The following is a 261,752-nucleotide window of genomic DNA, read 5'->3' as shown; positions in this document are numbered from 1 at the left end:
CACAGCTTCTGTGGTCTTCCTAAAGGTGTCCATGCATAAATGAGTACCATGTGTAACCTTAAGAAATACAAAGTGTATCACACTGTAAACATGGATCTATGAGCTGCTTTTTTTCTTAATATACTGGTGACAGTGTGACTTCGATGTAAGAAAAAAAGACCATGAGTTTTTGTTTTAGTTAGCTCCATCATCCTGAAGAGGCCTGAGATTACCCTTAAAGGAGGGCCTGTATTTTGACTTGTGCCTCCAGAAATTTCAGTCTATGGATCTTGTGTTGGTTTTTGCCGTGCTCTTACCCTGGGAGGAAGAGTCACAGAACAGGACAGACTCCACTAACAATTAAGATAAGGGAGAGGGACAGATGTGCACAGGCCTGCGGAAAGACATGTGAGTGAAGGGGCCTGGGAATCATGGCACTGACTTATAAAGGCTGGGTGGTGCCTGTGCACACAGGCCCATGTGGCTATTCTATGCATGCGTATAGATCACACACATGGTTGCATTGTGCGCTTTATGCAACCACATAAAGCCACAGTCTTGGGTCACGTGAGACATTTGACCCGGAAATGACTAGGCGGAAGTGACTAGGTTCTGCCATAGGCGGAAGTGACTAGGTTCTGCCATGCATGTGCGACCATGCCCCATTGTAGGGGCGTGTTGTGAATTAATATCACCTTGGCTCTGGGTTGCTTCTGGAGCTGTGATACACACACACACACACACACACACACACACACACACACACACACACGAACAAATGAGGTGGGCTCTTCTGGTCTCCACAGACACATATACATCCAAAAAACAGACCCATACATAAAACAAAGATTGAGGGTAGGAGGCATAATCTCAGTTTCCCTTCCAGGGCATGCTCTTTCATCATAACATTCAACCAAGCTCCAACTCTTACAGGTTTCCCATCTCCCAACAGCATCATGGGCTGGGGAACCAAATCTACATGAGACTTTGGGAGCCACTCCAGTTCCAAATGTTGGCAGTCTAATGGCTAGAATTATGTACCATCTTGCTAAGGGAATAAAATCAAAAGGGCATTGTTTAAGTTAGGAAAGACATCTTCCCCAAATGTCCACCTACCTCTGAGATTTTGTTGAGATTTCTATTGTCCAATTTATCTCTGAGACTTTAGGGGGAGATGATAAGGCTGTTGAGACGTTGGCACTCTTCTGAGGCAGAGTTCACGTACCCAGAGACCCTTCAGTGCCCAAATGGTAAAGTAAGATATTCACATGTGAGCCTGTTCTGGAGAGAGGAGTGTTCCTTTACCTCAAAGCACCAAAATTTTCCTGGTTGGTGTGGCTAGGACTATTGAATTCCCAGGGTGCGGGTATTGTGCTATATCCAGCGTGGGATATCTGAGGGAAAAAAATCTACATACACTATGCTCTTATATCTGTTAACTTTATTCCTCTAAGACAAAATTCTATCAACACAGCTGTAGCTCCATCAGGCATTCAGGATGAGAATAAATATAGGTACACCAAGCTCTTTATCTGTGTAGTTTATTTCTCCAGGATGAAATCCTGTCTACATAGCTTCAGTTTCATCCAATTCCCTAGCTCACAGTCCTGCTAATGACTAAACTCCTATGCTTCCAGTCTCATCTTTGTCTTCTGTTTCCTTATTCTCTATTTCCACTACTCTCTACTCCTGGCACTCAGAAAACTCTACCCAAGACCCTCCACAGAATCTCTATCTTCCTCTCTTTTCTCTCACCATGCCATTCTGTCTGCTCTACAGAAAAATGCCTGCCCTTTCTTTTGCTGGCCATGTGGTTCTCTGTCTCCTCAGGAATGTTCCTCCATCTGCATCTCCAGCCAGCTTGTCTCCTAGGCTGGGGGTGGGAGGAGTTAGTAACCTAGAATTTCAGTGGGTCTGGAATATTTGGGCACGCAAGAATTTCATAGTAGAAGACAGCTGAAATATTAAAGGCTGGATAGCACCAAATATTCATAATAAATGGCTTGCCTTTTGATAGACCCTTGGCCAGTCAAATTATAGCTTTAATACACAGCTGAATCTCTGTAATATATTCTTGTAGCCTGCAAGATAGGACAAGAATCCTGGGTGATGAACTTGGGACTCACTGAGTATGGAGACAGGGAGGAAGTGGACTGGGCACCAAAAGGGCCTTTCCTATGCCTCTAACTTGGGGGTCAACCAGTCCAGACACCCTGAAGTTTCCTCCCAGGCTACATGTTCTTCTCTCTCTGCCCACTAGCAGGTTAGAGTCACAAGCTGTCACTGTGCCATACTCAGCCAGTGTAGCGATAATGTCCATGCTACCACCACCAGTTCACCATGTCCAAGGGAGGGGCTGTGGACAAAATACAGCAGGTCATTCACCTCAGCAGGATGCTGAATGCTGTTTATTGAAAGAGGGAGGAAACCTTAAATACATTCTTATAGCACAATGGGAGAACCCCAGAGGGCAGAAGTTTGCTACTGATGTTTACAACTTGCATCTAAACAGTTAATGCCCAATATGCAGGATACACAAACAAGGAACTTCCCTTAAGCATTCAAGAGGGTGGAAACCGGCAGGGAATTAGCATAGGGAGGACACCTGGTCAAGGTCTGCAAGCAGGCAACAGCTACCCAAATTGGCAGGAGACCAGGGCCCTACAAGCCAGGCCAGAGGTTGCAGACTGGAACTATTTTTACTCTTTATGGTGGAATGTTGCATAAACCTTCTATATATCTTGATCACTAGGCCTGGATGGGAAATGGAATCTAGTGACTTTTTGGGGTATGTGTATGTGTTTGAATGTGTGTGTGTGTGTGTATGCGCGCACACGCGCACACACATGTGCATGCATGTGCTCAAAAGTCATCTCTTCCTTCAGCTTTGTACAAAGTATCTGGAGCTTGAGTATCAGAGACCTAAGAAGTCAGTTTCCATGCTGATGTGCAGGCTCTAGATGTCCACAGTATCTCTCAAGAAGTGTGAGCCAAGGCCTGCCTATCATCTATCTATCTATCTATCTATCTATCTATCTATCTATCTATCTATCTAAACTCTCTGTCATCTATCATTTTTTGTTGAGACAGAGTCTCATGTGTTAGGCTTCTCAAACTTGCTTTGTAGCAGTAGATGATGGTGAAGTCCTTATCTTCCTGCCTCTAGCTCCTGCATGCTGGAGCTATATCTCACATGGTAGTTTGAATGAGAAATTCTTAACCATAGGTTTAGGCATTTGAATACTTGGTTCCCAGCTGGTGGCACTGTCTAGAGTGGCTTTGAAGGTGTGGCTTTGCTGGAGGATGTACGTCATTGGGGGTAGCTTTTGAAAGTATATAGTCGTGCCCTTCTAAGTCTTTCTACTTCATGCTTGTGGTTGAGATGTGATCTCTCAGTCTCTTGTTCCAGCTGCCATGCCTACCTGCCAGGATGGATTCATATCCCTTTGGAACAATAAACCAAAATAAACAATTTCATAAGTTGCTTTTGGTCTTAGGGTTTTGTCACAGCAACAACAACAAAAAAATAACTAATATACCTGGTGTAGTGATTTGAGAGAAAATAGCCCCCAAAGGGAATAGCACTATTAGGAGGTGTGGCCTTGTTGAAGTAGGTGTGACCTTATTGGAGCAAGTGTGTCACCATGGGGGAGGGCTTTGGGGTCTCTTGCTCAAGCTTTCACAGACCACTTCCTGTTGCCTGCAAGGTGTAGAACTCTCAGCTACTTCTCCAGCACCATGTCTGCTTACACACCATCATTCTCCCTACCAAGATGATAATGGACTGAACATCTAAACCATAAGCTGCCATCTCAATGAAATGTTTTCCTATATAAGAGTTGCAGTGGTTGAAAGGACCAACCAGATGCCATAACAGGCTGCTCAGTCTTGTCTCAGAGATCAGGCCTCAATTTCAGTTTCCTGAGACTGAGCAAGCAGTCTCTGGGAGGGCTGTGAACAAAAGACATAGTCCTTGCAGTAGCTCCCTTTCTGTACGTACTCTGACTGCTAAAAGTTCAGCCAGATGTTTACTGTCTGGGGCCCCTCACCAACTTAAGAGTTATGTGCATGACGTGCTAGGCCAGCCAGCCCCCATGGCAGCTCAAGGACAAAGCCTGGGACTTGTGCTGGACTGCCCCCAAAGTGATAATTGTAACCACCAACCAGTAAATTCAAAGGTTACATACCCTCACCCAATTAAAAGAGAACAGAGATAAAAATAAACCAATCCGAGTTGCACTTGTGCAAACCCCCCTAACCCCCCTGAAGGGCTTGTGGTTTTTGCCTTTAAATAGCTAGCCACACAAAGAAAGAGGAGCTCCTCCCTGCCTCACTGTATTGGGTGTAGGAATGAGTCCCCTGTCTAGACTTGTATCTGCAGAATAAACCTTGCTGTTGCATTCTGGACATCCAAGGTCTTCAGTGGTCTCTTTGGGGGGGGGGTCACAATCTGAGCATGGTGGTCATGGTGTGTCTCCACAGCAATAGAAACCCTAAGACACCTAATTACCTACATTATGTGTATCTCTGTGTGTATGTGTCTTCTTATGTGTACAGGTGTATGTAGAAGCCAGAGATCAGCCTTAAGTATTATTCCTCAGGCACCACCCCCTTTTTTGAGAAAAGGTCTCTCACTAGCTAGAATTTATCAAGTAGTCTAGGTTGACTGGCCAGGAAACCACAGAGCATGCCTCTGCCTCCCTAGCACTGGGATTGTAACTCCATACTACCATGTTCAGATTTTCACGTGGGCTCCAGGGACTGAATTCAGATTCTCATGCTTGTCTTCTACAAGCACCACTACCCCTTATATCCAGGTGTGTTCAAAGGTAGGAGATCTGAGGACCGGGTTTTGGATCACTCCCTTATCCTTTCTTAACAGAAGAGAGGTAGCACGGCCATTTTAAAGCCATATACTATTCTGCCTACCGACCATGAGACCTGGAGAAGTCTCATCTCCCCTACTGTAAAGTGGACATAAGAGGATCAACCACAAAGGTAATGTTTAAATCATGTATGGGATGAACAGCATTGAATACAAGACTGATACTCCCTGCCAAGCCATTGATGAGTGGAAGCTATTTTTTTTTTATGTATATGAGTATTTTCTGTTTATATGAATTTCTATGCACAACATGCATGCAGTGTCTGCAGAGGCCAGAAGAGGGCATTGGATCTCTTGGAACTGGAGTTACAGATGGTTGTGAGCTACCATATAGGTGCTGAGAACCAAACCCAGGTGGTCTGCAAGGTCAGCAAGTGCTCTTAACCACTGAGCCATCTCTCCAGCCCCAGAAGCTTTATTAGCAGGACTCCATTCATCATGGGTAGGGATCTCTGGGCCTCTGGGTACCCATTGTTTCCCTTTAGCTATTTAGAACCAACCATGCCAAGGCCCCCTTGCTTTGCCATTGCTACAGCATCAATATTTTTTTGCAAGTGAGCCTCAAGAAAAGTGGATGCCATTACTAAGTACTTGTAATAGCACTTTCCTCTTTCACACCCCTTTCCTGCCTCTGATACAGTGACCTTTACTGTGTTCCTTCTGGAAGTGCAGTATGAGGGGGCTTCTCACACACAGAGACCCTCAGATTTCTTCCTTGAGTTGAGGAAAGCAAGTGTAAAGGCTCCCCCAAGGGCTGGGGAGATGATTCTGTTGTAGAGTGCTTGCAATGCAAGCATGAGGATATGAGTTCAAGTCCCCAGGACCCCTGTAAGAAGCTGGGCATGATGGCATGTGCCTGTGAATCTAGTGCTGGGAGGATCCCTGGGTTTGCTGAATTGGTGAGCTCCAGGTTCAGTGAGAGACCCTGTCTCAGAAAAGAAGATGGAGTAATGAGCATACCCAACATAGATCTCTGGCCTCTACACACATGTGCATGTACATGTATAAGTACACACACACACACAGTTGCCAAATTGGTGGCCATATTCCATATCCCTCCCAAATAAGGAAAAGGAACCAGGTCCAGGCAGGTGTATAGACAGAAATTAGAGCTATTAGCAGAAGCTCACAACTGAATCAGCGGCCAAACTGAATCTTCTATTCACTATTGTGAAGAAGTCAGCATTTCTAAGCCACTTACCTGTGGATCACATTCTGGAAAAGGCTTATGGGACACTGACAGCTATGGCTCCAATCTGTCGGATTCAGAGAAATTAAGGAACTACTGAAATTAAGGAACTATAAAAAAGGGCAGAAGGATGTGAGCAGCACACACACACACACACACACACACACACACACACACACACACACACGCACCTGTGTCCCAAGGACCCTTGCCTGGCACATATTCACCAGCTTGCTTAGCTGAATGGTATGAACCTGTGTCCCCAACAGGTTACAGTGTGTGAGTTTTCTATGGAAGGATTAACTAAGACAAGACTTCATATAAAATTCAAGTGTATGTGTGTGTGTGTATGAAATTCTCCAGGGTCAACACTTCTTGAAATCAAAACGTGAGTTCAAGGTTGCCCTTGCTGCTCAAAATTGTATTCTGCTTAGCAACTGTGTCACTTTAAGTCAGCCAATCATGTAAGAAGGTGAGGCCAAGCTCTGACCACTCAGAGTGAGGCACAGGACCCATTTGCATTAGGAATAAAAAACCCCAGGGTGTGCTTGCCTGCTTGATTTGTCTGGCTGTGCAGCCTTCTGCAGCAAACACTTTTTGTCTTGCCAAAGTACTTTGGATTGCGTGGTCATTTACTTGAGACCCCAGATCCATTCTTATAAGTTGAAAGTAGACTTCAAAACAAAACCACAAATAATACCTGTCTTTTGCAAAACTTGATCCACTCCAGGCTGTGTCTCCCTCCCTCCCTCCCTCCCTCCCTCCTTCCCTCCATCCCTCCCTCCCTCCCTCCCCCCTCCCCTCCCTCCCTCCCTCCCTCCCTCCCTCCTTCCCTCCTTTCTTTCTTTCTTTCTTTCTTTTTTTCTTTCTTTCTCTTTCTTTCTTTTCTTTCTTTCTTAGAAAGGTTCCATGTATTTCAGGTTGGTCTCAAACTTGGCTATGGAGCTAAGGATAAACTTCTGATCCTCCTGCCTCCACCTTCTCATCTCTGAGTGATGGCATTATAGATGCTGACCACCCTGCAAGAGCTGGAGGTCAAACAGCATTTCATGAATACTAGATAAGCACTCTACTCTCTGAGCTACATCTTCAACCCCTAGGCTGTGCCCTAAAAAGATGTTGCCTGGGCAGGTAGGATAGCTCAGAAGGTAAAGACATTTGTTGCCCGACAACTTGAATTTGATCTCCAGAACAGACATGATGGAAGGAAAGAACCAACTCCCTCAAGTTGTCCTCTGACCTCCACATAAATAAACACAATAAAATTAGAGTATCAGTGTAAAAAGTTGTAGCCTTTACTATCTCATGGAATTCCAACCACAAGGTGAAGAGGTGATATCTGATGTTATCCACACTCTATAGTTGAGAAGTCAAGCAACTTTCCCAAGGTCACACAGCTAGAGAATATAGAACCCAGGGCTTACTCATTTATTATGCAAGGGTAGACACAACTTCTTGGGTTGGGTTTGGGAACACAATAAATTTAGGGGTCACAGAAATAATAAATTTTCAGTTGAAGAAAATTTTAATATGTAATGTTAATGTTTTTCTTTGTAAACAACATAGATAAAAATACAATTTTTCAACTTTTTTAATAGAGGAATGGACCTAAAAATAGAATAATAGCTAGGGCCCAGCAGAGTCCTAACAGGACTCTTACTTGTCCTGCTAGCAAAGCTAAATCAAATCCAGGTTTGTGTGCCTCCAAAGGGCATGTTCTACCGAGTGTCCTGTAACATAGAGAGGAAAACCCAAATTCAGGCTCAACAGTGAAAGGCTGGTCTTCTATCGCCACCTGGTGGCTTTCCTGGAAACTTTGGCTTAGTCACAAGGGAATTTAGGATGATGACCTGGGAAGTAGCCAAATGCTCTTTGCGCCTGGACACTGTGCTAGAGTGGGACACAGGCTAGGGAGCCCTCTCTAGGCTATCATGGAAATTCACACTTCTCGCCTTGCTTGTACATGTGCACACACACCCGCACGTACTCTTCATCATGGACAACTCTGGGTTCTATGAGGTTCAGGGTTAGACTTGTTAATATAAGTATACTTTGAGCCATACTTTTAAAAAATAAAAGTAAACAAATAAAATAACATATTTTATAAATTTAAACCAGAGGGTCAGTGTGTGGGGGTCACATCTGCCTCTGGTTTTGGTCTTCACTGTTTTATAGCATCACCACCACACCCAGGGCTTTTGAATGCTCTCTGGCTGCTTTTGCCTTACAGCAGTACAGTTGAATATCTGTGGGGGTGAGACTAGATGGCTCACAAGCTTGGAAACATTCACTCTAGGACTTCACAGGAAAACTGATTCAAACAGTCTTTCATATTAATCTTAGAATTATTGACGGGCTTGTTCATATTTCTATTCAATCTTAACACACACACACACACAGGTGCCTTTTATACTCAGAGAATATATCCATGTGTGTAAGGTATTTAAAGTGCTCAGTGACACATGTGGCTCATGAATACCAAATTGGAGATGCAGGCTTAGAAAAATGCCTGCTAATTCCATGTGTGTTTATTAAATACATAAATAGGCTATCTGCCTGCCTGCTTTTCCCTCTTTCTTTTTTCCTTCCTCTATCTCCCTTTCTTTGTGTGATTCTGCTTGCATGTATGTGTGCATGTGTCAATGGGTCTGCATGCCTAGAGCCAAAAGAGGTTTGAGCGTCAGCTTCTATCACTTCACATCTATTTCCTTGAGGCAGGCTCTCTCTGAACTTAACCCCAGTGATCCTCCTGACTGCCCTGCTGGGGCCACAGGTATGTGCAGGATGTTACGTAAATGCAGGGATCTAAACTCTAGTTCACATGATTACGCAGCAAGCATTCTTACCGGCTGAGGCATTTCTCCAGTCATCCTTCCTTACCTTTCCTTTTCCATTTTGATACAGGGTCTCATGTTTTACAGGTGGCCTTGGGTTTGCTGTGTGAACAAGGAGGGTGATTTTGGACTTCCAACCCTCCTGCTTCCACATCCAAATACTGGGATTATGGACATGTGTCACCAAGTCTCCTGTATGTGGTGCAGGGGGCCTGGGAGTTGAACCCAGTGCATGCCAGGCAATCAGGTCTTTTCTGTCTGGTTTTCCAGGGAGAATTTAGGCATAAAAATTTGAGACAGCTGCTGTTTATAATGAATCTACTTTTCAACTCACACCTTTAGCTTGGGCTAGCTATATAGCACTGCCCCTGGAATAACTGAGGAAACCACCCCTCAGATGACCATTTAGTAGGGCCTAGTGGATAGATAGGCCCTGTCTTGTCAAGAAACCCTGTCTTCTTCTGAGAAACCTGTGTACTTGCTGCTGCTAGAGACAATCCCAATTCATCACACACAGAGCCAGGCACTGTGACAAAGGCTTGCTAGGTGTGACCTTGTTTAATGATAGACTGTCAATGACCTGCTGCAGGGAGCTTTCTCTGTGCTCCGAGGCTGTCCCCCTTCCTCACCACAGCCCTTCTCACTCCATCTGTGATTTCCAAGATATGCCCTTTATATACCAGGAGCCCAGCCAAAGCTTTGTGCTTTTAATCCAATGGACTGAGAGAACCTAGCGAGTTATTGGTGTTTGAGTAAATTCAGCAGGTGTTTGTTCAGCAACTCTGCCACATTAGGCTGCTGTGAGTTCCAAGATGGCACATTTCCACAGTGCTCCTTGGTCGCACTGTCTGTCTTTTGCTATCTCTCACTCAAGATCATTGTCAAGGTTGACTAGGGAAAACCAGGTAAGTTAGTTGTATTCAATATTTTAAGTAGTCTGGCTGTCTCTGAGATTTCAGGATAATGAGCAAACTAGTAACAGCCTGGAGAATTCCTCCAGAGCTGGCTCTTGAGAGACTCGTTTGTCCAATTCACTCTGTTCAGACAGAGGGACTGACCTTTTGTCTAGGATAGAGAGCACCGCAGTGCCCTGAGTTAAGGCAAACCTGTGAACATTTTGGATTTGCAAAGAGCTGTGTGGGTTTGGGCTCCCTACATATGGATGTCTCCTAAGCAATGAGGTGCTGCAGAGAGCAGCACCTGATGGGACTCCATGGGACCACTATTTCCATGTCTGGGACTGTGCTTGGGAATGCTTTCCAAGCACAAAGAGGAAGATTCATCAAGATGGCTCTGACAATGGACCTAGTAAGGATGGCTGTCAGAGGGCAGGGGTGGGAGGCTGAATTGTTAAAATAATGAAGTCTCACTAACTTGTGTCTTGTGGTGTCACCTGATTTGGAAACAGTAAGTCAAATCATCTAGAGTGGTGTGGGCCCTAGTCCAACAAGTCTGATATCCTTATACAATAGAGGTGTGGAGATAGGCCAGGCTGGCCTGTGTGACACTGAAGGCAGTTTAGAGCAGTCCTGTCACAAGTCAAAGAGCACAAGCCTGCCCTCAAGCCATGAGAGGCATGAAGGTGGCAAGAAGGGGCCCCTCCGCCAGACAAGGGAGCATGGCCCCATGGATTCCTTGATTCTGGACCTCCAGCCTCTAGAGTGGTGATACAGTGAATTTCTGTTGTTTGAGGTCTCCTAGATTTTCATAGCTTAGGAAAACTATTACAGGAGGGCACACACTTTAGATTGTAGGACAGCCCCAAGGACATGCCAGTTTGGAAGAGATGGGCTAGATGTTCAGAGGTTCTTTCTCTTTATTCCTTCCTGGGTTCATGATGATAGGACACAATCCAGCTGTCAACCACCTAGAAGTCACATGACTTGGTCTCACTAATAGAATGTAAGATGTAGTAATGCCTATAAACATCAGGCCAAGGCCAAGGTAGTTAAGAGTGGGTATGCTGTCAGGTCTGGCACCAAGGAGTTCCAGGTCAGCCTGAGGTCTACATGAACCCTTATCTCAGAAAAATCAAGTTAACGAAAACCCCATGTGGTTCCAGTGTCTCCACATTTCCTATCTCTCTTCCTTTTCCACTGGACACAGAGGACTCTAAAAAGGATTCTGAGGTTTGAGTAATTGACAGAGCCACCAGTTGAGGGCAGTGTCTCCCTAGATGAGTACCTAGGAAGCTGTCCACTTAACATTAGAGTAGACTCTGGTAGGACAAATGCATCTTCAATGAGTGGGGGGTGGGGAGAGAAAAAAAAGAAATGTATCTTTATTTGTTTAAATAGTTGGAACTTAGGGACCGATTGTTGCAGTGTGTGAGGCAGGGCATCTCTGACTGATGCAGGAGTCAGGGAAGCAGCCAGAGGAGATGACAAGTCCTTCCCTGAACTGTAGGATACACTGGGACAGAGCAACTCTGCTGTAGATCCCATCAGTCAATGTAGAGAAATAAACAATAGGAGATCGTTGCTCTCCTTAGCACCTTGTGGGCTAAGCGAATTCCTCCCCCGTCCAGGCCTGCTGATGCAGCCTTGCATCTCATTGTCTTCTCCAGGAAAAGGAGCAGCATTGCTAGTGACGGCAGGGTGGGGCAGCTGTGTAAGGAGTGGAGTTCTCGTGTGTAGACTGGAGCCCAGCATAGGCCAACAGTACACCCCAGAGGTGTATGCCTGTGATCACTTCTTCACGTCACTCTCAGCCAAGGAAGCGGGGCTCAGCAGAACACGGAGTGAGGTAGGCCTGGCCTACCTGGCTAGTCCAGATGGATCATAGGGAAAAGGAGCCACCGAGGCCCTTTCCAAGCCAAGTTCACATGAGGTCGTCTGATCGCCGTGGAATATGGAAAATGCCATTTTTGATGTAAAATGAATCTGTGATGGGATGAGTTTTGGCATGAGCTGGAGTCCTGTAGTTCTTCATGGCATCTCCTGGAACAGAGCAGAGGCCTGGATGAAAAGGGGTCATCATCTGCTAGCACTTCCCCACCTAAAGGGTTGGGGGTCAGCAGTGATGTGCTGTTATATGGGGGCAACTCTTATGTCACTCAGGAATAGCCTCTCAATGTCCCTGGCCCCTTCCTGAGGATGCTCAGAACTCAAGGCTAGTGTGTGCACCATGTGGAACCTTAAGACCTTGTACTGGACCCGATCAGGATCTCTTTTGACCAGCACTTAAGTCATTCCAACTGTTAATTCCAACTCTGAGCTCACTTACAATGCTTCATATTCCTGCCACTGTTAGGACTGTCCCACTATCCCACTGTATGGTAAGATCTCTAGGGGCTCCCTAAGCCAAACTAGCTCCTCAGATGACCCCACTGCAAACCCTGCCTGTTGAACCAGTAATAATAATCATAATTTAATAATAATACTACTAATAAATACAGTGCTTGTTACCACTTTATTGAACACTTTACTACGTGTGAGTTATCAGTCAGTTGTTGTATATATATATTTATATACATATATAAACATTTATATATATATATAATGGAATTTTTGACTGACCCAGCTGGGCCCCAGACAATGTCCCAACTCTCTTCCCTGTGCCTTCTTTGCACCATGGGATGAACTGCCCCTCTCTATTTATAATTAGGGTAGGGGACAGTATCAGTTAGCAGAAGGTCTGTCATCTGTTCTCCAAGTGACACCTGAATTGGGTTCAGGCTGTGAGGCCAAAGGCTTATGAAATTTTCTAGAGATTCTGGGAGCAATTTTGGACTTAAGCAGATGATGTATGCTTCTGGCTACAATCCAGCATCACCCTAGGGGCCAGTGAACATTCAGAATCAGGCTACCAGCATGGTTACTGACACTCTCAAGTCTGGGTTGCTAGGTAAAGCACAGGCTGCCCCATCACATTTGAACTGCAGATTGTCATGAATAATCTTCAGAGTATGTGCATACCATATTTACTGTACACTCACACAAAAAGTTGTTACCTAGAATTCAAATGAGCCTTTGTATCCTGTGTGTGTATTTGCAAAATCTACCAATACAGTGCCTTCACAGGCAGTGAGCATGGGCCTGTGAGGCAGAGGAGAGGAGGTACTGGCCACTTAACTGAGATGCTCTCCATGAGTACAGGCCATCAGGTTCTTTTCAGAAGAGCACAGTGCAAAATGACTACCCAGGACAAGACTGTAGTGGGCCTTCCTGATTTCTGTCTGCCAGGGTAGCCCCCAGTCCTGATCCCCATATCCTGAGTTAACGCTTACTCTCACAGTTTTGACAGTCAGTGTGATTCACAGACAGGCAGCACCAGCAGCATCTGGGAGCTTGTTACATGTGCAGAAACAGGCCAAGGTTCAACATGGAGCATTTGCCTATTATGTGTGCAAAGCCCTGTATCCCATTCCCAACCTTTGACAACTGATTCCTATGCCCAGTAAGAACCCCCGCTAAAAAAACAAAACAAAAACAACAAAACCCCGCAAACCCTCACAACATGGCTGCTGCCTGCACCTACAGTATGTATCTATGCCTTGTCTGCCTTCCATGCAGGCAGAAACAATGTCTGTTTTGCTCTCTGGTTCATCCCTAGTGACAAAAAAGGGCCTGGCATGTATCAGTTGCTCCATAAAATCCATTGAATGAACAAAGAAACCAGACTTCCAGCTCATGCTGAATCTGCCTTCTGAGCCTGATTGTTCCCATGCTCCTTTTAGGGGAGAGCTGAGATGCAGAACCCTGCTCTCCTCTATACGGGCTGTCCTGAGAGAAGGATTCCACAGGGCTTACATCTCACACGGCTTTTGTGAACAGAATACCTGTCCCACGTATTTTTCCATACTACTTCCCAAAAATGCTGTGATGAAGGAAAACAGGTACCTGCTTATTCCAGTTTCAGACATAGAAACCAAGGCCCTGAGAAGTGATGTTTTCATGAGATCATGGCATCCAGAAGCAGAAGAACCAGGATTTGAGATGTCCCCATCCCCATTTGAAATAAAGGCCTTGCTTTCTTGTTCATATTTAGTTTAGGTTTTGATTTTTTTTTTTTTGGACAGGGTCTCATGTAGCCCTGGCTCACATCAATCTCCTCACAGAGCTGAAGTTCACCTTAAACTCCTGATTCTCCTGCCTCTGCCTCATGAGTGCTTGGATTACAAGTGTGCACCACCATGTTTGGCATGTCCATATTCATTCATTTCATAGTCATTTCAGTGTCAGTTCCAAGAAGGCAGCTAGAGGCTGTGAAAAAAAACTAACCAGGAAATCTTGGAACACAAAGGGCCTTCCAGTCCAAAGGGGCACGCAGACTACTGACTTAGTGGTTCTCATTCTTCTGTAGACTCACCAAGCTGCAGAAGTACCAAATGGGTTCAGTGAATCTGCCTAAAAGACTCTGGGAAGGCTCCCTAGGGTAGGTACCATGTAGTCAGGCCTGGTAAAGGAAGGTGGGGTGTGTTTCAGGGAACAGGCCAGGTACCATGTGCAGGTAAGAAGTCTCCTGGTCTACTTGTAGGGTGGTGAGCTAGTTTGGTTTTTGTATCAGGAGGGAGGTGGTAAAGAATGAGGCTGAGGAGGGTCAGTCCTGCCTGCCAAAAGCCTGGAATGGCAAGAATGTAATGGTCTTACCCACATGCCAGCCATACTCCCAGGAAGACACGATTGGGTACTTGTACTTCTCCTCTGGCATCAGTCGATTCCGCTCCTTGAGGTACAGGGTCCGGCCCTGGCCATCATGGGAGATGCCTTGGAAGAGCAGATTCAGAGTGGCTGGGCTAGGGTGCCTCATTTCTAAGTCCTCTGGCCTGCCTTGGGCTCCTTTGGCCTTCCTCACTATGTCTCCCTGGACACTGCCAGCCTTGAACAGCTGGTCCTGGACCCCCTTGGTCTCTAGCCGTCCAGCTTGTGCCTCTTTTCTGACAGGGGAGCCAGTGGCAGGCACTGGGCCTGCTTTTAAGACTGACTCACAAGGGGCCTGCCGGGACTGCTTCCTGGTCCTGGACCCCTCTTTCAGGTACTTGTGGCCATAGCGTATATTCCAGGTGGTCCGAGCAACTACCTCCTTCTTTATTCGCTCCTCCCAGAAGGCCTGGTTTGAGGAGTTGAACAGTTCTTCCATGCTAGGGAGCCCAGGGGTGGGAAGGAAGATTCTTTTTCCTGAAGCTCAGATCTGTGTTTGGATGGCTGGTGTCTGTCTCCAAGGAAACGTGTAGCCAATGAGAGCCAAGTTGCCAGGGCTGCTGGAGAGGAGGGGGAGGGATGGCGAGGGGACTAGGGTCACCTACTGGCAGGCCAGGTCAAGCCAGGTCAAGTTGGAAAAGGAAGCAGAACCATGGGCCAGTAAGATGGCTCTGCGGGTAAGGGTTCTGTCATGCAAGCCCAAAGGCCTGGGTTCCATCCCGGAACTCAGGGTGGAAGCAGAGAACTGACTCCCAAAAGCTGTCCTCTGGTCTCCACAGGTGTGTCTGCACTCACACATATCATAGCACAACACACACACGCGTGCGCGCGCGCGCGCGCGCACACACACACACACACACACACACACACACACACACGCGCACACACACACACACACACACACAAAATTTAATTTTTATTCATAAAAAAGAAAGCAGAGCCTGGCCATGACCCTCCCAGGATGACAAGTGTGTGGGTGTGGAGGGTCCCACTCTTTTCAGGGGGTCAAATGCCAAGTATTTTCAGGGGGACACACAGGAACCATGTTTCTCTTCCACACAATGGATCCTGAAGTAACTTGTTATATACCAGGCACCCAGATGGACCAACAGAAGGTCTAGTCTCCACCGTCTGGAAGCCTGGGCATGTGGCAATTCTGTGGCCTCATCCTCAGAGGTTCAGTCCTGCCACCTGCTAGCTAGCTTTCTGTACACAGGATAATGGTGTGAGTATGCTTTAGTAATAGAACAGTGTTTCACAGTGTGTAAAGCACTTGAGACAGAGTGGTTTATGAGGCAATCTCCATTAATGTCAGCTGAAATTTAGTATGTACCTGCCTGGAACTAGGTACTATGCCATGCTCTGAGACCTTAAGCCATCTCTTTGTGCATGACCTCTTTTCCAGATGCAGAAATGAAGTATAGGGAAATACTTATGCCTGTTAGGACCAAACCACTGCTGTTATATGGAGGTTCACACCTGTTTCACACAGGCCCCAGGCTGGACCTTTTACTGTGTTAGCACGCTCCTTATAGGTGTTCAAAATTCTTTCATATGTGGAAAATGGGGAAGGGCAGTGACATTAAATGCTTGTGCTGGGATAGCACCCTGTATCTGTCAGACATTTAGTGCTGTGGCCAAAATACTTAAGAAAAAAAAAAAAGAAGAAAAATCTTAAAAGATAAGAAACAATTTATTGTGGCTCAGTTTGGTCTGGTCCACAGTCACTAGCCCATGTACTTGGGCAGAAAGAACAGTGTGGTAGCTGTAACAAGTAGATGAGGACCCATCACCTCATGGTGGCCAACAGAAAGGGGCCAGGGTAAGATCCAGTTCCTGACAGCACAACCCAGAAACAGCCTTCTTCCAGCCAGGCTCCACCTCCTCTCTCCAGCTCTCAGTAATGTCATCGCATGAACCTACCATGGGTTTATCCATTCCTTAGGTCAGAGCCCACATCAACCACTTCACAAAAGCCCTTTGGGTAACAACCTAGTCCCCAGTACCTGAGCCTTTATAGGGGATCTCAGATTCAATCCATAACAACTCTAAAACCTCTGTCCAAGTTATGGACACAAAACTTTCCTAGTGAATGTACTATCAGAGAGGGGATGGGACATAAACAGGCAGGGGAAGCCTCAGCACCAACATAGGCAGCCAATGGAACTCTCGCAGCCTCTGCCTTTCTCCTGGAAAGGGCCAGAGAGGAAAGGGCTATGCTCCAGGGCCACCTGTCTTTCCACTGCTGTACGCACACTCATTTCATTCGACAAACATTCATTTGCTCTAGACCCCATGTTAGGTGCCAATGAAGATACATAATGTAGGTAGATGAGAAAGGATTCAGCTTTTACGTTCCCACATTTCAGTCTAGGAGATAGAGTTACAACAAGGTGATGGGGTGTTAGGGAGTTAGGGGAGGCTTCTTGGCGGAGTGCTCTTGGACTCAGCTCACAACTAGGAACATGTTAGCTAGGCAGAGTTGGGGAGACTGAAAGACAGGGATGCTCATCTGAAAAGTGAGCACGCTCACAGTTGTAAAACAGTCACAAGCCATCCCTGGGATAAGATGAAGCTAGAGGGAGTCTGGGGACTTAAGATATTAAATGTAAACCAAGCACAAAAGCCTGGGCCTACTGTACCTTCTTTTAAGTGCTTTGGGTAGTCCCCAAGTAACTTCTTGGCCCTTGGGTCAGGTTGCAAACCCTGGTTGTTCTACTATGTGCCTGAAATTGCATCTGAACAGAAGTCCCATGCCCATAGAATAAGAGCTTCCTGGCTCTACCTGGCAGAGCACTGATCTCCACCTCCATTTTCCCATTTTACAGATGTGGGCACTGAGGTTCAGAGGCCATTCCCTGAGGTGTCTTGGCTGGTAAGCTGCAGGGCTGGGATTGTTAAACTTGAACCCTTTGCCGAGTTCTTTACTAGTTCCACTGATGATGCCCAGATCCAGTCCCAGCAGGCTCTGGCTCCATGGCCCCATGGCTTCTCCTAAGCCCCACATGAGGCATCTGTTATGTAAGGGCGAGTGGTTTGGGGTAAGTCAAGGCAGAGTAGGATGTAAACCTCCTAGTCTGTGCTTAGAACCATCACATTACTGTCTTCTCCCACAGACCAGCTTTCCCCCAATAGGACACCCATTCCTCTCCACTTTAGGGAACCAAGTCACCTCAACATCCTTCCAGGTATCCTGGAAGCCCTGGCTTACCCAGGTTGGTTGGAGGGTAAATGGGCTGAGCATAGAGGTGTCCGGTTTAGCTTAGAATGTAAGGTCTTAACTCTCTCTGTTTTACAGATGAGAGCACAAAGGCCTGTGATGACTGAGGTGGCAATCCACAGGGCTGGGACTGAAATCCAGACCTGAAATTGTTGCATCTGACACACTGCTTGCAGATCCTCACACATTGGGTCATTCTACTGCTATCCAGTAGTGGGTCGCAGAGGCCAGAGCCTCTGTCAAACTGTTCTCTCTGAGAACACCCTGCCCAGGTTTAGCTGGATCCAAAGAATGTGCCCCACCTCAATGGTGACTGGGCAAGGCAAGGCATCCTGGTGCTGTGGAAGGGCGGGTGGTCAGACAGGGGAAACACGGGCAATAAAGGACCAGTAGATTCTTTGTCCTGGGGAGATAAACAAGTCCAAAGCTCAAAGTACCCTGGGATACGTGCCACAAGTCAGGCTTGTAAATTCCAGACTCCTGGCTGCCTTTGAGAATGCTGAGGAAGAAAAAAGGGTGTGAGGGGTGGGTCCTCTAAATTCCATGCATATGAGCTGGTCCCCATGGGCTTGGGGGCCCACACAAAGCAGAGAAGGATCTTTTGTTTGCAAGGATCCCTCCCACCATGCATTTGGCCAAATCTTTAGGGAAAGGCCAAAGAGAAAAACTGAATCCAGCTTGGTTAGGGCCTTCTCTGCCTCCACTTTTGACATTTGTAAAAAAGAAATATTAAATTTTACTAGGTGATGCCCCCCTTGTTTTTTTGAGCTAGGTCTTTCATGTGGTTTGGAACTTGCCAAGTTAGGTTGGGCTGGCTGGCCAGGGAGCCCAGCATGGGGGACTTCTGGCGGATGCTATCATGCACAGGTTCTTCATGTGGGTGCTGGTGCTGGAGCTCATGTGTTCTGCACTGAGCTGTATTATATTCCCAGCCCTCTCATTCTCCCACTTAAAGACAGACTTCAGGGGTTGACCTGGGAGAATGGCTCAGTGGTAGAGAACTTGTATTAGATCTGCTCACCAATTAAAACAAACGGAAAAAACAAACAAACAAACAAACAAACAAACAAAAACACTACAACAAAACCCAGAAAAATCCACCTTCCCAGTGATGGCTTTGCAAACTGTAAGAAACAAGCAAACTGAAGGGTACAAGGCTAAAAATACCATGTTTTTGAGTCTGTTGATTTTTAAGGCTGAACAATTTTCAAAGGAAATCAAATCCCCATGTACTGAGTTGTATAACAAGTGCATCAAAATATGGCTCTCAAGGCCCCTTTGAAGTCTAAAACCAAGTGGCCTAGGGCTAATATGTGTAAGTGCGCTGTTAACAGACATTTGCTTCTCAGAGCCACCTTGGTAAGTACTTCCCTGGGCTGCAGGGGACAATTTGGGAAGCAGGGTGGGCACTGGCTGCAATTCCATTGGCCATTGGAGTGACATAAGCTTCGGCTGGGAACAGGCAAACAGCAAGTCAGGAAGCACCTGGCACCAGGCCCACCCAGTTTCAAAGTTTTCAGGATATTGACACAAATAATAGCCTGTTTCTATAGCAACCAAATCCACATGCAGATAAGAGCTGCCCTCTGGTTCTAGGCAGGGAGGGCAACAGAGTCTCCACCCTGTAGGACCTGATGTCACAGGCAGCAACGGCAGGGTAAAACTATTACCACTCACTAGGTGTCTACAACTGGCCATCTCACACACACCCGTGGATGCGGCACGGCACATCACTGTCAGCAGGGGTTGTCCACACAAATAACAAGCAAATAAGTGTTCCTACAGATCCCCATGGGAATTCATGGGAGCCTTACCCCTAGCCAAAGGAGGCAGTGTTTAGATTCTGGGACATCTTACACCAAAGTCAATGCTGTTATTGTACAAATTCCATCTCCCCCAGCAAACCTAGACAGGATAGAGGGGAACAAATGGATGGTGGCATCCCTGGGCTTCTCTGGCAAAGCCAGCATCGCACTAGACAGTATCTTGCATGGACACCTCAGGGCCTACAGCCTTACAGAGGCTAGGAGTCTAGGGCAGGCTTTCAAGGCACAGAGAAGAAAGGGCGCATCTGTCTCACCTCTTCTAAGCTCAGAGGAAAACAAATCATTCCAATATGTAGCCAGGTATAGCAGGAAAAACAACACAGAAAGCAGAGTAGGAGATGTAGCTTAGTTGGTAGAGTGCTCGTCTAGCACACACAAAGTCCAGGGTTTGCTCCTGGCATAGCATACATAAAAAAGTTCAAGGTCCTTGCTGGCTACATAGGGAGTTTCACAAGACCATGCCACATACACATACATACCACCACTAAAAATTACCCAGATTCCCTGCCTGAATCCCTGATCCCCTCATTCCCAGACTGGAGGCTTTGCGGCCTACTAGGGCCTTGCCATCACCATGGGTACTGTCAAGGGCTTTTGTAGGGCTCCTGCAATCCTTTCTCTTTGAGCTGCTTCCCTGCAGTGATTTGTGGGTAGAGCTCCCATTCTGGGGGCAAAAGTTATAGGCCCAATCTGTCTCCATATGAGCTCTGGGTCTGTAAATGTAGGGTATAAGTTGAACCCATGTTAGTTTTGTCATCTGTAAAATGTCAACTGACCACTGTAATGATTAGTAGATGGAAGGTTAAGCACATCTTGAATCATCAGCAATAATTTTTTTCTGGCAGGGACAGAGATGAGGGAGGGGCAGGTGGTGGCACTGTGTCTGAGGCAGTGGAGACAAGTGACAGGTTGTGGGAGCCCACAGAGGTTGGCTAGTGAGATCTGAGTTTGCTTTACCCAGCAGGACTGTGTAAGAGGATGACTGGACCAAGGGCCTAGGTACCAGGTGTTTGAAAGGGTCTACACTTGGCTGTATCTAGCAAGGGGGAGGTCTTTTGCCTCACCTCTTGGCATTGTTATAAAAAGCCCTTTTGAATGAATCTCTGGGCCTTTGGGTATTGATCTAGGACCTCCTGAAACTATCCTGTGTTTCTTTCTTCTTGTAGTCTAGGCCTATCTTTCTATCTGATATTTTCTTATCCCTCTCTCAAGAGTACCCTGGAAAAAGTGGGGGAAGATCTCCCACAACAGGTTGAGAACATTCCCGAGATTTCAGATTCCTGATATTAAGCAAGAGGCTTTCTTAAAACTGATACTTTCTACCTGGGTTTTATATCTAAGACGCCAAAGAAGTCATGTTGGTATCATGGCCCACATGCCCTCATGAGTCCTCTTGCCTCTGAGGCTGGCCATGTCTTGCCACCTGGCTTCTTAGGAAAAGACAGCTCTTTGCTTGCAAGAAAAACTCATGCCCATTGACAAACCACACTGATGCACTTGCAAGGAGATGGAAGGGGTCGATGAGAGGCTCAAACTACTGATAGTGAAGATTCCAAGAATGACAGGGAGCTACATATGGAGCAAACGTTTTATTTAATAAGTTATAAGATACACTTTCCAGTTGGCATTTGATTCCAGTTTGGTTTCCCTGTATATTATGCCTGTAGTCTTTCACATCTGGCTTCAACTGCTCCAGTTCCTGATAGGTGGCTTTTACCACTCACACCTCTCCAGCTGCCGTGCCTTGGTGCAGGATGCTCACTTCACCCCTGCCACATCTATGACAACATCCACAACACCTTGTTTTTGTTGTTAACATTTGCTTCAGCCATTTGACAGCCTGGTGATGCTTACCAAAGCCTTTAGTGAGACCTCAGGTGCGACTGCATGTTAGTGTCTTGGCCATTAAGGCCTCTCATGGGTCATAACAGTGGCACCTAGTGCTTCCAGCTTTTGCAGAGGGGGTCCTGCAGTAGCTCATCAGTGGTCTCTGCCATTTAGCAGAAGCCATGGACTCTTGGGGCTGTCAGTGGCCCTGCATTTGGCTATGGCTACCTGTCATCAAGACTGTTTATAAAGCATTAGGCAGGTGCAGAATTCCAAAAATGGGGTATAGAGTGTTCTGTATGCCTCTTGCACCTGAGCTGGCATTGGGATGAAGTCAAAGTAATCAGGGCCCATGACAGAGCACAGAGATGGAAGGTGATCTGGGTTAGATGTTCTTATTTGTCATCTAGTCCTGAGGGAAGTGGGTTGCAAGGGTCTTTGGCAAGTGAGGTGCAGGGCCCCCTTCCTCAATGACATTCTTGTTTGGTAAATGCTTAAGTAGACCAGGAGCTTAGGGGAGCCCATCAGGCTTGCCCAGTTCTTAGTCTGCAGTGACCTTTGAACTCAAGAGCCTTGATTTGGACAGAGTACTCTGCACTTTCTTGGTCCCAGTTTGCTTTCTTACGATGTCCTCAGGAGTCAAGTCTAGGGCACTAAAGGCACTTGGAATGGATGCGATGGTTTTGGGATGGGGTTTTGGGCCCAGCAGCAGGCTGATGACATTGTAAAAAATGAATTGCAAACTAGCAACAAAAGCAACTGGAAGGATTTCTCCATGATTGGATGCAAGTTGTTTTAAGGCACAGTGACCTGAAAGGGGCTACCAGGGATGTGTTCTTCCCCCCACTTCACAGCCAGGACGTAATCTCCCCTCTCCTTGACGACATATGTGACATTGTACTGTTGGTTGCCCACATGCTTCATGGAGACCTCTTCACAGGGGGTGGTGGGCCCATGGACCCCGATCAACAGCATGTTGGACCCTGGGGGAGGAGAAGGTTGTTACTGACCAATGAGTCAGGCCAATCAGAGAGAGGGAGGGAGGGATGTGACTAACAAAGGTAGAGAGACTAGGGATTACTGGCTGAGCTTGGATGATGATACCATAGTCCTTTGACAGTTGGCAAAGCATGGCCATTACCAGTGGAGACAGCCTGATTTGGGTTCAAATACCAGCTCTGATGACAACCCCCACCTGCTTTGGTGACCTGAGACATCTCTCTACCTAAGCTACAAACCATGAAGGCCACTAATTGCCTCTTTTTATTGGGTGTGGGGGTTCGAGACAGGATTTTTCTCTGTTGCCCTGGCTGTCTTGGAACTCGCTCTGTAGACCAGGGTGGCCTCAAACTCAGATCTGCCTGTGTGTGCTACCGTACCCAGCTTCAATAGCTGCCTCTTAAAGCTTCTGTATGTCACAGAAGTGACTGATCAAACTCTTAGCACACAGGGCTACAGAACTGCCAGCTGTTGGGTTCTTCTGAACAAACCTTAAGGACAGTACTATGATTCTCACTTGGGAAAAGAAACTGACTTCCAGGGAATTCAGTTAACCCACCCAAGGCAACTGGCTACAAAGCTTTGTGAATGAATGAAGTCGCAGCTGGATTTCCAGTCCAGGTGTGTTGAGTGCTAGAGCCAGGCAATTGACTACCAAAACCTAAGAAAATACTCACTTTTAAAGATTTACTTATTCATGCTGGGCGGTGGTGGCGCATGCCTTTAATCCCAGCACTCGGGAGGCAGAGCCAGGTGGATCTCTGTGAGTTTGAGGCCAGCCTGGATCTTATTCTATGTGCATTGGTGTTCTCTCTGCCTGTGTGTCTGTGTGCAGGTGTCAGATCCCCTGGAAATGGAGTTACAGAGACTTGTAAGCTGTCATGTGGGTGCTGGGAATTGAACCTGGGTCTTCTGGAAGAGTCATCTCTCCAGCCTAAATCAATTTTAAGCTATGGTTAAAGCAATTGTTATCAGAGAAAGGGGCTAGGTAATCAATTCAGTTTTCTCATCTGAAATGGGGACACTACCATCTTCCATTTATCTTGTGAAAGAATCAAGAGGCACAGAAAAGGAAATCAGTTAAGAATATTAAGTACAGAATGACAGAGGAAGAAACATGGTTATTTGTAAGTTCGGGAGAGAGGTGGACATTACAGAAGCTCCTACCGGGGGACACTGAAATAGATGAGGATGTCTAGTCTACACTACCCCATGCCAACCCTTCCCAGTAGACCCGTGCTGCCTACCAGCTTTGCTGCAGTCCACCAGGAAAGAACTCTTCTGGCCCACAAAAGCCTTTGAGAGCCCTGCCCCCTTGGAGGTCACCTTGCTGGCATCTGAGGATGACTTGGGGATGGCACTATAGCAGGTTTCCGTTGAGGACCTGGTCACTGACTCCACCAAGATGGATGAGGTCTCGTTGGTTGAGCCTGGGCTGACAAGACGCTGGCCTAGATCATGGGAAAGAGGGAAGTATGAATGGCTGGACCAAGGGGTGTTAAGCCAGGAGACAAGTGTATCCCTTGCAAAAGCCCTAGAAAAGCTCCAATATATATTTATGGTACAAGGGCTCAAATCTAGATCATTATGCATGCCAGGTGAGCAATCTACCACCATCTATATCCCCAGTTCTTTTTGGGTTTTGTTACCTTTTTTTCCCCTTTTTGACAGGCTCTCAATTAGCCAAAGCTGTTCTTGAATTCCTGATCTTCCAATGGGCTGGGATTCCAGGAGTACACTACTATGTCTGGCTCCCAGCCCTCGTATTATTACTTTTTAAAAGACAGGGTCTTACTATGTAGCACAGGCTGGCCTCAAACTTACAATCTGCCTGCCTCAGCTTTCTGTGGTAGATCTCAGGTATTTATCACCAAGCTATATCCTCTAAATCCTTGGGGTCTCACCCAGACAACCAGGTTAAGAAAAGGCTGACAGGATAAAGACCCAGTAGAATCCACATATTCTTGTTTCTGTGAAATACTTTATATAATGCCGTATAAATGGCTGGGAGAACAGAAGTTAATTCTAAGCACAAGAGAGGATGGCCTTCCTACTTGAGCTTTGTAATCCTTCTATAATGAGGCCACACCACTTGTGTAACAGAGAATCATGTTGCTCAGAAGGACTTAGCACAACATGTACAGTAGTTACCCAAAGTTTTATTGGTTGGTATTTATTTCAGTATTTTGAAGAAGGTAGGCTTTATAGAATTCTTTTATTATTACTATTTGTAAGGTGAAGATTAGAAATGAGGCTCCAATTATGCAAGTGTATGCCATTCAAATGTGTAAATATTTCTTCTTTTCTGCCAGAGACAGAAAACCACCTAGTAGCATTCCTTTACTTCTTTACTTCTTCACTCAAAGGATATTTTTCCAAGTCTGGAACACACTGGATTCAGACATAATATTTTTTATTTAAAAAAAGATTTATTGATTTAATGTGTATGTGCAAGTGACTGTGTGAGCTTACTTGCACCATGAGCAAGTACCTATGGAGGTCAGAGGACAGTGTTAGAATTTCTGGACTAGACAGTTGTTGTCAGCTGACATGGGTGCTGGGATCCCAGCCCAGGTCCTAGACAGGAGCAATACATGCTTTTAAACACCAAGTCACTTCTCTAGCCCCACACTATTTCCTTCCTTGAATTTTAAAACAAGTTCATTGAAGAGTATTCTTAAGAAGGCTCTCACTTTTGATTTGTCATAAAAAAGGTTACATTTCTTTATGCTGCATACTAAATAAAGAACAGAGTTACTTGTTTCCCTCTGCAGAACCCCTGGGTAATATAGCACAGGGTTGTTTTTTATACATTGTGAGAACAAATTTAAAAAATTCTCTTCTATGTGTCTCTTCAAAAAGCAATGAAAATAGCAGAAGATGGCATACTACACACACACACACACACACACACACACACACACACACACACACACACACTCATACTATACTCTACTGCATCTCTACTCATTCCACAGTATTGGAGCTGGTATTCTTGCTCTCTTTTTACCATGACAAGCTACTATTTTCAATTTATCTGCTTTAATAAATTCTGTCACCTCTCTAAATTCAACACCATTTAATACAAAAGCCCACACATTATCTATATGTATTTAGAATCTATATGTATTTAGAGAACACTTGAAATCAACTGTTCCTGACCCTCTGAGACAATGCTGAATTCATAGCTCAATCAAACTGAAGAAGGCCTTGAAGGGCAGGGTCTGCTGAGTTGGAGAACCTCACAGCTCTTGTGAAGACTGTTCCCCAAAGTGAATTTCTCTAATGTCCTGGCTTAAGAGGAAGTAATTCCTTTTTTCTTCAAGGCTCTTATTGATATCCAGAGGAAGAGTGTTTCTGCCCCAGTGCTCACAGAGCTGGGCAGTGTACCTGCTGCCCATGTACCATTTTTTTACATTCAGGATGTGGACTCAACATATCTAAAAAATCACCTGCAGTTGCTCTGGTAATTTGACAAGACCTGCTCTGCAGGGCAGAAGGATAAAACCGAAAGTGGCTCATCATTACCTGTCACCTTGGCCTTGAATGGACTGCGCACGATGTGGTTGGGCCCACCATATTTGACACCAATCAGGTAGTTTCCAGGGGCCATGGGAGTGTACATGACTTTGTACCCTTCTGGGGTTTCCTGGCAATCCATTTTGACCTTGGATGGTCCTTCAATGGTGACAGATAATGTCCCTGGGCCTGCCTGAGTGGTGTTGATGAAGAATTCTGACTGGATACCTGGGAGACAGGAAGTGTGATATATGGATGGTTTGTAGGGATAAGGGGTATTTCCTGGAGAGTGACGCATGGTGAGACACACACTTGCCCACATTAAGTGCTTGCCGTGGTAGCACAGAAAACAAGTGGCACTACTCTGAGTTCCTGGCACAGAGAAGCACAGGCTATGGAGGTGCAGCTCCCTTGCCCAGGCTAGGTCAAAAGTGTGGCTGAAATTTTGCCCACTAGCACCAATTGCCTGGATAGTACTATTGTCTCTGGAAATGTGGCTGAGAGTGAGGAATCTGAGTTGTCACTGTGAGGCTCAAGTCCTGCCCCAGGAAACAGAGCCCAGCTTTTGTTTCTAGCCCAGCTTTTGTTTCTTTCTGGGTGGATAAGGCTGAGGAAATCCAGTCTCTCCTCCCTTTCTCCTCATCCTAGACATTGTGCTGAATCCTAGGGCTAGTGTCTAGAGTTGTCAGTCCACTTATTTTGCCATGAATACTAGTAATAAGAGAAGGAACTAAGCATAAACAGCAATTCTACTGACTGAACACAACACGCAGTCATAATGTTTCTTTTTCCACATGGTGTTCAGGCCAAGGTGCATTACCAGAAAGTGGTGTGCTGCATCCAAAGTCATCTGTGCATAACTGTGTGTCTAGGCCCAAGAAGTCACTATATAGTGGTGGGGAGAGGCAGATGGGAGGGTAGATGAGAAGACTGACACACACAGATCAGCAGTCACATACACCCTACTTGCAGCCTTGAGACACCTGACCATTCAGACATTCTATCTTGCAACAAAAGAGAAGGCAAAGAGAACATCAACTATTGAACCAGCTTGGGTCCCGTTTTATCCCCTGTGCCCGTAGCCTCCTTCCAGTCCAGAGGGGCACTAGGTAGTCAAGTGCTGGGGTGTCAGAGACCAGCTTCTGTGCACTAGAAGCCCTTTAAGGGGTGCTCTAGTGCAACATTCTCTAGCAGCATTTACCTTCTGCCAGAGCCCCAGACGCCAACCCAGCTGGGAAATATTTTGGTTTAACTGCAGTTCCTGGGCCAGAGAAAGAATTATTGTTCTGGTTATCAATAAGACAAAGGAAATGTTATGGTGTGACCCCCAAACATAAGCCAGCTGTTTCTGGAAGTTCCTGAGGTTGCTGTCCCAAAGTCTTCCTCCCCCATCTCCAGCAGCTGCTGTGGAGGTGGAGGTTGTGTGGAGAAGCAGGCTAGGAGCCACAGATGGGCAGTGTGTCCAGGAAGTGGCTGCAAGATGGTGAGAACAATGTATCGAAGGTGAAGTTGAAAAGACCTGGCTGTCCTTGTAATCACTCAAGAGCCTGAATATGCAGTGTTGAAGTGGAGAAAGGGGAAATTAGGAGTTAAAGATCAAGAACTAAACTGGGTGGTGGCAGTGCAGGCCTTTACTTCCAGTACTTGGGAGGCAGAGTCAGGCAGGCCAGCCTGGTCTGCGGAGCAAGTTCCAGGACAGACTCCAAAGTATACAGAGAAAACCTGTCTCAAAAAAACAAAAAGAAAAAGTCAAGAACTACCTGGTGTTCACTTCCTCTAACAGTTGGAACAAGCCTATGAGGTAGGCAAGTGACCCACCCACCACCACTTTGCTCACCCACAGCTGGGGCTTATCAGAATTACGACTGAGATGTGATATCTAACCATTTTCTTGCTAAGAACTGGCCTAAGAGAAGACAGGAGGAGAGAAACTCACATGCAGACATACAATATGTGATGTGATATTTGTGCATGGTGATGGCCCTTCTCATTCCCATGCTGACTCTCACGGCTGCTGCAAGGAGCACCAAACTATGTGGTCCAAATCCAGGCCTTTGTCTGAAGCCTGGCCACAGACACAGGACTTCTTGCTTTCCTCTAGTCTAGACATGGCGTCCTTTACCGGCCACACAGATCCTTTGTTTATATTTGTTTTTGTTTTTTCGAGACAGGGTTTCTTTGTGTAGCCTAGGCTGTCCTGAAACTTACTCTGTAGACCAGTCTGGCCTTGAACTCACAGATATCAACCTGCCTCTGCCTCCTGAGTGCTGGGATTAAAAGCGTGAGCCACCACTGCCTGGCCTTGCAGAACCTTTTTTGAAAGTTCTCTTCATGCTACACCATCTCTGGATGGATATTTGGGGAAAGCCTGGGGCAGGCAGGCCAGGAAAACAAACAAGATGCCCTCTTTGTGCACAGAGCAATATTTATGAAGGGTGGAAGTGGGTGACCTCTGGGCCTTTTCTCTGGCTGGGAGCGTCTCTGTAAGACCAGCTCCTTGGCAGCCACACTGCCAGAGCACAGCCTGATATCTGAGCTCCAAAAGGGTGAGAAATACCAAGAGGAAGTAGTGGAAAGTGGTGACAGCAGCAGCTAGCAGGGGATCAGATGGCTCCTGGCTGGAATGGCAGGCTCTGAGGCCGCTGTGGGCAAGGCCAAGGCCTGCTGTCTGCTCTATATCCAAGGCGGGGGTGGGGTGGGGGGGGTGGGGTGGGGTGGGGGATCAGACTTCAAGACCACAGACCTGGGGCTGACCCCCTGGGTTCTATGACCTCCTAGCTGAGTGGCTCTGGAGAATGCGGGATCACTTTGTCTCACTCTCCAATCTGCAAAGTAGATCTTATCCAAGGGCAAGGTACTGGCTCAGAGTGAAGTAGGGAGTCAGGCTGGGAGTGCCAAGGGCATCTGGCAGCAGGCCAATCTACTGGCCACTCCTAACTTGGGCAGGGCTCCTCTACCACTTAGGAGACACTCACTCCAGGGCTGGGTTTGCTGTCACTGTAGCAAACCATCCTCAGTGCATGGGGAATATAATCTATTCTGTCCCAACCTGCAGCATGGCAAGGGGGCTGGAAGACCAAGGGGGCACTGAGAAACCAGGATTTTCCCAAGAAGCTCCAAGTAACAGCAAATAGAAGTGGTATCCTGTTGAGTCCACACTGTGGACTTCCTCTACAGATGCTTACAAGGACAGAGTCCTTATTAACCCTAGTGCTGATATGATAGACAGAGCTGAGGCCTATCTCAAGCTGACCACATAAGTGGCTTTTGGTTCAAATTATTTCAATCAGCAAGTAGAAAAGATCATGCAGAAAGATCTTTCTGATGCTCAGTGAAAAGGTGAGTTACCCTTTCAGTGAGGTAACTTCCACAAAATTAAAGTTGAGTTAGGAATTTGTCTGTTAAAGGAATCAACTATGTGGTCGAACTGGCCACTCAGCACCATGTCAGCCCAGGGACAGGCAGCAAGTGGGGAAGCCTCCGCAACTCGGCGACTGGCTAGTGACGTTCACACCTATAGAAGGGGGCAGAACAGATCTATAAAGTGAGGACTCCTGCACCGTCAGCCTTTTCACCTCAGGAGACAGGCTGTGGGAGAGCTCAGGCTGCTTCAGTGCTGGGAGCAGGCTGCTGTAAGCCCAGGAGCTGCACCACAATTCTGTGCAAAAAACTCCTTCAAAATTAACGACACTGGGCTGTCACCATCCTGCCCCTAAGGCTGAGGAGCTTGTTGAAGAAAGATATCTGGGCTACAATAAACAGTAATGAGGTGTAACAATACAGGCCTTGCTCTGGATTTATCCTGGTTTAAATAATGGGTTTCCAAAGTCCACCTAAGTGCACACCTGCATTTTCCCAAGGAGAGAGCACAGAAGGCCACCAGGGGCTGAAGATGTCTACCCCAGCTTTGCTCTAGAGCTTCTCGAGTAACAAGCAGAGCAGTGTTTCTTACCTGTCGTGCCCCCCTCGAGCCCAGCACCATAGGCTGACACTAGAGCAGGATTCCCTGCTTGGCCAGGCTCTCCAACACGCACTTTGAAAGGGCTCCCAACCACGTGGCTCCCATTGAACTTAACATCGATTGTGTGGATGCCGTTCTCATGCGGGATGAAGCGAACAGCATACTTATCTGGAAGGAGAAGAGACACAAGGTAAATGTGGGTGGTAAGCAGCCTGGAGTTAAGTGAGGACACAGAATTGCAAGTCAACCTGAGCTGGCCAGTGTTGAATCATTTAAAGACTCTGTTCTGCTGGGTGCCTGGAAGCCAACATACAGATTTCAAGGCCAGTTAGACTTACTTGTGTCTCCCTAATCAGTCCTTTGGGAAATGTTTTGAATCTCCAATTCAGAACATTCATCAGAACACTGAGGCCCCTGCTTCACAATCTGCTCTTTATGAAAAGCTCACTTCTCACCAGGTTTCCCTATTTGGCTCCTTGAAGGGAAAAATACAGTTCCAACTGGCATTAAGGCTCTGTAATTAAGCTCCAGACAAGCAATTGTCAGCAACAGAAACAGTCAGGCTGTTCTGTTTTGGGTCACCACATGTGTCAAGATCATCTGTCAACAGATGAGTGCCTAGACTGGCCTTGCATGCCATAGCATATGGCTTCTTCGAACCAGTTAGTCTCTGCTTCCATGAACTCCTTAAGAACCCATGGCCATCTACCCAGACTCACTTTTGTTTCTCTGGTACTCTCCACAAAGGAATGTTCTAGACAGACCTACCTACCCATATCTTTCAGCACTGCACTTCCCCAAGCATTTCCCAACTGAGTGCCCACCCTCCTTCCTTAAAGCCAAAATGTTTCAGGGGAAGTGAACCCCACCCCAATGTCCAGATGTGGTCTTTAACAGGACGGGGAAAATTCTTTCCCCAAGGTAAATCAATTCATTTCTTTAGTCATAGGAAGTGACTCAGGAATGGGCATGTGTCCAGTACACTGAGACAGGAGGAGAGGCCTGCTGGAGACTTATAGATTTCTTGCCTCTTGAGACTTCTGAAAATGAATCCTGAGAAGATGTCTCTTGACTGATATGGTATAAAAATGAAACAGCAGGTGCTGCTGTAACCATCTTGCCACAAAAAGGTCAAGAGTAAGGGAGGCTCTGATTTCAAAAAAGGAAAACAAAGCAAAGCAAACAAAGCACAACAAAAATCTTTGGAAACCTTGAGAACGCCCACTAGTGACTGTTAAAATCTACCAGACCCTGAACTGTCTGTTGTTATATGAATCATTGGGCCTCATTACTACATGTGTTGAGTTGGGTATTCTATAATTGTAATGAATAACACCCCAACTATGGCATGCCAGTAATGATCTTAGATATCACTAGGACTACAGAGGCTGCCTGGGCCAAGAAAAATTTCAATTTCTGCTGAGCTCAATGCCACGGACATCTAATTGATAAGTATTGGATTCCCGGTTACTGAGTATTTCTCAGGTGCGGGGTTAGGAGAGGGCAGCTGAGGGTGGGGTTTGCAAAGGGCAGCTCCGGGAAAGATCCTCAACACTAATAAACACCACCACCTGATTATCTGACACTCCAAGTAAGAAAGAGACCCTGATCAACTCCTGTGCACCCTCTAGCCAGGTATCCTCAGTTCTGCTAACTGTATGGGCACCTTTGTACCCACGCACCCAGAACACCACATTTGTGTGTGTGGTCTGGAGGCTGGAGGTTGACACTGGGTATCTTCTTCAGTGACTCTTCATCTCATTTTTTTGAGATAGGTTCTTTTACTGAACCTGGAGCTCACTAATGTGGTTAGACTGGCTGGCTAGCAAAAGCCTCTTGTCTCTGCTCCCCACCCCCATCCCATCACAGCTGTGTGCCTGGTGGAATCAAACTCAGGTCCCTATGCTTGTACTTTACTAAGTGAACCATCTCCCTCATCCTTACATGCTGCCTTTCAAAATTCACTCTCAAACCCTAGGGCCAAGTGGTCACCAAGTGCTAAGGATCTGTACCTTTGGGGCTGCTGTTTCATTCTGCTTTCTCAAGGGCAGTATGGGATCCCATTTTTGGGTTCCTCATGGCTTTACCCAGCATGTCCGCATAGAGGATGATTAGGACCACAGGCCTGAGTGCAGGTGTCTGAAATGGTCTGCGCTTGGCTGTGCTGGGGGGGAGGTCTTTTGCTCCACCCCTTGGCGTCTATAAATACCCTGGGGCAGAAACAGTTGGGGCCCGTTGGAAAAGGTTCCAGGCCCTCTCGAGGCTATCCTTTATTTTCTATCTGTTTATCTCTGCAAGATTCACCAAAATAAATCCTTCTATCTAAATTTCCTGCTGCTCACACTCAAGAAAACTCTGGGGAGCTGTGGGGTTGGTGGGTAAATGCCCCACAGGGCAGCAGCTCAATTTGCCAGCCAGATGTTCTAACACATTCTCTATGATGCGGCCTAATGTTAGCCAAGATATGGTCAAGGTACCCCTCTCCCAACATTTGTTTCAGAGGGAGAGAAACTTATAGCTGTTAAAGGGCCCTAGCAGGCCTGGCCCTTCCTCCTTCCCTCTCCCTTGTAAATCATAGATTACATCCCTAAAGCTAGCTATCAAGATCTACTACCTTATTGGGACACTTTATGTCAGACTCATTCGTGAGGATGAGTACCAAAGTCCAGCAATCAAAAGCCTGCTTTTTAGCCGGGCGGTGATGGCGCACGCCTTTAATTCCAGCACTCGGAGGCAGAGCCAGGCGGATCTGTGAGTTCAAGGCCAGCCTGGGCTGCCAAGTGAGCTCCAGGAAAGGCGCAAAGCTACACAGAGAAACCCTGTCTCAAAAAAACAAAAAACAAACAAACAAACAAAAAGCCTACTTTTGCTCACCTAATTAACATGCACAATCAAAATATACCACCATATCTTACCCCATTCTAACATAGATCTTCCCTTTTTTTCTTTTCTTAAAAATTATACCTACAAGGTCATTTGCTATAGTTTTTCTGCCTAAGTCAGAAAGCAGCCACTTTATCTTTTCTTCCCCACTTAATAAAGGATCTCTCTGTGAAAACGGGCGTGTGGGTGTGGTTTGTGTGTGATCCAGGAGGGAGCCCTGTGTGGGGTGGGGTCCTTCAGCTGTTCACTTATGCTCTAGATTTCCATCCTCATTGGATGCAGGTGAGCACACAGCAAATGCCCAACAGCAGTAGCTATCATCAAAGACCATGTTGAATGAAGCCCTCCTGACCTTGCGAAAGCAAAGAGCGTCTTGAGTCTACTCACATCCCTACCATCTGCTTCTTGGTTTTCCTATGGCATCACTTAAGGGTGTCTCCAATCTGCAGGTTTTTACCTCATTCTGACTAATTTTGGCTAGAACTAATTCCCCCCCCCCCTTTTTTTTGTTTTAACCATTTATTTATTATGTATACAGTGCTCTGCCTGCATGTATGCCTGCAGGCCAGAAGAGGGCACCAGATCTCATTGAAGATGGTTGTGAGTCACCAAGAGGTTACTGGGAATTGAACTCAGGATCTCCAGAAGAGCAGCCAGTGCTCTTAACCTCTGAGCCATCTCTCCAACCACTGCTTTTTTTTTTTTTTTTTTTAAAACTGCTTTTTGTTTGTTTTTATTTTTGTTTTGAGATAGAGCCTTACTATGTAGCCCTGGCTGGCCTTGAACTTGAAGTTTTCTTGCTTCAGATTTTCAAATATTAAGAATATAGGTACATACTAACATGAGTAGTATTTTGAGGGTAGAATTGTATATTAACTAGCTTTACCTTCCTGCCAAATCTCTAACATATAATAAATGTTCATTGACAAAATAGCCTCTTTAAAGTTGATTGACATCAGAGAGCCCCATAAATCTGAGGTATCAAGCCCTAGGGACCTATATTCTCTTGGAGTAAGACAAAATATCCTTTCTTATGCCATAAAGTCAACAATACAATAAAACTGTATGGTTTTGCTAAAATACAATTAAAATTGTGATTGTCATGTAAAGGGAATCTGATAAAAGTAACAGAAAATAAAGGAGAACTTGTTTAAAGAAAGGAGAGAAGAAGGGCACTAATGTCACAAGACAAGAGTCTGTATTCCTGGCAATGTGTCCACCCTATTTTATGAATGAGGTCTAGCAGCATCAGAAAGGATCTGAAGGCTCTGGCAGTTTGATGGCTGGAGAGTCCTGCCCCAGGAGGCACAGTGGTAGGAAGTTCTGCCGGAAACACTGATGTTGAGACCCCCATGCCAGCCCTGATGCTTACCTGGCTCTAGTTCAGACACGTGGCATTCTTCCACCGCTCCTGAGGGACTATGCACCTTTGCATCAATCTTTCCTTTTGCACCATTCAACCTTATAGCAAAGGATGCTGGCTGGTTAACTTTTAATCCTGATTCCTGAGAATTTAATAAATAAATTAATAAATGGCAACTGGTTCCTGCTCAGAAGCACACACACTGACCCAAGGTAGGACTCCAGGAGGGAATTCTCATGTTGTAGGCTCAGAATACTCTCCCAAACACTTGGCAATGAAACTGGGCTGCTGATGCTTCTACATTTCTACTAGTAAACAGAAGCACACACTGCATGCTTATACTAAAAACATTCAGGGTGGGAGAGATGGTTCTGAGATTGGAGACTTGAGACACTCCAGTCCAAAACACTCAGGTCTTTCCTGCTAAGTCGTCACCCCCCTCCCCCCCAACATCATCAGATTCCTTTTTAGGAGGAGACTGGAAACAGGTTTCATGACATGAGCCAAACAAATACTATGTTTGCTTTTTTTGTTATTATTTTTTAAGTCAAGGGCAGGAATGGGCAGCACTTTTGATACATGTATAAAGGGCTACATGTATAAATTAGGCTGCACTTTGAGTAACTACTTTTTCTTAGTAATAAAACAAAGTTGTTAAATCTGAGTCTCAATTTCCTTGCTTGTAAAATGCACAAACTAACTGCTCCTATTTCAGGGAACTATTATGAAGAGCACATGGAATTATGATAAAGACTCAGGCCAGGGCCTGGCCCATACATGAGAAGACTCCAACAATGTCAGCACATTGTTAAATATGTATTTAGAAGTTGCCTCTGCTCCACAAAAATGCAAATCCAAAATGTGTGGCCTTTGTTCTTTCCTGGGTCAGCTTCACTTTCATCCTGTCTTAGAAAGTATACATTCTTGGAAGAATGGCTTAAGCACTAGGTACTTAAAACAAAGCAACATTTTTTTTTATTATGATTGGCCCATGCTATCCAGGAAAGGTTTTTATATGCTCCAGTTTTGGCTTGAACTTGCTAGAACAGCCAGTCATTCCTCAGATGCAGTAGGACTCACACTTAGTATGTAAAGGAGTCATCCAGAACACAATTAAATGAAGATTCTGACAATGTTTCAAGAAATACCATGAGGAGGTTGAACACTGGTCTGAGCAGGCCCTAACAACACTATGTCCCATGGGTTAGTCCCTACCCTCAAGCCAAAACACATCAACTTAAAGCACTTTAAATTATATGACAAAAATTCAGTTTCTCTAGCATCTTAATTCAGCAGCCACATGTGGCGAGTGACTATTAAACTACACTATGGAGATGTGGAGTATGCAGAGTGTTCTATGAACTCTGCTGTCTGGAGGTTATAGCCTAGGGAGAGCAGACATAATACAAACTTAAGCATTCTTTAATTTCCAGATCACCCCTACACTCTCTCCTTCCCACACAGTGCCAGCCAACTCCACTTTTCTACAAAGTCTAAAACGCCAGATAAAACAAAACATGTTTCTCACGTCTAACCAGTACCAGATGTTGTTCAGGCCTCCGCTGAGGCCCTGATAAATAATTTACATATCCCTCGGCATGGAGTGACTACATACTTACTGAAATACTTTGAGCAAACTGTGACAGGAAGGCTTAGAAGAAGTTTGCAGGAGAGGACCGCTCAGAACCAGCTTTTGAGAAGTCGTCTTTGTTACCTGAGTCTGTTGCCACTTAATCCTCAAGAGGGAGATAAATGCCTCTGAAGCTCTGAAAAGAGATCTTCAAGATGCAGCAGGGCAGCTCTCTGCCCTCAACAAATGCTGTGTTTATCTCCCTCTATAGGTTTTAGTTAAGTTGGCCACAAAAGAAACTCCTGTTAAGAAGCCTTTAAATGAAACACAAGAAAGACATCTACACCACAGCGACCAGTTAGGACCTCTGGGGCTCTCCATTTGAGACCTCATTCATCAATCTGTAGACTGGGATTCTGGTGTGGCTTCTATCTGGGTCTCTAACTAGCAGTAGTCCAAGTTTCTCAGCCAGCATAAGATTGGAATCTCTCTTGAATGTAAATCAAAAGTGCAACTAGTTGCTCTATGACACATTCCAAATGCAAGATTGGATTTTAACCAATTCTAAAAATACTTATTTTTAAGAACTGGGATAACTAAAGCTATTTAGAAACCCCATTAACTAAAACTAAATTTGGGTATTCTGGTGTTACTCTACAACCTACTTGCTTCTCTTAATTCAAACAAGTTCAGTGTCTTGAGCTCCAGTGATTCTCAATTTGGCCCTGGTAATAATGTAACCTTGTGTGTGTGTGTGTGTGTGTGTGTGTGTGTGTGTGTGTCTGTTAGCATGTACACCTGCTACCATTCTAGTAGACTGGACACTCAGGTATCTCCACATTAGTGGTGGTGAGACTGAAGCGAAGTGCAGTCACAATCACAGGGGAGCAGGATTTTGGGGACAGAGATCTCACTCTGCCACCTCATACTAGGTGGTTCCTCACTAGAATCACTCTGTACCATCTTTAAAATTAGGTCAAAGCCGGGCGGTGGTGGCGCACGCCTTTAATCCCAGCACTCGGGAGGCAGAGCCAGGCGGATCTCTGTGAGTTCGAGGCCAGCCTGGGCTACCAAGTGAGCTCCAGGAAAGGCGCAAAGCTACGCAGAGAAACCCTGTCTCGAAAAACCAAAAACCAAAAAAAAAAAAAAAAATTAGGTCAAGAGAAGCTGCCTATCAGGGTGCTGCAAGGCTTTACTGAGGTAACACTGAGAAAGTTCTCAGCATAGTTCCTCATACACTTATCATAAACAAAGCACCCTAATTTAAAAAAAAAATGCAGTTAACGTTAGGAAAGGAAGCCAACAATCATTATAGCTAAAAATCACTAGACTGTGAACATTATCTGTTCTGTTCTGAAAGCCCTCCTGCTCCCTTAACCAATGATTCACAGGCTTCCTTTGTTTCTCTTGAATAAATATTTATAAGCAAACTTGTCCCTGAGTGGTAAGGTGTATTGTTCACCAAGTCTGTTTGTGCTTGCTCAAACTGTCTTTTGTCCTGAGGGCATAAGGAGGCGACCCTGCCACAGGACTACTACCATATGACTGGCAACATCTGGGTGCCAACTGTCAATAAGGGTTTAGACCCCAACAGAGGGTTAAAGTGGCCTCAGGAGTCCCGGAGCCTCACTGGTCAGCCTGTGGCCAAGGAGATGGATGCTTCCTTGCGTCTCACCTGAAGGCTCATAACAGTGAGGCAGCGGGCGTCGTCTGAGGGTGCGATGATGGGTACCAGGTAGGGGCTGTCGGGGATGTGCTCATCGTTGAACTTGATAGACACCTCGTAGTTACCTGTTGGGATAGGAAAGCCCCACCATTTCAGAAAGGTATTTCTATAGTGGCCACTGGCTTAAGCTGGGCTCAAATGTCTTCAGAGACTAGCACTCCTGAGGGTACAGTTGACTGGCTGATAGAGGGTCACCTGGCTAACACTGAGACAGTAGGATTTTTTTAGTTGGGTAAGGTCAGAGATTCTTGACCAGAGTCCACAGGGTCGGCTGTATATAAGATCTCAGAGACCCAGGAGCTTGAATAGGAAAAGCAGCTGCATCCATATTTTCACTAATCTCTAACTGAAAGGATTTGTCATCAGAAATAAAAACTAGAAAACACAGTACACGAGAAGCACCTGTGCCCATTATCGCCAATATTATACATTATACATCAAGATGTTTTCATTCCATTTTAAGCATTATAGCTATCTTGACATTATCACTTACACTCATCACTACTATGCAGTTAAGATCAATGTACATTCACCAAATATTATAATTTAGCATATTTATTAAGTCATGTAGATTTCACTACTATGTATTTGATAACTATATTTTAATATAGTTTTATTTATTTGAGACAAGGTTCACTTTGCAGCCCAAGTCAGCCTGGAGCTCACTATATAAGATTCTGGCTGGTTTCACAGTCCTGGCAATCATTTTACCTCAGTCTTCCAGGTGGCACAGGCCGCCACACCTGGGCCCCACAACAGTTAAATAGAATTGATTTCTTTTATGATTTGATGTACTTTATGTTGTGTATGCCAAAAAACTATCTTGAGGACAGGTTTTATCAGATGTCCAAAGGGTCTCAGGCACACAAAAAGTGACAAAGCCTGGGTTCTCAGATGTCAAGGCCACTCTCTTAGAGTAGCCAGGTCCCCTGCAGGCAGAATGGCTGGCTGACTGGTAGACAGAATGAAGCATTTGAAAGAAGCAAGCATGGGCGGTGGTGGCGCATGCCTTTAATCCCAGCACTTGGGAGGCAGAGCCAGGCGGATCTCTGTGAGTTCGAGGCCAGCCTGGGCTACCAAGTGAGTTCCAGGAAAGGTACAAAGCTACACAGAGAAACCCTGTCTCGAAAAACCAAATAAATAAATAAATAAATAAATAAATAAATAAATAAATAAATAAAAATTAGGGAAATGAAAGAAGCAAGCAGAGACCACCAGTAAGACAAGAAATGATAAGAACAAGGATCCTCCTCTCTTGGAGTCCTGTTTTCTACATTTGAAGTTCTAGAAGGCTCTCCCATGTGCCCCCACATGCAAATGCCTGTTGACCTAACTTGATAAATTTATGATCCTGGCAACTAAACCATCTCCAAGCAAGAAAAACATCCTAAGTCAACCCTTGAGTACATACCAGGTTCTTGGGCAATATAAGACACACCACATGACCCATTTTTATGGTCATCAAATGTAATCTCGGCCTTGCTAGGGCCCTCCACAGCAATGGAGAGGCCTCCAGCACCTGCTTCCCGGGTCCAGATGCTGAACTCGGCTGAGAGCAAAGAAACACCCGGTTAGTGAGAGAGCATGATAGCCCCTGCCCCTCTTCTAGCTCAGCCAGCAGCACAGGTCCAGACTCCTGCCAGCACTTTCCTTCTGCCCTAGCCCCAAGCAGGTCCAAGGCAAAGGCCACCATTGCAGTTTCTGAAGCACCCCCAACAATCATGAAGTTCATGTGGAATGTGGCAGCAGGGAATACACTCAAACCAAACCAAACCAGAAGAGGATGAGTGTTCAGATTCCCCCATACTTCTTCCCACAGCAGCCATGGCAGGAGGGGACCCCACAAATTAGTTTTGCAGCATTCTAGTGTGTTGCACAGAACACCAGTTCTTAAGAAATGCACTGGAAATAGTTACTGCTCTCCTCTTAAGAGACTTAATGTACACTAACGTTAGACTCAGGAAAATCTGTCTAAGCCCATCTGGCTTTGTGTAGGTGAGCAATTCCTAATCTTAGCTTTAAAAGCTAAGGAATGTCCCTTATAGCCACCCACTGGCATTAATCTCTTTAGAGCAATGGATACAGTGTAAACTTACTTGTTGCTAGTTAAGACCTTTCTCAAATTCTTACCTGGGATGCCTGCTTCTCCCCTCTCCAGGCCAGGGCCTCCTGCTCGAACCTTGTGGGCACCCCCTTCACCAAGGGGCCCCACGGTGAACTGGAAGGGGCTTCCTGTTACATGCTGTCCATGGTACTTCACACTGACTGTGTGAACGCCCATCTCCTGGGGCACAAATCGGACACAGTGGGAGTTCTTCCCCACAGGCACAATCTCTGCCTCGGTGACATGGCCAGAGGGGCTGGTGACGTGGGCAGACATGTCACTGCTGTTGATTTCTGAGAGTAGAAATTTGGGAGAAGAGAGTTAGGGCAATGGCCTGGGGCCAGGCAGAGCACAGAGGGCAAGCAGAGAAGGGTGAGGCAGGTACAGCCCAGAGGTGTGAGGTGCTTGGACTCCCTTTTGGGCTAGAGGCCTGCCCTCCTGTGGCCAGCATGAAGGGCAGGCCCTACCAGCACTGATAGCCTTCTAGGGACATTAAAGCTTCCTGTCCCATTAGATATGTCAACAGCTTTCCTGGCTGGAGCCCAGTTACCTCTACATGGCAACTTCAAACTAGGACCTATGCTGGAAGGTACAGTATATAATAAAACCCATGTGTTTCTATGAAAAAGTGATGTGCCATCTGTCATGCATAGACAAGTTCTTCTCTATAGAGAGAAGGTAGAAAACACAACAGCCTTCCTATCTCTCTCTCTCTTACAGTTTAAAGAATGTATGTATTGTGTATATATGTATGTATATGAGCACATGTGCCATAGTATACATGTAGAAGTCAGAGGACAACTTGCAGTTGTTTCTTTCCTTCCAACATGTGGGCCCAGGGAATCCAACTTAGGTCATCAGGCTTAGGAGCAGGTACCCTTGGCCACTGGGCCATCTGACTGGCCCAAAGAGTCTTCATCTCTTATTGTCAAGCTTCGGTGCTTCTTCCAGGCAGCAAGGTCATATGCATCCAAAGACAAAGTGAACACATGCCAGTCTCAATGGCAAAGGAAGAACCATGCTTGAGCAAAGCTGTCAGCAAACAGAGGTCAAGAGGCCACACTCTCAGAAAAGCAATGCCTTGGGTTATAAGCACCAGGAAGCAATCATGTCTGTTATAAGCTGCTCACGTCACATAGACAACTGTGCCTGCACTGGCACAGAGGAGACAAGCGGGTGGCACTGGATGTTGCCATCACCTACAGCCCAAATAAAACTGCACCGTGTAGCAGTTCATGATTCTGTATCCTATGGACAGAGAAAGGAAGAGAGGTTGAGGAGTGGTCATGCCATGCTATGGACCCAATATCCGTGCCTCTGCCAAATTCCTCTGGCAAACTCTACCCCACAGAATAATGGCTCTAGAGAGGCACATGGGAGAAAACCCAGATACAATGGGCTAAGTGGAGTCCTCATGATGACTTAGTGCCATTAGGTGGGTCCCCAGCAAGCTCTTCTCCCTCCTTTCACCACATGAGCATACAAGTTGGCCATCTGCAACCCAGAAAAAGGAATCTACTCATGCTAGTTCAATTTGAGGCACAGCTTCTAGAGCTGGGAGAAGTGAATGTCTATTAGTTGTCAAGATATGCTACTTTGTGACTAAGATACCCAGTGTGGCCTGGGTCCCCAGGAACAAATGAACTCTCTCCACTCTAACAGATGAGAGAGGACTGAGTGGATAATGAGGGAGAGTGTCTCCTGCAGACTCCTTTGCTATCAAGTAACTGAAAAGAATGACCAAGAGCCAGAAGAGGCTTAACACAGATGTCCACACTGCTCAGAAACCAGTATTCAAGTGAGAGCCCACAAAGAGAAGACAATGGGTAATTTGCAAAATGAAAAGTGGAGAGCAAAGCAAAGTCCACATCATAAGTAATCTTAAGAGGCAAGACTAAAATGGTGATACCAGAGTTTCCCAGCAGAATGAAATGAGAGTGCCTCCTGCTGGTGCATTATGGGGAGAAACAGGATCCAATACATTTCTGGAGGACAGTTTACCAAAGCGTGGCCATGTCCAAATGCACTGGCCAGCAACCCCTGTCCTGGCCACCCATCTTCCTCCATCTTGAAGCACATGAACTGTGTGCCATCACATTCAAATAACAGTTTAAAAAAGTGATCTTAGCCGGGCGGTGGTGGCGCACGCCTTTCATCCCAGCACTCGGGAGGCAGAGGCAGGTGGATCTCTGTGAGTTCGAGGCCAGCCTGGTCTACCAAGTGAGTTCCAGGAAAGGCGCAAAGCTACACAAAGAAACCCTGTCTCGAAAAACCAAAAAAAAAAAAAAAAAAAAAGTGATCTTGACTATAGTAAAGAGATGTTAACTATATTTACACTGGACTATGATGTTGTACATGTATAAGAACCCACTGACTACAGCTAAGAAGGGAGGGAAAAGAGAATGTGAAGTGCTGGGAAAGAGCCTCCTTCCTCCTAAGATCAGACATGTGCATCTTGTGCATGTGTATATGTTTTCAGGTGCATATGAGTGGATGCATACATTCGTGTGTGTGTGTGTGAGCACATAGGCCAGAGGATAGTCTTGTTCTGTAGGAGCCATCCACCTTGTTTTTTAAGACCTTCTGTCTCTACATCCCCAGTGCTGGGATTACATACACAGGCACCATCACACCTGGTGTTTCTTTTTTTTCAAATATAAGTTCTGGAGATAGAACTCAAGTCCTCATACTTGTGCAGCAAAGACTTTACCAATGTAGCTATCTCCCCTACCTTTCCCTTCGCCATAGTTTGTGCAACTCCACAGGCCCTGCCAGTTTGTGGGTAGAGGAGTCTTGATGCTTTCACTGACACAGGGATTCTCTGTACACAAAGACCCCAGCCACATTTTAGCTAGGCTGTTGGCCTGCTTACAGTGCATGCAGCCTCTGAGAAAAACAATTTACCATGAAGCAGCTCAATGGGGCCCACCCAGCTTTGTAGCAAAGGTCTAGTTCTCATGTTAAGGATAAAAAAGATGAATTGCAGCTAGGTTCCACCTCCTAAATACTTCCAGATATTGGCATCAGTAGGATCATGTTTCTCACTGACATTATTTTCATTGGCAAAGAGTAAATCTAAAAGCAGATCTATGTTCGTTCCCCTTAGGCAATGCAACAAAACTATTTTCATTTGGAAGGAAAAAGGTAAGAGGTGAGCACATTTTTCCTAAATGAGCCTCTGTGAAAAATAAAATGCCCATTATGGTGTCCTTAGCTTGTAGCCCTAGTATGGGAGAGGCTGAAGCAGGACAACCACAAGTTTGAAGCCACTCTGTGCTACATATTGAGACTTTTTTTTTAAACTAAGAAAAATTGTAAAATGAAAATGTTCCCAGTGCAAAGGTGGACAGTGTGCTCTAGGCCATGCCCATATTTGGTCCCAAGGTGCTGGCTGCTGCCCTGTCCCACTAGCTCCCCACACTCACCCGGGATCTTCAGGTTCAGGTCACAGATACTGCCAACTGTGGCCACAGATGGAGCCCGGCTGGTCCGAGTGATGCTCTCTTTGACTCTTCCCTCACCACTGATCTTCACAGTGAATGGACTTCCTGCAAGACCAAGAAGGCCCCTGTGAGCAGCCTTGACAGAGGCATGGATGGCATTTACTAAAAACCTAAGTATTACAGAGGGAAGGCAGAGGGGTCTCATACCAGGCACATGTTCATCAGCAAATTTGGTGGAGACGATATAGACCCCAGGCACAGTGGGGAAGTAGGACACCTTGCAGGTACCATCCTCTAGGTCCTCTGTCTGGATGTCCACTTTGCTGGGTCCTTCTACTGCCAAGGATATGCCACCATAACCTGCAACACAGCAGCTTGTTCTAAAACAACTCCTGAGAGAGGAGTGTGATGAATGCAGAAGGGATACCTAACCCTTGATATTGGAATAATTTCCAAACAGCAAAAAGTATCCAGCTTGGTGAGCTGGAGGCAATGGGGCAAGCTAAAGGCTCTAGCAGGATAATCTGCTGACCATGGCTTTAAGACAACTCCTTCCTTGAAGGTATCTACCAATGTCTCATTTGAACATGTGTCCTGAGCAACTATATGCTCCTCAATAAATGCCTGTACTGTCTCAAGGGGTTATCCTGAGTTTTCAAACCACAAACAGCTCCATCAACCATGTCAGCAGACCCCAAAAGTTCAACAGCATGAAATCTCAACAGTGAGCACTGAGTAGCACAGAGATTTTTCAATCTCTGTTCTGGGATTCTAACTTTGTCTAGAGCTCACCAATGTGGCTGCGACTGCCTCTGCCACTCAAGAAGACAGAGGAAGACACTGGGATGTGTAGGGCTTGAGAGGCAAACCTAACTCAAAGCAGCTCCAAGAGAGATGAGGGGAGTGGTATGCCTTATTTTGCCCAAAGCACTGCTCAACTAATCCAACATACTCTGCTTAGAAGGAGACCAGGAGACCCTGGGAACTGAGAAAATGATATAGTACACATAATAGAACAGGGACCTATGAGACCTTTTGGATCTGGGTTTGGATCTTAGAAGCAGATGGGGTTATAATCCCCAGTGTCTCAGTTTTTTTCTTGTGATTCAGGTAGAATCACTCAAATCTCAGAGGCTGAAGGTTTAGAGATAAAGAGTTGGCAGTACAGAAAATGAACCAGTTGTCACAAGCTCCAGGCATTTCCCATGAAACTACTTCACAGACCTGCATCTCTTGTGTCCACGATGAAGTCAGACATCTCAAAAGTTCGGCCTTCTGACAGGCCTCGGCCATAGACTTTGGCACGGCGCGCATCACCAATTTCAGACTGGACCACCATAATGGATACAGGGCTGTTGGCCACGTGGTTGCCATTCTTCTTGATGCTGACTAGATGTTCACCTACCTCTCGTGGGATGAAAGAAATACCTGAACCAGAACACAGGTGGAGGTTTGTAAGTGGAGGTGGAGAAAGGATGAAGGAGAAGTTGGGGAGGAGAACGGTTACAACAGAATGTATTCATGGTTAACTGGACTGGATATAGAATAATCCAGGAGAAAGACCCTACGTGTGTCTGTTGAGGACATTTCTTGATTAGGTTAACTCAGGTGGGAAGAGCCAACCTCAAAGTTGGCAGCAGACCCATGGGCTGGGTTCTGGATTGTATAAAGTAAGTCAAACCGAGAACCAGTGTTCATCTGTCTCTGCTTCCTGACTGCAGATGCCACTCATGGAGGTCTGAAATAAAATGGCCTCCAAAGGGAGTGGCACTATTAGGAGGTGTGGCCTTGGAGTAGGTATGGTCTTGGAGAAAGTGTGTCACTGTGGAGGCAGGCTCAAGCCACACCCAGTATCTCAGACCAATTCCTTTTCCTGTGAATCAAGATGTAAGAACTCTTAGCTTCTTCTCCAGCACCATATCTGCCTGCATGCTGCCTTGCTTCCTGCCATGTTGATAATAGACTAAACTTCTGAACTGTAAGTGAGCCACCACAATTAAATGTTTTCCTTTATAAGAGTTGCTGTGGTCATGGTGTCTCTTTATAGTAATAGAGACCCTAACAAAGATACCATGTGACAAGCTGTTTTGCTCTGTCACCTTTCATAACCCTACCATGATGGACTGTACCATTGAACCCTAAGTCCAAACAAACCTTTCCTTTCTTTAGCTGCTTTTGTTGGGTATTTTGTCACACTAGTGAGAAAAGTAGCTAATATGATGGTATATTCTCAAAATTAGAAATAGGAGTCCCTTACTTTGCAACAACCCAGTATCCAGGGAGGTTAACACAAATGCAGAGGCATACACATGTGATACAGGTTTACTGTAGCATACTGCAATGTACTACCCACTTCCTAAGGGAAGAGTGAGGAGTCCCTGCTTCCCCCCACCATGCAGGCAGTCCAAAGCTCACCAATGTGGTTGTTGGGCAGCCTCTTCAGTAGACAGGGCTCGTCACGTCCAGATGGGGCCTTAATACTGGCTGTCAGTGTGCTGAGGTCAGTCTCACTGATATCCAGAAGGAAGTCGGCAGCTGATCCTAGCTTCACTTGTGAGCAGCGTCTGCTATCATCTGAAAAAAAGCCAACACAGCTCCTATCACATGTGTTAGCTTAGTTCCAGCTGTCCAGAGCACATAGTCCACATGGCACTTAGAGATGAGCAGTCAAGAATCTATTTTCCACAGGTATACAATAAGCATGTGCCTCTGACAATAAGTGTTTTATGATCAATGTAGGAGGATGATGGGTGGTTATGACTGATTCAAAGGAAGACAAGAAGCTGGAAGGAACCTGAGCTGCAAATATTCATGAACTAACTTTTAAAGGAATCTTTGACATACAGAAGAATGAAACTAAATATCAATTTCTCACTCTGCTCAAAACTCAATTCAAAAGGGACCAAAGACCTCAAGGTGAAACTAGAAACTTGGAAACTGCAGGAGGAAACAGGAAAAAAAAGTTTTATAAAGGGTTCCAATAGCATGGGAAATAATCCCCAAATTGACAAATGGGATTACATGAAATTTAACAGCTTCTGCACAGCAAACAAAATGCCAGAGTGCTATAGAACTGGGAAAAAAACTTAGTCTAAATACACATCAAGTAGGGCATTAATATGTATAATATATAAAGAACTGCAAGAAATTAAACAGTAAAAATAAAAATAAATATATTGCTTAATAACAGTTCTCAAAAGAAATACAAGTGGTTAATAAATATTTTTAAAAAGTGCTCAATATCCTTAGGTAGTAGGAAAATGCAAATTAAACCTGTTTTGAGATCCCCCACCTTGGCTTTTTTATTTTTTATTTTTTTTGAGACAGGGTTTTTCTGTGAAGCCCTGGCTGTCTTGGAACTTGCTCTGTAGAGACCAGGCTGGCCTCGACTCAGCGATCTGCCTGCCTCCTGAGTGCTGGGATTAAAGGTGTGTGTTACCATCACCTGGTCTGTTTTGAGATTCCATCTTACACCAATCAGAATGGCTATCATCAATAACTCAAAGGACGAGTAATGCTAGCAAGAGGAACCCTTATTCACTGCTGATGAGAATGTAAACTGATACAGCCCACTATGAAAATCAGTGCATAAGGTTCTCAAAAAATTGAAATCTTCGAGATCTTTGGCAGCAGTTAACTCTGCAGCTCACACACGATTGAGCCTGTATGATAATGAATATTCAGAGACGGTAATACATGGAGGGTGCTCACCAACCTAAGACAGAGTGCCTGTGTGGCCTGGGCAGTCATGTCCATGACAGGTAAGGTGACCTGCTGATGTCCCATGCAACCTAAGTCAGAAGCTCATTTATTAGTAAAAGGGGGACCTGCAGGACCCTGGCCCCTGTTTTGGATGACTGTTGCCTTGCTTGCTGACCTTGACCTTGATATCCTCCCAATGCTAATTCCCTTCCAGGTTTCACCCTCCTGAATGCTTAAGGGAAGTTCCTTGTCTATGTATGCTTCATAATGGGCATTAACAGCTTAGATGCAAGATTGTAAAACATCTGTAGCGAACTTCTGCCCTCCAGGGTTCTCCCATTGTACTGTAAGCCTGTATTTAAGACCTCCTCCCTCCTTCAATAAACGGCATTTTGGTATTAAAAAAAAAAAAAAAAAGAATAATGCTGGTCAAAAAAAAAATTGAAGTAGATTTACCAACTGACCCATTTATATCACTCCTGAAAGACTCTAAACCAACACACCACAGAAATACCTACATATCCAAGTTCCTTGCTGCTCTATTCACAATAGTTAGAAACAGAACCAGCCTAGATGCCCATCAACAGATGAAAGGATAAAGAAAATGTGCTGCATGAACAATATTTAAAAAATGAAATGAGGATATCTGTAGAAGAACAGATGGATGTAAGTCATCTTATTAAATTAAATTAGGCTGACTCAGAAAGATCATACCACATATTTTCCATCACATACTCGTGTGTGTGTGTGTGTGTGTGTGTGTGTGTGTGTGTGTGTGTGTGTGTTGGGGGTGGGGGGAGAAAGGGGACCATGAAATGGAAAGAAGCTATCTTAAGAGATGGGTAGGTAGGGGAAATGAAAATAATAGAATACATGCAAAATAAAAACAGGAAGGGGGGCAATTGAGAGGCAGGCAGTGGGAGAGGGCAATGGGGAAAGACAATGAACTAGAATGTATGAAAATTTCATAATAAAAGTCATTACTTTGTATTGTGAATTAAAAGAAAAAAAATTTAAGGAATCTTTGGCAAGAGAAGGCAGTTCCCACCTGCTGCCATGCCCTTGGGAATTTCCCAGATAATCATGAATCCCTCTCCCCACAGTGTTGCTACTTGCTTCAAATAGGTCTAAGTACCTTGGAGGCAGCAAGAACCTTGATTTTCACATCTTCCTGAGAACCCACTGTATATTTCCAAGCCAGCAAGCAGAACAGAGGCCAGGGGCATGGGCCATGGAATGGGACAACTAGCCTCTGAATACCAGTGACCTTGACTAAATGGCTCTCTCTCCAAACTTCAGTTTTCTGATCAGTAGAAAGGAGTAGATACCTTATGTAGTACAATGCTGATAGGCCTCTTTAGTTCCTGCACTCAGCTGTCAGTATTATCTTGAAGCCTGTAGCTGAAGGCTTGATTTCTAGGGGGTAACTTTTGTTTCTTCTTCATTATGAGAGGAGGGATTTAGACACCCTGAGCCCGGGACTTGGTTTCTCCTGAGTCTGTGAAACCTAAGTGACTAGCTTGTCATTCCAGGTTGATGAGAGGGGGTGGGTCAGGCACATGGGAGTTCGACCTCCCATGAGAAGTTCCTGTAAGCTGGACAACCCCCCTACCTGTGATCTTGGCAGTGAAGGGGCTGCCAGGGATGTGCTTGTCATTGTACTTGACCAGGATGCTGTAGTCGCCTGGCAGGGTGGGCAAGTAGGTCACTGTACATGTTCCATCTTTGTTGTCAATGCAGCTTATCTCTGCTTTTGAGGGTCCTTCAATGGCCAAATCCAGACCACCTGTGAGTGGAGCATGAAAGGAGAGCAGTTAGAAAGAGTCTCCTTATTTCCACAGGGACAATTCATCCACGGGGACCCTGACACTAGGGACAGAAAACCGACACATTCCATGAGTATCAAAACAATGTAATCTACAGGGGAAAGCCTATTGGGAAAACACACCACTCTAGACTGCACCTGCACCACCTGCTTAAATAATTCCAGCTCTCCAGGATCCGAGAGATAAAGATGAGACAGAGTGCTATGCATCAAACATACACAGGATGGGCTAGCACAGACTGTCACAGTGGTCAGGGTGGATGCCACCATCAGAATCACAGGCTTAGGAATCTGAATATTGTGGTTGGCAACAGCACTTCAGCAAGAATGTACAGCTAAATAACTTGTGGGAGGTCCAGAGGACTAATGAGCAAAATGAACAAAAATAAAACCATTTTCAACCAAAAGCCCACTTGAATTCTCAGAGAGTCACATGAAATAGTTTATAATACAAATCTGATTTCATTCAGATCATAAGAATTTAAACATTCCTATTTTGGGTAGGAGACGGATTTTTATATGAGAGAAAATGAGACAAATACTACCATATAACAGTGATTGTTTTCTTTTGAGATGAGGTTTCTCTCTCTCTATGGCTCATGTTGGTTTTGTACTCCTTGGCTCAAGTGATGCTCCCATGTCAGCCTGAGTATCTGGGACTACATGTGTGCCACCACGTCCAGCATCTTTCAATCATGTTCATTATCTCTCCAAATGGAAGGCTACAAGTACATAAACATATAAACCACGCAGTACCTTCTCCTGCATCCTCTGTGATGATGGTGAATGTGGCAGTTTTGTTGGCTACTCCATACACAAGGCCTGGACCATATGCAGACACACTCCCACTGTTGGGGTAGTTCACATAGAACTGGAGAGGGCTCTCTGCATTTGCCAAGGACAGAAACAAAATTGAGAAACATTAAGTGGTAAATGGCTACCTCAGATAACAGGCAGTACTTTAATGTTCACCTATTAGCAGGCAGAGGCTGTTCTAGACCAGAGGGGCAGGTGGGAGCTGATGTAGGAGATTTCATCTCAGCTTGGCAAATGAGAAAGAGGCATCTGTATCATGTGGAGGTAGGAGCTGTTTACTAGAGCAAAAGCTATGTGTCATGCCATTCAAAATGTAAGACCTCTTGATCTAGGAAGATCATCTTGAAAAATGGACCCCACAGTGGTCCTCTTTGTCCACTACCATTCCCATCCCTATTAAAGCGTTTTAATTCCTAGGATTCATGTGCAACTAGAAAAGACTTTAGTATCTAACAACAGGGAGTTGATCTACCCACAGAACATTAAAGAATCCATGTGTACTAACTTGAGAGATTAACCATGGTGTGCCACATTAAATAGACAAAGCAAACTGTCTTCATATACAGCATTGATATTGCTTCAGAGGGGCTGGTGTGATGGCTCAGTAGGTAAAAAAAAACTTACTCAAACCTAATGACCTGAATGTGATCCCTAGAAAAGGAGAGAATTAACTCTACAAAATTTTCCTCTGACTTCCACATGCACACTTTGGCATGGGTGCCCATACACATATATATCATGCACACACACAGTAACAGAAAAGAATTAAACCATTCTTTTAACAGAATAAATATATGTATGCTAGTAGGTACACAGGAAGCTTCTGAAAAGGTAGTCACACTGGCAATGGAGAGGAAGGGTGAAGACCAAGAAAAGTTTGCTGCTGTTTTAGATAGTCTTACTGTTTAGCTCAGGCTGGCCTCAGCCTCCTAAGTGAGTTTACAGATATCTAATGCCTGCCTGAAGCTTGAGAAGTGACCGGTCTTTAAACTCTGTATCTATGTCATTAGTATATTTAAATAGAACAACATTTTTGCTTTAAACAAGGATTGTACATACTTATGAACATAAATTAAAGCAAGTGGCAAACTCAGAGGTATTGTTAACTCTTACCTCAAAAGCATAATTTCTCTAATGGGACAAAGAATAAGAGGAGTCAGTCCACAGAGAAAAAATTGGGAACAACACTTAAATATATGTAAAGTTGTCTCAATGTCAGTTGAGGAAAAAACACCAACATACCATGCATTTTTAAATCACCAAACTGGCAAAGAAACAACTGCAAAGTAGAGTCCACTGCGCAAGCATGTGCAGTGGCAGGTGCTTTCCTTAACTGCTCCAGGATGGCAATGTGGTACAATCTGTCCAAATCACAAAGGCCTGTGTGGTCCCATGGCACTGCTGCTCAGGGGACCAAATCCCACAGGTATACCAAGAGTGATGACAGCAATGGTGGGAAAAGCTGAAATGCTCCCCAGTGGTGACCTGGATACATACACAGTGGCTCATCCAGATGAGGGAAAGCTCTAGGGTGTGAAGATGTACCACTACACAAACCTGCTTCCTACATGGCTTCCCTGGACATGCTGTCAGAGGGAAAAAACAGCTAGATTTTTAAATCTGTATTCTTTTTTTCAAGACAGAGTTTCTCTGTGTACCCCTGGCTGCCCTGGAACTCATTCTGTGGACCAGAGATCCTCCTGCCTCTGTCTCCTGAGTTCTGGGATTAAAGGCGTGAGCCACCACTGCCCAGCTAAATCTGTATTTTTCCTTGCATGTGGTCTTAAAATTTTTCTAAACTTGAACATAAAATTTAACAACAATCAGTTGTAAGGAGAAGGCAGATGGAGGTTATACGTATGATCATGTTACCTACTCAAAATATTAAATTAGAAGATATTTAAATGATTACAAAGAGCAAACTGAAGAGGACTAACACTGTGCTGGGTAATGACCAGGAAATACAAGCTAGCTCCCAGTAAGGAGCTACTGGGGGCCATCTGTCTTCTTCTAACCCCTGTGCCTTAAGATATGACCCTGTCCTAAGGCCCACACCCCACAGCGCATGCAGGCCAGGCCTGCAAACTTCCTGAGTCTGCCTTGTATTTGATCTTTGGCCACATTTAACACAGTTACAAAGACAAACAACCAGAGCTGCACGGCCCTGCCCTATGACCCGGGATGCCGAGGTGTATTCTCTCTTCCGGAAGCAGACTTTCAGGCTGATTTTACAGGGAAGCCAATGTGACATTCCTGGGCCTGCCACAGAGAGCTCCTTAGTTTACCAGATGTCCAAGAGACTAGAGAGCTGCTGTATCTCACTTACCAGGGATGTGGCTGCCCATGTACTTGATGTGCATCTCATGGAGTCCGACTTCAGTGGGGGCGTATCTGACAGTGACCGTGCCATCCTTGTTGTCCACGATCTCAGGTGTAGCTTTCTTTCCAGAAGGCATATGCACCTCTCCTGGAGAACACAGGGACACAGGGCAGTGTGGTCACTGGCGACCTTTCCCCACAAAGCCGATGTAACACACAAATGTCTTCACTACAAAGTTTCTCAGACCCCAGAACACTCATGCTGCTTTAAACAGCCAAGTACCATGGTGGGAAAACTGAGACTTACTTTCTATGGCTTGCCCTTGGTTTCCATGAAAATGCAGAAGACAACTAACTCGTAAATAAATGAAGGGTATCTCCAACAGGCAAATTAGAAGTGCAAAGAGGATCCGAGAAGACCACAAACTAATAAGAGAACAGGAATGAAAGAGAGGCTGGGCTTTCAGAAAGGGACTTGTAAGACAGACCTCAGTGTTTCCAGCTATATTTGGAAAAGTGAGTGGATAAGAGAAAGCAGGAAAAAGGGGGGAACAGAAACATGGCAGTGATATGGTTCCTACCCTGAGGAGAAACGCAAGTTTCTTCAAGAATGTAATGTAAGCTATATACAAACCACCTTTCAGAGAAACATGTTCCACAGTCTCAGGGGCGCTGGGGAAGGAGCCAGGACTGAAGTATGGCAGAGTCACCCCCCTCCTCCCCAGCACTGTTCTGGGCCCCAGGCACAACAGACAAAGAGTAAGGCAGCTCTCACAAGGGTTTACCTGTGATTTCTCCTTTCCTGACAGCAAATGGAATCACCAAGTCAAAGGGTTTAAAGCCTAGGCCGTTCATGTCACTCACTGGGACATAGGCCTCTTCGGTCACCTAAAAACAGGAGAGACTGGTCACTTAGTAAAAGAGACAGCAGTGTGGACTTGTGGAGCTACAAGGGGGCAGAACCACTGGGAATTCTACAAGGCAACAAGGCCTAAATTTGGGGGTATGGTCACTAGTGTTTTTTGGACTCTGTCAGAGAAGTCCCACTGATTGATCACTTGTTAGAAATTTAGCTTGCGCTAAGAGTGTGCTTGTAGAATTCCCAGAATCGCCCACAGGAAAATGGAAAAGGGAGAGAGCAATGTTTGTGTCCCAAGAGGCTCCACCTGGAAAGGTTTAGTTGCTTGTGGCCTGGAAAAGAAGGTGTGTTTTAAGTGGCACAAAGTGATAGCAGGTGACTTTGCCCCTACACAGAAACCAGATGTACAAGTGGTAGCTTGGAGTCAGTAGGAGCTCTGCCAACAGCCATCCATCTGTTATTTAAACATGGGGAAAAACTGCACCCAGCATGATCATAGACATGATGGCTGGCGATTTGTGGGGAGCAAGTGGTGACAAGGAGGTGGATCTTACAGAGAAAGTGGGATTGTGATGATGGGATGATCAATGGGGACACACCAACGGCCAGACACCAGAGGACTTAAGCGATTCCCACAAGCAGGCACCAGCTTTTCTAAAATGAAGGTGGAGTAAACCCAGAAATGCAAAAAGGAAAAATGAAAACCAAAGTGTACCCAGGGCCTGAATCCAGGCGGACATGCATTTACCAGTGCCTCCTCCATGGCTGTGACTTCCCCTTCGGTGGCCTAGTCAGTGGCAAATGGAGATCAATTGGGAACCACACCACAGGGTTATTGTTACCCAAGATCCTACAGTTAGAACTCGATCCCCTCTCCCAGCAGGGGTCTGTTATTATGGTGTGATAACTTTTTTTGAGACAGGGTCTTATGTAGTATAGGCTGGTTTCCAACTCTCCATGGACCTGGGGATGGCCTTGAACTGCCGATTCCTCACCTCCACCTCCCAAGTGCTGGGATTATAGGCATGTGCCACCAGTATGAACGATAAATTCTTTCTGTCCTTTTAGAAGGAAAGCTGTTCTCTCTGCAATTGTCAAGGCACTTGTCCTTTGGACCCACAATTCATGATTAAGTGATGTGTACAGAAGCCACAAGTGGTGTCATGAGAGACTAAAGTAAGCTTTGTAGCTATTGGTCAGACCAGCCAGGGCAATGGTGAGTGAAGTCTGACAAATTAATATGGAAGGGTATCCATGTCAGCTTGAGGGAAGCAAGCATCAAAGCCACATGTTATGATCCCTTGCATGAACTCAAGTGTCCATTGTGTGAGCAGAGAAAACCAACAGCAGTCATCTGGCATGGAGCCAGGGCAAAAGTGGATTGTGTTTTTCTTTTACTTGATATCTTGTTTTGCTTTACTTTGTGTGTGTGTGTGTGTGTGTGTGTGTGTGCTCTCACATGAGCACACCAGTGCACTGTGTAGAAGCCAGAGCTCCACACATCAGTGTCTCCTATTGCTTTCCACCTTATCTAGTTTTAGATCTATTTATTTGATGTGTATGAGTGATTTGTCTGCATATATGTATGTGTACTTGGTGCCTACAGAGGTGAGGAGAAGGTTATAGATGGTTGTGAGTTCTCAGAGCCAAATCCAGGTCCTTCACAAGAGCAGCAAGGGCTCTTAACAACTGAGCTGTTCGTCCAGCTCCTACAGCTGGTTTTTGTGACTAGGCACTGGACTTTCACTAAACTTCAAGCTCATTGACTGGCTAGACTAGCTGTTTATCAAGCACCCAGGATTTTCCTGTTCTGTCTTCTGATTATGGGCATGTGCTGCCATGCCCGATTTTTATGAGTGCTAGGAATCTGATCTCAGGCTATGCTTGCACAACACTTGCTTTACACAACAAACCATTTCCCTAACCTGAGAAATATCTTTAATCATTAATGTGCTGCTTTTTTTTTTTTTAAACTTTCATTCTTTCTTTCTTTCTTTTGATGTGGAGGGTTTAACTTGTTAGGTAGATTTTAAAAAAAATGATATTTATTTTATGTGCATTGGTGTTTTGCCTGCATGTATGCCTGTGTGAGGGTGTAAGATCTCCTAGGACTGGAGTTACAGAAAATTGTGAGCTGCCATGTGGGTGCTTAGAACTGAAACTAGGTCCTTAGGAAGAGCAGCCAGTGCTCTTAACTACTGAGCCATCTCTCCAGCCCCAATAACTAACTTTTTAAAGTTTTAGTGTATTCACTTTTTAAAATGGTCAGCTTCATGTTCCTGATCTAACTGACCCAACAGGGAAAGGTCCCTCATCACTATCCTCAGCCATAACAAGAAACAAAGAAGCTGTGGAACTGTGCCATCCGCAGAAAGGACTTTACTGACAACCCACTTTGCCTTTAGGGCCAGTTCTCATGGAGGCCAACTCAAAACCATGTCACAAACAGAAAGGCCTTTCAAGGCTACAGACATAGCCTCGTAATTTAGAACTCAGTATGACAAGCAAGCTGTTCGTCCATGAACTTGTACGTCACATGGATGTGACACACTTAACTGACCAAATCTGTGGTCTCCCTAAGGCATTGCTATCAATACAGTGTCAGGTGTCCATGTTCTTCCTGCCCTGAGCCTATAAAGGGAGGAAGAGAATCTACCCAGTGAAGGGGGTGCAGTAAGTGACCACTAGCTATCCTCAAGTTGTGAGCACGTAGGGCTTAAAGGGATGTTCATTTCTAATGAGTTTGGAAGCCTCTACTTCAGGCCTCTGACCCACTTGCTAATGTGGTCTCCAAATTTTTCTCTTGATTTTCTTTCTCACTTAGACCCCAACATCTGGGGTCTCTCATCTCCTGCCTGTTGCAGCAGCATCATGACCTCTGCCCAGGGGTTGCTGCTCTTCTACTCCACGCAATTCTAACTAACAAGATCATATCTATCGTGGGATAAACACAATGTCTTAAAACTACAACCGGGACACTTTTCTAAATAACACTGACATTCTCATTGCAATGTTTTCTCCCCCAGAGAAGAAAAACACTCCCAAATGGACAGTGTCCAAAGTTGACAAGTGTTTACATATTTGAGATACGAAAGAGCTTCCAGACCTCTGGCAGGATGTTTATAGCTAAACAAATATGGAGAGAAAAGAGAAAAGCTACAACAGATTATAGATGGGAACAGAGTCCCTCGGCTACTGTTTGAAACACACTCTTTGAACCCTTCTCCATTGCTGTACAACATGAAGTAATTAGAAATCACTTCACAGGCAGTGGTTGGAGTCAGGTGACTGGCAGCCTAGGACCTGTGGTTGGGTGGCTGTTCTTCTGCATCAAAAGATACAATGAAGGAGCCTACAGGGCACCTGGCATCTGTCTAGATTGGGCAATCCCATTTTAACAAAGTTTCTGAGGCTTATGTGGTAATTCTTCTACCATGCTCTTGGTGGAAGAACCTTAATAATCAGAGACAATCTAAAAGGCACCTAGAACTGAAAGCCTTTAAGTTTTCAGTTGTTAACCTGAATGTCCGAACAATGGTCCCCTTCTATTCCTGATCTTCCTTGCTTTAAAAGAGAAGACACATCCCCCTTCTGAATCTCACCCAAACACAACTGGAGGTACTGTGCATCCTGAGATCTCAGAGGCAAGTTAAATGTGAGGACAAGAGAACATGAGGACCCTTCTCCTCCACTGTGGAGATGGGGGAGGAGGCACATGCATTTTCTTTACTGTTTTCCTTTTTTTTTCCCTGTAAAACTCAGCTAGCTCTCCCTCTGAGTTAGCTTAGAGGAGGACATTGCCTAACTCCTTTGACATGATAGATGCCTCCTTGACTGAAGATATTTTCCCCAATATTGGTGTTTCTAGAGATTATACCCAGGGTCAAGGCTGTGATGAAAGATGGCCTAGTAAGGGTTCAACAAATGGTGGCTATTACAGTATCTACTAGTAAAAGCTGGCTAAGGAGAAGGAACCTTGCTTACAGCTGGCTCAGAAGAAGGAACCTTGCTTACCATAACTGTGAATGGGCTATTGGGAATATCAACGCCACCAAAGCGCACATAGATCACATAGGTCCCTGGCTTGGCAGCAGTGTAGAAAATGTCATAGGTCCCATCTTCGTTTTCTATGACATCAGCCTCAGCCTCAGTGCCATCTGGGGTCAGAATTGTGCAGGTCACTTTCCCCTTCCCAGCAGTCTTGGCGTCCACTACAAAGCCCACTTCTTCACCAGTTTTCACAATGGGGGCAATTCCAGGACCTGTAGAAAGGTCAGAAGAAAATCAAATCACTGGCTGTGGATACTTGCCTCAGACCAGGTCATATGACCTCAGAACAGGCCATACTATGTTGTGCTGTCTATGTCTGTGAAGGGGGCATCCCAAAGAGCATTGGGAAGGGTATTGCTCAAAGAAATATCTGATCAAGCATGTCCCTGGCTTTGCAACCTCTCCCCAAACAACAGATAGCCATTCAGCCGTCTTTCTGTCTCTGATTTGCAAAAAGTGTAACAAAGTGTGAAAGAAAAACACACTGGTTAAAATGTGTACAATGTAGAAGGGCAATGGGGAGTGCTAAGAAAGTTGTTCACACAGTAAGAAGTGGAAGAGCGGAGCTGGTGGTGGAAGGCCCCAGCAGAACAAGAGGTGAGACCAACCAGCACTACCAGGCCAAGAAAAAATACCCCTGCCTGAGCTAGGGTAGGAAACAGGTCTGCAAAGCCAGAGGAGGTTCCCATCTCTCACTAAATATGCCCTGAACCAGTTGCTAGGGATTGATGCACAGACCAGAGTGGTGGTCTGGCCAGTGGTTTTCAGTTTTTGCCTTGTGAAGACAAAAAGGGCCAAAGTGAACAATATGAGATCAGAGAACAGACCACACTAGGGTAGACCTACATTTAGTTTCTTTTTACTACGAGGAGTAAATGATTTACTTGAGTCAGTAATTCATGTATTTTTTTGTGTTTTTTCTCCACCGGTCGATTGATTGATACCGTATGTGTGTGCATGTGTGTTTGCACGTGCAAGCACACTGGCAGGTGTGTATGTGTGTGGGAATGTGCATGGAGATCAGAGGACAATTTTGAGACAATTCTTTCCTTTCAATATCTGGGTTCTGGAAACTGAACTTAATTGTCAGGTTGATTGAAAAGTACCCTTACTCACTGAGCCATCTCACCAGCCCAGGTTTCATGTTTTAAAATCTGCTAAAGCAGCAGCAGCACTGAGCTGTAGGAGTTGCTCTCAGAAACAGAACGGCATGAAACAAGGTGTGCTGATGATGCATAGAATCCCAGCTCTTGGTAGGTAGACACGGGAGGATTAGCATTTGGCAACATCCTCAGCTATATATCAAGTCTGAGTGAGGATACATGAGACCCTGGTTTGCTTGTTTTTTTTTTTTTAATGGATAAGACCATATTGGACTAGTATGATGGCTCAGAGGGTAAAAGTACCTGCAGCCCCTTGATGTAAGCCTGGCCACCTGAGTTCAATGCTTAGAGAGCCCCCTCCATATAGTCGAGCAAGCACATCTAAGAAGCTGAAGCAAGGGAGAGTAAAATATTCATGAATTCTCAAGAAAAATCCCAAATCCTTTCACATGTTCCTTCTCTATTGCTGATCTAAGTAAGATGCTCTTGAATGAATCCTGAACAAATAAGCCCACCACTCACAGAGGCAAAAATATGCTGGTTCTCATAGCAGTTTCTGTAAGAGACATCAACTAGTGTCCCCACTTCAAAAGTGTGTAAGAGCTCCCCTGCCCTGGCATTGTGCTCACGATCTTTCCTACCTGCCCTTACTTCATCTTTGTGATAATCCGTGATGTCATCTCTAAAACCTGGAAATGCTTCTGGAATCTAAATGTTCTCACCTCAAAAGATCTTCACTCTATCTACGTATGACTGGTGCTCAGAGAGCCTAAGCAACTTTCCTGATCACAAAGCTATTAAGTGGCACAAGGAAGACCAGAACACACACTCCTAACCCTGATGCTCCCCTGCACTTACCTGTGGCCAGACACTTGCTGGCATCGCCTGTTTGTGTGACCCGAATACGGTAAGGAGAAAGTGGAATGTTGTCTCCACCATAGGTGACCCCAATCATATAGCGTCCAGTCTTATCAGGGATATAGGTTACAGCATATGTGCCATCTTTACTGTCATGGACAGTAGCTCTTTGAGGCTTCCCCTCTTGGTCCTGTGAATCACAAAGCAATGCTATTTGGGATGCTGCTACCAACATGTAGAAACCAATCACAGCAAACCATGCTCTTTAATTAGCATTTCTACAGGTGGGAGCAGATAGAAGTTTAATGTGATCTTGTTATGTTGTATTTGGGTAGGGAAAGGAAAGGGTCACAGATTGTACCATGATGGTCTGTAAAATAGTATTTCAGCATCACAAAGTATAGAGACATTATGGCAAAAGCTTTTCTATTATCAACAGGACATTCCCCCTTAGCTAGGTGCACTACTGAATAATACAATCCTCCCTGTGTTATCAGCTTTGCCACCATACAACCATGTACTATGAGATGGGAGGAGGGTCTTCTCATAAGATAGATCATCTATCTATGAGAGCCATTTTCCTTGTTTCTGTCTTCCTTTCCTTCTGGTTTACCTTCTAAACCTGATGATCAGAGCACTGGCAGGCTCATGGGCCATGAGGAGACATTAGGGACAGAGCCACACACTAAGTCAGAGATGCAGCTTCCTTGGTGAGTCACAGAACACCTAGGTGACTTAACTCTGGTTTTGTTCCCAAGAAAGGACAATCGTTTGTTAGAGGCTCTGTGGTATGTAGAATTTAGCCTTAACCAACCCAACAGGCAATTAAAAACATTTAAAATTCACATAAGAAGAAATGTAGTAACAAAGAACAGAGAATGAGTGGTGCTACACCTGCCATCACCTTAGATGCTCACTCAGATGAGCACCTTGCTTTTCAGCAGAGATACTGACTGTAAGAAATCCCCAAAACATGTGCACTGGGGCAGAAATTAGTCATTAAACTCCTATTTTTAATCCCTTTCCAGGATTAAAATTAGTCTTACTAATAAGGTTCGGCTCCACTCCCCTCTATCATAAACAGCTAACAACCACAGTTACCGTGATCTGGACAGCAAGCAGGCCTTCACCAGCATCTCTGGCATCAATTGCAAACTCCACAGGTAGGCTGGCAGGCACCCCATAGGAACTGAGGCCAGGTCCAGAGGCAGTCACTTTGCTGGCATCATATGTGGGAAGGACTTTGACCTTAAAGGGACTTGATAAACACAGAAGCCCTGGTCAGTAAGGATACATATAGATCAGCCCTGCCCTTACTTGATCTCTCTTCTACAAATGGCTAGGGCTGAAAGGAAGATTTCTGTAAGATATGAGAGCAGGTTTAATGAAAGGACCAGAAGACCATTGAAAATATAGAGCTATGAGGTACAAGCCATCATACAACAGTCCATCCTCGCTTCCCTTTGAACTGAAGATAGATGAATGGATAGACCCCAGAACAGGAACTAGTATGCCTGCTAGATGGTAACACACTGCATGGAATATACAGGTTCTATACCATTTGCTAAATAAGAAGTGTGTGAATGGCTGGGGGGCAGGCTGGCACTAGAGCAGTGGTTACCAGTCCTGTGGGCAGACAGGTCTGAGGGTGGATTGTACCCATGCCTGAAAGCTGAGATGCTCACCTTCGAGGGATCTCTTCATCAGCATATTTGACAGAAACAATGTAGGGCCCCTCCTGAGATGGGGTGTAGGTCACTGTGTGTGTGCCATCCCCATTATCCACCACATTCACTGGCTCCACGAGGCCTGAGGACAGAAATGAGAGGTCTGACTAACAACCTGGCCTCCCCTTCACTTCACCCCAGCTGCATTTAAAACAGGATCACGGCCATCCCCAAGACCTATTGGTTTCTACTGAAGAGTGACATAAAGGCAAGCAGGCCATAATCACAGGATCCATAAGTCACAGTAGCAGAATTGGCACCAAGAGACACCTCTAGCTTTTTGTGGGTTAAAGTATACTCAGCCTACCATACTGCCCTAGAGTACAATTAAGAAGACCATGCAAGCTTGTTGCTGGAGATATGCATTGCAGACTTGCTACATATTCTTTCAAGCTGTTTAGGCATGCTTGGGTGTGGTAATTTTATTCTATAGCCGAGAAAGTGCCAAAGTGTCTAGAAACCTCAACAGCAAAAAGCAACCAATGGGCTGGCCAATCAAGACCTGTCATCTCCTTTCAGCAAAGAACACAATGGCACCAACATGCTAGAACACCAAGTTACAGAGAAGGTAGGGTGCCAGTCTCAAAGAACAAGAGGGCCATCAGTGGGATGCTACAAGTGATGGCTAGAGTATATTAAAGCCTAATTAAGGCAAGCACTACATTGATGAGATTCTAGACCCGCAGCTAGAACATGAGGTCGAGGAGGAGTCAGGGGCAGGGAGGTTAATCAAAGCAGGGCATGCTCATTAAGCGGAGCAGGTGAAGTAAGGACAAGTCAGTGTTAGAGGCGGGGCTAGCTAGAGGCACCCAGCTTACACAATTGAAAACAGCTGCTAATGGGAAAACACAATCCTCAAACTTGTCTCTATAAAGGCGACCTTTGGGTCAGCTTTAAAGAGTTCTAAAATGGTGTTCAAGAGGCTGTGCTATGACTGGGAAGCCACTGCATCAGCTAAAATTACAAGGCTGTTACTTGAGAAGTCCTCCATATTCCAGACTACTATGTAAATAACGCCCTCCCACCCCCTCAGCTTAGAAACTTCACTAAAGGAGAATCCACCCCGTGACCTCATTCTCCCAGACCACTTCTGCCCTGAGCTTCAAAGGGCAGAACTTCCTGATGAACTAACTCCATTAAGGAGGTTTCCTTTCAAAGGAAGAAACCTCAGCTCACTGCTTCTGGAAGCCACAAACACATTACAGGGGAAGTGGGGACCAGAAGAGAAACCTAGGTTACTTAAGAAATCAGGCATACTAATTTATATGGGAAAAAAAGCATGTCTTAAATACTGGAAGAAATATGGCAACAGGCTTCAGTAGTTCAAGGTTGTCCCCAGATGGCCCAGTAGTCACTGAAATCTTAATTATAGATTTTCAGCAGTGTGGGCCAAATGCCAACAAGACCTATTCTCCAAGAGACCCTCCAGGGAGTTGAGAAATGACAAAGCTATATCCCTGACCAAGATTCTGGTATATTCCATAGCAATACTGAGCACCTCAGAGGGATGAATCATCTCCACACCCTACCTCCTTCCCACACCCAGACTATCCTGGGCATCCCATCCATGCTGAACAGGTAATGGTGCAGTCAGGTGGACAGTGCACGTTAAAGCCCATAAAACACTTCCTTCCACAAGCTACTAGGGAAAGTGAAGTTATTATGCACATGCCTGAAGTTCTTCTAGTACTCAGGAGGCAGAAGTAGGAGGATCGCAAAGTTCAAAGGCAGTGTGAGTTACTTAGTTAGATCACAATCTTGGAAAACCAAAGCCTGGGATGTATCTCATTGAAAGGACAATTGTGTGGCATGGGTAAGGCCCAGGGTTTTGTCTTTAGCACATGAAATGAAGAATTTAAATTATGGAAAGAAACAAGACTACATTATTAACAGGAGAAATGGACTTAAGGAATGATAATACACCAACTTTTTAAAAGCAGACTTTTGCTGGCTAGTTAGAATGTAGAGCAATAAATTGTGAGAATTTAACTATAAATTCATGAGCAATCTCATAAGAAAGCACCTCCTCTGGGTCATAGTTGTCTCTACCCAGGGTGGGTGAAAGGCAGGATGCAGACTCACCTCTTGGGCCCAGGACCCTCACTTCCAGTGGAGCTAGGCCAGCCTTGCTACTGTCCACTGTGAAGGACTGCAGGATTCGAGCTCGGACACCAGAGCCCAGACCAGGGCCAGCAACTTTGACCTTGCTGGGATCCACAACATCTTTTGCAGGAACTCTGAAGGGGCTGCCTGGAAGAGTCACAGGATTCGGAGCATGAAGCAATCAAAATACCACCCTGTGTAGACCCAGAACAACACTGTTGCTCTACCTGGACACCGATGGTATGAGCCTTAGTCAGTTCAGCCTGCCTTACTGTGAATGCAGTTATGTGACCACAGCTATTCCCACATCTGTCATGTAGCACATGTAGACATAGGACCTGGGGCTTCAGTGAACTTTCCAGGAAGCCAAAGTAGGGCAATGAGAGCACATTCTTCCAACATCCTATGTGGCATCAGTTGGGAGGTACAGAAGGCAGAACATGTAGGAGACAATGAATTTGGTCTGCAGGAGACCAGAAAAAGCTTTCCAGTAAAACCAGTGCTATGATGTAAGAGGGAGCAGCTACCACTTGGGGGAAGAATTCCCAGGAAAGCAAACAAGATACTATGAGGTCACTGGATATTTTGGCTCTCAGGAGTTATCTTGACTAAGTAGCCTGACACTAAGACAAGCAACACCTTATACTAAGTGCCCCACACTTCGGGGAGTTCTGGAGTTCAGGGGAAACTGATATTCCGCCCTGGGAGGAGACAGAGCCTGAAGCATAAAAAGCCACCATCTCCCCTGATGGGAGAGGCCCAGATGCTTAGCGCTCATTGATGGGCCCAAACTCTTACTCCCTCTGCAGAGGAATCCCAAAGCTCATGACATCCGGCACTTTCCCAAAGCCAAGGCAGCACTATTGCCCTATAGCAGAAGCACATAGAAGCCAGCAGAATCACTTGCCTGGTGAAAGACACTGTCACTTCCCTTGGAGACCCCCTTTTACTTATTCTCAGTGCTCAACTCTGTCACAAGCACTGTCCTGTGATAAGGCATCAAAAGGGATCTTACAACCCCATTCTGTCCCTTCTCCCCATTCAACCTGCTTCTGATCAGCACAAAGTGGTGCATAAACACTAGATAGTAGTTGCCCCAGGAGTGGGAGCTTCGTCTGTCTCATTTCTAGCTGAAATTCTCTAGATTAAGAACTAAAATTAAAACAAACAAACAAGCAAAACAAACAAGCAAACAAACAAAAACCCAAATACAACTTTTATCTAGTTTTGGTTTTTCTAGACAGGGTTTCTCTGTGTAACAGCCCTGGCTGTCCTGGAACTTGCTCTGTAGATCAGGCTGGCCATGAATTCACAGAGCTCTGCCTGCCTCTGCCTCTGCCTCCTGAGTGCTGGGATTAGAGGCATGCACCACCACCACTTGGCCACAACCTTTATTGATCTGAGTAGCAAGCACGGGTTTGAGGAGAAACTAGTTATCTTGAACTACTAAAGTTTATATAGACATATCAGTAGAATAATCACACAGTGCATGTATGGAGGGTTAGAAGACAACTTTATATGGGTTCTGGGGATAAAACCTGTGTCATCAGGCTTGTGTGGCAGGGGTCTTTATCTGCAGAGTCATCTAACTGATTCAAAATTAGCTTTAAAAGTCAATGCCTTCTGATCAATGTGACAGAAAGGGAGGACTATATGTATGTGTGCATATGTGGCAATGGAAAAGAGATAGAATCAGGAAAGCATAGGCCAATGGACAGCTGAGACCCCTAAGGCCAGCAGCTTATGGGCCTCTCAATCTTTTTGATGCAATAGCAACCCACTGGGGAGGAAACCCACATGAGCCTGGAAGGCTCTTGCAGTTCCTGGGGAGGGGTTCTGCCCTTTTTTTCATCCCCCTGGAGACAAGACACATCCTGGCTCAGTAACAGCCCTGGAGTTTTCTGAGTTGCATCCCAACACAGTTTACATTCTTCAACACTCTTAGGCATGTATGTACACATGGGATGAGTTTTTTAATTATTCTGTTATATAATCAAAACTAGAACTTGCTGGAGATGCCTCTCCATAAAACAAAAATGGATCCTTCATAACTTTTTGGTTTCAGTTTTGACTACAGTGGTTCTTAATCAGGGTGATTTTTGTCTACAAAGATAAAGAACAATTTCCAGACATTTCTGGTTGTCACAAATGAGGGTTACTTGCTACAGGTACGTATCTAGTAGGTGGAGGCCAGAGATCCTGACAGAGATCCTGTGATTACAATGCACAGAAAGCTCTTCATAACCAATTTCTACACAGAATGCCAGCACAGTCAGTGATGAGAAACCCTGTTTTACACTTAAAGGTATAGAATATCATTAAATAGCAAACAAATTAATAAATAAGAATTTGTATTAGTATGTCTTTGCCAGCTGCCAGGATTAACAATGCAAAGAAAAGTCAAGACACATGAAAAAAGTGAGTAAAAGCCAAGCCCCAAGGTTTTGGGGGCTGAAGGAATGGCTCAGTGATTAAGAGCACTTATTGCTCTTACAGAGAACCTAGGTTCAATTCCTAGCCAATATTGGGTGGCTCACAACTGCTTGGAAGCCAGTTCCAGGGGATCGACAATCCTCTGGCTTCTACGGGCACTTTTGTACATGTGGCACAGATAAGCTCCTGCAATCATACACATACAATAATAATAATAACTTTAAAAATACAGACTCTGCATTTTGTATTTCTAGTGGAAGGTCCAAGCCAATGCTTTCTACTATGTTACTGGGTTCCACTGGGAGTTGTGGTGTTCTTGGTGCTGTGGTCATCGGGAAGATTCTCTCTTTCAAGTTTTTTCAAAATCTTTCTACTAAAGAGAGATGAGCAAAACCAAATCTGTTTCCATCCGACATCATTTATTCCTTGAACCACTGCCCAAGAGATGGCTTACCAGGGATGTGAACACCTCCATATGTGATGTTAACATCGTAATCCCCTGGAGCAAAAGGGACGTAGTCAGCGCTGCAGCTGCCATCCTTGTTGTCTCTGCAGTTTATCTTCGACTCTGATGGCCCCTCGACAGTTATGCCGAGCCCACCAATGCCTGCCCCCCTGGAAAGAGTATGTGTGTGGGGGAGTTAAATGTGAATAGTCCATGTCAGAATTCATTAAAAAAAAAAAAACAAACCTTTATAAACTATCTTATTTAGTTAACTTGACTCAACTCATGTGACAATACCTCTCAGGCAGAGAATTTCTCAGAAATTTCACACAGAGTCTTTATATAGACAGTCTTGACTCTTCCTCCTTTCCACGCTTATCCTTCAACTGTATTTCCTATCTATTGCATAATGTACAATAACAAATACAACACAGGCATGCATTTTAGGGTACTGAACCCGTGTTCTATCACTGATCTATAATCGTATCTCTTTGGAGTTAATGTAATAGGAATGTCTCAAATATTTCATTTACATATAGGGCTGGCTACATACTTCTACATCTTAAGTTAAGGACCTGTCCAGTCCTGGTGTGCTTAGCATCTTGATGATTATTATTATTTCTGGTATACTTTTAGGTATATCTGGTCATTAAATCTTGACACAAGAAAATGTTTAATATATCTTTAAAAATGCATCTTCTCAGAAGTTGAAAGACCATGACACATAAGTAAGGCATAGCTTCAATTTTTTTTCTCCCCTGAGACAGGATCTTATTCTGTACCTTAGACTAGCCTCAAACTTAGAGCAATTCTCTTGTCTCAAACTTACAAACCTTTTCTTTTCTTTTTCGTTTTTGTTTCCTTACTTGGTTAACTACACAGGGATCAATACTCTGATCCCAGAGCACTGCCTACCTGGTTACCACTGTGAAGACGTTAGATTTGTTGGTAAAGGCTTCTTTCAATCCAGGACCTTGGGCATGGACCCGGGATGGCTGGCAGCCTTCAGTTACAGCCACTTTGAAGGGACTGTTTGGGATTTGCAAATCATCATATGTCACCTCTACTACATGGAAACCTGTCCAAACACAAACAACAACAAACGGTACTTATATATAATGTCACTACTTCAGACTTTTTTCTAATACATATAAATAACATACTAACTGCTACTTGGAAAGAGTGGATTAAGAACACAGCAACACAGGGCTGGAGACCATTGGCTCAGTGGTTAAGAGGATGTATTTCTCCTGCTGTGGATCTAAATTAAGTTCCCAGTGCCTATATTAGTTGGCTCACAATCAGCTATAACTCCAGCTCCAGGAACTCTCTTTTGTCATCCATGGGCACTCGCGGCACATGCACGCGTAGACACACACATACAATTAAAAAAGAGGAAATGGTAATGTCAGTATAATCTTATTTTTGAAAGATAAAGCTGTCTATGCTTTTTGTTCATGCATCATATACCCTGCCCGAAGCAAAGAGAGTTAATTTGTGTTTAAGGCAGTCATCCTAGAAAGACTATCCTGATTTGGGAAAACACTATCCAGGCATTAAAAGACCACAAGAAACTCAGGAAATAGAAAAGCCAGGTATCTACAAATACCTGAAGATATCTGTATAGAATATTTATGAGATCATATATCCAAGAAAAGGAATAGATGGTGCTTTCCTTTTTTCTTTATGATTTCCTGATTTCTCAACATTTTAATAATCACCACTACTATTCAAAAAGAAAAATTGCAAAAAAAAAATTACATAAATCATTCATTATTAATAGGCCACAGCATCATGCCACAATCTGCTCAGGTGAAGCTGGGGCTTAGCAACATATAACATAAGGCCAGTGTTTTAGTTAGGTTTTCTGTTGCTGGGAAGAGACACCATGACCATGGCAACTCTTATAATCTTGACTCACAGACAACAGGAAGTGGTTTGAGACACTGGGTGTGGTTTAAGCATATATGAGTCCTCAAAGCCTACTCTACAGTGACACACTTCCTCCAACAAGGCCACACCTCCAATAATGTCACTCCCTTTGGGGGCCATTTTCTTTCAAACTACTACAGCCAGTAAAGCAGGCACTGAATGGCCAGTGGCCTACTGGGGAAGGGATTTTTTAACATTTCTGAGTAATGTGCATTTTTCTCTGCTGAGGCAGGCTGAATAAATGAGTCAAGCACAGGAGTACAAGGTAGACTTGGCTAAACAAATGGTCAACACAGCTCTGAACGAACATGAGTCACAACCACAGAGAGGAAGACTCACCTTTCTCAAACGGTGTGTACTCTACTTGGTAGGTCCCATCAGCATTGTCTTTGACGAAGCACTCAGTGGAGGCCCCTGAGGGGTTGGCAATGTGAGCTTTGATGTGGTCACCTCCAACCTGGGTCAGGGACCTAGAGTCAACTGTGAAGTCTGTTGTGGCCTCCCGAAACACATCTGTTGAACAACCACATAGATAAGAACGTTGCCCAGCAGTGGTGGTGCATGAGAGGCAGAGGCAGGCAGATCTCTGAGTTTGAGCACAGCCTGGTCTACAGAGCTAGCTCCAAGACAGCAAGAGTTACACAGAGAAACCCTGTCTTGAAAAACAAAATCAAAAGAAAAATGTCACCTTGGGCCCAAGCAGAACTGCCCCCTCCCCTATGAAGACTCTTTATATTTTGGAATACATTAAGTATAGTTTTGGTGTCCTAAGAGTGGTTTCACTGATTGTGAAAGTCAAGATAGACTTGGCCAAGTGACAACAAAACTGCTCACAGGATGAGGATTAGGCCTGGTGCAGTGGTGCGTGCTTGGAATTTTAGCCAATTAAGAGCATGAAACAAGAGAGTTGTGAGTTCAAGACTAGCCTAGGCTACATAATGAGACTCTGTCTCAAAACAAAGGTAGAGACCCAGGACAAGGGTAAGGACAGACAATAAAACTGTGATTTAGAAGAGATAACTTTATAGAATTCATGCCACTCAGACCACAGGAAATATCCCCAAATCATCTGAATTGAGGAAACTAGGACTAAGGATAATATGTTTTTATGTCTGCTAGAACAGCTTCTGTAGGATAAGCTCTGCACTCTGTGTATTATTAACACATTTAACATCATTTAATTCTAAGTTCCAATGACATGACAAAAATATTAACAAAGATTTCTGGCTTTTCCACAAAAACTGGAAATCAGCTGAGAATGCTAGCCCCATCCACCAGGGAGAAACAAAAAAGGGGGCTCGGTGGAGTGCAACCTCTGGAAACAATGTGATCCCCATTTTCCTTTACTTGTCTCTCCCTGCAACCAGTCAAACACATGAGGCAGAGGCGATAGATGAGAGCCTGACCCCTGGCAGGTAGCTGAGTTTGTTTTGGAGACTCACCTTTTCCTTCTATTCCTGGCCCAAAGGCTTTGATCCCACTAGTGTCTATGGCAGGCTCTACCTTGACCCGGGTGGGAAAATGCGGTACAAGCTCACCACCATACTTCATGGTCAGTGTGTACATGCCAGCTGTCAGAGGCACATAGGTCACTGCGTAGGTACCATCTTTGTTGTTCTGGATAGAAACTTCAGCTTTTGTTCCTGAGTCTGAGATAGCTTCAAGGTCCAGAGTCCCAGGCCCTGCTTCTGAACAATCGACACTAAGGAGTCCAGCTTCACCTGCTTTCCCATGTTCAAGACCTGGTCCTGATGCCACAACCTTAGAGGGATCAAATGGCATTTCAATGTCGGCTTTGAAGGGAGACCCAGGAATGTGGACTTCTTCAAAGAGAATGTTGACAAAGTATTCTCCAGGTTTTGTAGGGAGGTAAGAGACAGAGCAGGTCCCATCACCATTGTCAGAGCATTCAATTTTGGCCTCACATGGACCTTCCACAGTTAGACCCAAACCTCCAGTTCCAGCTCCTTTGGTGTCAATGGTGAACTCAGCAGGCTTGCCTACAAGACCTCCTTCAAGGCCAGGACCATGGGCCTTCACCTATTTGAACAAAGAATAAAAGTTAAATCCTATCTATAGCTGCTATCACTACCCAGTCAGCCATGCTTCCAATACTTATGACCACAATCACACAAAAGCACACATCAGTAAAATATCCCATATCCCTGGGGCTGGTGGTCATGCACATGTACACGTTAATACATGCATCAGTCAGGGTCTAACAACACAATCCAAGTGTTCAAAAGAACAGGTGGGAAAGAAATAACCCCTAGTATAGGACCAGGTGGTGAGGTGTTAGGCCTGCCCTAATGCTTCATTCTTTGCCCTGCTCTTCTGAACCACAGGGCTGGATGTGAGACCCTAACATCCTAACACACACACACACACACACACACACACACACACACACACACACACACACATGAGTTTGCTTGGCTGGGGCCTGAAGAAGGTAAATCATAGCAGTTTGGGCTGTTACAAAACCATCAATAAATCTTAAATAATAAAACCGTGATTTAGAAGAGATAACTTTATAGAATTCATGCCACTCAGACCACAGGAAATATCCCCAAATCATCTGGATTGAGGAAACTAGGACTAAGGATAATATATTTTTATGTTTGCTAGAATAGCTTCTGTAGGATAAACTCCATCTGTGTAATGGACACTGGGCTGAGGCCTCCACAATCTTGCCTACCCCTATGGGCTGACTAATACCATTATTATGCTAACCAATAAATGACTCTCTCACCAAGTTTTGCATACAGAACAAATATGAGCATAAGTTGGTTCAACTGTTGAGGGAACCAGGCACACTAAATTGTAGAATTGTAGAACATCTGTCAGCCATTGAGAACTCACATTCATCACAGAAAGACTTTCCTGTATCTTTCTCAGGTAGGACTCCAAATCATATTTGGCAACAACAAGGCAACCTCAAACTGACCTTGGTGGGATCTGGTGGTAGTGAGGCCTCCACAGTATAGGGGCTCCCGGGCACTGGGTGTCCATCATAGGTGATGTCTACAGCGAAGATCCCCTCTTCCCGAGGGATGAATTTGGCTCTGCTGCTCTCCCTGCCAGCCATTGGTGCTACCAGGCATGGCACAACCTTCCGAGAAGGGCTCAGGATTGTCACATCCAGCTTTCCCTGGCCTCCTGCTCCCTTGGTGTCAATGGCAAATTCCTGATCCTTTCCAACCTCAACTCCTGTGGAAAGGGAGACAAGGTGAAGCATGCCCACTGGATGTGAGGTTTTACTCAGTTGCTGCAGTAAATAACGGCTGATGCAAGGACAAGAAGTGAGACGGATGGAGTAACACCGAAGCCTCAGCAGCTGGCATAAACACAATGCAATGAGTCATTAACACTGACAATAACAGCTCCTTACTAAACACAGTTTCTATGCCAGTCACAAGTACTGTACACTGTCTCCTCAATTTACATACTCACTCTATGAGCTGTTAATTAAGAACAAGTGGCCTTTACAGATGGGGAAACTGAGGCTCTGAGAGGTTAAGTAACTTATCCAGGACAACATATCTAGCAGGTCACAAAGCTGGGATTCAAACAAATTTATCTAACCCCACAATCTTTTTTGACAGATTATAATTACAGTACAATTCAGCACTGTCTGCTTCTTCACTTCCTTATGGGAACAATCTTACACGGAAACACCCTTAATAAGTCAAAGTTTTATTATACTAACTCCTGACAGAAAATCCAACCGTATTACCATCCCCACCCACAAGAAGGCAGAAGTCACATAACTGGTAAGTTCTGAGAATTGACTTTGATGCCATTAATAGGTCTTTGGGTCACACAGAAGATCTTGCATATTAAAAAGGGTAAGGAAAGAGAGATGACTCAGTGGTTAGGAGCACAGCTCTTGCAGAAACTGGAGTTTAGTTCCCAGCACCCTCATAAGGCAGTCCACAGCTGCCTGTAATTACAGCTCCAGGAGATGGACAACCTCTTCCAGACCCCATGGGCACCTGCACTCAAGTGCACATACCCCCTCTCACATACACCTAATCAAGTTTTAAAATAATAAAAATAAATCTTAAAACTGTCTTTGCAAGGCAAGGCAAAGGAACCCCAGGTGTTATTTTGACAGAAACAAGGGAAGGGTTTCAGCCAAAACAAAAGCACAGGGAACATAGGACCCTGCCATAACCAGGCAAATCTTGACTCTGGTGACATGGAGGAGCCTGCCCAGGCTAGCACAGCTGCCCACAAACTCTGTCCCTAATGGGCACCATGTTTTTCCTGTTCTGCAGTCAAAACTTGATGTCCCAAGGAAAGAAGAACTAAGGGGACACATGAAGTATCTGGGTAGTGGCTGTCACATGCTCACAGCCTTTTGTCCTCAGCCTCAGCACAGACCTCACTTAGCAGCTTCCAGAATGTGAGTTAACCTCGTACACAAGTGCATGCAGGACACAAACCAGGTTTCTCACGGAAGGCTAGCTGAGACCCTTGGGGACTATCAGAGGGGGATAGCCTGGGGTACACACCCCAGGTATGCAGACTTGTCCCACTGACTTAGTAGTCTTGAAATCAGGTGAGCACACAATACTGAGGGGCATCCAGTTTGGGACTCTCCAAGCAATTAATACTAATGAAGAAGACTAAATTGCATTATGATTTCCAAAATGTATTACTGAACTCAAGAGGAGGCACAGGCCAAAGACTATAGGCAGGGCAGGATAAATTAAGTGTAAAATAAATACTTCCAAGTATTTTCTCTGGATACATCTATATCTGTAGATGCAGGAGGGTGTGGAAGTAATATGCAAGACCTTATTTAAAACCCAAAGATGTTCTAAAATGCATCAGTTAACTCTCAGAATGTTGGTTAACTGCAGCAAGCAGAATCAGGCATATTCAACCTTCAATTCACAGGTTACAGGCAGCCACATTCTGCCTAGGATTGACACCAATGCAGCCCAGAGAAAATCATTACCTCATTTAAAACATTAAGAGATTAAAAACAGCAATAATAACAAAAACCCCTCAACTGTATGGTTCTTGACAGTGAACTCTGTAGATGATAACATCATTTTGCAATGTCAAAAGATTTGCAATATTAAGACCTTCCTGATGAAAAAAAAAAGGGCTTATATATTCCTTGAATGTTAATTATTTTAAGAGGATGCGTGGAAGCTAAGTGAGCATAAGTAAGCATAAGTACTTATACTGTACTATTATTCTCTTTATGTATGAAGTTTTCAACAATAATAATAAAAAAAAACATTAACAGGCTGGAAATACAGCTCAGAGGCAGAGTGCTTGCACAAATCCCTGCCTGGGCTCTGTACCTTCAGTGCCACAAAAAACAAACAAAAACCAACTTTTAAATTTTAACATAAATAAAATGATGTTACAATGTATTTATAACAATATAAAATGAGGTAAGATACATGTCAAGCTAAAGGAGAAGGATGGAAGGGGAAGGTTATGGTTTCTTAGTGCCAAGGAGCCAATTTCTACGTATGACCTTAATGTAAATCAGATGCCCAAGATGGTTGGCATAGTGTGACTCTCAGCCAAAAGCAACATTCTTTAGTTTCTCTCTTAATGAAAACTTACTGTGGTAACATCACCAGTTACAGAGAGCTGATTACAGCTTCTGCATTATTACATCATTTTATTTTTACAATACTTCCACGAGTCTAAGTGTCCCCAAATACTCCATTCCCGCTGTGTAAATGTGAAAGCCTGGTAAAAGCATAAGTGGCATGCATGTCACAGAACTGGTTCACAGCACAGCTCTCATTCAAACCTAAGTCTGTCCATTGCAACATCTCTTTAAGGCAGATTTCATTTCTCTGAAAATTATTTTGAAGAAAGTTTAATAATAGCAGTCACAGTCACAGTTTCAGGTCATCAGTGAACTTATTAGATACTTACTGTTTTCTAGTCCATTGATTTTTATCTTGCTCAGATCCAGTGGAGCAGCAACGCCCACAGTGAAAGGACTTTTAGGAATGGGATCACCACCATATGTCACTAAAACCTGCATGTTGCCCTGGAATGAGAGAAAAGGAGTATGCTTCTGGGTAGAAATGCACTGAACTGCCCTCCAAAAACTTCATTAACCAAATTTAATCAATTTTTCCTTTGTCTCATATATTCCAGGCTGGCTCTGAACTTGTGCTGCAGCAGAGAAACCTCTAACTTTTGATCCTCCAGGACTAGAGGTGTGTGCTAGGACACCTAGTTAATGCAATGCTGGGGATCAAACCCACGGCTTCATGTATGCCAGGCAAGCATTCTATCAACTGAGCTATAGTCACACTTTGACTTTTTTTTTTTTCTCTTGAGACAGGGTTTCTTTGTGTAGCTTTGGTACCTTTCCTGGAACTCACTCTGGAGCCCAGGCTAGCCTTGAACTCACAGAGATCTGCCTGCCTCTGCCTCCCCAGTGCTGGGATTTAAAGCATGTACCACCACTGCCCGGCTCACACTTTGACTGTTAGTGGCTTCAGAAAACACCTTAAACACTTCTCTAAGTTTTGGAACACATGGCAAGAACAATTAAAAAAAATAAAAGTAGCTAGTAACAGACAGTGAGCTGGGAATTAATGCTTCCATGTATTTCCTCAATTCAAAATCATAAACAGCGCCAGGTGGTAGTGGCGCACACCTTTAATTCCAGCATTTGGGAGGCAGAGGCAGTCGGATCTCTGTGAGTTTGAGGCCAGCCTGGTCTATAAAATGAGTTTCAGGACAGCCAGAACTGTTACATAGAGAAACTCTGTCTCAAAAAACCAAAAAGAAAGAAAGAAAAAATAAATCACAGAACAGTCCTAAGGAGTAGTTCTTATTGCCATCTTCCACTTTTCAAGAAGACCCTCCTTGTTCAGAGGGGTAATGGAACATGCCCCCATCACACACACACAGTAAATTGTATGCTGGTAAATTACGAGGCACCAAACTTTTACTTCTTTGTTTTGTCACAGCACCTCAAACCATGATACTAGCCAACCCCAGCCATGTACAGCCATTGGGCCTCGAGCCTCTAAACCAACAGAACCAGTTTCTTCAATGTCTGGGCAATCTGTTTCAGGACACTGGGGCACACACAAGAGTGTTCTCAGATCAGCACATAGTCACTAATTACTAATTCTAGTGAAGGAAAGAAAAGCTGTGTGAAGGCACACTGTACTAGAAGATTAGCAGGTTCCCTTGCTGAAGCCCTGGTGGCTGCAGAGGCACACATAACACAACCATGCGGTTTTTGTTGTCTGTCCACAGGTCCTGAGCCAACTCACTGCTGGCTTTCTCTCTCCACATTCAGCTACATCCTCCCCCTCCCATCTCCATGAAAGTCCATTGCAATCTCAGTAGATCCATGTCATCCTTGCCTCTATATACAGAAATAACCAAGTATGTAGAAGAGTGAGAGGAGTCCCCAGACAATCCAGCAGGCTATCTGGCTCACAGGCCCTACTAAAAGCTGTCACCAGTCAAGTGTTAAAAGGGTGTAGCTTTTGGCTTGATGCATATTTTCTCACATTCCTTTCGGAACTAAAGAAGGGAAAGAGCCAAGGGGAGGAGGAACAGCTGCATCAATGAAGGGGGAATCACTGATTTTTCCAGGAGTTTTAATACTGTGCACAAAATCAACTGGCCTACCTTAAGGGTTTATCATTTCATGGTAAAATGTGCATAGGTCAAGTTCAACAGAGCTGGGAGCCAGCCAAGGGAGAAGAAAGGTCTCCTCTAGTGCTTAAAGAAACACTGGTTTGTTACTGCAGCCCCTGCAATATTCCCAACACTGTCAGCTCTCCTGAGCCTCCATTTCCCACTAGCCTCTAACCCTTTGGGGGCTAGGCCTCAGGCTAACTAGAGATCTTAGTAATAGAGCTCTCAGCTCCCCAATATGTTTTCTGGCCACTTCCCTGAAGTGCTAGAGCAAAAGAAAAGTCCCCTTCCCATTAAGCCCACCCAGGTCATAACAGAAAGTATGCTTCATTTCCACTCACAAACATAACACAAAACTCAGATAGGAATGGACTCTGCCTTAAACAACCTTAAGGGGTGGGAGTGCGTGTGGGTAACCTTAGAGACCTACACTTCCAATTTCTAAGCATTTTCAGTTTCTTCTTACCCAAGCTAAGAACAAACTGTACTTTTCCCACACAGGACTAAGGCAGTGACAACCTGGGTGTTGCACCGAGATGTAGCTGCCTGCAAAATAGTTTTCTGTTTCTCTCTACATGCTTCTGAGACCTGACTTTTATTCTGCAAAAACAAACAAACAAAACAACAAAACAAACCAAAAAAATCCCACAGTAGCCAGACACTGACATGACAGCTCACAAGATGGACCAAAGGAGCCTTCTACAGGTTCCTCCTCTTCAGTCTCCTGAGACATCATCACCACTACCACTACTTAAACCTAGGGGCTTATGACACAGCATAGCAGGAGGTCTGGGTTGAGAAGTCTAAGCCACTTGAGACTATGAGACTGCAGACAAGCAATGTCTTTGGCAAGACCTACGAGAAGGATTCCACAAAATGTCTAAAGTAGGAAACATTAATATCAAGACTCCAACAGGTTCTTTAGACATAGTACAGCCCTAAGAGGCCTCTTAGCATGCTAACAGCTCTCAAAGCTGGGGCTACTAAAGAACTAGATGAACTTGACCTCAGGAGCATTTTAAAGTACTTCCTACTCTAGCATCACTTCAAACTTGACAAAACTGGAATTGGGCTCCTGACAAGCAGCTGGGTACACACAGGGCAAGGGACTCTACACTTTGCTTTTAGTGGGTTCAAGTCAAACCCGACTTTCATCCTGGTATTTGTAATTTAAAGCCTCATCCAAAAGACAAAAAAATATGGTAGATGGATAGAAGATGAAGCTAAGTCATAAATATTGAGAAAAGCACCTTGTGATCATGATCATGACTTTTTGGTATTTCTTCCAAGGAATACAGAGAACTTGCAGCAATGATTTTGTCAAGCTCTCAGCTTAAGGTCCCACCAGTCCTTAGAACCATCCATGAGAAAGAACTGCCTGCTAATAATCACTGAGTTTCCCAACCAGGAAAAGGGACATGCTATCTACAAACACGTTCATTTTACTATTAATAATAAGAAACCTTTCGGTGGGACTTCTTAAAAGTAGGAAAGAAGAAAATTTGGAGGTAAGAGACCACATTTCTATAATGTGGTACTCAGATCTTATCCCAGAGAATTCCTCCCCTTGTCAGGGAAGTTCCAAAGAAAAGATATCTCCAAGGATATGTAATCCCAAAGCAAGAAGGCTACCTATGCACACCCCATTCTTTTTGTATCCCTGCTCATCCCCACTTGACTCTTAGTAGCCCCTTGCTGAGAGGGCCCAGGCAGAGAAATGCTTGAGCAGTGTTCCTGAAGACTGTAAAATCTTGTCCTGTAAATGACTTGTTCACAAAGGGGCTCCCTCCCTCCCAGAACGAAGGCATCTCAGAAACTTAGAATGACTCTTTATAACACTAAGCATGAGTATTAAAATCCAGACTTTCTTGCCAGGATATCTGCCATCCAGACTCTGGAGGAGTGAACATGAAGCAAAACACAATTTTAAACAAATGTAATGGGTTCAGAATTCCAGTTTTGCAAAATAAGGAGTGTGGGGATGGACGGAGGAGATGGCCTGCATGATACCATGAATGCCATGTATACTTTTCAAGTGTACACTTCAGTACAGTAGCATACACTTTTGCTATGAAAAGAATGAATTTAAAAATTAGACAGACATGAACTTGTACGGAAGGGTTGTTTTTAGACCCTTATTGCATAAAATAACAAATAAATCTGCCTAGACAGCCAGAGTCCTCAGAATTCCTGCATTTTGTAATAGGGAGCAATTTGCTGCCCTAAACAGCAGGCTTTGGGCCCTAGGGATTAAAACTGAATGGGCTCATTGAGAAAAGATCCCTCTAAAACACCTCATTAAAAAGGCAAACTATGTGAAACAGCCCACAAGGAAAACTGCAGGTGAGGGAGCTTTTTCTATAATTAATAAGTTTGGGAGTCAGTGTAATAGGGTGGGGGTGGGGCTGAGTGTGTTAGAAGGTAGATCTGGTAGGTTCTATATACGAGAACTCAGTGTTTCTCTGATAAAATCCCAAACTGAGTTAGAGATATGGGGCTGCCTTCGTACTTCTCTGGGAAGACCACAGCACCCTCAGGCTTTCTTTCCTCCAGGGCTCCCAGTGAAGATGAGAGCACACACTGTGGCATTTCCACATGCACTAATCATTCACATGCTGTCCCACAGCATGAGGGAAGCACCTAGCCAGAAAAGCAAGAGACAAGAAGGACCCTTACCTGCTGGGTTGGGGTATATTTAACAGTATGTGAGTAGTCATAATTATCGATGATATCCAAGTCCTTCACTGCATCAGTAGGAAGGAGGCTGCTGAACTGCACATTGAGTGGGGCTTTTCCAGCCCCCTTAGTATAAACAGTGAAGTGGGTTGGCTTCCCATTTTCCACACCTGGAAGGACACACAAAGTGGGGAGACAGGGTTGGCTGGAGAGGTTTCACTTTTAGAACCAGTCTGACAGGTTCAACAGCACCACTCCACAGAAGCAGCCAGTGACACACTGTTCCTGCCACATCAGAGCCTTTCAGTGGAGATAAGTCCCTCTAAGGTCTAGACAGTGCAGTGGCTGCAGAAAGATCAAGGTGGCCTTACCCATCACAATCTTACCTGCTTTACTCAACCCTGGGCCTTCTGCCTTCACTTTGCTGGCGTCGTGGGAAGGGTCAACTTTGACTCTGAAAGGGCTGGCAGGGATTTCCTGAAGCAAAGACATGTCTGAGAAGGTAGGTCCCTAGAGAACCTTCAGAGCTTAACCTGCTGCCCCAACACAATGAACAAAGGTTGCCTAATGCCCACTTTAGCAAGTGGTGAGAAACTTCTATTATTATAGGCGAAGTCTGCACACACAGGTGCACATCTGGAACCCTGATAGCACAAACACCCTTATGTTTTTAACACCAGATGTTTGGGGGCTAAGGATAAAAAAAAATACTACTCAAAGTAAAAGCCAACAATATACAGGGTTAGGAGGTAGGAAATGTCCTCCAGGGATGGCTATGGGCTGAGGTGTGAGGGCTTTAGGGAAGTAATCAGAAACAGAGGACTATAATTCTTCAAAAAGAATTTATAGACTGTCAGAATAAAAGTAGAATAAATTAATTATATCATGTCAACTTAAGAGCATTAACTTGAGGCACAGACTGTTCTCCTAAGCTTCCTAATTTTTATATAGTTAATTTTGATCATCAGAATTTCACAATGCCTCGTTTCAGAGTGCTCCTTACAGGACTACCATTATCACACACCCAATGCTTCAAAAGCTTTTGCTATAAAAGTTGAAGGGCAGAGATCAGAGTTATTACTGCAAGGAGGTCAAAGTGAAGCATATCTAGATGTTGCCTAACTTTTCAATCAAAAGGTTAGTGAATGTTTTAATAAGTCAGTTCCTGTTTAGAGTCCTACTTTTAACCACTGAATATATGCCTCACCTCTGACAGAGAAAAAGGTGAGAATTTAGCTTAGCTTCCCCTCACCCCCTTTTTGGTTTTAAGAAAATAGAGAAACTAAACATAGTTCTCAAAGCACTTTTCTCAGTTGCTAAACAAAACACAAAACTCAAAAAAGCAGATAAGCACACAGGTGGTGTGAAAGCACAAGGCTCACTCTTCTCTGTGCTCTTAGGCCCTAACACATACCTGAGATGCAAAGAGGACCTTGATAGTGTATCTCCCAGCAGCAGGAGGCACGTATTTGACTGTAAATGTGTCATTAGCATTGTGAATAATGTCAAAATCCACATCTTCCTCATCTTCACTTAACACTCGGGCATCACACTTAATGCCAACACTGACATCACCTAGAACAGACAGGCTTATGAGTACCAGTTTACAAACAGCAGCATGTACTATACAATCATTTCCAGCTTGGGATAGCACCCCACAAGAGCAACTCAAGAAAGGGAAGGTAGTAAATCAGAGTTTTGGAAAAGGATTCACAGCACTAGCTAAGATATTACCAAAGAACCAACATAGCTCATGGGTAAACAATCGTCTACTAAAATGAGCTACTTCCTAGTTTAAAGCTCACTGCCCTCCAAATGTTATAAGGATGTTCTTCTTAAGGAATGATAATGACTGGGGTGGATGAAGCCTAATCTCACCTTCCCCAGCCTCTGTACAATCCACTGTGAAGTGAGTAGGCTCATTTGCCTTCAGACCACTTCTCTCCACACCTGGTCCAAACACCTTGACCTTCTGGGGATGGCTACCTTGCCCAATGTTGACCTAGAAAAGACATGAACATAGAAAATAAATCTATATAAAAAATACTCCTTCCCGTAGGTCCAGCATAAAACTAGAAAGGGTTGTTTCATCAGTCTAGAGTAATTTGCCTTCAGCCCAAGTCTCTTTTCAAGGTCTATCCAGGATGGGTTATTTTCATACATCTGCCTTGGCCATCTGTATACACAATGCCCAGACTCAATATATAGCCAGGTTTATTTCATACAATTAGGATGGTCCTCAACCTACCCTGTAGGGGCTGTGTGGTATGTTCACACCTCCCCAGACCACAGCTATGGTGTGCTTGATGGCTTTAACTGGGGTATAGCAGCAGGCATATGTGCCATCCATCCGACTCTTCATCTGGATGTCAATGGGCTGGCCTTCCCCGTCCTGCAAAAGAGCCAGGCAGAACTTGAACAAAAGTGGTCCTCACAATGTCTCCACTAAAAAGGGCTACTGTGGCTTCTAGGGATGCCCAAAATACCATCAACTTATCTTAATAAGTCATCCAGTAACTTCAACATGCTATATACTCCTAATACACAGGCTATAGGTAACAACAAACAAAATCAATTATCCCCAAATGAGATAGGTCTCACTAGCTTACTCATGATGATCTTTATGCCAACCTTGGACCTCCCAATTACTAGGAATCAGGTACATGTTGCTGTGCCCAATTCCATTTATTTACTTGTAATTAATAAGAGTAAATAATATCTTCTTCCTTGTCTAAAGTGCCACTTAGCATGTAATTTCAATTCCTGAGTTTAAGTCCTTTGGCTAATTTTAACCAAATCAGATAAGCATAATGTGAATTTTGTTCACAAATCTATTAGGAATTAAGTAGACTAAGCCCAACTGAAAGACATTACTGAGAAATCTGAAACAAATAAGCTTTCTTTCTATAGAGCATGAATCACAAATATAAAAAGTGTCCCACGTTATGTTAGTTCCACAAAGTCCTCACACTGTACTGTGGGACACTATTGTTACTCCCAGTGTGTGGATAAGAAAGCCGAGGACCAGATGCACCGAGCAACTTGACAAGTGCAAGTGGCCCCGGAAACTTACCTGAGCCAGTATCTTTAAGGGAGCTTTTCCAGCATCCTTAGGATCCACAATGAACTCGGCTGTGTTATTGATAATGCAACCAGATTTCTCTAAACCAGGCCCATATGCTTGGACCTGAGGCAAAAAACAAACGTTTTCCCCCGTGTCAAAGAATGGGATGGAGGGGAGGGTGCACAAAATGCCTGGTGCATAGTTAAGGATTACTATAGGAAGTAAAATGCCAAAGTAGGCTGTAACTTAAAAATAAATACCACTAGTAGCTGTTCATGAAGGAGAAAATAAAACAAAATCCAAACTAACCCACACTCTCTGCCTTGCTCTGAATGGATAGAAAAAAACTTTTGTTTCTGGGGCAGATCTTTAGCTGTGGCTGGCTTCATGGTTCCCACTTTGAGGAAGCTCTGAAGGCTGCAGCCACAACAGAGCAAAGAGTGCCACAAGTTAGCTCACTGATGGTATCTATGGATAGGTGACCAACAGCTATAAGTGGCAAGAGGAGCCTCTTCCACTTGACAGGCATATCCTTGAATTATTCCAAAAGCTCTGGGAGTAGACACTTTCGTTCCTAGTTTATAGAGGAAAGTGTCAAGAGCATAGAGGTCCATTACTTTCCCAACATCGTGCAAGTTCTAGACGGCCACTTTTGCCCTAAGATCTAACCCATTCCTCTCTGCCATAGGGGAGAAGGGATAAAAGAAGGGTGAGGGTGTTTACTAGATCTGGGTTGTAGTCTCCGGTAGCAGGGTGGATGAAAGCCATGTATGGGCTGTCCTTGATGTCTTCATCATCACACATGATGTGAACAGCATATTCACCAGGCTCCTTAGGCCAATATTTTACATCACATGATCCATCATTCTGATCATCATATTCTATCTTTGCTTGGGAAGGGCCTTCAATTGCAAACCCTGGGGGATGGAATAAAAAGGCTTTCCTGGTTACACATGGTGAGAATTATCTTTTCTATATGCTACTACTATCTCCTTCTCTCTGCCTCCTAGAAAGCAAGTAATGAGCAGAAAATTGAAATTAAGTATGTCCCTCTTCAACAAAACCAAGGTCACCGGGTCTTGACTAGAAGTGGAAGGGTTAGACTGGATATTTCAGATTTTCAGATAACATGAGGAAAAATAGGAAGGAGATGCACCTGGGACAGGGGTACATATCAGAAAAACCCTTTTATTGAATATCTAGTAACATATGCCAAAAGTCTTAAACCAATATTCGTTTGTCTAAACCCATTTCTGAGCTTTTACATGAATGAATGAAGTGAGGTTATACACTCAGCATAGTTTTGATACAATAAGATCTTGGAAGTAACTTGAGAACCCAAGAACAGATTGAAATACAACAAAATCCCATAGAAGCCATGGGAAATGAAGGCATTACAACCATTCATCTGGGGCATAAAGATATAAAGATACATCTGTGTGCAGGAAAAAAGCCCAAGAAGAGATTAAAAGTTTAACTACTACCTTAGACGAGAAGTATATATCAAAATGATTAATCTTTCTACTGGTGGAAATTTAATGTAATTTCTTATTTTTCCTTCTTTTGCATATTGCTATAACTAAAACAGGGGCCAGTAAACCACAGCTCACTGCCTATTCTTATATAAAGTCTTACAAGAATGTAGGCATACTTACTCATATATGTATTTCTTAATGACTGCTTTAAAGCCACAATGGCAGAGTCACATAATTGTGACAGAGATCATGTAGCACATGAGGTAAAAATACTGGGTATGTGGTCCTTTCTAGAAAAAGTTTGTTGACTTCTAATCCATAATGGTCATGTATTTTGTCAGACATGCACTTAAAATATATTCAGCTATGCTCCAAATAATGTATTTAGTCTTTCAAATTTCAGCAAAATGTACCAAGTCATTTATTTAAGGGTCAGTCACCAATATCTGTCTACAATATTTTTTTTATGTACTGTTTAGCACATCACCTCTAATCCCCCTTAGAGAACTAGTGATTACAGCAATCACTATTATTACAGGCATTGGGCAACTGGAAACAAGAAGGAAAATAAGAATTAGAATTCTACAGTATCCAAAAGGCTTTGGGTAATCTGGAGGCCAGGAAGCCACATGAAGCTCTAACACCAGGTACTGTGTTATTCTTAGCCTTACAGAAGAGGCTGGGCAGTTGCCTCCACTTACCCAGAGTCCCAACCTCAGAGCCAATGGACTCCACCACAAAGTCTGCTGACCGACCAACAATGCCACCATAGAGACCAGGGCCCCATGCACGGACTTTCTGCATGCCTGCTTCAGGGCCAACTTGAACTTCAAAGGGGCTAGAAGGAAGGAAACAGAAGAAGCATTGAAGAAAAGCATAAAAGGGGATGACTTAACAAAATTTTTTCCACTTGTCTGATCTTTTGCATGTAGGCTAAAACTCTAGGCAAGCTCCTATCCTCCACACTGGTCACCCCCACAGCCATTATTATGTCAACAATATAATGTAATTTGGTTGCTTCAGGAGCTGGGGGATACTGGGCTGTCACTCAAGCAACACACTTGCTCTAGTTTGCTAATTAGTGAATGAGCACAGGTATGCAGAGCCCTCGAGAGTGTAAGCCTTAAAGATTAAGACTATCCACATTTCTCTATTCCTACCTATGCTAGAACAAAAAACTAGTTTGAATAGGCTTTATCTCATTCATATGTGATCAAATATGCTTTAATGTTGTCAAGGGAAGTTTACAGTAAGTGTGCTGTGCTCAGAAACTATAAATCCTATAGAAGAGTTCCCCTTATCATTGGTTTTATTTTCTTAAGTTTCAAATGTGGTCTGCAATATGTATCATTTTGAGATTAATAGTGGCCCAGTGTTTTGCCATGATGCCTACATTATTTTTTTTACTTTATCTAATCATATAGGCATTATATCTAACAACAGAAGAAGGGTAAATCCAATACAATATGGTTTTTTTTAATTTTTATTTATTTAATTTTGATTTTTTTTTGAGACAGGGTTTCTTTGTGTAGCCCTGGCTGTCCTGGAACTTGCTCTGTAGAAGAGATTGGCCCCAAACTCACAGAGATCCACCTGCCTCTGCCTCCTGAGTGCTGGGATTAGAGGTGTGTGCCACCACTGCCTGGCAATGGTGTATTTTCATTAAAACCATATTCATGTACCTTTCATTTTGTTGCTTCATCATTGTTTCAGTCTCATTACATCTATTTCATAAATTGAACTTTTTCATGGGTGTGCATGTCTAGAGGCAAAAGTCAAACAAACAAACAAACAAAAAACACCAGCACATGACACTGTCTGGGGTTGGTTTCAGTCATATACTTACGGTTTTAGAAGGTAACTTCTGTGGACAAAAGAGGACTACTACACTGTTCAATTATTTCTCAAGACAAAATGTATTCAAAGTTTAAATTGCCCTCAGGAGAGCAGCAAAGCACACAGGTATAGAAAGGAAATGGCTATAGCCCCAGGCAAAGCTGGGGGTGGGGTGGGCTTTGTCTCTGATGGCATTCATGTAGATGGTTTTAATGTAAACCATAGCATACTGTGCCCCTGTGGCACTCATGAACAGAGGCATTCATTGAAAATGAGAGCCTTGGTTTATACAAGGCTGTATAGACACAGTCCATTTGCTCTCTATTACAGCTCTTTCTGGTTTCCCTGCCTCCCACCAGGCACAAGCCACCAGCATTTGATTTAAAGCAGGGCAGCTGAAACCACAGTGACTTTGTGCTGCTTTTGAGAATAAGCCAAGTGTCTATGCTGCTAGGAAAAGGGGAGAGGCGGGGGCGGGGGCAGGGGGAGGGGAGTGGAAAGCTTTTAACAAAGCAGATCTCTCTTCCCTCTGGCAGCCTGGGAAGCAGCATGCTCCTGTGAGCTTGTCACAGGTCGAACATACCTCTAAACAAGGCACATCTCCAATCCAGACTCACCTCTTTGGAATGTGGTGTCCCCCCCAAGTAACTGCAATGCTGTATTTCCCTGGTGTGCTGGGGTAGTACTCAAATGAGTAGACCCCATCCAGAAAGCCCTTCTGCTTTACAAGCTCCTCCAGGCCCTCTGTGGAAAGAAAGCACACAGCCTTTGCAGTAGAACCACAGGCTTACAAGGAGACTATTCACAAAACATAGGTGACCTACAGAAATTCAACTCTGAATGTGAGATTCCCCCTAAAACCTGGGAGAGGTTTCCAAAACTAAAAGCAGAGCCATCTCAGCTTCCAAGAGGGAGAAATGGATGACTTCCCAGCTTCAAAAGCTCTCAGCAGAGGCTGAGCTCCTAGACCAGCTGGGTTTTTTGCTATATCTCAGAATTTTCCAACAGCCCTAGCTGTCTTCCAGCCACCACTCCACCCCATCACCCCACAAACACTGGAAATGGAGGTCATCTTTATGATTACTTGTCTTGGACTAAGCACCTATGTATCTTTTCCTGTTAAAGCAGGCCAACAAAGGAAGTCCTTACAGGAGATCTATGAGAAGATGGGTTTTAGGTTCTATACAGAATTTCAGATCTAGCCATCAGGTAGAAATTTGTTTTATGTTGAGGTTTGGCCAGAAAAGCCATTGAGTCAAGAAAGTCTCCAAGGTCAGAAAAGAATACCTCTTTGGTTCCTGTTGCAACAACCTGAGTGGGTGTGGGGGGCTGGGAATGGGTGGACGGACAGCCCCAGAGCTACTTGGCTCTAGGTCTGGGCAGTCTAGAACCCTAGCTGCCCTTGGGGCATATCCTTCCCCAATGCTTTGTGTGGAGACCACACATGAACTTTTTGGACTCAGGACTAATGCTGATACAGAGGACAAGAGGAACCACGATGCAGGAATCGCCGGACTCTACAAGCCTTAGAACTAAAACCACAAAGTGCTGCTTCGCCTGCAACTATGACTTCTGAGAAGACGTGGGACAGAGGAGTGCTGACTCCATGCCTGCTGTCTCTGTCACTAAGAAGAAAGAAAGAACAGGGTACTGGGAAAACACACCCTCTGCCAATGACTTTTACCTACAAAGAAAACTATCCTAGGGCATTTTATTCTCCTATAAGCACTGATCATACCTTCCACTTTACACCTAGGTCTCTTCAATTAGAAAGAAAGAGAGAGAAGAGAGGGAAGGAGGAAGGGAGAGGGAGAGGGAGAGGGAGAGGGAGAGGGAGAGGGAGAGGGAGAGGGAGAGGGAGAGGGAGAGGGAGACAGAGAGAGAAAGAGAGAGAGAAGAGCTGTTGTCCCCAAAACAAATATTTCTCCAATTTCCTTACAGCATTGTTACTCCAGAGGTCTTAAAATGTAAGGCTATCAAACCACCCACTGGTTGCATCTGCCCATATCTAGGACAGATGTCAATCAATCACTGCTCTCTTCTCCAAAGAGTACAGATAGGACTCAAATCTTTGTTATAGCTCTCTGGAAGATATCGATCGGACTGGCCACAGATGTAATCAATACATCATGGCTGAAAATTAGCTAAGATTTTATCTGAGATGGGGAAAGAAAAGAGTACTTACTAGGGCCCTTCACAGTTACACCAAGCTCCCCGCTTCCAGCAGCTTTGGTGTCCACCTTAAAGTCTGCAGTCTCCCGGATCCGGACACCTTTGGGCTGCAGGCCTCGGCCACTGGCCCGGCAAGCATTTGGATTGCAGGCTGTAAGCATAGTTTAAACATCAGTTCAAACCTTTTAATATTTGATAAAAGACAAGAAAGTTAAGGTTACTTGGGACCACCTGCCAAGAAAATGTTTCCTTTGCACAAAGAGCATCAGGCAGTTGCTCAAAACCAGGGGTCTCACTCAGGAAGCATACCAGCTAGCAGAGAAGGACACAGTATGACTTTGTCCAGCTTCACCACACAGGGCTGGGCAAAAGTTATTTTGGCAACATCAACAGGAGAGCAGGGTGAACCCACACTGTGCTCCTGGTACTGGCTTTTAGCCTTTTATGATCAGGGAGGCTTTAAGACTGAGTGCTGAATGTTATCCAGACCTCACTGCCATACTCAAGGGCCCAGTAACAGGGAAGACTAAACTTTTTCAATTCTATTTGGAAAATGCAGTGATTGCCTGGGTCAGCCATCTCTGAAGATCTGGATATGGCTGTTGTCTTGCATGTGGACAGTCAGGCAAAAGTTGAAACTGTGCTCTCAGTCAAAGATGGCTGTGACAAAACTGGCAAGCCTCAGCAGAAATGCCATTCCTGACTTGATTTCTGGTCTCCTTTAAAAACCACACCTTTTAGGACTAAACTTGAGGACTATGGTGATGGCTAACATTCTTCACTTGAGAGAGCCATGAAACTACTCTTCCATGTGGAATCAGGGAGGAGGTTTATAAAGACATATATACTTCCTAGGAATCCTTTGCCCAGCATAGGCAATTTCCTCTTTAAGTGGAAATGGGAAGTTGATGGGCACAATGTCCTACTGTCCATGAATTGGCTTTTCCTCTCTAAATTTCACACTACACATTTGACAGCCCTTTATACACACTCCTAAAGTGGAAGGAAGGTAGTTGTCCACTAGATACATCCTTCCTCTTGGTTATATGGCAAACCATTGCTTGACAGAGAGGCACACAGACATCCTTGTAGTTAGAGATCATGTAAACAACGAGGGAAAACAAAAACAAAAATAAAAAACTTACTATGCCAGAAATGAATGAAGCAGTCTTACTGTGCCAGAAATGAATGAGGCAGTCCATGAATGACAGATTAGGAAACATAATGAGGAAAGCTGTCTGAAATCATCTCTTTCCTGATGTCAAAGGAATTTTGATTATAAATATCCAGGGAGAGGGTTGATTTTTCTTTGTCAAAGGGTGAAAAGTTGGTCACATGAGGAATAAGTCACAAGATGACAGGAATTTTGGGGGTGGGGGGAGTAGTTAAATGTGTTTTCATCCCCCCCCCTGAAATATTGACCATGTACAACAGGGTGAACATCAAAATGCTAACAGCTCAGTTCCTATAAACACTCAGTGGACTCAACTGTAGAGTTTGAGGGACATACTAGATCTACTGTCACCCTTAGCACCTTGTTCAGGCTGGGATCTGGCTATACAAGCTGTAATCACTAACACCTGCACAGGGACTTCCTGAAGGTATATACAATATAGACTCCCCTCAGATGTGCAAGCAGCATGAAGAACTGGTAAAAATACCCCACTCAACCAGCCCTTACCAAAGCAAGAGCCTCTGGCCCAGAGCTTGCAAATAGGAAGCCAGCAGCTTCAGGGTCCAGGTTGGCCCAGAGGCAGGATTCAGAAGAAGCAGCCCAGGTCTGCAGGTGCAGAGGTGGAGGACAGAATAGGGAGAAGCAAGTACTGGTTAGAAAAGGTAGCATAGTTGGAAAACAATAGTAACAACAAAAAAGAGCAACCAAGTTAAAGAAACAGAGGGAGAGAGACTCTAATATTAGGGGGCAACATACGCTGCTGGTTGTAGAGGAACTTAGCAGAGTGATTACAGGCTTGGTCAAAGGATATTATGGTTCTACTGATGCTTTATAGTACTAAGATCTACACTGTCAAAGCCTCAGTCACTCCACCTACAAACTGGAGGTGGGAATCACACCTGAAATACACAGATGTGTGGGTTAATGGAGTTGAGCTGAGTGCCCAACAGCCAGAAAAGTGCCTGGACTACAGGGGACCTGCTGTTGTCGAGCTTAACCCTGGATACCAAAAATCCAGCACACTTAGTTCTCTGTACACAGATTCCATATCCCTTATCCAAAATGATTGGGACAAAAAGATTTTGCTATAAGGTTTTAAAGGTGGTGTGTGTGTGTGTGTGTGTGTGTGTGTGTGTGTGTGTGTGTGTGTTTTAAAGTGTCTATGTGAGTGTCTGCCATATATGTTCAGGTGTCCATGGAGGCCAGAAGAGTGCACCAGAACCCCTAGAGCTGGAGTTATAGATGGTTAAGAGTTGACTGGTGTGGGTGCTGGGAATTGAATGCAAATCCTCTAGAAGAACAGGAAGAGCTCTTCACCACTAAGTCTTATCTCCAGCACCTGTTTTAGATATACTTTTAAAAAATATATGCATGGGCCAGGTGGTGGCACATGCCTTTAATCCCTATACTTGGGAGGCAGAGGTAGCTGAGTGAGGCCAGCCTAGTCTACAGAGTGAGTTCCAGGACAGCCAGGGCTACACAGAGAAACCCCATTTTGAAAAAACAAACAAACAAACAAACAATTGCACAGACTTTTTAAATTGAGTTTTCCTTATCCGAAAACCTAGAATCTTAAATGTTCTAGCTAAAATCTAAAAGTATTTGAAAATCATGTCAGTGCACAAAAAAAATTGGATCTTGAAGCAATCCAGTTTTCAGATTAGGGTACTCAATCTGTGGTGCAGACTAGATTTAAAATGCTCCCTCATGGCACAAGTGTTGAAAAGGTGAGACCTAGTGGAAGGAAGTTCGACCACTGGAAACTTACTCTGTAAAGCAGTGGTTCTCAACCAGTAGGTTGAGACCCCTTGGGGGTTTGCATATCAGATATTTACATTACGATTTATTAACAGTAGTAAAATTACAATTTTAAAGTAGCAATCAAATAATTTTATGGTTGAGGGTCACAACATGAGGAAGGGTTGTAGTATTAGGAAGTTTGAGAACCATTGCTGTAAGAGATTGGTGAGGTTCTAGCCCCTTCCTATTTCTTTCTTGTCTTCCTGGCTACCATGTGGTAAGCAGCTCCTTTGCCACATGTGTCCATCATAAATATAGAGCATCACCACAGAAGAGAAACTGGGCCAAGTGATCATGGCCATAAACCAAATAATTTTATCATATATTAACATGATCATTTTAGATGTTTTGACACAGGGAGGAAAGCTGAGGAACACAACTTGTATTAGCCCTAATATCTTGAAGTATCACTTCCTGTTGAAGAGATTCTGGCAGGAAGAGGATGGAATGAGCCCAGGTTTATCAGTCTCTATGCCAGGTATAGTTGGCCAATACTTACCTTCCCCAACCTGCACACCAAAGGGACTCTTGGGAATGGCATCTCCAGCAAAGGAGACCTTGACCACATGGGGGCCAGGTTGTATTGGCTTGTAAACACATCTATACACCTGATTTCCTCTGTCTTCCACCAGCAGCTCCACAGTGTTCTTGCCCTGAGGATCCTCCACCTCAACACCAATGTCACCTACACCAGCTCCTGTGAAAGAACCGCCATTCCATGAGCACATCTTCCCCTTTTAAAAGCTTGCTGCCAACCAGTGCAAAGGGCAAGGCTGTACCAACTATCTCTTTTTCACATTTTCTATTTCCCTTTTTTAACTGAAAGAAAGCTTCCAAGTGATGGTGGCATATACCTTTAATCCCAGTACTCAGGAGGCAGAGGCAGGTGGATCTTTTTGAGTTCAAGGCCAGCCTGGTCTACAGAGTAAGTTCTGGGACAGACAGGGCTACACAGAGAAATTCTGTCTAGAAAAACTAAAAGAAAAGAAAGCTAACAAATTAATAACCACTTTACTCATTTGTGCTGCCTAATTCCCCTAGTCTTTTACAAAACTTGGTCTAGTGCACGAATGGTAAAATTTAGTGCAGACTAAAAATTGTACAGAAATTGAGAAGTAATTAATCAGGGTCAAGAGTGAAGATACGTAAAAATATAACTAATATAACTCATGAGAAAAAGTTGTTTGTTCAATTTGAAAGACCAAAGTCTGGGTGCCCCATGCTCTCCTGAGAATTCTGTTTTAGATCAAGAAGATGCAAAGGTCAAAGCACATTACCAGCTGTGTAGATGTCAAAATAGGTGGGTTTATTAGCAATGTTCCCTGTAGCTTCCAGCCCTGGGCCTTTTGCAGTGACCTTGCTTGCGTCTCCTTGGGCTTTGTCAACGTTCACTTCAAATGGGCTCTTAGAGATGTGCTGTCCTGCAAAGAGGACTATGACCTACAAGTAACAAGAGAGATATAACAGCTTCTTCTGGTCTAGCAAGAGCACCATCCAACCTCATGCTTCCATCCAATTTTCTTTCACCTTTCTCAGGATTGTATACCCCAAAGATGGCTGGAAGCAGGAGCCCTAAAATCAGGGATTTTACCTCCTAGCCCTATCAGGCAAATGGTTATGCCCATGATATCAGATACACTTGGTCTTTTATTTTATTTTTTTCTGGTTGTGTTTGGTTCTATCCTGGGTCTCTGGACTGTCCAGCCTCTGGTTCCTGGCCATCCAGGCAGTGTCAGGCATGGATTCTTTCTCCTGGTGTGGGCCTCAAGTTAGACCAGTTATTGGTTGGCCATTCCCACAAGTTCTGTACTACTGCTACCTCAGCACATCTCACAGGGCACTCAGCCTTTCTAACAGGAAATGAATAACCACTTATACTTTGATATCTAGGCATGAGTTTCCTTTAGCAGTACAGACAGAGGTATTGCACTCTCAGAATAAAGTGCATCATCCCAAGATTTCAAATATAGTCAGGTTTTTCATGGGCTAAGATCATTCTCAGATAAATGTGTTTGAGGCAAAATATAATGACTTCTGTCTAAAACCTTAGCAAAAATGTCTCATCCTGGAATATTTCAAGGGAACTGGACTGCGTTTCCTATAAACCTATACTTGGTTGGAATGAATTAGATCATAAATGTCCCATCTTGAGATTTAGTTTTCCTAGATTCATGCTGTTCTGAAGTAAGAAGAGTCCTGGTGAATTCACAAAAGCTCAAGGCAGAAAGTAGAGCCCGTTTTAAAGTCTGAGCATGATATAGGAGCTGGCTTTGTGTGCTGAGGGCTTTCTTCCAGTAAAGACACATTCCTAGGTTACCCACTTGCTGTAGCCCAGGCTCTTTTAGCTCTTGCCCTATGGAACCATCCCAGAGTTGGTCTCAAACATAGCTTGACATGGTGCTGAAGTGAAGGGTCTGAGAGCTGGATCCCTGGCATTCCTCAGAAGCTGAGTGTATTCTTTGCTGCTGCTGCTGCTGAGCTGAGCTTGTGTGTCCTCATGGCTTAAGTTCAGTATACTCTCTAGCCAATCTCAAAGAGGGATGAGTAAGGAAGTTTAGTCACTAAGGTATCTATATTCCAGACAGGCAGCTTCAATTTTTAGCTATCGATATTGGAATTAGGAAGGAAAAATGAGGATATTACAAATAACTTGATCGGGGAATTTAAAAAAGAGATATACTAGCTAATACCAAGTCTGATTCATAGGGATTCTACCTTTGTTCCCAAATGAACATGAATAATCTAATAACTAGAAGCTAATCTAAGTCATTCTTACAGCTATTGCCTAGCATGTGAGAGATCCTACATTCTGTACCCAGTGTTGTAAAAACAGCTGCCAATAAGGCCATTCCTCTTCCTAAGATCTCTTTCTTTAACATACAACAATTCAAGCCTAAAGACCAGACCATGCTATGGCCATGATGCCTTATCTTACTTTGTGCAGCCCGGTGACCTTGGGCAGATACTCTACAGAGTATGTCTTGTTCTTGTCACTGTCAGGGGTCACATGTGCCTAGAAAAGATGATTATCAGTTAGAGAAGGTGCAAGGTACAAGTAACTCATGTGTTGTGGGGCTATTTCTGTCCCACAAGAGGTATCAGCAATGAGGCAGCAACAGAAGGGGTATGGGAGGAAACTACCTAGCATAAAGCTAGGACTCTCTCTAGGGACTGTCGAGAAAACACAAAACAGATTCCCTTGATCACTTATTAGTTTGGTGATTATTACAAGCGTAGGAGATGCCAGACCCAGTCGTATGAATCAAAAGTAAAACAGTGAGTAAGTTGGGCAGAGACCCTGCCCCGGAGGGGAAGCCAGACAGTATATTGGTGTATTTAGAAGTTCAGATTGTGCTGTGATAGGAGTAAGACCTAGACCTAGGAAAATAATAATATGCTCAGGCCCTGGGCGAAGACTCAAAGTAGAGGAAAATCAGGACACCTCAATAAACAAGTCCTGTGTCTCATCCAAAGTATCATTTACTTTACTAAACACTGTGTTCTTGTGAATCAATGTATATTGCACTCAAGGCACAGCTCTCAGGCAAGCCTCAGGATCTTTTTGGTGACATTTTGGTTGATAGCTATGAGGACATGAAAATGCAGTCTCTGGTCCTGATATGGTCCAATATGGAGGGAGGTAGTATCCTCCAGCATACCTCTTCTTTGTTTCCTTCTGGGTCCTCAACAAATACCATCACATCTCCTTGCCCAGCACTGATGGTATCTACAGTGAACTTGGCTGGCTGCTTCACCATGTTTCCAGTGGGTTCGATTCCTGTCAGGAGTTTAGACAGTAAATATTAAGTTGGGCCATGCCCTCACACAAACCATTCCCCACTATGTCTTTTTTTCTCTTTTTTCAATGAGTTGAGAGATGGGACCCAACCCTATAGATCTTTGCGGGAGACAGGGCCATGGCAAGAGTAATCAAATAGGTTCAAACTCTTAATTTTCTTACCAATATCCAATTCTAAAATACTCACGAGTTTCAAATAGCGGCACATGCAACACTGAAAACATACATAGTTGGTAGTTAGCAGCAGGGCCTGCCTTTGAGAGGCCATGCAGGAGAAGGAAGGTATATATTTCTTTGAACAACACAGTATATACTTGTAAAAAATTGTACTCAGCTATTATTTGTAATTAGACTTTCACTTTTAAGATAGTTAAGCAAAACTAGATAGACTCAAAGACAAATATCCCATATTTTCTGTCATATGTGGAATCCAGGCTTAGATATAGATGATATGAAAGTAGAAATAAGACTTTGTAGGAAAAGGAGTTTTCAGAAAGAAACAAAAGGGTAATGGAGGTAAAGAAAGACAGACATTGCATGTTTTCTTTAATATGCAGAATCTAGTTGTTAAAAAGTTACTTGAGGGCCCGGGGAAATGGCTCAGCTGTTAAGAGTACTTGTGACTGTTGAGACTGTTCCATTCCCAGCACCCACAAGGTGGTTAACAACCACTTATAGCTCCAGTTTCAAGGGATCTGAAAACCTCTTCTGACTTTCTCAGACACTAAGATTTTGGGGAAGAGGATCAGTGGGGAGAGGGGAGAAAGGGAAGTGCAATGCAGGGGAGAATATGAGCAAAGAACCGTGATTTACATGACGTTTGGTTGGTAGACTGCTTGCACAAAGCCCTGGGCTTGAACCTCAGTACTACCATGCTATGCAGCAAGTCAAATACCAACCTGGGCTACAAAAGACCCTCTCTGAAAGAAAGAATGAATGAAGGAATGAAGGAAGCTATTACTCTGTATACTTGCTGAAGAAAATAATTATTAAAATAGATAATTGAGCAAATTAGAGATAGGCTCCCATATAGGTATAAGAAATGATACTGGAGGAAGCCTCCCACTTCCAGAGGCCAGGCCAGAATTCTGAACCCCAGGTAATACTGTCCCCCACCCTGCACATGTTTGCCCAGCACAACTCCAGCTGCCCCTCTTCTCCTCCAGTCCACATCTCTGATGGAAGCCTTCTACTCCATCTGAGGTCATGCCAATTTCCTGAAAACCAGGTAAGCCATCCTCCCCATCACCCCACCCATTGTCCCACCCATGCCCGCCCAATATAACCCCAACTGCCCCTCCTCTCACTGTCACCACATCCTGGCCCACACCTCTGACAGGTGCCTTTTCTTCCACCAGAGACCAGGCCAGCATCCTGAACCCCAGGTAATAATACTCCCCAACCCCACCTGTACTAGCTCAGCATAACTCCATCTGCCCCTCCTCTCCTTATCACCATTTCCTAGCCCACACCTTTGGGGAAAGCTTTCAACCCCATCAGGGGCCAGGCCAGAATCCTGATCCTCTGAAGCCAAACCAGCATCCTGAACCCCAGAGACCAGGCCAACTCCCTCAAAACCAGGCAGAAGTCTCCTACCCTACTAGAAGCCAGGCCAATATCTGAACCCCAGAGGACCCCCAGCCAGATCAGAGGCCATGCAAATACATAGCCAGAACTTCAGCCCAGAACTTGGGCAGCAACCCCCTGCTCTACCAGGGGGCATTCAGCCCCCAACTCAGGCAGAGACCCTCTACTCAGACACAGGTCATGGGCTTCAAAAGACCAGAGAGGAAACAGAAAACACCCATCCAACAAAGACAAATCCAGAATTGGCACCTATACCTGCAATCAATCCAAATCCAGATGCCTAAACATAAGTGTAAGAACACAAACAACAACACCCAAGGCAATATCAGAGCCCAGCCATCTCTCTGCAGCAAGCCCTGAATACTCCAACATAGTAGAAATACAAGGAAATGATATTAAAACCAACTTTATGATGATGATAGAGGTCCTTAAAGAGGAGATGAAGAACTCCCTTAAAGAAATAGAGGAAAAGATAACCAAAAAAATTGGAGGAAATCAACAAATCCTTTAAAGAATATCATGAAAGCCAAGACAAAACAAAGAAGCAGGTAAAGGAAACTATTCAAGACATGAAAATGAAGGCACAAATTGAAGGAATTCAAGAAATGGAAAATCTGGGTTAGTGAACAGGAGCTACGAATGTAAACATCACCAACAGACTTCAAGAGATGGAAGAGAGAATCTTAGTTGTTGAAGACACACTAGAAGAAAGTCAAAGAAAATACTAGAGCTAAAAATTTCATACCACAAAACATCCAGAAAATCTGGGATACCATGAAAAGACCATACTTAAGAATAATAGGAATAGAAGGAGAAGAATCTAAGCTCAAAATCCAGAAAATACATTTAAAAAAATCACAGAAGAAAATTTCCCTAACCCAAAGAAGGGCATTTCTAAAAAGGTACAAGAAGCTTACAGAACACCAAACAGATAGATCAGAAAACAAAGTGCTCATGTCATATAATCAAAACACTAAATACACAAAACAAAGATTATTAAAAGCTGCAAGGGAAAAAGGCCAAGTAACATAAAGACAGACCTGTAAGAATTACATTTGACTTCTCAATGGAGACTCTTAAAGCCAGAAGAGCCTGGATAGATGCCTTGCAGACTCTAAGAGACCACAGATGCCAGCCCAGACAAATATATCCAGCAAAACTTTCAGTCACCATAGATGGAGAAAACAAAATATTTCATGACAAAGTCAAATTTAAACAATATCTATCCACAAATCCAGCCCTATAGAAGGTACTAAAAGGAAAATTCCAACCCCAAAATGTTAACTATACCCATGTAGGGGCTGGAAAGATGGCTCAGCAGTTAAGAGCACTGGCTGCTTTTCTGAAGGACCTGGGTTCAATTCCCAACACCCACATGACAGCTCACAACTGTCTGTAACTCAAGTTCCAGGGGATCCAACACCCTCACACAGAGATCCCTGTTGATGTCTGTGAGTTCAAAGCCACCCTGGACTATACAAGATTAATCCAGTCTAAAAGAGAAACAGAGCCAGGCAGTGGTGGCACACACCTTTAATCTTAGTACTTGGGAGTCACACATTCCCAAGCATTAGTAAGGTTGAGACAGGAAGTGAAAGGCTAGGCAGAAAAAGGAATTTAAGGAGTCAGGAGTTTGGTGCCCTTTCAGCTGAGGACTCAGGTACATTAAGTCTGAGGATTCTTGGAGACAGGAACTTCCCCTTTCGGCTGAGCAGTTAGTGACGTGAGAAGTGGCTGTGGCTTGTTTCCTCTGTTCTTTCAGCATTTACCCCAATATCTGGCTCTGGGTTTTTATTATAAGACCAATTAGGATTTGTGCTACAACCATGGATTAAAGTTGTATTTCAACAACAGAAACAACAGAAAACCTACAAACTTATGAAAACTGAACAACTCTCTACTGAATTACCACTGGGTCAAAGAAGAAATAAAGACTTCCTAGAATTCAACAAAAATGAATGCGTAACATATCCAAACTTATGGGACACAATGAAAGGTTCACAGCACTAAGTGTCTGCATAAAGAAATTAGAGAATTTTCATACCAGAGACTTAACAGCACCCCTGAAAAGATCTAGAACAAAAAGAAGCAGACACACACCCATGAGGAATAGTCAGCAGGAAATAATGATACTGAAGACTGAAATAAGTGAAACAGAAACAACAAGAACAATACAAAGAATCAATGAAACAAAGAGTTGGTTCTTTGAGAAAATCAACAAGATAGACACACCCTTCTAAAGGCAGAGAGAGAATATATGAATTAACAAAATCAGAAATGTAAAGGGGGATATAACAACAGACACCAAAGAAATCCAAAGAATCATTAGGTTATACTTCAAAAACCTGTATTCCACAAAATTGGAAAATCTAAAAGAAATGGACAATTTTCTCAATAGTTATCACTTACTGAAGTTAAATCAAGACCAGATAAACAATTTAAATAGACCTATATCCTCCAAGACAATAGAAGCAGTCATTAAAAATTTCCCAACCAAAAAAAGTCCAGGGCCAGAAGGTTTTAAGTGTAGAATTCTACCAGACCTTCAAAGAAGAGCTAATATCAACACTCCTCAAATTATTCTACAAAATAGAAACAGAATAAACACCGTCAAATTCATTTTATGAGGCTACTGTCACCCTGATACCAAAACCACACAAAGACTCAACAACAACAACAAAAAAGAGAATTACAGACCAATCTCCCTCATGAACATAGATGCAAAAATACTCAATAAAACACTCACAAACCAAATCTAAGAACACATTAAAAGGATCATCTACTATGATCAAGACCCCTTCATTCCAGAGAGGCAGGGATGGTTCAACATGAAAATGAAACTGAAAAGAAAAAAAAAAAAAAAACAACACATGATCATCTCATTAGATCCTGAAAAAAATCTTTGAGAAAATTCAACACCCCTTCATGATAAAAGTCTTGGAGAGATCATGAATACAAGGGATATACCTAAACAAAAGCAATATACAGCAAGCCTATAGCCAACATCAAATTAAATGGAGAGAAACTCAAAGCAATTCTACTAAAATCAGCAACAAAACAAGGTTGTCTGCTCTTTCAACATCTATTCACTATAGTACTTGAAGACCTGGATAGAGCAATAAGACAACTAAAGGAGATCAAGGGGATACAAATTGGAAAAGAAAAAAGGTACAGTGCCCCTTTCTTCAAAGGCAACTGAACAGACAATGGACCAATGGCTTTTGGTGTGTAGCTGAAATAGTTATTCTTGAAAGAGTTAGGCTGACAGAGTCTAAACTCTCAATGGTAGACTGGCATTTAATAAAAGAGATGAAGCCACCCACAAGCCAAGAAGAATGGACAGCCGAATTCCAAAAACATCAGCAATTTCTAGAATTTAAAATCATGAATCATGACAGAACATTGGTGGAATTCAGGTTTATCTGATACATGGACTACTCTCACTGAATGTGAGGTCAAACTGTAGGCTTTGTGTACATCCTACTTCACAAATGAGTCTGTCAGATACACTAAGCCTATAGGCTGAAGATGATGCCCCAACGTTGCGGAGAAACCTCGGGTGACTGTCCAGGCAGCTGGCTGTTTCTGTCAACTCACATTTTTAAATTTTTTTTTGGAAGTCGCTTATTTGCACTTCCTATTTTACTAGGTAATATTATTTCCTTCTTGGGTCTCTGAGGGAGTTGAAGATTAGATAGTTATAGTTAGTTGAAGTTGATAGTTATAGTTAGTTGAAGATTAGATAGTTATGGTTATCGTTTTCCTTGTTAAGAATTTCAGAAAAGAAACTCACTAAAGAGGTGCAAAGTGTATAAATTTGAAAGACATTATAAGATAGTTTTTTGTTGGTTATACAAGTTAGGATAAAAAGTGAATCAGGTACATTTTGGACTTACCAAATAATGTAGATAATGGAATATTTTCTCTGAGTTTGTCAAATGCAAATGGACTAGACATTGTTGAGGTATTTATTGCTTGTATTTATTTATTGTATATAGTTATTGTACTTATTGTATATAGTTTTTCTTATATAAGTTATAATTTTTTTCTTTTTTCTCTTTATTAGAATAAAAGGGGGAAATGTGCTGAAATGTGATATTTTATTTGTATGTTAATAAATAAAGTTTGCCTGGAGATTAGAGGTCATAGCCATAAACAGAAGTCAGGTGGTGGTAGCACACACCCTTAATCTGATCACATGGCAGGCAGAGTCTCTGGGTGGTCAAGGACGCAGCCAAGCATGGTGACACACGCATTTAACTCCAGTACCAACCATAGAGACCTGGAGGTCTGTATAGACAGGCAGTGATGAGGAAGTGATGTGGCTGGGCTTAGAGTCAATGAGAAGGCAGAACAGGAAGGCAATAAAAGCACAGGTTAGACAGGAAAAAGCTCTCTTGGGAAGCTACGGCATGGTGGTAAGCTAAGGTTAGTCAGTGGCTCTTCGCTATTTTTCTGATCTCTTCGGCTATTACCTCTGTATTTGGCTCTGTGTTTCTTATTTAATAAGACTGTTTAGAAATTCGTCTACAGAAGAAGTCAAAGGATCATTATTTATATATGATATGATAGTGTGTATATATATATATATATATATATATATATATATATATATATATATATATCCCAAATTCTACCAAGGAACTCCTACAGCTGATAAGTAACTTTAGTGAAGTGGTTGGATACAAGATTAACTTAAAAAAAAAAAAAATCAGTAGTCCTATACACAAACAATAAACAAGCTGAGAAAGAAATCAGGGAAACAACACCCTTCACAATAGCCATAATCATATAAAATATCTTAGTGTAACTCTAACCAAGCAAGTGAAAGACCTATTTGACAAGAACTTCAAATCTTTAAAGAAAGAAATTAGAGAAGATATCAGAAGATGGAAAGATCTTCCCATGCTCATGGATCAGTAGGATTAACATAGTAATAACATCCATCCTACCAAAAGCAATCTACAGATTCAATGCAATCCCCAGCAAATTTCCAACACAATTCTTTACAGATCTTGAAAGAACAATACTCAACTTCATATGGACAAACAAACAAACAAACAACCCAGGATAGCTAAAACAATCGCGTATAATAAAAGAACTTCTGAATGTATTACCATTCCAGACTTTAAGCTCTATTACGATCTATAGTAATAAAAACCTCAAGGTATTGGCATAAAAACAGACAGGTGGCTCAAAAAGGAATCAAATTGAAGTCCCAGATGTAAATCTACATACCTATGGATACCAGATTTTTTACAAAGAAGCCAATATTATACTATGGAAAAAAGAAAGCATCTTCAACAAATGGTGTTGGTATAAGTGGATGTAGGCATGTTAAGCAAATAGATTCTATCACTTATCACCCTGCACAAAACTGAAGTCTAAGTGGATCAAAGACCTCAACATAAATCCAGATATACTGAACCTGATATAAGAGAAAGTTGGGAATAGCCTTAAATTAATTGGCACAGGAAGACAACTTCCTGAATAGAACACCAATGGCGCAGACAATATTGACAATTAATAAATATGGTCTCATAAAATTGAAAAGCTTCTGTAAGGCAAAGGACATATCAATAGGACAAAACGACAGCCTACAGAATGGGAAAAGATTTTCACCATCCCCACATTTGATAGAGGGCTGATTTCCAAAATATATAAAGAACTCAAGAAACTAGACATAAAAAAAAAACCTAAACAAATAATCCAGTTAAAAAAATGGGGTACAGATCTAAACAGAAAATTCTCAAAACACTTAAATATTCAGCATCCTTAGCCATTAGGGGAATGCAAATCAAAATGACTCAGATTCCCATATTACACTTATCAGAATGGCTAAGATCAAAAACACAAGTGACAGCTCATGATGGAGAGGATGCAAAGCAAAGGGCATACTCCTCCACTGCTGGTGGGAATGCAAACTTGTACAGCCACTTTGGAAATCAATATGGCTACTTCTCAGAAAAATGGGAATCTATCTATCTCAAGACCCAGCTATACCACTTTTGGACATATACCCAAAGGATGCTCAATCATGCCACAAGGACACTTGCTCAACTATGTTCATAGCAGCTTTATTAATAATAGCCAGAACCTGTAAATGACCTCTACTGAAGAATAGATAAAGAAAATGTAGTAGATTTACACAATCGAGTATTACTCAGCTGTTAAAAACAACAACATTATGAAATTCAAAGGCAGATAGAATGAACTAGAAAAAAAAATCATTCTGAGTGAGGTAACCCCGATCTAGGAAGACAAACATGGTATGTTACTTATAAATGGATATTAGCTGTCAAGTAAAGGATAATCATGCTACTAATCCACAGACCCAGAGAGGCTAGATAATCAGGAGGGCTCAAAGGGGACACTCAGATCTCCCTGGATAGGAGGAATAGAAGAAATTTTATAGGTGGACTGGGGGTGGTGGGGATGGGAACATGAGGGACCAGGTGTGTGTGTGTGTGTGTGTGTGTGTGTGTGTGTGTGTGTGTGTGTGTGTGTGTAGGGGAGTACTGAAAGAGCCCACTGGAAAGAAACGTGGTGTAAGAGAAACTCCCAGGAATCTACAAGGATGACCCCAGCTAAGATTCTTAGCAAAAGGTATCATGTAGCTTGAACTGGCCACCTCCTGTGACCAGGAATGACTACCAGTAGAGGGATTGGGACACCAACCTAGCCACATAACCTTTGATCTACAGTCTGCCAGGTCTACAGGTTGTGCTGGGTAAGTGTGATGCACAAAGTGTGGGAGTGGCCAACCCATGTCTGGTCTGGCCTGAGATGTATGCCATGAGAGTGAGCTCTCCCACCCCTACCCTGACACTGCCTGGGGCACCAGGATCCAGAGGCTGGATGGCCCAGAGACCAAAAATAGAACCAAACACAACTGGAGGGAAAAAAATGCCAATGTAATGATGGGAATGTCATTCTATATGCTGTGAATGTGTGTTGCTTGGATTTGGTTGATAAATAAAACAGTGACTGGCCAGTAGCCAGACAGAAAGTAGAGTATAGGCAGAATGAACAGAAAGGAAAATTCTGGGAACAGGAATGCTGAATCAAGAGTCGCCAGCCAGACACACGCAAAAAAAAATCAAAATGTAAAAACAAAACTAAACAAAGGTACCAAGCCACATGGCTAAACATAAATAAAAATTATGGGTTAATTTAAATGTAAGAGCCAGTCAATAGTTAGCCTGAGCTAATAGCCAAACAGTTTTAATTAATATAAGCCTCTGTGTGTTTACTTGGGTCCAAGTGGCCGCAGGGCCACAGAAGCCAGACAGGACCAAAAAAACTTCAACTACAATGTAATGGTGCCTAGATATTCTGCTACATGCATAGATTGGTGCCTAGTCCAACAGTCATCAGAGAGACTTCATCCATCAACTGGTGAAAACAGATGTAGAGACCCACAGTCAAACATTAGGCCCATCTTGGGGAATCCTGCTGAAAAGAAGGAGGAAGGAGCCAGAGGAGGTTAAGGACATCATAAAAAACACTGAGTCAACTAACCTGGGCTCATAGGAGCTCAAAGAGACTGAACAGACAACCAGGGAGCCTGCATGGAACTGACTCTCTGTATATATGTTACAGTTGTGTAGCTTGGTCTTCTTGTGGGACTCTTAACAGTGGGAGCAAGAGCTGTCTCTCACTCTTTTGTTAACTTTTGGGTCCCTAATCCTCATATGGGGTTGCCCTGTCAAGCCTTAATACAAGGCAAGGTGCTTAGTCTTAATACAACTTGATATGCTATATTTTGTTGATATCCATGAGGTTGCCTCTTTTCTGAAAAGAAATGGAGGAGTGGATGAAGGCGAGGGAGTAAAAGGCAGGTGGGGTAGGAGTGGCTAGGATTGAGGGGAAGGAGGGGAAACTGTCTGGGAAACAAATGAGTAAATAAATAAATAAATAAATAAATAAATAATAAAAATAAACAAGTCTTTCATCAGTATGCCTTAGAAACAGCTGCTTTCCCATGTTAATTCTGACATTATTCATAATAGATAAGATATGTGGATTCTGCCTAGGTGCCCATCTGTGACAGAAACATAAAATGTGGTGTATAGATACAATGGAGTAATGTTCAGTTATAAAGAAAAATGAACCCCCCACCATTTGGGGTAAAAAGAATATATGTGGAGAACATTATGTAAAGCAAAATAAAAATATAAGTACTATATGTTCTTTTTCAAATGTGGAAGTTAGAAAGTACTTATTGATATTAGGAAGGAGCAGTTGGCTGGATAGAAAGAGCTGGGTTGGGTTTGATCAATGCACAATACATACATACATATAATATTACTCTAAACCTACTAATACACATAATCAATGTTAATAAAAATGAAACAATTTGCTAGAGAGATGGCTCCATGGAGAACTTTCTGCTCTTCTAGAGGATCTGATTTCAGTTTCCCAGCACCCATATCAGATGGTTCACAACCACGTGTAGCTCCAAAGGATCTAATGTCCTCTTCTGGTCTCTGTGGGCACCTGAACTCATGTGCACACACCCACAGAAGCACATGATAAAATAAATAAAAGAAATCAACAATTACACTTACAAAGCATACACATTTTTACCCAGTTCCCTCAGTGGTAACAGTGGTACAAAGTGATGATATGATGATTTCACAACCAGAGTACTGAAAATGATAAGGTCAAGATACAAAGCATGCCATAACCACAAGGATCCTTCATGCTACCCTTTTAGGAGTCCCACCCAATTCCCTTTCACTCCACCCTCTTCTTATCCTCGACAACCACTAATCTGCTCTCCATCTCTGTAATTCTACCATTTCAAAAATGTTACATAAACAGAATCATATATTATGCAACCTTACAGCATTGGTCCTTCTCACTGAGAATCCTGTCTATTCATTCAGGCTGCTGCTGCTGCTGCTTTTCACCGATGAGTAATGTTCTATGCTATGCAACTATTTACTCATTCTCCCACTGAGGGTTGTCTGGGTTATCTCCTGTTGTCTGTTATTTTCAAAGCTGTTATAAACATTTAAAGGTAAGTTTTGTGAGAATGTAAGTGTAAAGCAAATATGAAGTTTTATATCAATCTGGACCTGTATCTTCCTCCAAACCTGGCTCCTCACACAGAGTCCAACAACTCCCTATAATGTCCAAGTGATCTCAGAATGGGAATAGCCAGTTCTTGACACAGGGCTCCTAAGCTCCCTGGAATTTCCAGGGTTGATAGTTTTTGGTGGGAATCTCAGTTAGGATTTGTTACCAGAACAAAGCTGGGCTTGAGAATCCAGAAGCATCTGGGTTGGAGGAAACCCATCCCAACTCTCAGGATCCTGTGAACCTCCTGATATAGACCTCTTTTCATTCTCGAATGTATCAGGGCACATGGGTATTCCCTGAGCTCTGTGTGACTGGCTAGGCTAAGCAGGTCACCAGAACCTCTGATTTGGAGCCAAGTAAGACAGAAAAATTGTAAACAACTCCAGGACCCACTACCTTGTAACCAGTGTCTAAAGCTGATTAGAGACTGAGGCTTCAACCTGCAGCTCCTCTGCCAATGCCAGGCGCTGATTTGAGCTGTTCAGCTGCTATTCACAGAACTGGGAAAGCAGTCAGTAGGAAAATCCAGTCAATTTGCTGGGCAGAAACTAAGTATGGGGAGTAGAAGCAAAAGAGCTATTTGTGACTGAGATAGACATGTGCCAATGGGTCCAGGCTTTGTATGTTTGGTGGTAGGTTTTCTTCTTGTTGTTTTCAATTGAGAACATAGGCTCCTTGCTCACTATGGCAGCACTTACATTAAAATTACATAGACTCCCTGGACCAGTTTACACTTACAACAGCAATGTGAGGGTCCAGGCAAGGATTCTCTGTATCCTTACTGGAGTGAGAAATTAGCAGTTTTTACTTTGGCCACTCTGATATTTTATCTCCCAAACCATACACAGATTTTGAGACATAGATTTAAGACTTGAAAGTTTTTTAATTTTGATGAAGTTATTTTTTTTTCCTTTTGTGCTTTTGGTGTCAAATCTAAGAGTTTGTTCCCTAATCCTAGATCCCAATTTCTTTGCTGTTTTTTCCCCTCAAGTGTTTTAGTTATTTGTTGTATATTTAAGTGATTCAGTTTGAGCTAATTTTTGTGTTAAATGTGATTCTATTTTTTTAAATTATTGTTTTCTGTTTATGAGTGTTGGTCTGCATGTATTTCTGTGTACCACATGTGTGTCTCGTACCCATAGAGACCAGAAGAGGGCATTGGAACCTCTGGTACACTACAGACTGTGTGAGCCACCACGTGGGCACTGGGAGTTGAACCCTGATCCTCTGGGAGAGCAATCAATGTCTTAACCATGAGTCATCTCTAGCCCCTTAGTTGTGATGTTTTCTTTCTTTCTTTCTTTCTTTTCTTTTTTTTTTTTTTTTTTTTTTGAGACAGGGTCTAGTTAGCCCTGGAACTCACTTATATGTAAACCAGGCTGGACTTAAACAGATTCCCTTGTTCTCCCCCCTCCCGCCTCCCCTTCCCCCCAGCCCATCCCCCATTCCCACCTCCTCCAGGGCAAAGCCTCCCCCAAGGACTGAGATCAACCTGGTAGACTCAGTCCAGGCAGGTCCAGTCCCCTCCTCCCAGGCTGAGCCAAGTGTCCCTGCATAAAGCCCCAGGTTCCAAACAGCCAGCTTATGCACTGAGCACAGGACCTGGTCCCACTGCCTAGATGCCTCCCAAACAAAACAGATCAAGCCAATCAACTGTCTCACTCATTCAGAGGGCCTGATCCAGTTGGAGGCTCCTCAGCTATTGGTTCATAGTTCATGTGTTTCCATTTGTTGGCTATTTGTCTCTGTGCTTTATCCAACCTTGGTCTCAACAGTTCTCACTTATATACACTTAGAAGAATCTTGTTGTCTTTGTGTGTGTGTTTTGTTTTATGGTGCTAGGAATTGACCTCGCACATGCTAGGAAAGTCTCTGCTGCTGCTGAATTCATTGCTGAAATCTCAATAGAAATTGTGTCTTGTGTCAATACCATAATCTAGGAACAACCAATGTTTCGGTCTTTCCACTTACTCAGATCTTTTCATTATGATTTCTAGATAATAAATCCTATGTGCTTTATTATACTCACACCTATTTTCTTTTCTTTCTATGTGACTGTTAATGGTGTGCCGTTTTAAATTCCAGGACCCACATGTATATTCTACCATGTAACAACAGAACAAACTGTGGCATGTAACTTTGTGCCTTGTCATCTTGCTGAATTTAACTTAGTTAAGGAAAGTTTAATTCAAATTTAATTCTGCTTTGCCCCCCCCCCCCTTTTTTGATAGGGTCTAGTCTTGAAACCTCAGAAAATTGCATGCCTTTGCCTAGGATTAAAAGTGCATGTCACCACATTTGGTTTTTCTCTTTAATTTTTTGAGATGCTTGGTATAGACAACACATTGTCTAAAACAGGGCATTTTGTTTCTGACTGGGCTGTTGTCCATCTTTAACATCCACTTCCTACCTAACATTACCATTCAAACCCCCCTCTCCCTCCCCATATTATGTTGCAAAGAAATGGTAAGAGCAGCCACTCTCTCTGGTGTTCCAGATCTTAAAACACCCAGCCTTTCACCACTAACTAGATATCAGCCAAGAGTTTCTGTGGCAGTTACTGTACTTGAGGAACTTCCTTGAGGAAGTTTGTCTGTCCTTCCCCTTTGCTGAGTCTTATCATGGATGACTGTTGAATTTTGTCAGCTGCTTTTTTTTTATGAGTATGACCATGCATTTTTTATTCACAAACCTGTTGTTATAATATGGTTGATTGTGTTGACAAGTTTTCTAATAGCAGACCAGCTTTATACTGCTAAAAGAAATTCCACATAGTCACAATGTGTGATTCATTTTATATAATTACCCAAATTTATATGGTACTATTTTGTGATGGGTTTTTACATCTATATTCCATTGGTCTCTGTGTTTTTGTTTTGTTTTGGTAATGGCTTTGGTTTTATTATTAGTTTAATAAAGTGGGTCAACTCTGCTTGTTAGTTTTTGTGAATTTGACACAAGCTAGAGTCACTTGGGAAGAGAGAACCTCAACTAAAGAATTGCTTCCTTCGTACTGGCCTCTTTCTGGGCACATCTGTGGGATATGTTGATTAATGATTGATGTGGGATGACCCAACCTACTGTGGGTGGTGTCAACCCTGGGCAGGTGACCCGGGGTTCAATACGAAAGCAGGTTGAACAAGCCATGAAGAGCAAGCCAGTAAGCAATACCCCTCCATGGTCTGCTTCAGCTTCTGCCTCCAGGTTCCAGTTTGATTTTCAGGCTTCCCTCAAAACAGACTATAAAATATAAGCTGAAATAAATCCTTTCTTCCTTCAAGTTGCTTCTGGGTAAGTATTTTACCACAGCAGCAGGAAGCAAAATAGAACAGCAAGTGCTCTCATCCCCTATTTATTTTTAAGACCATAAAATCTGTTCTAATTCTTCTCTAAATGTTTGGTAGAATTCTCTAGTGAAATCATCCACAGCATCTAGGGGTTTGCAGGAGCCTTACAATCTAACAAATTAAATTTCCTGAATGTTTATTATAGACTCATCCAGGTTATTTGGTCGAATTGTGGTAGTCCACTGTAGTTAAGACAGAATTTTGCTTACATATTTCTTTTTCCTGTTATTTGAAGATTTCTTTTTTTTGCACGTTTCTTTTAAAAGGCCATCCTTTCAAGATAGAATTCTGGTGACAAATTCTTTTGCTTTTCCTTTGTCTGAAAGCATAGGGATTTCCCCTGGATAAAAAGGATTGTAGTTAACAACTTTTTTTAAAACAACAACAACAACAACAACAACAACAACAACAACAAAAAAAAACAAAAACCCACTTCCTTCTGACCTCCATGGTTTTGATGAAAAACCTGACATTCTGGTATTTCCTTTGAGCAAGCTTTCAATGTCTCATACCATGCATAAATTTCCATGGTCTTAGCAGGTGTAGTGGCAGACAAGGAATCGAAGCAGTTGGAGATGATGGCAAAAGGCAGTCCTGGATTTACCTAAGTCCCTGTCACAAAGCAAAACACCTTTCATGGTCTTTAGTTTTCTGAAGTGTATCCTGATTGCCTTTTTCACCAAGAGTGCTTCTATTGTATACTCCTTCTGGTGGGTGTTTTCATCTTGTTCATTTATAGTCTTTATAGCCATATATTTCTTTAAGTAGTTTTTAGTCTGCCTTCTTTTTATCCCCTCTCATGTCTCCTTTCATGTGATCATTCACACTTTTGTTTTAGTTCCCACTGGTCCCAGGGACTCTGTTCATTTTTTCCTTTTCCTGTCTTTCATTTAGACTACTGGATCACTTCTCCTGTTCCATTTTCAGTTCACTGGTTCTTCTGTCTTTCTTCTCTGCTACTGAGTACATCCAAAAACTCATTTCAGTTATTATTCTTTGTTTCTTTGTGTGTCCCATTCCCCACCCCAGTTCTAAGATCTTCAGTTGGCTCTATGTCTTCTGGGTGTTTGGGCTTCTGTCTGGGCATTCTATTTCTTTGCTGAGACTGCTGTTTTTTTGTTTCCGTTTATTTCAAGAGTATTTGTAACTGTTGTTGAAGCCTTTTTAAAAATGGCCACTGTATTAGTTATTTTTCTTATTACTCTGCCAAACACCTGACAACAAGAAAGCATTAATTGGCTTACAGTTCAAAAGTTCATCATGGAAGGAAATGAATGTATGGCGGGAGGAGCTGGAGGCTGTGTAGTCAGTAGGTCATATTATATCCACACTTAACAGAGTGGGTACAGGTGTTCATCTCACTTTCTTGTTATTCAGTCTACCAGCAATCTGAGACCATGGAATAGTTTAGGATAGGTTTTCACACCTCAATTACCTAATCTAGAAAATCCTACATAGACTTGCTCAAAAGCTGGTCTGGTAGGTGTTTCCAGATCCCATCCAGTGGAAAGTATTAACTAGCATGGACACTTTAAAGTTGCTGGCAGATAATTTTTACATCTCTATCATCCCACTATTGGTATCAACTATCATTTTCATTTGATTTGAGATTTTGGCTCATGGTGTGACAAGTGATTTTTAATGGTGAAATGTTGCTGTGGGATGTTCTGTATGGCAAATGTGTTGCTCTGATTGGTCAATAAATAAAACACTGATTGGCCAGTGGCTAGGCAGGAAGTACAGGCGGGACTAACAGAGAGGAGAAAAGAAAGAACAGGAAGGCAGAAGGAGTCACTGCCAGCCACCGCCATGACCAGCAGCATGTGAAGATGCCAGTAAACCACGAGCAACGTGGCAAGGTATAGATTTATGGAAATGGATTAATTTAAGCTATAAGAACAGTTAGCAAGAAGCCTGCCATGGCCATACAGTTTGTAAGCAATATAAGTCTCTGTGTTTACTTGGTTGGGTCTGAGCAGCTGTGGGACTAGCAGGTGACAGAGATTTGCCCTGACTGTGTGCCAGGCAGGAAAACTCTAGCTACAAAATGTGGACAATTGGGTTTAATAGGACTCTGGGTCTTACTTAGGTCAACTTTCTGTTGGCTTGTTTTTTTTTAATGATACCACTCCAGCTGGGGAGGAAGTCCAAGATCCGCATTCAACTTCACTGTATTTGAGGTTTTCTCCATGTAGTTTTGGTGCCTGTGCTGGATCTCGCTCTGTAGCCCAGGCTGGTCTTGAACTCACAGAGATCTGTCTGGCTCTGCCTCCTGCCACGGCTGCCCAGGGTGGGGGATCCCCATTTCTAATGGGTTAGGATGTGAGTTTTAGCTCCTCCTCAAGCAGCAGAAGAGGAACAGCTTATAACACAGCTGTTGACATCATCACTACCTTAAAACTATAGTAAAAATTCTGGCTCCATGTTTACTTTCGCTGATAAATGAAGAGGGCAAAGTTTTTTCCTATGGTGTTTGGCTGAACACGGAGCACATACTATGTTGAGGGAGTGTTCTGCCTTGGGGTGGCAAGGATATGGCTCAATGATAGAATATTTGTCTTAGCTTTCATAAAGATACCTCAGTTACGGCACCTCTGTGCCCCCATCCCATTTAAAATAAATGCCTCTGACTTGGAAGGAAACAAAGGGATTAGAAATTGGAAAATGGACTTCCAGATTTTATTTTGTTTTTCCTTTGCTTATATAATGATCAGATCACTAACAACAAGATTTAAGCACACATACATACAACATATAAGCACTTACTCCATCTGACTCTGGCAGTCTGAGAAATAACTTATTTTGCATCTTGTCAATGACTCAGTTAAGTTAGTGTAATGTTCCCTAGCTAACCAGGGCTGGTTGGGAAGTTGAACCACATCCCATACTTTATAAAATTCCAGTAGAGCCATGCTTACCATGTGGAATTAGTCCCTCTAATTATTCAGATAGAGGGTTATACAAGTGCTTCATACAGAAGACAGATGTGTCCATCCATAACACTAACCTTGCAAGGGAGTCTTACACCAAGATCACAAGTCTTCTCTCACCACTCATACTAGGCAACCCAGAGCTCAACAGATAAATCTGCAATTGCTAACTGGCCTGAAAGCGAATCTATTCAACATCCACAAAGCAAAACAAACCCCTGAACCCTCTTAGTATATGGAGTCTTCTCTATTCCTAGTCTGAGTAGCAGAAACATAGTAATGCAGTGTAATTGGCATGACTTCCATCTCACCAAGGAAGAAAGATGTGTCTTACAGCCCCGTTGTGCTTTGACCCCATCACCCAAAATGACCATGTTGCCTTCCTATTCTAAAAACAGAAAAATTAAGCATGGAATCACAATATGGCCCAGCCATTTAATGCCTAGGTACCTCCATGTTCTCAGCAGCATTATTGACAATGGCTAAAAGAACAACACAAATGCCTACAAGTAAATGAGTAAATAAACCAAATACAGCACACCATGGAATATCACCACCCATAAAAAGGAAGGAAATTGTGATATATGCTCTAATGTAAAAACAATCCTGAAAATATGTTAAATGAGGCAAGCTGGACATAAAAGTCACATACTGCATCATTCCATTTCTATGAGATACCTACACAGATTCAAAAACAGAAAAAAAAAAATGGAGGGTGCCAGGAGGAAGGGGAAGAAGAGAATGGAGAGAGAGCTTGTTTAATGAGCATGGTGTTTTACTTTGGAAAGGTGAAAATGCTGTGCAGATGAACAGTGATGGTGATAGTCCTATGACTTGTGGGTGTGCTTAATGTCCCAGGACATTATATTTCTGTGGTGGTATTCTAATTGTACTGAAATGTGATTTTAATTGTATGTTAATAAATAAAGTTGCCGGTGTGTGTGTGTGTGTGTGTGTGTGTGTGTGTGTGTGTGTCAGAGCTATTAGAGCCATAGACAGAGCGTGGCGGTGGTGGCACACACCTTTAATCCCATAGATCTCTGTGTGTTCAGGGATACAGCTAGCATTGGAGACATATACCTTTAAGACCTAGAGGGCTGTACATACAGACGAGGCAGTCATGTATTTGGGTTTACAACCAATGAGAAGGCAGAACAAAAAGACTATGAAAAGACATACACACAGGAAGTAGCTCTCTTTTGGAGAGCTAGGACCACCGCAGGAGGAAGGGTGAGATTTTTAGCTCTGAGCTCTGACCTCTTGGCTTTCCCTTTTACATTGGTTCTGTGTTTCTTATTTAATAAGATGGTTGGTTACATCTAAATATTTCGAATAATGAATTTATCATGATGAAAAGAAAATGTAAAAATAAACCTACACACAAACAAATGAGATGAAAACAGCTTGTTTCTTCCCAGCATTCCCAACACTTAGAGAGAAGGAAATGGGCAATGACTAGCCACATTCCTGAAATAGTGAGCAGTCATTTTCTGGAAGACGGCACCATAAAAGGAAACAATCTCACACTAACAATGAGGAAACTAGACAGCTAGTGATAAGGTTATTACAAACAAGCATTTTATGCCTTGATTAAAGTCAATGCCCTTGTGGGCAGTATGTTGACATGAGAGTCACCTGTAGTTTTTTTTGCATTAAGGAAACATTATCTTTTATCTATAAGATTCTTCATAGCACCTATCACCTTGGGTTATGGTTCAGAGAAAACAATCTGGAGATGCTGATGGGCAATGGGAAAAGGGTCTCCAAAGTTGTCCAGCCCTTATTAATCCACAAGTGGGTATGCACCAAAATGTGCATATAAGCCTAAGTGTCACTTAACTTTAGTTACAAAAATTAACAAAATGCACTTCTTGTCATCTTTATTAAAAAGGGAGACAACTACACTAATTTTACTAGAAATCAAACTAACAGTCATGTAGTTGTTGTTTTATTATGTTTGTTTGTTTGTTTTCGTGGTTTTTTGAGACCGTTTCTCTGTATGTAGCCCTGGCTATCCTGGAACTCACTTTGTAGACCAGGCTGGCCTCCAACTCAGAGATCATCCTGCCTCTGCCTCCTGAGTGCTGGGATTAAAGGTGCTCATCACCACACCTGGCTTGTTTGTCATGCTATTATTCTGGTTAGCCTTAAATTCAATATTCTCCAGCTTAGCCTTCCAAAGCACTGAGATTTATAAGGCAATAGATACCACTACACCCAGCTATTAATTACCTTCCTTTAAAAACTAATATGCTTCAAATCAGCTACTGACCACAATTGACCAGATGCTTGAAATAGCTCTGACCAGCCACAAGGTGCTGGGCATCTTACAGTGAAAGTCACAAACAGGATGTCTCAGCAAGGAAGTGTCCACCAGAGATTAACAATAGCTCCCATCCCATCTGGAAACCTCAAGCAGATTTTGCCTGACAGGAGAAATGAATCAGCATCCAGAAGGCAGAGGCTCTTGCCCCACCCCCCATCCATAACCTGGGCAAAACCCATCCCAGCCACTGTGGACCAGGCTCTGGTCCTTAAATGAGAGCATCAGCCTTCCCTAGGCTACTGCATGAAACACACAAAGCAACAAATTCAGTATACTCTACTACAGGAAAGATTTAGATTCTCAAGACTGAGTAAGGTGATTAGAAATAAACAGAACTTTAGGCCTAAACACACACACTCACTCTCTCTCTCAACAAAGGCCCAGAGCATCTTTACAGTTAAGCCTTACATCCTTTTATCTTCAGACAGTCTTTCACAGAAACTGGATCTCCATGTTTGGCTAGATTGGAAGGCCAGAATGGCCCAGGAATCCTCTTGTCTCTGCCTACCTAGCCTTGGAAATACTGGAGTGTGCCACTATACCTGGCTTTTAGGTGGGGGCTGGGGATCCAAACTCAGGTCTTCACGCTTGCACAAGAAGCCCTTATTAACTGTACCGTCTCCTTAGTCTCCTGATCCTGAGAGCTTTCCTCCCAGAGCTAATGCCAGAGAACATGCCTCAGATCCAACAAGACCAGCACTTACCTCTCCCATAGGCCCGGGCTTTCTTTGGGTTGAGTTTGGGTTTAAGAGGAGCGCCTGGCTTGAGCTTGGCTTTGGGGAACTGAGACAGGTAGGTCATCACGGAGTGTTCATCCACATCCGGGTGAATAATCTCCTCAGGAGTGATGACCTAGAATGACAATGTGATGGGTGATTCCTCTGACATGTCACTTTGCAGCCACTGAAATCTCCCTTAAACCAAGTGCTACAAATAAGAAACTCAATTTCTCATTCTAGTGAAATCACATTAAAACCATAACAAGATCAGTGTTTGAATATACATGTGTTGCTGGTTCCTTTGTAAGCTGGGAGATATTCTCCTAAAATTCTGAATGTAATTTACAGAGATTCATGGCACACCTCTACCCCAAATCTCCTTCAAAAGACTTTCCTTCCACTCCCCTGGTCCAATATTCTAGAAAGGGGATAAGGTACAGGAGGGAAAGGAAACATATGCATAAGGTAATGGAAATGTTTTTAAAGCACATCAATAGACCTTATTCTCATCTATTGTGTACACATCTCTGTACTAGTAAGAATAAAGAAAACCAGTGAGAAAGGCAGCATTCAGGAGGCTGAAGAGGAAGATACCAAGTTTGAGATTAGCCTGAGATTTATAGTGAGGTTCTGGCTCAAAACACAAACAAGTAGCAGGGTGGTAGTGTTAATCCTAGCACTCAGGAGGCAGAGGCAGGTGGATCTCTATGAGTTCAAGAGCGAGTTCCAGGACAGCTAGAACTACATAGAGAAATCCTGTCTTGAAAAACAAAAATACAACAACAAAAAACCCAAGCAGAGCAATAGGGGACAACATATTAGGTACGTGGTCTTAATATATTAGGAGCCTTTAACAATGAGGAGGAAAACTAGAGAAACAGCTCAGTTAAAACAAACAAACAAAAAATTATTGGAGAGGACCTAATTTTGGTTCCCAGCAGCTTGCAACAGTCTGTAGCTCCAGCTCTAGGAATCCATGCCTCTCTCAAAAATTTACCCCTCTTTCTCTCTTTCTCTCTCTCTCTCTCTCTCTCTCTCTCTCTCTCTCTCTCTCTCTCTCTCTCACACACACACACACACACACACACACACACACACACACACACACTCACACACACACACTGGTTGTGGGGGGGCCAATATTAGATCCAGGTTGGACAGGGGACCTTCCAAGAGTTATCAGCATTCTTGGTTCACTACCTGACCAGCCTTAACTTGCAAGGTCTTCCCTGTCCCCAGTGAGGTTGCACAGTGGTGAGCCACACCTCCTCAGAGCAGCAGAAGGCTCTACCTCATGAACCCTATCAACCAGATGCAATGAAGAGATGAAAAAACGCACTGTGGTCAGTGGCTAAGAATAAAATAGCTACTGAGGTTTTGAACAGTTATCTACAAAACAGTCCATTAAAAAGCAAAATATGCATTGATTTGGTATCTGTCTCCAAAAACTCCAATAGTAATTTTATAGTACCCAACATTACAGAGTTCCACAAGTGGTATCAGATTGAAAGGGAGATAAGAAATGCAATACAGTACTTCCTGAGGGTGACAGATCTGAGAATCGTCATGTAGCAGAGACATGGCTCCAAAACCAAACCAAAGAAACAGACTAGTTTTCCTACCTCCTAGGGAATCCTATTATGGAATATATTGAACTCAACTCTGAATACCAACTCAGACTTTAGCATGGTCTACAATGAGGGATCTTCTGCCCCATAGGACTGTTTTTCTACAACTTCCCTTTCATCATGGCTTTGATCCTGGAACTGGTACTTTTGAGGGGGGTGGGGAGGATTTTACAAGGAAAACACTGGCTTCAAATAAGACATGTAGCTATTTAGATGTTATCTCTGACTTATCAAAAGCTTGAGTCCCCTTGTGATTATTCTGATAGATTATGGGCAATACAAATTCTGCTGCAATTTCCACTAATGGGGGTTATCTTGATTTATACTAAAAGAAAAAACGTTCTAAATACCTCATTAAAATTGTGTTTCTTTTATATAGGTTTAAAAACAGTCAAATACTGGTAGCTCCTTATGACTCATTCTAATAGTTAAGGACCATGCTTGCTGGATGGTTTTAAAGATAACCTTCAAAATATCTGGAACCAAAATAATAGAAAATTTGCAGTGATACACACCTGAAATCCCAGCACTCCAGAAGCTGAGACAAGAGATCAGGAGTTCAAAGCCAGCTTGAATTACATAATAAGACATCAGGTAGGAGGTGAGAGGAAGAAATGAGAAAAGTAGTTAAGAGAAAAGGTGGGGGGTGGGGAGAGGAATTGCCAGCTTGTGACATGAAGATTTCTGAATGATCTATAAGCTACTAAATTCATAAGAACATATCATTACTAATTAACTGAGATGGTAGGAGAGTGCCAGAGGCAAGGCTCTTTAAAGGCTGAATGCCAAGAAGGTCAGACTATGGTCTGACCCAGAAAAGTATCTAGACTACCAGCAACCAGTCAGTGGGTGGGAGATGTCTCCTGGGACATGGTATACATGTATATACCTGTGGGACGCCCAGCCAGTCGTCGGCCTGCTGCATGGCTTCTCGGGCATTATCCACTGGCTTTTGTGGGTCCCAGGATTCCCAGTCTGGGCACAGACCTGTTCACAACACATGAAAGTTGCTTTTAGCATTAGTTGACAAAGAGATTAAAAGAAGCCATGTGCTGATAACAAAACCACTTAGTCTTTTTATTCAGCAATTTCCACCAAGAGCTTAACTAACTGTACATCTGAGGGGCAAAAAGTATGAGAGCTAAGAGTATGGAAGCATGGAAATGATTCCACATTAGCAAAGACATGCTTTAGGACACTATGTTCTGGCTTTAAGTTGGGTTATCTATTGCTTCAAGATATACTAAAACAAAGAAGGTTTATAAAATTGCTTGGGCTTGATGCCTTTATACAGGAAAAGTATTTATTTATACTATGCCTAGATATATTTAACAAAGATTAAGCTAGCATTCTATGTGATTCAAAACTCTACTTGCTCAAAAGCACAATTCTAGAGTCATTTAAAAGGCCCTAATAAGTACAAGTAGTATAGAACTGAAGTAAAACTCTCTTTTAAACTCAAAAGAGGTAGCATAAATTGTGTCTTTAGGTAGAAGTAAGGAAGAGGGCACTAGGAAATAAGCTAATACTATACCTTTAAAGCTATATTTATTTATTTGTTATGTATGTGTGATGTATGGACACATGCACACACCATGGTGCCTAGAAGTAGGTTTTTTCCTTCCACCATGTGGGTACCAGGGATTGAACACAGGTCATTGATGGCAAGGGTTTTTATCCATTGAGCCAGCTTGATGGGCTAACACTATACTTTGAATTATTCCTGGAATATTCCAGTTTATAGACTTTCAAGGAGGAATGAAGCTTTGATGCAGTCTTTTGTACCTGACATGAGTGAGTTTTGCTTTGAGCACACTGAGATTCATTGCCCAGTTCATGTAAAATACTCAGTAAATGGAAAATATAATTATTAAAGTAAGGGTTTTTTTATAAAAATAATTTTGGGGTGGCATATAACCACTGGTTCTAGTTTTTCTACTGAGTGTGAGCCAGTAAACCCTACCCATCAATCTAAGGCCTCTAGTGAGGATAATTACATCTTGGTGTCCACTCAACCACTCAGAAAAGAGCATATCCAGCATGGAAAAGGCTCTAACTGGATCCACACCAAGTGGTATCTACAGCAATACAGAGAGAAAGGGGCAGAAAAAATGCCATATATAGTCAAGCTAGTAGTTAATAAAAACAGTCACTTTCCATTCAGCAGAGTGCTTTAGATTCCCATGCCAAGCCACTGACGAGAGCCACATGTTTTCTTTAAGCTGACAGGAAACAAGGCACCAATGTGGGAAGACACAGGACTGGAATCTGGATTAAACCCCAAAGCCTGCTCCAAGTTCAGGCACTGGGCATTCTTTGTTGATCTGAATAACTGACTAGATACACTAGCAAATGTGTATGGCTAGACCTAGAACATCTGCCTTTGGAAGGGCACACAGAACCATTTGTGGCTCATCGTGTCTTACAATGGACTAAAACCAGGAGACCCACACCAGCTACCACAACCTTTCTCACAGAAATCCAGGTTTGGGGCCAACATGCTCCACACTGGGGAGATGGTTTAGGCAATTATGGGCACTTACCTGGAGCACAGCTATCCACCAGGGCTCCTAGGGCTTTGCCATCTTGCCAGTTCTGATTAAAGTTGGTGATGGGCAAGTATGGGATCTTGTTCTGAATCCATCCCAGCAGCCTCTGCTTTGGTGTCTGCTTCTTGGCATCATCATCCCCTTCATCTTCCCATACAGGCATGGAGATGGAGTAGTGAAGGATCAAAGTCCATACCAGGCCCAAGATGAGCTTCAGGTTTCCATCTACAATGGCTTTACTGTCTGGGAAAACAAGAGAGGATATCAGCTTGGTCATTCTAAGTTACACAGTGTGGGTCAAACTCTTTGTAAAAAGTAAATGAAACCCTCATTCACAGGGAACTGTACTGAGATACTTCAATGTGAAAGGATGCAGTGCTGTGGGATATTTTTCTGTATGCTGTGAATATATGCTGTTTCCACTGGTTAATAAATAAGCCTCTTTGGTCTATGGTAAGGCAGCTTAGAGGCAGGTGGGAAATCCAAGCAGAGATACAGGAAAGGCAGGAATAGGCGATGCCAGCCTGCTGCCCAAGGAGCAACAAGATGCCAGCAGACAGGCAACACCATGACCACATGGCAACATACAGATTAACAGAAAGAGGTTAATTTAAGATGAAAAAGCTAGTTAGCAAGAAACCTGAGCCACAGGCCAGGTTTGGTAATTAATATAAGCCTCTGTGTGTTTACTTGGGACTGAGCAGCTGTGGGACCAGGGGGGAAATAGGAAAACTTCTGTCTACAATGCAGTGCTAGGATTTGCTTCAAAACATCTGGGAATGGAATGACTACAAAAATGATCCTGTGTGTTTGTTAATTATTGCCCATGATCATTGGGATGCATTATATTGTCTCTACTTTTCTGCATGCTTATAATTTTCCATACAAAGAAAAAGGTTTTTAAATTTTAAAGAAGTCAGTGTTTGAAACATGGTGGATTCCTTAGATCAGCAACAAACTACCAATGCCATAGATGAGGCCCTGGCTCAGCACAGATAAATTTATGTAAAGATGACAAGTGATCCAAAGTTTTGAGGCAGATTACATACTTAAGACTGACATTTAAATATGATGGGAGATGTAGAAGAAACTTTGACTACTAGAGAAACTGATGAAGAGAGATAAATTAACAAAATGGAATGCCCTAGAGCTCTTTGTCCAGGAAGTTGGTGATCTAATTGCCTCTCCACTGAAAGCTGGCTAAAACAAAGAATTGATCCTGTGCAAGAAACGCAAGATTTTTGTACAATTCCCTCTTCAAATGTACAAGACATTCAAAGAGAGGGCTGCATACATGTGGACACTAAGAAATGATCTGAGGGCTTAATGGGTAAAGGTGTTTGCTGCCAAGCTTGATCTCAATGATGAAAGGGGTTGACCTTTGTTCTCTAAGCACAAGAGCACGCACTAACATATGCATGTTCTCTCTAAGTAAATACAAAAATAAACATAATAATAGAAGAAGAAGAAAATGACCTGAGGAGTCTTCCACCTTGAATTCACAAGTAACTTACAACTTCCAAACCTCCAGTAAATATAATTACTATGGTGCTGTTTCTCACCAATTGATCTACCCCACTGTTTTATACCTAAGTTTCTGATGGTTTTTCTTTCAATTAAAGTTGATGTTTCCAAGGCTGGAGAAGTGCTTGGCAGTTAAGAGCACAGACTACTTTGTGACTGGCCTGATTGTGGTTCCTAGCACCCATGTGTGGCTCATAACTGCCTGCAGCTTCAGCTTCAGAAGATCTGATGCCTTAGCTGCAAGGGTGTCTGCACTCATGCATACACACGGGTACATAATTTTAAAACAATAAAAAATAAATCTTAACAATCAGACCACAACCCATAGAACCATAGAGGCTATATATATAGCATGGAGGTGCCTAGGATGACTGTGGCTTATAATAAATTTCAGTTTTACTCAATTATTGAAAAAAAAATAGTCAAATGAATGGAAACACATGAACTATGAACCAAAGGCTGAGGGGCCCCCAGCTGGATCCTCTGAATAGGTGAGACAGTTGATTGGCTTGATCAGTTTGGGAGGCAACTAGGCAGTGGGACCAAGTCCTGTGCTCATTGCATGAGTTGGCTGTTTGAAACCTGGAGCTTATGCAGGGACACTTGGCTCAGTCTGGGAGGAAGGGACTGGACCTGCCTGGACTGAGTCTACCAGGTTGATCGAAGTCCTCGGGGGAGGACTTGTCCTGGAGGAGGTGGGAATGGGGGGTAGGCTGGGGGTAAGGGAAGGGGGTAGGAGGGGGGAGAATAGGGGAACCCATGGCTGATATGTAGAACTGAATGGTATTGTAAAATAAAATATATATATAAATAATTTCAAAGGTGGGAGGAACCTTACAAGGTTTCCTCCACTCACACTGGTATGTCAAAAAAAAAAAAAATCTTAAATTGATGTTTCCTTTACTGTTTGAAATTTTTAAAAATAATTTCAGAAATATGGACAATAAAAGGTGTGTGTCCATGTCCCAGAAATAACAATGGTATGTAGTCTGTATTACTGTCTCTTGTTTGCTGTCCTGGTTTTATATTTTTCTGCACAAATTTTTAAATGTTTCTTTTTACTAGCAATTATGTCCTAGTCATCATTTCCCTATAAATACTTGTTTCCATTTACATTCTTATCTATAGGTTCAAGATGCTAGTTTCCCCTTTAATCTCATTAATGTTGAGCTATCAATCATGTTCATCTCCGCTGCTCAGACAAGTCACTCATTCAGAAAATAGTTAAACTAACTCAACCAGAAAAGTCTCTGTTGATGAGCCTAAGTCATCCTACCCCTGATTTGGAGAGCCTGTCAATACCCTGACCAGCTCTGTCCTCATTTTTATTTGTTTTTTGAGACAGACTCTTGTACTGTAGTCTAAGCTGGCCTCAAATCTGTGGTCCTCCTCCTCTGCCTCCCAGGTGCTGGCATTATGGGCATGTACCACCATGCCTGGCTCTCTGTTCTACCATCTTCCACCTGCACTTATCAAAATTCACACATTATCTTTAGAATTGCTCTTTACTCCTCCTTCCACAAACATCAAGAACGACTCCTTATCCTACTGAGACCCCAAGGTGAAAACATTATAACTATTTTGGGATCCCCTTCAAGCCTCTGGTACAGTTTCTACAGTGTGTCATCTCTTGGCAAATATTTGAACCTTCCCACAGACATGCAGTTTTCCCCTCATCTGGTATCTCTGAGAGCCATTATGGTGAACTTCTATCTACACAGCCTCAACACCATATTTCTAGTTGGGTACCTCTATTCTTCTCAACTAACTGATGGTCCCTGCTGTCCAATCAAACTCCTTAAGCACATAGAACCTAAACACACACCAGTTGGTTGGCCTGAGTCTTGTCACTTTCACCCAACCACATACTCCATACTCAGGTTCAAAGTAGGCCTGTTCCAAGATGACAACTTACTTCGTGTTACAGGACTGCTTCATATTATGAATTTCCCTGTCTGTAAGAACCTTCACCCTATCTTCCTGTGGAATACACTCTCACACACCCAGAGCCTAGTGGTGCTACACACACAATTGCATATGCGTCAGGATCCTTTCTTCAGAGCTGTCTACCAGACCCTCTGCCTTCCACTCCCACAGCAGGACCGTGGTGAGAAACAGAGCCTTCTTCACCTTGAGGCACCTGAACATTAAATACATACCAAACTGCACATAATGTGTATGTCTAGTAAGGTACTGGTAGCAACACAATACATTGGAGATATCAATATCTTGCACTGTGAGGGTTAAGAAGCCTCATTCCACTACAGGCATAAGTCTGTAAAACTAAAACTCCCCTGAACTATGTGTAAAATAAATGCTTTTTAAAAGCAGACTTGCATGCCTGCCTAACATGGGCAAGGCCCTCCTGTGTTCAATCATTAGCACAAGAAAAAAGGGCAAATTTGAGGTGGGAATGGTAGCACACATTTGTAGCACTAGGGAGGCCAAGGAAGGAGGATCCTCAGTTCAAAGCCAACGAGTTCATGCCCAGCCTAGGCTATACAGCAAGACACTGTCTCAAAACACATGCATGCCCAACTGCGTGAGTGTGTGTATCTCATAACTTGAAGTCAGATGGCTCTATTTTTTATCCAGGTTACATATGGTGCTTTAAAGGAGAAAGCAAAGTATTTTTCAAGCAGATTTTTAGGTAAGTCAAAGTCTGAGCCAAACTTATGAAACATACAATGTCCAGGACTTCTGTTTCCAATGAGTTCAAGGTGGGTGTCCTAAGAGAAAGTCCCCCTTTATGGCCTTCCTGGGACATGTGATACCTTCTTTCTGCTAGCCTGAGGAGCTAGAGGGAGGACAGGCTTCATTCCAAAAGTGATTTTTGACAGGTAAAGGTTCAAATTTTAACCCAGCTCTTAGAACAATAAAAAGATGGAGACTTGCCCAAAAGACCTCCCCAGTTCCCATCCACAGGAAACAGGAGACTTCCTAGGCCTTGAAAAGGAAATGCTCCAGGGCATCCCAGTGTGTGTGTCTGGCCATGGCTGTGGACCTGGTGTGCTGTGTAGTGCTAATTCTGACAAATAAGAGGAGGAAAAGACCAGAATGGACAGGACTGAAGCATCTCCACAGTAAGAGGCTGGAAGGCCTTTAGCTTCCATGAACGAAACAAGCTGACGCCCAGTATGCCTGCCCAACCTCCCAGGCTCTGCTTAGACTGGAACCTGGCCATGGGCTTCTCCTCCCCAAATCTGACCAATCATAGTTCCCACATAACTACCTTGGCAATTGACAACACAGCCCCCAAACCACACACACTTTCTCAAACTACCTACAATTACCCAGTTACTTTTAAATGACAGCAATGGCTCTTTTTTCTTTTTTTTTTAAATAGCTATAAAGTCAATTTAAACTCCTGTAAATTCTAAGGTGGAATATACATTATAGCACTTCTATAATCAGTTCTCTGGTCCTTTTTAAGAAGTATTTGTATATGGAATGGGGCCAATTATGAGGTGTGTACCAGATATTTTTAGCATTCTGCAGAAGCTACTTTGAAATGCCTCCTTGAAGGACCAGTTCTCCAAAAGTCAGTGATGTGGTAGTTTTTTACCTCTCTCAACTCTCATCAACAAGCGCCAGACCCACACAACTATGTCTCCTACATCTAGTACTACACTGGTACATCATGGGAGTTCTGGAGGTACATTCCTACCTGGCTGCTAATGATTAACCAAGGTAGCAGGGGGGAGTTAGTAAGACTAGAGAACAGATATGGGTGGAGAACATTTCACATTTTTACTCTTCTGAAGGAGAACAATAGGCCATCCTTTGGCCATAAAATGTTTGACTACAGGGCCATAAACAGACTACAAGTGACTCAAGGAATTAAGAAGTGAAGGGTGTCACCAGGGCAACATGAAAAGAATTCCATATTCTCTGCTCTCTGTCCACTAAGCAACTGTTACCTGCTAGGAGGCAGTGTGGAGTAGATCCTGAAGTCCACATGGCTAATATATGAAAGTATGCTCCACATGTTTAGCCACTAGGAAAATGCAATCAAAGTCCATCACTCCTGTCATAATGGCTAACATTAAAAACAAAACAAAACAAAAACAAAAAAACAAGAGTCTGAGAGATGGCTCAGTGGTTAAGGGGGTTAAGGCACTTGCTGCTCTTGCAGAGGACGGGGGCTTGGATATCAGTACCCACACGGCTTTTTCCAATTCTAGTTCCTGGGATCTGATGCCCTCTTCTGATCTCCAAGGGTACTGCATGAACAAGGTACACTTACATGGAGGCAAACACACATACATAACAACAATAACAAATGCTGGCAAGGTGAAGGAGGGGAGGAAAGCACCTTAGAAAATGTTGATTGGAAAGTACACTGCAGCAGCTACTATAGACAATAATACAAAGCTTCCTAAAAAGGCTAAAAGCCAGGCTGGCAGTGGTGGCCCATGACTTTGGTGGATCTCTGTGAGTTTAGGGACAACCTGGTCTACAGAGCTAGTTCCAGGACAGCCAAGGCTATTACACAGTGAAAACCTGTCCAGAAAAACTAAAAGCTAAAAGTCAACGTACTATATGATTAAGCTGTACCATTCATTCCTGGATACACAGCCAAAGGAAACCATGTTAGCATATCAGAGATACCAGCCCATGCATGTGTGCTGCTATATGACTAAGTTACAAAATCATCTTAGGTCTCCATTGATGGAAAAAGAAAGTTGGGTGTAATTCAGCCTATGGGCTCCCTACCAAATGGGATGCCCTTGCCCTCTCTGTTACCCAAAGAATGGCCTATTATAGTTATTGACTTAAATGACTGTTTCTTTATCATACATCTACAAGAATGGGCTATAGAAAAATCTGCCTTCACAATAGCTACTTATAATAATTCCCAGCCAGTCAAGAGATATCAATGGAAGGTTCTCCCACATTGGAGATAATTCATGTGAAGTTTCCATAATCCATAATTTATCATTATATGGATGATATCTTATTAACTGATCCAAAGTTAGGTGCATTAGAATGCATGTTTGAAAAAGTAAAAAAAAAAATTGCCTTGCTGGGGACTAAAAATTGCTCCTGAAAACATTACTTAGGCTATAAGATAAGAGCTACATAAAATTATACCCCAAAAGGTACAACTAAGGGAAGATTGATTGCAGACTCTTAATGGTTTTCAAAAATTATTAGGAAGTATTTCCAACTTACTGGGTATCATGGGAATACCTAAAGATGGACTACAAAATTTGGCTAATACTCTAAAAGGGGACAAAGAATTAAATAGTCCAAGAGAATTATCAGCTGAAGCTGAGAAGGAATTGGCTCTAGTAGAAAAGACAATGAGAAGCACATGTGGATCGTGTGAATCCAGAACTTAACTGCATTCTGGTCATACACCCCTCCAGACATTCCCCAACAGGTATTTTGATGCAGAGGGAAGATATTACATTGGAACGGATATTTGTACCACATAAACCAAGTAAGAAGTTAAAGACTTATATAAAAAAGATCTCTGATTTGATTCAAAAAGGAAAATTAAGACTTCGCCAGTTGACAGGAATGGACCCAGCAGAAATTGTAGTACCTTTAACTAATGAGGAAATTTCCTCACTATGGAAAGATAATGAATACTGGCAGGGAGCCTGCAGTGATTTTTTTTTGGGGGGGGGGATAAATTAACAAACATTATTCCAAATGCACGAGAACAGAATTCATAAAGATGACTGAATGGGTCCTTCCTCACATTGTATGACAAAAACCAATCTCTGGAGTCCTCACATTCTATACTGAAGCAAATAAATCAGGGAAAGCAGGATACAAATCAGGAGACTTAAGTAAAGTGGTTCAAAATCCATACAACTCTGTACAAAAAGCAGAACCGTATGCCATTTTTATGGTACTGATTGACTTCAAAGAACCCCTCAATATAGTCACTGATTCTCAATATGCAGAGAGAGAGTTGTTTTACATATTGAAACTGCTGAATTTATTCCTGATAATACAGAATTAACTTCATTATTCATACAATTGCAGGAAATCATCAGAAATAGGGAATATCATATATCTATATCTTTATCTGTATCTATAGATACATATAAATATAGATATAAATATCTATAGATACAGATAAAGATATATATATATCACGTATCAGATCCCATACAGGTCTGCCAGGACCTCTAGCCCAAGGTAATGATGATATTGATCAGTTACTAATAGGTAACACACTAGAAGCATCAGAATTTCATAAGAAACACCATGTATCTTAGCAAAGGTTTGAAGAAGGATTTCTCCATCCCTTGGCAACAAACCTAGAATATTGTTTTTTAAAAGTCCTATTTGTTCCTTCTATAACCAAACTCCATTACCTGCAGGGAGCAATCCAAAAGGTATACAAAGAAATGAAATTTGACAGAAGGATGTCGTTTCATTTAGCAGAATTTGGAAGATTAAAGTATGTACACCATTGTATATCACTGTATGTATACAAAGTATGTATACCATATGATACCTATTCAGGATTTCAGTGGGCAACTCCTATGAGTTCTGAAAAGGCTGATTCTGTGATTACACACCTATTAGAAGTTATGGCCATCATGGGAATACCTGTACAAATTAAGACAGACAATGCCCCAGCATATGTCTCCAATAAAATGAGACAGTTTTTTGCTTATTACAATATAAAGCATGTTACAGGTATACCACACAATCCCATAGCTAAGCAGTCACAGAAACATCCAATTGATCTAAATAAATAGCAATGGGTAACAATGACTCCTAGAAAAAGATTGCACAATGCTTTATTAACCTTGAATTTTCTCAATGCTGATGAAAAAGGAACAACAGCTGCGAAGAGACATTGGATGACAGACAAAACTTAAACCAACTGGTTTATTTCAAAGATGGGCTGACCTCACAATGAAAACCAGGATACGTCCTACATTGGGGAAGGGGTTTTGCTTTTGTTTCTAAAGGAGAAGAAAAGCTGTGGATACCAACAAAATTAATAAAAATTTGATTTGAACAGGAAGAAATCCCTTGATGAGAAGAAGTAAAATCTCATCCATCAATGTGACAATTCTACAAGTTGTAAGAAAAATTTAACAAACAAGCGTTGGGGCAGGGTTCTGTTTTTGTCTTTACAGGATAATAGAATTACCCACCTTCCAGAAATCATAAAGCCTTGGATATCCAGACGTCTATACAGCAGAAAGAAAGAATCTATTGGTACCAATTTACACAGCATTATATCTTACTGCCTAACATCTATATCTCTTTAACTCTAGAAAAGTTGTGGTTCCAATTCAATTATACATCAGGCTGGCTTTGGAGTTGGAATTTGGCTCCCTCCTTCTTTAACCCCAAAGGACAAAGTTCAGAAGCTCAAAGCAGAGGAATTTCTGGTGGGCTTAGCTGGTGAACCTGCAGCAGCACTTTCCTGTATAGGGCTGCTCCCAAATAATCCTGGACTGTACAGTTCTCCTGGGCTGAGGTGCCAGAGGTGGCAGGACCTGGTGCTCATTGGCATTGTGAGGCTGACTTATTTTGAAGCCCTACAAACCATGCCTGAGTTGTATGTAGTCTTCAGGTGTTCAAACAAGAAGACACCTGGAGTTCAAAGGAAGTACTGACCAATTGCTCTAGTTCCTTTAGAAGGATGAAGCCTATCTACACCAAGTCTTAGTTAAAGAAGGTCCACCTTGGCCAGTTACCCAACACCAGGGTCATATTTCTGATATACTATGCATGGCTCTTCTATTCACACTGCAGACGAACTGGGCCAAGAGGTCCCCAGGTAGGATTAAGAGGGTCAGGCAACTTCACTCCTCTCTGTACTCTGGCATCTTTCCTGGGCTTCAAACCAACAAAGCATTAGACAAGGCAGAGACTTAGAACCTTAGAATCATGGCTCTAATGCTGGAAAGTATCTGTGGCAAAGGGCATTAAAAATCCTTCTTCCTCTTCTCTGTCCTAGGCATGTGACTTCCAGAAAGATGGTTCTTCCACACTCTCTGGACTTCAATGGCCTAGCTGTTGCCAATGGACAGTGGGCAAAAGTAAAGTACACCATCACTCCATCCCTGAGGAATGGGTGGGTCTCTTCCTGACCCAACTTGGGTATGACTGAGGGAAGAAAACATAAGAACAGGCTCCCAGAATAAGGTGCCTTGCCCCCCTAAAGATTGAAAACAATAGAAAACTACATTTTCATTCTTTTCCAATGGTGCTCCTGATGTTGCTGTTCATCTGTCCATCTGTTCATCCCTACCACCACACATTCACCTAAGCCTTTTTTGTTACAGCAGTAAAAAATGAGGGTAAGGCGTGTCTATTTCAATACAGACCACAATAAAATAATGTTAGGGTAAGAAACTGGGGTCAGCTGGATTTCCAATTCTCTATTCTCTTTTCTGCTCACAAACTGCTCAGAGACTGCAAGGGACTTTTGAGTTGATTTTTTTTGTTTGTTTGTTTTCTTTTGTTTTTGAGACAGTGTTTCTCTGTGTAGCTTTGTGCCTTTCCTGGAATTCGCTTTGTAGACCAGGCTGGCCTCGAACTCACAGAGATCTTCCTGTCTCTGCCTCCCGAGTGCTGGAATTAAAGGCGTGTGCCACCACCGCCCGGCTTGAGTTGATTTTTATACCTACTGTGTTTTGGTTTATTCAAGAATACATTCATTCATTCAGACCCTGTTGCACTTAGGAGGCAGAGGCAGGTGATCTCTGTGAGTTCAAAGCCAGACTGGGTCTACAGAGTGAGCTCCAGGACAACCAGGGCTGTTATACAGAGAAACCCTGTCTTAAAAAACCAACAGAGTACATTCAGAAGCCCATTTATTAATCAAGCTTTCACAAACAATTTCCTTCTTTACTTTTCTCATTGCTTTCACAGAGTATCTGACAAAAGCAACTTAAGGAGGATCTGTCTTGGCTCAGAGTTAGAGGGGACAGTGTTGGGATAATCTTTTTGTACACTGTGTGAAGATTTGTCTGTTCTTCCTCACCAGCCTAAGGTACCTTCTGACAGGTTTAACAAAGAGCTGAACGGCCAATAGCTAGGCAGGAGAGGATAGGCAGGACTTATGGGCAGAGAAAGGAACTCTGGGAAAGAATCTGAGGCTGGGAGATTCACCAGCCAGCCACACAGGAAGTTGGATGTACAGTATTGAGGAGAGGTAATGAGCCATGTGGCAGGACATAGATTAATAGAAATGGGTTAATTTAAGTTTTAAGAGCTAGTTGGGAAAAAGCCTAAGCTAAGCCCAAGCTTTCATCTTAATAAGAAGTCTTTGTTCATTATTCAGGAGTTGACAGTACAAAAAAAAAAAAAAAAAAAGACCTGTTACAGTACAGTCCACCATATTGGGGGAGTTAGGGCAAGAGTGGTATAAGGCAGTTAGTCAGATTATATCTGCAGTCAGGAAACAGGGAGAGAAAAAGGCTGAGCTCAGCTCACATTCTCCTTCCACTCAGTCCAAGACCCTAGGCCATGGAATGGTGCCATCCACATTTAGGGTGGGTCTGTACACATCAACCTCCTATTCTAAACTCACTCATAGGCAAATCCAGAAAGGTCTGACTCCCATGGGAATTCTCAATCTTATCAACCTGGTAATCAAGATCAACCATCATGATGACACAACAAACCATGATAGTGAAGTAAATGCCTTTTTGCTGTATTGAAGACTCTGAGGCCACTTCTGATCTAAATAATTGAGATTCCAACATGGGAATCAATCAAGGCTGCCATGAACAAGGCCTGGGCATGGAAAGTGGAGGCTTGGAAAAGATTATGGTGGCAATCTGCACTGTCTGTGGGGGGGAGGGGTGGGCCTTCACTGGAACAGAATCAATGGAAACATTTTCAAATATTCGAGATTTCTACTGGTGTAGTGACACATGCATTTATTCCTAGTGCTTGAGAGGCAGAGGCAGGTGGCTCTCCGAGTTCAATGCTAGCCTGGTCTACATAGTGAGTTCCAGCTGGCAAAGACTGCATAGTGACACCTTGTCTCAAAACTACACACATACATCTCTCTGTCTCTCTGTCTCTGTCTCTGTCTCTGTCTCTGTCTCTCTCTCTCTCTCTCTCTCTCTCACACACACACACACACACACACACACACACACACACACGGAGAGAGAAGAGATTGCTACTGAAAGCCATAATACATTCCTCACACATTTCTACTTGGCAAACTATTCTTTCTGTCCCTTGCTCACTCACTGAACTTTTGCCTCAAATAGAAATACAGGCATGGTGGTGCATGCCTTTAATCCCAGCACTCGGTAGGCAGAGGCAGGTGTATCTCTGTGAGTTCCAGGCCAGTCTGGTCTACAGATTGAGTTCCAGGACAGCTAGGGCTGTTACACAGAGAAACCCCGTTTCGGAAACAAACAAACAAACAAACAAACAAACAAAAAAACATGGAGCAAATGATTACAGAAATACCTGGTTTTTATTTTGTGCTATATTTATATTGTATTTATTATGCTATAAGTTACATTTTCAAAGCTTGGTAGCTTTTCCCCCTCCCTAACAATATTTTTGAAAGTTTTTTAAACATTCTCTTCAGAATTAGTTTATATCCAACAATAAGGCTGATATTAGAGCAAATGATTAAATATTAAGCAGCATAGAAGAGGGTATGAATTGTCAGGTCTAACCCTGGTTCATATCAGCATACAAAGCACATGCTGGCCTCCATCAGTACCTGTGGCTCTTAGCTCTTTTCACCCCTCCACCTCACTTTTCCAACTCATGGGCTTCCCTTCTTTTAGCTTATCTTTCCTATATAACCTGGCCATTTTGGCCATTCTCCCTTTTAGTTCCCTCTCTTTTCTTCCTCTCCCTCCTTCTACTCTTCTTTTGGCCACATCCACTCTGCTGGCCATGTTCAATGTACTATTTTTCTCTCCCTGCTCTGGACTCAACCAGATGCCTCTAGCTGTTCTCTCCCTCATCACCATAATAAAACCCTCCTCCTCAACCAGTCACTTTATACATAAGGTACATTTTATTTTCTATTATTGGGAAGTCTTTAAGTTAGATTTAAGGGTCAGGTATAGCACTGGAGAAGGAGGCTGAGGCAGAAGGATCTTGCTGTGGGATGGCCTTTCTGTACGCTATGCATATGTGTTGCTACCACTGGTTAATAAAGAAGCTGTTTTGATCTAAAGCCAGACAGAATATAGCCAGGCAGGAAATCCAAGAGAGATACAGGGAGAAGAAAGGAGATGTCCGAGGAAACACCAGATTGCCACCCAAGGAACAACATGCCAGCAGCATTGGTAATGCCACAGCCATGTGGCAAAATATAGATTAATAAAAATGGGTTAATTTAAGATGTAAAAGCTAGTTAGCAAAACAGTTTGTAATTAATATTAAGCCTCTGAGGGATTATTTTATAAAAAAACGGCTGCTGCCCAGGTGGGATCAGGCGGGACCGAGAAATTTCAGTCTACAGGATTAAGAATGCCAAGCAGTCTGGGAAACACACTGAGTTCCATGCTAGGGGGCTATGTAGTAAAGTCATGTCTCAAAAATAAAGAAACTATCAGACATAAAGGTGACAATTATAACCTTGTTAGGAAGGTTAAAGAAAAAGAGGATAAAGACCAAAATGGTCTAAATGATGCTTTTATCTGAACTCCAAGCTATTTGTCCCTGCATAAGCTCACCCTGTTAACATCACACACTTTCAGGTAGAGTCTCCTAAGCATGCTCATGAGTCACAGAGCAGAACACAACAACTGGTAGCTTCAGGTTAAACTCCAGCATGAGCATATGAGGCTTTACCACAGCATGGTAGTCATCAGTTCCGGGGTCCAGCTACCATCACTCTGAGAATACATCCAGCTGAAATAAACAAATGCTGGCTGTGAATAGAGGTCCCTGAGACCTACTGATTCCATTTCAGCTTGTCATGTAGAGAGGCCACCTCCCCTGAAAGGTGCCTCACTTGCTGGGAGCTGGGCACAACCTGAGTTGTAGGTTGCCTAAATGTGCAGCCCACAGAGAAGCCCTAAGGAAAAGGAGGGCATGAGAAACAGGCCTGAGAAGACCCATATGCACCCTTCTGTGGTCAATAACAATAACAACAACATGACAGCAGTTCTTTTCCATCCAAAATCTTCCCAGGGCCAACCCCTGTCTAACTTGAAGCCTTCCCTTTAACAAAGTCCCTATGAAGGTGGCTTTGATGGTTAAGTCCCATTTTACAGATGAAATAATAGAGATAAAGCCATTACTCTATTTCTCTGAATCTATAGTATATCACAATAGGCAGATAAGTCATTACTCTCATTCTGTAAATGAGGGGACAGAGGGTCCTATGGTAAGTCTATGTGCTTAGGAACCAGGCTGCTGACCCATAGGCAGAGCATATAGACTTCTACTAGTTCCATTCATTTTTCACTGTCCAGATCTGCAAGGCTCTAGGAGAAAACACAGTGGACAGACGGCATTCAGAATGGCAATAGAAGACACCGGAGATGTAAATAGTGGGTCAGAGCTGTTTGTCAGACCCGTTTTCTCAGCAAAGACCTTATGGAGATGGGGAGTGTACTAATCAGGGACCTGTTTCTCTATCCAGGAAGTCCCTGCATATTGTTTTTTTGTTTGACAGAGAAATCATCTATAGCCAACTCCTTGGAAGCCATGGTTCTGCCCAAAGCAATCCAAACCTGTTTCCCTGCCTTTTTCTCTGGAAAATATAAATTAGGCTTACTTATATTTTTGAAAGCCCTGTTTGTCCTTTCTCTTCTGTTTTTTTTTTTTTTTTCTTAAATGTCCAACAAAAATTTCCTAACTACCTTCTAAGCATCAGGTCTTGTGTTGTATACAAATTACATTTTAAACAAGAAAGTAGATTAAGCTTGCTCTAAAATAGTCCATGAAGAGAGTAGAGTATATTGGATAATACATTGAAGAACCATCGAGGGGAAAAATGATAATTTTTGGCTTTTTATTCCCCATACAACACTATGGTTCTTGATATATACACATACATACATATCACATACATACATATGTGTACATAAATCAGAATAGAAGCTAGAAATAATAATGGTGAACAGGATGGGTATTCAATTAAAAACTTGTAAACATTGAACCTAGTTACAAAATCAGATCAAGGTGGCTTTCTTGGGTTACATTTCCCTCGAATAACTCAGCTCATGTTACAGGTCATACAAGTCTGTTAGAGATGGCAGGTCACCCAAAGATTGTGAAACAATAAAAGGATAAAACTTCCAATTCAAAGTGGTGAATAGGAAAAAATCTGAGGGAAATTTAAAATAATTTGTACCAGCTGGCTCCCAACATCACCAACAAGAAAGAGGATGAAGTTGAAGGAAAGAAATTCACAGAAGAGAGATGATAGTGTATTTTTCCTGCTTTCCAACATGGACACATTTGGGATGGCACTGGATTCCACAACATGATACAGCTTAATTGACAGAATGGTCTTCTTAGTTTAAGACTTCTCGATCCCTGGTGATACAAGAAGGACTGTGAACACATATCCCACCCAGAGAGACTGGCTGCCTCATTGTAGGTAGAATGCCCTGTCTCCAACATTTCTGGGTAAAAAGCACGGGAGGTGGTGTGTGTGTGTGTGTGTGTGTGTGTGTGTGTGTGTGTGTGTGTGTGTGTGTGTCTACTCAGTGAAAAAGGAATAAGTCATTTAATGAAATAACTGGTAGCCAAGGAACCTAGGGATGACAGGGATTGGGTTAGTTAGTGACTGGATAGCCAGAAGCTGACATGCCCTGCCTTGGATGTCAGGAAAGCCTGATTTATTCCTAAAGTGCAGTAACTTGTTAACTGTGGGGCTAAGAGTGGGCCACTTCCTTATACTTGGGCTCACCATATCAAGCCTGTGTGATACCATGCAATAAAGCAGGTAGCAAACTCTTAATGACAGTTTCATCACATCAACAGGGCTACAGTGAATACTATTATTACCACTGTAAAAATGTCAACACACACAAGTATAGGAACAGATAGTGTGCCATTAGCACCATGAGTAAGGCTTAGTGCATAAAGACTGCTCACCACTGATTGCCCCAGAACTCAGGCCTTCCACACAGAAGAGCAGTCCATCTGCTAACAACCACAAGAGTGGGTCCCATCAGAACCCTGGAGTAAGCTGATAGAATCAAGATGTTCTTTGCTCAGTGAGTTGCTGAATGAACTGCTAGTTTGCTAAATTCTGCAGGCCACCCCAACCCCACCAGCAGATTTCAGAATGGTCCCATGGCTGACAGAAAATTAAATTCAGGCTCCCTAAATTCAATTTGAAGCACGAAGTATTCAAGAAAGTTCCTGAACAAGAGTTTTGGGTTTTGCTTTTTTTCTTTTTTTGGTCTAATTTGAGATGGTTGAGTAGGTATTAAAAAGATCATTAACCATTAAATCAGCCTAATATATCAGTGCAACTTAAATCCCACACTCAACAAGCAGTTAAAGAAACCATACAAACAGGAGAGTAGCAGGCTGCTGTAAAAAGAATGAGGAAGATTTGCTTGTTCTTCCTATGGGGGCAAGCATTGGTCGTGTATTAAGGAAGGGAAAGGAAAAAGAGTCGGCACTTCACTGTCCTCTCTGATTTTAGCAAGAAGGCTAAAGAGGCGATGGCAAAGATGGGCTTTTATGTGCTGTTGCCAATATATGCTTCCACATTGCTTGTATTTTTATTTTAATTAATTTATTTAGTTATTTGCTGTAGCTAGAGTTTTCCTGTTTGTCACCCACCAGTCCCACAGCCGCTCAGACCCAACCAAGTAAACACAGAGACTTATATTGCATACAAACAGTATGGCCGTGACAGGCTTCTTGCTAACTAAATCTACCTTGCCATGTGGATTGTGGCTTACCGGAGTCTTCACATGCTGCTTGTCATGGCGGCGGCTGGCAGTGTCTCTCTGTCTCAGCCTTCTGCTTCCCAGAATTCTCCTCTCTCCCTGTCCCACCTACTTCCTGCCTGGCCACTGGCCAATCAGTGTTTTATTTATTGACCAATCAGAGCAATTTGACATACAGACCATCCCACAGCAATTTTTTATTTATTTATTTTGGTTTTGGGGGGGCAGGGTTTCTCTGTGTAGCCCTGGCTGTCCTGGAACTCACTCTGTAGATCAGGCTGGCCTTGAACTCAAGGTTCCATCTGCCTTTGTCTCTTAAGTGCTGGGGTTCAAGGTGTGTGCCACCTTGTATTTGTTTTTAATTTTTAAATTATAGTCATTCCTTTTAGAATAAATTTTGCACATACCACCCAAAACATAGAAACATAATAATGTACATAATTAAGAAACTTTTCACCAGGTGGTGATAGAGGCAGGTGGATCTATGTGAGTTCACGGCCAGCCTGATCTATAAAGTGAGTTCTAGGACAGCCAGAGCTGTAACAAAAAACCCTGTCTGAAAAAAAAACAAAGAAAAGAAAGAAAGTTTTCAATAAAATTTCTAGCTAGCAGGTTTCTGTAGGGTTCCAGGAACGTGGGGATATGAACAGGCAACAGGTCTTATCCAGTGATAAAAGCAATGGGTTTGGTAGGCTGGTATGTGAGTAAAAGAGGAGCTAGAGTGCACACACAACAGAGGTCATTTACTTACAGGCTCAGTCTTGAAGAGATGAGCTGCTTACCAACTAAGCAGTCTGGGTGGAAGAATAGGAAGGCAATAGGGAGGGATAGGAGGAGGCAGAGGCCTTTCACCATAGGTTTCTCCTATGACTTTCACTATTTCGGTATTGTTCAGCACAGAATATCAAAAAGAAAACTTTGCAGGTCTGCTTAATTGTTTTTCTGAGATGTTTCCTCACTCACCTTTCTCACAGTGAAGACCCAAATGCCTCACCATTACTCAGCAGACATTCATACCCCCTCCAGTACCTGCAGGCACCCAAGCCTCTGTCCTTTCCAAACAGCTTGAGGGAGCAGGTACAATGCCTTAGATTACACAGCAGGAAGACAGTCATCTAACTGCCTTTAGGTGTATTTTTTCAAGACAATAGCAACAAAAAATTAACTTTGTTGATCCTTTTCCTGATACCACAAGATTCACAAACCAACCTGACTTAGTGCAATTACCTCCTTGAATTCTCACAACTGCTGTGAGATACCACTGTTAGCTCCATTTAAAAATTAATAGGAGTAAATTCAGTCCAAAGTATAGCTCTCAGAGGTGAAGCAGAGGTTTGTACTTAGGTCAGGGACTCCAAAGTCCGCTGTCGACCATCATTCACTGGAGAACTAAACAGGCACACAAAGGAAGAGACCAATAATATGGACAAAGTTGTCACAAATGCTTCAAAAACTAAAAAGGATTTTAAAAAATGTTAAGGGTTACATCACCCTCTTAAAAGAGATTTGAGATTTATCATTGTGCCCTTGAATTCTATCCCCTGACAAATGATCTTGGCAGCAAGAGAACAAGCTGACCAAATACAGCAGGTCAAACTCGCTGCTAAGTGGGGGAACTAACTCCATCTAACATTCCTGAGGTGTGATGTCCAAAGTGCAGAGCAAGCGAGTGACACACAATTAATCTCCACAGCCCAACCATCAGTCTGCGCCAAATCTCGATGGCCTTGTTCTTCATCTACAGCCTGTGTGGATCAGAAGGTGCCTCTAGCCCGTCAAGGACACCAGCTCTGGGAGCTAAAGCTTGGAAATGTCCTGCCTACACTTGGCTGCAGGAGCATTGCCCAATGTTTCCAGACCACATTTAAACCTGGTCCCATCCTTCCACCACCTGGATCATCAACCAGCATTTTCTTTAATTCAACTCATCCCTGCCTCACAAACCTTACGTGATAATGCCCATGAAATGACAAGTTTAAAACACTTGTTATATTTTTTAAATACTCATAAAAATACTAGTTACAACTGTTAAAAAGTTAGTCGTGTGATCATATCACCTTGAGTGCCATGTCTTAGAAAATACCACTTCAGATATCCACCAGTTTTTCCAGACCAAAAAAAGGGGGCTGGGGTAGTGGTGGGGGTGAGACTGAGTATTTTTGCCTAAAGTAGCGCTGGTAACACACTAAACAACTTTCTCTTCTTTGTTTTTGGTTTTTTTCTTTGACAGATCCCCCCTTATGTCAGTGGTTTTCAACCTTCTTTGACCCTTTAATAGAGTTCATGTTGTAGTGACCTTCAACCATAAAATTATTATTTTCATTGCTACTTCATAACTAATTTTGCTACTGTTATGAATTATAATGTAAATACCTGATATGCAGATTATCTGATATATGACCCCTGTGGGGATCGTGAACCACAGGTTGAAAACAGCTGCACTATGTAGTTCAAGCTAGTTTTAAACTCATAACCATCCTGCCTTAGCTCCCCTAGTGCTAGAATTACAGGCATGCATAACCATATTAGGTTAATTTTTTGCTTTTTTGAGTTTGCACGTTTCTAAACTCAAACAAACCCCGAGGCTCATGTACTAAAATACCCATCTCTAAACAATTAAGCTACAGAGCTCCGCAGAACCTTCAACATACCAATTTATACTGACAATCTCCAAGAGATGGCTAGGATGTCATACTCATTTCTAGATGTTATTGGACTAGGGCGTATGTAGGATGTGTGTGTGTGTGTGTGTGTATGTGTGTGTTAGGTCCTAATACCCCAAACACAGTGCCACTGACTATGTCTCAAGATGACAGTCTGAGCTTAGCTATATAGAAGGACTAGATAGAAGGACTGCTGATAATTAACACTGAATTTGAAGCCAGTTAACATCTAACAGTTTGAGTGTGTAGTACATATGGAGGACATAAATGCTATGGGATGCATTTCTGTACACTGTGAATATGTGTTGCTCTGATTGGCTGATAAATAAAGCTGCATTGGCCTATGGCAGGGCACGATGGAGCCAGGTGGGAAAATCCAAGAGAGATAGTGAGAGGAGAAAGGAGAGGAAGGAGAGATGCCAGACTGCCATCCAAGGATCAACATGTAATGGGACACAAGTAAAGCCACAGAACACATGGTAATATGTAGATTAATAGTTATGGTTTGAGTTAAACTATTAGAGCTAGCTAGCAAGAGGCCTGCCATAGGCCATACAGTTGATAATTAATATTAAACCCCTGAGTGATTATTTTATAAGCGGCTGAGGGACGGCGGGGCCGGGCAGGACTTGAGAAAACTTACAGCTACACACAAGACATTGGATGTGTCTCCCTCATTTGTTTTCCAACTTATAATCTTATTTTTTTTTGAGATGGAGTCTATCACTGAATCTGGCATTCACTGATTTAACTAAACCAGCTGGTCCAGAAAGTCACCTGCTTCTGTCCACCCCAGACTCCCACCACCACCATCTGTATTCTGGAATTACAGATGTACTTTGCTGCACCCAGTTTTTAAAATGTGGATGCTGGGCTTTGAGCTCGGATCTTCATGATTATTCATCAAGTACTTTACCAACTGAGTCATTGCTAGACTGGGAACTTTATAAAAATTCTGTCTCAAAGGGGACTAATACTCCACATTTTGGGGAATTCTACTTGCTCTGCTTGTCCTCCAAACACTTCTTCCAAACACACTCAGAATCTGGGAAATGGACATTTAATAAACAGTTAAGCTGGGGGGAAGAGAGATAGGAAATAAACATTAGAGGAGGAACCCAGGCAACAAGGAACAGCAGCTTTCTCTAATCTATGATGTTTCTGTGTAATAATTAAGACATCATAACCCTGCCACTTGGAATCTAGAAGACTTATAAATAAAAGAGAAAAAACGGGCTCCCTGAGCCATTTTCCTAATTAAGTTTGCTAAAGGAAAACACATCCTCTGTACAGCCCTCACCAAGAAAAATACATCCTTTGTATACCCCTCACCAGTGTTTATAGGTTCTGGTGATTACCAACTCCTGAAGCAACCTAATGTTCAATGCAAGCCTCTTTCTTTCTTTCTTTCTTTCTTTCTTTCTTTCTTTCTTTCTTTCTTTCTTTCTTTCTTTCTTTCTTTCTTTCTTTCTTTCTTCCTTCCTTCCTTCCTTCCTTCCTTCCTTCCTTCCTTCCTTCCTTCCTTCCTTCCTTCCTTTCTTTCTTTCTATTTCTATCTCACTATGTCACTCTGGCTATTCTCCACTGCCTCTGTCTCCTGAGAGCTGTGATTAAAGGTATGTACCATGATGCTGAGCTGCAAACTGTCTTTTTTTTTTTTTTTTTTTTTTTTTGGTTTTTTGAGACAAGGTTTCTCTGTGTAGTTTTGGTGTCTGTCCTGGATCTTGCTCTGTAGACCAAGCTGACCTCAATCTCACAGAGATCTGCCTCGCTCTACCTCCCGAGTGCTGGGATTAAAGGTGTGCCACAGCTGCCCAGCAAACTGTCATTCTTTAGAAACAAGCAGTGATTGGAATTCAGGCCCAAACCAGCCTCCCACTTGCTGGATTTGCTTTAGAGGTTTTGATGTCAAAATAAGCAAGTTACATATTGGCACGAAGGAGGAAGCAAGGAGTGTCCCCATGGATCCAGGCCACTGCTGAAGTTAGTACAAAAAGGAATCCCTGAGATGGGGACTAGATCACCAAACCACCACGTGGAAAGGGAAAAGTTCAAAACCTCCACCTGGAACCTTTCAGGCAAGAAGGAAGACATTCTACAGGGGTTATGCTCCTCCCTTTGGCCATCAGTCTTTTGAAACAAAGGTCCCCAAGGAATTGGAATTTCTCCAGGAATCTCATGCTGGGAAAAGGAAAAGGTTGAAGACTGGTGTCAACCAGAAGAGAAACTTGTCTAACCACCTGAGAGCGGAGACTGGGGCTGAGGGGATGACAGGGAAATGCTAGAAGTGGGGGTTGGAGAGAGAACACCACACCCTGGTCAGAACCTCTATTTAAATGTATCCTGAGGTCACAGCCCTGAGGATGGAGTAGGGTGGAGGGTCACTGAGCTTGATTTTGTCCTCTTCCCAGTGTGACCACATAAATAACTCCCACATGGGTGGGGGGCTGAATAAGAATGTTTCCTACAGACTCAGATACTTGAACACTTGTTCCCCGACCTGGGGAGGTTGTAGAACATTTGAGAGGTGAAGTCTTAGTAGAGGAAAATGCCAAGGCAAGCTTTGAGTTGGGAATACATTGTGAATGAGAATTACTGAAAGAAGCCATATCTCCAAAGACTGGGTGAATGATCAAGCTGCAGTGATGTGGAGTGATTGGGATATTGCAGGTCCAGAGCCTAATTACCTTATTTTGGGCTAGCCTTAGTACCAAAATAGCCATTTCCTTGCCCACTTTTGTGTCTAAGATCCTGTTACTAGTAGATAAAAATCATTTGGAATCTATTACCCTCAGTAGACTGCTAGCCCCACAACTCAAAAGTTAACAATGTCCCCCATCTTGCTGTGACCACATTCCTGATATATTCACTAATACATTCTAAAGTTGCCGTATTTATGACTTTCTTCATCCTGTTACTATAAAACTGCTGTGGGATGGTCTGTATGTCAAATCTGTTGCTCTGATTGGTCAATAAATAAAACACTGATTGGCCAGTGGCCAGGCAGGAAGTAGGTGGGACAAGGAGAAAGGAGAGTTCTGGGAAGCAGAAGGCTGAGGCAGAGAGACACTGCCAGCTGCCGCCATGACCAGCAGCATGTGAAGATGCCGGTAAGCCACCAGCCATGTGGCAAGGTATAGATTTATGGAAATGGATTAATTTAAGCTGTAAGAACAGTTAGTAAGAAGCCTGCCACGGCCATACAGTTTGTATGCAATATAAGTCTCTGTGTTTACTTGGATGGGTCTGAGTGGCTGTGGGACTGGCGGGTGACAAAGATTTGTCCTGACTGTGGGCAAGGCAGGAAAACTCGAGCTACATAAAACTCTATCAAGAAGGTGCTTCCATGCAGGGGAATGTGAAACCTGGGGCAATCCCAAACCACAGTCACTCACAAATTGCCCTCTAACTTCCACATAATTCCCACAGCACAGACATCCACACTCAAACCCAAATAAAGAGTTAAAAACATTTTTTTAAAATGAAAACAAAAACCAAAAAACCCTGACTGGGTGGGGATGTACAGCATCAGTAGTTTTACTGAAAGGAGTCTTGGGGTACCCTGTGATACAATGTTGAGGTTCTTTGTTGTCTTGTACATAGAACTAAATGAGACACATGTTACTGAGGAATTCAGGTTCCTTTTCTCAGGAATAGAATCTTAAAACAGTCTCATAAGGATGCTTAAAGACCATGTTACTGAGTTTGAGAAGACAACCACAGGGTAGGCAAAGCTGTCAATCCCAGCAATTGCCTGAAGACGGGAGATGACAAGAAGAGAAAAGACCATGCCTTCTGAGCTAGAGTCAAACAACAGAGGACTGCAATAAGGGGTAGTGGGAGACTCAGAGAAAACAGTGAGGAGTCTCAAATGCTTAGGATTTGGGCCACTATTTCTATATGGAAGCAGCTTCCACAAGGTAAGTACATTGTCTCCAAGCGATAATTAGTTCTTCTATCTCCTTAGCAAGTCTTCAGGGTAGATCAGCTTCTTCAAGGAGCAATCACTTAGCTAGGTGATTGACAGGCTCAGTTGGATTAACTTTTAAGAGAGAGGACAACAGTATTTAATATTCAAATCTTTGAGGTAGATTAGAATGTCATGTCTTTTACCCAGGGCCTGAAGAACTCAGATCCTATTCTCTTGATCAACAGAAAGTAGTTTTCCCTTAATGGGCCAAGGGAGCCCAGTTAACTCTGCCTTTTCACAAGAAAATAGGATGTGCGTACAAATGTAATCATGAGTGGAAGTTGTTATAATTCCTAGCTACAATACTGCGTATGTGCTGTCCAGCAGTCAGGCAAAATGCTTAGTCACTCCAGGGCCTTACATCCTATGTAATCTGTGTGGTGCGTGGTCATGCACATGTATGGTGTAGCTATGTAACCCTATATGCACAGGTGCAAGGTGACCTATAAAAGCAGGCTCCACCCGCCCCCATCCTCCCCATCCTTTGCACACTATTTGTTTCTGGTAGGTCTATTCACGTTCTCCCTTTACCTCCCCTAATAAAACTCTTATAGTGGGTTCTGTTTTACCTTGTGTTCTCTCTTGCCTGGTAAATAGTGCCACAAATAAAAAATAGAGGGGCCTATCTCCAAGTCTGTCTAATGCCTCCCTAGCTGCCTAACATTATAGCCTAGCATATGCAAGAACTTCAGAACCAGACCAGACACACAGACACACACAGACACACACACAGACACACACACACACACACACACACACACACACACACACACAGAGAGAGAGAGAGAGAGAGAGAGAGAGAGAGAGAGAGAGAGAGAGAGAGAGAGCGCGCAAGAGCGCACTTACAGGGAAAGTGTACTCACATCAGCTGTGTAGAAATGTCTACAATTTCTTAAGTGAAACCTTCAAAAAGTCCAGAGGAAATTGAATTATACATTAGAGACCATGGTAAGAATTCCCTCTCACAACTTGTGATGGTTGATTTTGATTGTCAAGCAACATTCCATAGACTAAGGTCCTGGGCTGAAGAGAAAGAGAGGTGAGCATGAGCACTCATTGTTCTGGATTGCTTACTGTGCACTCAATGCGACCAACTGTCCTCTTCTGCCTCTGCTTACTTGCCATGATGGACTGTATTCTTGAAGCTGTAAGCCAAATACTCCCACCCCTTACCTGAGTTTCTGTCTTAGTTAAGGTTACTATTGCTGTGATGAAACACCATGACCAAAGCAACTAGGGAAGGAAAAGATTTATTCAGCTTGCAATTCTACATCAATCACAGTTCTTCAAAGGAAGTCACGACAGGAAATCAAGCAAGGCAAGGAACCAGAAGGAAGCAGCTGACGCAGAGGCCATGGAGGGGTTACTCTGTCCACAAGCATGGATATCTCAGCTGATCTTCAGTAGATGCTGGATTCCTGAAGTAGTAGGCTAAAATGCCTGTGAAGGAATAGACTTGCTAGCAAGGGAGAGCAAGCAGGCAAAGAGCAAAAGCTTCCTTCTTCCATGTCCTTATATGGGCTTCCAGCAGAAGGTGTGGGCCAGATTAAATGTGTGTCTTCCTGCCTCAAGACCTGGAATTAAAGATGTGTATCTTCCCAATTCAAGTTCCAGATTAGAAGTGGATCTTCCTACTTCAAATTAAGCAAAAATTCCCTCACTGATGTGTTCCCTATTCAGTTAATTTCAGTTAATTCCAGGTTTAGTAAAGTTGACAACCAAGAATAGCCACTACATTTTGTAATATTTTATGAGAAATTTCAAATAAAATTAATTGGCATTTAATAGTCAGCATTTGATTTCCATCAGATTCCCTCTCTTGCCAGTTCATCCCTGCACAGCAAATTTTCCTTTAAAAAGCAAGGAAGGAGGCCAAAAGAATGGGTCAGTAGGTAAATGTTGCACAAGCCTAGTGACTTGAGTTCAACCCCTGGAGGGAACTGACGTCACAAATCATTCTCTGGTCTGTGGGGTCTGTGGCTAACACACATGTCCACATATATCTGAATGCATGTGTGAGTGCACGCATACAGACACACAAAAACAAAACAAACAAACAAACAAACTAAAACCTCCCCAAAACAGAGGAAGAGGTAGGGTACCTCTGCAATCCCAGCACTCCAAAGGAGGACCACTGCAAGTGAAAGACTAACCTATATAGTGAGTTACTTACCAGCCAGAGTTATAAAGCACACACCTTTAATCCTACCATTTGGGAGGCAGAGGCAAGTGCATCTCTGAGTTTGATGCCAGCTTGGTCTACATAGCAAATTCCAACATAGCCAGTGCTACATAGAGACTCTGTCTCAAAACAAAAATAAAAGAAGAGAAAGGGTGCAATTTCCCATATGACTTGTTTTCCAAAGTAAAGTACTGAGACCAAATTCTAAGCTTCTTTGGGTAAGCAAGGCTTGTGAATGAAATGAAGTGCCCAGTCACATTCTGCTTTAAAAGGTAAAATAGTTGAGTTAGAGGAAAAAGGGTGGGGCAGGGTAGGTGACTTAATGTTTGTTCTAGTTTGTCTACCTCCCAAGGTAAAGAGTGCTTATACAAATCTAAATCCAGAGGACTCACTCTTGCCCCACACAAGGAGTCCTCCCACAGAAAAGAGCTGAATATAATGGCAAGGACCCAGGAATTCTCTACATCTACCTTAAAACAGCCTTCCTGCCTTCCTAGCTTAAGGGCCCCACTTAGAGCTGCAAAAACAGTTCTGACACTATTTGTAGCTCCTGGAGTGTTCACAGAATGAGCCAGTATTTCCAGGGACTCAGTCCAATGATGTAGAAGCTTCTGGTTGTTCATCAGAATCTAGAAACCTGTCTGGGGCTGCATGCAAGCAGAAGTCTCTGTTAGGTTTCATATCCTAATAAATTCCTCCACATCCTACCTGTGAAACTCCATGCCTATTTATTACCAACACTGGAGTCCTAGCTTCAGGGCTTCTCCTGAGGCCTGAAGCTGTCTGCTTCAGCTGATGACGCCACTGACAAACTCCTAACAATGGCTCCCTACAGCTTAAACCTTTCCTAATACCTAGCAAGAGCACATTCCTCCAGAGTGAGGTCATGTTAGCTAATTGCTAATCTGGCCCCCACCCCAGAGCCTAAAGCCACTGCTAGGAGATGCCTATACAGTCAGCCCTGCCCAAAGACCTTCTGAAGCTGCAAACACTGACCCCTAAGCAGAGAAAACAGAGGCATCTCTGAGCCTGCAATGGGACCCAGGGTTGCCAGAGTTTGACAAAACAACACACACACACACACACACACACACACACACACACACACACACACTGTAAAGTTAAACATGAATTTAAGAGAACAAGTCATTCTTTAGTAAGTATGCCCAATGCAACAGCTTCTGACATGTAACAACTGCCTGCCACATGTGGGGCATACTTACATTAGAAAGATCTGCACTGTTTATCTGAAATCCAAATGTAACTGTTTTCTCTTGTAACACATGTGAGTTTTTATCCCTTTGTTTGGCTTTTGTGATTTCCTAAACTGCCAGTTACACATTACAACAAAGACTCTGGGGTGGGAGGAGAGAGGATGCCAGAGGGTTCAGGCTGGCGTTCAGCTGGTAGTGTGGGTGAGATGAACCTCCAGCACTATGTAATCAGGTAGAAGCAGCACAGATATGTAATCCTTGCATTTGGGATGTGGAGGTAGGAACCAAGAAGGAAAAGGAAGGAGGAAGATCAAGGAAGATGGTGGCAAGAGGGGCTGAGGGAGGGCAGAAGCTGGAGAAGTAGAGTACGTGCTAAGTGTGTATGAGGTCTTGAATCTGATTTCTAATACATCAAACACACACACACACACACACACACACACACACACACACACACACACACAGAGACACACACACACACACACACACACACAATTGCCTTTAGAAAGCAATTAGGGGCCAAGCATGGTGGCTACATCTATAATTTCATTACTTGGGAGGCAGAGGTGTGATTGTGGCCAGCGGTAGACCAGCAGAGCCTCACACAGAGACCTTGTTTAGAAGCAGAGAGAGTTCGGCACAAAAGTCCAGGATTCTGCACTCCTCTCGTCTTCCACAGTGTCCTTACTCCACTCTGACTTGTAAAACAAAAAGCTACGATGTTGCCAAGAAACCAGTATGATTTTGTAAAGAAAACCTCACAACCTCCCAGCCAATGCACTGGTGGTCAGAGAAAACATCTTGGCCCAACATGGAAATCCACCAGGAATATAAATCCTGTACAGCAAAGATGCCCACTCCAGAATGGAATGGTTAGGGCACAGAATAGAAGCTGAGTTGACATTTGGGGAATGAATCTTGACAATTACATTTATTTCCAGAATAATACTGTTGCTGAAAGTGGTTAATGTTAATTTTTTAAATTTACCACCCCTTGGCTAAAGGATATCAAGGACATAATCATTTGCATGTAAAGGATTTGAAACTGAATTCTTAATTTAGCTCAATAAGCCAAAGCTTAATATGCAGAATCAATGATGATATGAGCAAGCATTGACTTGGTGAATAAACAGTGATAAATCAGGAGCATGAGTGGTTGAGGAAAACTGGCAAATGATATACTTTATAATGACAGGTTTTTAAGTCAGAATAGGTTCAAAATCCATCTAAAAATTAGAAATGGGAGTTGAGTATAGTGGGACATACCTCTAACCCAGCCCTAGAGGTAGAACAGGGAGATCAAGATTTCAAGGCTAGACACAGCTACACAGGGAATTTCCAGGCCAGCCTGGGTTACATGAGATGCATACATACATACATACAACACACACACACACACACACACCCCAAATCTTTAAAAAGACAATTATGTAGCCTCAGGTTAGTAATTGCCATGGGGCTTCTCTCTGCAATAAACTAAACAAACTTGTGTCCTTTCTACTATGGTCTAAAAGGTGAATTTTTGGGTTTGGAGATGTGGTTAAGAGCTCACACCGCTCTTGCAGAGGACCAAAATTTGGTTCCTAGCACCTACTTTAGGCAGCTCACAACTGCCCATAACTCAAGCTCCAGAGGACCAGATATTTTCTTCTGGTCTCCATGAGCATTGTACTCAAATGCACAAACTTACCCACCCATATGTAACTTAAAATGATTTAAAAATAATATCTAAAAAAAATCAATTTCGAGAGCAACAGAGGAAGACCTCTGGTTTCCATATGCATGTGCACACACATATGTGCACCCATAACTCACACACGTATGGACAAACATAAGACACAAATGCACTTTGAAGCATTTAAAGAAATGTTTGTAAAAATACTATTACTGGGCTGGTAAAATGGCTCTGTAGGTAAAAGCATTTGCTGCCGAGCCTGACACCCTGAGTTCAATCCTGGGACCTGCATGGTACTGAAAAGAGAAGAACAGACTCCTGAAATTTGCCTTCTGGAACACGAACACACACACACACACACACACACACACACACACACACACACACACACACACTTTCCCTCTCTCTCTCTCTAAATAAATGTAATAATAATAATAATAATAATAGTAATAATAATAATAATAATAACAAACAACCATTACTGTATTACAGTTAACTTCCTGGGTATGGAGGGACATTGTGATTCTGATGAAATCTTCTTGAATGCCAGCTGAAATAGCAATGGATGCATGTTTGGTACTTCCAAGTAGTTCACTGAAGTAAGTATGTAAGAGTGCTGGGAATGTACCATATGTCAGGCTTTTGGGTATGATTCCTAACACCATCATAACAAAAAATTAGGGGGACATGAGACAGTGACCAAGCAAGCAAGTATGGAAGTATATCAATGACTGAGGGTCACAGAAAAGTTTTTCTAGGAAAAATAAAAAACAAAACAAAACAACAACAACAACAAAAAAAAACCCTTTCAAAATAAGTCAAGTATGTGGAAAATAAATACAAGGAAAATGACCACAACTGACTGTTGAACATTTGTGTTAACTAACATGTATTAATTTTCTTGGCATTACAAGGAAGAATCATTTTTTTTTCTCTCAGGTATCAAAACACTTAAGAAAAGCAACAATTACTTAGGAACAAGGAAGCTATCCCTATTTCATCTCCACACAAAGGTACTTAGCATTCCAAGAAAATATTCACTAGACAGAGGAAAAATAAATCCCAAATCTCTATAGACTTGTTTTTGCAGTGCCAATGAATGCAGCCAGGTTTCCTGCATGTTAGGTAAATATGCTGTTTATGCCATTACTGAGTGACATCCTCTGCACTGCAGCTTTATTTCAAATTAAAATCCTATGCATTCCACCACTTGGTCATAAAAAAGGAATGAAATACAGATATAAGTCTTGAAAACATTCTGCTAAGGGAAAGAAAGACACCAGCCACTCTGTGTGGCTCTCCCATAAGTACGCCAGAGCAGGCCAATTCCCAGAAACTAAAGTATATTAGGGGCTGCCAGGGCATGAATCCAGGGAGGAATGAAGAATGGATGCTGATGGCAGGGTGGACATGAGCTAAAAATGTTAAAAAATTATACAGTGGTGGCAGTTTCATAGTTCTGTGAATATACTGTAATCACATATCTGAAGAATATATAATATATGAATTGGATTTCATTAAAATTGTTGTTTGAAAGTTCTATGTATTCCTCTGCTTCCTAGTCTAGATCTTCATCACACAGAACAGAGTTGTCCCACTGAGCAAACCTGTAAAGTTGAGGCAGCATCAGAACGCATCTTAAGGTTCTCAAAGACATTCTATTAAAACCAAGTCTAATTCTTTTACTTCTATTTTAAACAGCACAGTTTAACTTCTGTGAACTTAAAGGAATAATAAACCTTCATTAGGTTTACTGAAGCTCATGCTTCAAGTCCACAGCACAGAATTTTTTCCCTTTGGTCTTGGGACTTAATAGCAGTGTCTCCACTTCCACTCAGCCATGCGGATCAGTTCAAAGAATGTCACAGAAAGGTCACTTTCAAGACTAATTGTGGTGATTTTTAGGGACATTTTTCCCTAACACGTTTTATGCTCTCATGACTCCATTCCAAATGTGAACACTGGAAGTGAAAGGCAGGCCAGTCAAACCTATGAGTTTGTTAGGCATAGGCTGTCAGCCTAGCAGAAGCCAGGATGGTCAAGGGACATAACCATTTTCCTGGGGTCATCCACACAAACCTTTTCCTATCTTCTGCAGCAGATGAAGCCAGACACTGGAGCCACAATGGACAAAACCAGAAGCCAAAGGCAACACATTGGAAGTAATCAACACTGATTAGCATTTGGGGGGATCCTTGGCTTTGAGCGCATGCGTTGGTTCAGTTTTTCCAGCAGAAGCCATCCTGTCTTTCAGATGGTGATGCAGACTGTGAAGGAAGGAGGGGCCCCACACTGGAGCAGAGGCCAGTGCCAAGAGTTTCCAAGGTGCTGATCTGGGCATTGCTTCAAGGCAGGAAGGAGCAAGCCTCATAGGTGAGTTGGAACTTCTGGTGACATGTTCCTAGCTTGGAGACTGGCTCTGGACATACCCTCCTCCCCGAGACAGAGACAGAGTTTCTTTGTGTAATAGCCCTGGCTGTCCTGGAACTCACTCTGTAGACCAGACTGGTCTTGAACTCAGAGATCCACCTGCCTCTGTCTTCGAATGCTGGGATTAAAGGTATGCGCCATCACCGCCTGGCTTGGACAAGGCTTATCTTTAGCATCTTGAACTGAAGAAGTACTTAATGCCCTCAACCAGACAAAAAGAAGTACCTACCTATCCCTCTGGGGGTATCTGCCTCCATCACAATTTCTTTAAGATTAGATTTTACCAACCCAAATTTGTTTAATTGTGGTGCCAGTCTCTCTCTGTCCACAGCTGACTGGACTGGAGTGGATTCCCTCATATAAGCTGAATTGGATTTTCCCTCGAGGTTTCTGCATAGTCTAGAGCAAGATGTAAACAGCAAGAGTGGTGGGTCAAGAAAGTTGGTACAATACTAGAGAGACTCAACCCTGACAGAAGAGACACAAGGAGACCAGGAGCCAGAGGCAGTCTCAGTGGTTTTTAATCTTGGATTTTAACTGCCCCAGTCCAGGATTTTGAATCCCTGTCCGTATAGGAATCTGATACCCAGTAGAGGTGGATACCTGTGACGGGACTCCCACAAAATGACTGGTTTAGAGAAAAATGTGTAATTCAGGTATCTACACAGCAAATCTTATGTGCTCCCTGCTGGGGTTGGGGGAGACTTAGTTTAGGAGGCAGTAATTTAGGAAAGAGGAGTAATTTCAGAACTTTTTTTTCATTTTCTCTATTGTGTTCAAAACAACAGTGAGTAATAAATTTCCAAAGTTACTACTTATTTATTACATTAAGGCTCTGTTTTCTTTCTTGTTTTGGAAATGGGGTCTCTCACTATGTAGCCCTGGCTGGCTGGAACTCAAGAGTACTGGTGAGATTAAAATCATGTGCCACCACATCCAGCAAAGCTTTGTTTTCTTTTTTCTTTCTTTCTTCTTTTGGTTTTTTGAGACAGGGTTTCTCTGTGTAACAGTCCTGGCTGCCCTGGAACTCACTTTGCAGACCAGGCTGGCCTTAAATTCACTGAGATACACTTGCTTCTGCCTCCCAAGTGCTGGAATTAAAGGCATGTGCCACCACCACCTAGGCTTTGTTTTCTTAAAATTATCCAACAACGCATTAAGAAGTCCATGAAATCCTTCAACTGCTTCCCAGTCTATCAGAAGAGCTGTAATCTAGAAAGGTGAATGACTACTGTCAACCAAGTCATCCCTGGTTAATTCCCTCCCAGCTACTTGCTCACTGTCATGCTTCCCAGAATAAAAAATCATTAACAGGGCAGAGCCAGGCCTGTTGGTACAGGCCTGAGGCAAAAGGGTTATACACTCAAGGCTTGCCTGAGCTACAGAGCAATAAATTAGTTCAAAGTCAGCGGAGACAACTCTGAGACCTTATCTCAAAATAAAAAGTAAGATGAAGCTGGGCATGGTGACACATGGTGACATTTGCAAGGCAGAGGCAGGTGGATCTCAAGTCAGTCACACACACACACACACACACACACACACACACACAGAGAGAGAGAGAGAGAGAGAGAGAGAGAGAGAGAGAGAGAGAGAGAGAGAGAGTCAGTCAATAATATGGTTAAGAATCTATAAACACTGAGGCCCCTAAAAGTAAATAAGTAACAATATCCACTAATAAGAACCTGTAATTAACCAGAGCTGATGCTGATCTCAAGAATGAAGGCCAAATCCATGGAAGTGTTTCTCAGGCAGTTTGGGAAACCAGGCTGGGATGCACTAGGTGTATTCAGGTTTCTAGAAGACTTTTTCAGCCTAGAGCACAGAAAATAAGTCCACGTACACTAAGCACAGACAGTGTAGCTGAGTGAGACAGCAAAATGGCAGTCATCTAAGGCAGTTCTGTGAGGAGCATGGGGCAGAGTACGGTCACCAGAGAAATTGAAGAAATGAAATGGTTTATCAAATCATCCACAGAAAGAATCTCAAGAATGCCACAATCTCCCTACCCAGAACTTTAAAAAAGAAAAGATGGAAGCATTCCAGTAAGTCAGCTGGTCGCCCACCTTTACAGGGCTATTTGACATGGTGTGCTGGACCACCCCGCTGGGACAGTGCAGACAGGAGAATGCTTCTGAGAGAAGTCCACAAAGAAGGATCCTGGGGAAGACACATGAAGCAGGTCTGAGGAATTTCAGAAGCATAGCCAGTATAACCAAGCAATCTATGTACCTGCTTTAGCCTGCTTACTGCTGATCCCAGAACAATTTGGCTCAAGGCAAGTATGTGAACTGTCTCTGCCCTGATAAGTGCCCAAGATTATTATTTGGAAACTGATTTTAGAATGAAAAACTGGGTTTAGACCTCATTGCTGGTAGTGGCTGAGAAGTCAGATCTTTCAGGAAAATCAAGGCCTTCAAGAAAGCAAAGAGCCACCTGGGTCCAGCTACTATGCCAGAAGACCTGCAGGGGTCAGACAGCCCAGGGGCCCTGTCTTAATAGCCTTTGGCACACCAGATGCTTGGCAGCTGCCATAGATGCATACACCTGGTGACTGCTACAAATCCCAGTTCACATGTCTTCTCTTACAGATGAGAACATGGAGCTGACTAGAATCACATAAAATGATGCCGAAAGCAAAAAGAATTGAAGTCTGCTTCTGTTCATCAAGACAGTGAAGTTCTGGGTCTGGGACTCGGGCATCTACCCACTTCTGCTGCCACACCAGGCTCAGCCACATGTTTACCAGTCATGTACACTGAGGACTCTGTTTCCTCATTTGTAAAGCTAGCATTAGTGCCATTCATCAGATTGGTTTTGCTTCAGTCTTCTAAGGAGTGGGGTTACAGGTGTGCCCCCAGACACAAAAGTAGAACATATTTTGTAAAGAACTTATCTAGTCCCTATCAACTGGGTACCTATAAGGTACTGGCTCCTGTTAGAACTCACAGGAATAGTCTAGAAGTCTCCCACTTAATAAGAAGGCCCAGAGTTTCTACAAGAGGAAAATGTAAACAACTCCCCTTTGCCAGGCAATGGTGGGCTCCACCGGAGGGAAAAGTAACTATTTATGCATACGCTTCCCCCCTGCAGTACCAGTTTCTGCTTTTCCTCCTCGAACCAGTGTGCACTATGTTTCACAAAATGCTAACCTTACAAAAGAGCCCAGAACCACAGAGTTGCCGGTGAGGGGCACAGCTGCCACCACAGCACTGCAAGGCTCTGACTTGCTTCTGTGCCCCTCTTCATGGTTTGAGAATACAGCTCCTCACTGGAAGCAGATACTAGTCTTTAACAACTGAGAAGAAAACTTGTAACTTCCCACCCACCAATAAATCATGGTACCATCCTTGGCAAATAAAAAGAAAAATAGGCAAGAAAGCAACAGGTGTCCTTTCCAGAGCACTTCTGGATTCATTAGGAAGAAAAGAACCAGCATTCACTGCATTTTTAGTTCCCCAGAAGCCTAAATTCTGTTCTATCTAGTCACTGTTCCTGTTTGTTACTCAGTAAGCTGAAATATAGTAGAGTGAAATCTGGTAGGCAAGACACCAGCTGAGAATCAGGTGAAGAGTGAATGAGAGCCTCGGTTCAACTCAGATAACAAGATTTTATTTAGTACTTGCTGAGCACATACATACTTAAAAGACCAAGGCGGGAAGATTTCAAATTCAAGGACTTGCCAAGCTCAGGCCTGGGTAATCTATCAAGTTCAAAATTTGTTTGGGCAAATTATTGTGACCCTGTCTCAAAACAAAAATGAAAATGGACAGGGCGTGTAGCTCAGGATAGACTTCTTGCCTAGTGTGTGCAAACCCTGGGTTCAATCTCAAGTAGCAAACAAAACAAAATAAAATTCTTTTCTTTTTTTTTTGGTTTTTCGAGACAGGGTTTCTCTGCGTAGCTTTGCGCCTTTCCTGGAGCTCACTTGGTAGCCCAGGCTGGCCTCGAACTCACAGAGATCCGCCTGGCTCTGCCTCCCGAGTGCTGGGATTAAAGGCGTGCACCACCACCGCCCGGCTAAAATTCTTTTCTTTATTCCAGTGTCACTGTATTGGGTATGGTAGTGCACACCTGTAATCGTAGCACTTCAGAAGTAGAGGCAAGAGGATCAAGATTCTGTTCAAGGTCAGCCTTGAGACAGTGAGTTCAAGACTAACCCAGGCTACATGAAACACTGTCTCAAACAAACTGAGAATGGAATTGCTGTTCTATGATTTTTTTTCACCTATCAAATCTTAATCTAGAAAAGCAAGATTTGAGGATCAGAGAGAGACAACTAACTGAAGCTACCTACACCTCTAATCTTCTACTCAACCACTTTGATGATTCTCAACAATTTGTTTTCGAGACAAGGTCTGATTATGTAGCCCAGACTGGCCTTAAACTTACCATCCTCTTGCCTCAGCCTCATAAGTGCCTAAATGACAAGACTGCACTATCCCATGTGACTCCCTTGTACAATTCTTACTTCTGACAGGGAACAAAAGCACTCTAAGTTGGTATGCAGTACCAAACTGTTAGCCATCTACAAAAGCCTCTCTATTCCAGGTGCTGAGCTACTATGACCTTTCTCAACAAAACGCAGGCAGACAAAGCAAATAACTATAGGAGAGAAAAGACAGAACTTAAAAACCTATCCATTCATCAAGAATAATGTTCTACTGTAGATGTAACCAACCGTCTTATTAAATAAGAAACACAGAAACAATGTAAAAGAGAAAGTCGAGAGGTCAGAGCTCAGAGCTAAATCTCACCCTTCCTTCTGCTGTCCCAGCTTCGCGAAAAGAGACCTACTTCCTGTCGGTTTGTTTTTTTATAGTATGTCGTTCTGCCTTCTCATTGGTTGTAAACCCAAACACATGACTGCCTCGTCACTGTCTGAATGTACAGCCCCCTAGGTCTTAAAGGTATATGTCTCCAATGCTGACTGTATCCCTGAACACACAGAGATCTTATGGGATTAAAGGCGTGTGCCACCACCGCCACACTCTTGCTATGGCTCTAATAGCTCTGACCCTGAACACACAGAGATCTTATGGGATTAAAGGCGTGTGCCACCACCGCCACACTTTTGCTATGGCTCTAATAGCTCTGACCCCCAGACAACTTTATTTATTAACATACAATCAAAATAATATTTCAGTACAATTAGATTACCACCACATTTCCCCTTTTCTATTTTAATAAAAAGAAAAAAAGCAAAAGGTTATAACTAACAAAAGAAAAACTATATACAAAAGTACAATAACTATATACAATATATACAAGTAATAAATACCTAAACAGGTATTTGACAAATCAGAGAAAATAATTCCATTATCTATCCTATTTTGGTAAATCCAAGATGTATCTAATGCACTTTCTATCCTAATTAATTTTCAACTATATTATCAAATATTATCAAAATAATATTTCAGTACAATTAGATTACCACCACATTCTACAGTTGGACTTACAGGCAAGTAGACTCAATCTCCAGCACTAGAGGACAAAACAAATCATTCTGCCAAGTAAGCCAATCTTAATTTGGTGCTAACAGTGGCAGACAAGTGAGGTGGCTCCATGGGTAAAAGAAGCACATGGCACCAAGCCTGATGATTTGAGTTTCATCCCTGGAACCCACATATTAGGAATAATGGACTGGGGGCTGGAGAGATGGCTCAGCAGTAAGAGCACTGACTGCTCTTCCAGAGGTCCTAAGTTCAATTCCCAGCAACCATATGGTGGCTCACAACCATCTGTAATGAGATCTGGTGCTCTCTTCTGGCCTGCAGGCAGAACGATGTATACATAATAAATAAATACATCTTAAAAAAATAGAATGACTCCTCCCCAAGTTGTCCTCTGACCTCCACATGTATGTTCTGACCTGCTCCTACATGTCCTTTGCCCAATAAAATGTATTAAAATAAAAATTAAAAGATTAGTGGCTCACATGTTCATCTTTCTTCATAACAGTAAGAGCAAGCTTCAGGCTCAGGGTCTTCAACAAACTTTTTTATTGGAGGGAGGAAGTGCTGAGACAGGGTCTCCCAAGGTAGGCTCTATTCATAGCAGGCTGAATAAACTCAGTTACACCTTAGCCTCTGGAGTGCTAAGAATTTCACTGTTTTCTCTCACTGATATTTAGGTGGCTCACAACTGCCTGTAACTCCAATTCCAGGTGGATCTGATAACTCTAGCTTCCTCAGGCACTCCCCCCTCCCCACACCCTTAGAAATAATAAAAACAATCTTAAAAAAACTATTCAAAAGCAATACAAGTACCCTGAGAGACTACAGTGTTAGTATAAAAAAGCCAGAATTGGGCCCAGTTTATGATTAATTTGAATTTACATTACTGTGGGAACATGAGGGAAGAAATGATTAACTCTACATGGGGGCTGGGAGAAGCATCCACAAGAAGGGGAAACATCTGCATTCGTTCTTGAACTACAAGAAGATTCAGTGCTTCAAGAGAGGCAAGAATAACAAATATGGATGTGAAGGGGAGCTATAACACTCACCAAAAACAAGGGCACTTTTACTGATACTCAGACCACAGCCAGTGATGGCGGCCATGGATCGCAACTTGTCTTGTAGGTATTTCATGAGGGACAATTCAACCATAGATTAGAGCTGGGGACACAGTTCAGTGGTAAACACTTACTCTGGGTTTGATCTCAGTACAGCAAAGGCAAACGCATCAGCAGTTACTAAAAACCAAAACTGCTTGAGCTTCAGCTCCCATGTAGATGGCAGAAGATTTCACTTTGAGGATCAAACCACTTCGAAAAGCAACAGACTAAAGAGGACTTCGAAGAGCTAGGAATGTGGTTCAGTTAGTAGAGTGCTTTCCTTGAATACATGAAGCCCTGCGTTCAATTCCCAACCCTGCAGAAACCAGGCACAGTGGTGTGCACAGCTACATAGTGGAAAGGACTTTAATGCCAAGCCTGGGCTTAGTAAGAACATCATGCTTGGTCAGCAATGCCTGTCTGATGTGGATGAAGTACCATGTGGGTGCTAGTGCCTTGCCGGCCAGATTCTGGTCTAGTTCTCCAAGTTTACAAACGAGGAAACAGAACTGAGGAAACAGTCAGTTGAGGACCAAAGATTCTGGCTCCCTGTCCATATTCTGTTCTCCAGCTATTTCTTTCATCCAAGTCAGAAGCATTTAAGACCGTGGATTTATTTATAAAGAAAAGTAAATCTGTGCTATTAATTAAGAAGTTTTTACATGCATGGGTCTGAAACAATTCAGCTTTGTGGATTCTGGCCCTGATGAGCTCATCAATGAGAGCAGGATGATTTCATGTGAAGCTGCCTCTCTGCAGAAACTTTGTTCTAATAAAAATCATGCACAATTGCTACCCCAGATGCGTATGCAGCCACTTCTCCTGTCTAATCAACAAGGGGGCATCCTTTAGCTTGGATGTGTATGCGTGTGTCATGAAAAGCCATAGTAATGGTTCAAAGCTCCCGCTCTCATCCTAATAGACTTCCAATTTGGAATTGCATTCAAAATGATAGGCTGCTGGTTTGAGCTATGTTTTTTGCTTCCTTTAACAAATTCTGACATCAATCAACTCTCCTATTCCTCACACATTGATTTGTTCTTTGAACTCTTCCACCTCAAGGAAGTGGGGGTGAGTGCCTGATGCTTTTCACCAACCCTAAATTTGGTACCCTCTACAGCAACCCAATCATGCACATACCATGGAGAAATCAGCCAGGGCTCTCTGGTGGACCTGTAAACTTCTAGGTCAAACTGCCATACTTTACGTTTCAGGTGCTATAGTCAACAAGCTACCTTTTTGGATGATCCATGATTGTTCAAATATCTGTTCTTCTTTTTTCTTTTTTCAAGACAGGGTTTCTCTATGTAACTGTCCTAGAACTCTCTCTGTAGATCAGGCTGACCTTGAACTCAGAGATACATATGCCACCACTGCCCGGCTGTTTGAATTTCTTATAACGTGGAACCGTATACACCTACCACATTACATTCAAAGTCTGCATCTCTTGATTCTTGCCTGTGTGGCAAGTCACTAAAGCCACTTGGTGTCTCAGTTTCCCTACCTGTAAAATGGAGATGAATAAGTGAGATATGTAACTGTTTTGGTACTAACATGGCACACAGTGGGTATAGCTTACAGGCTAGTCCTTGAGTAATGGCTGAAATAGGTTGTATTTTGTTTTTTCATTAAGAATCTGTAGCTGGAAGTTTCTCCAGGCCTGCCATGCCCCACAGTGGGGACGAACCTCTCCCACCCATGTCCTGCAGCCACTTGGTCCCAAGTAAACACACAGTGGCTTATATTATTTACAAACTGTATGGTCTATGGGTCAGGCTTCTTGTTGTTAGCTCTTATAACTTAACTCAACCCATTTCTATTAATCTATATGTTGCCATGTGGCCGTAGGGTTATCAGTCTGCTGGCATCTTGTTGTTCCTCTGGCGGCGGGCTGGAGTCTCTCCCCTTCTGACCTTCTTCCCTCTGTCTCTCTGCTTAGATTTCCCACCTGGCTGTAAACTTTCTTACCATAGGCCAAAACAGCTTTACTTATCAACCAATCAGAGCAACACATATTTATAGCATACAGAAAGATATCCCACAGCAAGTATTTACTGTTAAAACCTATCCACATGAATCTATTTAATGGGTAATTGGGATTTATTAACATATAAATTGAGAAAATACATTCATGAATATAGAACCGAGTAAACAGCTGAAATCATCCTCTGTTCTGTCCAGGAGCAAATGCACCTGGCCATCTGATGTCCAGTCACACCAAGAAGAAAAACATGACTCCTCTCCCTTTCCTTTTAAGAGGTCACATACGAAGGCAAGAAACACCACTTCTTTCTGGTGTTTCAAGGTCATGGGCGGAGTAAATACCACTACAATACATCATGCCATGTAGTGAGACTATGGGAACTTTTGCCTATAATTAGTTATAAGAACAATTTACAATGAAAATTTAAAACTTTTGTGATGGAAGACAGATAAAGTTAACTAAAGTGACAGCCAATGTCACCAACCATCTTTAAAAACAAAACAAGAACCAAACTAGGCATGATGGCACACATCTGTAATCCCAGCCCTTGGAAGTCTGAGATAGGAAGATGTCAAGATCCAGATCAAAGTTCAAAGGAACTTTGAAGGCTATTGCACAGGTACACAGGTATGTTCCATCTTCATAATGCTAATGGTACTCTTTTATGTAAAGGTATGTGTTTCTGAGGGTATATGCCTGCAAAGTACCCTTTACTATATCTAAATTATACTCAATAACATTGGGTTTTTTGTTTTAACTTTTTAATTTAGAAAGACCAATACACAGTCCCATAGCTAGGAACCAATAAAATGAGTTTGGCTAGTGCAAATGTGACCCCAGAGTGCAACTCTCCTTAACATTCATTTCACTGTCAAATCATCCCCTACTCCAGAATTCTACCTACTTTCAGAGACAGTGCAAAAATTTCAGCATCCCCTTGAAGCTACCTTGAGAAATATCTTCTCTCAGACAAAAGAGCTATTGACTTGAAGCTCCTGGAGGGAAACTTCTGGAGCTCTGTGTCTTTGGGAACCTCAAGCTTATCATGTTCACAAGCAACAGGAGGGCCTTATACTCTAAAGTAATTAGCTCAGGTCTTTCAACACATCTGTGAGGAGGGATCTTACTAAGCATGAATGTCTTTTGTTTTAATATCATATCTGAACATCTTGAGGATGATCTATTATTTTTATTACAAGCTGAGCTCAAACTTGTATGCAAGACAACCAAACAGAATAATAAGCACAAGATATTTTTCTCCTTTCCATGGTCAAATAGAGAAATGCATTGTACCAATTCTTTTTTTTTTTTTTTCTTTTTTAAGAGTCTTGTTAAGTTGCCTATGCTGGATCAAATTCCTTCAGGCTCAAGTGTTTCTCCTAACCTCAGAGCTAGAACTGCAGCTTTATGCTTTTATTTTTCCAGTGTTGGAGATCAAATACAGGACTCTATACATGCTAGGCTACTATTCTACCACTGAACTACAGTCCCAGCCTTTTTAAAAGAGAGATAATCCAGACAAACACATGGACCCACAGAACAGGGAAGGAACAAACGACACAATTATCACTCAACACTGAAGAATATATGAAGAATCAAGAGCCTCTGCATCACTCCCCCCCCCCTTTTTTTTTTTGAGAAAGGATCTCACTGCCTAGGCTCCCCTGGCTGGCCTAGAACTAGCTCTGTAGACTAGGTTGCCCTCAAACTCGTAGAGATCCACCAGCCTCTGTCTCCCCAGTGCTGGGATTTAACACATGCACCACCACATCCAGCTGCATACCACTGGCAACCATAAGTTTTGGTGGTGGTCATTCCCATGAACATATATGCATTGTATTACACATGTGTGGTAGTTTAAATGTAATTGACCCCATAATCTGATAGGGAGTGGCACTATTAGGAGGTGTGGCTTTTTTGAAGTGGGTATGGCCTTGTTGAAGGAAGTGTGTCACTGCAGGGGCAGGCTTTGAGGTTTCCTATGCTCAGGATACCACCCAGTGTCTGAGTTGACTTCCTGTTGCTTTCAAGATGTAGGACTCTCAGCTACTTCTCCAGCACCATGTCTGCTTGCATGTTGCCATGCTCCCTGGCATGATGATAATGAACTGAACCTCTGGAATTATAAGTGAGCCACCTCAATTAAACATTTTCATTTATAAGAGTTGTTATGGTCATGGTGTCTTTCCATAGCAATAAAAACCCAAACTATGACAGAAGTTGGTACCAGGAGTGGGGTTTTGCTATGATGGGCCTGACCATATTTCTGTTTAGAGTAATATGGATTTTGTGTTAGGAAAGCAGTGGAATGCTTTAAGTACTGCTTAAGAGGCCACACTAGTAGGAACACAGAAAACTGTATGTTTGAAAGTGATTTGATGAACTGTAGAGGACTTGTTCAAAAGGTCACTGAGAAGAATTTTAGAATGTTGCCTAGAAAGCGATCTTGTGATATCCTTGATGAAGAAAGTGGCTGCTTTTTGCCCTTGTCTAAAAAGTTGGCCTGAAGCTAAAGTGAAGAATTTTGGATTAATTCTGCTGGCAGAGGAAATCTCAAAACGCCTAGTATAAACTGTCCTGTGGTTCCTAGTGTTAACTCTAATAAAGATATATAATGAAAAGGAACAAGCTGAGCAAGGGATATTTGAGGAGAAAAAGAGCACCAGAAAGTAAAATGGTGATCTCAGGGCAAGATCCCACCCAGCTAAGTTCCCAACTTGTGAAAAGGAATTAAAGAAAAATTTAGAGCAGGGTATGGTGGCACAGCATTCAGAAGGCAGAAGCTGGTGGATCTCTGAGTTTGTGGCCAGGTCCACAGATCCAGTTTCAGGACAGCCAAGCTTAAGCAGTTATGGACAAAAAGCTGGTGAAGATATAACCGAATGAAGGGGCCATGTTCCAGCCCCATTAAGTAGTAGAACTTGGCAGCTTTGACCATGTGGTTCTGGCTTTAGAGTTAAGGATAGAAGAAATGGGTTATGGAATTTGCCTGTGTCTAAAGACAGCTGCTGAGGTCAGGCATGTGTCAGGGTGAATCTGAATGGAAGACTAGTGGAGAGGCCATTGTGTGAAGCTGTGAAGTTGAAGCCTGGATTGCCTTGGAGAACCCAAGACATTAGAGATGCCAGAGTCATGAGATACCTGCCAAGGAGAGCTGCTAACAGGGAGTGCAATCAGCCCCAGAGAAAAAAGCATGCTGCAGTCAACAAAGCTGAAAGGAGCTGGAGATCTGAAGAGCATTTTGACATCAGATATGAAGATGCAGAGTTTGGCATTTGCTCAGCTAGTTTTCAGTCTTGCTTTGGTCCAGTATTTCCTCACTATGCTCCCTTCCCTATGCTTTGGAAAGGTAATGTATATCTTGTGCCATTATATGTTGGAAGTATGTGATCTTTTTTTGATTTTGATTTTACAGGGGATTACAGTTAAGAGATTGCATGAATCTCAGAAAAGACTTTGTTTGAATGAACTTTGGATTTTTAAACATTGTTGAGACTGTGATAGACTCTGGGACTTTTGAAGTTGGACTAAATGCATTTTGCATTATGATACTGTTATAAGCTTATGGGGTCCAGGGAGTGGAATGTGATAGTTTGAGTGTAATTGGCCCCCATAAGCTCATAAGGAGTGGCACTATTAGGAGGTGTGGCTTTGTTGGAGTGGGTATGGCCTTGCTGGAGGAAGTATGTCACTGTAGGTTTTGAGTGTTCCTATACTCAAGACACCACCCAGTGTCTCAGTCAATTTCCTGTTGCTTGCAAGATGTAGGACTCTCAGCTATTTCTCCAGCACCATGTCTGCATGTGTGCCACCATGTCCCATCATGATGATAATGGCCTGAACCTCTGAAACGGTAAGTGAGTCACCTCAATTAAACATTTATCTTTAGTCGGGCGGTGGTGGCACACGCCTTTAATCCCAGCACCCGGGAGGCAGAGGCAGGCAGATCTCTGTGAGTTCAAGGCCAGCCTGGTCTCCAAAGCGAGTTCCAGGAAAGGCACAAAGCTACACAGCTTTTTGTCTCAAAAAACCAAAAAACAAAACAAAACAAAACCAAAAACATTTATCTTTATATGAGTTGCCATGGTCATGGTGTCTCTTCACAGCAATAAAAACCCAAACTAATACAACATGTAAGTAAAAGGTAACAAACAGTATCACAGTAAATATATCTTGCTTCTTGGATCTACATCATGTTTGTAAAACTGACTTAGGGTTAACATATGGGACACAGACCCTCCAAACAATTGAATGGGTCTATACAGGGAGGATGAAGTGGGATGGTGGGAGAATCCATCGCTATACTCAGAACAGGGTATAATTTAAAACTTATTTATTGTTTGTTTCTGGGGGTCACAAACCACAGACAAGGGGGAAACCACTGCACATTACTCATCAGAGCTGGGTGACTCCCAGTCACTATGCATCAGTGATATGGTTCTCCCCCTAGTTACTGCCCTCGATCAGGCTCAGCACGTAAGGAGAAAGGCTTAGCATTAGTGTGCTGCTGGTTACTTTCCACACTGCTCATTTCCCATTTCTACTATAAGCAGGGAGGCCTCATGCTGAGCCCAGACGAGCTGTTGGCAGGGACTTTATAGCACTGTTTTGGATTTATTTATGGTTACCTTCCATTTACTTAGTGATGCTGCTTTTCCATTATGATAGTGAGACAAAGTCTCCTTTTCAATTACAACTGTTGTAAAAGTGAGTCAAGTGCAAGGGGAAATAAAATTAAATGAAATATGAAATGGAGACAGCCATAGGATGTAAAACTAGGAGAGACGGCTGCTTTACCAACCACTGAAGTTCAGGACATACAGGCCTCATTTGGTTCTTCCATTTTTACAGATGGAGAAGGGGTCCTAATGATGATGTGATAGACCTGGGAATAAGAGCTAGCCTGAATCTGGGCTAAACATCTGCAGATACTACTGATAACACTGAACTGCTGGATTGGGAGAAACAAGAGCCATTGTGCAAGTGTTTGAACTTCTGCCCCATCATATGGAAAAAGCACCTGGGCTGACTCATTCCTCCCTGTGGTTGAATTGGAATTCTGCCTTCATCACTCAAGAACCTTCAACAACTCTACCTCTGGGGGAAAAATGACAGTTATTAATACTGTCCTATCAGACAGAAGTCTAAATTAACCATGGGATCAGCAGGCAAATGGAGGAAGCAGGTAGGCTGTGAAAGACCCACACACACACCCCTTCAGCCTGGTAGTGGGAAGGCTGGTGAGCTGCAGAGAACTAAGGACTCTGCTATCATTTACCAAACCCACTCTTATATTAGAAACTACAGAATTCACTACTGGCAGTCTCCTACACCCATCCTGGCCCAGCAACTTTGATGTCCAGTGTGGTTTCCAAGCATTACTGTAAAAAATCCTAACACAAGGTTGGATCAGGCTAGGATTAAGGCCATACCCAGGACATTGAAAGTGTTGCAGGCAGCCTTACAATGTTGCAGATGTCAAGGGCCTGGATTAGAGGGGAGAGAAAGTGATACCTAGGGCCAAGAAGGGACAGCTGGTCTCCCAGGGATGGATGGGAATATCCAGCATGCTTTGCTATTTTGCTCCCGGTGAAAGCATGCAAGGTAGTCAGCATCAGCATGAATTATATTGGAAACACCTTATCTTTCCAGCTGTCTACTCTTCATCATTTCTATTAAATCCTGAAAAGGTAAGCAGGAGCTATACCTGTGACATAAAGACTTATTTTCCTAGGGTTAAGTGGGGCCAGTGCTAAGGACACAACAGCATCAGCTGTCATTTCCTAAGCACTTGCTAGGAGCCAGACACATCAACAAGACTGTGATGGAGAATATTTGGAGGTTTTGTTGTCCCCTACCCACTTTGTAGCCCAGGCTGGCTGTGAATTCATCTGCTTCAGACTGTCAAATGCAACCTTTTTTCTCCCCTCCTCCCCCTTTTGGGTAGAGTCTCTCTATTTTGCCCAGGCTGCTTTCAAACTTCTGTGCTCAAACAATCCTGAACCTCAGCAGCATCTGGGAATACAAACCATCATGTCTGTCTGGAAAGCAGGAGAGAGACAGCTTCCTACAGTCAGTCAGAGCAAACAAAAAGTGTCAGGATATTACAATTCTTTCACAGGCCATCTCTTAAACAGAGAAGGCAAAACCAAAAGTGAAAGACATGAGCTGGGGAGATGGCTCAGTCAGTAAGTGCTTGCCACTCAGGTATGAGGATCAGAGTTCAATCCCCAGCACCGGTGAAAAAAGCTGCCTTACCCACCTCAACATCCATGCAAGTACATCCACACATAAACATATGCACACACAGAGAATACAAGTGAGTAAATAACCCCCCCCCCCAAAAAAAGAGCCAGGCATGGTGGTGCGTACCTTTATTCTCATACCAGCATTTGGGAGGCAGAGGCAGGCAGATCTCTGTAAGTTCAAGGCCAGCCTAGTCTGGGTTGAGTTATATAGAGAAACCCTATCTGAAAAAAACAAAAAACAAAAAAAAGGTGTGAGATGGTTTAGCATGTGAAGGTACTTGCCCATGCAAACCTGGCAACCCAAATTAAATCCCTAGGACTTACACTGCAGAATGAGGGAGACAATACTCACAAGTTGTCCTCTGACATCTACACGTGTGATATGGCAATGAATACCCCATCATGCACCCATACACACAATAACAAAAAATACATCTTTAAAAAAACAAAAACAAATCAGAGGGCTGGCAAGATGTCTTGGCAACCAAAGATACCTACTGCCAAGCCTGATGATGACCCAAGTTTCATCTTTGAAACTCACATGGTGGAAAGAAGAAAACCACTCCTCAGAGTAATCTCTGACCTGTACACATGAGACACATGAGGTCTCTCTCTCTCTCTCTCTCTCTCTCTCTCTCTCACACACACACACACGCACACACACACACACACACACACACACACACAGATGCACACTAAAAAATGTTGTAAATAAAAAAATGGGAGGGAATAACATTGCAATAGACAAAAAGAATGAATTAATGGAAGAAAGAAGCCAGTAGGGAAAATAAATTTAAAAAAGAAAATGATAAACTGTGGTGGTTTGAATGAGAATGGCCCACATAGGCTCATACATTTCAATATTTGGTCCCCAGTTGGTGGAACTGTTTGGGAAGAGGCCTGGAGGTGGGCTTTGAGTTTTTAAAAGCTAAACCATTCTCAGTCACGTCTCTCTACCTCCTACTTATGGATAAGATGTAAGCTCTCATCTACTGCTCCAGCACATGCCTGCTTGCCTGCTGCCTGTTCCCCACCATAATGGCCACTGATTCTAATTTTCTATAATCAATGAAAAAGTAACTAAGATACAAGCTGACAATAAAAGTAAAAGAGCCATCAAGAACACTTGGTGTTCCAGGAGTGGTGGCTCCTTTCTGTCATCCCACCCTTTAGGAGGCTAAGGCAGGAGAATTCCCCAAGTTTTGAGTCTGCCTAGGCTACAGTATAAGATTCAGTCTTTAAAAATAAAAAATACCATCATTATTTCTATCCTTAAAACAAGGTTGTCTAGAAGGCCAGAAAATGCTATTAGCCCAAATGGTACCTACCCAATGGCTAATCAAAAACTCAGTGACCTCTTCTCTTACAAACAGTCTCACAGTCTTAGATCTGACTGATCCTGGCCATGGTAGGGCCACCTCTACCCTCCCTTGAGATAATGAGATCACTTCTTCCTCTAGCCTGGGGTGACTCTCACTAGTGGGGGAGGGGTACAAGAAGACAAGGGATGGGTGTGATTTACATGACATTTATGATCCACCAGGACCAGAGTACTGTGACAGGTCAAAGTACCTCCTATCAGAACATTCCAGAAACCTACCCCCAAGACTCCCAAGGAAGTAGCTCGGTCTTTCTGACCCATAGTCCCAAGGAAAGTGTCTGTATCAGAAATGGCTTTCATTCCATCTCCTTTTCCTCACAGGAAACGGAAATGAGATATTCTGTTAGTCTGATGTCCTTTCTATGTACTGGGAAAACAGATCTTCCCTAAGAACATGAAGCCTCAGGATGACATGTGATTTTCAGACCTCTCTATAAGTCCCTAAGAAGGCAAGGAGGAACCAGGCTATCCAACTCCATTCTGCCAGGGGACTTCTGAAACACATTTTAAACTATAGATGTAGCTGAGCAACTAAAAATTAAACTGAGTTTCTCTACTGGGCATGAGACAAAAATCACAACAGTTACCAAACATAATAACTGTTATTAACAGACCCTGGCACTCCCCATAAAAGTTGGTCCTAAAAGCTTTTAAGACACAGGAAGTGGCTGGAACACCCCTGCTCCATGATTGACCAAAACATATTCCTGAACCAAGGGAGACTTCCAAAGTATAATGAGAGGCAAATAAGATTCAATTTTAATGCTGCTCCAAGCACAGTTAGAACCCAAAGGTGAATCTTGGATGAACACCAGTGAGACCAAATGACTGCACAAGAAAGTTCCTGTCCACAGTCTTCCTTCCTGAGAAATGCATCTCTTTTCCCTACTACAACTAAAAGGAGACTGTAAGCCAAACTCCCTGACAGGAAACAAAAACTTCACCGAAGTTCTTTAAAGGTAAGAGTCATGCTTTTCTATGTTTTTTTTTTTTTTTTTACAAAGTAAATAATTAGAAATATAAATTTAAAAACTATATTTATGTATCTGTTTGTGTGCATGCATACATGTGTGCATATGTACCATGCACCAGATATATGGAAGAAATCAGAGGGCAATTTTCAGGTATTCTCTCTCCTTCCAGCATGTGGGTCCCAAGAACTGAACTTAAGTCTTCATGTATGGTGGCAAATATCTCACCAGCCTACAACTATGACTTCTTATATAAGCAGGAATAAATGCTTTAGAAGTAGATTTCAAAAACATAGCTTTACATGATTAAAATCTTGAGGCTGGAGAGATGGTTCAGTGGTTAACAGTATTGGCTACTCTTCCATAAGACCTAGGTTCAATTCCTAGCACCCACATAGCAGCTCTCAACTTTAACTCCAGTTCCAGGGGATCCAATACCCTCACAAAGACATACATGAAGGCAAAACACCAATGCACATAAAATAAAAATAATTATTAAAAAAAGATTAAAATTTTAAACAGCCAGCCACATCCTCACTAGACAAGCTGGGTGTGCCTCAGTTTCCTTTTCTATATGAGGACATTATAACAATAACTACTTCTCTCAAAAGTTGTAATTTAGTTTCCTTTAGCTATGGTTGAGAAGCCTTTATCATAAAGCCTGGTACTTAACAGATACTCAGTTTACTTCTCATGGATCTGATCCTCGGTGGGTTACTATTAATTCACTGTCTGAGCTTCACATGGCAACTAGGGAAACTTTGCTTTCTAGTAGCTGATGCCAACTGTCAGTGTTGAAAGGGTGAGTATGAGGGGCTGAATTAAGTTCTGCATCACAGATCCAAAAATGAGGTGTTTTGCTGGGACACTCACCATTCTCACTTTAAAAAGATGCAAAAAACAAATATCCTGAAATCTGCCAAAACCAAACACATCGCAAGCAAGTCAATGCATTGGGTTTATTATTCAATCCATTGTGCTAAAGACTCTTTTTATTCAGTAAGTTATCTCTTAAATTCCTACTAAGTGCCAAGCTCAGAAACACAGTCCCTGTCTTTGGAACAATTAAGATCCACAGCAGAGGAGACCAAGTTAAATTTGAGAGAGAGATGTGGGTCCTAAGGACAGGCCAAGGACCTCCAGCTGGAAGCGACTGCCCTTGGATATCAATAAAAGAAAAAACATAAAAGGGACATAGAAAGGGCTGTGACAAGAAAGGCACCTGCAGGAAATGGAAAGCTAACCTAGATCCTTCAGGTAACAGTCCTCTGCCCCAGGGCATGCCATCCAGACACCAGCTAGCCACCTTCCGCTGCGGAAGGGCATGACAAGCCACCCACTGGTGCTTCTGAGCAGGATCTACCTACCTCCTCTATTCAGGACACTTTCTGGGTTCTGCCTCCAGATGACCAGAAACATCCTGGTTCTTTCACTATGCTCCCCCTTTTTCTAAAGGAGTTTTGTGAACAGAACCCATAGCTCCACTCAGTTAAGGGAACTAGCAAGTCACAGAGACCTGCTAAGTCTAGGAATGCAGCCCAGTTGGCAGACTGCTTGCCCAGCAATCAAGAAGCCTTGGGTTTGCTGCCCAGCATGGAATAAACAAGGTATGATGGCACATCAGAAGTTCAAGGTCATCCTTGGTTACATGCCAAGTTCAAGGCCAGCCTGGGATACATGTAATCCTGTCTCAAAAAAGAAAAAAGTAACATCTGTCCCCATTTCTAGCAACCTTGTAACTAACAAGTCTGTCACTTATTCTGAGACTCTAGCAAGTGCTTGACAGACTGTGGAATACCAAATCATTCTTGTTTTCTTTGAATCTGTTAAGTCCCTTCAGGAACATGCAGGGAAGTTACAATGATGATTCACACAAGAACTGTGGTACCAACATGATAAAAAGCAAACTTTTTCCTGGAGGGATGGCTTGTAGGGGGCAGAAAAGAACCTGATTTTAGCCTCTAGAAATCTTTCCTACTCTTGCTTGCAAAGGAAGCCTGCCAGTCCCCCAGTCACAACACAAGACGGAAACAAATACCATTTCTTCTTTATAGAAGGAAAGTCAACTGCTTTTTTTTTATCTTAAAAATCTCAATTTGTCATAGTAAATTTACATACTCCCTGCTACAAATCCTCACCCGTTTTCCCTATATAGTGAGGATACCAACATTCCAAGCTAAGTTACAAATAATTGCAACCTCATTGGTTGTCTTTCTATTGGAAAGGAAATTCCAGAAAAGTTGTCTGGCATGGTGAAATCCTTATGAAAATACCCAGTAGAGTGACTGAGCCAGTTAGTCAAAAGAGCTTCAAATCTCCATGAGAAAAGGAATTCATGCCAGCATAAAGGGCCTCAGATACAGAGAACAGGAGTGCTGTGTTAAACACCCAGACCTTTTTCAACAAGCCGGCCCTGAATTTCTCAGGAGGCTGAGTCCTGAATGGGCCCTCAGACCAGCCTCTCTGAGGAGTGAAGGCCATGGGCAACACAAGCTCAGCTTCAAGCACACAGCTTCCTTCCTGCTGGTGGCCAGCCTGAGGCCAGCTGAAAAATGAACAGAAAACCACTGGGTGGAACTGCAGGCAAGATATGCCAGAGCCAAACAAAGGACCACTGCCAGACCTGAGCAGAAAGGAGCCCTGCACTCCTCAGAAAACAGCTTGGTTAATGTTTAAAGGTAGCAGAAGAAAGGGATGGAGAGGTCATTTCTGACAGAGCACAGCTGAGCCAATGTCCATTGTCACCAATGTTCTCATGACATGGCCGGCTCTCACATTTCCCCTTACCTCAGGCAGGCACTGTGAGTTCTTCAGAGGCAGGACAGAAGCTATGAGGAATTCCTAGGACATCCCCTTCCTCACCTCTGGCTTCCAGGTCTTATAGCACAAGGCCCTAACCAGGCACCTCAAAGCAAGCAAGTTTTTGCTGTTCCCCAGTGGGAACCAAAGGCAAAGAAATCATGGAAAAGTCTAAAGATAATGGGGAAAGCACCCTCCACATACCATCAATGCTCCTGATGCTGGAACAGGTAAGGCAAATGGTCCTAAGACTTTCTGTAGTGTGTGAGGAAATTTCTTTCTCTCCCTCCCTCCAATGGTAGTACTGAACACAGGGCCTCATAAATTCTAGATAATTATTCTATCACTGAACTACATCCTCATCGACACCACCCCTCCTTTTTTTTTTTTTTCCACCACTTTGATTTTGAGACAGGATCCCACTAAATTGACTCAATCTCCTGAGCAGGTGAGGCTTGTGTCATCAAGCCCAGCTTGTAGCAAGAAAGTTTAATATTGCAAATGAATAAACTGAAGTAAAACAAAACAAATAAGCCAAACATCACCACCACCCAATCAAGAAGAAAAGTCTCTCCTACAACCTCTTTCTACAATAGAACTATTTTACTTGACAAAGTGTACAGCCTGAGTGACAAGAGAATACTTCAGTCTCACATGTGAGTCCAACCTTCTGAGATTTCAACAGGATACAGTCATCCACATAGTCCAAGACCATAGAAGTGAGTTACATACATGCTCCATACCATAGAATTGAATTACATACATACTCCCGAGCCAAAAATAAATAATACAAATACAAAAGAAAAAGAAGATAATAATGTTTTAAGTAAGTTTACAGTTTTGCATTGGGCCACATTCATAGCTATGCTGAGGAACAAATGACCCTCCAGTTTCTGGTCAGACATAAATGACAGACAGGCACAGCTTGTATCATGCCTAACTTATAAAGGGATATGGATTTCAGCCTTAGTTTTCTCACCTATAAAATGCAAAGACAAAACACTGAGAAGGTGGAAGCAGGATGATCACAAATTTGAGAATAGTCTGTACCATAAAGTGAGACCATATCTCAGAAATAAAATAAAGCATTTCAGGGTTTGCAATGAGGATTAGAATCAATAAGAATTGGATAGACCAATGTGCAGCAGATAAAAGGTATGAAAACTTGTGATATTATAGAAGAGGTTGAGTGGTACACACCTCAAAATTGAGTACTCAGTCAGCAACATCAGAAGGCAAAGATGGTACCAAGAATAAACAAGGAAATGATACAATACTGATGTCCCTGACAATCTGAACTACTCAGAAAAATCAGGTTCTGATGGTAGGGGAGAAGCAGTCAGCAGCTATCAGTGCAGTTCTGTTTCATCACCAATATCGACTAGGTCAGAGTCAATCTATGTTTTTGCTTACAGTACAAAAGAATCCAGCCAAGGAAATTTTACAGTACCAGGACTGGCTGAAAGATGATGAATGGTGGTAACTGTTCTGTGATAAACTTTGCCATAAGACAATAGGTGAAGTAAAAATCCCATCCAATGACTTCATCCCAGCACTTGGTAGGCGGATCTCTGAGTTCAAGGCCAGACTGTCTATGGAAAGAGTTCCAGGAGAGACAGGACTACACAGAGAAACCAACCCTATCGCAAACAAACAAACAAACAAACAAACAAGGAAGTAAGATTTCTAGAACCCTTGGCCATGGCCTAAAAGCTTGGGTTCTGAACATCTTCTGCCCCAAAGTGCAAGGTAGCCACACTCAATCAATTAGCAGCCCACTTGTTGATACCTACTCACAGGGCAGAACCTGGACTTGTGGGCGGGAATGCCTAAAGACATACTTGGCTTCAAATAAAAGCCCTCCTTTCCACAGACTCTCCAAGAACCAAGAATGAAGGCTGGCTGGCATGCTGGCTCCACTATTGCTAGAGCTCAGCAAAGGCCCAGCCACCATCTGGAAATGATTTGGCCCAGAGATTCCTGAACTGGGTGGAAGTTGGAATGACAGGCGCCTGGAGCTCCTGTCCAGCTCAGAAACAAAGCAAGTGTGAATGGACCCTGGGGGCAGCCAGAACATAGCAGGGCCATCCCCTTCCAAGTAGCAGACAATCTCTAGGCAGCTTCTCACTATTTTAGCAAGTAGGATCAACTCTAGCCAACTGAGCTGGCCTCCCAGAGAGATGCTAACTTTGAGCTTCATTTCAGTGTGCAAACCCTTCCAGCCTGACTTGAGATTATCCAACAGTACCTTGTTTAGTTAACAAGCACTCACAGAGCACTTACTATACATCCTGAACTACTTCGGCCACTTAAATTTTTTTATTAATTATTTTATGTGTATGAGTGTTTTGCCTACATGAATATGTATGTTTAGTGCCTATGGAGTTGAGAAGAGGGCATAATATTCCCTGGAACTGGATTTACAGATGGTTAAGCACCTTCCTGTGGGTGCTGGTAATTGAACTCAGGTCGTCTGCAAAAGCATTAAGTGTTCTGACTACTGAGCCAACTCTGTAGGCCCTGTTTTGGCTACTTTTAAAAATACTAACTTGTTTAATCTTTGTAACAACATTTTAAGGTGGTATTATTTCTATTTCAGCATTAGACATATGAGTAGAAATACTTAACAGCTTCTTTGTGCAAGTGAGAATTGAACCAAGACTTCTTAACCTTAACTCTGTATTTCACAGTAATGTTGCAAATGGCCCTGAATGTCCACTCCAACAAAACATGAAGTTTCAATACACACGTATTCTCTGGGGGTCTTAGACTGAATGGTCTGGAAAAACACACTGGCTTATGCTAGCTAGTTCAGGAAGAACCACAAATGGGAACTATCTATAGAACATCAGATTAGTGATGGTAGGACAAAGGGGAGGGAGGAAAAGATCCAAGGTGGCATGGTGACCCACCACCCAGGGACTCAACATCTTGGGAACTCACTAACAATACCTAGGCTGATCCTGTGCAGGTAAGTTAAATAAGCATCAGGGTTGGCTGCATCTTGTAAAAAGGGGTAAAAAAAATTCCTTTTTTAAAGGACCAAACCACAATATATTACCCAAATTTCTAGCAGCCTCAATTGTCATTCTTGGGCTTTGAGACTTCTTTTCTTTCCAAAGTTAGCTGCCCAAAAGTCAGAAAGATTTATATGGAGAAAATATGTAAATAAAACTGCCAACATCTTACCCAAAAAACAAACAAACAAACAAAAACTGTAAGCATGCTGATCCTCCCTGTGAACTGCTCAGACCTAACAAGAAACTAAACAAAACTTTCAATTTTGGTATAGAGCCTAGGGCAGGACCAACTTCTGATGAACCATAAATGTGAGTAAATAGCCGAGGTTGTCTTTCAGAAGTTGCTGGCAGGTATGCCACTGTCCTCTGGCAGCTGTTGACCATCTTATGTCTCACAGCTGGGCCTACAGACATGATTCTAAAGGTTCCCACAATATAAATTGTTGGGAGTTAGCCAAAACATACAATGATGCCCTGAATTCGTCTAGTAATCTCCCCCTGGTTATGGAGTAAAACATGAGCCCCCAAAGAACAGGAAAACTCAACAAAATGCCACCAGTGGAGAAAATAGGTATTCCTCAACAGATTCAACCATAAGACAAAACACAAATTCACTCACCTCCTTAGAGTCACAACATTTAACTCCTGAGCTCTCATCACAGCCCAGAGGATTAATCCTATCACTCATCAAAGGCCCCAGGATCCCTATTGCATCTGAGGCTAAGGTTCAACCTTTGGGTATCCAGCTGTCAACCCAACACCCTGAAACTGCAAAGTGTAGGCTACATAGCCCTTTAATTCAGTGAGAGGGAATGGAGGCTGTATTTTTTTTCATCTCTGACACTAGAAATTAAAAGTTCAAATTCAACAGCTTGGTAAAGCTGCATTCTGGGCCGGGTGCACTGTTTCCCATCTTTAAGTAGGGACACTAACACTAACAACAATGACAGTAACAACAGCAACCATGTGGCAGCCTACAACAGACCCCAGCCCCTGGCCCTCCTGGGACTGCTTGCGAAGATCATTATCAGAAGGACATTAATTACTTTCAATTGGTTATCCTGGATAGTCAATGGGAGTAGTCATCAGAATACAACACATAGTGGGCGGCCCTAATAAAAAGTGCCATGGTGAGCATAAAACTACAGAAAGTATGCAGTGAATAAGCAAACTGAAGTCCAAGCTTGATGACTTTTTATGGTTGCGTCATTACCTACAATATCCCCAGGAGCAGCCTTTGGCTCCATCTCCACCCTCAGCAGCCTGGGCCCCTGGCAAGATGGGAAGGTATCTGGAGAAAATCTGTTTGCTAAGAGATCTTTCTGGAAAGCAACTAGAGAGGAGTTGTATGTGGTCACACCCTCTAACCTAGTAATACCACTTTTGGCAATATGATCCAATAAATATTTTAAAAGGACAAACAAGCAGTACAACCTGTGATGGCCCACCGAAATAAGCTGGACCCATATCAGATGAATGGAAGATAACTGTAGGATGTTAGACAATGGGAGACTCAGGTCTCAACAGGTTCATGAGTGGAAATCATGAAGACCACCAAACAAATCCAGAATGAGACCCACAAGCTTGAAGCACTCCTGTGAAAGCCATGCTGGAAGCAGCTGCCCATGAGTAAACAGCTGGTAAATTAGGCAGTCCTTGACTTTTCTGGTGCTATGGTTTCCTTTTTAAGCGATTCTATGTCATGTTTAACTTCTGGTTTAATTTAAATTTCTTTGTTGAGTTAATTAAATAAACACACATTTTAAAACAAAGAATGGATGCAAGTTGAGCTCAGCCAGGCAGGCCTTGAGAGTCATTCCTCATAGGAAAGAAAACTTCCTGTGGAATTCTGAGGTCCTTCCTCAATAGGGAGATGGGCCCCCAGAAGACAACGGACTCCTGGCAGGGCAGTTTCCTCCACTGAAAAGCCATGCCTGGGAGGGAGATCCGGCTAGGCGGCAGGCTGGTGGTGTAGCTTCCTGGACCTAGGAAGTAGGAAGCTGATCTACCTGCTGGCACAGGTGGGAGGAGGTTCAGTCTAGAAGGAACCCCTTTCCCTGGAGAAAGTCCCACAAGCCACACCCACCTTCCTTTCTGTCACTGGAGTCACTATAATGGCCCTGTTTCCTCCGGAAGAAAACCCAGTCTAAGTAATCCCCTCCATGCACACACAGTGTGAAGTGCCCACATCCTCTGCATCCGTAATACTCTGCACATCCACTGTGTACACAAAAATCTTTGCACACATACATGCTAAATGTGCACGCTCGAATGCCTAGGTCGGCAAAGAAGCGAGTCCGCACTTATACTACAATCCCCTTGTTCCTATGGCCACAAACTTCTTTAGAAACCTCCAACTAATTACTCCAGGCCTTAATTCTCTCACCGCAAGACAGTAGGAAAGAAGACAGACTTAAACGCCTTCTCAGAAAGACCTAGGGAAGTGGGGTGGGGCAGGGGAGAGAAAAACCTTAACTGTCACCTGCTTTAGTTCTTAGCTAGATCGTACTTGCGGTGACCTTGGGCAAGCCAACTAGCCCTCTAAACTTCCCCCTCTTCTGTAAAATGGGTCTAAGAACACCACTGCCCACGGGACATTAAGTATTGAGATAACTTAGAAAGCTGTGGCCACACAATCAGCACTAGTTAAGCCTTCTTCGACAGATATTAATTACTATCACCACTAAATTATCTCAACCTGAGGCAACCCGCCATGCAAAGCCAGAGCTGAGAAGTGAGGACATACCCTATGACGCCCCCTTCCACCCCTAGAGCCCACACCCATTCCGGCTTTGGAAGGGGAGGGGAAGGTCCTAGGTCCTGTCTCCACCGAGGCGGAGAGATCCCAAGCCAGAGAACAGGCGCTTCCTAGGTCTCCCAGACTCCAAGCCAACGCCCTTTCGACTAGGGCGGATCACACTAGGCGCACCTGGCTAGCCTGAAGTAGGAATTTGGTATTTGACTCCAGGGCTCTGCCATCAGGGTCAGCAGATGATTTCCCCAGCTACCCCAAGGGGTCCCGCAATCAAATCTGCAGCTGCGACGGGAAGTTCTTAGTGCTTAATCCACCCACAACACTGCAGCAGCACCGCCAGGCGCACCCTGGCGAGCAATCACGCCAGTTCCCAGCCCACAGATGGCACCGTGGAAAAGGCCTAGGTCCTAGATCTTCATCCCAGGGCTACCTCCCCCCCACCCCCTTCGTCTCGGCGCCTACACCCAGCCTGGGGAAGCGATGCACGGTGGGACGCGCTGCCGATACCCTGATTTCTGCAAACGCAGGGCTGGGCCACAACACTCACCGATGGACACGAGCTTGATGCTTTCGTGGTCCAGGAACTCCAGCGCCACCGACACGTTCTCCAGCTTCATCTGTCGGAAGGTGGGCCGCTGGTGGTACTTGTGGTGCATGCGCTTCTGGCTGAGCACCTCAAGCAGCGCGATAAGCCGTAACCCGTCGCTAAGGTCAGTCTGCAGGTTCCCGATGCGTTTGTTGACGCACTTAAGGTGCTCGTTGCACCAGCGCGTGAACGTGTTCTGCTGAATCTTTTTCCATGGCGCGTCCTCCGCCAGGTCCTTCTCTGTCACTGGCATCCTGGAGGCGGAAAGATTGCACTGAGGCAACGAGCTGCAGGGGCTGATCTAAGAAGCCCCAAGGACCCGGGGAGGGGGAACCGAGGTAAGTGGGAAGGCAGCTCAAACTCGCTGCTACCCAAGCCGCAATAGGAACCGCTCTGCCCTCCTCCACCCACGAGCGCGCAAGTAGCCTGGCCTGGCGCCTGCGCGCTAGGCTGTCCCGCCCCCGGGGTTCCGCCCCGTTCAGACCCTGAAGAAGCGAGCTCCTTAGTTGCGCTCGCCCTCTATGGCCCAAAACCTGCACTACGCCGGGTTGCTTCCTCACTTTCACCAACCCGATGTGATGGCCAGCTAAAAGAAAGAAACCCGGTTGCTGAGCTACTAACTGGCAAAAGTCCTGGGCAGCTCTCACAATATCCGCTTTTCCATCTTCTGGGGACAGCACCTTCACTTCTGAAGGGCAATTTAAAACTTGATCATCTCTGTCGTTACTATTTGCAAACTCTGGTGAGTATTTGGAACAATCTAGGCCCAAAAGTTCCTGCTGTTGTTTTAAAATTTCATCCATCAATCTGGAATTATTTCTCTTGAAAATACCTTGGTGGTCGTAGACGCTAATGTAGGAGATCCCCACGGCCATGCACCACACCATGAGGCTCGCGATGTCCGAGAAGCTGGGCTCCTGCTCCTCCTCGGTGACCACCAGGCCCATGTGCACCAGCAGCTTCTGCAGGGCCCGGCGTCCTGGGCTTTTCTTTGTCGAGTAAATCTCAGTGACAACCTTGCATATGATTAAGTAGGATGGAGGCCTGTATTACCAAAGTCTGGGGAGCATAATTTACTTGATCCTATGTTCTCTTGAATTCTAGAGAACAGCACTGGTTCTGAGAGAATTGAATTCTCGATAGATGTTTAATGTTTTTCCACTGATAATCTCTGGATGGAAAGCGTTCTTTATATTTGATGGACAGTTTTCAGAAAACTTCAATCAACAAGTGTATACAAGTCATGTACATCCAGAATAGAGCAATTTAAATACTAGGCCTCAGAAATCTGAAAACCAGCAAAGAATGTGGGTTTGGAAAGTATGGTCTGGGATTGCCTATCAGATTCTGAAGAATCCGTGTTTCAGCTTTGGATTACAAACCCCATTTATGATTTTTAAAATATACTTGAAATAAAATGATTAAAATGAAAAAAAAAAAGAAGAAGAAAGAAAGAAACCCGGGAAAGGCCGAGAATAAGGGCACTTGCAGAGGCTGGGGACTAGACGGAATGGTCACGTGGAGAGGGAATGTGCCTGTGCCACACATTTGTAGGTTCAATGAGAGTCAGGTGCTTTTTTTCCTGAGCCTGCACGGCAAACAGTAAATTAGACACATTGATTTCCTTATGTCAAGGAACTCAAGCCTTAAACTCTAATGCCACACACACCGTAGTAGCAGTGTTGAAAATGAACACTGTTTTCTATGGATATTAGTTGTCTTTTACTTGTGCAACAAATTACCCAAATCTGGCGTTAAAAATTCTACAATTTCTTATCTTGCATTTCTGTAAGTTAGATGTCCCGAATGAGCTTTAGTGAGGCAAAACTGAGGTCACTGGCCCAATCAATGTATTTCTTGCTGGAACTTGTGAGAAAAAATATGTTCTTTCACCTTTCCAGGTTCTAGAAGCTGTGTGCATGCTTTGGCTTATGATACCTTCCTTATCTTCAAAGCCTGTAAATTGAGACACAAAGTCTTTTTCATCCTTTCATCTTCCGTAGTTCTCCATAGTCACATCTTCCTAGAACTCTCTTAAAGACCCCTTTGATTGTATTGGGTGAGCTGATTAGTCCAGAATGATCTTGTTATGTTTCATTTTACAACTATGATGGCCACGAGGCTCCAAGAAAGGCACCGCCTAAGGAAAGGACTTAATAAATGGGTACTGGCATCCACTGACGTTTTTTCTCTTCCCTTCACTTAAGAATTCCTTTCTCTCCACACTCCAAGCCTAGCTTGGTTATCTCCTCTATAAAGTCACCCTGCTCTCTAGTGTGGGGGAGTATATGGAAATCTAAGGCCTTGAAGAAATTAAAGATACAAGTACTGGGTGGTTTTATGTGTCAACTTGACACAAGCTATAGAATCTTCAGAGGAAGGAACCTCAGCTGAGGAAATGCCTCCTTGAGATCAACCTGTGAGGCATTTTCTCATTTATTGATCAATGGGGGAGGGCCCAGCCCATGGTGGGTGGTGCTATCCCTGGGCTCTCTATAAGAAAGCAGACTGAGCAAGCCATGGGAAGCAAGCCAGTAATCAGCACCCTTCCATGGCCTCTGCATCAGCTCTTAATTCCAGGATCCCGCCCTGTTTGAGTTCTTGTCCTGACTTCCTTCAGTGATGAACAGCAATGCTGAAGTGTAGGCCAAATCAACCCTTTCCTCCCCAACTTGTCTTTTGGTCGTGGTGTTTCATTGCAGCAATAGAAACCCTAAGACAATACATTTCTCACATTGGATCAGTTACACATTGGGCTGCACACCTCACAAACAGCACCAGGTCCATCTCAGTCACTGCCATATCTGTATACCTGGTGTGGGGTTGGCATATGAGAAATGTAGGGAACAAATGAGTGGGTGGGTAGATGACTGGTTGGGTGGATGGATGAATGGATGAGCAGTTGCAGGCTGAGGTGGGCAGCCTTCATCCTTTATCACTGGGGTATGGGGCATCCACAGTGTGTGACCTGATGTTTCAGGCTTGAAGAATCTACATCCGGTCCCTGCCCTGGGTGGGGTGTTGACTCTACTCATTGCTACAAAGCAATTAACTGCAAACAAGTCAATCCAAGGAGATTGATATTAGAAGGCTAAACAGCCCTTCCCTACCTTACAAGGAAAAGAGTAACAAGCTCTTGCTTGTTACCTGTGCCGGCTTCAGGCTCCCAGTATATGCTCACAGTTTCAGCTTTTATTTTCCTTTGGTATGGAAGAAATAACGATACTCTCAGGAGAAAACCCTCCACTTTATCTTAGTGATTTCATTTCCTGTGAGCTCTTCTACACCCTGGAAGTCAACCTGTACCCTTAATTTCATTTTCATTTGCTATCTTACTTTTCTATAACACCAGGTCTAATTATTCCTCAATATTGAATTCCTGATAGTGGGTATGGCCGGGCCTTTGCTATACAGAACTTAATTCACTTAACCCCATTCCTCCTAGAGGTAAAATTTGGCTGTCTACAGGGTGTCACCAGACCAAGCAACCATACAGTTGGGTGTAGAACAATATGGCAAGGCTTCTAGTCCTATATAAAGAAAGACTGTATATGTGTGTATTTTACCTGTCAGTGTGTAAAATACCTCTGGCATGATTCATAAACAAATAGCAATATTGGAGACAAAGTAGGAAAGGCATTTTCTTTCTGCATTTTAAGCCATAGTAAACTCACTCATGTGTGCCCCTCTAATCTCTCCAACAGGATCTCATGTAGTTCAAGTTAGCCTCAAACTCTTCATGTAGCCAAAGATAGCCTTAAACTCTTGATCCTCCTGCCTCTACCTCCTAAAAGTGCTGAGATTATAAGAATGTACCACCACACTGGCCTTAGGATTTTTAAAAGGCAAGTAAATTAATATTTGTAAAATTAAGATTTCAGGTTGGAGGTTCAACTCAGTGACAGAACAGCTATGTAGCACAGTGTTGCTTGTCAGTGGAAAAAGCTGACAAGTCCCGCCCCGTCATGTGTTCCCCCTGCCCCCTCCGACTCTGTGGTCAAAGTAAGCCTCACCTGTGATTGGGGGGGGTGTGCTACTGACCTCCCCCTCCATAGGATATGATGAGAGGGACACTTCATCTCTGATTTTTTCCCCCTTTAAAACACATAGCTCTTGCTGGGTGGTGGTGATGCATGCCTTTAATCTCAGCGCTCGGGAGGCAGAGCCAGGCGGATCTCTATGAGTTCAAGGCCAGCCTGGGCTACCAAGTGAGTTCCAGGAAAGGTACAAAGCTACACAGAGAAATACTGTCTTGAAAAAACAAAACAAACAAACAAAAAAACCACATAGCTCTTAATAGAGGCCTTTGTCTGCCTATAGTCTCAAAGCAGGAAGAAGCAAGGGATTGAGAGTTTGAGACCCGCCTCCCTCTTGGCCACATAGTGAACTCCAGGCTAGCCTTAGCTATAAAGGAATATTGTCTTAAAAACAGTAACAACAACCAACACACACACACACACACACACACACACACACACACACACACACACACACCCCAAATTTGAGTGAGGAGTAAATCAAAGAAATCAAAGAAATAGCTATGATTTGGGGGAAGTGTTGTATTGGTGAAATTATTATGGCCACTCCAGGTAGCTAAAAGGGAGGTTTATTTTGTGGGGTAACTTACAAGTGAAGGGATAGGTTACAGGGTCTAAGAAAGGTGTAGCGCCGTCCGGCAATGTTCTCTGGAGAACTCTGCTCAGTCTGCCTCCAGAGTCCAGGGTCCAGGAACCAAGAGAGCCCCCGCATCCGGATCTCGGGTCTTCAGCATCCTCTCTCAGCCCTGCTTTGTAGGAGTGACCATTACTGAAGCCTCAATGGGGGTTGGAACTTCCAGGTCAAAGCTGGAATGGCTACCCACTACATCTCCCCCTTTTGCCTAAATAAGAAGGTTCTAACCTAATACAAGACTACATACAAAGGAATGGTTATCAAATATTGTTCAGGAGTCATGAGGGATAATGACCTAGATAAGATGGAACTACAATCAATGTGAACAATATCAAGCAAGAAACACATATTAAAATTCAGAGAAGTCTATAGCGTGGGTAAATGGCATGTTATAAAGATCATTCCAAAAGGTGTCCTATCCTAAAGAACCTGAATCTAATACTTAACATGTTCTATCTAAGATATTAAATATATATACTAAGTTGTAACTATAACTGCTAGTCTTCAATCCCATCAAAGACCTGAGAAGGAACATAATGGTACCTGAGAAATGGTAGATGGATGCAAGCAACTTTCAGGAATCTTGCAAGAGTAGACAGAGACAGCTGGCGGCCTGGACAGTCACCTAATGTTTCTCAGCATTGTTGGTGCATTCAAATTGGCTACAGGCCTAGAGTATCTAACAGACCATTTTCAGAAGCAGGAATTCTGAAAGACCATCTTACCCTGTCTTGGCAAAGTTCAGAAGTCACTTTTCTTTGCGTCCCACTTGTCCAGAAAAACAGCACTCATATTGTCAGCAGTTGAGGCAAGGGCAGCTCTTTGCCCAATAGGCCATTTTGTGCCAAGAAGACAAACTTCCAAATGGTCTTAGAACCAAGAGAGCCCCCGCATCTGTATCTCGGGTCTTCAGCGTCCTCTCTCAGCCCCACCTTGTAGGCATGACAGTTACCGAAGCCTCAATGGGGGTTGGAATTTCCAGGTCAAAGCTGGAATGGCTACCCACTACAGTGTTGTATGTTTTAAGTTTGTGTGTGTGTGTGTGTGTGTGTGTGTGTGTCTGTCTGTCTGTCTGTCTGTCTGCAGGTGCCACAGTGGGTGTGTAGACATTAGAGGACATCTTGTAGGAGTCAGTTTTCTTTCACCATCTGAGTTCTGGGGATCAAACTCAGATTGTCAAGCTTTGTGCCAAGTTTCTTCGACTGCTGAGCTATTCATAGGCCCTGTTTTTGTTTTCCTTTTGAGATAGGGTCTTATGCATTCCAGGCTGAACTATCTCTATAGCTGAAGATGAACTTTGATCCTTCTGCTCCTACCTCCCAAGTGCTAGGATTACAGTCACGTACCATCATGCACCATGTGATGCTGGGGATTGAATCCAGGGCTTCATATAGGCTACATCCTCTAGCTCTCTTTCAGTTTCTTTAAAACAGGGTCTTATGTAGACCATGCTGGTATTATCATGAGTTTCTGGTTCTCCTGCCTCAGCCTCTCAAGTTCTGAGCATATAGGCATGTACCACCATGCCACCCAGCTGGAGCCTTCTTGAATAGAAACTTTGGCTCCCTTTCTCTCCACTGGTCCATGGTTATGGTGGCAGTGGGTGTCACTTGCAAGGGACCTCTCTTGGCCTCTATATCTGTCTTTGTGCTGTCATATATTGGATACATAGGGGTTGATCAATTACTATCAGCAAGATTACATCCCAGTTACTAAGGCACAGGCTTGATATGTGGCTAAATATTTTATTTCATAGCAATGTGACCTCATTCAAGGAATAAGAAATTAGAGTTAAGCAGACTCCTTTTTATAGGCCCTTGATAAGCTTGTAAGCTGCCCACATGTCCCTTCAGAAGGCGTCATCAATATGTGTGGGCAGCCAGCAAAGTTCTGTCCTCCTTGATTTCTTCTGGCCTCCGACTAAATCCTTCTGGATGTGTTTTGGTTCACTACAAAGCACATTTTTTTTTCTAACCCTCCTCCAATATTGTTTTCTTTCTCTACTTGCCTCCTGTTAGACTGACAGGGCCAACTCATATTTATTTCTCATATTGAAACAGCTCCACCCAAACCCAGATGAAGGCCAGGCCAACATCAGACTGTGTCAGCAAAATTGCTGTGGAAATGTCCCTATCTGATGAGTCCTTCTCTGACTCATCAGACCCCAGGATAACCTTTCTGGTGCTCAGAGTCCCCTCACTGCAGATCTCTGCAAGATTCTTTCTCTGGGAGGGGGAAAGACTGCAGGGTCAGTAGGTCTGGAGACCAGAGCTTGGGTGCTGCATCTACTACTGGTCAGCAAGCTTCCAGTTCAGGCGCAGAGTTTCTGAATCTTGCTTAGTTTTCCCACTTGTAAAATAGGATAAGGTCTCTTTCATAAAGAACATTCAAAAGCAAGGGCTAGGGATGTAGACCAATTAGTAGAGTGTTTACTTAGCATGTATGACACCTGAGTTCAATCCCATGAACATCTTGAGCATCTTTGTTATACCACCCTGATTTAGGAGATGGTGGGGAGTCCAATCCAGGTCTTTTGGTATGCTAGATTGGCATTTTTGACTACTGAGCTTCACACCCCCAACATAACCTCAAACTTCTGATCCTCCAGCCTCCTGGATATCGAAACTGTGGCTTTATGCATACTACACTACAAACTAAGCCCTCTACAAACTAAGCCACAGCTCCTCATATGTTCTTTACTTTTTTTTTTTTTTTTTTTTTTTTTTTTTTTTTTTTTTTTTTTTTTTTTTGTGGATAGGGTTTCTCTGTGTTGCCCTAGCTGTTCTGGAACTTACTCTGAAGACCAGCTGGCCTTGAATTCGGAGATCTGCCTGCCTCTGCCTCCCAAGTGCTGGGATTAAAGGTATGCCCCGCTACCACCAAGCTTTGTTTCTTAAGGAAGGGTATTTGTAATACAAGGTCCAAAGCTGATTATGAAGGAGGAGTATATCCTTAAGTAACCACACCCGCAGCCTGCTAATGTCTGAGGAACTACAGAACTGGCAATCTCACCTTTCTCCTCCATTACTCATGCATTCTGCAATCTTCACCTCAGAATCTGTTTCTAGGACAGCCTAAACTACATCAAACAGGGGTAGCTTTGTCTCCAGAGACACTGTCACCATGAAAGAGATAAGATGTTCCTTCCAATTACTGGCCAAGGACGTTGCCAAACATACAATGGATGAAACAGTTCCCTCAGGACAAGAACTATCTAGCGCCTGCTGCTAATAGTGCTGAAGTTAAAAATCCAGGCTCTAAGTTAAGACACAAAGTGACTCCCTGCTGGTTATAAACCTGTTTCAATAGAATGTCCTAGCAAAGCCTAGCTGTGGAAAAGCAGCTTGGACCTGGGCTGGGTCCCAAGAGAGCAGGATTTCCTCTAGCTTTTCCTTACACCTTCCCCTTAGTACAAGTTTTTGGGCAGCTGTCTCTACCTCACAACAGATCCAGTACAAGGACTAGTACAAAGACTGGCTTGGCCAATTAGAAACATGAATTTGAGGAGGTGTTGGGGGACACTGGAGGAGCTGGAGGGAGGAGAGTAGCAGGGTAGTGATATAATACAATACTCATATATGAAATTCTAAAAAAGAAAAAGAAAAACAAACAAACAAAAAAAACAAAACAAAACAAAACAACAACAACAAAAAACAAAGCCTGAAACCAAAGGCCAGGCAGTGGTGGAGCCCACCTTTAATCTCAGAATTTGGGAGGCAGAGGCAGGCATATCTCTGAGTTTGAGGCCAGCCTGGTCTACAGAGTGCGTTCCAGGGTAGCCAGAACTGTTACACAGAGAAACTCTGTCTTGAAAAACAAACAAAAACAAACAAACAAACAAACAGACAGACAATAAAAAAGAACTCCCCCAGATGTGCTGGCTAGTTTTATGTCAATGTGACACAATTAGAGTCATCTGAAGGAGGGAACCTCAAATGAGGGAATGTTCCCATGAGATCTGGCTATAAGATATCTTCTTAATTAGTGATTGATGGGGGAGGACCCAGCTGATTGTATGTGGAACTATGCCTGGACTGGTGGTCCTGGTTTTTTTGTTTGTTTATTTGTTTTAAGACAGGGTCTCTCTATATAGCTCTTTCTGTCCTGGAACTCACTCTGTAGACCAGACTGGCCTTGAACTCATAGAGATCTGCCTGCCTCTGCCTCCGGAGTGCTAAGATTAAACTTGTTCTCCATGATTCCCTGCTAGGTCCTGGGTTCTGTAAGAAAGTAGACTGAGCAACCCATGAGGAGCAAGCGAGTAAGCAGCCTCTTTATCATATCCTGCCTTCAGGTTCCTTCACTGTTTTGAGTTCCTCTTCTGAAGTGCTATGGGCAATTAATGACTGTTGAAAGAGGGAGAATTCGTCTTCCCTAGGAATGAGACCCCTAATTAGCTATGCAATACCAAATGGTCAACTCTAAAAACATATACAGAAAAAGCAACACTAAATGGACTTAGCAGGTCATATTCTTATATTTGCTCATATGTATATATATTTACATACATAAACATTCATATATGTACACAATATATATGTAACAATAATGATAAAAAAGAGAAAGAATTTGGGGGAGGACAACACGGGGGGTTGTAGGGAGGAGACAGAAGGGGTGATGCAAATATAGTTATATATGAAATTAAAATTTTTTTCATTACTTTTTAAAAAAAGATGAAAAAAAGAAAACCCCTTCTGCAAACCATGGTGGTTGGTTTAGGATTGGAATGTGATTCAAGTCAATCAGAATATTTTTTGTTTGTTTTTTTCAGAGAATTCTCAGGCAGACTCCCCTTATACTAGGACCTGGGGCATCCTACAGACAGTTTGGCTGCCATATAGGGAATAGGGCAGAGTTCTGGTGACAATACTCAGTGGGATGAGTCAGAACTTTCCCTTTTTTGGAATTGTTTCTCAGTCTTGACTAATAGGGCCTGGTCTCTCACACAGGACTGGGAATTTCCTGGTCTTTTATCTCATCTTTAAGCACCACACCCTCTTCCCTTCCAGATCCTGGGTGAGGGCTGGCAGGCAGATGTAACTGCCCAGTTATGAACTTGTTACTCGTGGGTACCTGGCTGGCAGAGACCACCTTATTTAGTCTCCTCAGTCATCACTCAAATGAAAAACTGCTGCTGGGAGAGAGCTATCCCTATCTTGGAGGAATGCTTGGGATGGGACAATAGTTTTTCTCTGGAAGGCTCCAGAGCAATTAATTTACAGAACTCCAGTAGCCCAGTTCACTCTGTCCTGATGCTGGTCTAGTTTGGATATTCAAGAGAGCTGCCTATGCATTTTAAATTGAGCTTTAGGTCCTAAATCTACTGGGTGAACAGGAACCATTTCCTTTCTCTAGACCTTAGTTTCCTCATGAGCTATCTCTAGACAATAGATGACCAGACCCCCAAGGGAGGTCATCACTGAGATCACTAAAGGAAACAGCAAGCATGAAGAACTTGGAAAACAGCCAATACATTTAGGAAATAACAGTATTCTGAAAATATTTCCTTTTTAATTTTTAAAATTACAGGGTATGTGTGTTTAAGTGTGTGTGTGTGTGTGTGTGTGTGTGTGTGTGTGTGTGTGTGAGAGAGAGAGAGAGAGAGAGAGAGAGAGAGAGAGAGAGAGAGAGAGAGAGAGAGAGAGAGAGAGAGAGACAGAGAGAGGACTCTGGAGTCAGTTCTCTCTTTCTACCATGTGAGTTCCTGGAGTCCTGGAGTCTAACTCATCAGGATCAGCAAGTGCTTCTACTCACTAAGCCATCTTGCCAGGCCCCTTGAAAATATTTTCTGTTTGAATCTCCAGGTCCTCTCTCCCATCTAAACTAGGAGGTAGAATTCTGTGACCCACAGTCAGGCCGTGGGTGTGGAAATGGGCACACTCCCGGGGGCCTTCCTCCAATGGTCTGTTGGTGCTGGATGATCATCACTCCCCTCCCCCCACCCCCAGCCCCATCCCCCGCCCCAGCCCCTCATTCCTGTGAGTCAGCCTTATTCTTTAAAGTCAAGTAAAGGAAAGCCCACAGTTCACTTCCTGCATCTCCAAAGAAAGGCCTAGAATCTCTGGATCAGGATTGACTTCTTGTCACTGCCCAGGCCTGATAAGAAGAGTAGTAGGGTCTGAGTCAGCTGGGAGTCGCTGCTTAAGGATCCTCCTCTGTTCAGGGCCTGCTGCCAGCATGCTGGGGCCCAGACCTCACCCTTATAAGAAGTTATATTGGAGTCAAGGGCCATGATTCTCACCCCTTAGTTCTTCAGTGCCACCTAATGAAGAATCAGCTCAAACTCCTTGGGAGTTGCAGCAGGCCAGTGCTAGGTCTCAAACTTGGGACAAATGGCTGACGCTGACCTCCAGTTTCTCCCTGGATCCCTCAGTCCCTATCCATTTCAGGGTGTGGCTGGCATACTCCACTCCCTACCCTAAACTCAAGCCTAGGGGCTGGGCTACCTAGGGGCTTCCCCTAGCTGTCCTTCCCTATATAATCCAGTCATTTTGGTTACCTGGCCCTTTTGATCTACCCTTTACTCTCTTGACCAGTCTGGCTCTCCCTTCTCTCCTCCTCCTCCTCCTCCTCCTCCTCCTCCTCCTCCTCCTCCTCCTTCTCCTCCTCCTCCTCCTCCTTCTCCTCCAATGGGCCAGCTCAGGGTCGTGCCCACTCTGAATTCTCCTGGATGTCCAGCTATGTTCTCCCTTTTATCTACAATAAACTTTCTACTCCACCATACCTAGGAGCAGTCACAGCCTTTCCTTTTTTCTTTCTTTCTTTCTTTTTTTTTTTCTTTCATTCAGCCAGGAAGTGAAGTGGCCTCTCCTTGGACTCCATCAGCCATGCTGGCCTAGGGAGTGGAGCAACCATGAGGATTGTGAGGAAACAAGCAGTGAAAAGGTGAGAGGTAGTTGGTGCTCTGCCTCCTGCTCGAGAACTGCCCTGGGAGAAACTTGGCCTTCACCCTCCCCAAGGTCCACCAGCCTACCAATGTAGTATTTGGTGTTTGCTCCTCCATGACCTTGGGCTATAGGGCCTGAAGGAGGCAGTGCTTCCTGCCATTGTCACACACCCCTTCTCCCTGCTCCTGCCTGCAAGGAGGGTTTGCTCCTGGTCAGATCAGAGAACAACTTCAGCTTTCTACTGCATTCTGTATTTGTGAGTGTATTTCCTCAATTTATATCTTAATAAATTGTGTTACCCATTTAGTAGACTCACATGGATTGATCTTAATAAATGATGCCCACGTGACAAAAAGACCCCACACTCCCTGTAGCTCCTGCCCACAGCCTCTGCAGCAGCAGTGACGCTGGTTTGCTCAGAGGCTTGTGTGTGCACTGCAGGTCAGCCTTGCTACCACCCCAGAGCCACTTGGTCCCAACCACGTGGATCTGAGCCCCACGTCCCCTCACCCCCCAAGGAACACCTTATCCCTGCTCAGGTGACTAGGGGCAAACAGCAGCCCAGTGGAGAGTCTATGGACCAGGCAGCTCACTCAGCATGTGAGTCAGTCACTTTCTGGCCAGGCAACTCACAAGGCGGCATCTCTGTGACCACTGCCAGAAGCGCGTGCATTCTGTGGTGGAGAGAGCACCAGAGAAAGGTGCCCGCACTAGGTGCCTTTCTAGGTCTGTGCTTGTAGCGGCCAGATACGGTCAGACTCCCGCCTGGTTAGAGACTACCAGCAGACCATTCCTTTACTTTTAAAACTTACCGATGTAGCTGCTGCCAACTCCATCTTTTGAAACTCCCGCTGCCGCTGCCATTTTGTGCACAGCCACCACAGAGTTCACGTACACAGCCAGTGTCTGCAGGTGCCAGGCAGTGCTCTAATAGTTTGTTTGGTGTATTGTCTCAGCTGTTGTGATCCCGGCAGCTCTGTCTAGTACTCATGGGTACTAGGTGGGGGTTGCCTGGGTAAGAGCATAATTCATAGGAGCCATTCAGGGAGCCTGAGTCAGCTCACACCAGACCTGTTTTTGTGCCACACCTGCGACACCTACTGGCCAAGCAAAAATACTACATCCAAAAATCATCCAATGAACCAGCCATTCACCTCACCTAGTTAATTACAACTGGAACATCTGGCAGTCTTTTGAGGATTTGATCTGAGGTAAATTACTTGATAATTTTACACCTTAAACTGATTAATAAATAAACAAATTAATAAAATTTTTCTTTACAAATTTTGAATATTTCTGGCAGACTAATTTTACCACTCAGGAACTTAAAAACCTTTTTGTTTGTACTATGAATGAAATTTACAAGACATATATGACCATCCTGGAACATATGCAGCATTCACCATATTTGCAATTACCATTGTGATTCATCTCATATCACTGAAAAATTGGCTTAATAGTAACACCAAAAATGAGACATTAATAGGACTGATACAGGACTTAAATAGTATTCTTTCTTAGAATCTGTCAATTTACCACAAGAACTTAGTTCTTTCATAGTGATTTGACAACCAGATTTAATTCTATTGATAATTATGAATATTTAATGGATAAAACAATAACTCTTCAGAGCAATCTTAATACCATTCAGATAATTTCTAAGGAGGAAAGATCATTGCTAATTGATAGAATAAAACCTTTGGAATCATGTTTCTGGTGAACATAAAAAATTTTATGATTCCATGAAATCTCTAGAATCCTTTACAACAGAGGAGGTTCAAACACTGCAAAAGGCAGTAGTTAATTGATTTTAAGCTCTGGAGGAGTCTCTCAGTAAGAATAATAAAAGAACTAATAAGCAGAAGGTCAGAGCCACACAAGTAATAACAATGCCAGGTGGCTCTTATAAAATGGCTTATCCTATCACCACCCATGAGAAGCCAGCAGATTATATTCCTGAAGAATATATAGAATGTATCTGGCAACCTATTCATATGAGAAATTTTAAAAAATATTGTTAGTCACCTATGGAATACATTCAACATATGTAAAACAGATGTTAAATACATGGTCTTCTAGAAATAGAATCATACCAGATGACTGGAATCAGTTAATTTCAGCTGTATCAGAGTACATCCAGCAGTTACAATGGAAAAACTGGTTTAGAGAACCTTGAACAGCAAGGTAATATCAGAGGCTTTGAGATCTTCCTCAGTGTTATTTCAGTAAAGCCTTGCAGCACCCTGATAGGCAGCTTCTCTTGACCTAATTTTTTTTTTTTTTTTTTTTTTTTTTTTTGGTTTTTTGAGACAGGGTTTCTCTTGGGTAGCTTTGCGCCTTCCCTGGAACTCACTTGGTAGCCCAGGCTGAACTCGAACTCACAGAGATCCGCCTGCCTCTGCCTCCTGAGTGCTGGGATGAAAGGCGTGCGCCACCACCGCCTGGCGAGATCTTCCAAATTCTTGGTGAGGGCCATTTCACTGATTAAATGTACAAACTACCATGGATGAGTATACATTATCTCTATGCCATACAGCAGCTTGGGAAAAGATTCTAGAACCAGGGAAACCAACTGAGCTATATACAAAAGTTTTCCAAGGGTCAAAAGAACTGTTTATTGATTTTTTTTTTTTACAAAGGCTGACTATGGCTGTAAACAAAACAATATCAGACCTACAATTAAGACAAATATTAACTCAATCTTTGGCTTTTGATAATGCTAATACAGAATGCAGAAGAATACTTCCACCTTTAAAGGTCAGGTCAGCACCTTAGGAAGAATGGCTTCAACATATAAATGGTGTTGAGTCCCTTAACTCAATAATAATGTTTAACTCAACTTAATAATGCTTGGGTAGGAGAGGTGATTTTCAAAGATAAAAGGAGGCATCAGGGTAAAAAAAAATGTTTTAACTGTGGTTCACCAGATCATATAAGAAAGAAATTGTACACAGGGTGCTCCTAGAAGCAATGCTTCTTATAAAAATAACCCAAACAGGAGACCCCCAACCTTCTGGATTATGCAGAAGGTGTGGCAAAGGCCTGCCATTAGACCAATGAATGCAGATCAACAAGAGATGTATGAGGCAACTCTTTATCAGTAGGAAATACCTTGGGGGGCCAAATTGAACATGGTCCAAACATTTCCAGTCACTGTAGAGGAAATTCTTCCCAGGACAATTAAATAACCTGGTGCCTAATGTAAAGAATGATACTGCACTGGATGATAGAACAACTTTGATAGATGGATCAAAAATTAAAAAAAAAACATAAAATGAATATTTTGGCAGACTTCTATAAATGAACAAAGACCAAAGCTTAAAGTGTGAATTAATAGCATTGTCCTTGAAGGACTAGTGGACACAGGTCCATACCTGTGATTATAATTATACCAAAATCATGGCATCCGAATTGGCCTCTTCAAGAAGTAGATGTCCAATTTCTAGGGATTTGAACCCTATCTCACATAAAACAAAGTTTGAGATGGGTTGAATACATAGGGCCAGAAGGACAAAGAGAAAGGCAAAAGCCAAATGTGGCAAATGTAGCAGTGAATCTTTGAGGCTGAGATCTGTTACAGCAATGGAATACCCAGATTAAAATTCCTATAATCTCAGGAGTGGAATATAGACCACACTTTAAAATATGTTTCTGGGATTGATAGTAAAAGATACTATAAAAAACAGCCACCAACCATTCAGGCTCTACATAAATAGAATACAACTGCCATTGAACTCTCAGGAGTACCAATGGCCCTACCTTTAAAATGACTAATGATAAACCTGTTGGACAATGGCCCATGACACAAGAGAAACTACAAACTTTAGAACAGTTGGTTTAGGAGCAGTTAAATGCTCAACACACTGAAGAATCTACCAGCCCTTGGAATTATCCTGTATTTGTTATTAAAAATAAATCTGGTAAATGGAGAATGCTGATAGAACAGAGAGCCATAGATAGAGTAATTCAGCCTATAAGCTCCCTACAGAATGGGATGCCCTTGCCCTCTCTGTCACCCAAAGAATGGTCTATTATAGTTATTGACTTAAAAGACTGTTTCTTTACCATACTTCTACAGGAAAAGGAAAGAGAAAAATTTGCCTTCACAATATCTACTTAGAATAATTCCCAGCCATCAAGAGATATCAATGGAAGGATATAGTGGGTAGCCATTCCAGCTTTGACCTGAAAGTTCCAACCCCCATTGAGGCTTTGGTAATGGTCACTCCTACAAGGTAGGGCTGAGAGAGGATGCTGAAGACCTGAGATCTGGATGCAGGGGGCTCTCTTGGTTCCTGGACTCTGGACACTGGAGGTAGACCCAGCAGAGTTCTCCAGAGAATACTCCTGGACTGTGCTATACCTTTCCCAGACCCTTATAGCTATCCCTTCATTTGTGAGTTACCCCACAAAATAAACCCCCCTTTTAACTACCTGGAGTGGCCATAATTTCACCAATAGAAGGGCCTTCCACAGGGAATGTTAAATAGTCCTACCCTGTACCAATATTTTGTGTAGAAACAATTTGAAGTAATTCATGCAAAATTTCCACAATCTATAATCTACCATTATATGGATGATATCTTGTTAGTTGATCCAAAGTTAGGTACCTTAAAAAACATGTTTTAAGAAGTAAAGAAAGTTTTGCCTTGCTGGGAATTACAAATTGCTCCTGAAAAAATACAAAGAGGAAATTCTTTAATTACTTAGGCTATAAGATAGATCTACAAAAAATTAGACCCCAAAAGGTACAACTCAGGAGAGATCAATTGTGGACTCTTAATGATTTAAAAAAAAAATGTTAGGAAGCATTTCCAACTTACAGACCATTATTGGAATACTGCTGTGGATATCGCTCTATATAAATAAAACACTGATGGCCAGTGACCAGACAGGAAGTATAGGCAGGACAAGGAGAGAGGAGAATTGGGGAAACAGGAAGAAGGACGGAGAGACACTGCAGCCACTGCCAGGATAGGCAACATGTAAAGATGCCGGTAAGCCACAAGCGACTTGGCAAGGTATAGATTTATAGAAATGGGTTAATTTAAGATATAAGAACACTTAGCAAGAAGTCCGCCATGGCCATACAGTTTATACGTAATATAAGCGTCTGAGTGATTATTTTATACGTGGATTGTGGGACTGCGGGGCTTGGTGGAACCTGGAGGGAAGCCCTCCAGCAACAGAATACCTAAAGATGTACTAGTAAATTTGGCCAATATCCTAAAAGGGGACAAGGACTTAAAGTCCAAGAGAAATATCAGCTGAAGCTGAGAAGGAATTGGCTCTAGTAGAAAAGAAAATATGGAGAGATAGCTCAGAGGTTAAGAGTACTGGCTGCTCTTCCAGAGGTCATGAGTTCAATTCCCAGCAACTGGCTCAGTGGCTCACAACCACCTGAAATGAGATCTGGCGCCCTCTTCTGGTGTGCAGGCAGAGCACTCTGTGCATAATAAATAAATCTTTGAAAAAAAAGAAAGAAAAAATTCTTAAAAAAAAAAAAAAGAAAAGAAAATACAAGAGGCACATGTGGATCATGTGAATCCAGAACCTAACTGCATTCTGGTCATACTCTCCTCCAGACACTCCCCCACAGGGATTTAGATGCAGAGGGAAGATGTTATATTGGGATGGACATTTCTACCATGTAAACTGGGTAAGAAGTTAGAGATTTATATAGAAAAGATTTCTGATTTGATTCAAAAAGGAAAATTAAGACTTCATCAGTTGATAAGAATGGACCCTGCAGAAATTGTAGTACTTTTAACTAATGAGGAGATTTCCTCTTTATGGAAAGACAATAAACACTGGCAAAGAGCCTGTAGCAACATTTTTTTGGAGAGATTAACAATTGCTATCCCAAAAGCAAGAGAATAGAATTCATAAAAAGAACTGAATGAGTCCTTCCTCACATTGTATGGCAAAACCAATCTCGGGAGTCCCCACATTTTATACTGATGCAAATAAATCAGGAAAGGCAGGATATAACTCACAGACTTAAGCAAAGTCCCTACAACTCTGTATGAAAGGCAGAACTGTATACCATTCTTATGGTACTAGTGGACTTCATGGAACCTCTCAATACAATTACTGACTCTCAATATGCAGAGAGCTGTTTTACATATTGAAACTGCTGAATTTATACTTGATAACACAGAATTAACTTCATTACTTATACAATTACAGGAAATCATCAGAAACAGGGAACATCATAAATATATATTACAGATCAGACCCCATATGGGTCTGCCAGGTCCTCTAGCACAAGGTAATGATAAGATTGATCAATTATTAATAGGTAATGTTCTAGAAGCCTCAGAATTTCATAAGAAATACTATGTAAGCTGGGTGGTGGTGGCACACACCTTTAATCCCAGCACTCAGGAAGCAGAGGCAGGTGGATCTTTGTGAGTTTGAGGCCAGCCTGGGCTTCAGAGTGAGTTCCAGGAAAGGTGCAAAGCTACACAGAGAAACCCTTTCTTAAAAAACAAACAAACAAAAATACCATGTAAATAGCAAAGGTTTGAAAAAGGATTTCTCCATCACTTGGCAACAAGCCAAGGAAATTGTAAAAAAAAAAAAGTCCTATTTGTTCTTTCTATAACCAAACTCCATTACCTGCAGGAAGTAATCCTAAAGGTATGCAAAGAAATGAAATTTGGCAGATGGATATGTTTCATTTTGTATTTGGGAGATTAAAATATGTACACCATACCAAATACCTATTCAGGATTTCAATGGGCAACTCTTATGAGTTCTGAAAAGGCTGACTCTGTGATTACACACCTATTAGAAGTTATGGCCATCATATGAATACCTGTACAAATTAAAACTGACAATGCTCCAGAATATGTCCCAAATAAAATGAGATAGTTTCTTGCTTACTACAATATAAAGCATGATACTAGATACACAACCCTACAAGCCAAGCAGTCATATAAAGAGCCAATCAAACTTTAAAGGATAAGCTAAATAGCAACAGTAACAATGACCCCTAGAAATAGATTACATAATGCTTTATTAACCTTGAATTTTCTCAATACTGATGAGAAAGGGAAAACAGCTGCAGAGAGACATTGGACAACGGAAAAAAATTCTGAACTAAACGAGCTGGTTTACTTCAAAGATGTGTTATGGAAACCAAGATATGTCCTACATTGGGAAAGGGGCTTTTCTTTTGTTTCTCCAGGAGAAGAAAACCTATGGATACCAACAAAATTAATAAAAATTTGCTTCAAACAGGAGAAACCCCTTGATGAGAAGTAATAGCTCATTCACCGATATGACCACTCTATAAGATGTAAGGATTAATTTTTTTTTTTGGTTTTTTGAGACAGGGTTTTTCTGTGTGGCTTTGGAGCCTGTCCTGGAACTCACTCTGTAGCCCATACTAGCCTTGAACTCACAGAGATCTGCCTGGCTCTACCTCCTGAGTGCTGGGACTTGCATGCACTTCCTGTTTTTTTATTAGGTAATATTATTTCCTTCTTGGGTCTCTGAGGGAGTTGAAAATTAGTTAGTTATAGTTGAAGATTAGATAGTTATAGTTATAGTTTTCTTTGTTAAAAATTTTAGAAAAGAAACTCACTAAAGAGGTGTAAGTGTATAAATTTGAAAGACTGTTAGTAATATAAGTTAGGATAGAAAGTGAATCAGGTACATTTTGGACTTATCAAAATAGGATAGATAATGGAATTATTTTCTCTGAATTTGCCAAATACAAATGGACTAGACATTGTTTAGGTATTTATTGCATGTATATGTGGTATATAGTTATTGTACCTTTGTATATAGTTTTTCTTATATTAGTTATAACTTTTTCATTTTTTCTTTCTATTAAAATAGAAAAGGGGGAAAGAATTTGTACTGTATCAAGCTGATAATAGAAAAAAATAAACAAATAAAAATGAAAAAAAAAAAAGACGTAAGGAAAACTCAACAAACAAGGGTTAGGGCAGGGTTTTGTTTTTTGTCTTTACAAGATAATAGAAATACCCATCTTCAAGAAATCATGAGGCCTTGGATTCCTAGACATCTACTGCATAAAGGAAGGACCTATTGGTACCAATATATTTTACAGGATAATATCTCTCTGCCTAACTCTAGAATAGAGTTATATCTTTTTAACTCTAGAATAGTTATGGTCCTGATTCAATTATAAATCAAGCTGACTTTGAAGTTAAAATGTGGCTCTCTCCTCTAAACACAAGCATTTTGTTAAAAGAAAAAAAATTAAGAGATTCTGTCTCATATTTTTGGTTGTGAGCCTAGCCTTTAACAGCTGAGCTATCCCTCCAACCCGAGATTCTGTCTCATATTGAAAGAGCCAACTGGTGTGAGACCGAAAAAAAACCCCTATGATCTAAGGACCACTGTTAACAAGATTCTATTTCTCTCCATGCTCTTTCTTAATTTCTTGGAATCCTTCCTGACATGTCATGTTACCTTTAAATCCAAACTTTCCATTTTGATATTAATAATGTTCAAGTTTTCCACAGTGAAAAGTTAGTCTTCCCAACAGCAATGTCTGAAGTCTCTAGAAGGAAGATGGGGCCCTCACAACAAGGACTCTGCTCAGTCTAGAAAGATGCCGTGGTACCTAAGAACATTACTCAGTGATCAGCTTTGTACTGGAAACTCTTCAGGACAGTCCTAAGATGAGATGGTCCATCATACTACACTTTTAGCCAGAATCTCAGACTATCTTTTCCATTACTCTAAGACTGGCTACAGACTCTATGGCTACCCTATTGAGACCTAACTACCTAAGCTTTCTTATAGGACCTCACAGAGATACCATCACCGCCTAAACAGCAGGAAGCATTTCTAAGAAAACATTGCCCCTCTCCCAAAGGTTTCATTTTTCTCAGGGTTATGGATGGATGATTAGAGGGTTGGGGGTGGAACAATAAAATTTAGACTCAATAGTCTCCTTTAGAAAAGAAAAAGGAAAATGGATAGGTATAGTATATTAAGGTAGATTATTGTATCTACTAGTAAATTGATTTAGCAAACTATCAGTCTTAAATAATTTGCATCAACAGAATTCTAAGTTATCAAAACGTTCAAATGCCATATTCTCTAGGTCTATGAAGCATTTGAACATTACCTATCCAAGTGACATAAGTTTCTGTAAATCTGGAGATATGGATTCTAGTATGTTTGATACCAGTGTAAACTATTCTTATATTCCTATTTAAGATCATTTGTATATTGATGCAAATACAAAACTATATTTGTTGTATTGTACACATATTCCTACTCCTGTTTGAAATTTTTTGTTTTGTTTTTTGTTTCTGGTTTTTCGAGACAGGGTTTCTCTGTGTATCTTTGTGCCTTTCCTGGAACTCACTTGGTAGCCCAGGCTGGCCTCAAACTCACAGAGATTCGCCTAGCTCTGCCTCCCGAGTGCTGGCATGCACTGCCACCGCCCGGCGAAATATTTTGTATATTGATAAAAATGTAATATTATATTTATCATACTGTATATATGTTCTACCCCTGTTTAGGATACTTTGAATATTGATATATATTAAGGATATTGTTGTCATATTGCATATATGCACTATACATTTCTACCTCTGTTTCAGATATTTTGTGTATTGTCACAATTTTGAGGTCATTGTTCTTATATGATACATCTGCTTATCTTGTTAATGTGAAGCCTTAGTCCTTAAGTTTTTTAGGTAGATAAGACTTACAGGGCTATGTCACCCATGGTTATCATTTCTATAGGTATATTAGTTAGGTTCTCCAGATTTACAGAAATATATGTCACTTGGATAGGTAATATTCAAATGCTTCATAGACCTAGAGAATATGACATTTGAATGTTTTGATAACTTAGAATTCTGTTGATGTGAGACATGATTGCTCCTGTCAGCACTGATCTGATCCCTAGAGAATGTTGGGCTTCTAAGACATTTATGTTTAGAAATTTGTCTTCTTCTTGGCACAAATTGGCCTGCTGAGCAAAGAACTACCCTTGCCTTGACTGATGACAGTATGAACACTGTCCTTTCTGGATGAGAAGGACACAAGGAAAAGCGACTTTTGGACTTTTCCAAGACAGGGTAAGATGGTCTTTCAAAATTCCTGCTTCTGAAAATGGTCAGTCAGATTTCCTATGCCTGTAGCCAAATTTGATACCCCAACAATGCTAAGAAACTTTAGGTGACTGTCCAGGCTGCCAGCTGTCTCTGTCTATTCTTGCAAGATTTTTCGGAAATTGCTTTCTTGCATTTCTGTTTTCTCTGGTATTTTTATGTTCCTTCTCAGGTCTTTGATGGAGTTGAAGACTAGATAGTTAAGTTACAATATTCTCATATCTTAGCTAGAACATATTAGTACTAGAGTTAGAATCTTCAAGATAGGAGAGCCATTGGAGTAATCTCAGTAATTAGCCATTTACCTATGATCTGGACATTTCTGGACATGTCTTTATTCTTTGGTGTTTTTCTTGTTGGTTGTAGTTCCATTTTTGTTTATGTTATTACCCTTTGTTTTTCCTGGGCAATTCTTGATAATAATTCTTATTGTAAATAGTTTGCATTAAGATTAGAACCCTCAGGCCGGGCGGTGGTGGCGCACGCCTTTCATCCCAGCACTCGGGAGGCAGAGGCAGGCGGATCTCTGTGAGTTCGAGGCCAGCCTGGGCTACCAAGTGAGTTCTGGGAAAGGCGCAAAGCTACACAAGAGAAACCCTGTCTCAAAAAACCAAAAAAAAAAAAAAAAAAAAGAAAAAAAAAAAGATTAGAACCCTCTTATTTAGACAAAAAGGGGAAATGTAGTGGTATTTGCTCCACCCATGACCTTGGGCTATAGGACCCAAAGGAGGCAGTGCTTCCTGCCATTGTACATGAACTCTTATAAGGGAAGGAAGAAGGTTCATGCCCCTTCTCCCTGCTCCTGCCTTCAAGGAGGATTCACTCCCAGTCAGATCAGAGAACAACCTCAGCTGTCTACTCTGTTCTGTATTCATGAGTGTATTTCTTAATAAATTCTGTTACACATTTAATAGACTCATGTGGATTGATTGTTATACACCAACATGGTCTAACCTGACCCAACTGTTCTATCCACATGCCACCCAGGAACTGGAACCATTCTTTTTCCTCCCTCCCTCTTTCCTTTCCTCCTCTCTCTTTTTAAAGGTACCATCTTACTACTATGCAGAAGACCAGGATGGCTTCAAACTCAGACCTCTCTGTCTCTATTTCCAGAGTGCTAGGATTAAAGGTAGGCACTACCATACCAGATAACTCATTTTTTTCTGGACTGGGGGCGGGGTGGGCATGTGCCAGGGCACATGTGTGGAGGTCAGAAGAAAGCAGACTTCTAGGGTTGGTTCTTTCTTTCACTATGTAGGTCCCTGGGATTGAGAGGCAGTGAACCTTGTTGGTGGACACCTTTACCCACTGAGCTACCTTCTGCTTTCTTATCTTTTATTTTCCTCCTGTCTTTCCTTTCCTTTCTTTTGCTACAGTGTCTCCTTGAACTCTGTGTTATAGGTGATGATTTTGAACCCCTGATCCTCCTGCCTTTACCTCCCATGAGTTATGATTACAGGAATGTGCCATCATGCCAAATTTTGAGGTACAGGGAATTGAATCCTGACTATCATGCATATCATGCATTTGAGGCAAGACTCTATCAACTGAGCTGTAACCCAAGCCCTATATACTTTCTTAAAAAAGAATGAAGGAAGAAAGAAAAGAAGGAAAGAAGGAAGCACTAAAGACATCTTCTTGTCTTACTCCTGTTCAGACCTTTGCTAGGGCTCTCCATTACTATTGTGTGTGTGTGTGTGGGTATCTCTTAGGCTGCTGTATCAAAAACTATGAACGCTGTTGTTCTGGAGGTTGGAGAAAATCCAGATCAAGGCAGATTCCAAGTGTTGCATTCTTAAAGACAGTACCTTATAGTCTCTCTGTGTCACTATGGAAAGAGATAGCTGGGTCTTTGGGGTCCAGTGTTATGGACACCTATATTCTTAGCATTTGAGAGGCTGAGGCAAGAGGATTGGAGAGTTCTGGATACCTTGAGACATATAGAGAGACCATGTCTCAAACAAATAAAATTAAATACACAGGCAGAAATCTCACTCAGAAGAGCTCCATTATCCTGGCCTAATTATCTCCAGAGTGCATTCCATTCTATCTTCTTGGGCATTAGCATTTCCACTTATGAATCTGTTGGGGATAGGAAGATTTGGACTTGCAGCACAAGTGTTTCTTCTGACTTCAAAGTCCTCAGTCCTTCCTCCTGAGCTCCTGCTGCTGCTGCCTGTAGCTCCTGGAAAGGACCAGAGCTTCTTATGCCTCAGGGTCTCTGCTGCTGGGCTTCCTTGTTTTATTTGAGACAGGGTCTTGTGTAGACCAGGCTGTTCTCAAACTTACTCTGTAGCCAAGATCTTGAGCTATTAATCTTTTTTCTCTACCTCCAAGTGCTAGGATGACTGGTGCCAACCACTGGGCTTGAGAGGGGATTTCCTAGAATAGGAATCATTTCAGTTGTCCCTGTGTTCTGACAAGCTCCCAGTCTCTGTGCTCAGCCTCCAGCACAGCAGGGAGCCAGGTCCTTTTGGTTAAACTTCTAGAGCAACATCTAGGAAGCTTACCAGGCACCAGCTGTGCTGCCTTGGACAGGCTCTCTTTCTCTCTGTTTGTTAGTCTCTGCTTCCTTCTCTAAAAAGTGGGCTGAGAGTACCTGTCAGTCTGTGGGGGACAGCAAGTAGTCCATAGATGTACAAATGCCCTGTGGTGTGTGATCCATTCCTTCTTCTGTGGGGGTTATCTCCAGGACAGCCTCTTAGTCACTTCCCTGGTGTGGATTAAAGGAAAGGGCCAGGACTGGGAAGGAATGAAACCAGCCTAGCCCAGATTTTCCACATTATCCCTGATTGTGCAGGCTCCTTGGGGCAGGAAGGTGAAAATTACTTGTACTGTTGAAAAGGAAGAGCTCCTATGGTATTGTTGTTGCAACTCAGCCTGGGTTCAGATCCTGAGACATTCAGTGGAAAAATGAATTGTCTGACTACTGGATGAGTTTCACACAAGTGACCCCAAATAGCTCCAGGCATCTTTATTTATACATCAAAAAAAAAAAAAAAAAAAAAAAAAAGCATGTTTTTTCATACTAACAAACAAGTTTTCCCTGTCCTTCAATATTAATCTCTGGCAAAACAAAAACAAAAACAAAAAACAAACAAACAAACAAAACGTCAAATATGTTTTTCCCAACTTTTACATCAAAACATATATTTTTTTTTAATTCGAGACAGGGTTTCTCTGTGTAGCTTTGTGCCTTTCCTGGAACTCACTTGGTAGTCCAGGCTGGCCTCGAACTCACAGAGATCCGCCTGGCTCTGCCTCCCGAGTGCTGGGATGAAAGGCGTGCACCACCACCGCCCGGCACATCAAAACATCTTTAAACCAAAAAACAACACATCATTTTTGTTAGCTTGACCAAATATTGAACCAGGTATATCTTCTCTTTACAAAACTAAAAGGTGGCACATGTGTGGTGGCGCATACCTTTAATCCCAGCACTCGGGAGGCAGAGGCAGGTGGATCTCTGTGAGTTCAAGGCCAAGGCCAGCCTGGTCTACAGAGTGAGATCCAGGAAAGGAACAAAGCTACACAGAGAAACCCTGTCTCGAAAAACCAAAACCAAAAAAAAAAAAAAAAAAAAAAAAAAAAAAAGAAAAGAAAAACAATCTCATTTATTTTATTTATTTATTTTTAGCTATGTGACACTTTCTTGTATTTATTTTTATTCATCACAACTCTGTATAAATTAACCCTCTAATTATCAATTAGATAGTGCAGCTTAGGGAAGAAATCATCTTCATAATAATCCACAGGTTAAAATGCCCAGTAGAATGGAATGTTTCCATGAGATAAACACAGTACATTACAGGCAGTGGGAATCTCCCCACACACAGTCATACCATACCAGTTACCAGAGAAAGATAGCAGCAACAAACATGTAAAGGCACAGGAGAAGCAAAAGACGTTTTGGGGTCTGTGATCTTGGGGCCTTGCCTGTCCAAAATTGATCCAACAGAGAGTTCCCGCCTGGTGGGCTGATACCTTGAACTTCAATTGCTACCTGCTGCTCTTCTGACAAGGTCACCAGCAGTTTCCCAGCTAGTAAAGGGGTTGGTTACAGGAGAGGTGAAGTGCAGTCCAGTGGTGTTCTTTGGAGAACTCTGCTCAGTCTACCACCCAACATCCAGGATCACCAGGAACCAAGAGAGCCAGCACATCCAGATCTCCAGTCTTAAGGGCTCCCGTTTTGGCCCTGCTCCAGGGGCAGGCCATAGGTAGGCATGGTAGTTACCAGAAGCCTCACTAGGGGTACTACTTGCAGGTCAAATTTGTAACAGCTACCCACTACTTCTCCCTGTTTTGTCTAAATAAGAAAGTTCTAACCTAATACAAAACTATATACAATAGGAATGATTATCAAATAATGTCTAGGAGGAATAAGGAATAATGACTTAGACAAGATGGAACTACAACCAAAATGAACAATATCAAACAAGAGACATACTAAAATACTAAGATCCAGAGAAATCTGGAGCATAGGTAAATGGCACATTACAAAAATCATTCCAAAAGGTGGGTATTTCTATTATCCTGTAAAGACAAAAACAGAACCCTACCCCAACCCTTGTTTGTTAAATTTCTCTTACAACTTGTAGAGCTATCACATTGGTGGATGAGCTTTTACTTCTCCTCATCAAGGGGTTTCTCCAGTTTGAACTTAAGACACACAAATGGTAAGTCACTAGTCTACACAGGCAATAGGTGGCAGAGCTTGGGACAGTGTCCTATGGGATCATGTGAAGAGATGCCTCATACATTTGTTATTGATCTGCACTCATTGGTACAATGTCAGCCTTTGCCACATCTTCTACATAACCCAGAAGTTTGGGGTCTCATGTCTGGGTTATTTCTAGAAGAAGTATTACTTCTAGGAGTACTCCATGTACAGATTTTACTTATATGACCTGGTGTACCACATTTAAAACATTTGGTACCATGGGACCTACTTCTACCTCTGGGAATTGCTTCTCCTATCCAACCAAGCCTCATTATTATAGGTAAGAGACTCAACAGCATTAGTATAATGAATCCATTCTTCCACAGGAGGTGATCTGACCTTTAATGGCATAAGTATTCTTTTGCATTCTGTATTAGCATTGTCGAATGCCAAGGACTCAGTTAATACTTGTTTTAACTCTTATTATTATTATTATTATTATTATTATTATATTTTATTTTACTATTCAGTTCTACATAACAGCCACAGATTCTCTTGTTTTTCCCCTTCCTGCCCCCCTCTCCTTTCCCCCAGCCCACTCCCCATTCCCATCTCCTCCAGAGCAAGGCCTCCTCCAAGGACTGAGATCGACCTGACAGACTCAGTCCAGGCAGGTCCAGTCCGCTCCTCCCAGATTGAGCCAAGCGTCCCTGCATAAGTCCCAGGTTTCAAACAGCTAACTCATGCAATGAGCCTAGGATCTGGTACCACTGCCTAGTTGCCTCCCAAACAGATCAAGTCAATCAACTGTCTCACCTATTCAGAGGGCCTGATCCAGTTGGGGGCCCCTCAGCCTTTGGTTCATAGATCATGTGTTTCCATTCGTTTGGCTATTTGTCCCTGTGCTTTATCCAACCTTGGTTTCATCAATTCTCGCTCATATAAACCCTCCTCTTTCTCGCTAATTAGATTCCCAGTGCTCCACCCGGGGCCTAGCCGTGGATGTCTGCATCCACATTCTTCAGTCCTTGGATGGGGTTTCTGGTACAACTATTAGGGTGTTTGGCCATCCCATCACCAGAGTAGGTCAGTCCCGGCTGTCTCTCGGCCATTGCCAGCAGTCTTTTGTGGAGGTATCTTTGTGATTTCTGTGGGCCTCTTTAGCACTTTGTTTCTTCCTTTTCTCATGTGGTCTTCATTTACCATGGTCTCCTATTCCTTGTTTTCCCTCTCTCTTCTTGATCCAGCTGGGATCTCCCACTCTCCTTCCCTCGACCCTCACCCTTCATTGCTCCCACTCATGTCCAGGTTGTTCATGTAGATCTCAGCCATTTCTCTATCATTGGGCGATCCTCATGTCTTTCTTGGGGTCCTGTTTTCCAGGTAGCCTCACTGGTGATGTGAGTAGCAGTCCAGTCATCCTTGTTCCACATCTAGTATCCTCCTATGAGTGAGTACATACCATATTTGTCTTTCTAAGTCTGGGTTACCTCACTCAGGATGATTTTTTCTAGATCCATTTGCCTGCAAACCTCATGATGTCATTGTTTTTCTCTGCTGAGTAGTATTCCATTGTGTATATGTGCCACAATTTATTTATCCATTCTTCAATTGAAGGGCATCTAGGTTGTTTCCAGGCTTTGGCTATTACAAACAATGCTGATATAAACATAGCTGAGCAAGTGCTCTTGTGGTATGATTGAGCATTTCTTGGGTATGTGTCCAAGAGTGGTATAGCTGGATCTTGGGGGAGATTGATTCCCAATTTTCTAAGAAAGCGCCATATTGATTTCCAAAGTGGTTGTACAAGCTTGCATTCCCACCGGCAGTGGAGGAGAGTTCCCCTAGTTCCACATCCTCTCCAGCATAAGCTGTCTTCAGAGTTTTTTTATCTTAACCATTCTGACAGGTGTAAGGTGGTATCTCAGAGTAAACAATCTCATTTAAAATGTATTTATAGAAATAGGGTGATCTGCCTCCAATCTTGTCAGCATTGAATCAGAACAGCTCCCAGGGTCTGAAGTGACAGATGACATCCTCAGATAAGAAACCAAGAAGCATCTGCTCCCAAAGAATTTTAGGGGAAAATAGTTTAGAAAAATGGTGTTTTCAGGAATGATCATATCTGTCCCATGCATGATTGACAAAATGACACTAAAACTGCCAAGAGAATTGCTGTGGAACAATCCTTTTCCACACTATGAAAATGTATTACTCTCATTGGTTAATAAAAAGCTGACATGCCAGTAGCTGGGCAGGAAGTTAGGCGGGAAAGCTAAAATGAGGATCATGGGAAGAAGGAGGGTGGAGTCAGGACAGACACCGGGCAGCTGCCCACCAAAGACAGGAAAAGTCATGAGTCATGTGGTAATACAGAGATAAATAGAAATGGGTTAATTTAAATTGTAGGAGCAAGTTAGTAACAAGCCTGAGCTACCAGTTGAGGATTTATAATAAATATAAGCCTCTGTGTGGTAATTTGGGAGTGGCTGCTGGGTATTTGGGAATAGGAGGTCAGGATAGGAAATGTCTGATTACATATGCAATCCAACATGGGGCTGAAATTTCCACATAAAATCTGACAAAGCTTAAAAAAGAATTCTAGACACATAAGAATGTAGTCAAGCACAGTTTCTTGGTAGCCACCTTTTCTCAGGTGGGCTCTGTTTGCTGGTAGTGAGCAGAGGCACTACTCCTTTAAGAGATGGCTTTCTGGATCAGTGCTAGTGGCAAAAACGATGTGGCTCTTTTAAGAGGCTCTATTACCAAATATTTATATGGTGTTTATGAGAATCTGGTGGTGTGCTATTGGTGGCAACATGGACTTAGAAACTTCCCACAGTTGAGGAGGTAAACATGGCTCCCAGAGCTGGTGGTAAATGTGCCTCTGCCATTGAGGCTAGACTCTCAGGGAACTGAGGGTGGAGGAGCCAGCAACAGCACACCATTGTCTAAGTCAGAGAGCAGTTTTTTTTTTTCTCATGCAGACAGAAAAGGTTCCAGATGCACAGTAAGACAGAGTCAGACAAAAAGAGCCTCTAAACAGGTCACAGTGTATTTAAAAAGTATGTGTAGGCTTGGGAGAGAGAAAAAGGATATATACAGTATAGTGGTAGCTGTTCTAGCTTCGACCTAGAAATACCACCCCCTTTGAGGCTTTGGCTCTTAATCTCAGGGTCATGGGTTCATGCCACACGTTGGGCACCAGATATTGGTTAAAATATTAAGGCAACTCCACATAGTTAAAAGGGAGGTTTATTTTGTGGGGTAACTTACAAGTAAAGGGATAGGTTACAGGGTCTGGGAAAGGTGTAGTGCAGTCCGGCAGTGTTCTCTGGAGAACTCTGTTCAGTCTACCTCCAGTGTCAGGGTCCAGGAACCAAGAGAGCTCCCCCATCCGGATCTTGGGTCTTCAGGGGTCCTCTCTCAGCTCCACCTTGTAGGCGTGACAGTTACCAAAAGCCTCAAAGGGGGTGGTATTTCCAGGTCAAAGCTGGAACGGCTACCTACTATATCACAGTCTCAGATTAAAAAAGTAGTCTTAAAATAAAGTCCTTAAAAAAGGAATAGAGTAATAAAAATTATAATAAACCACATAAAGATGGAAAATACATTGAGAGTCTGGATTCTGTTATTGTGCTGTCTTTAAACTTTTTGGCTGCTAAGAGACCCTGAATTATAAAAAACTGCTCTGTCAAACCAACCTATATATTTTAAAATTTTCTTGACTTCAAAATTTAAGTCAAAAGATATGCTACTTTGTAACAGACAGAGGTTCTGCTTTTATTTCCATAGGAAATGACAGTCTCTGGATTCATTCTAGGATAAGAAAAAAATCAGGTCTGATTGAGGAAGACCACCTGAAAAATTTCTCATGGGAATGGATGACCCAGATGATCCAGCATTTCAAAATGCCTATGTTGCAGTTTCCTCAGAATTCTGCATCCAGAATTAAGGCTGCTGGCTGAGATGATCTAGCCTCACAAAATACTAGTCAGAACTTGGCCATAATCCTAAATTTTCTCAGGGTCCCTCAATGATTACCAGTGCTTTCAATCAGCAGGAAGTAGTCTAGAAAACTATGCCCATATTCCTAAAAATAAATTATGAATGTTTGTCATTGTTTAGGGGTGTTGGTTACAAGTTGTAACTGGTAATCATCAGGAAAAAAGCTAAACAAAGGGGATTAGACTCAGGGATCTTGTTCTGAAAAGAAAAAGGGGGGTATAGAAATAGGATAAAAGGGTAGATTAGACATTTCATCCTTCTGGGGTCTTTGATGAGTTGAAGATTAAATAGTTATAATTATAGTTTTCTTTAGTTATAGTAGAAAGTAAATTAAATACAAACCTTTAGACTCACCAAGATAAGATAGATAATTAGGATTTTCTCTAATTTTGACAAATGCAAATAGACTGGATATTGTTACTGTAATTCTTACTATTTTATTATATATAGCTTTACTATATTAAAGTTAAAAACCTTCCTTTTTAATTAGACAAAAATGATTAAATGGTGTGTAACAATCCTTTTCTACACTATAAATATGTATTACTCTCATTGGTTAATAAAAAGCAGACAGGCTGGTATCTGGGCAGGAAGTTAGGCAGGAAAGCTAAACTGAAAATGATGGGAAGAAGGAATCTGGAGTCAGGAGAGATGCCAGTCAGCCACCCAGGAAGCAAAACATACTAGAGGACATATAAAGCCATGAGCCATGTGGCAATACAGAGATTAATAGAAATGGGTTAATTTAAGATGTAAGAGCTAGTTAGTAACAAGTCTGAGCTATTGGCTGAGCCTCTGTGTGGTAATTTGGGAAGTGGCTACTGGGCATTTGGAAATAGGTGGTTGGGACAGGAAATGCCCAATTACAGAGAATCATCAATATTATGGGAGAGAAGAGAGCATGTAGACATGTGGTCCCAGCAGTATTCTGCACTGTTCCAAAGTCCACTGGTCCTTTCTGAGTGAGACTTTCCTATTGATGTAACCAACTGTCTTATTAAATAAGAAACACAGAAACAATGCAAAAGAGAAAGCCGAGAGGTCAGAGCTCAGAGCTAAAATCTCACCCTTCCGCCTGCGGTGTCCCAGTTTCCTGAAAGAGGGCTCTATTTCCTATCTGTTCGTCTATTTAAAGTATTTTGTTCTGCCTTCTCATTGGTTGTAAACCCAAACACGTGACTGCCTCGTCACTGTCTGAATGTGCAGCCCCCTAGGTCTTAAAGGCATATGTCTCCAATGCTGGCTATATCCCTGAACACACAGATATCTATGGGATTAAAGGCATGTGCCACCACCGCCACACTCTTGCTATGGCTCTAATAGCTCTGACCCCCGGGCAACTTTATTTATTAACATACAATCAAAATCACATTTCAGTACAATTAGATTACCACCACACTTTCCCCATGGGCTTTGCCTTGCCTGGAGACCTGTTGGACAAGCACTCATATATACTGGTCTGAAATTAGGCTGCATGGCTTCCAACACTGTGGAACCTGAATTTCTCTGGAGGGAGTTATAGAAACCACAGCTGTAACACAAGTATACTTCATGCACAGACAGTATACACATGTCACAGACCAAATGAATGAGACCCAGGAAGCTTATAAAGCTTCCCCAAGTCTCAAAAAGGCCATGGCAGCTTTCAGTTTAGCTCTTCTCCTCCTCCCTTTTGTTTAATTTTTATTTGTTTTAGATTTTTGTTTGTTAGTTTGTTTTTAGACAGGATCTCACTATGCAGCCCTGGGTGACCTCAAATTAAAGAGATCTGCCTGCTTCTGCCTCTGGAGTGCTAGGATTAATGTGGTCCACCACCATGTTCAGCATTTGCTTGTTTTTAAAGATTTATTTTGGGGCCTGGCTCAGTGGTTCAGAATACTTGGTGCTCTTTCAGAGGGCCCAGGTTCAGTTCCCAGCACCTGAAGGACAGCTCAAACCATTTCCAGGTGATCCTACACCCTCTCTGATCTCTAAATGTGATGCATAGATGCTGTGGGATGGTCTGTATGTCAAATTGCTCTGATTGGTCAATAAATAAAACACTGATTGGCCAGTGGCCAGGCAGGAAGTAGGTGGGACAAGGAGAGAGGAGAATTCTGGGAAGCGGAAGGCTGAGGCAGAGAGACAGTGCCAGCCACTGCCATGACCAGCAGCATGTGAAGACACCGGTAAGCCACCAGCCACGTGGCAAGGTATAGATTTATGGAAATGGATTAATTTAAGCTATAAGAACAGTTAGTAAGAAGCCTGCCACAGCCATACAGGTTGTAAGCAATATAAGTCTCTGTGTTTACTTGGTTGGGTCTGAGCGGCTGTGGGACTGGTGGGTGACAGAGATTTGTCCTGACTGTGGGCAAGGCAGGAAAACTCTAGCTACACATAGATATACATGCAAACAAATACTCATACACATAAAATAAAATAATTTTTAGAAGATTTATCTTTATTTATATACATGTATGTATGTTTATGTGAATGTATGTTCCATGTATATAGGTTCCAGGTGAGACAGTTGGATCCCCTGGAGTTGGAGTTATAGGTGGTTGAGAACTAGTTGATGTGTGTCCTGGGAACCAAATTTGGATCCTCTGAAAGAGCAGGAAGTGTTTTTAGCCACTCTTTACCCCATTGACTTCTTTAGGTTTAGATCTATCTATCTATCTATCTATCTATCTATCATCTATCTTATTTATTTTATTTTATTTTTTTTGAGATAGGGTTTCTTTGTGTTGCCCTCACTGTCCTGGAACTTGCTTTGTATGCCAGGCTAGCCTCAGACTCACAGGGATCAACCTGACTGTGACTCTTAAGTACTGGGATTAAAGGCATGTGCCACCAGTGCCCAACTTGAATAATTTTTGAGACAGGGTCTAACATTGTATTTAGAATGGTCAGAAACTCACTATGTAGCCCAGGCCAGACTTGAACTCATTGCAATTTCCCCTTACCAGCCTCCAGAAAGCTGGAATTACAAGTTTGAACAACCATATCATCTTTCCTCTTTTGTTTTGATGAAGTTCAGTATCACTGAAGCCCTCCTAGGAAGCACCTGAAAGATGGTACTCCCTCAGCAACTGTGGTTTTAAGAGCATTCAAGCTGGACCAGGTGGTGCAGTTTTGGAAGCTCAGCTACTTCAAAGGATGAGGCTGGAGGATCAAAAGTTCAAGGTTAGTCTGGGCTACACAGTGAATAGGGCTAATCTTGGCATTAACAAGAGAAATTCATATGTAGTGGTATTTGCTCTGCCCATGACCTTGGGCTACATAGCCCAAAGGAGGTGGTGCTTCCTGCCATTGTCTTACATGACCTCTTATAAGGAGGTCATGCTCATGCCTGTAGCATGAATCCCTCATATTCCTTTCTCTGCCCAGGCATATAACTTCCTGTCTCTACCTTCCTAGTTCTGGGATTAAAGGCATGTAACTCCCAAGTACTGGGATTAGAGGTGACTGATCCCAAGTGATGGAATTAGAGGTGTTACCACCGTCTGTTTTTTTTTTAAAATAGATTAATCTCACATAATCCAGGGTAGCTTTGAACTCACAGAGACTCAGATGGATCTCTGCCTCCTGAGTGCTAGGATTAAAGGTGTGTGCCACAACTGCCCAACTTCTGTAGCTGGCTCTGTCCTCTGATCTTCAGGCAAGCTTTATTTCTTAGATTACAAATATCATCACAAATATAGATGGGACAATCTTTCAAATTTCCTGCTTCATTGAAAAGTCTACCAGATACTATGGACCTGTAGGCTGAAGATGGATGTTCCAGTGTTGTAGAGGATAGGCAGGGCTGGCAGGCAGAAATCATTAATAGAAGGTGAAATCTTGGAGAGGAGAAATATAGGAGTGAGAGAAGGAAGAGGACATTAGGGACCAACCACCCAGCTACACAAGCAGCAATGGAGTAAAAAAGAAACGTGTACAAAAGAAGAGAAAAGTAAAAGCTCAGAGGCAAAAGACAGATGAGTTAAGTTAAAGTTCAGTAAAGCTCGCAAGAAACAAGCCAAGCTAAGGCTGGGAATTCATAATTAAGAATAAGCCTCCCACATGTGCAGAGATGACAGACCACACTAGTGGAAACACATGAACTGTGGACTGGTGACTGTGGAGCCCCCATGGGACTGGACTAGGCCCTCTGGACACAGAAGAACCAGGCAGGGGGATCTGGATCTGTCCCTGGTGCATGGGCAGGCTTCTGAGAATCCGGTGCCTATGGTGTGACACCTTGCACAGCCTTGGTGCAGTGGGGAGGAGCTTGGACCTGCCTAGGCTCAGTGAGCTGGACTCTGCTGACTCCCCATGGGAGACCTTGATTTGGGGGATGTGGGGATGCATAGTGGCTTGGGAAAGAGGGCTGGGGGTGGGAGGAGGAAGCAGGAGGTGTCTGTGGATAGCATGAGGAGTGAGTAGAAAATTTCTTAATAAAGAAAAATAAAATAAAATAAAAAACACAATAGTAGAAACAGAGCCCTCACAGATTTTTCCCAAGGGAGGAAAAAGCCCATAGTACAGAAATAAATGGGCAAAACCTGTCACTGAGAATGCTGGAAGAATTTGAGAGCAATGGAATAGGATGCAATGTTTCAATGTAAATAATATTTGAAAATTGATTAATAAAATTAAGCATGGTTTTAAAAAAAAGAATAAGCCTCCCTGCGTGATTTATTTGGGAGCTGGATGGTGGGGCCCCAGAGAGACAAAGGGTAAGAAAACAATGAACAACAGAGGAAAATATGCTTGACATGTAATATAAACTCCTATGAATGTCTCCTCATGAAGCACAGTACTATGTGTAATGACTATATACAATGAAAAATAAAATCTAACTTTTTAAATAAGAAAATACCAAGGTTTGTATAGTTATAATACAGAAATGTCCATGCCAGATGATTCATCATAAAGTCTCCAAAAAGTACAAGAAGAAAACACACTCAGCCAGGTAATGGTGGCACACACCTTTAATCCCAGCACTCAGGAGGCAGAGTCAGGTGGATCTCCATGAGTTTGAGCCTGGTCTACAGAGTGAGATCCAGGACAGGAACCAAAAATACTACACAGAAAAACCCTATCTCAAAAAACCAAAAAGAAAAAGAAAAAAAAAAAAAACCACACTCAAGCTTCTGAATACCTTGCTTTTCCAAAGGCTTCTTTGATGTAAAGAACAGAGCACTTGCAAGCTCTCAGAAATGTGTGTCTATAAAATAAAATGAGTTGCACTTGGAAGAAAAATTCACCATACAGCAGTTTCTCTCACTGAATGGAAGAAGATTATACAAGCATGGGCTTCTGACAGTCTTCCTTGGTTGAAGCCTAAAGCAAGCCTCTTTTCACACAGTGAATAGTGAGTAAAAGACACTAATGAATGTGTGCTTATTTTAATCATTGATCTAAGAATAAGCTATGAGCTTATGCTTACAGTACTCTTTTCCCATAGTGATCATTTAAAGTAGTAGGGAAGAGAACATAGAGTTTACATGTTACATAAAGGAATGAGTGCTTGGAAACTGACGTCTTCGTGCTGTAAGTATGATTACTACCAAACTTCTCTCATTAAGTGCAACCTGAAAACACAGTCTTAAGCTTCTGAGAGTTTTAAGTTGTTAAAGCCTAAAACAGGCATCTTCTCACATAGTAAATATTTACATGTAGACTTTCGAATCCGAAGGAGCACACATATACATCTGAATGCATGTGAGCACACACATGTGTACACATACACCAGAAAGAGTTGAGGTAGATGTAAGATTCATCCCAAACTAAGTTCTCTCAAGGAATCAAAGGGGGAAACACCATTACAACTTTTAGAACATTTTTTCAAAAGCTCAAACCTGCTTCCTTATAAGTATCGTGTGCTTAGAAAACAGAATGCACTTGTACCATTAGTAAGATTTACTCCACATTAATTTCTCTCCTCAATTTCAAGAAGAAAACACATTTGTCGACTTCTGAGAGTCCTCCTTAGTCAAGGTCTAATGGGGCCTCTGTTTTCACATTGCCAGTGTTGAGCATTAAGGAAATGTGCTGTGAGAGACTGTTCAGGTTAGGGGTAAAACTCACCACAGTCTTTGTTCTCTCAGAGAATACAAGAATAAACCCCTTCTGGCTCTGAACACCTTATCTCTTCAAAGGCTTCTTTGCACACATTGAATACACTGTATAGAAGTACTAAAGAATGTATAAAATAGAAGGTGTTCTATCTGTGTGCTTGGAAACAGAATGTGTTAGTGCTAAGAGTAATCCCTAAGTTAAAAAAACATTTTAAATGGCATATTCTGTAGGCCTTTGAAAGGTTTGAAGACCATCTATGTATCTAAATTATATCTCTATATGATCTAGAAAGCGTATCTAACATATCTACAATTTTGATTGTTATAAATGACCAACCATTAACCTATGTTCATGATTATCCTATATAGTTTACAATAATAGCTTTCAAAAACTAGAACTTCACCCCCCATATTTCCAAATGAACTGTATATGCACGATATCTCAAACAACACTGGGACATCCATCCAAAATAGAAACATACATATAATATTTTGTAAAAAAATAACCTTCAATTTTTATCAATATACAAAAATCCTTTAAACAAGAGTAGAAACACATATACATATATACAGTATAACAAAAATAACTTTAAATTTGTATCAATATTTTATATTCCACTAAATGATAATAAGCATCCATAACCCACTAGATAACCAGCAACTATCCATACCTCCAACTCTTGGGGATGTGGGCATAGTTTTCTCTAAACTGCTTCCTGCTGGCTGTGAGCAAAAACATCTTTAGGGGTCCCTGAGAAAATGCTGAGATAATGACCAAGTCCTGGGAAAACCAGCAGTAACCTTTGTTGAAAGATATCACCTGTCAAGATTCAGGAGGTCTCCCCTGATCAAACCTGTTCCATACTATTTTTTTTTTTTTTGAGACAGGGTTTCTCTGTGTAGCTTTGCGCCTTTCCTGGAACTCGCTTTGGAGACCAGGCTGGCCTCGAACTCACAGAGATCCGCCTGCCTCTGCCTCCCTAGTGCTGGGATTAAAGGCGTGCGCCACCACCGCCCGGCTTGTTCCATACTATTCCTGAAGGAATCCACAACCTCTTGTCTCCTGTGGGAATAAAACTCTAAAGCATCTTTGATTTCTATTTGACAAATATACTTTTTGACTTTTTAAACTTACGGCATCCCTAAAGTATATAGGCTGGTTTATTTAATCAGTCCCTCTTTCAATCCCATGTCTCTTAGCAGCTGTCATTTTCTTATTAACAATCAAACTATAAAAATTCAACACAATATTATGTAGATGTAACCAACTGTCTTATTAAATAAGAAACACAGAACCAATGTAAAAGAGAGAGCCAAGACATCAGAGCTCAGAGCTCAGAGCTAAAATCTTACCCTTCCTGCGGTGCTCCTAGCTCTCCGAAAGAGAGCTATTTCCTGTGTGTATATCTTTAAATAGTCTTTCTGTTCTGCCTTCTCATTGGTTGTAAACCCAAACACATGACTGCCTCGTCACTGCCTGTAAGTATAGCCCTCTAGGTCTTAAAGGTGTATGTCTCCAATGCTGGCTGTATCCCTGAACACACAGAGATCTACCTAGCTCTTCTACCAAGTGTTGAGATTAAAGGCATGTGCCACCACTGCCACACTCTTTCTATGGCTCTAATAGCTCTGACCCCCAGGCAACTTTATTTATTAACATACAATTCAAATCACATTTCAGTACAAATAGAATACCACCATAATATTATACAGGATCCAGGCTCCCTGCATGTTTCCCATCTGACGTGGCTTTTTTCTTTTATATTACTTTTATTATCTCTTTAAAGACTTTGTTTTAAACTATTTATTTCTTTTCTACAACTGTCTATACCCATATTCTTTCTTTCTTGAGCCTATGCACATTGTAAAATACTCTAGAACCTGTTTATAGGTGTTTTCTGTCTGAATCTCTTTTACTATTTTAGACTTTTTGACCATATGAACAAACTTTGAACTATTAAACAGCATGGACCCCTCCCTGTGGCTTTGGTGGCTGGTGCCGCCCCTTCTCAGGTCATGAAAATCAAGCCTAAACTCATGGCCCAGTAGGAGGTAGGTGACTAAGAATTTCATTCAACCCTCTAGGTTGTGGGAAGCTTGTATCTGCATTGTCACAAGCTTTTTTTTTTTTTTTTTTAACTTAGCTTGCTGTTTCTATTTAGCACTACCCTGCTGGCTGAACAGCAGTGCCTCTTAAAGGATCTGTGTTCTTTTTCTTTTATTTCTCCCCCCCACCAGCTTTCTCAGGTACTATGAAAATTTGAGTGCCACATTGGTATGCCAAAATGTTGTTGCTTGTTTTTGCTGTTTTGATGGGTCTGCTACCCAGTTCCCAGATAAATCACACATGGAGGCTTATTCTTAATTATGAATGCCCAGACTTAGCTTGGCTTGTTTCTTGCCAGCTTTTCTTAACTTTAAATTAACCCATCTGTCTTTTGCCTCTTGGCTTTTGCCTTTCTCCATTTTTGTATACCTTTCTTTCTTATTCCATTGCTGGTTGTGTAGCTGGGTGGCTGACCTCTGATGTCCTCCTCCTTCTCTCACTCCTAGATCACTCCTCTCCCAGATTTCTCCTTCTGTTAATTCTTTCTGCCTGCCGACTCTGCCTATCATTTCTCCTGCTTTCCTATTGGCTGTTCAGTTCTCTATTATATAATCAGGAGTTTTAGACAGGCAAAGTAACACAGCTTCACAGAATTAAACAAATGCAAAATAAACAAAGTAATACACCTTAAAATAATATTCCCTAACATTCTCCTTACCTCTTCACCCTCCCTTTTCTCAATATTCCCTTCTCTTGTTAGTTCCTATCATTCCCCTCAACACTTTCTCTTCCACTTTAATGCCATAAAGACATATGTGATTTTATGTATCTTGTACAATCTAGAACCAAGGACTGGAGAGATGGCTCAGGGATTAAGAGTACTAGCTGCTCTACCAGAGAATGCAGGTTTGATTACTAGAACCCACATTGTGGCTCTTATCCATTGGTAACTCCAGGCCACGGGGATCAAAAGTCGTCTTCTGGCCTCTGCAGGTATTGCATGCACATGGTACACAGATACACACAAGGCAAAACATGCATTTACATACAACTAAAAATAGATTTTTAAAACATCTAACAACTATAAGTAAGAAAAAAACACAAGCATTTTTTTCTGAGAATGATTTACTATGATTATTTGCAGTTGTATAGATTTTTCTTGCAAATAAGAACACTGTCCTTTATGGCTGAATAAAATACCACTATGTGGGTGTCATGATTTCTTTCCTTTCCTTTCTGTATTTAGTTTTAGAAGTTCTACATGGCATGCACATTAATGAGAAGAAAACGTTCATTAACTAAACCTTCAAATCCACTTTTTAGAAGGCTTTAAAGTGTCATTAACTGAAGAAAAACTATAGAGTGGATTTTGATCATAAAATCAAGCTGGTGAAGAAGAGACCCATAAAAACTGAAGGCAGGGAAAATGTCACAATTTTAATACATGAATATACTAGTGTCTTTATTTGTTCTATTTTATTGTACTTCAGTATTTTAAAAAAAATATAAAAGCATATATTATACTTAGAGCATACCTATTCCCTATTGGTGTTTAGAAGCCTTAGTATGTGTTTTCTTTTTATACTCCTTGAATGAACTTAATCAATATTTTCTGTTTTATATCCAAACATTCCTCTCAGTGCTTTAGGTTGCACAGTGCAGAGAGAGGCCTTGGCCTTGCAACAAGGGACACATGCGAAGACTATGCTTTCTTCTTGCTCTTAACCAGATTCACTCAAGTGTAATAGATCTTACTCTCAGCACCAACAGCTTCTATTTTAAAAGCATATATAGTACTTATGAACACATTCACACCTGATGAATTATAAAAAGAAACATGTAGTTATAATTTGTGTGTGTGTGTGTGTGTGTGTGTGTGTGTGTGTGTGTGTGTGTGTGTGTGTATGTTGAGACAGGGTTTCTCTGTGTAACAGCCCTGGCTATTCTGGAACTCACTCTGTAGACTAGGCTAGCACCGAATCCACAAAGATCTGCCAGCCTCTGCCTCCCAAGTATTGGGATTAAAGGCATGCACCAACACCACTCCTTGTGGCACTATGGAGCCCATTGGGGCCATTTTATTTCAAACCATCAGAGGCAATTTGTCAGATTCTTTGCCTAAATTATCATAGAACTAGCTTCTAGCCAAGTTGTTAACATTGCTCCCCTCTGAAATCTCTTTAGTTGTGCCTCTACAGTCTACATGTAATAATCCCACTGATCAAGAATAAGAGCACTACCATGGTTTAAAATCAAATTTGAAGCAAGTTTTAATTAAGACCAGGTAGATGGGCTCTGACCAGGCTCAAACACAGGTTCCTGGGAAATGGCTCTGACTCAAGTTTTGCAGCAGCTTATGTATTTCTCATCATGTCAAATCAGGGGCAAGTATACATCCTGACTTACCTTTAGCCTACATCCAATCAGAAGCAGGCATATATCCTGCTGTTATTTCCTGCTTGAGAACCTCCTACCCACATGTGGTAAGCACATCCGGTGTAGATGGGTCAAACAAACTTCTTTTGAGAAATGAAATTATGTGGCTTGTTATTTCCTATAAACAATAGGCTCCAGCATTTTAGGAACTGTCTGTCCTTGGGCAAGGGGCTTGCAGATCAGAGGCATTTTTGTTTCATGGATCTTTAAGGAACAGTAATGAAAGCTTAAAATGTAACTTTGACTCTCACATTCCCTCTTTGAATTTTATCCTGAGTCAAATTCCTCACTCTGTTATGAGTACCTGTTTATATTGGGATCTAATAATCATCAGCTTAATGGTACCCTGACAGGAATTATCATTTAGTTAGGGCATCAATATGCAAGAGCCAACAGAAATTTCAGAAGCAGAAGGGCCAAAGGCCCTGTGAACACTAACAACAGAATTACTATCTAGAAGGAACCTAGAAATGAGATTGGGGACCACTTTCTTACTTCATCTCAGGTCCCCATTTTTGCAATTTTTTTTGAGTACAGCCAGATTTTTTTCTTAAAGCTATATAATAACCTCCTTATTTTACATAGAGCAGGCTGAGTGTCCTATCATACTATAGAAATATTTCAGCTAATGAATCTTCCTGTTGGTAGATCTGGGTGTACTTGGTTTAACAGGTACCTTTCCTGGTATGCCAATAGACATTATAGGTAACTGCTGTGGATATCACTCTATGTAAATAAAACACTGATGGCCAATGACCAGGCAGGAGGTAGGTGGGACAAGGAGAGAGGAGAATTCTGGGAAGCGGAAGGCTGAGGGAGAGAGACTGCAGCCACCGCCAGGAGAAGAGCATGTAGAGACGCCGGTAAGCCACCAGCCACGTGGCAAGCTATAGATTTATAAAAATGGGTTAATTTAAGATAAAAGAACAGTTAGCAAGAAGCCTGCCACGGCCATACAGTTTATAAGTGATATAAGCGTCTGAGTGATTATTTTATAAGTGGATTGTGGGACTGCGGGGCTTGGGGAACCTGGAGAGAAGCCCTGAAGCAACAAATGGCGCCCAACGGCTCGAGTTTCCACCTTAAACCTGACAATATTTAATAACCAATTCTAAACAGAGCCAAAACCAGGTTCCTGCTTCTTGTCTCATACGGGCAGCTAGATGCGCCAAAAAACAAGTTTGGACACTGGCGGGTTCCTGGCGGGTGCGTTTGACCGGCAGTATGGCGGAAATGAGGCATCTGCCAGCGGCAAATTAAGCTGTGTGGTAGATTTAGTCTTTACTAGTATTTAAAAAAAAAAAAAAGAGGTTTCTGGGCTACACGCTGCTTTGATAAAAGCTTAGACCCACTATTTCTGAGACTTGATGACTCCCAGAGCTGGCGGAAAACGTACCACTGCCATGTTGGGAAGCTGAAGTGGGCGGAGCCAGCAGCCACAGCGCTGTTTCAGGCTTACAATGGTACAGTTTAAAGCAATAGGCTCAAGGCTCAAGGTAATATAAAACATAAGCCACATAAAGATGGCTACCACACAGAGAATCTGGATTATGTTCTCTTTGATATTCGTAACTAAAGAAAAACATTTGATTACAAAAGCTGTTGAGTTATGCCAAAATGTATATTTTAAAGGTACCTTGACTTCAAAATTTGGATATAAGGATATGTTACTTTGGAAAAGAGGTTCTGCTTTTGTTTCCACAGAAAGCCAGAGGCTGTGGATTTGTTCCAGATTAAGATACATCAGGCTTCACCAGCCAAGACCCCCTGAAAGGTCTCCGATGACACCATGGCCCAGATGATCCAACATCCAGATCGGTTTCAAGGCAACTGGTTCACACAATACAGCCTCACGGACTACCCCATAGGTCTAAAATTTTCTTTGCATCCCCATAAGATACAGCGCCCCCCTCCAACAGGAAGTAGTAAGAGATGCTACGCCCAAATTCCCAAATATACCAAGCTGGCTTTAGAGGTGGAATTGGCTCACTCCCCCTCTAAACCCAGACATATTGCTTTAAAAAAAAAATGGTTAAGTGATTCTTGTGTCCCAAATCAGAAGAGCCCTCTGGTGTGGGACAGAGAAAAACCAATATTTTTATTTAAAACAGGTTGATTATAAATGTGATCTCTTTCTAAAAAAGAAAAGGGGATATGATATGGATATATAGGATATGGAGATGATAAGATTAAAGGGTAGATTAATGAACCTACTTTTAAAGAATAACTTGTTTAAAATGTTTTACATTGGTATAGATTTTAGTTTATGTTTAAAATGTTTTACATTGGTATAAATTTTGGTTCATTGATACAAACTTGAAGTTAATTTTGTTATACTCTCTCTATATATTTATATATTTCTATTCTTGTTTGAGGTGTTGTGTTTATATAACTCATTTAAAATTGTAATGGATAATTAAAAAATAGATTAATAATTAGTCATCTATGATAATCATATCTGTAGCCATGTTAGTTAAGTCTTCTAGGTATACATAGATATATTTCAGATAGATAGGTAATCTTCAAACACTTCATAGACCTGGAGAATATGGCATTTAAATAACTTAGAATTCTGTTGACGTGAGACACAATTGCTCCTGGCTGCACCAATTGATCCCGAGAGAATGTTGGGCTTCTAAGACATTTCCATTTGGAAGTTTGTCTTTTTGACACAAAATGGCCTACTGGGCAAAGAACTGCCCTTGCCTTGATGGCTGACAGTACAAATGCAATGCTGTCCTTTCTGGACAAGCGGGACACAAGGAAAGCGACCACTGTACTCTGCCAAGACAGGGTAAGATGGTCTCTTAAAATTCCTGCTTCTAAAAATGGTCTGTCAGATACTCTAGGCCTGTAGCCAATTTAAATGCACCAACAATGCTGAGAAACATTAGGTGACTGTCCAGGCTGCCAGCTGTCTTGGTCTACTCTTGCAAGATTCCCAAAAGTTGCTTGCATCCATCTACCATTTCTCAGGTACCATTATGTTCCTTCTCAGGTCTTTGATGTGGTTGAAGGCTAGATAGTCGTAATTTCCTCAGTTATGATAAAAGATAAGTTAGCTATAAAACCTTAAACTCACAAATATAAGATAGATAGGACATCTTCTTTAATATTGTAACTATAATTCTTGCTCGGTAATTGTTTTGTTATATGTAATTTTACCATGTTAAAGTTAAAACCTTCCTTTTTAAAAAAAGAAGAAAGGGGAAGTGCTGTGGATATCACTCTATGTAAATAAAACACTGATGGCCAATGACCAGGCAGGAGGTAGGTGGGACAAGGAGAGAGGAGAATGCTGGGAAGCGGAAGGCTGAGGAAGAGAGACTGCAGCCACCGCCAGGAGAAGAGCATGTAGAGACGCCGGTAAGCCACCAGCCACGTGGCAAGCTATAGATTTATAAAAATGGGTTAATTTAAGATAAAAGAACAGTTAGCAAGAAGCCTGCCACGGCCATACAGTTTATAAGTGATATAAGCGTCTGAGTGATTATTTTATAAGTGGATTGTGGGACTGCGGGGCTTGGGGAACCTGGAGAGAAGCCCTCCAGCAACAGGTAACAATTTTGTCCCCTATGCCAGGGTGTTTCCTTTTGATCTAACATTCCAGCCTGCTGGGGGACAAGGGGTGACATACTGTCTTCTGTAACTACTTCGTGCTGAAACTAGGGTGTTATTGTCAGGGCCCAGGAAGGTTGGAATGGTAGTCAAAGGCAAGGAGGGAATTCAGGCAATGGGGCATTTATCAGAAGCATCTGGTTCACTCACCCAGCTGAAGAGACAGGGTATATTTACATTGACTGGACTGGTCAACATCAACTTTCAGCAATTACAGGGCTCTCAGTCATTTGAAATAGGTTGTAGTCAGCAGCTGATGCTTGGATGTGTCTGTCAGCCAAATGAAAATCTGCTGAGACAGATACAGACTAGGGACAGAAATTAAAATTTAGAAACTTAAAAGAAAATATTACATTTGGACCTTTCAGGCCCATAGTCCTAGTAGTTAGGAAATGAGAGGAGCCTCAGGATCAAGAGAGATATCAACATTTTATTTGTACTGAAATGTGATTTTATTTGTATGTTAATAAATAAAGTTGTCTGGGGATCAGAGCTAATAGCAAGCCATAGCAGAAGTCTGGCAGTGGTAGCATATGCCCTTAATCCCAATCACATGACAGGCAGATCTCTGTGTATTCAAGGATACCACCAGCATGGAGACACATGCCTTTAATCTCAATGCCAACCATAGAAGATATGGAGGTCTGTATAGATGGGCAGTAATGATGAGGTCATGTAGTTGAGTTTATAACCAATGAGAAGGCAGAACAGAAAGTCTATAAGAAGACAGACACACAGGAAGTAGTTCTCTGGCTGAGGAGGACAGCAACGGAAATGAAGGGTAAGGTTTTTAGCTCTTAGCTATTGCTCTGACCTCTTGAGCTTTTTAACTCTGCAATAGCTCTGTGTTTCTTATTTAAAAAGACAGTTACATCTACATACCATCCTCAGGAATAGACAAGTGGGGAAACATAGGCTGTACTTATCTGTCCTTTTGACTTGTGAGAAGTGGATCCAAGTCTTATCTGAAGCTCAATTATCAATAAACTGAAAAAAATCATGAAAAATATGAATTTTTTAGTTTACAAAAAGGCATACAAATTTTCTATATTAACATTACCAATCTGTACTAAAATCCATATTGTAGAAAAAGTAGGTAACATGTCTGTAATTGGAGTAGACTCAAAACTTTGAGTCCAAGTGAATGCTATAAATTTGTGTTAAAAAGCATGAACATTATTTCTCTATCCAGAGAGCCAGATATAGATTGGACAGAGATGTCTTTAGCCCAATTAGAAGCACCTTAAGTATATGCTTAGAAGACAACCAATGGAAATGTAAAATCTTGAGCTTGTGACTAAACAGTAAGTAGTTACTACTCTACCAGCTTATCAGAATTCCATTGATCAGTGTTAAAACTCTGAACTTTTGAAATCTTAGTGTAACAATAGCATAGAAGGAGGAAAGAAATCTGAAACATTTCCCACTTCACATACCTTAAATCATTTATTTATACCTCTACAATTTGTATTTACATCATAAATCACTTTCTGAGATCCTCATAACTTACTTAAGCATTCACACGCTCAGACATTTCATCTTAGACTCTCAGACTTAATGCACTCTCATATCCCCAGACCTGAATACCTTAAAACATTTTCTTAGATCCCCAAAACTTGCATTGAATTTAACACTTTATGTTTCCATCTAATCATTTATCAGAAACACAAGCAGTTACTACTGAGACCAGTCATTGCAAATTGTGTTTATTAAGTGGAAAGTTACATCTGAAACCTGTTTATCTTTTAATACATAGCCTGTTAGCAAGGCAAACCTGTCTGCCTTTTCTCTACAGGAACCTAGTAGCTCTAGAAAAAGCAAGCCTTGATTTTGTTTAAAAATCACTTGTTAAAAAACGAAATAAACTAACAAGGTGGCTGCAGTCTTGGGGAAGAACCTGTTTGCCTGATGCTCCTGCTAAGCTGACAAAGCTATAGTTAGCCTAACCATCAATACATCAGAGATCTGAGAAGGATAAATTGTAGTAAGAAGTATAATCCAAATGGCCTGTTCATCAATTAAAATGGCAGAGACTAGTCCATTACCTAGACTCTCAGGCTACTGCTGTCTCCACAGTGTTGGGGGCAGATGTACCAAAATAGCATCAGTCTTTGGCCACCAGACTCAGATGATAAGAGGCTTTCCTGTGGAGGAAGATGGGAGAGACTGACCTTACTTTGTTTAGACAAAGTGGGGTGATCAATTCTCCAGTGTCCTGCATGTTCACAGTTTGGGCAGAGTCCTGGCAGCAAGTACAACATTGGGATGGTCTCTACCACCTTCCAGGTAGAGTAGTCATAGTGCCCTATCATCTTCTTTGTAGGCCTCAGGATCTCTGTCTGTCACACTAAGCTTTTTTCCATTGAACATTTTAAATGCCATATTCTTCAGATATATGTCAAGTTTGAGGAACATTATATATTAAGTATATCTGAGCTAAACAAACTTAGGCTTAACTTTGAAAACACATATAGCCTAAATAAAGATTTTCCTATAATAAATCATTGCTGGGGATGTCTTTCTGTATGCTGTGAATGTGTTTCTCTGATTGACTGCTACTCACATCACCAGTGAGCTACCTGGAAAATGGGACCCCAAGAAAGACACGGAGAAATGGATGAGATCTACATGAACAGCCTGGACATGAGTGGGACCAATGAAGGGCGAGGGTCGAGGGAAAGAGAGCGGGAGATCCTATCTGGATCGAGAAAAGAGAGGGAGAACAAGGAATAGGAGACCATGGTAAATGAAGACCACATGAGAAGGGGAGGAAGCAGAGAGCTAGGGAGGCCCACGGAGATCCACAAAAATACCCCCGCAAAAGACTGCTGGCAATGGTCGAGAGACGGCCGGGACTGACCTACTCTGGTGATGGGATGGCCAAACACCCTGATAGTTGTGCCATAAACCCCATCCAAGGACTGAGGAATCTGGATGCAGACATCCATGGCTGGGCCCCTGGTGGAGCGCTGGGAGTCTAATTAGTGAGAAAGAGGAGGGTTTATATGAGCGAGAATTGTTGAAGCCAAGGTTGGATAAAGCACAGGGACAAATAACCAAATGAATGGAAGCACATGAACTATGAACCAAAGGCTGAGGGGCCCCAACTGGGTCAGGCCCTCTGAATGGGTGAGACAGTCATTTGGCTTGATCTGTTTGGGAGGCAGCTGGGCGGTGGTGCCGGGTCCTGGGCTCGTTGCATGAGTTGGATATTTGAATCCTGGGACTTACGCAGGGACGCTTGGCTCGGTCTGGGAGCGGGGGACTGGACCTGCCTGGACTGAGTCTATCAGGTCGATCCTGGTCCTCGGGGAGACCTTGATCTGGAGGGGGTGGGAATGGGGGGTGGGCTGGGGGGAGTGGAAGGGGGGCAGGGTGGGAGAGCATGGGAATCTGTGGCTATTATGTGGAACTGAATGGTGTTGTAAAATAAAAAATAATAAAAAAGCCTCTGAATGTGTTTTATTCTTTTTTTTACAAATAAATAAATAAACAAACAAATAAATAAATATTTGTTTATTACTTTCATGTGTATGGGTACTTTGTGTCTGCATATATGTCTGTACACCACAAGCATGCAGTGCCCATCTGGGCACTGGGGTTGTAAATTGTAAACCACCATGTTGTTGCTGTGAATTGAACCCAGGTACTTTGGAATAGCTGCCAGTGCTCTGAACTGCTGAGTTATCACCCTACCCTATCATGTGTTTTCTTCTTATACTACTTTAATGACGTTTGTGATTATATCTATCATCAAGCATCAACATGATTTAATTGTTAGTACACATATATTATTATTATTATTATTATTATTTTAAGACAAGGTTTCTCTGTATAGTCCTGACTGTCCTGGAACTCACTCTGTAGAGCAGACTGACCTCAAACTCACAGAGATCTGCCTTTCTTTGCCTCTTGAGTGCTGGGATTAAAGGCCTGTACTACCAAATCTGGCTATCTTACTGATTATTGACATTGTGTTTGTTAAGTGACAAGGAAATTTGCTAAACCCTTGGATAAAGGACAGAATCAGAGTCAGTGTTGAATCTAGCATGTTTTACCAGCTCTCTGTTTTACCACACATATTCCTTAGTGCTTATAAATACTATATTTTTTATGGAAGAAGATATCTCAAATTAATAACTAAAATGATGTACCTGAAGAATAATCAACATCTAGAAAATGGTAGACAGGAAGAGATAAAATCAGGAATGAAAGCAATTAAATAGAAATGAAAAAAAAATGATGAAGAATCAGTGAAACAAAGACTTGGTTGTTTGTAATGAATCTTTCTTCGTCTCACCAACCAGTCTGATATGATGTGGGACAGAGAAAAACCAATATTTTTATTTAAATCAAGTTGATTATAAATACAATCTCTTTCTAAAGAAGAAAAGGGGATATGATATAAATATAATAAGATAAAAAGATAGATTATTAAATCTACTTTTAAAAAACTTGTTTAAAATGTTTTATATTACTATAAATTTTACTTTATTAATACAAATTTAAAGTTAATTTTGTTGTACTATATATATATTTCTATTCTTGTTTAAGATAGTATGTTTATGTAACTCGTTTAGACTATAATAAATAATTAATTAAAAAATAAATTAATAATTCATCATCTATGATAATCATACTTATAACCATGTTAGTTAAGTCTTCTAGGTATACATAGATATATTTCAAATCAATAGATAATCTTCAAACACTTCAAAGACCTACAAAATATGACATTTAAAATGTTTAAAATATTTAGACTTTATAGACTATGGGACATGTGTGCTCCTGACAATACCGATTTACTTCAGAGAGGGGGATGAACATCAAAAACACTCCATATGGAGTTTATCTTCACCTTAACAAAAATAGTCATTTAAACAAAAAACTGTTCTTACCTAGACATACAAGACCCATAAAAAGATAGCCACTAAACTTTGCTTGACAAAATGGTCCTTCAAGTTCCTGCTTTGCAGAAAAAACTGCCAGACATTCTACAAAACACACACACACACACACACACACACACACACACACATACACACAAACTAAAAGACTATAGGCCTATGGGTTAAAGACAAATACCCCAACTTTTCATAAAAACATTAAGTAACTGTCTCTATCTACTCTCACAAGACTCCCAAAAGTTGCTTGCATCCTTCTCCCATTTCTCAGGTAATATTATATCCTTCTAAGGTCTTTAATGTAGTTAAAGACTAAATAGTTATAATTTTCCTTAGTTATGATAAAGATAAATTAAATATAAAACCTTAGACTCACAAATATAAGCTAAATAAGATATCTTCTTTAATATTATAACTGTAATTCATACTTAATAATTGTTTTGTTATATATAATTTTACTATATAAAAGTTAAAAACCTTCCTTTTTTTTTTTTTAAAAAAAAGGAGAAGTGCTGTGGATATCGCTCTGTAAGATAAAATACTGATTGGCCAGCGGCCAGGCAGGAAGTATAAGCAGGACAATCAGAAAAGAGAATTCTGGGGAAAGGAAGGCTGAGTCAGGAGACGCTGCCAGCCACCGCCATGAGTATCAACTTGTAAGATACTAGTAAGCCATGAGTCATGTGGCAAGGTATAGAATTATAGGAATGGGTTAATTTAAGATAAAAAACTAGATAACAAAAAGCCTGCCACTGCCATACACTTTATAAGCAATATAAATATCTGTGTGTTTACTTGGTTGGGTCTAAATGGCTGTGGAACTGGCGGGTGAGAGAGATTTGTCCTGACCGTGGGCCAGGCAAGACTACAAAAAAATTCAACTACAAACCAGGTTACAAACAACAACACAGAGACTTTTTTTTATTAATTGTGAAAGGTTGGCCTTAGCAAAGTCTTGTTTCTAACTAGTTCTTATAACTTAAATTAACCTATTTCTATTAATCTATATGTTGCTACATGGCTTGTGGCTTATACCTCTCCTCCTGCATGTACTGCTTCCTCTGTGTCTGCCTGGAAACTCCCCCTTTCTTCTTCCTAGAGCTCTCTCTGTCCAGAAGTCCCACCTATACCTCTTGCCTAGGTGTTGGCCATTTAGCTTTTTATTAAACCAATCACGGTGACATATCTTTACACAGTGTGCAAATATCCTACAACATTTCTTGCTTTCTGTCTAAATAAAAAGGAATGGTTTTACCTCTAACATAGTAAAACTATATACAATAAGAACAATTATCAAGTAAGAATTATATTTATAATGTTTAGTCCATATGTATTTGGCAAATTTGAAGTAAGTTCTATATTATCTATCCTATCTTAGTGAGTCCGAAGTTCTATACCTAAACCATTTTCTATTATAACTTGTATTACCAGCCTAAAAAAATCTTTTTAGACTTTAAAACATGTCTTTTAGATAAATAATTTAAATTTTTATCTTCTTAAAGTTTCTTTTCTGAATTTGGTAACAAGAAAAACTATAAAACTATAACTATCTTGTCTGCAACCCCATCAAAAATCCAAGAATGATGTACTATTACCTGAGTAAACAGGAAATGTGGAGCAAGCAACTTGCAAAACTAAGAAATGACAGCGACATCTGGCTGCCTGAACAATAACCCAAGGTTCCTTTGTAATATTGAAGCACCCATCTTTAATCTGTATGTCTAGAATATGTGACAGACTCTTCTGTGAAGCACGAATTTTGAAGGACTATCCTACTTTGCCTTGGCAAAGTTTGTCAGTCACCTTCTTTTGTGTTTTGCTTGTCCGGTCTAGACAGAATAATGTAAGCAGTCAAGGTAAGGGAAGTTTCTTGCCTAAATAGCTAGCTTTGCTATATTTAAAGCAAGCTACATATGGAGATTCTTTGATACCCATTATCTTTTTTGAAGTAAATTGGTGATGCCAGGAGCAGATGAATTTCACTATCATGAAAAAGCCTTATGCTATTAAATGATTTTAAATGCAATATTCTATAGGTCTCCGAAGTGTTTGAAAACCATCTATCTAATATATATCTCTGTTTGACCTTGAAAACATACCTAATATGACTACAAGTTTGATTGTTATAGGTGACTAGCGACTAACCTGCATTTCTTTATTATCCTAAATAGAAATTTACATTACATTTTTAAATGAGCTGTATAGGTACAATGCCTTAAACAAGAGTAGAAAGGTGCATTATGTTCTAACAAAAATAACCTTAAATTTTTATCAATATATAAAAACCCGTACCAATGTAAAATACTTGAGACTAGTGGTTGTTCAAAAGTAGACTCAACAATCTGCCCTTTTATCTCATCATTTTATACTATATCCCCCCTTTCTTTTCAGAACGAGATCCTTGAATCTGATCTCCTTTGTTCTGTTTTTTTTCTGACCATGATCAATAGCAATTTGTAACCAACCCCTCTTAACAACAACAAACATCTATAGCCCACTGAATGACCAAAAATCACCCACCCCATCTCTTGGGAATGTGGGTGTTGTATTCTCCAGACTGCTTTCTGTTGTTTGGGGGTGCTGCAATATTTGGAGGACCCTGAGAAAATTAAGATAATGGTCAAATCTTGGCTAGATAGTCTGTGAGGCTAGACCATCTCAGACAGCATCCTTGAAGCTGTTCTGGATGCAGAACTCTGAGGAAATTGTAACAGAGGCACTCTGAATTACTAGATCACCTAAGCCACCAATTTTCATTGGTGTCTGGTCCCCTTGCTCTGAAAACACATAAACTTTCAAAGGTAACATACATGGACTATGTATTGTACATAAGCCAGATAAAGATTTTTTTTTTTTATGTTTGAGCAGGTAAAATATACTTCACCTGTCTTGTAGTTTTTTCAGGTTTGTTTATTTATGTCTATAGCCAGAATTTCAGGCGGTCTCCCCCAATGAAATCTGATCTCCATCAACCTTGAATGAATCCACAGCCTTTCATTTCTGCGGAAACAAAAGTATAACTTTTTCCTTAATGTAACATATTTTTTGACTTCCATTTTGAAGTTAAGACATTTTAAAATTACATATGTTTGTTTAGTTTAATGGTTTTTATAATCCAATGTCTCTCAGCAGCTATTTTTTGTCAGCAATCAAAAAATTCAACAACAACACAATATACATCCAGACTCCATGTATTTCCCATTTCTACATGGCTTATTATTTTTACTTTACTCTTTTTTAAAAAGACTTTATCATCTATCTATCTATCTATCTATCTATCTATCTATCTATCTATCTATCATCTATCTATCTGTCTGTCTGTTTGTCTATACCCTTTTTCTTAAGCCTACATACAATGTTAAATACACTGTAATCTCTTTAGAGATTTTATGTGTTTGAATCTGTTTTATTGCATATCTCTAGTCTTTTTTGTCTTCATGAACAAACCCTTAAACTGCTAAGCAGCTTTGTGTTGGTGATTCTGGCAGCTGGCTCTGCCCTGCTCAGGTTGGTGAGAGATGAGCTCTATGCCCCCACAGACCTGGCTTAGAGCTATGTTTTTGTACTGCAGCCCACATGAGAGACTGCATGTGTAGGAAGCCACCTTTGGCTCTGCTTTTGTGTGTTTGGAACCTCCTTATTAAAATATTTATCATGCCTTATGTGGATACATGCGGCCCAACATTGGGCAGCATTTATAGACCAATTTTTTGGGGGGGCTTCCAGCTCACAAAGATGACAAGGATACTTACTGCTAATTTTGAAAGCTCAGCCAATAGCTTGGGCTTGTTCTATTAGCTCTTATATCTTAAATTAACCTATTTCTATTCATCTACATGTTTCCACATGACTCATGGAATTTGCCTATCTTCCTGAGGGTGTTTCTCCCTCTCCATATGGCTGGCAACTTTGCCTTCTTCCCATCATTCTCTCTGCCCTCCAAATCCTGCCTATTTATTGGCTGTTTAGCTTTTTATTAAACCAATCTGAGTGACACATCCTCACAGTGTACAAAAAATTATTCCACAACATGGAAACCAACAAAATCAGAGATTATAGACCGGTGTCTCTTATGAACACAGATGCACATTTCTCAATAAAATACAAACTGAATGCAAGAACACATAAAAGATTACACACCATTATTAACTTAGATTTTTCTGAGAGATGGAGGGATGGTTCAACATATGTAAATCAATAAATGTAATCTACCATATAAATAGGACAGAAAGCACATGATGATCTTATTCAATGAAGAAAAGGTCATTCACAAAATTCAACATCACTTTGTGATAAAAGTCCTTGAGATACTAGGAATATAAAGGACATAGCTCTAATAGATTTTCTGTTCCCTCATAAGTTTCTGCACTGATGCAGTAAGCCAGATAAAGCCAAATTAAAAAAGTATAACAACAGCTATATTGAGCAAAGCAACTCCTGTGTGGGTTCTCTAGTCCCAGAGTTTGAGGCAAGAGAAGTTGTGCCCTGAACTAATGCAGGGAGATTCTATAAGTTGTAGATGAGGGGTGATGATGTGTCTTCCACAAGCTAGGTTTATGCCCAAGTATGGTCGAAAGCTGAGCACTTATGTGGGGACTTGGACAACTAGCATCTGGGGGGGGGCAATAGCTGCAAAGAATGTGGGACTGGACTTTTTGTTACCTGCCCTTTGTTTGGAGACTGAATGGGTGGGATTTGGAGAGGGCAGAAGAGAGAAAGAAAGTGGAATAGGGCTTTCCAGATAATGCAGGGGTGAGCTGGTGGCTCCAACTGAACAATCTTAATATAAAAAAGGCATTTTTCAACAATCCCATAGCCTACATAATTTTAAATAGAAACTCAAAGCACTTCTATTAAAATAAGGAACAAGACAAGAACGTTCATTTTCACTCCTCCTGTCCAACCAGAGTACCTGAGGTAATGAGATAAGAGAAAGACCTAAAGGGAAACAAATAGGAAAGGACAAAGTCAGAGTATCTTCATTTGCAGATGATATGATGATACACAAAAGACCCCAAGTCTTTATGAGGAAACTTCTACTGCTGATCAATACATTCAGCAAAGTAGCATGCTACAAAAAATGAACACATAAAAAGAGACTTCCTGTTGTGTGTAGTGGTACACACCTTTAATCCCAGCAGAATTTCAAGGCCAGCCTGGTCTACACAGTGAGTTCCAGGACAGTCAAGTATATTACCCAGAGAAACACTGTCTTGAAAGACTAAGAAACAAAGAAACAAAAGAACAACCAAAAAGACTTCCTATATATAACAACAAACTTACTGAGAAAGAAACAATACTAATTCACAATAGCTTCAAAAATAGAATATTTTGGGCCGGGTGGTGGTGGCGAACGCCTTTAATCCCAGCACTCGGGAGGCAGAGCCAGGCGGATCTCTGTGAGTTCGAGGCCAGCCTGGGCTACCAAGTGAGTTCCAGGAAAGGCGCAAAGCTACATAGAGAAACCCTGTCTCGAAAAACCAAAAAAAAAAAAAAAAAAAAAAGAATATTTTGGAATAATCTAAGGAAGTGAAAGATTTACATAATAAAAATGTAAAGACATCCAAAGAAAGAAATTGAAGAAGACATCAGAAGATAGAAAGATTTCCCATGGTCATGGACTGGTAGTATTAACATTGTGAAAATGCCCATTCTACCAAAAGCAATTATAGATTTAACTCAATCCTTATCAAAATTCCAGTAAAATTCTCCAAAGAAATAAAAAGAATGTTTTTAGACAAAGTTTTTTTTAAAGTTTATTTATTTTATGTGTGTGAGTGTTTTTTGCCTACATTTATATATGCTTACATACTATATGTGTGCCTGGTGCCTGAAGATGTCAGAAGAGATCATCAAATCCTCAGGAACTGGAGTTATGAGTAGTAAATGAACCACCATGTAGGTGCTTGGAACTGAACCTGGGTCCTCTGTAAGATCAACAAGTACTCTTAACCACTAAGCCATCTCTCCTGCCCCAAACATAGCATCTTCAATAAATGATGCTGGTCAAAATGTATAACTGCATGTAGAAGAATAAAACTAGATTTATATCTCTCACTCTGCACAAAACTCAATTCCGAGTGGATCAAGAACTTCAACATAAGAACAAATGACCTGATTCTGATAGAGGAGAAAGCAGAGAGTATACTTTAACCCATAGGCACAGGAAAGGACTTTCTGACTGGATTCCTGTAACATAAGCATTAAGACTAACAGTTGCCAAATGAGGCCACGAGAAACTAGAATCTTCTGTACAGCAAAGAATGCCATCATCTGAGTTAAGAGACTGAATATTCAATGGGAAAATCATTACCAATTATACATCTGGCAGGTTTATGCCCAAAATGCTCAAATAACTTAAAAAACTTGCTGCACTCCACAGGAATATATCATAAGAACTCAGCTGGTTATGGCAAAGTCACTACCTGGAGGGATCAAGGATTTCCTTAAGAGGAAGCCAAATTCCAAGGAGCATTTGGTGTTATTTGGTTTGTTATATATCAGCTGTATTCTGCATGAAAATCATGTGTGCCTTCATAGTTTTCCCAATTGACTTTTCCTTAAGAAGGGCTAACAGTGTGGACCAATCACTCTCTGGAATACACATTCCAGGTATTTGGAGAACAGCCTCAGGAAAGGCTTTCTCTGGAATCAGATATCTCCCTTATCCCTACTTTCAAGGACTACAGGAAACACCATCCAGGTGGGTCCCCAACTTCCAAGGATAACAGTCATAACAGCCCACATGCAAGTCTCCTCACAAGGTAAATTCCACAAGGAGACACTGCCTAGGTCAGGTGGACCTTAAGTAATAGCTTTACACAATTTGGCTCGGACCCTCCCTTTTTATACCGGGACTTGCAGGGCACGAGAGAGAGAAGAGAAAAGAGAATGGAAGAACTAGATGGGTAAGAACTTGAGAGGAACTAACTGAGATGGGGAAGAACTGGATTGAAGGGCTAGAAGAGAGTACTAGAGGAACGAGATGGAAGATGAGGAAGAGTCAGATGGGAAAGTCCTAGCTGGGTAATAACAAGGTGAAAAGGACCTAGATGAGGCAGAATTAATATGAGAGAATTAAGATAGAACTTAAGTGGGAGCAGTAGATAAACAGAAATCAGGCAAGAAAGGAGCTAGGCACGAGAACAGAACTGAAGCTGTTCATAACATAGGATGTTATGCCAGAGGAATTAAAGCAAATGGACTGACTATAGAGCTCAGTGTGTTTAGATTCTATTTCCCAAAATAGTCCTTGCCATTAGTAGTTCTCTCTCCTGAGCCCCTGGGATGTATAATATTAAGGCTGGTCCCTCTAATATTATACAAGAAAAACTAAATGTAAAGAATATAAAGAACCCAATTAAAAAACAAAACAAAATGCAGCAGAGAACTAAATAGAGGATTCTCAAAATATGAAACACAAATGGTTGAGAAACACTTAGAAAATGTTCAAAATCCTCATAGATAAAGGAAATACTAATTAAAACTACTTTGAGATTTCATCTTACTCAATCAGAATAGCCAATATTAAAACAAAATAAAACAAAACAAACCACATAAAACAAATGACAGAAGATGTCAGTGAAGATGTAGTTAAGGGGGATAGCCACTATTGATATCAATGTGGAGGTTCCCCAAAAAGCTAAAAATAGATCTACAACAACCTCCAAGGTATATCACTCTGGAGCATGGACCCAAAAGGCTCTGTATTTTACTATAGAGAACTTTCTCATCCATGTTCATTGCTGCCTTGATTGCCATAGCCAGGAAATAGAGACGGCCTAGATATCCATCACTTTGTGAATGGATAGTGAAAATGTGATACATTTACACAGTGAGTGATTATTTAGCTATTAGGGAAAATAAAATTATGAAATTAATAGGTAAACTGGTAGAACTGGAAATGATAATTTTGAGTGAGGTAATCCAGACCCTGAAAGACAAAACTGCATGTTTTTTTCTCATATATGAATGTTAATTTTTAAGCTTTATGTCTGTGTGTTTCATTTAGAAAACCCATAGAGGTGAGGTAACTAGGAAGGGACCACAGGGGAGGAGTGGTTCTTCTAAGAAGGGAGAAATAGACTATAGAACCATAAAGGAGAAAACAGAAAAATGGAACAGGAAGGATTAGGTGGGTGGGAATGTGAGAGTAGGGTAGAGGAGGGAATATGGAGAGGGACAACTCACACCAAGGCCTTTTGCAAAACCATATGGAAATTACTACTTTAGAAGCTTCCTTATACATATATTTACTTTAAATGGGGTCACCCTATAATGCGAGGGGCAATACCCAACTAGATACCATATGCTACCAAGTAAAAACCCCAAGTACCAGGAATAGGTTACCTCTTTGAGTTGTTGGCTAATGGGATCTCATAGAGCTCTACAAACTTTTTTTTCACAAAAGCAATTTTTATTTGAGGCAAAGAGAAGTGTGATCCAAAGGAGTACAGTTCTAAGCACTAAAAACTTCAATGTTAGTGGCACTACTTGAACTACAAATCTTGCTTCTCTTTGGTTGGAAAGGTACTGTGTTAAATGTTCTCCAGGTGGGTAAGAAGAAAGACCAAGAAAGGCTGAAGAAAACCTGTCAGCTACTGACACTGCTCTCCAAAGCCTCCATTAAACTAACAAACCCTCATGGTCTGATGGGCAAGGCTCCACCAGTGCTGAGGGACACAGGCCACACAATACCTCTCAGGACAGATGAAGCAGGAAGAACAGGTATGAGTCATTTGGGGTAGAGCAGGCATCCACAGCTTCAGACTTCTGCATGGAAGGGGTAATCCTTGTGTTTAGCACAGATCATCAAGGCACACACCCTCAAGTTCCTGTTGTAGCTGAGCAGAGTAGTCATATCCTCCTTGCTCAGCTCGAAGTCAAAGACCTTCAAGTTCTCAGTAATTTGTGCTGGTGTCACAGACTTGGGGATCACCACCAAGTTCCTTTGTATGGGGAACCAGATCAGTACCAGGGCTGTAGTTTTATTGTACTTGGATGCAATTGACTTAATCTGGGGATCCTCCAGGAGAGAAGGATCTTCTGGATCATATACACAGTCACCATGATGCCTTTGGAGTGGTAGTACTCAGTCAGCTTCTCCTGAGTTAGGTATGGGTGGCACTTGATCTGGTTAACTGTAGTTAACCCTGTAGCAGGCTTATATTTTAAACCAGGTTTGTTTAAGATCCTCTCAATCTGGAGAGGGTTGAAGTTGGAGACACCAATCGATTTCACCAAACCTTCATCCACCAGCTGCTCCATGGTTGTCCAAGTGTCCACAAAATTGACCTCTACAAACTTTGTAGCTATTGTCAATACTATTGATTATCCTCAAGAACTGGACAGTAAGATTACATTGCTGAAGACACCTCATACTTGAGTCACAGAACATGGAGAAGTCTAGTTGGTATTCAGCTGGAATTTCATTCTTACTAGGTAGCATTAATAGTACTAGAAGGTGTTAATTACATCACTGGGTAGAAAATTAAACACTAATCTCTCTGTTATGAACCCTGCAAGCTACGATAACAACCTGTCTGGCAAGAATGCCTGGTGGTACAATAGTGGCACACACATTATGGGAGTAACCAATCACCTTTTCTGGATTGGTTCTGTTCCACATGGGAACACCTGATACTGTTAATGAAGCACAGAACCTGTGGCTAGATAGTCTATGGGCCTTAGGGAAGAACTTAATACTATTATTCTACTAAAACAACATAGCAATAAAATGATTTCTTTTTTTCTTTTCTTTTCTTCTTCTTCTTGTTTTTTTTTTTTTTGAAACAGGATTTCTCTGTGTAGCTCTGGCTATCCTGTAACTCACTTTGTAGACCAAGCTGGCCTAAAACTCAGAGATCTGCCTGCCTCTGCCTCCTAAGTGCTGGTATTAAAGGTATCTGCCATGACCACCCAGAAATTTCTAATGACTTATTGTTATACCCAAAGATCAGTGAATCATTCAACCTTCATGAGAGAATCTTCATCTTGCAATATATGGCAATTAACACAAAAACATACCAACCTAGTCAATGTGAAGAAAATAAGAGACATCAGAATGTTCAAACCCTAATGGGATTTCTATATCATATCTCTCCCCTCAAGGCTCAGGGATCTATGTGAAAAGGGGGTGAGAGGGGTTGTAATAGCCAAAGGCAGTAGACTTCAAGGAAATAATGTTTTATGTATACAACAGGGCAGATATTTATATGAAATCACAGAGATTATGACAGCCTGTACAAGACTTACACTAATTTGAGCCAGACAAAATCCCAGGATAGAGGACAGAAGTTCCATCCTTAGCTGAAGAACTCTTAGCATTTAGTTGCTTAGGGTATATTGACCATACACTAGAGCAGGGCCCTACACTCAGGAGTACTTGCCCAACACAAACTGAACTTGATGGTGAGAGGAATAAAGTGAGAGAGGAGAGAGAGAGAGAGAGAGAGAGAGAGAGAGAGAGAGAGAGAGAGAGAACAGAGAGACAGAGGCAGAGAGACATAGAAAGACACACATACAGAGACAGAGAGAGAATATGAAATTGGGTGAGTAAGCATGGAAGATCTGGGGAGAGTTGGGAGAGGGAGGATGAATATGATCAGTATATATGTTATATTACATATTCATCAATATATTCATTAATATATATATTATATTAAAATTTCAAAATATAAATAAAACATTAAAACTAACATGAGCCTTGCAGCTTGAGAAGCTACCTCTTCTGTGGAACATTCTTCAGGGGCTGCAGGATGCTGGCTCTGCCTCCTGACCCAAGGTTAATTTTATTTAATTAATGCAAACAAAAACTTGGAGTTCACAGTCTGATCAAAAATCCTACAATGAAAGGATGGTTGCGTTTCCTACTTTTTTCCTGTAGAGGGCATACCATAGAGAAGCTCTCACATGGGAGCTCTCAGTTGGGTAGCTAGAAATTCAAAGACAGAAAGAATGCCCCACACACTTTTTCTCTGCTTTCCTGGGTCTTATTCATCTTGAATATAGAATAAGTTTTGATACATGTCTTAAAAGGTGCTTGAGTTTACTCAGACTAGGTCTAGAGGTTTATTTTATTTATTTATTTATTTATTTATTTATTTATTTATTTATTTATTTATTTTTCAGATTTCCTGGGATTTCTAGGCTTATATTCTAGCTGGACTAGAAATCACTAGAGGTCACTTTTTTTTTTTTAAAGAAAAAATTAACTCCTTCTTGAGATTAATTTCTACTTGGTTTCACCGAAGAACTGAAAAACCACTTGACTGAGAGAGTTCTGGAAAGAATGTTTGGTGGTTGACCAACATGTTTTGTTTCTTATATCTTAATATTTAAGGACTTATTTAGAAATTACCCCCAGAAAGGGGAAGAATTACTCTGGTAACATATCAGACCACAGATAATGTCGACAAATTAGGATGGCACAAAAAAGATAGGCTTGACACAGAAAGATACACACACACACACACACACACACACACACACAAACACACACACACAAGAGCTGATGATTCTAAACACAAGCACATATATTGCAGAAGAGGATTTAATTTGTTGACAAATACACAGTAGTCAAAATCCTAAACACAAAAATAGAAATAGGGCTGGAGGAGGTAGCCCAGTCAATACTTTTCAAACAGAGGACATGAGTGTAACCCCTAGAACCCATTAAAAAATGCCAGATGTGGTGATGTGGATTTGTAATCCCAGCACTGGGAAAAGAGGCTCGCCAGTCTAGCATAGTTGGTGAGCTCCAGGCCAGTGAAAGAGGCCTTTCTCAAAGGAGGTAACATTCCTGAGGATGACATGTAAAGTTGTTGTACTGGGTGGTTTTGTGTGTCAACTTGACACAGCTAGAGTCATGAGACAGGAAAAAGCCTCAGCTGAGGGAATGCCTCCTTGAGATCCAGCTATAAGGCATTTTCTCAATTAGTGATCAACAGGGGAGGCCCAGTCCATGGTGGACAGTGCAATCCCTAGGCTGCTGGTCTTGGGTTTTATAAGAAGGTGGGAATGTGGCTGGAGAGATGGCTCAGCCGTTAAAAGCTAGGCTCACCACCAAAAATATAAGAAGGTGGGAATGAGCAAGCAAGCCAGTAAGCAGCACCCCTCCATGGCCTCTGTATCACTTCCTGCCTCTGGGATCCTGCCCTGTTTTGAGTTTCTGTCCTGATTAATGCTGAAGTGTAAACCAAATAAACCCTTTCTTCTCCAAATTGCCTTTTGGTCACAGCAATAAAAACCCTAATTAAGACCATTGTCCTCTGGTCTCCACCCACATATATACACACATGTACATGCACCTACAACTCCATCAGGCACAAACATATCAAAAGGATGGAAGCAAAAAATGAAAATAAAAACTTAAGGGCAACATAAAATGGATTTTTGATCATACTTAAAAAGTTAATTTCATATCAAACTATAAATATGTTTAGGTGGGCTACAAATTTGCCTTTCTGGCTATCAACCCCAAAACATTTATTGAGATTTGAGATGAAAATAAATAACTACTGAGTGTTTCTGTCACTGACATATTCAAGTACAGGTAAAGAGAGACTACAGTTAAGAGTAACAAGCTCATTAACACAAATTGCTACTTGGAAGGCAGAGGCAGGCATATTTCTGAGTTTGAGGCATGCCTGGTCTACAGAGTGAGTTCTAGGACAGTCAAGGCTACACAGAGAAACTCTCTCTTAAAACAAAACAAACAAACAAACAAACAGACAAATAAACAAAAACAAATTCCTAAGCATAATGGTATTTTGAGTTCTTTTTCTGTCTTCAGTTTTGTGAGAGACTGGGAACATGCTATGGAGACCAGGCTGGATTCAAATTTGCATAGGTCTTGCCTATGCCTCTTCAGAGCTAAGATTCCAGACTTTAGAGTAATTTGCCCAAAGTTATCTGAAAGAATAAAGATATTTGTCATCTCCCCTTCTCCCCACCAAGCAGGGTTTCTATGTGTTGCTCTGGCTGGCCTGAAATTCACTCTATAGACCAGGCTGGCTTTAAACTCAGAGATCCACCTGGTTCTGCCTTCAAATTACAAATTTTTAATAAGGGTACTTAAGGTGAAGCTCAGTAGCTTAGTATTTGTCCAACATGTAAAAGGGACACCCCCAGTACCAGAGGATAAAAATTCAGGCATGGTTGTGTATGTTTATAATCACAGCATGTGAGAGACTGAGGTAAGGGGACTTCCAAGAGTTTCAGGCCAGCCTGGGCTATGTATTGAATTCAAGAACTTGTCTCAAAACCAAAACCAAAACCAAACCAAACAAAACAAAACCAAAACTTAAGGCAAAACAAAACAAAAAATTGTTGTGAAATAATCTTTTTGTACACTGTGAAGTTTTGTCACTAGGATTAGTTTAATAAAAAGCTAAGTGGCCAATAGATAGATAGGATTTTTGAGGCAGAGAGAATGCTGTGAAGAATAAGAATAAGAATAAGAATAAGAATAAGAATAAGAATAAGAATAAGAATAAGAATAAGAATAAGAATAAGAAGGGCACTGAGAGGAGATGTCAGGACTCAAAGAAAGCAGCACAAACAGTACAGAGTAAAGGTAATAAAGCCACAAGGCAGAAAGTAAATTCACAGAAATGGGTTAATTTAAGTTATAAGAGTTAGTTAGGAACAAGCCTAAGCTATTGGCTGAGCTTTCGTAATTAATAAGTCTCCACATCATGATTTGGGAGCTGGCAGGAGGGACAGAAAAATCTTCCTACAAAAAAACCCAACAAAAAGCAGAAAAGGTCACTCATTTTTTAAAATGTCTACATTATAGAGGGAAATAAATAAGCATGCTGGTTTTAGTCATCTAACTTCTAAAAAACACCCCATAATGTCCTACAGAAAAATGAAATGCTAAAAAGAAAAAAATCACAGCTTGAATTTATTAAAATATCATAATTCACAAAGTACAGATTATACAACATATAAATTTATTGGCTTAAAAAACTCCTCTTTTTGCTTCTCTATTTGGGGTGGGGTCGGGGGTAGAATTCACTCCAACCAACCAATATTTCCTTTCCCAATGTAATTTATGTAAGCATTGTAGCTCAGATGGAAAAGTATCCTGGCAGTCGGGAGCCAAGGAATACCACAAAGTCACTGTAAGCATAGTGGCTTACAGTTCTGCTTTAGAGAAAGGTTTCCCCAATGTAATAACTCTGCTCCAGCAGGGGAGGGTTTCACCTGAGTTGTTAGGCTCTGCTTAGGTTCTCTAGAGTGTAACAACTCTGCTAGGAGAAAGTTTTGGTGGCAATTCTGCTCTGCTCTGCTCAACTCAGGCAAAAATTACTAAGCTGTGCTCTGCTGCAGTGAAAACGTCACACAGTGTAACAAACCTCATGCAAGAGATTTACTGGGAAGGAAGAATCCAGGAGTGTGGCTGCCTTTAGTGAGAAACAGCAGCAAACTAAACAGGGCACAGACCTGGTTCTGGCGCAGAGCTTTCCCTGGTGGTTTGGGATTGGTGGATTTTGATGGTCTGATTCTGAGGCAAGCTCAGGGACTGGTGGCATTTCAAGCTCAGGGACCTCAGGGATTGGTGGAATTCTGCAACCTGACTCTGTGGTAAGCTCAGGGATTGGTGCAATTTCAAGCCCTGGTCCTCAGGTCAAGTCAGGGTCAGGGTGTTTTTCCTTGACCTCTTTCCCCTACCATTTATTCTAGGTCCTCCCAGCCCCCCCCTTTTTTTTTTGACAAGATATGTATCCCAGGTTGGCCTTGAACTCCTATGTAGTGAACTGTAACTTCTGACCTTCTCGATTCCATCTCCTAAGAGTTGGTTTAATCAGGAATAGTAAATAACAAATGTCATTCGGAACCACAGGGCTGCCTGGGAACTTGGAGTCACTTGGCGTTTGGGGCAGGAGAGAGAGAGAACTGCAGTTCTGTGAAGGACCAGAATCCTGACCCAGTTGCCTTTAGTGTTTGGCCTTTGGAGGCTACACAGGTCTGCTGGGGAGATGTGATTGACATGGCATTTCACGAGTGCAGGGTGCAGGGTTGACTAGGCTCCTGTCATGAGTCTGAGGCGGGTCCTCGCTAAGTTGCATTTAGTGCATTGCTAGGCGACAGAAACAACAACAACAACAGCAACAACAACAACAACAACAACAACAACGGTAGGCAGAAGCTGAAGCCTTCCTTGCTGGAACTGTCGTTAAGGTGTGCATGTACGCACTTAAGAGACGTGAGGAAATCCTCCATTGGTAGATGTTGAACTGCAAGTTTTCCTGGTTGGAAAGCTCGAGATGTGTACCCGTAAACACGCACTTGGCTTAGCGGTGTTGCCAGGCTACAGAGGGGGTGGCTGATAGACACTGAACCACCGGCCTAGTGGTTCTCATGTGGCAGAGTGGAGAGACTTGCTGGCTTTATTTCAAAATTTTACCAGGAAGTGGTGGAGGCCACGGAGTGGAAGTGGGGGTGGGTGAGGGTGGGACAGGCTGGCCGGTTGGCCTCCCTGTGAAGAGGATCTTTTGGTCCAGGAGGAGGGGTTGGGTGCCTGGCTGCTCCTCTACCTGCCTGTGGCTTTGGGTGTGCTAGTGGTGATAGCCACCCAATTTCCAGATACATCACTGGATACTGCGCGGTGGGACAGATCCATCGTGCTGCAAGTGTCGGCGCTGTAGCTACTGTGGAGCGTTTCCTCACCTACCGGGTAAACGGTGTAAACGGCACAGATAAGAGGAACAGGTAATAGAACTTGGAAGTGAGTAGGAGCAGAAGATGAAGGGGCTGTTGGTGACAGGTAGGGCCAACTTGGGAAAGTGGTTGAGTCAACTGAGTAGGTGTGTTGAATAAGACGGGCGAGGGGGGAGTTTTGCTGTGCCATGGAAGGATCAACTCCCAACTTTTGGTTCTGAGAGAGAGGTAGGAAGCAGTACATAGATACACTGTCTAACGTGCTCACCAAGAAAAGGCTAGTGAAGACTTGTTTTTTTTTCACTTCAACTGTAGAGGATGGGTCAACTGAAAAACCTCAACTCTTAGGCCTGAAAATGAATTTCTTCCAAACCTAAATGCCTAGGTCAAATCGTATCTACTAGTTCCAAGAGGAGAATTTTGGGGAAGACTTGAGAACTTGGATACTCCCTAAGGTTGTCTTATGTATTAAGTATAGCTTTAAAGCGGAGGTATCCGAGTTGGAGTACTATTGATATGGATGTGATATAAAAAATAGCCCAGGATACATCATGTCCCCCATTTATGAGTAGAATTGGGGTAAACCTGAAAATATTTATTTTCCTTTGTGTCATCATACAATAAGGTCTTGTTAGGGAGAGTGTGTTAAATTTTTGTTTTGTATGTTAAGAAAAATCGAAAAATGCTGTTAGTTATAAAGCATCATAAATTGTAAGTGGAATTCCAATGTCATAGATACTAAACTGTGAAATAAAGATCATTTTAAGGAAGACATGATGTTCATTGGTATGCAACCCCAGCTCCTACTAGCTTCCTAGTAAGTTGAGATACAATTTCAAGATCATTCCCATCTGAACAACATACCTGAGCCTTCTGCAGCTAAAAACACACTTTTCTAAATATGTAATCCTTGAGCCTGAGAGACTAACTCAGTAGCTAGAGGTGCTTGCTGCCAACCCTGACAAGTTGAGTTCCATTCCTGGGACCCACATGGTGGATAAGAATTGACTTCCACAAGTTGTCCTCTGAATACTTCCACACACTAGGTAAAATGAGATCTCTCCCCCCATCACACCCCATAATCTTTATATGTCTGTATGTCTGCATAGTAGGTATAATTCTATTATTTCACTTCATTGAAATGCCGTATTTGTTAGTAGTAGGAATACTAATCATCATTGTGTCCATCAAATACTAAGCTGTCAGATGCTGGAAACACTTGTACATGCTTTGTACAGAATTGAAATTGAAGCATCACATTAGTGCTATGGAAGATAGCTACTGTGTTTAATCCCCATCATATGGATAAGGAGATTGAGTTATGGAGCTCACAAAAATCCCAGAAAGTAGGTAGTAGGTAACAGATTAGAGTAGGATTAAATCCAAGCTGAATTAAATCTACTGGGCTTTCTCCTTTTATTCAGACAGACTATTCCAAGCATGGATGTTGTCATGATAAAGCACTTGCCCTGAATGGGGCAGGCCTTGTCTTATGTCCCCAGAATTGGAAGAAATGAAGAAAAATAATCTTCCTTCAGAAGAAAGTTAGACATTATTTAATTTTTAAAATTATATGGATAAATATGCTTTGACATAGATCTCCATTATTTTCTAAAAAGTTCTCTTATTTCCACAGAACTGCACGGCATTATGCTCTGCACATGGCCATTTGGGAGTGGTAACTCTTCTAATAGACAGAAACTGTAACATTAATGTCTATGACGATGACAACTGCACACCCCTAATTAAGGTAGATGTACAGACAACAGTTACTGTATGAGATGGATTAATTAGACTTAAATTCTTGGACTTGTGTACTGGGTAATGGTTAACACAGAAACTCATAACTCATCTAAATGCAGAAAGGAAGTATCTGTGGAGTGCTTAGCCATAAATGGGACATCTGTATTGTACCCTTTCCCAGAAGGCTCAGGGACCATCACAAGACAGAAGCCTGAAATGAGGCAAACCAATAGGAACAAGGGTCCCATGGAGAGGTGTTGATTGGGAGGACTGTGGATGAGAAATATGACAGAAGCAATAACTGGGACCAGGAGGTTGTGCATAAGCTGATGATTTATGCCAGGCAAGTTTATTAAGAAGTACAGCCTCAAATATGCTATTTTTCAAAAGGACAAATAACCAAGGCCATCAAGAGCTAAGACAATGTTGGCAAAGAGAACATCTCAGACACAGTTGCCTAAGGACAGATAACCACAGCCCAGGAGGAAGAGTTGGGTCACCAGAAGCTTCAGCTTTGACTCTTTTGAAGCACTGGCTCTATCCCTAGATTGTCTTGCTAAGTCTGCTTCTGGACAAGGATACAGAGCTAAAAGTCCCCTTTGTCTTTTCATCAGAGTCTCTAGGGAAGTCTTGGGTAGGTCTGATTCCGCACACTGAAAGACTGTGAGAGTCAGAGGTCAAGGAGGACCAGAGTGAAACAGTGTCTTCTGGGCGTGACAGGACTGATGCACTCATGAACCCACAGCAGCAGGGATTCCCTGACCAAGACCTGAGCAAGATCAAGCCATTCTAGCATGGAGTGGGAAAGGAGTTCTGTGAGCCCCATCTCTAACTTAGGACTTAATGACAGTTGGTGACTTCTGGGGAAGGGATAGTTAGCTTTCTTTAAGGGTATGGCTACTAGTAGGTTGACCACATCCCAGTAGATGATTCCACGTCAGGAATATATGGGCAGAACAAATTGGAGTCAGTGGGTTATTTATTATTGTTTTTTAAAGATGACATGAAGTTGAGGAGTATACAGAGGTGGGACTGGATTTGGGAGGAGTTAGGAGGAGGAGTTGGGGTGAATATGATCAATATACATTGTATGAAATTCTCAAAGAATTAATAAATAATTAAAAAGTGCTTATATTATCTGGTGTTTTGATGCACACCTGTAATCCTAATACTTGGGAGACTCAAGCAGGAGAATTTTGAATTCAGGCAAGGCTGAGCTGCATACATGACCCTGTCTCAAAAGTAAAAAAAAAAAAAAAAAAAAAAGAAAGAAATTCTTAGAATAAAAAGTGAATGTGTCTCATTTAATGATAAGTAATTGATGGAACCTGTGGAGTGCTTAGTTTCAGTTGAATTGATGACTTATTTACTTATGTAACACCTACAGGCCTCACAGCATCAGCATGAGGAATGTGTGGCTCTCTTGCTACAGCATGGTGCTGATCCAAATGCTGTGGATGCTCTTGGAAACACTGCCCTCCACTATGCAGTGCACAGTGAAAACACATTCATAGCTTCCCAGCTCCTTGAACATAGTGCAAATATTGAAGCTAAAACAAAGGTAAAAAAGCTTCTATTTCCAATCCACCTCTAATATATTGTTTTATAAAATATTGACACACATGGCTCTGTTTTCCACCATAGAAGCTCAGGCATTCACTGAATGAAAATACTCTGTAGGGAGTTAATCAATCAAAGGTATCAAAGGTACAGATACTTTCAAAGGCTTTTTAGGGGCTACAGATTTCTTCTATGCATTCATGGCAAATAGTTGCAGGAACATTGAATTTGTTAAAGGCAAAAATATTTTTCTTATCTCTTTTCACCAAAGACTTTTTTTGAGTTAGTGTAAAACCACACAAGAAAGCAAAACATTTCTTATGATTGGGTTTTACAACTGAAAAAGAGGATTTTATAACTGGAAATTGTGTTGCTATTAATAAATTGTACAAACACAGTTTGTCTCTCAGATATGAGGCTGAAACAGGGAAAATGAGAATACAGTTATAATCAAAGGCATGCAGGCACATATGGAATGGAAATACAAAGAAGACATTGTTTAATTATCCCACGTTTATATAAGCAGATGAAAATGATCTTTAACTGGGGAAACAACACTCATAGTTTGATAAAATAAATATTGACTTTAAAAAGGCCTTGAGATAACCTAGCTTATTAATCAAAACAGAGAACCACTCTTATACCCCCAATACCAAGCTCCTTCTTCTGCTGACCCTCGAGGATAACTGAGGCCTTAGTACCATCTCATGTGGGCTGCTGCCCTCTTGCAGCTAATCTGACCACTCAGAAGTCACTATTAGAGTTTTTAATTGATTAACTGTATGTGTTTACTTCTGGTTTATATTTTGCCTAAAATAAAAATAACTTTAGTTACTAAAATGTAGTTTTTCATATTGCAATTAGTTATTGATATATGTGAGAATAAAATTTTGTACTGAGATTTTTTAGCTGCTGAGATACAAATCTTGCATCTTATAGCAATTAGTCATGAAACCTAATTGAACTGTCTTTTAATTCAGAGCAATTTCCTGAAGGATCCATTCCTGCCACCCTAAGTAGAAGAGACTCAAATGATCTTCACCCCTAACCTTGTGCAAGCATTCACATTATTGGAAAATGGTGACCACCATATCCTTGAGGTCCTTCCTTAAGTGTGACTGTTCTTCACAAAAGTGCTATCATGCATGGGTTTAAGTCAAAGGGATTTAATACTGGGCCTATATTCATAGTTCTTTAATAATGGAATATTTCATTCTCTATGGTGCTCCTGGAACAGTAAATATTATTTGAAATACAGACTGAGAAAGTCGGCTCTGGAAATGACAGTTTAGCTCATTCATCCAACAGAAGCAAAACATTTACTACCATGTGTAGTTGAGTATTTTACTCTTTGGGGCATCTGCCACCCAGCTCCCAAATAAATATATGGAGACTTATTCTTACTTATGAATGCCTGGCCTTAGCTTGGCTTGTTTCTGGGAAGCTTTTCTAACTTAAATTATTCCACTTATCTTTATCTACATTTTGTCTCTGTGGTTTTCTTTTCTTTATTCTATATATCTTTCTTTCCTTCTTACTCGGTGACTGGCTGTGTGTCTGGGTGGTTGGCCCCTGGTGTCCTCTTCTCCTTTTCTCACTCCTTGATTTCTCCTTCTATTTATTCTCTCTGCCTGCCAGCCCCACCTATTTCTCTCCCCTGCCTAGCTATTGGCCATTCAGCTCTTTATTAGACCAATCAGGTATTTTAGGCAGGCAAAGTCACATAGCTTTACAGCAATGTAAAAGAATGCAACAACACATTAAACAAATATTCCACAGCATAAACAAATGTAATACATCCTAAACTAATATTCCACAACAACCATGTTTTAGGGTTGGGGCAATGGAGATAAGAGATAGTGTCTCTGCTTTCAAGACATTCTTGTTTTAGTTGAGAAAACCAATATAGCCACACTAAAGTGAAGAATCTTGGCACCAGACTGGAGCAAGTTTTAGAGAGGTTTCAAAGAGTAGGAGCAGTCTGTGGGGTGCAGCTGGAAACCAAGGAAGAGTTACCAGTTCATCTCCTCACTGTGCTATTTATGTTTGTAACATTTTAGATGATTTACACTATTTATTTTAACATTAAAAAATTAGTTCTATTTATATTTGTAACATTTTAAAAAGATTTTTCATCAGTTGAGAAATACATCTTTCACATGCTGTAAATTGTTTTTGTGTTTTGCTTTTTCCCTCCTCAGGATGGCTTCACACCACTTTTACTTGCTCTATAGCAAAATAAAGACCAGATTGCAGAACTTTTAATGGAGAAAGGTGCAAATATACACATGATGTTTTACCGGGACAGGTATGGTTCAGTGCTATTAAATCTCCTACTTATACTCATACCACTCAAACACCTTTAGTCTTAGTGCTATTTTTTTAAAAAAAATCTATTTCTTTTATGTATATGAGTGCTTTCCCTACATGTATGTATGGGCATCATGTATGTGTACGGGGCCTGTGGAAGTCAGAAAAGGTCATTGGATCACTTGGAACTGAAGAAACCTGTGGTTGTGTATTGGTGAAATTATTAAGGCCACTCCACATAGTTAAAAGGGAGGTTTATTTTGTGGGGTAACTTACAAGTGAAGGGATAGGTTACAGGGTCTGGGAAAGGTGTAGTGCAGTCCAGGAGTGTTCTCTGGAGAACTCTGCTCGGTCTACCTCCAGTGTCCAGAGTCCAGGAACCAAGAGAGCCCCTGCATCAGGATCTCGGGTCTTCAGCGTCCTCTCTCAGCCCCGCCTTGTAGGCGTGACTATTACTGAAGCCTCAGTGGGGGTTGGAACTTCCAGGTCAAAGATGGAATGGCTATCCACTACAGTTGTGAGGCATCATGTGGGTACTGGGAACTGAATCAGGTTTTTTTTTTTTTACAAGAACAACAAGTGCTCTTAACCACCAAGCCATCTTTCTATCCCCTAGTGCTAATAGTTTTTGTTTTTGTTTTCTTGAGACAGGGTCTCTCTACATAGTCATGGATGTCCAGAAACTCACTATGTGGTCCAGGCTGGCCTCAAACACACAGAGATACACCTGTCTCTGCCTCTTGACATGCCCAGCTTTTTTTTTTGCCCTACTGCTATTTTTTTTTTAGTTCTTCTCTCATATGTTACATCCTGAATGCAATTTCCCCTTCTTTCTCTCCTCCCAGTCCCTCCCCTCCACCTTCACTCTACCCTAGATGCCCTCTTTCTCTGTTACCGTTTAGAAAAGGGTAGGCCTCCCAGGGTTATAAACCAAACATGGAGTATCAAGTTGCTATAAAACTAGGCACATACCCTCATATTAAGGCTAATAAGGGAACCCAGTAGGAGGAAAAGGATCCTAAAAGCAGGCAAAAGAGACAGTCCCCAATCCCACTGTTAGGAGTCCCACAAGAACACCAAGCTATACCACCATAACATATATGCGGAGGACCTAGGTCAGACCTGTACAGGCTCCCTGATTGTCCCTTCAGCCTCAGTGAGCTCCTATGAGCCCAGGTTAAATTGATTTTGTAGGTTTTCTTACAATGTCCTTGACCCCTCTGACTAGTACAATTCTTCTTCCTCCTCCTCTTCCATTGGATTCCCCAAACTCCACCTAATGTTTGGCTTGGGGGGTCTCAGCATCTGTTACCATCAGTTGTTGGATGAAGCCTTTCCAATGACAATAATGCTAGGCTCTAGTCTATGAGTATAGCAGAGTATCATTAGGAATCATTTCACTGACATGTTTTCTTTTTCTTTTGTGCCAGATGGATTTGGTTGTACTCTATGTCTCTGGGCTATCTAGCTTCGGGGTTCTGGCCCTCCAGGCAGTGTCAGTTAGGCGGGACAAATTGTAGGTCAAAGGTTTTGTGGCTGGGTTGGTGTCCTAGTCCCACCATTGGAAGACTTGTCTGGTTACAGAAGATGGCTGGTTCAGGCTCTGTATCCCCCATCACTTAGAGTCTTTGCTAGGCTTACCCTTCTAGATTTCTGGGAGTTTCTATTTCACTATGTTTCTACCTTGCCCCTGAAATGCTCCCCAATTTCAGCCATCTGTCCCAGTACTCTCTCCCTCCATTTCTCCCCCACCTGATCCCTCCTGTTCCCATCCCCACCCACCCTGAGTCTACCCATAAAATCTATTCTATTTCCCCTTACCGGGAGATTCATGCTTACCTTCTTGAGCCCTCCTTGTTACTTAGCTTCTCTGGTTCTGTGGATTGTAGCAAGATTATCTCTTTTTTATTTAAATAATTTTTTTAATTAAGAGATTTTCTACTCATTTTACATACCAATGACAGATTCCCCTGTCCTCCCTCCTCCTGCCCCCAGCCTCCACCCCCCCAGCCCCCCCTCATTCCCACTTCCTCCAGGGCAAGGTCTCCTATGGGGAGTCAGCAGAGCCTGGTACATTTAGTTGAGGCAAGTCCAAGCCTCTCCTTCCTGCACCAAGGCTGTGCAAAGTGTCCCATCATAGGCACTAGGTTCCAAAAAGCCAGCTCATCCACTAGGGACAGGTTCTTATCCCACTGCCTGGGGGCCCCCTATACAGTTCAAGCCAAACAACTGTCTCAACTCTCCAGAAGGCCCAGTCCAGTACCATGGGTGCTCCTCTGCTATTGGTCCATAGTTCATGCGTTTCCAATAGTTTGGATAGTTGTCTCTGTACTTTTTCCAGTCATGGTCTTGATATGCCTTGCTCACAGAATCCCTCCTCTCCCCCATAAACTGGACTCCTGGAGGTCTGCCTTGGACCTGGCCATGGATCTCTGCATCTGTCTCCAACATGATTACCTCTTACTTTACAGCTAATATCCACTTATAAGTCAGTACATACTATGTCTTTCTGGGTGTAGGTTACCTCATTCAGGATGGTCTTCTATAGTTTCATTCATTTGCCTGAAAATTTCATGATTTTATTTTTTTAATAGCTGAGTAATACTCTATTGTGCAAATGTACTAGTATGTAGACCAGACTGAGGTTTTCTTTATCCATTCTTTGGGGGCATCTAGGTTGTTTCCAGTTTCTGGCTGTTATAAATAAAGCTGTAATGAACATAATTGGACAAGTGTATTTGTGGTAAGATGGAGTGTCCTTTGGGTATATGCCCAGGAGTGGTATAGCTGGGTCTTGAGGTAGATGGATTTCCAATTTTCTTTTTTTTTTTTTTGATTTTTTGAGACAGGGTTTCTCTGTGTAGCTTTGTGCCTTTCCTGGAGCTCACTTGGTAGCCCAGGCTGGCCTCGAACTCACAGAGATCCACCTGGCTCTGCCTCCCAAGTGCTGGGATTAAAGGCGTGCACCACCAACGGCCGGCGGGATTTCCAATTTTCTAAGAAACTGCCATATTGATTTCTGAAGTGGATGTATAAATATACACTCCAACCAGCAATGGAGGAGTATTCTCCTTGCTCCACATCCCTGCTAGCATATGCTGTCATTTGTATTTTTGATCTTAGCCATTCTGACAGGTGTAAGAAGGAATCTCAGAGTTATTTTGATTAACATTTTCTTGATGGCTAAGTGTTAAACATTTCTTGGCCACTTGAGATTCCTCTGTTGAAAACTCTCTGTTTAGATCTGTACACCACTTTTAAATTGGATTATTTGGTTTGTTGATGTCTAGTTTCTTGAGTCCTTTATATATTTTGGATATTAGGCCTCTGAGAGTTGATTTCATTGATCAACCTATCTGTTTTTATGGCAGCACCACAAGGTTTTAATTACTATAGCTCTGTATTACAGCTTGAAATCAGGGATGAAGATCCCCTGGAAGATCTTTTATTGTATAGGACAGGATTTTTTTAGCTATCCTGAGTTTTTTGCTTTCCAATATTGTAAGTGTTACAGCTCTGAGGGGAAAGGCTTCCCCAGTGTAAGTGTTACAGTTCTGAAGGGAAAAGTATTCTGGCAGTAAGGAGCCAAGGAATACCACAAAGTCACATTGCACAACAAGCCTCAAATAAGAGATTTATTGGGAGGTGTGGTGGTATTCTAATTGTACTGAAATGTGATTTTGATTGTATGTTAATAAATAAAGTTGCCCAGGGTCAGAGCTATTAGAGTCATAACAAGAGTGTGGCAGTGGTGCACACGCCTTTAATCCCATAGATCTCTGTGTGTTCAGGGATACAGCCAGCATTGGAGACGTATGCCTTTAAGACCTAGGGGGCTGTACATTCAGACAGTGATGAGGCAGTCACGTGTTTGGGTTTACAACCAATGAGAAGGCAGAACAAAATACTATAAAAAAATGAACAGACAGGATATAGCTCTCTTTCGGGAAGCTGGGACAGCAGAAGGAAGGGTGAGATTTTAGCTCTGAGCTCTGACCTCTTGGCTTTCTCTTTTACATTGTTTCTGTGTTTCTTATTTAATAAGACGGTTGGTTACATCAACATCTGGTGCCCAACGTGACAAGAATCCATTAAAAACCGCTTGGCTTGGGGGCAGGTCCACTTTCCCGCAAGGGCGGCAGGCGGCAGTCAGCTTCTTAGTCCAAGTGGCGTCTTCCTAGCCTGGGTCTAGGTCTGCTTGACCTCAGACTGGACTAACTGTGAGCTGCTTGCTTAAAGCCAGTGTTACAGGTGTTACAAACAACTCAGACCTGCCCTGCCGAACAGGGCCCTGCCTGTAAAGCCAACGCATGTGGTGGGAGCTTAGGGAAGCCAGACCCAAGCCTTGACTCGGCACAAGAGGGAACACGTGGCTGGATTTAAGCTTTAGCTGGCTACACTTTTTTGTGCCTTCTCTCTCTCTCTCTCTCTCTCTCTCTCTCTCTCTCTCTCTCTCTGGATTTACACCTGGGACACTAGGTGGCTGCTTTGAAAATCCCCTCGGATTTCTACTGTTCTACGCAGATTTGTTAAGTCATAACATATCAGATATTTTAAAGGAAACTATCTAAAAGAGAAATTTTTTCCACATTAAAAAACAAATGGGTTTTATGTGTACATTGGAAGAAAATTGGTTTTTGTTCGAAATTTTAGGCAGTCTGACAATGGAACAACTATATAATATTAGTATTGGTGGAATTATGCACCTTATCACTATGCTAATCCACATTTTAATATTTAAAAAGATAGTCAATTTAAGTGCCAGGATAACAGCTTTAGAAGAACTTGTTAAACCTGTAAAAATTCAGACAGAAGAAATTAACAGTGAAGCTGTTTCAAGTTTGGATCATAAGGTTGCAGAAAGAAAGCCTGTTTTCACACAGTCACCCTTTAATTTATCCTGTAACCATACAGCAGATGCCTGATCAAATGGCTACACAAAATATTTGGGCTCCAATTCAAATGTTGGATTTAAAAAGTTTTAAGGAGGCAATAGTATCTTATGGCATGCATTCCCCATATGTAAAGCAAATGTTAAACTCTTGGTCAACATATAATAGGATTGTACCACAGGACTGGCGGGACCTTGCACAAGGTGTTCTGGAACCCAGCCAGAGACTTCAATTTCTGACCTGGTTTAAGGAGGAGGCTAAAAACATAGAAAAACAATGGAGGGATAAAGGAATACAAGTTTGCCAGGATCAGCTTATTGGAGAAGACCAATATGCTTCAGTACAAACACAATGTTTATATGATGTCCAAACCCTAATTTTATGTCGAACGGCAGCCTTGAATGCATGGGACAGAGTTGAGGAACCAGGAAAAAAATCTGAGTCATTTACAAAGGTGATGCAAGGCCCAAAAGAGTCTTTTACAGATTTCTAACAAAGACTGGCTTCAGCAGTAAAGAGAATGGTCTCGGATTCAGAAGCTGGTAAGGCAATAATTGAATCTTGCCCTTTGAGAATGCGAATGCAGCATGCAAAAGAATAATCAGGCCATTAAGGGCAAGATCTGCACCTATGGAAGATTGGATTAGAGAAACAATTAATGTTGAGGCTGATGAGCATGATGATACGTGGGTAGGAGAAGTAATTTCAAAAGGTTTGAGGAATGTTAGATGTTTTGGATGTGGAAAGCAAGGACATTTGAAAAGGGACTGTAGACAGGTCATTCTGAGAAACAATGTTTCTACAAGGAACAATGGCAACAGAATGCCCCTCCCTTCCTTCTGGAGTATGCAGAAGGTGTGGTAAGGGAAAACACTGGACCAATGAATGTAGATCAACAAAGGACAGACAGGGTAATCCTTTGCCTCAGTCTTCGGGAAACTCCCAGAGGGGCCTTGAGAAGACCCCCATTGCAAATCCAGTTCAAATCTTTCCTTCAACCATAGGGGAAATCCCTGCTCTGAGCGATTAAATAACCAAATGCCTATTGGAATAAATCATGCTGGTCAGGATGATGAAACAGAGAGAATAGAAAATTCAGGAGAAAACATAAAGAAATTTTTTTGGCAAACTTCTATTAATGAACAAAGACCAAAATTAACGATAAAAATAAATGGTGTTTTGTTGTCTGGTCTGGTAGACACAGGTCTGGACGTTACCATAATTGCACCAGAATTTTGGCATCCAACTTGGCCTCTTCAGGAGGTAAACGTTCAACTGTTAGGAATTGGGACATTATCTCAGGTGAAACAGAGTGCAAGATGGCTCGAATGTATAGGTCCAGTAGGACAGAGAGGAAAATTAAAACCATATGTGGCTAACATAACTATGAACCTGTGGGGTCGAGACTTGTTGCAACAATGGAATACTCAGATTAACATCCCTCCAATCTCAGAAACAAATCATAATCTAGCACATGTTACTGAGAGAAATATTAGAAGATATTGTTCTAATGAGTGGTCACTAGCCATCCATATTATACAAGAGCAGGGCACAATAACTGATGATCTTCCAAAGACACCAACAGCTCTACCTTTAAAATGGTTAACAGACAAGCCTGTATGGGTCCAACAATGGCCTTTAACAACAGAGAAACTCCAGGCTTTAGAAGAGCTGGTAGAAGAACAGTTAAATGCTCAGCATATTGAAGAATCAACCAGCCCTTGGAATTCTCCTGTATTTGTTATTAAAAAGAAATCTGGTAAATGGAGAATAGTAACAGACCTTAGAGCAATTAACAAAGTAATTCAGCTAATGGGCTCTCTACAATCTGGGATGCCTTTGCCTACTCTGTTATCAAAAGGATGGCCTCTCATAATTATTGATTTAAAAGACTGTTTCTTTTCAATACCCTTACAAGAAAAAGACAGAGAAAGATTTGCTTTTACAGTACCTACTTATAATAATTCTCAACCGGTTAAAAGATTTCAATGGAGGGTCCTCCCACAGGGAATGTTGAATAGCCCAACTCTGTGTCAATATTTTGTACAACAGCCATTGGGAGTGATACGTAAAAAATTTCCTAAATCTATAATTTATCATTATATGGATGATATTTTACTAGCTGACTCAAATGCAGATACTTTAGAAAGAATGTTTGAAGAAGTAAAGAAAAATTTGCCTTGCTGGGGATTACAAATTGCTCCTGAAAAGATACAAAGAGGAGATTCTATTAATTATTTAGGATATAAAATAGAGCTACAAAAAATTAGACCCCAAAAGGTGCAAATTCAGAGCGATAGACTACAGACTCTTAATGACTTTCAAAGATTATTTGGAGACATTTCTCATCTACGAACTATTGTTGGGGTAAAAAATGATGAACTGACTAATTTGTTCAAAACCTTAGAAGGTGACAAGGACTTAAATAGTCCAAGAGAATTATCACCTGAAGCTGAGAAAGAATTGGCCTTGGTAGAAAAGAAAGTGCATGAAGGACACGTGGATCGTATTGATCCAAAGCTGGATTGCATTTTGGTTATTTTACCTTCTAGGTGTTCTCCTACTGGAATATTAATGCAGAGGGAAGATATTATATTGGAATGGATATTTTTACCAAATAAACCAAATAAAAAATTAAAAATTTATGTGGAAAAAATCTCTGACTTGATTTACAAAGGAAAATTGAGACTTCGTCAATTAGCAGGCATAGACCCAGCAGAAATTGTTGTACCATTAACTAAGGAGGACATTGAAAATTATGGACAGAAAGTGACCCTTGGCAAAGAGCTTGCAGTAATTTTTTGGGAGAAATTAACAGCAAATATCCCAAAAGCAATAGAATTGATCTTATAAAGAGAACTGATTGGATCTTGCCTCTAATTGTACAGGAAAAACCCATATCTGGAGTTCGTACATTTTTTTTTTTAAGTAAATTTATTTTACAACATCATTTAGTTCAACATAATAGCCACAGATTCCCCTGTTCTCCCACTCTCGCCCCCTCCCCCTTCCCCCACCCCACCCCCCATTCCCACCTCCTCCAGATCAAGGTCTCCCCCGAGGACCGGGATCGACCTGGTAGACTCAGTACAGCCAGGACCAGTCCCCCCTCCCAGACCGAGCCAAGTGTCCCTGCATATGTCCCAGGATTCAAACAGCCAACTCATGCAACAAGCCCAGGACCCGGCACCAACACACGGCTGCCTCCCAAACAGATCAAGCCAAATGACTGTCTCACCCGTTCAGGGGGCCTGATCCAGTTGGGGGCCCCTCAGCCTTTGGTTCATAGATCCTGTGCTTCCATTCGTTTGGTTATTTGTCCCTTTGCTTTATCCAACCCTGGCTTCAACAATTCTCGCTCATATAAACCCTCTTCTTTCTCACTAATTAGACTCCCAGTGCTCCACCAGGGGCCCAGCTGTGGATGTCTGCATCCAGATTCCTCAGACCTTCCTTGGATGGTGTTTATTGCACAACTAACAGGGTGTCTGGCCATCCCATCACCAGAGTAGGTCAGTTCCTGCCGTCTCTCGTCCATTGCCAGCAGTCTTTTGTGGGGGTATCTGTGGATCTCCGTGGGCCTCCCTAGTTCTCTGCTTCCTCCCCTTCTCATGTGGTCTTCATTTACCATGGTCTCCTATTCGTTGTTCTCCCTCTCTTTTCTTGATCCAGCTAGGATCTCCCACTCTCTTTCTCTCGACCGTCGCTCTTCATTGTTCCCACTCATGACCAGGCTGTTCATGTAGATCTCATCCATTTCTCCATGTCTTTTTTGGGGTCCCGTTTTCCAGGTAATCTCACTGGTGATGTGAGTTGCAGTTCAGTCCTCCTTGTTCCACATCTAGTGTCTTCCTATGAGTGAGTACATACCATATTTGTCTTTCTGAGTCTGGGTCACCTCACTCATGATGATTTTTTCTAGATCCATCCATTTGTCTGCAAACCGTATGATGTCATTGTTTTTCTCTGCTGAGTAGTATTCCATTGTGTATATGTGCCACAATTTTTTTATCCATTCTTCAGTTGAAGGGCATCTAGGTTGTTTCCAGGTTTTGGCTATTACAAACAATGCTGATATGAACATAGCTGAGCAAGTGCTCTTGTGGTATGATTGAGCATTTCTTGGGTATATGCCCAAAAGTGGTATAGCTGGATCTTGGGGGAGATTGATTCCCAATTTTCTAAGAAAGCGCCATATTGATTTCCAAAGTGGTTGTACAAGCTTGCATTCCCACCAGCAGTGGAGGAGAGTTCCTCTAGCTCCACAACCTCTCCAGCATAAAGTGTCTTCAGTGTTTTTGATCTTAGCCACATCTCAAATTCAAAGACAGACACTACCTAAGAATAAAAGGCTGGGAAAAGACTTTCCAATCAAATGGTCTTAAGAAACAAGCAGGGGTAGCCATCCTGATATCCAACAAAATAGACTTCAAACTAAAATCAATCAAAAGAGATAAAGAAGGACATTACATATTCATCACAGGAAAGATCGACCAAGATGAAGTTTCAATTTTGAACATTTATGCCCCAAACACAAGGGCACCCACATATGTAAAAGAAACATTACTAAAGCTTAAACCACATATAAAACCCCACACATTAATAGTGGGAGATCTCAACACCCCACTTTCACCACTGGACAGATCTCCCAAATCGAAACTTCACAGAGAAATAAAGGACTTAACTGATGTCATGACCCAATTGGACCTAATAGATATCTACAGAACATTCCATCCTAACAAGAAAGAATATACATTCTTCTCAGCATCCCATGGAACTTTCTCTAAAATTGACCACATACTTGGCCACAAAGCAAATCTCAACAGATACAAAACAATTAGAATAACCTCCTGTGTTCTATCAGACCACCATGGGTTAAAGTTAGATCTCAACAACAACAAAAACTACAGAAAACCTACAATCTCATGGAAACTGAATAATGCTCAACTAAATCACCAATGGGTTAAGGAAGAAATAAAGAAAGAAATTAAAGACTTCCTAGAGATCAATGAAAATGAAGACACCACATACCCAAACTTATGGGACACTATGAAAGCAGTGCTAAGAGTGAAATTCATAGCACTAAATGCACACATAAAGAAGTTGGAGAAATCTCACACTAGTGACTTAACAGCACACCTGAAAGCTCTACAAGAAGAAGCAAAGTCTCCCAGGAAGAATAGACGCCAGGAAATTATCAAAGTGAAAGGGGAAATTAATAAATTAGAAACTAAGAGAATAATACAAAAAATTAATGAAACAAAGAGTTGGTTCTTTGAGAAAATCAACAAGATAGACAAGCCCTTATCCAAACTATCCAAAAGACAGAGAGAGAGAGAGAATCCAAATCAACAAAATCAGAAATGAAAAGGGGGACATAACAACAGACATTGAGGAAATCCAGAGAATTATAAGGTCATATTTCAAAAACCTCTACTCCACAAAACTGGAAAACCTAAAAGAAACGGACATTTTTCTGGATAAGTACCACATACCTAAGTTAAATCAAGACCAGATAAACTATTTAAATAGCCCAATAACCCCTAAGGAAATAGAAACAGTCATTAAAAGTCTCCCAACCAAAAAAAGCCCAGGACCAGATGGTTTCAGTGCAAAATTCTACCAGATCTTCAAAGAAGAGTTAATTCCAATACTCTCTAAATTGTTCCACATAATAGAAACAGAAGGAACATTACCAAACTCCTTCTATGAGGCTACAATTACCCTGATTCCTAAACCAAACAAGGATACAACAAAGAAAGAGAACTACAGACCGATCTCCCTCATGAACATTGATGCAAAAATACTCAATAAAATATTGGCAAACAGACTTCAAGAACACATCAGAACAATTATCCACCATGATCAAGTAGGCTTCATCCCAGGGATGCAAGGGTGGTTCAACATACGAAAGTCCATCAACGTAATACACCATATAAACAAACTCAAAGAAGAAAACCACATGATCATCTCACTAGATGCAGAAAAGGCATTTGACAAAATCCAACACCCCTTCATGATAAAAGTCTTGGAACGATCAGGAATATGGGAAACATACCTAAACATAATAAAGGCAATATATAGCAAACCAACAGCCAACATCAAAATAAATGGAGAGAAACTCAAAGCAATTCCACTAAAATCAGGTTGGTTACATCAACAGGGAGGGAAAAATCCAGGAGGGTGGCTGCCTCTGTTATGGCAAGCAGTAGTAGGAACTGAGCATAAAGCAGGGTTTCCACAGAGTTTCAGGGATGGGGGCTTTCCAGAGTGGCCTGGATTTGGTGGGATTTTTGTGACCTGATCTCGGGGAAATCTTAGGGAATGGTGGGATTCTGTGGTCAGACTCTGGGACAAGATCATAGATTGGTAGGATTTCATGCTCAGGAATTAGAGGGATTCTGTGACCTATTTTTGAGACAAGCTCCAGAGATTGGTGGAATTCTGTTTCTTGGTCCTGGGCTTGGGCTTGGGGGTCAAGTCAGGGTCAGGGTGTTTTTTTCTTTCTGTGGCCCTGGTCTTGGGGTTAAATTCTGTGTCAGGAAGGTTTTACATGACTGTTTTTACCCTATCCATATGAAATTGAGTATTGTTCTTCCAAAGGTCTGTAAAGAATTTTGTTGGGATTTAGGTGGGAATTGCTTTGAATATTTAGAATGCTTTTGGTAAGATAGCCATTTTTAATATGTTAATCTTATCTGTAAGTGTTACAGCTCTAAGGGGAAAGGTATTCTGGTAGTCAAGAGCCAAGAAATATTACAAAGTCACACCACATAACAAACCACATGCAAAAGATTTATTGGAATGGAAGAACCCAGGAGAGTGGCTGCCTCTGCTTGGGTGAGAAGCAGTAGGGAAATGAGAAGAAGATGGGGATCATATAGGATTTCTTGGGGTTGGGCAGAGCTATAAAGGGTAGAAATTTCCAGGGTGGGCATTGGTGGGATTTCAAGTCCTGAGCTTGGAGCAAGCCCAGGGATTGGTGGGATTTCAAGTCTTTTTTTTCTTTCTCTTTTTTAAAAAAGGTATTTTATTTTATAATTAATATTTTGTATCATCCATGGATTCCCCTGTCTTCCCTCTTCCCAACCCCCAGCCTTCCCCCACAACCCACCCCCGAGTCCCACCTCCTCCTAGGCAAGGTCTCCCCTGGGGAGTCAGCCCAGCCTGGTAGATTCAGTTGAGGCAGGTCCAGTCCCCTCTTCCCTACATCAAAGCTGAGCAAAGTGTCTCAGCATAGGCCATAGGTTCCAAAAAGCCAGCTCATGCACTAGGGACAGGTCCCGGTCTCACTGCCTGGGGGCCTCCTAAACAGTTCAAGCTAATCAACTGTCTCACTTATCCAGAGGGCCTGGTCCAGTTTCATGGGGGCTCCTCAGCTATTGGTTCACAGTTCATGTGTTTCCACTAGTTTGGCTATTTGTACCTATGCTTTTTCCAATCATGGTCCCAATATCACTTGCACATATAATCCCTCCTCTCTCTCACTGATTGGACTCCTGGAGCTCCACCTGTGGCTTGGTCATGGATCTCTGCATCTGCTTCCATAAGTCACTGTATGAGAGTTCTATCATGACAGTTAGGGTGTTTGGCCATCCAATCACTGTAACTAGTTTTCCTGCCTTGCCCACAGTCAAGACAAATCTTTGTCACCCACCAGTCCCTCAGCCGTCAGACTCAACGAAGTAAACATAGAGACTTTTATTGCATACAAACTGTGCGGGCATGGCAGGCTTCTTGCTAAGTGTTCTTATAGCTTAAATTAATCCATTTCCCTAAATCTATACCTTGTCACGTGGCTCAGGGCTTACCGGCATCTTCACATACTGCTTGTCCTAGCAGTGGCTGGCAGTGACTCCTTCCGCCTTCCTGTTCTTTCTTTTCTCCTCTCTGTTAGTCCCGCCTATACTTCCTGCCTAGCCACTGGCCAATCAGTGTTTTATTTATTGACCAATCAGAGTAATTGGATACAGACCATCCCACAGGAAATCACCAGAGTAGGTCAGCTCAGGCACTCTCTCAATCATTGCCAGTAGTCTACAGTGGAGGTATATTTGTGGATTTCTGGGGACCTCTCTAATACTCTACTTCTTCCTATTCCCATGGTGTCTTCATTTATCATGGCATCTCTTTCATTGTTCTCCTACTCTGATCCTGATCCAGTGGGGACTTCCTGCTCCCCTCAGCTCTCCTTCCCCTGAATCTTGCCCTCCATTAAACCCCTCATCCCCAGTTTGCTCATGCAGATTTCATCCATTTCTCTGTCACTGGGCAATCTCTGTGTCTTTCTTAGGGTCCTCTTTACTAGGTAGCCTCCCTGGAGTTGTCAGTTGTAGTCTGGTTATCCTTTGCTTTACACCTAGTATCCAATTATGAGTGAGTACATACCATGTTTGTCTTTCTGAGTCTAGGTTACCTCACTCAGGATGATATTTTCTAGTTCCATCCATTTGCCTGCAAACCTCATGATGCAATTGTTTTGCTCTGCTGAGTAGTACTCCATTGTGTATATGTACCTCATTTTATTTATCCATTCTTCATTTGAAGGACATCTAGGTTGTTGCCAGGTTCTGGCTATTACAAATAATGCTGCTATGAACATAGTTGAGCATGTATCCTTGTGGTATGATTGAGCATTCCTTGGGTATATGCCCAAGAGTGGTATAGCTGGGTCTTGAGGGAGGTTGATTCCCAATGTTCTAAGAAAGTGTCATATTGATTTCCAAAGTGCCTATACAAGTTTGCATTTCCACCAACAGTGGAGGAGTGTTCCCCTTGCTCCACATCCTCTCCAACATAAGCTGTCTTCCAACATAAGCTGTTTTTGATCTTAGCCATTCTGATGGTGTAAGATGGTATCTCAGACTCATTTTGATTTGCATTTCCCTGATGAGTAAGGATGATGAGCAATTCCTTAAATGTCTTTCAGTTATTTGAGCTTCCTCTGTTAGGAACACTCTGTTTAGCTTTATAGCCCATTTTTGAATTGTACTGTTGGGTATTTTGATGTCTAATTTTTTGAGTTCTTTATATTTTCTGGATATCAGCCCTCTGTCAGATGTGCCAATGCATTCAAGACTACTTCCTACTTTCTCTTCTATCAGGTTCAGTGTAACTGAATTTATGTTGATGTCTTTGATCCACTTGGACTTAAGTTTTGTGCACAGTGACAGACATGGATTTATTTGCAGTTATGTCAGCACCATTTGTTGAAGATGCTTTCTTTTTTCCATTGTATACTTTTGGCTTTTTTGTCGAAAATCTTATGTTCTTAGGGATGTGGATTAATGTCAGGTTCTTCAATTTGCTTCCATTGGTCCATGTGTCAGTTTTTATGCCAATGTCAAGCTGTTTTTATTAGTATACTCTGTAATGCAGCTTGATGTCAAGGAGCATGATGTCTTCAGAGGTTGTTTTATTGTATAGGATTCTTTTGTCTCTCCTGTGTTTTTGGTTTTTCCATATGAAGTTGAGTATCATTCTTTCCAGGTCTGTGAAGAATTGTGTTGGGGTTTTGATGGGGATTGCACTGAATCTGTAGATTGTTTTTGGTAAGATTGCCATTTTTTTTAAAAGCAGAATCCATTCCATGATGTATGTATGTATGTATGTATGTATGTATGTATGTATGTATGTATTTATTTATTCTTTTATTTTATTTTACAATACCATTCAGTTCTACATATCAGCCACGGGTTCCCCTATTCTCCCCCTCCCACTTCCTCCCCTTACCCCCAGCCCACCCCCCATTCCCACCTCCTCCAGGGCAAATCCTCCCCTGAGGACTGCGATCAACCTGGTAGACTCAGTCCAAACAGGTCCAGTCCCTTCCTCTCAGACTGACCCATGTGTCCCTGCATAAGCTCCAGGTTTCAAACAGCCAACTCATGCAATGAGCACAGGACTTGGTCCACTGCCTAGTTGCCTCCCAAACTGATCAAGCCAATCAACTGTCTTACCCATTCAGAGGGCCTGATCCAGCTGGGGGCCCCTCAGCCTTTGGTTCATAGATCATGTGTTTCCATTCATTTGGCTATTTTTTTTCAATAATTGAGTAAAACCGAAATTTATTACAAGCCACAGTCATCCTAGGACCTCCATTCTATATATATAGCCTCCATGGTTCTATGGGTTGTGGTCTGATTGTTCTTTATTTTATATCTAGGATCCACTTATGAGTGAGTACATACCATGACTGTCTTTCTGGGTTTGGGTTACCTCACTCAGGATGATTTTTTCTAGTTCCATCCATTTGCCTGCAAATTTCATGCTTTCATTGTTTTTCTCTGCTGAGTAGTACTCCATTGTGTATATGTAACACATTTTTTTCATCCATTTTTCCGTTGATGGGCATCTAGGTTGTTTCCAGGTTCTGGCTATTACAAATAGTGCTGCTATGAACATAGCTGAGCATGTATCTTTATGGTATGAATCAGCATTCCTTGGGTATATGCCCAAGAGTGGGATGGTTGGGTCTTGAGGTAGTTCGATTCCTAATTTTCTGAGAAACTGCCATACTGATTTCCACAGCGGTTGTACAAGTTTACATTCCCACCAACAGTGGAGGAGTGTTCCCTTTGCTCCACATCCTCTCCAACATTGACTGTCAAAGGTGTTTTTGATCGTAGCCATTCTGACAGGTGTACGGTGGTATCTCAGAGTCATTTTGATTTACATTTCTCTGATGATTAAGGATGTTGAGCATTTCTTTAAATGTCTTTCAGCCATTTGTGATTCTTGTTTTGTGAATTCTCTGTTTGGCTCTTTAACCCATTTTTTTAATTGGACTGTTCAGTATTTTGATGTCTAGTTTCTTGAGTTCTTTATATACTGTGGAGATCAATCCTCTGTCAGATGTGGGGTTGGTGAAGATCTTTTCCCATTCTGTTGGTTGTCTTTTTGTCTTATTGACTGTGTCTTTTGCCCTGCAAAAGCTTCTCAGTTTCGAGAGGTCCCCTTTATTAATTGTTGTGCTCAGAGTCTGTGCTTATTTAGGAACCTTATTCAGGGTGTTTTATTTAGGAAATGGTCTCCGGTGCCAATGCGTTCAAGAGTGCTTCCTACTTTCTTTTCTATTAAGTTTAGTGTAACTGGATTTATGTTCAGGTCTTTGATCCACTTGAATTCTAGGAAATCTTTAATTTCTTTCTTTATTTCTTTCTTGACCCATTGATGTTTCAGGTGGGCATTATTCAGTTTCCATGAGTTTGTGGGTTTTCTATAATTTTTGTTGTTGTTGAGGTCTAACTTTAAGGCATGGTGGTCTGATAAGATACAGGAGGTTATTCCAATTTTTTTGTATCTGTTGAGATTTGCTTTGTGGCCAAGCATGTGGTCAATTTTTGAGAAGGTTCCATGGGGTGCTGAGAAGAAGGTATATTCTTTTGTATTAGGATGGAATGTTCTGTAGATATCTATTAGGTCCATTTGAGTCATAACTTCTGTTAGGTCCTTTATTTCTTTGTTAAGTGTCGGTCTGGTAGTTCTGTCTTTTGGTGAGAGTGGTGTGTTAAAATCTCCCACTGCTAATGTGTGGGGTTTTGATGTGCATTTTAAACTTTAGTAGTAGTAGTAGAAATTCATAAATTTCTTTATGAATGTGGGTGCTTTTGTATTTGGAGCATAAATGTTTAGAATCCAGACTTCATCTTGGTGGATTTTTCCCATGATAAATATGTAATATCCATCCTGATTTCTTTTGATTGATTTTAGCTTGAAGTCTATTTTATTAGTTATTAGGATAGCTACACCAGCTTTTTTCTTAGGTCCATTTGCTTGGAAAGCCTTTTCCCAGCCCTTTACTCGGAGGTAGTGTCTGTCTTTGAAGTTAAGGTGTGTTTCTTGTATGCAGCAGATGTATGGGTCCTGTTTTCTTATCCATTCTGTTAGCCTGTGTCTTTTTATAGGTGAGTTGAGACCATTGATATTGATGGATATTAATGACCAGTGATTGTTAGGTCCTGTTATTTTTGTGGTTGTGTTGTGTTTTCCTTCTTTGGTGTATGTTGGTGTGGGATTATCTATTGCTTGAATTTTCATGGATATATTTAGCTTCTTTGGGTTGGATTTCCCTTTTAGTGCTTTCTGTAGGGCTGGGTTTGTGGACAGGTATTGATTAAATCTGGTTTTATCCTGAAATATTTTGTTTACTCCACTTATGGTGATTGAGAGTTTTGCTGGGTATAATAGTCTGGGTTGGCATCTGTGGTCTCTTAGTGTCTGCATAAGATTTGTCCATGATCTTCTAGCTTTCATAGTCTCTATTGAGAAGTCTGGTGTTATTCTGATGGGTTTACTTTATATGTTACTTGGTCTTTTTCCTTTGCAGCTCTTATTATTTTTTCTTTTTTTCTGTGTGTTTAGTGTTTTGATTATTATGTGGTGAGGGCATTTTTTTTTGAATCCATCCTATTTGGTGTTCTGTAAGCTTCTTTA

General features: G+C 42.3%; 2 protein-coding genes and 1 pseudogene across 6 annotated transcripts; all 3 read right to left on the bottom strand.

Annotated features, from left to right (window-relative positions):
- Nucleotides 1-9,640: 9,640 nt before the first annotated feature.
- On the bottom strand, nt 9,641-15,293 carry LOC114680733 (protein ATP6V1FNB). The gene has a single exon (XM_037208640.1). The coding sequence runs from the start codon at nt 14,966-14,968 to the stop codon at nt 14,429-14,431; it is 540 nt and encodes a 179-aa protein (XP_037064535.1). The 5' UTR covers nt 14,969-15,293; the 3' UTR covers nt 9,641-14,428.
- Nucleotides 15,294-21,145: 5,852 nt separating this feature from the next.
- Nucleotides 21,146-174,189, bottom strand: Flnb (filamin B). 5 transcript variants are annotated; one of them, XM_028853819.2, is made up of 46 exons: nt 173,718-174,187; nt 116,956-117,204; nt 115,302-115,399; nt 112,770-112,917; nt 92,649-92,767; nt 91,925-92,002; nt 90,267-90,429; nt 89,489-89,686; nt 86,029-86,166; nt 84,461-84,587; nt 82,709-82,845; nt 81,256-81,449; nt 80,542-80,655; nt 79,717-79,860; nt 79,347-79,470; nt 78,883-79,043; nt 77,855-77,945; nt 77,469-77,638; nt 73,056-73,173; nt 70,090-70,352; nt 68,585-69,182; nt 67,482-67,655; nt 66,126-66,288; nt 65,220-65,380; nt 62,312-62,479; nt 60,188-60,311; nt 59,604-59,760; nt 58,503-58,692; nt 56,506-56,753; nt 53,207-53,278; nt 52,418-52,520; nt 51,640-51,780; nt 49,254-49,382; nt 48,285-48,458; nt 45,386-45,544; nt 44,195-44,398; nt 43,178-43,330; nt 42,953-43,075; nt 39,554-39,820; nt 38,835-38,972; nt 37,373-37,488; nt 34,137-34,269; nt 29,873-30,049; nt 25,930-26,148; nt 23,649-23,852; nt 21,146-22,385 (listed from the first exon to the last, which is right to left on the bottom strand). In XM_028853819.2, exons 1-46 carry the CDS (start codon nt 174,007-174,009, stop codon nt 22,198-22,200), a joined length of 7,809 nt encoding a protein of 2,602 aa, XP_028709652.1. In that variant the 5' UTR covers nt 174,010-174,187; the 3' UTR covers nt 21,146-22,197. The 5 variants fall into 5 exon arrangements, with proteins under 5 accessions (XP_028709652.1, XP_037064533.1, XP_037064534.1 ...); XM_037208638.1 differs by having other exon boundaries at nt 53,240-53,278; XM_037208639.1 differs by lacking the exon at nt 38,835-38,972.
- Nucleotides 174,190-231,882: 57,693 nt separating this feature from the next.
- Nucleotides 231,883-232,431, bottom strand: LOC114680732 (annotated as a pseudogene).
- Between the last annotated feature and the right edge of the window lie 29,321 nt (nt 232,432-261,752).

Source organism: Peromyscus leucopus, chromosome 9 (assembly GCF_004664715.2).
Source record: "Peromyscus leucopus breed LL Stock chromosome 9, UCI_PerLeu_2.1, whole genome shotgun sequence".
Taxonomy (NCBI): Eukaryota; Metazoa; Chordata; class Mammalia; order Rodentia; family Cricetidae; genus Peromyscus; species Peromyscus leucopus.
Note: the sequence above shows the minus strand (reverse complement) of the source record. Positions and strands in the feature narration are given on the sequence as shown.

Bases quoted from the DNA above. Each gene is read 5' to 3' on its own strand.
- LOC114680733 (XM_037208640.1), bottom strand. From the start codon at position 14,968: ATGGAAGAACTGTTCAACTCCTCAAACCAGGCCTTCTGGGAGGAGCGA.
- Flnb (XM_028853819.2), bottom strand. From the start codon at position 174,009: ATGCCAGTGACAGAGAAGGACCTGGCGGAGGACGCGCCATGGAAAAAG. The intron at 70,353-73,055 runs GTAAGTATCTAA...CCCTTTCCACAG, and splicing joins AATCAATGGACTAGAAAACA to GAGTTGAGGTTGGAAAGGAT. The intron at 38,973-39,553 runs GTAAGAATTTGA...CTTTGCTCTCAG, and splicing joins GGGAGAAGCAGGCATCCCAG to CCGAGTTCAGCATCTGGACC.